Genomic DNA, 288358 nt, shown 5'->3' on the forward strand with positions numbered 1-288358 from the left:
TATCTATATTTTTTATGCTATCAATTTATCTGTTGGCTTATTGGCATATTTATCATTATAAAATATGTTCCAGGTATCTATCTATCTCTGTATCTATCACCTACCGATCTATCTAGATATCATAATTTTCTTTATCCATTCATTTGTTGATGGCTACTTAGGTTGCTTCCGTATCTTGGCTATTATAAATGATACTGCTATGAACATTGGGACATATACACAGTAGTGAAATTGTTGGATCAGATTGTATTTCTATTTTTAGATTTTGAAAATCCTTTATATTGTTTTTTGTAGTGGCTGTCCCAATTTACACTCCCAACAACAGGGTACTAAGGTTCTCTTTTCTCCACATCCTTGACCACATTTGTTATTTGTGGTTTTTCTTGATGATAGGCATTCTAATAAGTATGAGGTGATATCTCACTGTGGTTTTGATGTACATTTCTCTGATAATTAGCTATGTCGAGCATTTTATCATGTGCCTATAGGCCATTTGTATATCTTTGGAAAAGTGTTTACTCAGGTCTCTTGCCCATTTTTTAGTCAGATTTTTTAATTGAGTTGTATGGATTGTATATTTTGGTTAGTCACAACATTTGCCAGTATTTTTTCCCATCAGTAGGTTATTTTTTTGTTTTTATCGATGCTTTCCTTTGCCATGTAAAAGCTTTTAACATTAATTAGGTTTTATTTGTTTCTCTTTCTGTTTTATTCCTGTCTGTTTATTGGAAAAGAAAGAGTTTTATATCCTTGTCTTAGCCCATTTGGGCTGCTGTAAGAGACAAAGTCATAGATTGGGTAGATTATAAACAACACAATTTTGTTTCTCACAAGTCAAGGCACTGGCCAGTTAAGTGTCTGACAAGAGTCTGTGTCCTAGGAACTCTCTTTGTACTATATCCTTGGGTCTCAAAAGGGACAAAGAAGCTCTCTCAAGCCTTTTTTAAATAAGGGCACTAATTCCATTCATGAGTGCTCTACCCTTATGCATGACCTAGTTATCTCCATGAGCTCTCACCTCCATATACTGGCACACTGAGGATTAAGCTTTTTGACATATAAATTTGTGGAGGACACAGAAATTCAGACCATAGCAATCCTTACTTACTTACTGTAAGTTTTCATTGGAATAAAGTATATGAAATACTTCTATAAATTATAAAATATTTACACAGTATCTGGGTATATTCATCCTTTTGACATTCTTTTATCTTATTCACTCCTTTGGACAAATTATCTCAGTGATACACAGTTTATTATTATTAGCAAAACAAGATGCAGCCCTAGTCATCCTATAAAAATAGTTAGAATGGATTATTTCTGATTGAAAAAAATAGCAATGTTCTAGTATCATATTTACATATGGTCATGTCAAAAGTGAGCCTTTAATCTCTGCTTTAAGAATAATTCTGCATATTCAAATGACAGATGTCTGCTTATGAGATGAACTTTAGATAGAATACTCTAATCGATGATATAAATAATGATTTCTTAGATTTGCCATTAGTTGTTTATAGTAGGCAATCAATCACTAGTATACTTGATTAAAAGTATTGCCAAAATATCTGTTGTTAATAATAAAAATATATATTTTTTTAAATTTTAAAGTTATATAATTATTATTTCTACCAATGAAGGCATATATTTTTGGGAGAGTCAGTAAGAGTTATCAGAGAATATCACTAAGTCTCTTCTAACACATCAGTTTTCTATTATTACCAAAACAAATTACCACAACTTAGTAGGCTGAAATAATACATACTCATTGTCTTACATTCTGGAAGTCAGAAGTTTAAATTTTGTATCACTGGGCTATAATCAAGTGGTCAGTAGAGCTTTTCCCCTTCTGGGGAGTCCAGGGAAAAATCTGTTTTCCTGCCTTTTCTAGCTTCTAGACACTGTCCATCTTCCTTGGCTCATGGTCCATCCTCCATCTTTAAAGCCAGCAGCATAAAGTCTCTGGGTTTTTCTCTTTCTGGCTCTGACTGCCTTGCTTCCTTCTTACAAGAAACTTTCTGATTCTATCACTTGGGTTCATCCAAATAATCCAGGATAATGTCCCCATCTCAAGGTCATTAACTTAATTATATCCTAAAAGTCCCTTTTGTCATATAAGATAATATAATCACTGGTTCCAGGAATTAGGAAATCTTTGGGGACAATTATTCACTCTACACCATTTATTTAAGAGATTAAATTCAGGGTTGGGATGAATAAGTTTTTTCTTATAAGCCAAATTATAAATTACAAATAAATAAATATTTTGAACAAAAATTTGGCTTTGAAAGAACCTAATGTCCTTGCATTTTAAGAGCTTGAAATTATACATATGAAACAGAAATATTATAAATGCAAGGATAACAAACTGTTTATTAATGTTTTTCAAAATACTTCCATTAAATTTTACTTTAAAACATATATAGAACAATCTTATGGACTCTGTGGGAGAGGGAGAGGGTGGGAAGATTTGGGAGAATGGCATTGAAACATGTGAAATATCATGTATGAAATGAGTTGCCAGTCCAGGTTCGATGCACGATACTGGATGCTTGGGGCTGGTGCACTGGGACGACCCAGAGGGATGGAATGGGGAGGGACGAGGGAGGAGGGTTCAGGATGGGGAACACATGTATACCTGTGGCGGATTCATTTTGATATTTGGCAAATCTAATACAGTTACGTTAAGTTTAAAAATAAAATAAAATTTAAAAAAAATAAATAAAAGTTAAAGGAAAAAAAAAATATAAAGGACAAAAATCACCATGAGGATAAATCCAGAAAAATTTAGACTGAGGAAAACCTCATAGGATGAACCATGCATTTCTTCAACAAAAGCTTGAAGAGAGAGAAAAGAAAAAGACAGACAGACATATGGGGACAACCTAAAGATTTAAAGAAACTTGAGAGGTTTATCATATCTCTATGTATGGATGTCATTTGGATTCTATTTCAAAAACAAAGTGAAAATGATATAAAAAATGGGGACATGGAAGCATGATTGAATATTTGATAAACTCTGCTCAATGTTGTGTGCCAGCCTGGAAGGAAGAGGGGCTTGGGGAAGAATGGATACATACATGTGTATGACTGAGTGCCTTCACTGTTCACCCGAAACTATTACAACATTGCTCATCAGCTATACTCCAATACAAAATGTTTCCAGTGTTAAAAAAATAAGAAATTATAAAAAAGCTGTTTTAGAAAGTTCAAGGATTATCATGTTATTGAATGTATAAAAAAAAGTCTCCATCTTTTAGAAAAATATTTAAAGATGATGTGATAGCTTCAAAACTCAGGGATGGGTTAGAGAGAAACACGAAGGTATCAAGTATCAAGGAAGCAAGTTTGGTCATGAGTTGTGAACTGTTGAAGCTGAGTGGTAGGTACATAGAGAATTATTATACTGTTTTCTCTGCTTTTATTTATATTTAAAATGTACTAAAATAAAATAGTAAAACAGGGGGTAGCAGCGAGCAAATTCTTCTAAGACCTAGAACTATGGCTTATCAAAACCTAAATAAGTTGCAGTTGCCTGATGAACTAATACTTTAACAATATTTTGTCCTCTAGAGAGGAAAATTGGAGAAGGCAATGGCACCCCACTCCAGTGCTCTTGCCTGGAAAATCCCATGGACGGAGGAGCCTGGTAGACTGCAGTCCACGGGGTTGAGAAGAGTTGGACACGAGTGAGCGACTTCACTTTCACTTTTCACTTTCGTGCATTGGAGAAGGAAATGGCAACCCACTCCAGTGTTCTTGCCTGGAGAATCCCAGGGACGTGGGAGCCTGGTGGGCTGCCGTCTATGGGGTCGCATAGAGTCGGACACGACTGAAGAGATTTAGGAGCCGCAGCAGCAGAGAGGAAAATATATATAAGCTGAATTGTATTAGTGGGTAATTGTGATTATCATTTTTATAAATAAAACTTTTCATTTTGCATTTAAAAAAAAAAAACATATATCTTATCTTGCTATTGGAAATAAATGCATGGAATACATAAAAAAAGCATGTTGATAAAGTCTCCTATGTGTTTAAGCTTGAAAATAAAATATCATTTAGTTATAAAAATTAAACAGCCAAAAAGAAAAAGATACATGTTATACATTCAAGTGTGATAACAAAGACTAATTTTTAAAAAGCATTAATCTTCAAAGATTGTTATCATTATTTTATTTTTAATTGTAAAATAGAATGCAGAGGAGAGATTCCAAATATTTTGGAAATAGTAAGACTCATAAAGTTCACAGATCCAATGTTTCTGGCATGACAAAATAAATATAGTTCAATAATTTGTGCTTCTCTAAACTACTGTTCATTCTTGATGAGCCACGAAAATCAGCACTGGGTCTGGAAGTAAACCCTGGTTCAGTCTTATGATCTGATGGTCAAGATGAGAAAGAAATTACATTGTGCAAACTACAAACTGAGGAATTTTATATCCATTCTGAGCAAGATTATAGAAGCTAAAAATGAACTCATTATTTTTTGACACATAGAAGGTAAAAAAAAAAAAAAAAAACAAGCACTAAGTCCCAGGATAGAAACTGAAATTGGTGCCTTTGGAACAGAATGTTAGACAAGATCTATGTTAACGTGAAGTGAATTTCTAATTGCACTTAGTAGTATACTGCTCCTAAAATGTCCATCAATTAACAGGTATTGGTCTGTATAAAAATCTCTTGGTAAGCTACTTCAAGCTTGATTTTATTTGCATGAAATATGCAGAATTGACAAATCCATAAAGACAGCAGATTGTGGTTGCCAGAATGTACGGGGGTATGTGGATAAGGAGGTATGAGGTTTCCTTCTGGGGTGATGAAAACTACTCACACTAGATAGAGGTTGTACACTTGATCTTAGGCCAAAGGCTGAGAAGCAATAGATAGTGGTTGTACAACATTGTGAATATCCTTAAGGCCACTGTACACTTTAAAATGATTAAAATAGCAAATTTTGTGTTGTGTTTTTTACCAGAATAGGAGGGCTTCCTGGGTGGCTCAGAGGTAAAGAATTTGCCTGCCAATGCAAAAGACATGGGTTTGATCTCTGGTCTGGAAAGATTCTCTGGAGAAGGAAATTGCAACCCACTCTAGTATTCTTGCCTGGAAATCCTCATGGACAGAGGAACCTGCTGGTCTACAGTCCATGGGGTCACAAAGAGTCAGACATGACTGAACGACTAAACAACAGCAACCACAATACAAAATGTTAGATGCAGTGACTAAGGATAAATGCTAGGAAACCTGCATTTTGAACTTGCGCATCAGGAGGTTTCAAAATGCACCTACCTTTGTGAATTACTACTATAATATCTAATTCTGAGAGTTAATCTACAGTTTAGATAAAATTATAAAAGTTGTTCTGGTTATCTAATGCTATACATTAATACAAGCCACCCCCAAACTGATTAAAACAACAGCAAACTTATGTTTTCCTCATGGTTTCTGGGCATTGGACCCATTTGACAGTTCTTGTTTCCGAGTCTCTCATGTTTTTGCAGTCAGAAGGTTGTTGGGGTGGGCGTCTCAGAGCTACAGAGCATCATTTTCCTCACACTACTAGTTGAAGCAGCAAAGAACGTACTGAGGCATTCAAAGGAGGTGGGGTGGGGAATAGATTACAGCTGTCTACAAAATGCTGGTGCCATGGGAAATGATATTGCAACCATATTTGGAAAATACAATCCAGCCTAAAGGAGATCAGTCCTGAGTGTTCATTGGAAAGACTGATGTTGAAGCTGAAACTCCAGTACTTTGGCCACCTGATGCGAAGAGCTGACTCATTTGAGAAGACCCTGATGCTGGGAAAGGTTGAGGGCAGGAGGAGAAGTGGACGACATAGGATGAGATGGTTCGATGGCATCACTGACTCAATGGACATGAGTTTGGATAGGCTCCAGGAGTTGGTTGATGGACAGGAAGGCCTGGCCTGCTGCAGTTCACAGGGTCACAAAGAGTGGGACATGACTGAGTGACTGAACTGAACTGAAATGGACCTATATCAGGGCTTTCCTAGTGGCTCAGAGGTAAAGAATCCTCCTGCCATAGAGGAGACACGGGTTCGATCCCTGGTCAGAAAGATCTCCTAGAAGAGGGCTTGGCAACCCACTCCAGTACTCTTGCCTGGAGAATCACATGGCTAAAGGAGCCTGGCAGGCTACTGTCCATAGGGTTGCAAAGAGTTGGACATGACTTAGCATGTGCACAAACCTATATTGATAACTAGCATTATTCATTTGAATTTGAAAAATGTTTTAACAACAATGAATTTACATAAAATATATAATACATATGTCATCATTTTTCATAAAACCATCATTAGAGATATATTATATATTACAGCCATTACAGGAAATATATGAGGAAAATGGTAATTTAAAAAGTTCAGACATTTGCCTAAACTTACATAGATAACGAGTTATTCTAGATATTCTGACTCGGAAAACTAATACCCTTATGGTATATTGTGCTGCAGAATACGCAGGTGATCAAATTACAACCCAGAAGGGTTAAACTGAATAATAAAATTCACAGAGCACGTTAGTGCCAGGCATAGTGCCTTATGTATTCTTTAGTTCCATTTATATGTTCCTTAGCACTAAAATAGAAATTTATAAAAATCTTGTAGCAGAGGAAGAAAGAACTAGAGAAATCTGTAGCTTGTAACAGAAATTCAGTCACCTCTATTTTATGAAGTAGTCCTCTGATGAATTTTTTTAAACTAATATTCCATATTGATAAAACAAACATCAGAACACAACAAACAACATATAGCTCTTTCTTGAAGCCCTTCCATTTAGAGAGTCTGGATCATAATATTAACTGACATAAGCTACTTAGTAATCCTAAGAAATGTGCTTTTAATAAATATTGTTTGAAACAATTTTAAAATCACTATCAATTTTTCTTACATAATAAAGAGTTAACCATTTAAAAGCCAACATCATATACAATTTGTGAACCACCAGGTCTACTATCATCATTATTCAACTTACAGAAGGTTCTGGGTCGTTTGATTTTCCTTTCACTTTTTTGTTTGATAATTGCTCCCTTTCTAGTCCTCAAAACCAGAGTATTTATAAAACACACACACAAAAACCTGTATTCTCTATAGGATACATCATGTTTCTCTTGCAATCTCTGAGCACACTGGATAGAAAGTATTTTAAGAAACCAGTCTCCAGACATACTCTGTATGGATTTTTTTAAGTTCGACACTGATATAATATAAAATCTGACTCAATGTTTTAAAGTTTGCTAAAAATAGAGGCATATGACTTTTTGAAAGTGTGGTACAATTTAGGAATAGAACATAGTACAAACTGTACTAGCTGTAACTTTGCCTTACAAATGTCTTTTTTTTTTTTTTTTTGCTTTGCTTTGGTTATATACTTAAATGAAAGTTGGGATATTAGAGAGAACCTTAAAAATCAGAATAGTGTCATAAGACAAGAAGTTGGAAATCCTATTCCATACCAGAGTCGGATAAATTGTGATATATTCTTAAATCTTTAGTTATTTTCTTCATCATTCCTTTCTTTAAATGGTATAATATCCAGAAAAAATATCTGATCCCAGGCTCATTCGAGGTCAAACAAGATGGCTCAAAATCTTCTATTAGTCTTTATCATGGGTACGTGTGTGTGCTCAGTCGTGCCCAGACTTTGTGACTCCAGGAACTGTAGTCCACCAGGCTTCTCTATCCATATGATTTTCCAGGCAATACTGGACTAGGTTGCCATTTCCTCCTCTAGGGGATCTTCCTGAACCAGGAACTGAACCTGTGTCTCCAGCTTTAGAGGCCAATTCTTTACCACAGAGCCATCTGGAAAGTCCCTATATTTGGGTATCAATTCTCAAAATAAAACAGGTCACCTTCTCCAGGCAGAGTCATTTCTTCTATGATAAATGAGTTACTCAAGTCACCATTTCCATATTATTTATAGTCCCTATTGTGAACACCTAAATTCTAATCTTAGTCTCAAGAAACAAAGGAATCTATCACAACAAGAATGAATAGTTCAGATTTATGTCAAATTGGTATCAACTTAATATCATGTCTTCCCAACAATAGCACATCCAAAAGAACAATACAGTGTCCTAGAGCAAAATGAGGAAAGAGCCAAGACTTTAATCCAATTTCTGATTTGGGGCTATTTATTTCTAAATGCTCAGTACCCACCCCTTTATGGAATGGGTAGAGTACATGAGTTGTAGGACTAAAATAAACTATTGCCTCTATAATACTTTTTCATTGTTCTCCTGTGTATAAGTACTCAAGTGTTATTTTTACTTTCTTATTCTGTTATGAATCAAGTAACTAGAATTTAGTGGTAACCTCAAAATATAATGCTTCTTCAAACAAACTTAAATTCAGTTTAGGAGGAGGGAGAGGATGAGATGTACGGAGAGAGTAACATGGAAACTTATAATACCATATGTAAAATAGATAGTCAGGAGTATTTGCTTTATGACTTAGGAAACTCAAGCAGGGGCTCTGTGACAATCTAGAAGGGTGGGATGGGAAGGGAGTTTCAGGAGCAAGAGGACAGAGGTGTACCTATGGCTGATTCTTGTTGATGTTTGACAGAAAACCACAAAATTCTGTAAGGCAATTATCCTTCAATTAAAAATATAAATAAAGAGGCAAAAATAATTATGAAAGTTTCCATTATGAGGTTTTTCATGAACAATGCATTATTCTCTTTCTTCAAATGCATATTCTTCCTAATGCATATCCTCTTCCTTCAAATATGAATCTTATGAAAAATTGCCAGTTACTTTACATAAAAGAGCAGGAGCCCAAATATTCTTTTCTAAAATTTCATGTGAATCTGAGTTTATATATTTTAGAGATAAGGAGAAGCCATTTTCTAAACAAATAAATATATTTGCAAGGTAATAAAAAAATCAGATTTTTTTTAGTATTCCAAAGATTCAAAGAGAAAATAAGATAGGATTGTGTCCTTGAAATTTCTACAATCATTGCTCCTATTTGTCATAAATAGAGCCAGAATTTAGCATAGACAGTTAAGATGCTTTGGAACTTAATATCAAACCCACCCTTTCCATTGCTTACACTTTGATACAGGGGACAGTGAAGTCTTTGTTTTGTAGAGTAGCCATCGATTTGAATCTTATAAATTTCAAATTTAGAACCTCATTAATATCAATATTTTATAAATATATCCTATATCATTATTGCAACCACATTTCAATTGGAAACAATATCATATTTCTTTGAAATTCATTGTCATTTACTATTGTTTCAAAACATAAATGCATTTTTATAATGTTGCTCCAAACAGAGACCAAATTCTAGCTAATATCCATTAGGACCTTGTTTACTCTGCATGGTCATTATGATTTATTTTCATGAGTTTTTTTACCTTGATTGTAAGTATCAACAAACCAAATTAATTGCTGATTTTGAGTTTCTTATGTTTTCCTATTTTCAGCTAACAATTTTTAAGAAGACAAAATCACTTAATTAGTGCTTAGTGTAGTGAGCAAAAATCTATCATAAGTTAATTAATGAGCATGGGGAATTTTTTACTGTTTTCTTATTTTGAAGCCTTAAATATTGCTTAACATGTAAATATCTTAAATAACATATGTATATTTCAAAATACGATTATACAAAAGAATTATAAAAAATAATATTTTAGTAACATCTAATCGTCTTTCTCTAATATGAACAATAGTCACTTTAGAATCTTATCTTAAAAACAAATGAATAAAAATGTATTTTAATGCACACACATAATTACATGATCTCACAGCATCATTTTAGTACAGTTTATCACTCCTTTCTTCAAATATTGTTTGCATCTGCTTTCTTTTTGAGATACCATTCTCTCAGTTTTCTCTACTTCATTGTTTCTTTTGTTTTTCATGGTTGGCTTTTTTGTCTCTATTTAAAAAGTACATCTTCAAATGCTCTATTTCCTTAATTATTGCTAACTTCTCCAGGAAAAAAGAAAAGTCACTTACACCCTCTTAGCCTCCATCTAAATTGCCTAGAATAACATCTGAGTGCTGAGCATTCTATTAAGATCATCACTCCACTCACCTATTGACCAAACTGAAAAGTGGTCACCATGTTTCCAGCAAGAACTCCCACCTTTCCTTCTCTACCAACCCTCACAGCCTTACTAAAACTATTTACATTAGATTATTTGTTGTTGTCGTTCAGTCACTAAGTTGTGTTCGACTCTTTGTGAGCACATGAACTATAGCATGCCAGGTTTCCCTGTCCTTTGCTATCTCTCAGAGTTTGCTCAGATTCATAATCATTGAGTCAGTCATTGTTTAATTAGGTCACCCTGAAAATCCACAGGACTTCCAGGTCATCCACACTACAACTCATTCTAATCTCATTGATTCTGTATGTCTTCCTGTCTGGTTTCATTGGCCTTTTGCTGTGCCTTTAGTAACTTCTGGTCAGTCACTACTACCATCTTCTATGTTCTCCCTTTTATTTCTGAGTGATCTTTTCATTAGTTTCTTTAAGTGAAAGCTGACTGTTGGAAGTTCTACTCAAGGGTGGATGCTTCATTTTCTCTCTGATTCTTTGCATTGGCTTACAGCAGGAACAGATGTTCTCTTTGTACCTCATTGCACTTTCTGATCATTCATTCTTCACCCCAGTTTTGAAATTCATGCTGTTAGATGACACTACACATCAACTATACTTATAGAGTTTACTTTATGGGGTTGAAATCTCTATTTCTAATTCCTTGAGAACTTTAACCTAGAAAATAGGAGACTTTGGCACTAAAGTAGAAATGGTAATTATATACTTTAGAAAGGCATCTAACTTCTTGCTCATTAAATCAACAAAGACATATTTTGTTGAGAATTTTATGTTCTTTACTTAATTCCTGGCATGTGCTCTGAATATTCATGGACATTCTCTAAGAGGTTTTAAAGTTGTGAAATGAAAGTGTTATTTGCTCAGTCATGTCCAGCTGTTTGTGACGCCATGGACTGTAGCCCACCAGGTTCCTCTGTCCATGGGATTTCCCAGGCAAGAATACTGGAGTGAGTAACCACTGCTTTCTCCAGGGGATCTTCCCAACCCAGGGACTGAACCTGGATCTCCTGTATTACACATAGATTCTTTACCATCTGAACCACCAGGAAATTCCCTTAAAATTGTACTATCATTATTTTGATATGTTAAAAGACTGAATGATGGGACACAGACATTTACTACTAAGTAATTATCCTTGGTCTCTTTACATTTCTTTTTTGCAGTTAATCAGAAACATGTGATTTGTTCTAGTCTATGGATATTCAGTGGAAACGGCACATGCCACTTCCAGACCAAAGTATTTCATAGCTAGAATGTAGCTGCTATGTATCCCTTCCTCTGATACAATGACACAAGGATATATGTTTTATTGTCAAAGGATATGTCAGCTTATTCTGTAAAGGAATATGTGAAACAAAACCCTTTATGAAATGCTTTTGTTTAGGAATAATTATAAAATGCTGTTTTATTAAATAATTAAATTTTAGGGAATAATTTGTTAGAGCATAATATTCTTTTCTGATTAAGATGGTATGATGATCTCTAGCCCTAGGTGGTGATCTCTCCTTTCTCATGATGGCAAAGTTTATTCTATATTCTGAAACTCTTTTAGTATCTAGTGAGCACATTTTCAAGCAACTATTGTATTTCCTTATAGTCAACAAAAGAGCCCAAAATGCAGTACTTGGGTGCAATCTCAAAAATGACAGAATGACCTCGGTTCATTTCCAAGGCAAACCATTCAATTTCACAGTAATCCAAATCTGTGACCCAACCACTAATTCTGAAAAAGCTGAAGTTGAATGGTTCTATGAAGACCTACATGACCTTCTAGAACTAACACGAAAACAAGATGTCATTTTCATCCTAGGGGACTGGAATGCAAAAGTAGGAAGTCAAGAGATACCTGGAGTAACAGGCAAGTTTGGCGTTGGAGTACAAAATAAAGCAAGGCAAAGGCTAACAGAGTTTTTCCAAGAGAGCAAACTGGTCATAGCAAACACCCTCTTCCAATAATACAAGAGAAGACCCTACACATGGACATCATTAGATGGCCAACATCGAAATCAGATTGATTATATTCTTTGCAGCCAAAGATGGAGAAGCTCTAAACACTCAGCAAAAATAAGACTGGGAGCTGACAGTGGCCCAGATCACGAACTACTTATTACCAAATTCAGACTTAAATTGAAGAAAGTATGGAACACCACTAGTCCATTCAGGTATGATCTGAAACAAATCCCTTATGGTTATACAGTGAAAGTGACAAATAGATTCAAGGGATTAAATCTGAAAGACAGAGTGCCTTAAGAACTATGCACAGAAGTTTGTAACATTGCACAGGAGATGGTAATTAAAACCATCTCCAAGAAAAAGACACGCAAAAAGTTTGTCTGAGGACGCCCTACAAATAGCTGAGAAAAGAAGAAAAGCAAAAGGCAAAGGAGAAAAGGAAAGATATACCCATCTAAATGCAGACTTCCAAAGAATAGCAAGGAGAGACAAGAAAGCCTTACTCAGTGATCCATACAAAGAAATAGAGGAAAACAATAGAATGGGAAAGACTATAGATCTCTTCAAGAAAATTAGAGATACCAAGGGAATATTTCATGCAAATATGGGCACAATAAAGGATAGAAATAATATATGGACCTAACAGAAGCAGAAGATACTAAGAAGAGGTGGCAAGAATACACAGAACAACTATACAAAAGAGATCTTAATGACACAGATAACCATGATGATATGATCACTCAGCTAGTGGCAGACATCTTAAAAGCAAAGTTAAGTGGGCCTTAGGAAGGCAATTAAAAAAATGGAAGCATACTATGAAAAAGCTAGTGGAGGTGATGGAATTCCAGTTGAGCTATTTCAAATCTTAAAAGATGATGCTTTGAAAGTGCTGCACTCAATATGCTAGCAAATTTGGAAAACTCATCAGTGGTCACAGGACAGGAAAAGGTAGGCTTTCATTCCAATTCCAAAGAAAGGCAATGCCACAGAATGTTGAAACTACCATACAATTGCACTCATTTCATACACTAGCAAATTAATACTCAAAATTCTCCAAGCTATGCTTCAACAGTACGTGAACCATGAACTTCCAGATGTTCAAGCTGGATTTAGAAAAGGCAGAGAAACCAGAGATCAAATTGCCAACATCTGTTGGATCATCAAAAAAGCAAGAGAATTCCAGAAAAATATCTATATGCTTCTTTGACTACACTAAAGCCTTTGACTGTGTGGATCAAAAAAACTGTGGAAAATTCTTCAAGAGATAGGAATACCAGATCACCTTAACTGCCTCCTGAGAAACCTGTATGTAGATCAAGAGCAACAGTGGCTAAAGTATTTCAAATCCTGGAAGATGATGCTGTGAAAGAGCTGCACTCAATACGCCAGCAAACTTGGAAAACTCAGCAGTGGCCACAGGACTGGAAAAGGTCAGTTTTCATTCCAATCACAAAGAAAGGCAATACCAAAGAATGCTCAAAGTACCACACACTTGCACTCATCTCACATGCTAGTAAAGTAATTCTCAAAATTCTCCAAGCCAGGCTTCAGCAATACATGAAACGTGAACTTCCAGATGTTCAAGCTGGTTTTTAAAAAGGCAGAGGAACCAGAGATCAAATTGCCAACATCCATTGGATCACGGAAAAAGCAAGAGAGTTCCAGAAAAACATCTATTTGCTTTTGCTTTATTGACTATGCCAAAGCCTTTGACTGTGTGGATCACAATAAACTGTGGAAGATTCTTCAAGAGATGGGAATACCAGGCCACCTGACCTGCCTCTTGAGAAACCTATATGCAGGTCAGGAAGCAACAGTTAGAACTGGACATGGAGCAACAGACTGGTTCCAAATAGCAAAAGGAGTACGTCAAGGCTGTACATTGTCACCCTGCTTATTTAACTTCTATGCAGAGTACATCATGAGCAACACTGGGCTGGAAGAAGCACAAGCTGGAATCAAGATTGCCAGGAGAAATATTAATAACCTCAGATATACAGATGACACCACCCTTATGGTGGAAAAGTGAAGAGGAACTAAAAAGCCTCTGGATGAAAGTGAAAGTGGAGAGTGAAAAAGTTGGCTTAAAGCTCAACATTCAGAAAACGAAGATCATGGCATTTGGTCCCATCACTTCATGGGTAATAGATGGGGGAAACAGTGGAAATAGTGTCAGACTTTATTTTTGGGGGCTCCAAAATCACTGCAGGTTTTGACTGGAGCCATAAAATTAAAAGATACTTACTCCTTGGAAGGAAATTTATGACCAGCCTAGATAGCATATTCAAAAGCAGAGACATTACTTTGCCAACAAAGGTCCGTCTAGTCAAGGCTATGGTTTTTCCAGTGGTCATGTATGGATGTGAGAGTTAGACTGTGAAGAAAACTGAGCACCAAAGAATTGATGCTTTTGAACTGTGGTGTTGGAGAAGACTCTTGAGAGTCCTTTGGACTGCAAGGAGATCCAACCAGTCCATTCTAAAGGAGATCAGTCTTGGGTGTTCTTTGGAAGGAATGATACTAAAGCTGAAACTCCAATACTTGGGCCACCTCATGCAAAGGGTTGACTCATTGGAAAAGACTCTGATGCTGGGAGGGATTGGGGGCAGGAGGAGAAGGGGATGACAGAGGATGAGATGGCTGGATGGCATTACCCACTCGATGGACGTGGGTTTGAGTGAACTCTGTAGGCTGGTGACGGACAGGGAGTCCTGGTGTGCTACAATTCATGGGGTCAAAAAGAGTCAAACTCGACTGAGTGACCAAACTGAACTGAACTGAACTGAATCAGATTAAAAAGAAACAAACAAACAAAAAAACCAATCACTTTGCATTTTCCTAATCATCCATTTTTCCTTTTCCAGCAAATTATTTTCATAAGCATAAAAATATGCACTTATTTCTTCCACCTTAAAAGAATCCTACTAATCCTACTCTAAATCCTCCCTTTGTGATAACACTCACAATGTAACTGTTCTGTCTTCCAGGCGGAAAAAAAAATTCCTGAATTTGTTGTCATCAATCTTTAGACATAATTTCTCTCTTTCCAGTTTTTTTTTTTTTTTAATAACTATTGCTCTTCCAAACTTGTGTTTCAAAGTCACAAATGCCCCCTTAAATGCAACAGTCAATTCAGATGTAAATTTTACCTGCAAAATGAATAGTATGTGTTCATTTCTCCTATTCAAATATTTTCTATATGTATATTTTCTATTTGCTTTCAAAGTATGACATTTTGGAGATTTTCTCTCATCTAACTATTATTCTTTCTCAATCCCTTTACTAGTATCTCCCCTTTATATTGGGTTTTTCTTATTGTCTCTGGGCTCAGTTTTTATAGACTCTGCTTTCTCTTACCTTTAATCACTTCCTCATCTCATTCATTCTGGATAATATTGGACTAACATTATTTACTGATGTTTGTTTAAGATGGTGAAGCAAATTTTATTAGGTTAATTAAAATCAGATGGAAACCATTGGAATAGGTTTTTACAGTGGTTAAAAGATTTGGCTCAATTCAGAATACAGCATGGACAAGTGGGAATTTATGGCTTAGAAGCCGTATGGGAGGTCATTGGATAGAAATTATTAAGAAGAAACATCAGGAATTAGGGAGATTCTGGTTAAACAGACCCAATAGGATTTTTGCTGAAGGCAGGACAGAGTGACCAGATATCACTTGGGTTATGGAGGAAGTAAAGAAACCTTACCAGATATTGAAGGGAAGCAATCTCATTAAAATGACTTAGCAGGGGTTTTCCAAAAACTAGATTTATAAGGAAGTGCATGGGCCTAGGAGAAGATTCAGGAACCAGATTAAAGCTTTGTCAAGCTCAGAATCTTTGTCAGCACTTAGAAACAGCTAGATGCTGATAATTTCCAAATGTGCATCTTTAGATTGTATCTCTGCTTTAAACTGCAAACATAAATTGAGCTATCCACTTGATATCTTCATTTTAGTTATTTTTTAAAAATTAATTTATTTATGTTATTTGGAGGCTAATTACTTTACAATATTGTAGTGTTTTTTTGCCATACATTGACATGAATCAGCCATGGATGTACATGTGTCCCCCTCCTGAACCTCCCCCACCTTCCTTCCCCACCCCATCCTTCAGGGTCATCCCAGTGCCCTGACCCTGAGCACCCTGTCTCATGCATTGAACCTGAACTGGCAATCTAGTTCACATATAATAATGTACATGTTTAAATTCTGTTCTCTCAAATCAACCCACACTCACCTTCTCCCACTGAGTCCAAAAGTCTGTACTTTACATCTGTGTCTCTTTTGCTGTCTTGCATATAGGGTCATCATTACCATCTTTCTAAATTCCATATATATCTGCAGTAATATACTGTATTGATGTTTTTCTTTCTGACTTATTTCACTCTGTATAATAGATTCCAGTTTCATCCACCTCATTAGAACTGATTCAAGTGCATTATTTTTAATAGCTGAATAATATTCCATTGTGTATATGTACCACAGCTTTCTTATCCATTCATCTGAAGATGGACATCTAGGTTGCTTCCATGTCTTAGCTATTGTAAACAGTGCTGTGATGAACATTGGGGTATACGTGTCTCTTTCAATTCTGGTTTCCTTGGTGTTTATGCCCAGCAAAGGGATTGCTGGGTCATATGGCAGTTCTATTTACAGTTTTTTAAGGAATCTTCACACTGTTCTCCATAGTGGCTATACTAGTTTGCATTCCAACCAACAGTGTAAGAGGGTTTCTTTATCTCCACACCCTTTCCAGCATTTATTGTTTGTAGACTTTTTCATAGCAGCTATTCTGACTGGCATGAGATGGTACCTTATTGTGGTTTTGATTTGCATTTCTCTGATAATGAATGACGTTGAGCATCTTTTCATGTGTTTGTTAGCCATCTTTATGTTTTCTTTGGAGAAATGTCTGTTTAGTTCTTTGGCCCATTTTTTGGTTGGGTCATTTATTTTTCTGGAATTGAGCTGCATGAGCTGCCTGTATATTTTTGAGATTAATTCTTTGTCAGTTGCTTCATTTACTATTACTTTCCCCTATTCTGAAGGCTGTCTTTTGGCTTTGCTTATAGTTTTCTTTGTTGTACAAAGGCTTTTAAGTTTAATTAGGTGCCATTTGTTTACTTTTGCTTTTATTTACATTACTCTGGGAGGTGGATCATAGAGGATCCTACTATGATGTATGTCAGAGAGTGTTTTGCCTGTTTTCTTCTAGGAGTTTTATAGTTTCTGGTCTTGCATTTAGATCTTTAATCCATTTTGAGTTCATTTTTGTGTATAGTGTTAGAAAATGTTCTAGTTTTATTCTTTTACAAGTGGTTGACCAGTTTTCCCAGCACTACTTGTTAAAGTGATTGTCTTTTCTCCATTGTATATTCTTGCCTCCTTTGTCAAAGATAAGGTGTTCATAGGTGCATGGATTTATCTCTGGGCTTTCTATTTTGTTCCATTAATCTATATTTAGGTGTTTGTGCCAGTACCATACTGTTTTAATGACTGTAGCTTTATAGCATAGTCTGAAGTCAGACAGGTTGATTCCTTCAGTTCTTTTCTTTTTTCTCAAGATTGCTTTGGCTATTTAAGTTTTTTTGCGTTTCCATACAAATTGTGAAATTATTTGTTCTAGTTCTCTGAAAAATACTATTGGTAGCTTGATAGGGATTACAATGAATCTATAGATTGCTTTGGGTAGTATACTCATTTTCACTACATTGATTTTTCCAATCCATGAATATGGTATATTTCTCCATCTATTTGTATCATCTTTGATTTCTTTCATCAGTGTTTTATAGTTTGCTATATATATGTCTTTTGTTGCTTTAGGTAGATTTATTCCCAAGTATTTTATTCTTTTCATCGCAATGGTGAATGGAACTGTTTCCTTAATTTCTCTTTCTGTTTGCTCATTGTTAGTGTATAGGAATGCAAGGAATTTCTTTGTGTTAATTTTATCTCCTGCAACTTTACTATATTCATCGATTAGCTCTAGTAATTTTCTGGTGGTGTCTTTAGGGTTTTCTGTGTTGAGAATCATGTTATCTGCAAACAGTAACAGTTTTACTCCTTTTCCAATCTGGATTCCTTTTATTTCTTTTTCTTCTCTGATTGCTGTGGCCAAAACTTTGAAAACTGTGTTGAATAGTAGTGGTGAGAGTGGGTACCCTTGTCTTGTTTCTGACTTTAGGGGAAATGCTTTCAATTTTTCACCATTGAGGATAATGTTTGCTGTGGGCTTATCATAAATGGCTTTTACTATGTTGAGGTATGTTCCTTCTATGCCTGATTTCTGAGGGTTTTTTATCATAAACAATGTTGATTTTTTTCAAAGGCTTTCTCTGTATCTATTAAGATAATCTATGGTTTTTATCTTTCAATTTGTTAATGTGGTGTATCACATTGATTGATTTGCAAATAGTGAAGAATCTTTGCATCCATGGAATAAAGCCCACTTGGTCATGGTATATGATGTTTTTAATACGTTGTTGGATTCTGTTTGCTAGAATTTTGTTGAGGATTTTTGCATCTATATTCATCAGTGATAATGGCCTGTAGTTTTCTTTTTTTGTGGCGTCTTTGTCTGGTTTTGGTATTAGGGTGATGGTGGCCTCTTAGAATGAGTTTGGCAGTTTACCTTCCTCTGCAATTTTCTGGAAGAGTTTGAGTAGGATAGGTGTTAGCTCTTCTCTAAAATTTTGGTAGAATTCACCTGTGAAGTCATCTGGTCCTGGGCTTTTGTTTGTTGGAAGATTTTTTTTTTTTTTTTTTTTTTTTTTTTTACAGTTTCTATGCTTGTGATGGATGTGCCTGTTAAGATTTCCATTTCTTTCTGGTTCAGTTTTGGAAAGTTATACTTTTCTAAGAATTTGTCCATTTCTTCCAAGTTGTCCATTTTATTGGCATATAGATGCTGATAGTAGTCTTTATGATCCTTTGTATTTCTGTGTTATCTGTTGTGATTTCTCCACTTTAATTTCTAATTTCATTGATTTGATTCTTCTCCCTTTTTTCTTCATGAGTCTGGCTAATGGTTTGTCTATTTTATTTATCTTCTCAGAGAACCAGCTTTTAGTTTTGTTTATTTTTGCTATAGTCTCCTTTGTTTCTTTTTCATTTATTTCTGCCCTAATTTTTATGATTTCTTTCCTTCTACTAAACCTGGAGCTCTTCATTTCTTCTTTTTATAGTTGCTTTAGGTGTAAAGTTAGGTTATTTATTTGTTTTATCACTTGTTTCTTTAGGTAAGCTTGTATTGCTATGAACCTTTCCCTTATCTCTGCTTTTACTGAATCCCACAGGTTTTGGGTTGCCTTGTCTTCATTTGTTTATATGCATATTTTGATTTCATTTTTTATTTCTTCTGTGATCTGTTGGTTATTCAGGAGCATGTTGTTTAGCCTCCATATGTATATATTTTTAATAGCTTTTTTTCCCCCTGTAGTCGACGTATAATCTTACCACATTGTGATCAGAAAATATCCTTGAAATGATTTCATTTTTCTTAAAATTTACCAAGGCTAGATTTATGGCCCAGGATGTAGTCTATCCTGAAGAATGTTCTGTGTGCACTTGAGAAAAAGGTAAAATTCATTTTTGGGGAGGTGAAATGTCCTATAGGTCTAACTAGTCCATTGTATTATTTAAAGTTTGTGTTTCCTTGCTAATTTTCTGTTTAGTTGATCTATGCATAGGTGTGAGTGGGGTATTAAATTTTCCCACTATTATTGTGTTACTGTTAATTTCCCCTTTCATATTTGTTAGCATTTGCCTTACATATTGTGGTGCTCCTATGTTGGGTGCATATATATTTATAATTATTGCATCTTCTTCTTGGGTTGATCCTTGATCATTATGTAGTGTCCTTCTTTGTCTTTTTTCACGACCTTTATTTCAAAGTCTATTTATCTGATATGAGTATTGCTGCTCCTGCTTTGTTTTAGTCTCCATTTACTGTAAAATTTTCAGTCTGTATATGTCCCTTGTTTTGAGGTGGGTTTCTCCTGTAGACAGTATATATAGGGGTCTTTTTTTGAACCCATTCAGCCAGTTTTTGTCTTTTGATTGGGCCATTCAACCCATTTACATTTAAGGTAATTATTGATAAGTATGATCCCATTGCCATTTACTTTGTTGTTTTGGGTTCGAGTATATAAACCTTCTCTGTGTTTCCTGTCTAGAGAAGATTTTTTAACATTTATTGAAGAGTTGGTTTGTTGGTGTTGAATTCTCTCAGTTTTTGCCTGTCTGTAAATCTTTTGATTTCTCCTTCATATTTAAATGAGATCCTTGCTGGGTATAGTAATCTGGGTTGTAGGTTTTTCTCTTTCATCACTTTAAGTATGTCTTGTCATTCCCTTCTGACCTGAAGAGTTTCTATTGAAAGATCAGCTGTTATCCTATGGGAATTCCCTTGTATGTTATTTGTTGTTTTTTCCTGGTTGCTTTTAATATTTTCTTTTTTTGCTTGATCTTCATTAATTTGATTAATATGTGTCTTGGGATGTTTTGCCTTGGCTTTATCCTGTTTGGGACTCTGAGTTTTTTGGACTTGAGTGGCTATTTCCTTCCCCATTTTAGGGAAGTTTTCAACTATTATCTCCTCAAGATTTTCTCATGACCTTTCTTTTTGTCTTCTTCTGGAACTCCTATGATTTGAATGTTGAGGCATTTAACATTGTCCCAGAGGTCTCTGAAGTTGTCCTCATTTAATTATTATTATTTTTTTAATCTCTGCTTCATTTATTTCCACCATACTATCTTCCACCTCACTTATCCTATCTTCTGCCTCAGTTATTATACTGTTGGTTCCCTCCAGAGTGCTTTTGATCTTAGCTATTGCATTATTCATTATTGATTGACTCTTTTTTATTTTTCTAGGTCCTTGTTAAACACTTCTTGCATCTTCTCAATCCTTGTCTCTAGTCTATTTATCTATAACTCCATTTTGTTTTCAAGATTTTGGGTCATCTTTACTATCATTATTCTGAATTCTTTTTCAGGTGGACTCCCTACCTCCTCCTCTTTTGTTTGGTTTGGTGGACATTTATCATGTTCCTTTACCTGCTGAATATTTCTCTGCCTTTTCAATTTGTTTAGATTGCTATGTTTGTGGTGGTCTTTCTGTAGGCTGGAAGTTTGTGGTTCCTCTTTTTGTGGAGGTTGCTCCCTATGGGTGGGGTTGAACTCGTGGTTTGTCAAGGTTTCATGGTTATGGAAGCTTGTATCTGTGTTCTGGTGGGTACAGCTGGATCTCTTCTCTTTGGAGTGCAATGAAGTGTCTGGTAGTGAATTTTGAGGTGTCTGTGTTTGGTGTGACTTTGGGAAGCCTGTATTTTAATGCTCAGGGCTGTATTCCTGTGTTGCTGGAGAATTAGTGTGGTATGTCTTGATCTGGAACTTGTTGGCTCTTGGGTGGAGCTTAGTTTCAGTGTAGGTATGGAGGCTTTTGGATGAGTTCTTGTCGATTAATGTTCCCTGGAGTCAGGAGTTTTCTGGTGTTCTCAAGTTTTGGATTTAAGTCTCCTGCCTCTGGCTTTCAGTCTTATTCTTACAGTAGCCTCAAGACTTCTCCATCCATACAGCACAGATGATAAAGTATCTAGGTTAATGGTGGAAAGATTCTCCACAGTGAGGAACACCCAGAGAGGTTCACATAGTTACAGGGAGAAGAGAAGAGGGAGGAGGGAGACAGAGGTGACCAGGAAAAGAAGAGGGAGAATCAAAAAGGGAGAGAGCAAACTAGCTATTAATCAATTCCCTATGTGCTCCGCACAGTCTAGAACACCCAGAGAGGTTCACAGAGTTACATAGAGAAGAGAAGATGGAGGAGGGAAATAGAGGTTACCAGGAGAAGAAGAGGGGGAGTCAAAAGGGGAGAGAGCAATCAAGCCAGTAATCACACCCCTAAGTAAAAATGGGTACTGAAGATCAGATTCTTAAAGGTACAAAATTGATAACTAATACCAAAAAGCAAAGAGTCAAAATCTAGGGTAGAGGTTAGACTCTCAAAACTACAATATTAAAATTACAAAGCAAAATCAATCACAAAAATTATAAAAAATATATATATGAAATTTGCTTAAAAATAGGCTCTTTTTTGCAAGGTAATAGTAGGTTATAAAAATGAAAATTAAAGGAGTAATAAAGAACTTAAAATTTTAAAAAATTAAAAATGATAATAGTAAAAATATATCTAGGAATTTCTGTGGAGCTGTTGAGGGCAGTGTGGGGTCAGTTCAGTTTCAGATAGTTCCTTGTTCCAGTTTCTACTTCTTCTCAAGGTCTATAGGCCCCTTCCAAAGCTTAGTCAATGCCAACTGCAGAGTTTTAATCTGTTGCACCTGTCACTTCCAGAACGGTTCCTCTTCTTTGTTTATTTTGGCTTCCTCTGTTTGCAAGTCTCTTCAGTGTATAATTTCCGCCCTGACAGAAGGGGGCAAAGGTGGTCACTTATTTAGGCTCACCTGTTCAGTTTTGCTGTGGGGAGGGAGGAATACTGTAAGCAAATATTACTGGCATGTGTGGGGAGTGCTCACAGTGTATGGACCATACTGGATTTGCCCCCAGCTCATGCAGTGTGTGCTTTCCTGGTCTACACTGCTCAGGCTCCGGGTTGCTCTGCAGGGGGAATTGTCCAAAGTGGGCCCTGTGTTTTTTGCCCTTCCCAGATCTGAGCAGCTCAGGCAACCAAGTGGCAAGTATGCTGTCCCAGGTGGGCTATGCATCTTAATCACCCCCCTGGTCCCAGCCACATGGTTTCCCAGAAGCACTATGAGAGCACCGTCTCAGGTGTGCTGCGTGACTCCTCTGGGGAGCAGATTTCTGGCTGTGACTCTCCTGGCAGATGTCAACTGTGAAGGATCCCAGGAAGACTTGGTTAGTAACTGGGAGCCTGCTCACAGTTTGGTAGAAGATGCCATCTCTGGGGCCAAGATTGGCCCTTGCCTTCTGGCTCTGGCTATAGCCCGTCTGCCTCTCTGCCTCCAGCATGGGATGGGCTGGTCCACAGCTGGCTTGCTGTCCTTTGGTGTTTGCTCAATCCTTTGTTCTGTGAGTGAGCCAGGCTATGCCTTAGGTTAGAGCTTTTCGAGGGAAAGTTCTCTCTCTCTTTTTTTTCCCCCTCTCTCTGGCTATCCCAGTTTGGGTTGCTATCTCACATTAGCTCCCTCAGATTGTCCTTGGGGCATTCAGGCTTGGTCCTTACCCTGAGCAAGCAACCCACACCTCCCTGTCCAGCCCTCATTTGTTGGTGGCAGATGTGAGCATCTGTGCTACTTCTCTACTGGGATTTGCAGTTAGGCAAGTATTCGTTTTTGTTTTTGTTTTTTTCCTCCCAGTTATGTTGCCCTCTGTGATTCCAAAACTCCCCAGAGACCTGCCGGTGAGAGGGTTTCCTGCTGTTTGGAAACGACTCCCTCCCCGGGACGGGTCTCTGTCCCTAACTCTTTTGTCTCTCTTTTTGTCTTTTATATTTTGTCCTACTTCCTTTCAAAGAGAATGGGCTGCCTTTCTGGGTGCCTGGTGTCCTCCACCAGGATTCAGAAGTTGTTTTGTGGAAGTTGCTCAGCATTCAAATGATCTTTTGATTAACTTTTTTGGGGGAAAGTGGTCTCCCTGTCCTATTCCTCTGTCATCTTAGGACTGCCCCTGAACTCTAATAGACATACAAAACTTAATAGTTATTCAGGAAGCCAGGACGGTGAACATTCTACAGTATTTTAGTGTATCATAAGAAAACATGATCATCTAGGTCACCAGAGAAAAGAAGAGAGCTCATGTGTTATGCATTGAATCTTAAAAGATTTGATCTGATAATGGGAAGTATTATTTTCAATTACAGTGTTTCAACAGAACTGTGGTTAATCATATGGCCCCACCTAAAGAAGTCTGGTAAACTGGGGAAACAGGGATATTTGGGTGATCAGTGAATGTCATAGCTACCTTATCTACATCCTGGTAAGTCTACATGCTGGTCTTATGTCTCTATCCATGGGGTTCAGCTCTTTCTGAGCTCTCCTCTGGTACGTGTAGCTGCATTATGATGTCTTCACGTGGATGTATTTTAATGATCCCAAACTTAATATAGTTAAAAAGAAACCTTGATGCCCCATCCCACCTGAACACTCCTCTTCTAGTCTTCACCATCCCAATTAGTTGTACTTTTACTTGAGCCACCAATCTATGAGTTAGCTTTGTTTATTAATGTGTTTCCTTCACTTTTTAATCCAACAGTTAACTTGACTGCTTGACTTTACTTCTAAAATCTATACCTACTTCATTAATTTCTATTAATGATATTTTCACCCTACACTAAGCCACCATTAGCTTATCACCAGACATCTGCAGGAATTTTCTAACACTTCATCTCGTTTCTACTCTTAGTTTTCCAGAATTGATACTTTTCATAACAGACATTATCACTATCATAAAAATAAAAGTGTTGACTTCTGTTTAAATTTATATACGGTCATCTTCCATAATGCCAGTGACCAAGAATCTGACTTATTGCTAATTTTTGGTCACAGATATTAATTTTATAATATAAACCATTTATATAGCATTTATTTATATAAAATATTTATATAAAAACATAAAGCTTTATATAAAAACTTAAAGGGAAAACAGACATACTATAACTTTTTTTGCAAACTAGACCATCTTCTGCTGACATAAATTCTGAAGATTTTAAAATGTCAAATTGTTCACTTGTTCATTCAATGCAGAAGTATATTTTGAAGGTCAACTTATCTGGATATTTGATTAAATTCTGCCAGTTACAAAGAAGGGTAGAGCAAAAAATAGAAGCATGCCCAATTTACCATATATTTTCTAGATATTAAATTACTATATATCATATTCTTTGGCAGCAGAGAATGCCTACATGCTATTTGGGGACTGAGTGTAAGGTAGTGGGATGTTGAAGAAGCTTTCTCAGAGCTAATGACATTTGGAATATACAAAGTTGGTAAAGGGCTTTCTAAAATTGTACATGTTAAATATTGAGGTTCATTGTATATCAATTGAACCTCAAATAAAACTACTAAAAATATGATTAATAGTAATATAAGAATTCAAAGTCTAACTCCGTGGTTTTACTGAAAGATTTTTTATGTAAGAAGAAAACAGCATCATAGGAGAGTGACTAAGAGAAAAAACAAGAATGCTCTTTGTAAAAGTCCGATCAACTAAAATTCTACATGAAAATTATTTTTCTCCTAAGAACAATAAAGCATAGATAAATGCCATGAAAACCAGCATAACAGAAAGCATGAAATATTTATGTGTTAATACAAAAATGTTGAACCTCAAAGCTTCCTCTTTGACAAACATGAAGCTGAAACATACTTTACACAAACTGTATTATAATGATATTCCTTGATGAAGTAGTCTACTTTTGTGCACATATAATTTTTCCAGTCATATTGCTATGATTATATTTTATATAATACTGCTATTGACTAAATATATCTGCTATCAGTCAGTCTTTTCAGTTACTCAATCATGTCCGACTCTTTGTGACCCCATGGACTGCAGCACATCAGGCCTTTCTGTCCATCACCAACTCCCAGAGTTTACTCAAACTCATGTCCATTGAGTCGGTGATGCCTTCCAACCTTCTCATCCTCTTTCATCCCCTTCTTCTCCCACCTTCAATCTTTCCCAGCATCAGGGTCTTTTCAAAGGAGTCAGTTCTTCACACCAGGTGGCCAAAGTATTGAGGTCTCAGCTTCAGCATCAGTCCTTCCAATGAACATTCAGGACTGATTTCTTTATGATGGACTGGTTGGATCTCCTTGCAATTCAAGGGACTCTCAAGAGTCTTCTCCAACACCACAGTTCAAAAACATCAATTCTTCAGTGCTCAGCTTTCTTTATAGTCCAACTCTCACATTCATTCATAACTACTGAAAAAAATAATAGCTTTGATTAGGCAGACTTTTGTTGGCAAGGTAATGTCTCTGCTTTTTAATGTACTGTCTAGGTTGGTCATAACTTTCCTTCAAAGGAGCAAGTGTCTTTTAATTTCATGGCTGCAGTCACCATCTGCAATGATTTTGGAGCCCCAAAAATAGAGTCTCTCACTGTTTCCATTGTGTCTCCATCTACTTGCCATGAGGTGATGGGACCAGATGCCATGATCTTACTTTTCTGAATGTTGAGTTTTAAGCCAATTTTTTCACTCTCCTCTTTCACCTTTATCAAGAAGCTCTTTAGTTCCTCTTCGCTTTCTGCCATAAGGGTAGTGTCATCTCTTATTTGATGGTATTGATATTTCTCCTCGCAATCATGATTCCAGCTTGTGCTTCATCCAGCCCAGCATTTCTCATGATATACTCTGCATATAAGTTAAATAAGCAGGGTGACAATCTATGGCCTTCACATACTCCTTTTCCTTTTTGGAACCAGTCTGCTGTTCCATGTCTATTTCTAACTGTTGCTTCCTGAGTTGCATATAGATTTCTCAGGAGGCAGGTCAGGTGGACTGGTATTCCCATCTCTTTCAGATTTTTCCACAGTTTATTGGCTTAAAGCTCAACATTCAGAAAACTAACATCATCGCATCTGGTCCCATCACTTCATGTGAAATATATGGGAAAACAGTGGAAAGAGTGTCAGACTTTATTTTGGGGGGCTCCAAAATCACTGCAGATGGTGACTGCAGCCATGAAATTAAAAGGCACTTACTCCTTGGAAGGAAAGTTATGACCAACCTAGATAGCATATTCAAAAGCAGAGACATTACTTTGCCAACAAAGGTCCATCTAGTCAAGGCTATGGTTTTTCCAGTGGTCATGTATGGATGTGAGATTTGGACTATGAAGAAAGCTGAGCACAATAGAATTGATGTTTTTGAACTGTGGTGTTGGAGAAGACTCTTGAGAGTCCCTTGGACTGCAAGGAGATCCAACCAGTCCATTCTGAAGGAGATCAGCCCTGGGTGTTCTTCGGAAGGACTGATGCTAAAGCTGAAACTCCAGTACTTTGGCCACCTCATGCGAAGAGTTGACTCATTGGAAAAGACTGATGCTGGAAGGGATTGGGGGCAGGAGAAGAAGGGGATGACAGAGGATGAGATGGCTGGATGGCATCACTGACTTGATGAATGTGAGTTTGAGTGAACTCTGGGAGTTGGTGATGGACAGGGAGGCCTGGTGAGCTGCGATTCATGGGGTCGCAAAGAGTCGGACACGACTGAGCGACTGAACTGATATATGTAATGGTTTACATATAGCAATTTTGTATAGCACATCTTTAGAACTTAATCATATGCTTAAAGCTTAATCATACAGTATCTATCTTATTGTGACTGGCTTATTTCACGTAACATGATGTTCTCAAGGTTCATCCATGTTGTTGCATATTGCAGAATTTCATTCTTTTTTAAGATTGAAAAGTATTTCATTGTATGTCTATATCACATTTTCCTGATACATTTGTTAATGAACATTTATACTATTTTCACAACTATTAAATACTGCTGCAATAAATAAGCTCCTATATGCCCTTTGGGGCTTCCCAAGTGGCTCAACAGTAAAGAATCTGCCTGTTAAATTGAGGAGATGCAGGAGATGTGGGTTCCATCCCAGGGTGGGGCAGATCCCCTGAAGAAGGAAATGGCAATCCACTCCAGTATTCTTGCCAGAGAAATCCCATGGACAGAGAAGCCTAGCAGTCTATAGTCCATGGGGTTGCAAAGAGTTGGACATGACTGAGTGACTGAGCACTTATGCATGCATATACCCTTCACAAAATTTCCCTTAATGTTAAGATCGTGTGTAATTATGGAACAGTTATCAAAACTAATAAATTAATATTTTTATAATTTAAAAATCACAGAGTTATTCTGATTCTCCATTTGTCCAGTAATATACTTTTATGGACTGCTGGTCAGAGTGTTGGAAAAATGTTCCCCAGCTTGGGACTCTGATGCTTTCTAATGATTAGATGAGGGTTTTATAGTTTAGAGAAGAGTATCCAAAAAGTAAATGCCTTTTCTACTACACCGTAACAAAGAGCAAATTATATTACCCAGACTTTTTACTGACAAAATGCATTTGACCACTTGGTAGTGGTAGTGTCTGCTAGCTTTTTTCACTTTCCACATTACTTGTTAGAAGTACATTATTAGAAGAATTGTTAGAAGTCTGTCCTATACTCAGGTGGAGGGACATTAAGCTCCATTTATTGGAAGGAGGAGTATGAGTTTCTACATATATTGAAATCACTACTGTAATTAATTCATGTTTTGGAAGAAATAATTTGAGACAATGCAAATATCCTATTTCTCCTTAAATGTTCACCCTTGTATTTTAGGATTCACCTGTTTCTCTTGCCTATAATTATTGATGTGATATTCAAAGGGTGATTTTCTCTTTTTTCTCATCACTATTATATTTAAAATTTGGATTTATTTTGGAAGAAAGGTGTGTTCTTTACCATTTATATACTCAATCGCTTATTTGTATCAACATCATTGGTTTTTAATATTCTATGTCATAATATAATTTGTGTGTGTGTGTGTTCTGATGGTTCTAGGTTTGGCCATTGGGCATACTTTCTACCTAGTTTCTATGTCTTTTTGACATGATCCCAATTTTATTTGTAAGGACTTTCTTACTTTTTGGCCCTATGAGAAGTTCTGGGTTCATCTTGTATTTGCTTCACCTCAGTCTTAGGATAGACATTTATCTGTAGAGCTTTGCTTCCTAGTGTTGGATAATGGCATTTGGAAACAAAAATAATGGGCATCAGCTGTGCCTGTTGCTACTAGCGTGTCACTGCTTATAATTTGTCTCAAGAGACAGAGCTAAGAAGTAAAATGGGTGTGCTAAGTCTTGCATGTAAACATTCTATATTTAATTGTGTCTATCCATCTGCATATATATTAAGTATTAGTTGATACTGATACCTATAGTAATCCAATAACACAGGGCTCATTCTAACCTGCCCTCTTTCTTGTAAGCTTATTTTCAACTTCTTTCCAAAACAGTAAGGAAATTGGCTCATAATAGTTACACTTTGCTTTTTCACTTATGTCCTCAACCCCAGTCTATAGTATTTCTTTAAGAAAAAAAAAAAACAAAAACTAGAATACAGTATTTATGTATACTTTTTTTTTTTTTTGCCTTTCACCTCACAGTATCAAGTTAAGACATTGTTTTTCAGTTACTTGTGTCAGCTATTTTATTTCCACTTTTTGATGGGATTTATCATATTTATAATTACCTCATTTTTCACAGTATGTATTTACTCTTGTGATACTGTTAAATGATTTGGTTTAAACATTTGGGCAACAAAGTGCATTCTTTGTGGTGTACACTTCTGTGAGTTTTGGAACATATACTGAGTCAAATCTTGAGTTCTGATTATGAAATTATCACCACTATCCAGAAGAGTATCACCCTAAAAGTTTCCTTGTGTGACACCTTTATAACTTCCACCCCAACTCCTGTTCTAGCCTAATACGTTTAACTTTTAGAGGATATCATATAAATAGAATCACACAATATTTCTGTCCAATTCTAGACAATTATGAGTAAAGCTCATGAGCTGCCATATAAGTTTTTCTGTGAACATAAATGTTTGTTTCTCTTAGGTGCATACCTAGTAGTAGAATTACAGTGCCACATAGTGTTTGTATGAAATTGCAAACTTTTCTTCCCCCAAAGTAGTTGTACCATTTGTGTTCCCATCAGTAATACATGAGATTTCTAGCTTCTCTACTTCATCATTGTCAGCACTTGTCATTTTTTGAAGTTGTTATTTTTGTTCATTTATATTTTAATCATTCTAATGGGTGTGTGGTTGTGCATTATTAGCAATTGATTTTGCCTTTTGTTCATGACTAATATTTTTGAGCCTCTCTTTTTGGTTTATGAGCCATTCATAAATTTTCTTTGGTGATGTGCTACTCAAAACTTTTGTTCACTGACATTTTCTTTGTATTATTGAGTTTTAAGATTTCCTTCAGTTCTTTAATGGAAATGAGTTTTGAAAATATTTTTCCCAGTCTGTTGCCTCTCTTTTAAATGCAGTCTTTAAAAAACAGAAATTTAAATATACATGTCTTTTTTTTTCCTTTGTTATAGCTTGTATGTTTGCATACTATTGAAGAAATCTTTGCTTTACAAATGCTCACAGATATTTCCTCCCATGTATTCCTCTAGAAGTAATGTAGCTTTAACTCTTACATTTAGATTTAAGATAGGTTTTGATTTAATTATTTATTATAGTGGGGATAGATGATCCAGGTTGATTTTTTTTTTTTTTAACACATAAAGCTGTGTAATTTCCCCAGGACTGTTTGTTGGGTGAAAAACAAAACTGTCTTTTCTCTATTAGAATACTTTGACCCTATGTCAAGTAACAATTGACTAGATATGATTGGGATTAGTTCTAGATTCATCATATTCTATTGACCTATACTAATGATTTGCCAATAACACACCCTTTTGATGTAGTTTGATAAATCAGGTAATGTGATAATTCTAACTTTGCTAATCTCAAAATTGTTTGACTACCTTTACTATTTTACTTCCTGGATATTTGCATGACAATTTTATATTTGAAAATTTGTATTTTGAAAAGGGATGTTGGAATTTTGATTTTTGGATGCAATAAATCTGAAGATTAATTTAGAAAGACTTAGCCTCTTAAGAATATTGAAGTTTCCAAATCATGAATGTGGTATATCTTCATTTATTTAGCTCTTATTTAATCTCTCTCAGTAAATCATCATAGTTTACAAAGTATAGCACTTGAATGTATTTTTTGAAATGTGTCATTAAGGATTTCATGCTTTTGGTAATACTTTGATGCTTACTCCTTGGAAGGAAAGTTATGACCAACCTAGATAGCATATTCAAAAGCAGAGACATTACTTTGCCAACAAAGGTCCGTCTAGTCAAGGCTATGGTTTTTCCCGTAGTCATGTATGGATGTGAGAGTTGGACTGTGAAGAAGGCTGAGTGCTGAAGAATTGATGCTTTTGAACTGTGGTGTTGGAGAAGACTCTTGAGAGTCCCTTGGACTGCAAGGAGATCCAACCAGTCCATTCTGAAGGAGATCAGCCCTAGGATTTCTTTGGAAGGAATGATGCTAAAGCTGAAACTCCAGTTCTTTGGCCACCTCATGAGAAGAGTTGACTCATTGGAAAATACTCTGATGCTGGGAAGGATTGGGGGCAGGAGAAGAAGGGGACGACACAGGATGATATGGCTGGATGGCATCACTGACTCGATGGACGTGAGTCTGAGTGTATTCCAGGAGTTGGTGATGGACAGGGAGGCCTGGCATGCTGCAATTCATGGGGTGGCAAAGAATCGGACACAACTGAGCAACTGAACTGAACTGAATACTTTAAATTACATTCTGTTAAATTTCAAGTTCCAACGTTGTTGTTGCCTTATAGCAAATATGATTAATTTTTATATAGAGACCTTATGTGATCTTATAAGACTCAATTATTTTAGTAGTTAGTTGATAATCTTGTTATCTTTGCATCAGAAGAATTTTACTTTTTTCTTTTCCACCTGTACATATTTTTTCTTTTTCTATTGACACAAAACATTGAGAAGTCATGAAGGTTATAATCTTTGCTTAGTGTCAAATATTTCAGATTTAATGTTGTATTAATATTTTATTTTTAATTTCTGAATGAGTTGAACAACTATTAGAAGCAAGATTTCTTTCAAAGCCTTGGTAAGGGAGGCTAAGACCTATAATAAACTATGGCACATTCGCTCTATTGATTTAGTTGTAAAAGTGGAAACTGAACACAAGAGTTCTTTTGTTTATAATTGTGTGTGTGTGTGTGTGTGTGCGCATGCGTGCACGCATGTGCACGAGCTCAGTTGCTCAGTTGTGTCTGACACTTTGTGACCCCATGGACTGTAGCTCACCAGGCTCCTCTGTTCATGGGATTTCCCAGGCAAGAATACTAGAGTAGGTTGCTGTTTCCTCTTTCAGGTGATCTTCCTGACCCAGGAATCTGAACCCACATATCCTGCCTCCTGTGCATGGGCAGGTGGATTCTTTACCACTGAGCCACCTGGAAACCTCTTTTTAATATTTACTATAGAAATATTCAACATAATAAATATATACATTAATAAAATGTTCAGTTTGTATAGATTAATTCTTCCTGTTAATGCACCCATTCCTAAGGATTCTTCTGATAATGCATCTGTTGCCTTAAAAATATAGATGTGCTTTCTCACCTTGAAAGCTATTATGCCAGCACTGTGGACAATGTCCCACGATATTGCTCTACTCAGGCTAGAGAATAAGCCTTCAAGTTGAGAGAGCAGGGGACCTGTCATGCACCTCTACCATTACAGCAATTAAATTTGAACCATAAATGCTATAGGGGAGGGCTCCACTTTGGTGATTTGTCCTCCCAAGAATGTGACTTTTCAGACATTTGTCGTTACTGGCTATATGTAATCCTAAATATGATTAAGGCATAGACAACAATTTTTCTACAGCCACAAATTAGGCTGAAGATTTTATGAATATGCAAATTAAACTACTCCTGTGTTAATGCTATTAAAGTACTCTGGCCATTGCTGGGATGGTCTCACCCATTTTATAGCATCTGAAAACAATTTTATTTTGTTCAATTACTTAAGTAATGTTTATGAAATGTTCTTGATATTATTTAATTGGGTGACATTAATATTTATTGTTTTTAACTAGATATATTTACATATTTGGATAAGGCAATGGCACCCCACTCCAGTACTCTTGCCTGGAAATTCCCATGGATGGAGGAGCTTGGTAGGCTCCAGTCCATGGGGTTGCTAAGAGTAGGCCCGACTGAGCGACTTCACTTTCACTTTTCACTTTCATGCATTGGAGAAGGAAATGGCAACCCACTCCAGTATTCTTGCCTGGAGAATCCCAGGGACAGAGGAGCCTAGTCTAGTGGGCTGCCGTCTATGGGGTCGCACAGAGTCGGACACGACTGAAGCGACTTAGCAGCAGCAGCAGCAGCAGCATTTACATATTAATCTGAAAATATAATGCTCAAATACATATAAATCATATCTCATACAAGCATTATTATAAATTTCATGAAATTGTCATTCATCTGGATTTTTACTAAAACTTTAATTTTTTCTTGATTATCATTTTACAATAATTAAATAATAAGTATTACTCCATTATTTCAAAGTTGTTATTTTATCTTGATGTTATATCATCAAGGTTCATCCATGTTGTTGCATATTGCAGAATTTCATTCTTTTTTAAGATTGAAAAGTATTTCATTTTATGTCTATATCACATTTTCCTGATACATTTGTTAATGGACATTAACAGGCAGGAGGAGCAGGGGATGACAGAGGATGAGATGGTTGGATGGCATCACCAACTCAATGGACATGAGTTTGGGTAGACTCCAGGAGTTGGTGATGGACAGGGAGGCCTGGCCTGCTGCGGTCCATGGGGTCACAGAGAGTCAGACACAACTGAGTGACTGAACTGAACTGAACTGATCATATCTAAATTAATTGTAATTTGTGCCTACGTGTCTACAAACAAAGCTGCAATCCTTCTTATTGTTTTTAACTCATTCTGTCTTGCTTACTAAGGCAAACAATATGAGAAATCAGAACCTAAAACTCTGTGTGTGTGTGTGTGTGTGTGTGAGGAGAGGCAGCAAGAGGGCGGTTGTAAATATGTCTGCCTGGATGTAGAAACAAATGATCCACTTAAGATTCCTGATTACTGACAGATAGTCATGACAAGTAACAATTAATATTTCCATGGATTATTATCCAAGTCACATTTATGTAGCCTATTTAAAGAAGGTCGATTGTCTCAATGGAAGGATTGACATATATGAGCACTGACTAAACCTAATTCTCTGGTGTGTGCTCTAAAGCACAAAGTACCTGAGAAAAATCTTTTCTTTCAAAAGGTTGCTCATAAAACACTTTCATGAACTAAAGCAGAAAAATATACAACTTCTCAGAACCCCATAATTTCTTATCCTTCATTCAGTTTTATTACAATTAATTTTTGTCCTTCCTGTTTCACTACTACATTTGAAGTTCCTCCAGGTCAGGGTCATATTTTGCCATTTTCAAGTTCTAGATCCTAGCCTGATTATGACAATGCTAGGCTTTTCAGTAAATGCTTACTGAATTAATTACTAAGTTACATTAAATGTATAAAATTACATTAGAAAATAAAATTATAAAGATAAAATTAATAAACTGTTTTTCTTTTGATTTTCCATTAAAGAACTCTGGACTAATAATAGAAAAAATAATAATCAAATTATTTATTGCTTGCTTGCTTTAATGTCAGTGTTAAGGCTTAAGTCATCATTTACATTTATAATAAAATAAATTCAGAATTATCAAAGTGTCAAAATATACTGACCTGTGAGAGAAGTAATAGAAACTTGTTTCTTACTTGTAATGGTTGTTGTTTAGTTGTTAAGTGAGATCCAGCTCTTTGTGACACCATGAACTGCAGCATGCCAGGCTTCCCTGTCCTTCACTATCACTCAGAGTTTGCTCAAACTCATGTTCATTGAGTTGGTGATGCCATCCAAACATCTCATTCTCTGTTGCCCTCTTCTCCTCTTGCCCTCAATCTTTCTCAGCATAATGGTCTTTCCCAAAGAGTCAGCTCTTCACATCAAGTGGCCAAAGTATTGGAGCCTCAGCTTCAGCACCACTCCTTCCAATGAGTATTCAGGGTTGATTTCCTTTAGGATTGAATAGTTTAATCCCCTTGCAGTACAAGGGATTTTAAAGAGTCTTCTCTAGCACCACATTCAAAAGCATCAATTCTTTGACTCTCATCCTTTATGGTCCAACTCTCACATACATACAAAACTACTGGAAAAAAAACATAGCTTTGACTAGATGGCCCTTTGTCCACAAAGTGATGTCTCTGATTTGTAATACACTGTCTAGGTTTGTCATGGCTATCCTTTCAAGGAACAAGTGTCTTTTAATTTTGTGGCTGCAGTTACTGTCCACAATGATCTTGGAGCCCAAGAAAATAAAATCTGTCACTGTTTCCACTTTTCCCATATTTATTTGCCATGAAGTTATTGGACCAGATGATCTGATCTTAATTTTCTGAATGCTGAGTTTTAAGCCAGCTTTTTCACCCTCATCAAGAGGCTATTTAGTTCCTCTTCACTCTATGCCATTAGAGTGGTATCTGTATATCTGAGGTCGGTGGTATTTCTCCTGGTAATCTTGATTCCAGCTTGTGAGTCATCCAGTCCAGCATCTCTCATTATATACTCTGCATATAAGAAAAAATGCAGTGGGATAGAACTTTACAAAGTTCATTTTAATCATGGAATATTTTATTCTTTGAAATACTTTAGAGTTTTATTTTCTATACACAGAACTTTGGTACTCTGTACTATTCACAGAAAAAGTTGTAAAAATATTTTTTTGTTGTTGGGTGCATCTATGAATTTATAACTATATGGAGGGGTGAGTTTTCAGTAAAAGTTGTTTATCTGTTAATTTAACCATAACTGTTTCAAAGAAGTTTAAAACTGTAAAATACAAAAGAGGAGGAATATAAATAATTACGTATAGATATGAGTTAGACTATAAAGAAGGCTAAGCACCTAAGAATTGATGCTTTCCAATTGTGGTGCTGGAGAAGACTCTTGAGAGTCCCTTGGACTGTAAGGGGATCAAGCCAGTAAATCCTAAAGGAAATAAGTCTTGAATATTCATTGGAAGGACTGATGCTGAAGCTGAAGCTCCAATACTTTGGCCACCTATTGTGAAGAGCTGACTCATTGGAAAAGACCCTGGTGGTGGGAAAGATTGAGGGCATGAGGAATGGGGCAACGGAGGATGAGACAGTTGGATGGCATCACCAACTCAATGAACATGAGTTTGAGCAAACTCCAGGAGATATTAAAAGACAGGTCATAAAGATAGTCTGACTGTGTGTGACCCATGAACTGCAACTGCAGTTCATTGGGTTGCAAAGAGTCAGGAAATAAAACAACAGTTTTATTGTAAATTATAAGCAAGAATGAATTTAAAAAGCAAACTTGATTTATAAAATATATTCAAGAATGAGATAGAAGTTCTATGTTATAAAATATTTTTTAATAAATGGCCTGCAAAGTTTCTCTACATTTTCAGGCAGCCAATGATAAAGAAAGCTTCTTTTTAATTAAAAAAAAAAAAAAAGCACAAATCATTTCAAAGCCAATTATTCTTTCTTAATATCTTACACAACTGCATTTTTTAATCTATTCTTATTACTCACTGAAATTCACCATATGTATAAAGCTTACAACATATTTTAGTAGACATTTGTCTTCAGTCATAAAATACAATTCTCAAAGCTTTAGAGAAATCTATTAAACCAAAAATGTCCTAATTTTCCATTGGAATGGAAACAGAAAAATCCATAAAGGCAAACTAAACTATTGACAGTCAGTAGTTTAAATCATCAAGAGATCATGGGCAACTCTAATGTGCATTGGCAACCAATATTAAACTAATTAAAATAACCTCATTTTTTAAAAAGTTATTTTATCTATTGAATGTTGTTAATAGTCTCTCTTCTAAAATATTCAAATAAAGGTTATACCAGTTAAAGTCAAGGAAAGAAAAAAGAAAACATTAATTAGTTTAAATAAGAAGTCATCTAATACAAGGAGTTATGTGCTTAAAATATCGGGAGGTAGATTTTTAAACTGAGCATTCAGGAATGACACTGAGAGCAAAATGAACTGACTCACCAAAGTTATATTAGATTTGTTATGAGCTAATAAATAGCTGCTGAGGTTACTGCTAGAGAAAGCTATGCTGAAATCAGGAAAGCACTACAATCATTACGGTCATGATCTAGGCATTTAGATGTCAGTTCAAGAACCTGTCACCATTTTGTTGTTTTTGCAACACTCTAGAAGCTAAAGAATGGACAATGGAAATCCCTTGAAGAGTACTTCATATTTCTACTATTTTGTCTATCAACAACAACAAAAAATAGCAGATAAAAAATTAGACTCTACATAACTTCTTTAAAAATCTTAAAATGTGGCAGCCTATTGGTGAAACCAATTTGCACTCAGAATTGTACCTTTAATGAAGCTTGGGGAATGTTGGGTTTAACTACTTAAGACTGTCTACTTCTCACTTTGATGCTGGAAAGAGTGAAGATGGAGTGATGTATCCAAAGATGTACTCTTCTCCCCTATGGGTGAGGATTAGCAAGTTAAAATAAATGATCGGATAGCCCAGGTGCTTGAGTAAATGATTGCTCAGACTTGCTGTTCAAAAATCCAGTTCAAATACTAAATATGTTTATTCCCATAAAGTTCTTAGTCCAATTTTGTTGACCTTTATTGAATGCCTAGACTAACTTGGCTAGGAACTGAAAAATAAATGTGCCTCAGCTATAAATTTGCTAAAGGTCTAGCATAGAATGTTATCACTTGAATTAAAGTTTAGGCTGGACTGCTGACAGATCTACGTGGGGTTTGAGCTTTGTTGTTGAACTTTTGTGGGATGTCGGTATGTGTCAGTATGACTGTGTTCATGTTTTGCTCTTGTAGTATTTTTCCTGCCTCATTAGCCTCCCATTTATGATTCTAACTTTATCTTTTAAGATCTTCATCTTTTCTATCTCTGTCTAATACAAAATGTATTATGGTGGGAAGATAGTTGAATCTTTATCTAGAAAACTGAGTTTAAAATCTCAACTCCAGCAGTTATTAGCAGTATGAGAGTGCTCAAGAGTTTACTGTGGCTGAATTTCCTCATTTGTAAATCATAAAATAAACTTTTTAACTCAGTGTTAAAGAATCTGCCTGCCAATGCAGGAGATGCAAGAGATGCAGTTTGATCCCTGGGTCAGGAAGATCCACTGAAGGAAGAAATGCACCCCACTCCAGTATTCTTGCATAGAAAATTCCATGGACAGAGGAGCCTGGTCGGCTACAGTCCATAGGTGTTCACAAAGAATCAGGCATGACTGAGGGATTGAACACTGAGCACATACAACATGAACCTGTTCATATCTATAATATAATTTCAAAAGACAGCAGCCCTCAGTGATTCTAAAGCCATTTCCCACACTTTGTGGAGCTTCTATTTCTACATTAAGGCCACAAGTTTGTGGGTGAAATACAGCTCTTACACTATGCAAGTTTCTGATGAGAGGTCTCAGATGTGGTGGGATGGGAGTTAAGGAGAATCCCTTACACTATATCACAGCCAATCATCTGTGTGGACAGAATTGGCTTTATGAAGTAGCATCAGATTGAAAAATAATACCATAAAGATATGCCAAATTTATGCAAACATAAAGAAGGATGGAAAGCAGATGAAAGAAGCAGAAAAGAAAAACAAAGAGGAAGAACTGCATTTGGGGGAATAACCAAGATATGAGGGAAAATCTTCTGTACTATAGAATATTTTAATAAAAACACACTCACAGTGGTAGGTGACACTAGTGGTAAATAATCTCGCTGCCAATGCAGGAGGCTTAAGAGACACAGGCTCAATCCCTGGCTCAAGAAGTTTCCCTGAAGAAGGAAATGACAACCTACTCCATTATTCTTGCCTGGAGAATCCCATGGACAGAGAGGCAGGCTATGATTCATATGGTCTCACAGAGTTGAACATATTGAAATGACTTAGCATGGCACAGCACACATACAATAAACAAAAGCTTGAAGTCAGGTGGTAAAACAAAAACATAAGAAAAAAATGATTTGCTTAATAGGAATATCCATAAGTGGTACATGTGTAATTCAGCCAGTACCATTTCAGTTCAGTCGCTCAGTCCTGTCTGACTCTTTGCGACCCCATGAACTGCAGCACGCCAGGCCTCCCTGTCCATCACCAACTCCTGGAGTCCACCCAAACCCATATCCATCGAGTTGGTGATACCATCCAACCATCTCATCCTCTGTCGTCCCCTTCTCCTACCCTCAATCTTTCCCAGCATCAGGGTCTTTTCAAATGAGTCAGCTCTTCGCATCAGGTGGCCAAAGTATTGGAGTTTCAGCTTCAACATCAGTCTTTCCAATGAACACCCAGGACTGATTTTCTTTAGGATGGACTGGTTGGATCTCCTTGCAGTCCAAGGGACTCTCAAGAGTCTTCTCCAACACCACAGTTCAAAAGCATTAATTCTTCGGTACTCAACTTTCTTTATAGTCCAACTCTCACATCCATACATGACAACTGGAAAAATCATAGCCTTGCAAAGTAATGTCTCTGCTTTTCAATATCCTGTCTAGGTTGGTCATAACCTTCCTTCCAAGGAGTGAGCGTCTTTTAATTTCATGGCTGTAATCACCATCTGCAGTGATTTTGGAGCCCAGAAAAATAAAGTCAGCCACTGTTTCCACTGTTTTCCCATCTATTTTCCATGAAGTGATGGGACCAGATACCATGATCTTAGTTTTCTGAATATTGAGCTTTGAGCCAGCTTTTTCACTCTCTTCTTTCACTTTCATCAAGAGGCTCTTTAGTTCTTCTTCACTTTCTGCCATAAGGGTGGTGTCATCTGCATGAGGTTATTGATATTTCTCCTGGCAATCTTGATTTCAGCTTGTGCTTCTTCCAGCCTAGCATTTCTCATAATGTACTCTGCATATAAGTTACATAAGCAGGGTGACAATATACAGCCTTGACGTACTCCTTTTCCTATTTGGAACCAGTCCGTTGTTCCATGTCCAGTTCTAACTGTTGCTTCCTGACCTGCATACAGGTTTCTCAAGCCAGTCAGCCAGTATAGATAGTAGTAAATCAATTGATTAACTATAAACAACAAGAGCCATAAGGTTGTATTGATTTTATTTTTTTAAATATAAATTTATTTATTTTAATTGGAGGCTAATTACTTTATAATATTGCATTGGTTTTGCCATACATCAACATGAATCCACCACGGGTGTACACGTGTTCCCCATCCTGAACACCCCTCCCACCACCCTCCCCATACCATCCCTCTGGGTCATCCCAGTGCACCAGCCCCAAGCTTCCTGTATCCTGCATTGAACCTGGACTGGCGATTCATTTCATACATGATATTATACATGTTTCAATGCCATTCTCCCAAATCATCCCACCCTCGCCCTCTCCCACAGAGTCCAAAAGACTGTTCTATACGTCTGTGTCTCTTTTGCTGTCTCGCATACAGGGTTATCATTACCATGTTTCTAAATTCCATATATATGCGTTAGTACACTGTATTGGTGTTTTTCTTTCTGGCTTACTTCACTCTGTATAATAGGCTCCAGTTTCATCCACCTCATTAGAACTGATTCAAATGTATTCTTTTTAATGGCTGATTAATACTCCATTGTGTATGTGTACCACAGCTTTCTTATCCATTCATCTGCTGATGGACATCTAGGTTGCTTCCATGTCCTGGGTATTATAAACAGTGCTGCGATGAACATTGGGGTACATGTGTCTCTTTCAATTCTGGCTTCTTTGGTGTGTATGCCCAGCAGTGGGACTGCTGGGTCATATGGCAGTTCTATTTCCAGTTTTTTAAGGAATCTCCACACTGTTCTCCATAGTGGCTGTACTAGTTTGCATTCCCACCAACAGTGGAAGAAGGTTCCCTTTTCTCCACACCCTCTCCAGCATTTATTGCTTGTAGACTTTTGGATCGCAGCCATTCTGACTGGAGTGAAATGGGACCTCATAGTGGTTTTGATTTGCATTTCTCTGATAATGAGTGATGTGGAGCATCTTTTCATGTGTTTGTTAGCCATCTGTATGTCTTCTTTGGAGAAACATCTACTTAGTTCTTTGGCCCATTTTTTGATTGGGTAGTTTATTTTTCTGGAATTGAGGTGTAGGAGTTGCTTGTATATTTTTGAGATTAGTTATTTGTCAGTTGCTTCATTTGCTATTATTTTCTCCCATTCTGAAGGCTGTCTTTTCACCTTGCTTATAGTTTCCTTTGTTGTGCAGAAGCTTTTAAGTTTAATTAGGTCCCATTTGTTTATTTTTGCTTTTATTTCCAATATTCTGGGAGATGGGTCATAGAGGATCATGCGTGATTTATGTCAGAGAGTGTTTTGCCTATGTTCTCCCCTAGGAGTTTTTTAGTTTCCGGTCTTACATTTAGATCTTTAATCCATTTTGAGTTTATTTTTGTGTATGGTATTAGAAAGTGTTCTAGTTTCATTCTCTTACAAGTGATTTTTTAACTAAAGGACTGGATCATTTAAAAATACTATAAAACTATTAATCAAATAATTTAAGTAATTAAATACCTGAACTATTAATATAATTAATTTAAAAGATATTTTTATTCTTTTCAAGAGTTTCAATATTTTAATACACATGACACTTAGATGAACTTATAGCATAGAACAGGCTGTGTAGCCAGCCTACTTACTAATATATTTAATGCACAAGACTAGCATTTAGTGTATAACAAACCATTAATAAATATTAGCCATATTATTTTTATTATATCCACTTGCTTTAAAGTCTACTATACATCACTCATTGAAATGACTGATGGTGAAGCTGAAGCTCCAATGTTTTGGCCACATGATGTGAAGAGCTGACTCGCTGAAAAAGACCCTGATGCTGGGAAAAATTGAAGACAGGAGAAGTGGACAATAGAGGATGAGATGATTGGATGGTATCACCAACTCAATGGACACAAGTTTGAGCAAACTCCAGGAGATGGTGAAGATCAGTGAAGCCTGGAGTGCTGCAGTCAGACATGAGTCAGTCAGCAAAGAGTCAGACATGGCTGAGCAATTGAACAATAAACAACAGCAATGATATTAGCATTATTGATGCAGTTGAATGGTAATTATGTATAAATCCAGGCTATATTTATCTTTCATTCAAATATATGATTAATCAACTCAAATATTAACCAAAATACCTTTTGCAGTTTTAAATTACTTAAGTGAAGTGAAAGTGAAGTCGCTCAGTCATGTGCTACTCTTTGCGACCCTGTAGACTGTAGCCCATCAGGCTCCTCTGTCCATGGGATTCTCCGGGCAAGAATACTAGAGTGGGTTGCCATTTCCTTCTCCAGGGAATCTTCCCGACCAGGGATTGAATCCAGGTTTCCCACATTGCAGGCAGACGCTTTAACCTCTGAGCCAAACCTGTATTATACTCATTCATAATCCATTCTAAAAGTGCTAGTCCTCCAAAGAAGGCATACAGATCCCAACTAAAAGATGAAAAGATGCTCAACATCACTAATTATTAGAGAAATGTAAATAAAACTACAGTGAGTTGTCATTTCACACCAGTCAGAATGGCCATCATCACAAAATCTACAAATAACAAATGCTGGACAGGGTGTGGAGAAAAGTTGCCCTCTAGCACTGTTGGTGGGCATATAAATTGATACAGCCAATATGGACAACAGAACGGAGATGCCTCAAAAAACTAAAGCTAAAAATACCTTGTGACTCAGTAAACCCACTACTGGGCATATACCCTGAGAAAACTAATTCAAAAAGGGACATGCACCCTAATTTCATTGCAGCACTATATACAACAACCAGGATAGAGAAACAACTTAAAGGTCCATCAACAGAGGAATGGATAAAGAAGATGAGGTACAATGGAATATTGTTCAGCCATAAAACAGAATGAAATTTGGCCATTTGCAGACATGCATGGACCCAGTGACTATCATACAGAGTGAAATAAGTCAGAAGGAGAAAAACAAATATATATGAATGCATATATTTGAAAGTGAAAAAAATTGGCCTAGATGATCATATCTACAAAACAGAAATAGAAACACAGATGTAGAGGAAAAAAATGTATGGCTACCAAGGGGAAAAGTGGGAGTGGAATGAACTGGAAGATTGAGATTGATGTATATACACAACTGATACTATGCATAAAATAGATAACTAATGGAATCTACCATATAGCACAAGGAACTCTACTGAGGGATCTGTGGTGACCTAAATGGTAAGGAAATCCAAAAAAGGTGGACTATATGTTTATGTTTAGCTGATTCACTTTGCTGTAGAATAGAAACTAACACAACATTGTAAAGCAACTATATTGCAATGAAATATTTTTAAAAGTGAGTGACAAAACATTGAAATGAAAAGGAAGAAACATAATTCTGAAGGAAAAGAAAGAGAGGGAGGTAGAAAGAAAGGGTAATTTTAAAAATATTTTAGAAATATTAAATTTTACCCCATTCCAAAAGCCAAGAACAATAAGATTTCTTTTTCTGGATGATAAAAAGACTTGTAAAATAATCATATGTAGACACTATACACTTTCTGATATTTACACTTCATATCTGATTTCTGCTAGTTTGAAGTAGCTATCTTTATTATTGTTCTTTTACAATTGGTAACCAAGCAATTTACTGGAATTCTTTGAAAGGACAATATCCAATCTTAATGCAAGGAATGTGGAAGAATTAAGGAAGAGAGTTGAATAGGCAAAGACTCATTGTAGCAGAGATTTCTATTTTAAAATGCATTCTAAATTTTAAATCCATTTTAAGTTATATAATATTTACTTTCAAGGGTAATAGTATTAGTCAATAAGGTGTATGCTGCTACTGCTGCTAAATCGCTTCAGTCGTGTCCAACTCTGTGCGACCCCATAGATGGCAGCCCACCAGGCTTCACCGTCCCTGGGATTCTCCAGGCAAGAACACTGGAGTGGGTTGCCATTTCCTTCTCCAATGCATGAAAGTGAAAAGTGAAAGTGAAGTTGCTCAGTAAGTGACTCTTTGTGGCCCCATGGACTGCAGCCTACCAGTTTCCTCCGTCCATGGGATTTTCCAGGCAAGAGTACTGGAGTGGGTTGCCATCGCCTCCTCTGCAATAAGGTGTACAGTATTTACTTTATTTTGAGTCGAATATACCAGGCCTCAAAGATTATCTGTTGATAGAGCTCTGTAGTCTGTAGAAAAGGATTTTTTAATCATTGTGTTACACACACCCTTCTTAGTTGAGCTATTATGTTCTGACTAAGGTAGGTCATATATATGACTTTCTAAAACTACTTTTTTCTGATATCTGTCAAATACTAAATTGAACATATTCTTAAAGTCTGTAAAATGTATTACTACTTTCAAAGAGTTGCTTAATTCCAAGAATGTGGAAAAAAAAAAAGTGTTTGTATGTCATAGAACATGAGTGAATCCTGCTTCATACTTTTTGAGTACAGATTGAAGAGTCAAGTTTTAGTAACAAACGAATAACAAAGAAGCAATGCTTATTTTTGGCAAATTCACTTATTTATTTGCCATGTTATTTTTGAATACCTACTGGAGAAGATGATGTGTTATATTTGGAGATCATGTAAATGTCATATATAAATACATAATATGTAAAACTCTGGTGCCATCTCATGTGATATGCTTTCTTAGTGGATGGACCAATTAGGAGTTACAGATATAAATGTGGATCCAATTCAACAAATACATATTTTACTCAGTAATTTTTTATAGCTTCTTAATGATTAGTGCCAAAACATTAGCCATATTTTGATAAAGAAAAAAAAAAAGATCCAAAACTAGAAATCAGAGTGAAGGCAGCTATCCAACCGAGAATGATGATGTGGTGTGTCTTTCTCTCATTTTTACAGAACTTGTCTTCCCTGGAATCTGATTAATGATAATATCTGATTGCCATGGGGCCAATCTTGTGTCAAAAAAGTGAGGCTTTTTCACATGTCAGGCCAATTAGACATCTTTTCTGAAGTGTAAACCTAATGAGATGGGAAGGGGGAGTTCTCTCTTTCTTCTTTCTTTCCTCTTGCCATGTCAAGGTGAACCATCTGAATCAGGAGAGAGTGATCATAACAGATCAAGTAGAAGCAGAGAGGAGAGAAAGATGAAGCACAGAATTCTTGGAACAAGTTTTGCTTTCCCTCTATTATGGAACTGCTGCAGTTCTCTTTTTACTTTAGCTGATTTGAGTAGCATTCCTTTCAGTAGCAACAGAAAAAGAAAAGTTTAATAGTTTAAGAAGCAAACCTGGGTACAATCTCATGATTAATTTGAGATCAAATGTTGGAAGGGACTGGTGAAACAGCAAAGCACTGAGTTTAGAGGAGGCTCCTACTCAGTCCTGACAAATTCACATGGATAGCTGAGAGCTGTGATTGCCACCTTAAAAATGCCACAGTTCTCTTTCCCATGATTATACCTCTGTAGTCTGAAATCACAGTCCTCAAATTCTCTTCTAATTCTATTAGTCATACAACTAAAAAGATTAGATTTAGTCTTTAAATTCTTCTTTGCAGTTTTAATATGCTACACTGTAAGGTACAGGTAAATATAAAAATACTCAACCTTTGTATATATGTAGGTATATATGTATATATATATGTGTATCTATCCTTATTTTGCTATCAATTGATCTGTTCATTTATCTTCAGTTTTATCATTCTAAAATATGATCCAGCCATTTTCATCATCATCATTTTTATAAATATTTAAACTTACTGTTGTAATTTGTACATATTTGGTTTCAATATAATGTGCCTGATGTTTCCTAAAATAAATAAATAGACATAAAGATATTAACAGCAGCTGATCCAAGGTAGTGAAAATAGGGTTAAAGTTATTTACTTTTCATACTACTCTATAGCTGTGTATCTTTACTTTTAACTTAAACTTTTATTTTTGAAATAATTGTAGCTTCACAGACAATTATAAGAAAGAAATGATACAGAGAGATCCTCATATACTTTTTACCCAGTCTCCTCCTCATAACATCTTGTAAAACTATCATATATCATGGATAGGATATTGACAATCAAGATGTTGGATATTTTCATCTTCACAAAGATATTCCATGTTGTCCTTACAGATATAGATGCATCCACTCCTCCCTATCCCTGTGCCATCACTTAACTTCTGAAAATGATCCTCTATTTTCTGTTTCAGTTCCTTGATCATGTTGAGAAAGATATAGTAAGTAACCTTTTGGGATTGTGGACTTTTTTCACTCAGCATAATTCTCTGAAGATTCATCTAAGTTCTTGCGTGAGTCATTATTTCTTTTTGGTGCAGAGTAGGAGTCCATAGGATGGATGCACTGTTTTCTGTTACATGTTCACTCTAGTAATGAGTAGTCTTGTTTCATTATATTCACATCACAGTTGGTGTCATCACTATTTCACCTAGTCTTAAAATTTTAGCCTTCCTAAAAGATGTAGAGTGATATAGTGGTTTTAATTTGCATTGCCCTAGTAGTTAGCAATGTTTGCATCTTTTCACAAGCTTCACTCTTTGCTGTATTCTTTGGTGAAATGTTTCATCATGAATTTTGAATGCCCATTAAAAACGTAGATGCTCATTCTTTGTCAGATATGTGGTTTGAAAATGTCTTAAAATTGTTTTCCATCCTAACAGATCTTTTATAGACTGATAGTTTTTAATTTTAATAAAATCCAGTGTGTCAAATATTCCTTTTGTGGCATGTTTTTGGCGTCAAGTCTAAGAACCCTAGTTCCAGAGTTCTAGCTCCAGATCCTGAAGATGTTTTCCTATTTTTTTACTAAAGGTTTTACAATTTGTGGTGTTTAGATCCATTTTGAGTTAATTTTTAAATAAGATGTCAGGGATCATTTCTTTCTGTTATTTCCCTTTCTTTTTCAATTAGTAAAGCTTTCAGCAAAAGCTTGTCTTTATTTGAAAAAAAAAATCACGAACAAAAAAAAAAGAAGAGAAACAACTTGCTGGGTATTTGATAATAATTGTGCTATAGTTTTTGTGATATAATGTATCAAAAGCTGAAAAATTGGCAGCTCTACTAGGTTGAGTCCTTCAGTAATCCATGAAAGATTATTTCTGCCCATTTACTTGGATTTTCCTTGATTCTTTTCATCAGTGTTTTGCAGTTTTCATTAAATGCCCTGTACATGTTTTGTCAGATTTACTCCTATTTATGTGTTGTTTTTTTTTTTTGAGCAATTATAAACAATACCGAATTTTTAATTTTGATGACCATGTTGCCATTGCTAGAATATAGAAATACAATTGATTTTTGAATGGTTTATATCCTGTGACTTTATTGAACTTTACTCACTTACTTTAGTCCTCTTTTTCTTTTTTGTGTATTTCTTTGCAATCTAGTGTGATATATCTTTAGAACTGAAGTTGCAGTGTGGGTCTAAGTTGAGGCACATTTGCACATGTAGTGAACTTTACAATATAAGAATACTCATGCTAAGCAGTACTAAAAAAGTGAAAATAATCTTTACATCAACAAATTTCAAAAAAGTTTCAGTAATAATCATTACAGTTTATTCAAGTCTTAACCTAGATAAATAACATATCAAAATTATAAATGCAAGGGTTTCCTTGATAGCTCAGTTGGTAAAGAATCTTACTAAATGTTGCCTTTTACCATCTATATGAATAACAGTATAGAGGAAAATAAATATTTTGCTATTTCTTATGGACAACATTTCTAACTCATTAAGAAAACAACATAAACCTGTGGGATATTTCACAAACTTGTGACCATTGTGAAGATATTTATGGCATAAAGTTTGAATGCAGAAGGAAATATACTTTTATATATATTTAATTTATCTCTTAATATCAGTAACCCAAAGAGAATTGCCTTCGCTGAACATTCAAGTATCTGACCACAATTTTATTTATAAACTTCTGTTTATTTTGTTGGTAGCTTCCTCTTGCATAAATAATGTTTAAGCCAAGGACTTTAAATTTCCAAAGGGAATAGAACCATGAATGTCCTTGCTACAAATGAAATACCTTGCAAGGCATTTCTTCTCTACATTTTTTCCCATAATATTCTTCTCCATTCAGTTACAGATATCTCTGACTATTTAGTTTTCTATAAGAAGTTAGACATTTCTTAAGGGAGATATTTTTAGAGTATGCAGACTGTAACACCTTATACCAATTACTGTATAAATATGGCCAGTTATGTACATTTAGTAAATTATGGTATGGCTTTCCAAACTGCCAAAGGGTGATGTAAGATTAGGAGCCATATGCTTCAAAATGATCTCTTATATAGTTAGAAATCATCAACGGAATGACGGGATATTATGCAAGAAAATGTGCTATCCATAGCAACTAATAGTAGCATTTTAAGTGTAAACAGATTATGCAAAACATTTGAAGACAACATACTATATAAAACACACATCCCAAACATTTCAACACTGTAAACATTATGTCTCTTTGTCACTCATATAGACTTATGAAAAATTCAGCTTCTCATTTCCTAAGAGACCCAGAACATTCAGCACAAAGGATGGTGTATCACCACAGCAGTATATCTGGGCCATGGTAACTGAAAAAACCCTACCATCTGGAACCTATCACATGAGCTGTATTTATGTGCTCCAGAGTAGAGACACAGATGTCCACATTAAAAAAATACTTGCCATACTGTCATGCTTGTTTGCCAAGAGTAGGAAACATGATTTCTGTTCAAAGAGGTTCACAAAAGAGTTTGCCTCAGGGAAGATTTTCTTTACACTCAAGTTAGAAATAATTAAATGAATGTGAGGAAATTTTATGCCAGGTTGCTGCTGCTACTGCTGCTAAGTCACTTCAGTCATATCCGTCTCTGTGCAACCCCATAGATGGTCCATCCCTGGGATTCTCAAGGCAAGAACACTGGAGTGGGTTGCCATTTCCTTCTCCAATGCATGAAAGTGAAACGTGAAAGTGAAGTCACTCAGTCGTGTCCAACTCCTAGCGACCCCATGGATTGCAGCCTACCAGGCTCCTCCGTCCAAGGGATTTTCCAGGCAAGAGTACTGGAGTAGGGCACCATTGCCTTTTCCTTATGCCAGGTTAAGCTTAATTAAATAACCTTGATGGTACTGCTGCTATTATATATATATATATATATATATATATATATATATACACACACACACACACACACACACACATATATATACTTCTTAACAAATAGGTTAAAAACTGTATTGATTATCCATGCCTATGATCACTAAGTAAAACTTACCTCTCAGCACCATTAAAAAATCAGCTCATTGACTGATTTCTTATAATTTTTATTCCATGTTTTATTTATTGGAAAAGCCAAATTTCAATTTTACAGTATGGTTTCTAAGTTTCTATTGTATATTTAATATGAAGTAGAAGTTTCTCTGTGTACCTTATGAACTCCTTACTTCAGATACAAAACATGTACTGCTTGTTTTTATTCATTTAAGTAAAGATAAAGAAATAAGAAATTCTCTGAATAAGGGTATATGGATTTGAGTTGTATCCTGAAATCTGTATAACATTAGAGAAAGTGCTATATTCATTGATTCTCTTTTATCCATAAAATGATCATATCCGACTACATATTTTTCCAGCTCCAGATATGATTTATATATATATACTTAAGGTTTGTTTATGCTCAGATTGCATTATTATTATACCACTATTGTTTAAGAGAAAGAGTACTTCTTGTTTGTCTCATGTAATATATCTCAAAATCATATTTAGGGTGATGGTCAGTCAGAAAGTTTTAAAAATAGACATTTTTATTTTGTGTGTTTGTGTTTAAGTACATTTTAAAATTCTTCTCAGAAAACTGTTAAAATATAAGCACTGAAGAACATCGTTTCTAAGGTCCCTATATATTTTTACAAAATATATTTTTATATTTTAAGCTATAAATTATACCATATAAGGACATACAAATAAGAATAATGGTATTAAGAATGTAACATATGAACATGTGCAACATATCAGATCTATCTGATATCCTTTTATAACTGAATCATGGATTTTCCTGTTTGCTGTGTGCCCTCTTTAAGACTGTCATATTTATGAAATGAGTGGTAGTTGTGGACTAAATAAGAATATTCCATTAATCATGCAAAGGTCCTTACATGAAGTATTTAGAGACTATTTTTCAAAGACAATCATGTCTGTTCAGTTATGAAGTGTGTGAAGGGTAGCAGAATTTGCTATCCCAAAATACATCTCTTTGGTAAATTGATTATTTTGAGCTGAAGCTTCTTGAGAAACAGCAGACTCAGGGAGAGATTTCTCTGAACTCCCCTTCTCTGCCTGAAGACAGATCCTCCCAAAGGAACTCTATTGTCATAGATCCCTTTTCAGGGCCTTTCATCAATCAGGGAAGAATGACACATCCCAGGAGAAAAAACTAGAAATCCACACTATACACAGACAAACTGTCACAAACTATCATGCTTCCTACCTATTCTCCTAAGAACCCATTCATCTTCCCTAAAAATCATTTCCTCTCCCCTAAGAGTCCAATACTTTGGCCACCTGATGTCAAGAGTCAACTCTTTAGAAAAGACCCTGATGCAGGAAAAGATTGAAGGCAGAAGAGAAGGGGACGATAGAGGATGAGATGGATGGATGGCATCACTGACTCAATGGGCATGAGTTTGATCAAGGTCCAGGAGACAGGGAAGGACAGGGAAGCCTGGTGTGCTGCAGCCCATAGGGTCGCAAAGAGTTGGACAAGTCTGAGTGACTGAACAGCAACAAAGCAAAGAGTCCTACATCTCTTCACACTTCCCTGTGAAGATGGTATTTCAATCTGAATTCCTTTGTGTGTGTGTGTGTGTTTGTGTATATATTACTGTTGTAAAATCACATAATACAAAACGTACTAGTTTAACCATATTTAGCTGTAAGGTTCAGTCGCACTTACATTCACATTGTTGTGAAACTCTCACCATCATCCATCTCCTGAATTATTCATCTTCCTAAACCAAAACTCTGTGCCCATTAAACACTAACTTCCCATCCCTTCTACTCTACCCGCAGCCCCCAAACCCCAGCATCTACCAGTGCACTTTCTGATTCTGTGAATTTGACTGTTCTAGGTACCTTGTATAAGTAGGGTCAAACAGTATTTGTCTGTACCTACTGTATATTGGAATGCATTTTAAGATTAACTTATTATATGTCCTATAAACAGATTGTACCATCTTTTACCCACTTTGTGCTATACAGTAGGTTCTCATTAGTTATCTATTTTATACATAGTAGTGTATATATGCCTATCCCAATTTCCCAGTTTATCCCTCCTCCCCACTTTCCGTCCATACATTTGTTCTCTACATCTGCGTCTCTTTTTCTGCTTTGCAAATAGGTTTATCTGTGCTATTTTTCTATATCCCATTTATTTAAGTCTGAATTCTAAGTCGCCTTTTTGAGTCATTCATTTTTCCCCTGTGAATCTCACAAGTATACATGAGATATACATGTTAATAAAATTCTGTTTGTTTCCCTCTTGTTAATCTGTCTGTTTTTACAGCTAAAATCTCAGAAAGGTACAGGTAAAATTAATTTTCCTCCCCTACACATGCATTGTGTACTGTTAATATCCACACAGGTTTATGAGTTAGAGAGAGACCACACATACAGTAAGTTACAGCTTATGGTGTTTCAAAAATTGAAATCTGTTTGTGAAGACACAAATGAACAATGCAGAAACGAATGCTGTGAACAGAAGGTTCTGGATGTTTTAAATGCAGGTTGAAAGTTCTGATGTGAGAAAGCAATGTGCACAAAGAGGACTATTGTCACAGGACAAGTGTGTCATTGTAGGACTTTAGAGACAAGTTTGGACTGATAAAGGAATAAAGGAGTCAGAAAAACATATTTCTATATTAAATAAATTTAAGAAAACATTGAACAGCAGTAAGCAAAGAAGTAGGCACTTGGCAACCCATGAAACTAAATCAGGCTTGTCAGCAATTTTAAGACAAGTCTTATGTGTTAAGTTGATTGAAAATCAAATTCTACTGTATGTCAAAGTATGAAATGACATGTCACGTGTAAAGACTTTTGGGAGCAGAGCAGTCACCTGGAAGACACCACAGGATAGAAGTTAACTGCACTTTAAATGGTATTCAATACAGTTTAGAGTTAATGAAATGGAAGCAAGCAATGCTATTTGACCATCAATCACTGCCCAGTTTTCCCACTTCTTATCTTTGCCTCCCCTCCAAAGTAATTTTTTTCTATAATCTTGGGTGAGTTCAGATAAAACTTACTTAGCTTCTACTGGAAAATCCCCTGTGTGTGTGTGTGTGTGTGTGTGTGTGTGGTAAGGCACTTCAGTCATGTCTGACCCTTTGCGACCCCATGGACTGTAGCCTGCCGGATTCCTCTGTCCATGGGATTCTCCAGGCAAGAATATTGGAGTGAGCTGCCATGCCCTCTTCCAGGGGATCTTAATGACTCAAGGATCCAACCCACATTTCTTACATTTCTTGCATTGGCAGATGGGTTCTTTACCACTAGCATGACCTGGAAAATCCCACAGAGAGGGGGAAACATTTTACAAATTTGAAAACTCTCAGGGAACAAGTTTCTGCCCATGAAAATAAAAGAATTCCTATCATAGAACTTAATGCTTTTTGCATATTTTTTTTAAATATATAGATAACATTAGAAAAAATTAAGAATTATTCACTTTCTTTTACATATTGATTGATAAAATTACTATTATAGTTATGCAACATTATAAGGGTATTCACTAGCATCTGCATCAGTTTAGAGAGATAAACACACTACTTAGCTATCATTCTCAAAGATAAATTGTATGGGTTTCAAATTATAAAAGAAGTAAAATTATTTTAGATTAAGAAACTCAGCAACAGAATATCCATCATGAACAGGGTGAAATAATAAAGTATAAGCATGCATATATATGAGCTTCCCAGGTGGCTCAGTGGTAAAAAACCTGCCTGCCATTGCAGGAGACATTGGTTTTAATCTTCAGATCAGGAATACCCCCTAGAGAAGGAAATGGTAGCCCACTCCAGTTTTCTTGCCTGGAGAATCACATGGATGGAAGAACATGGCAGGCCACAGTCAATGGGGTTGCAAAAGATTCAGACACAACTTAAGAAATAAACAACTATTTATATATGACAAACCTAGACATCATATTAAAAATATATAAAACCAAATTTGTTTATATTAAAGTAGGTGTTTTAAACCCTAAAAATGCAAGAATTTTGATTAAATCCAATTTAATTCTCTTAAGCGTAAGGCAATAATTTAATCTACTTCTGCTTTATTGACTATGACAAAACTTTTGACAGTGTGGATCACAACAAACTATGGAACATTCTTAAAGAGGTGGGAATACCAGACCACCTTACAAGCCTCAAGAAAAATCTGTATGCAGGTCAAGAAGCAGTTAACTTAAAACCACCTCCAATTACAGCCAGCCATGGAAAAACAGACTGGTTCCAACTAGGGAAAGGAGTATGTCAAGACTGTATATTGTCACCCTGCTTATTTAACTTATATGCAGAGTACATAATGTGAAGTGCCAGGCTAGATGAAGCACAAGCTGGAATCAAGACTGTTGAGAATAATATCAATAACCTCAGATATGCAGAAGACACCACCCTTATGACAAAAAGCAAAGAAGAAATAAAGAGCCTCTTGATGAAAGTGAAAGAGGAGAGTGAAAAAGTTGGCTTAAAGCTCAACATTCAAAAAACTAGGACCATGGCATCCAGCCCAATCACTTCATGGGAAATAGATGGGGAAACAGTGAGACACTGTATTTTGGAGGGGCTCCAAAATTACTGCAGATGCTGACTGCAGCTATGAAATTAAAAGAAGCTTGCTCCTTGGAAGAAAAGCTATGACCAGCATAGACAGTATATTAAAAAGCAGAGACATTACTTTGCCAACAAAGGTCCATCTACTCAAAGCTATGATTTTTCCATAGTCATGTATGAATGTGAGAGTTGGACCATAAAGAAAACTGAATGCTGAAGAATTGATGCTTTTGAACCATGGTGTTGGAGAAGACATTTGAGAGTCCCTTGGACTGCAAGGAGATCCGACCAGTCCATCGTAAAGGAAATCAGTCCGAATATTCATTGGTGGGATTGATGCTGAAGCTGAAACTCCAATACTTTGGCCACCTGATGTGAAGAACTGACTGATTTGTAAAGACCCTGATGCTGGGAAAAGTTGAAGGTGGGAGAAAGGGACAACACAGGATGAGGTGGTTGGATGACATCACTGACTCAAAGAACATGATTTTGAATAAGCTCCAGAGTTGGTGATGGACAGGGAAGCCTGGCTTGCTGCACTCCATGGGGTCGCAAAGAGTTGGACACGACTGAGCGACTGAACTGAACTTACTGAGTTATTTGAAATATTGGATTCATATATCTGATTTTGGCAGCATGAAGTGACCAAATGGAACCCTTAAGGGTAGACACAGAAAAGAGGACAAATAAAAGAAAAAAAAAAAAAAAAGAGTTGCCTGAGAATTAAATGAAAGGGAAGAAGTTGGGTGTGTTTCTGAAGATTTTTATTTGCATAGATGGGGGATGCAGTCAGTAATTAGGATTTAAAAACTAATATTAATTCTTGACATTCAAGCTGTATGCACTTATAGATATTTGAGTTCTATCTAAAGGATACTTTATATTTGAGTTCTATCTAAAGGATACTTTATATTTGAGTTCTATCTAAAGGATACTTTATATTTGAGTTCTATCTAAAGGATACTTTATAGTTTACATATCTTTCCTGTATTTTTTATTCCTGTTAGTTAAGTGAAAATTCGGTTCAAAAAGGCTAAGTGACTTGTGTATGGCAAGAAATTTGTTATTTTTCAGGAAAAACAGCTTCCTGCCAGCATACTTTTAACTAGTCTTCTTTGAAATTTATTTTGAGATATGACAAATTGAAACTGATGTTGCTGAAATCTCTCAAGACAATTTCAAGGTTTTGCTTTTGATTTTTCCCCCCCTGTATCCTGAATAAAGGCTTGCAGCAAAATTCTTTAATGAAACTGGATGCAATCTAAGAAATATTAATACAATTGAGCAGTTCAGAAAGCAAAGATGTTTCTGCAGGCACCATACCCAGTACAATCAGATTATTGCCACTGTCTGATTCCATTTGATAAAGAAGCAAGCTAAGGCCATGACCGGTAGGAAGTACTTGAAAAAGTGACATCTAAAGACTCCTACTGCCTGATTATTTTACCTATTAAAAACAAGCATGGATATCTGTAAAATTTGAAGTGATCCCAGAGAGTATTTCCTGGAAAACAGAGTATTGGAAAGCAGCAGGGACATGGAAATATATATTGGAGATATAATGAATTAAGTATATCATAGATTTATGAAACTATGATAATCATAAATTAAAACAAAACATCCAGGAAATGAGGTTTACTGTCTTATAATAGCCAGTTTTAGATTTAACATTCTTTTAGCAGACAGTCTTCTCAAATTAATTCAGTTGTCTGCCCAAATATGCTTTATATAGCCCCATCAAAGAGAGTAAGAACACGTGTTGGTTAAACATTAATATATATTTCTCCCTTGAAATAGTATTACCGAGTCCAAAGCTTGCTCTGCTCACCACATGACAGGCCAATGAATTCAAGAGATGAGGTACTGAGGCAAGGAAGAGCCAGCTGACTGAGATGTCAGGCTAGTGCCTCAAAATAGCCATCTTGTTAGGGACTGTTTGCCTGTTCTTTTATGGATCATAAATGGAGCGGTGGGGAGAGGGGGGCGAGGGCTGTGAGGAAATAAGGGGAAATGACTATTCAATCCTTGCAAATGTCCCCTAGAATGGCAAGCCTTAGACAGGGGAATGTGTTAGTTTCACTTCCTTATAATCCTTCTCAGATGGGTGGCTCAGGTTGCAGGCCATTAAGTATGCTTACAATAACAAAAACAACAAAAAAGGTTAAAGTCACAGAATCAGATCCAGTGTAAATTTAAAATTAACTCTTCCTGGTTACAATCCGCCACCCACCCCTCCCCCCGCAATGTCCATCCCACAATCTTGTGGGAAAAGGGGGGCCATTTTGCTTGTCAGATGGATATTCCGTGTAGTGTCTGCTATTGGTGCCGGTGTTTTTAAATGTTGAGACTTCCTTTGTTCCTCGTGGAAAAATGCCTATTTTACACCTGTAGACTTAGAAATATTGAACTTCAAACATAAGAGGCAGCTTCTCAAGCTAAGAAATTTAGTGCTTTTCTATGCAAGGGAAAACACAAGGGTCAGGATTTGTTAAATCATATTTTATATACTTTAGCCAATTGGGGCCTGTAATCCAGCATTCTCAGAGTTTGCTCAAGGTTCACAATAGTGGGAGTGGTTGGAGTAGCTGCAGTTTAATGATTACCCTTTCTCAGGGCTTGCTGGCTCACACTGAAGGGCTTCAATCACTGATTCCATTTCTCAAGGCTTTCTTTTTTGGTCATGAATGACCATTATCTGGGAAACATTTCATGATCAACTTTTGTCCCATGGTGCTGGGAGGCTCATCCCAGATCAGTCAAAAAATTCTTGATTTGTCACTCCAGGTGTTGAATTTTGGACTAGGCCCCATCAACAATTAAAACCCTCTGGATTCTGTCTAACTATAACCCAGGAGACATTTTCCCTTGTTGCTTCTTCCCATACCTAGAATCACGCTATTACATTTAATTAGGACTCCACCCACTTGTGGATGTATCACTTAGCTTGCTGATGTGTTATTATATAAAGTGTGTATATTAAGGCTCAAGGTCTAGTGGAACACTATTCAGGACCTATTTGCTTATATTCAGCCTATGTAATGTCCTTGGGTTATATCATTCTTTCAAAGATTGTGCCCTGCCCTCTTTCCTTCTGTTTTATTTCCTCCCTCAAATTTTATTCCCATATTCTTATGGGAAGCAGAGGGGTGAAGGTCTACTTTCTGTAATTGCTTTAAAACTAAGTGGAACATGAACCCCATCTGTAAAGGAGCAAAAACCTCAGGATACCTGGGGTGGGGGCTTCAGGGTCAGGACAGCTCCTGTTTTAATCTGTATGGGCTGAGATCCTCACACAGTCTTCATTTGATGTGGAACTGCTGCAATTGCTTCCATAGCTATCCTGTGAATCTCCTTGATAATGAAGCCCTTTCTGTACAGCAACAGAGTACAAAAGTATCTATAACTGACAAAAGACTTAAAAATCGTGGTTAAATATCTGATCAGTTGACAAAGGGACCTGGATAATATTTAGTCCTTAACCAAAGTAATCAGAGATCTCAAAAGCAAATATAATTCACTTAAAGGCAAAAAAACTCATATAATCTTATCAAAAATGCATTTCAAGAAAACTTTTCTCTGAACAGAAGGAAAAAAGCCAAATTCAAGTCTTAGGAAATCCTGATCATGCATAACTCTTTTTAATATTTTTTTATTCTTTATATCTTCTTCTCCTGAAAACACATATTCGTTTTTTTAAAGATTTTTCCACATTGAGGTAAATTTTGGCTGACAAATTTGAAAGCAATATAATATGTTATTTACATTATACCTAGGCATAAAGAAAATATTATACTTAATAGTATATTTAATATTCGGATGATTCAGTTCAGTTCAGTTACTCAGTCGTGTCTAACTCTGGGACCCCTTGGACTGCAGCACACTAGTCTACCCTGTCCATCACCAATTCTCCAAGCTTGCTCAAACTCATGTCCATTAAGCCAGTGAAGCCATCCAACTACTGTCCCCTTCTCCTCCTGCATTCAATCTTTCCCAGCATCAGGGTCTTTTTCAATGAGTCAGTTATTTGCTTCAGATGGCCAAAGTATTGGAGTTTCAGCTTCAGCATCAATCTTTCTAATGAATATTTAGGACTGATTTCCTTTAGGATTGACTTGTTTCATCTGCTGCAGTCCAATGGACTCTCAAGGGTCTTCTCCAACAACATAGTTCAAAAGCATCAATTCTTCAGCATTCAGCCTTCTTTATGGTCCAACTGTCACATCCACACGTGACTACTGGAAAAACCATAATTCTAACTAGACAGACCTTTGTTGGCAAAGTAACGTCTCTTCTTTTTAATATGCCGTTTGCTCTGTCATAATTTTTCTTCTGAGGAGCAAGCGTCTTTTAACTGCATGCTGAAGCCACCAACTACAGTGATTTTGGAGGGCAAGAAAATAAAGCTTGTCACTGTATCCATTGTTTGTCCATCTATTTGCCATAAAGTGAAGGTATTGGATGCCATGATATTCATTTTTTGAATGCTGAGTTTTCTGCCAGCTTTTTCACTCTGCTCTTTCACTTTCATCAAGGGCTTTTTAGCTCCTCTTTGATTTCTGCCACAGTGGTGGTGTCATCTGCATATCTGAGGTTATTGTTTTTCCCACAATCTTAATTCCAGCTTGTGCTCCCTCCAGCCTGCATTTCGCATGATGGACTCTGCATAGAAGCTAAATAAGAAGGGAAACAAAATACAGCCTAGATGTATACCTTTTCTGATTTGGAACCAGTCCATTGTTCCATGTTCAATTCTAATGGTTGCTTATTGACCTGAATACAGATTCCTCAGGGGGCAGGTCAAGTTGTCTGGTATTCCTACCTCTTGCAGAGTTTTCTACAGTTTGCTGTGATCCACACAGTAAAAGCCTTTGGTGTAGTAAATGAAGCACAATTAGATGTTTTTTTCTGAAACTATCTTGTTTTTTTCTAATATCCAAAGACTGTTGGCACTTTGATCTCTGGCTCCTTGCCTTTTCTAAAACCAGCTTGAACATCTGGAAGTTCATGGTTCACATATTGCTGAAGCCTGGCTTGGAGAATTTTGAGTATTACTTTGCTAGCGTGTGAGATGAGTGCAATGTATGGTAGTTTGAATATTCTTTGGCATTGCCTCTCTTTGGAACTGGAATGAAAACTGACCTTTTCCAGTCCTGTGGCCATTGCTGAGTTTTCCAAATTTACTGGCATACTGAGTGCAGCACTTTCACAGCATCATCTTAAAGGATTTGAAATAGCTCAACTGGAATTCCATCACCTCCACTAGCTTTGTTCATAGTGATGCTTCCTAAGACCCACTTGACATTGCATTCCAGGATGTCTGGCTTTAGGTGAGTGATCACACCGTTGGTTATCTGGGTCATTAAGATCTTTTTTGTACAGTACTTCCGTGTATTCTTGCCTCTCCTTAATATCTTCTGTTTCTGTCAGATCCATACCATTTCTGTTCTTTATTGTGCCCATGTTTGCATGAAATGTTCCCTTGGTATCTCTCATTTTCTTGAAGAAATCTCTATTCTTTCCTTTATATTTTTTCCCTCTATTTCTTTTCATTGTTCATCATTCAGCTTTCCTTTATCTCCTTGTTATTCTTTGGAACTCTGCATTTAGATGGGTTTATCATTCCTTTTCTCCTTTGCCTTTTGCTTCTTACATATGTAATGTAAATTCCATTGTAAGTGTTTTACATCTTATGTAATGTAAATTCCAGGGTAATATAGAACAGTGGAAAATTGTGTATTGTGAACTGACTGAAGCTTAGAAACTGATAGTAAAAAGGAAGCTCTTGGTATTTTGAACTGTGTTCTTCAGAAAGAGCATAAGATTAAACTAAATATCTTCAAAGTAACCTTCCTGAGTCCACAATCACTCCAGTCTTAGAAATAATATTTAAATGTTTTCATGTTTTTCATTGGCTTTCTGATAACCCACAGAGCTTAAAAACCTATGGTTTTATCAAGACAACCTATGGACTGGAAGAAAATATGTGCACACAGTGTTATCAACAAGATCTTAATTTACAAATTATACAAACATTTCAAACAGCTGAATATTAAAAAAACAAACAACCCAATCAAAAGTTGAACAGAAGACCTAAATAGACATTTCTACAAAGAATAAATACGGATGGCTAACAGGCAGATGAAAAAATGCTCAGTATCGCTAATTCTTAGAGAAATGCAAATCAAAGCTACAATGAAGTTATCACCTCACACCAGTCAGAATGGTCATTATTTAAAATTCTATAAATAATAAATGCTGGAGAGGCTACAACAGTATGTGAACTGTGAACTTTCAGATATTCAAGCTGGTTTTAGAAAAGGCAGAGGAACCAGAGATCAAATTGCCCACATCTGCTGGATCACTGAAAAAGCAAGAGAGTTCCAGAAAAACATTTATTTCTGCTTTATTGACTATGCCAAAGCCTTTGACTGTGTGGATCACAATAAACTGTGGAAAATTCTGAAAGAGATGGGAATACCAGACTACCTGACCTGCCTCTTGAGAAACCTGTATGCAGGTCAGGAAGCAACAGTTAGAACTGGACATGGAACAACAGACTGGTTTCAAATAGGAAAAAGAAGGCTGCATATTGTCATCCTGTTGATTTAACTTATATGCAGGCTGTATATTGTCACCCTGCTTATTTAACTTATATGCAGAATACATCATGAGAAATGCTGGGCTAGTTGAAGCACAAACTGGAATCAAGATTTCCGGGAGAAATATCAATAACCTCAGATATGCAGATGACATGACCCTTAAGGCAGAAAGTGAAGAACTAAAGAGCCTCTTGATGAAAAGGGAAGAGAGAGTTAAAAAGTTGGCTTAAAGATCAACATTCATAAAATTAAGATCATGGCATCCAGTCCCATCACTTCATGGCAAATAGATGGGGAAACAGTGGAAACAGTGGCTGACTTTATTTTGGAGGGCTCCAAAAATCACTGCAGATGGTGATTGCAGCCATGAAATTAAAAGACACTTACTCCTTGGAAGAAAAGTTATGACCAACCTAGATAGCATATTCAAAAGCAGAGACATTACTTTGCCAACAAAGGTCCATCTAGTCAAGGCTACGGTTTTTCCAGTGGTCATGAAGGGATGTGAGAGTTGGACTCTAAAGAAAGCTGAGCACCGAAGAATTGATGCTTCTGAACTGTGGTGTTGCAGAAGACTCTTGAGAGTCCCTTGGACTGCAAGGAGATCCAACCAGTACATCCTAAAGATCAGTCCTGGTGTTCATTGGAAGGACTGATGTTGAATCTGTAGCTCTAATACTTTGGCCACCTGATGCAAAGAGCTGACACTTCTTAAAAGACCCTGATGCTGGGAAAGTTAGAGGGCAGGAGGAGAAGGGGATGACAGAGGATGAGGTGGTTGGATGGCATCACCGACTGAATGGACATAGGTTTGTGTAGACTCTGGCAGTTGGTGATGGACAGGGACGCCTGGCGTGCTGCGGTTCATGGGGTCGCAAAGAGTTGGACACGACTGAGCGACTGAACTGAACCACCCCCACCCCAAAGAACAAGCAAGGGAAACTATTTCTTGCTTCGTCCTGTTCCAGCAGGGGCCCCAACCAAGCCTTGCCTGAATTCCTTGTCTGGCCTTTAATCAATTTCTATTGATTGTGGAAGGTAAAGACCCTGGTCAGTATCAATGTTAAGGAATGGAATATTTTTACTGCCTTTCTTTAAGAATAAGAAAACAGACAAAAACAAAACAAGTCCTTTGAGTCTTGAGTATCTTGAGTATCTCAAATGGAGAGAAAAATGGAGAATTCTAATTTGATTTTTGTGTGTGTGTGTGTTTTTTTTAATCTCTTTCCAAAAAGAAAACAAAAATACCTGGAGATGTCTTACATTATATTGCCGGTAGCTCTGACCAGGCCATATCCATGGAGGTTACCATGACCCACTCTTTTCAGACAGCATTCTCAAGCTGGATATATAAAATACAAGTGGAATTCTCACTATTACAGTGACAACAATAATAATGACATATTAATGAGTGTAATTGGAGAAGGCAATGGCACTCCACTCCGGTACTCTTGGCTGGAAAATCCCATGGACAGAGGAAACTGGTAGGCTGCAGTCCATGGGGTTGCTGAGGGTCGGACATGACTGAGAGACTTCACTTTCACTTTTCACTTTCATGCATTGGAGAAAGAAATGGCAACCCACTCCAGTGTTCTTGCCTGGAGAATCCCAGGGACAGGGGAGCCTGGTGGGCTGCCATCTATGGGGTCGCACAGATATCTGCTTATTGCATGATAAAGTCCTGTGTGATATGAACACTCATGAGTTAGCAATTTTCTTAATAGATGCTATAATATATCAATCTTTTCAATAAAATTCTAAATCTAGAACGTTGTAATTTAAAAGAAAATAATTTTTACTTAACATTATAGATTTCATCAAGAAAATGGTCATGCAAAATAATTTTATTTCCCTTTTGTTATTAGAAAAGTTGTCAGTAGTGTCTTAAATAGTTTATGATGTCAATTGATATAAACATATGCAAGATGCATGACATCCAAATAATATTGATCAATGAAGTTTATCTCCATTTAATATAGTGTCATTAGTCAGTGTCATTTTTTACATCATCTTCAGCTCTATAGACAAACAATTAATTGACTATTTGAGTGAAAGCACACAGGAGTTTTGCTAAACAGATTATAGATACCAAATTAGAAAATGCAATTAAAATGAAGAGATCAAGTTTCTCTATTAATAATAAGTAAAATGAAATGGTAGCTAAAAGTAAACTATAAAAATAAAGAATTTGTGTGTGAATAATATTTACCTTTTTTCTCTTCTTTTTTTTATTTTTTTATTATTTTTTTAAATTTTATTTTATTTTTAAACTTTACATAATTCTATTAGTTTTGCCAAATATCAAAATGAATCCGCCACAGGTATACATGTGTTCCCCGTCCTGAACCCTCCTCCCTCCTCCCTCCCCATACCATCCCTCTGGGTTGTCCCAGTGCACCAGCCCCAAGCATCCAGTATCGTGCATCGAACCTGGACTGGCAACTCGTTTCATACATGATATTTTACATGTTTCAATGCCATTCTCCCAGATCTTCCCACCCTCTCCTTCTCCCACAGAGTCCATAAGACTGTTCTATACATCAGTGTCTCTTTTGCTGTCTCGTACACAGGGTTATTGTTACCATCTTTCTAAATTCCATATATATGTGTTAGTATACTGTATTGGTGTTTTTCTTTCTGGCTTACTTCACTCTGTATAATAGGCTCCAGTTTCATCCACCTCATTAGAACTGATTCAAATGTATTCTTTTTAATGGCTGAGTAATACTCCATTGTGTATATGTACCACAGCTTTCTTATCCATTCATCTGCTGATGGACATCTAGGTTGCTTCCATGTCCTGGCTATTATAAACAGTGCTGCGATGAACCTTGGGGTACACGTGTCTCTTTCCCTTCTGGTTTCCTCAGTGTGTATGCCCAGCAGTGGGATGGCTGGATCATAAGGCAGTTCTATTTCCAGTTTTTTAAGGAATCTCCACACTGTTCTCCATAGTGGCTGTACTAGTTTGCATTCCCACCAACAGTGGAAGAGGGTTCCCTTTTCTCCACACCCTCTCCAGCATTTATTACTTGTAGACTTTTGGATCGCAGCCATTCTGACTGGTGTGAAATGGTACCTCATAGTGGTTTTGATTTGCATTTCTCTGATAATGAGTGATATGGAGCATCTTTTCATGTGTTTGTTAGCCATCTGCATGTCTTCTTTGGAGAAATGTCTATTTAGTTCTTTGGCCCATTTTTTGATTGGGTCATTTATTTTTCTGGAGTTGAGCTGTAGGAGTTGCTTGTATATTCTTGAGATTAGTTGTTTGTCAGTTGCTTCATTTGCTATTATCTTCTCCCATTCTGAAGGCTGTCTTTTCACCTTGCTAATAGTTTCCTTTGATGTGCAGAAGCTTTTAAGGTTAATTAGGTCCCATTTGTTTATTTTTGCTTTTATTCTGGGAGGTGGGTCATAGAGGATCTTGCTGTGATGTATGTCAGAGAGTGTTTTGCCTATGTTCTCCTCTAGGAGTTTTATAGTTTCTGGTCTTCTTCTTTTTTTAAATTGGAGGATAATTTCTTTACAATATTGTGTTGGCCTCTGCCATACATTAATATGAATCAGCCACAGGTGTACATATGTGCCCTCCTTCCTGAACTCTCCTCACATTTCCCACCCCATCCCACCCCTCTAGGGTCTCACAAAGCACTGGGTTGAGCTCCCTGTGTCACACAAAATTTCCTGAAGGTAAATCAACCCATGATTTCTTAATTCCTTATACTCCCTTGATGGGAGTAAGCTTCAGCAATAAATGTCTACTTCTCATTAAAAAAAAAAAAAAAGATAAATGTATAGTTCTGAAATTAGGCATACACAATAAAAAGATTATTATCCCAATATAGGTGGAAAACTAAATTAACAGACATTCATGTAAAACAAAAAGCGAAAAAAAAAATATGCCATCTTAAAGCTTAAAAAAAGGCATGTGTCTGATGGGTACCAAAATAAGCACAGATTCAAGTTGCATTAACAAAAATGTAGGTAATGTTCTTATCAAGTAATGCCTGGTCTCCAGACCACATCTGGACTCTATTTTCCCTTTAAATGAGACTTTTATAGTTGATCATTCAGAGTATTTACAAAGGAGTTCATCCAGGAACATGAAAGACTAGAATCACATTTGATTTATCTCCAGTTTTCACCTGGTATTATTAAATTGGATATGAGAAGCTCAATCAAGGAATATAATTATATTACCTGAATATTAAAAGGCTTGACATATAGAAAAAGAATATGCATAAGGGGAAATAGTGTCTATAGAGCAAAAGTTTAGCACCAAATGGGAAAAGTTACAAAACACCAGAATTCAATAATGAACTTTTGTTTCCCCCCCTCAGAGACAAAAAAGGAAATACTTAGGAATAAAAATAATTTTGGGGGTGGAATATTTTTTTATTTTTCCCCATATGTTCTTTAATTTTAATGTAATAATATAAAGATGTTAAACTGTGTTTAGATGCTTCTGTTTTGAAAAATTAATAAGTGAAAATAGATAGAATAATATACTTGCTTTGCATTGATAAATACATTAATACTACTTGTATGGAGGTTAATAAATATTACCTAAAAGGATTGCTTTAATAAAAGGGAAATTATAATTAGTGTGACTCAAGTATGGAAAATATCAACATACAAATATTAAGATGCCAATACTAAAATGTGAAAAAGTTGGCTTAAAGCTCAACATTCAGAAAACTAAGATTATGGCATCCGGTCCCATCACTTCATGGCAAATAGATTGGGAAACAATGGAAATGGTGAGAGACTTCATTTGTTTGGGCTCCAAAATCACTGCAGATGTTGACTGCAGCCATGAAATTAAAAGACGCTTGCTCCTTGGAAGAAAAGTTATGACCAACCTAAACAGCATATTAAAAGCATAGACATTACTTTGCCAACAAAGGTCTGTCTAGTCAAAGCTGTGGTTTTTCTGGTAGTCATGTATGGATGTGAGAGTTAGACTATAAAGAAAGCTGAGAGCTGAAGAATTGATACTTTTGAACTGTGGTGTTGAAGAACACTCTTAAGAGTCCCTTGGACTGCAAGGAGATCCAACCAGTCAATCCTAAAGGAAATCAGTCCTGAATATTCTTTGGAAGGACTGATGCTGAAGCTGAAACTCCAATATTTTGGCCATCAGATGTGAAGTACTGGCTTATTTGAAAAGACCATGATGCTGAGAAAGATTGAAGGTGGGAGGGGAAGGGGATGACAGAGGATGAGATAGTTGGATGGCATCACTGACTGGATCGACATGAATTTGAGTAAAATCTGGGAGTTGGTGATGGACAAGGAAGCCTGACGTGCTACAGTCCATGGGGTGGCAAATAGTTGGACACTACTGAGCGACTGAACTGAACTGATTTGAAATGTTCAAGCAGAGGCCAAAAATCTTGTTAGTTAATAAGATTTAAAAAGATTTCTGTACAAAGGGAGTTCCTTTAAGAGACTTTTTAGTGTTATCTTTTTATGATTATTTAATTCTCACTGTCATTCCTTATTATCCATGCCCACTCTTTTCACTAAACCCTGTTTCTTAATGCTTGACCTCCCCAACTATACACAGAACCCTTTCCACAAATCATGTGACAAATCAAATGTTGCTTGTTACTGTTAACTACAAATTGGCACTTGCCATCTGCCTCTACAAGGATTAAATTGTGTGCTACTGCAGCTGATAATGTTCAACACCTGAAAGGAGTTCACAGTAGAGGAAAGAAGTGAGCCACTCTGTGCTCTGGGAAAAACTGCCAAAACAGGTCTTCAGATATTTTCAGGAACAGATTTTATGAGCTCAATTCTTATATTTCCTCATATCTAGAAAAGCACTAAAATCCTTCATGGTGATGAGTGTTTCTCAAGACTAGCAGAAACCTTCTGCCAAAAAATATGCTTGATTGTGTATACTCCCCCTTCCCAAAATGACATGTATACTGACCTTCTCCTTACCTCTTTGGAGCAATTTCTCGGAGCTCTCTGAGGTGCTGTTTCCCAGACTGCAGTCCTCATTTTGCCCCAATTAAAACTTAACTCACAACTCTCATGTTGTGTGTGTGTATTCTTTTTTCTTTTTATAATTCAGCTGCATGCATATTATTGTTTTTTTACAGGAGTTCATCCTAATAAAATTCAAAAGATAACTTTTTCCACATGGACATGCTATAAAAAATCTCATGTTGTTTACATTGTTCATGTACAAAAAGGTTAAATGTAGAAGGCACTGCACAAAAAAAAGTTTATAAAATAAACAAAACAACTCCCCAGCAAGAGTAACTATCATGTAGTAAAACAAAAATATTTGATGTTGAAAGAGAATTAGATTCAAAAAGTAAAGGCTATTTTTTTTTTACAATTGCTAACATCTATACCGCTACCTTTTTATTTTATAATACATTTCAAATGATATTTAGATAATGGACCTCCTTGAAGAAAATGTTCCTTTTATTGTTTGACACTGAAGGTTAAATGAAGCTTTTCCCCTTGTTATATACTTAGAAAAGCTCCAAATCATTTGTGGTGAAGTAAAAATGAAGTTGTAAATAAGTTGTCTTCATTTGACCTGCAAAGAATGTCTTCTTTTATCTTCAAATTTATTGATATTCCATAACTCCCCTGCTTATCAACTTAGAGCTTCTTGGGGCAGTGCTAGACTTTACAGTGAAAGATTTCTAGTCTCAAAAAACCCTTTGGAAAAATATTCTTCTTATATCAGACTTTGTAATTTTGCTTCAAACTATCCCCAGGAAATAATAAAGTAGAGAAGTAACACATTATTCAGAAAGTAAACATTGTAAAAATTATTGCATATTTTGGAGATAAAAATTATATAAGATGAAGAGTAGATGAATTCAGTAAATATCATACTTCAAGCTTTCAAAGCAGTTTCACGCTGTTGATTGACTAGAAAGGCCAATAATGAATGCTGTAATTTCAGAACTAATTATTTGTTAAATCCATCATAGGGCATGATACCAACTGTATTTCATTGTTTCTTTCATTATAACATATTGAAATATCTATGAGAATATACCTCCTGATTGTTGGCATAAATAGGATTTTTTTTTTCCTTTTAGGTATATAGTTTTTCCAAAAAAAGGAAAATATACCTTTCTGTGAATTTATATGAACAAAGTATTTTATTTATTACATAGATATTAATTTGTAATCCATACCTAAATTCATCTTCTATCTGTATAGTGTCAACTGAAAAAAATACACAGACTAAAAGTTGAGAGTTTTGTTTTATTAGGCAGATACTCTGAGGACTTCAAGTCTGAGAGACAGGACTCTCTTGTTGCTCTGAGGCCAAGAAGTAAATGAGGAGCCAGGTTTATACAGAAATTTTGGCAACAAAGACCAGGCAGTCAGAACTTCAAAACATTACTGTTAATTAAAGGAAACCAGGCATCTCAAGTTTGGAGAAGGCAATGGCACCCCACTCCAGTACTCTTGCCTGGAAAATTGCATGGATGGAGGAGCCTGGTAGGCTGCAGTCCATGGGGTCGCTAAGAGTCAGACACAACTGAGTGACTTCACTTTCACTTTTCACTTTTCACTTTCATGCATTGGAGAAGGAAATGGCAACCCACTCCAGTGTTCTTGCCTGGAGAATCCCAGGGATGGGGGAACCTGGTGGGCTGCCATCTATGGGGTTGCACAGAGTCGAACACAACTGAAGAGACTTAGCAGCAGCAGCAGGCATTTCAAGTTAAAGAATTTAGTGTTTTTCTTTGTATGGTAAGATGCAAGAATCTGCGCTCACAGAAAGGGAAATCATTCCTTTGATATGCACCTCAGCTATCTGGGGCCAGTCCATGCTTTCCTGCTTTCTCCTCCTGAGTCTTCAGTAGTTGACTACTAGATGGCAGGGATTCTGTTTCTATTCTAAGTTTCCTCAGGGCTCACCTTGGGGGCACCCCAATGTGATGGCTTGGTGACTGCAACATCCTTTGTTTATGGATGATAGGCAATACTTTGTCATAGACCATAGGAAGAGAAAGGTAGGGGAACTGTAGTTCAGAAAGACCTAGAAAAGTAGAATCTGAATTAGGAATTGAAAGAATTGATGAACATTGGAATCACACACAATAACCTGGTAGAAAACAGTACAATTCTATATACCTCAAGAACAGAGCTTCTCAAATTCCATTTCCATCCTCTTATAAGATAAAGCCTGTTCTTGATCCTACATATAAGGAAATTTTCAGAAAATGTGGTAAGGAAAATAATAAACTAGGTGTCATATCTTCCCTGAGCAAAACACAGTTGACATGGTGGTAGAAAGGAGGGATCCTAGGAAACAATATACATATTGGTGAAGTGGAGAGAAGTAACAGAAGGTCTCTATTTCACATCAGCGATAGTTCAGTGGCACATAACTACACCTCTAAATATTTGTCAAACTGCAGCTGGTTCCTGGCTTACAAAGAGGTGAGAAACTTCTCACCATGTGGATTTAGAATAATTCCTAAAGAAGATGTTAAATCCTGCATTTGGTGATTGGAAAAGAGTTTTCTGGAAAATTCTATCTGGTACTAATAATATGGTACATTTTAATGGTGAAGTGCTTGGTTCAGTATCACTAGAAGTTCAAAGCTTTAGCAAGCAAAGAACTTTCAAACATGGATAACAACATTTTTGGAAAAATCACCTCAGACTGAAAGTATGCCATACATCTCTGGTGTTTCTTTTAAAGTATAAATCAGAGATATAAGAATATTTTGACAACAGAATATACTTTGTTGCATTATAATACAAGTTCAGAACTACATTTTTTTCTATTAATACTGAAATATATGACATTTCCTTTCTGATATACTTGCTGTTTATTCTCATTTCATTCATAGTCATAAACAATATACATACATATGCAAAGTCTATTTGAAGCTTGACATACCTAATCCATACCCAACTTTTGAAAATCACTTAGTAATATCTTAATCATGAAATCCATTAACCTTTACTCAAACATAGCAGCATAATGACTGTATTTTGATCTAAGTGTCAGCACTTTTGTCAGTATCTGTAAAATGCTCCCAAATTATATTTCATTGTTGTTCTATAAATTATTTTATTTTTCCACTTGTATAACAATTCACTGAGAAAAATATTGACATTGCTATTAGCTCCCCCTAAAATGTATTGACATCAATATTAAGGCTGAATAAAACTAAATAATTCATCCGCAGATATAGAAATCAGCTTATTTGAAATTTTAATGATTTCCAATTACTTAAGTGGAATTATGTCTGACATTTAGTGGCTAGATCTACAAAAGTTTATTATAAATTCCTGTCTATACGGAAAACTCACTGTTTTTTCTTTACTCTCACACTGCTACTACATTCACAGTACTTTTGACAACAACTATGTGGATTCTCCCCCAAATCAAACAATTCTCTGTGACACTAGGTAGGTATCCTACAATTCAGTTCAATTCTGATACCAACCAGAATTAGCTGTCTCCTGACCCACCTTAGATACCAGTCACAAGTCTAGCTTCTCTTTATTAGGTTTGATCATTTGAAAGAACAGCTCACAGAACTCATGGAAATATATTTACAAGTTTGCTTCTAATGCTATTTAGTCCCTAAGTCGTGTCTGACTCTTGTGACCCCATGGACTATAGTCTGCCAGGCTCCTAAGTCCATGGGATATTCCCAGCAAAAATATTAGAGGGTGTTGCCACTCTTCCAGGGGATCGTCCTGACCCAGGGATCAAGCCCTCACCTCCTGTGTCTCCTGCATTGCAGGCAGATTCTTTACCACTGAGTCATGCGGAAGCAAAGCATCTATAGAGATACAATTACTCTGTATCTTAGTTTTGTATCTTTATGATACATAAGATAGGAAAGGGATTTTGACCAGGCTTTTCATCAACAAAAAATGGAGGCACACCCCTGCTTGGCAAAAGGAAAAGACCAGTCTGATTTACTAAAAGAGTGTAAAGAAATGATTTGCCTTTCACCTGTTCTCCATTCTTCGGTTTGAAGTCCCTCATTCTCTATCCCAGAAGAACTTGGCAGGATTAAAGAAGTATCACATTGCTGTTTGTGTAATACTTTTATTAAGATGGAATTTCAAAATGCATTTGCTTAACTTTTCTTTTCTCCCCCAGCACACCCATATTCCCTAAACAAACTTCAGAACATCAAGAAAAATATACACAAAGAAGGGAAAACTCGTAGTGAGACACTGCAACCTGAAAAGTCTAGTTTTCATGAATAACAGACTTTTACTTAAGGTTTCCCAGGTGGCTCATTGGGTAAAGAATCCACATGCAATGCAGGAATCCCTGGAGCCACAGGTTCAGTCCCTAGGTCAGGAAGATCTCCTGGAGGAGGGCATGGCAACCCAGTCCAGTATTCTTGTCTGGAGAATCCCATTGATAGAGAAGATAGGCAGGCTACAGTCCCTGAGGTTGCAAAGAATTGGACATGACTGAAGCGACTGAGCATGCATTTAAGGATTAGGCTATGTATCCATCTGCACAAATGAGCATTTGAACACACACTCACATGTAGGTACCAGTGGGAAAATATTCAGGAAGGACCATGATGATAAGAATATTTCATAGTAAAAGAGAAGAAGAAGAAAAAAATAGAAAATTGTATACATTTGTTTGGTCTGTCTCTTGCTAGGCAATAACCCAACCCAAAACTTAGTGGCTTTAAATAGAAAATGTTTACTAACTCTTATCAGAGTTTTTAGATTGACGCAGATTATATGTATATCTTTGTGTTCCACATGATGCTATGTAAGACTGTGTTCAACTGGATGTTTGGTGTTGAAACAGTCAAGACACCTGATGACATGGCTAACGGTTGTTACTGGCTATAGGCAGGGACTTGGCTGGGGCTGAACAGAATGCCTTTGTTTCTTTCAACATATATTCTAGTTCCTATGGATTTTTTGTAGCATGATAGTTCTAAAATGAAAAATTCTAAGTTGTGAAGTAAGAACCTGAAAATGTCTTAAGAGTGCCACAGAAGTTGCACAGCATCTCTTTTGCTCTATTTTATCAGTAAAAACATCACACAACCAACCAAATCCAGGGAAAGGTGAGGTCATTTTTATTTACCAATAAAAGAAATAGCAAAGAATTTATGGCCATTTTTTAAAAAATACCACAGGTTTCTTCAGCAGTATGAAATGAGAAATTCTGTATAAAATTGATATAGAAGGTGATGGAAAATTAGAAAAAAGAGTAGTAGGAAGAAAGCAAAAATAAGATTGAATTGTGAAAAATATATTTTATACTTCCATTTCATATTTTTAAGATGATCTGTGTGCAGTGTCTTTTTCAGAAATTTATACACTTCTAAATATTTTTAATGAAATCTAAAATCTTTAACATTGTCCTGGATTTCTTGATTTACTTGTGGTTATTTGTTTTTCAGATAATTTTTCAGCTGTGATCTCAGATAAATTGTAAGGTTAATGAATCTCAATTTAAGAGAGAAGAAAAATTTAACAACTGTACATGACCTTGATAAATTTCAAGTTTAAGGAATATTGACATGGCAACTATAAAAAAATTGAGAATGCTTTAAAAATCATAGTCTTTTCTTTTCAGATTCCAAGGTGTTTAGCCTCTGCTGCCCATGCTCCATATTTATTTGATTAAACACAAAAGCCTTCAGCTCTTCCCACAAACTAATACATGATTTCAAGTCTCTTCAAGAATGTTCAACACACATGGGAGAGTTCTTTGTGCATAATTTATAATAGATTTTATTATGTTGTATATTCATTATGTGCTGGACTCTATGTGTCTTCTCCTAGACTGTGACCTTTCATTATTTTATGAAATAACCCTGAGGATTAGAAAAATACTTAGCCTAGGGTTTACTGAAAGGTGAATGAATAAATTTAAGCATTCAGTAGGAGACATCATAAAGATATTTTTCTATCCCAGAGTTTGTGTATTCGCTTTAGAATAAATAGTGAATTTTTCTGGATTATTTTTTATACTTAGGACAACAGAATCAACACATACAGTCATTGTTTGGAAAGGAAAATCTTACAACTTTGTATGTCTTACTTCAATAATGACTCTCATGACAGCTTCAGTTCTATGACAGTAAACAACTGTTTTACTCAGCATAAGTATTTCCCCACAGAATATGTTGATCATATTAAAATTTTAAAAGACAAAGTACAACTTATACTTCATATGTGCTAGGTTAGTTTTGGTATTTAATTATATTTTTCATTGACTTTGAAAATCTGGTATCTATTTTAGCCTTGGTTATACAATAGAAATGAAGGATGTAGGGAAAACCACTAGACCATTCAGGTATGACCTAAAATCAAATCCCTTATGATTATACAGTGGAAGTGACAAATACATTCAAGATAATAGATCTGATGGACAGAATACCTGAAGAACTATGGATGAAGATTTGTGGCATTGTACAAGAGGCATTGATAAAGATCATCACCAAGAAAAAGAAATGTAAAAAGGCAAAATGCTTTTCTGAGGAGGCCTTACAAATAGCTGAGAAAAGAAGAGAAGCTAAGGCAAAGGAGAAAAGGAAAGATGCACCCATTGAATGCAGTGTCCCAAATAATAGCAAGGAGAGATAAGAAGGCCTTTCTCAGTAATCAATGCAAAGAAATAGAGGAAAACAATAAAATGGGAAAGACTAGAAGTATCTTCAAGAAATTAGAGATACCAAAGGAACATTTGATGCAAAGATGGGCACAATAAAGGACAGAACTGGTATGGACCTGACAGAAGCAAAAGGTGTTAAGAAGAGGTGACAAGAATACACAGAAGAACAATACAAAAAATATCTTAATGACTCAGATAACCATGATGATGTGCTCACTCACTTAGAGCCAGACATCCTGGAATGCAAAGTCAAGTTGGCCTTAGGAAGCATCACTATGAACAAAGCTAGTGGAGGTGATGGAATTCCAGTTGAGCTATTTCAAATCCTAAAAGATGATGTTGTGAAAGTGCTACACTCAGTATTCCAGCAAATTTGGAAAACTCAGCAGTGGGTGCAGGACTGGAATAGGTAAGTGTTCATTCCAATCCCAAAGAAAGGCAATGCCAAAGTATGTTCAAACAACTACTGCACAGTTGCACTCATTTCTCACTTTAGTAAAATAATGCTCAAAATTCTCCAAGATAGGCTTCAACACTACATGAACCAAGAAATTCCAGATATTCAAGTTGGATTTAGAAAAGGCAGGAGAACCAGAGATAAAATTGCCAACATCTGTTGGACCATTGAAAAAGCAAGAGAATTCTAGAAAAACATCTACTTCTGCTTCATTTCCTACACTAAAGCTTTTGACTGTGTGGATCACAACAAACAATTTTTCAAGATATGGGAATATGAGACCACCTTACCTGCTTCCTGAGAAATCTGTATGCAAGGCAAGAAGCAACAGTTAGGACTGGACATGGAACAACAGACTGGCTCCAAATTGGGAAAGAAGTATGTCAAGGCTGTATAGTGTCACCTTTCTTATTTAACTTATATGCAGAGTACTTATATCATGTGAAATGCAGGGAGGATGAAACACAAGCTAAATTCAAAATTGCAGGGAGAAATATAACTAATCTTAGATATGCAGATGACACCACCCTTATGGCAGAAAGTGAAGAGGAACTAAAGAACCTCTTTATGAAGGTGAAAGAGGAGAGTGAAAAAACTGGCTTAAAACCCAACATTCCAAAAAACTAAGATCACGGAAACCAGTCCCATCACTTCATGACAAATTTATAGAAAACATTCAAAGCAATGAAACTTTGTTTTCTTGGGCTTCAAAATCACTGCAGATGGTGACTGCAGTCATGAAATTTAAAAGACACTCGTTCCTTGGAAGAACAGCTATGACATACCTAGATGGTGGAAAATATAGAGACATTACTTTGATAACAAGGTCCATATAGTCAAAGCTATATTTTTCTGGTAGTCATGTATGAATGAGAGAGTTGAACCATAAATAAGGTTGAGCACTGAAGAAATGATGCTTTGTACCATGGTGTTGGAGAAGACTCTTAAGTATCTCTTGGACCGAAAGAAGATGTAACCAGTCAATCCTAAAGGAAATCAATCCTGAATATTCACTGGAAGGACTGATGCTGAAGCTGAAGCTCTAATACTTTGGCCACCTGATGCGAAGAGCTGACTCATTAGAAAAGACTCTGATGCTGGGAACAATTGAGGGCAGGAGGAGAAGGGGACGACAGAAGATGAGATAGTTGTATGGCATCAGAGACTCAATGGATAGGAGTTTGAACAAGCTCCAGGAGATGGTGAAGGACAGAGAAGTCTGGCGTGCTGCAGCCCATGGGGTCACTAAGAGTCAGACAGGACTGAGCGACTGGACAACAACAGCAATATACATTTGTTTGTTCCATTCACTTGTTTAGTGCTGGCCATAGTCTTTGTTGGATGTTGGATCTTTATGGAGAATATGATATAGTTTCTGACTAGGGTAATTATTGTCAAATGACCCACTAAGTAAAGAGCAATATTGCATAGGAACCTGGAATGTTAGGTCTATGAATCAAGGTAAATTGGAAGTGGTCAAACAGGAGATGGCAAGAGTGAACGTTGACATTCTAGGAATCAACGAACTAAAATGGACTGGGATTGGTGAATTTAACTCAGATGACCATTATATCTACTACTGCAGGCAATTAAAAAAAAGAAGAAGAGAAAAAAGGCAAATGTTAATAGTTTACCTTTTAGCTACCATTTCATTTTACTTATTATTATTAGAGAAACTTGATCTCTTCATTTTAATTGCATTTTCTAATTTGGTATCTATAATCTGTTTAGCATAACTCCTGTGTGCTTTCACTCAAATAGTCAATTAATTGTTTGTCTATAGAGCTGAAGATGATGTTAAAAAATGACACTTACTAATGACACTATATTAAATGGAGATAAACTTCATTGATCAATATTATTTGGATGTCATGAATCTTGCATATGTTTATATCGATTTACATCACAAACTGTTTAAGACACTACTGACAACTTTTCTAATAACAATAGGGAAATGAAATTATTTTGCATGACCATTTTCTTGATGATATCTATGATGTTTTAAGTGAACATTATTTTCTTTTCAATTACAATGTTCTAGATTTAGAATTTTATTGAGATGATTGATATAGCATCTATTAAGAAAATTGCTAACTCATGAGTGTTCACATCACACTGGACTTTATCATGCAATAAGCAGATATTACACTCATTAATATGTCATTATTATTGTGGTCACTGTAGTGATGAGAATTCCACTTGTATTCTATATATCCAGCTTGAGAATACTGTATGGAAAGAGTGGGTCATAGTAACCTCCATGGATATGGCCTGGTCAGAGCTACCAGCAATATAATGTAAGCCATCTCTAGTTATTTCTGTTTTCTTTTTGGAAAGAGATTAAAAAAAAAAAAAAACATTGTAAATATAAGTAGATTTTAAGTAGACTTAATTTTGGGGGGCTCCAAAAATCACTGCAGATTGTGATTGCAGCCATGAAATTAAAGGATGCTTACTCCTTGGAAGAAAAGTTATGACCAACCTAGATAGCATATTAAAAAGCAGAGATATTACTTTGCCAACAAAGGTCTGTCTAGTCAAGGTTATGGTTTTTCCAGTGGTTACTTATGGATGTGAGAGTTGGACTGTAAAAAAAGCTGAGCACTGAAGAATTGATGGTTTTGAACTGTGGTGTTGGAGAAAATTCTTGAGAGTCCCTTGGACGTCAAGGAGATCCAACCAGTCCATCCTAAAGGAGATCAGTCCTGGGTGTTCATTGGAAGGACTGATGTTGAATCTGTAGCTCTAATACTTTGGCCACCTGATGCAAAGAGCTGACTCATCTGAAAAGACCCTGATGCTGGGAAAGATTGAGGGCAGGAGGAAAAGGGGACAACAGAGGATGAGATGGTTGGATGGCATCACTGACTGGATGGACATGGATTTGTGTAGACTCCATCAGTTGGTGATGGACAGGGAGGCCTGGCATGCTGTGGTTCATGGGGTCGTAAAGAGTTGGACACTATTGAGTGACTGAACTGAACTGAACCACTACCACCCCAAAGAGCAAGCAAGGGAAACTATCTCTTGCTTCATCCTGTTCCAGTAGGGGCCCCAGCCAAGCCTTGCCTGAATTGCTTGTCTAGCCTTTAACCAATTTGTATTGATTGTGGAAGGTAAAGATCCTGGTCAGTATCAATGTTAAGGAATTGAATATTTTTAATACCCTGCTTTAAGAATAAGAAAACAGACAAAACAAGTCCTTTGAGTTTTGAGTATCCTGAGTGTCTCAAATTTGGAGAAAAAGGGAGAGTTCTAATTTGATTTATCTAACTTACAAATTAATTATAAAGTAAGTATAAGTTGAACAGTTCTATGAAGATCTAAAAGACCTTTTAGAACTAACACCCAAAAAAGATGTCTTTTTCATTATAGGGGACTATAATGCAAAAGTAGGAAGTCAAGAAAAACCTGGAGTAACAGGCAAATTTGGCCTTGGAATATGGAATGAAGCAGGGCAAAGGCTAATAGAGAGAACGCACTGATCACGGTGAGTCTGAATAAACTCCCGGAGTTGCTAATGGACAGGGAGGGTTGGCCTGCTGTGATTCATGGGGTCGCAAAGAGTCGGACACGACTGCGAGACTGAACTGAACTGAACTGATCCACTAAGTGACCAACTTGCCTACTGTAGGAAAGACATTGTTTTGATTTTTTTTTTAATATGGAAGGATTATTATTCAGCTGTAAAATATTAGTAGTGAACCTAGAGTTTCAGTTTCAAGATCAGTCCTTCCAATGACTATTCAGGACTGATTTCCTTTCAGTTCAGTTCAGTTCAGTCTCTCAGTCGTGTCCAACTCTTTGTGACCCCATGAATCGAAGCACGCCAGGCCTCCCTGTCCATCACCAACTCCTGGAGTTCACTCAAACTCACATCCATCGAGTTGGCGATGCCATCCAGCCATCTCATCCTCTGTCGTCCCCTTCTCCTCCTGCCCCCAATCTTTCCTAGCATTAGAGTCAACTCTTTTCCAATGAGTCAACTCTTTGCATGAGGTGGCGAAAGTACTGGAGTTTCAGCTTTAGCATCATTCCTTCCAAAGAAATCCCAGGGCTGATCTCCTTCAGAATGGACTGGTTGGATCTCCTTGCAGTCCAAGGGACTCTCAAGAGTCTTCTCAAACACCATAGTTCAAAAGCATCAATTCTTCAGCACTCAGCTTTCTTCACAGTCCAAGTCTCACATCCATACATGACTACTGGTAAAACCATAGCCTTGACTAGACGGACCTTTATTGGCCCCCTTAGAGGATCTTCTCAATCCAGGGATCGAACCCAGGTCTCCCTCATTGCAGGCTGATTCTTTATCAGCTGAGCCACAAGGGAAGTCCAATAGATAATATTCAGCCATTACGGCATTTCCAGACTTCAGAGAGGTAATGGGCATATACTGATGCGATGCTCAGGGAAACAAGGACAGTCTCCTTTAGCTAGGTGCTGCTGCTGCCGCTAAGTCTCTTCAGTCGTGTCTGACTCTGTGCGACCCCATACACAGCAGCCCACCAGGCTTCCCTGTCCCTGGGATTCTCCAGGCAAGAACACTGGAGTGGGTTGCCATTTCCTTCTCCAATGCATAAAAGTGAAAGTGAAGTCACTCAGTCATGTCCGACTCCTAGGGACACCATGGACTGCAACCTACCAGGCTCCTCCATCCATGGGATTTTCCAGGCAAGAGTACTGGAGCGGGTTGCCATTGCCTTCTCCGAGCTAGGTGCTACATGCTGTTAAAATAGTTTACATTGGTGGGTGAGAGAATGAGAGTGTCAAAAGCAAAGTTTTATATAGAGACACAAATAAATGGGTACCTAATGTATTAACAAAATACAAAATACATTCAATTAAATTGAAAATCTATTCTAAGGTTCATATATTTCCTTAACCTAGACATGCATATATCTTTTTAAAGTGATATGCTTAAATATTTTGTTTTGCTTCCTGCTTTATTTTAAACAAAACTTTAATTAAAATCTAGATAAGCCCGTTGCTCTCAAGTTCTATTCTAGAACTTTCCACAGTATGTAGTTTTTAACACAAATGAAGAATGCATTGAATATTAATTATCCCTCTTTATTCTTTCAAAGAGCGAATATCCAAGGGAAATATTCAGATCGCATCATTATATCCATTGTCAGCTACCATCTTCTCCCCACTAACAGTATATGGCACAATCATCACTGATATTTCTGGTAATGATATTGAAGTCAGCTAAAGATAAAATATGTTAAAACTATAATACTTTATTATACCACATATACAATGGAAAGAAAGTTTGCTTGTTTTATTCCACATCTTTAAAAACGTTTTATATTTTCATTTATGTTCTTTTCTCCCAAAGAATAGTATATGACACAACAGAAATTGATCATCTAACAACTTCTAGTTGTTAGATGTTAGTTGATTGTTTAGCAACTACTCTGTCTCATTGATGTCATTCACTGAGATGCTTATTAAATCCCAGATATAAGCAAAGACAAGCTTTGTCATCAAAGTACATCGAATGAAGGCTGTTAAAGCTAGCAGTTTTGACCCTCTGTGCTGATGGTTTCATCTTTATTTGCTGAGCTAGGGTGATAGAAGTAACTGTAATTTTTTATCAAGTACAAACAAATTGGGAAAAGATTGTATAAAGCTATCCTGAAGGAATGTCTTCCTTATGGTCTATATAGCAGTTAGTATACTATGCATACACTAGAAAGTTTATAGAGATTAGTGTCTTCCTTTTAATAAGTTTTTATTGTGTTATTTACTGTATTTGACATGTAAAATACAATGAGCAAAGCCAGACAGTTTTTGCCTTCACAAAGATTACAGGAGAGAGGGGGGATGAACAAAAAAAGATACCTCATTAATCAAATAATCATACAAATAAATATTAAACAACAAACAAAACAAGTGCTATTAAGTAAAGGCACATGACATTGTAACCTGTAATTGTAGGCTCAGTTTCATTTAGAAATGTTCTAAGAAATTACTGTCAAGCTAAGACCCTGTTTTTTAACTAGTATTTTTTTAAACAACAACCAAAATGTTACGTTAGTGAGCATTTCCATGAATTAATGTTCTCTTATTCATTCTAAAAACAGTATAAAATAACATGAATATATTTATACACCAATGTTCTTACCAACATTGTTCACAAGAACCTAAGGGTAGAAACAATCAAAATGTACATCTACAGATGGATAAACAAAATGCAATATATATATATATATATATATATATATATAATGGAATATTATTCAGTCTTGAGTATAAGTGAAATTCTAATACATTCTGCCTCATGGATGAACCTAGAAAAGAGGTTAAGTGAAGCAAGCCAGCCACACTAAAATATATTATATGCTTCTACTTATATGAGGTACCTAGAATACTCATATTCATTGAGACAGAAAGTAGAACAGTGGTGGCCAGGGGCTTATGAAAAGGTGAGTGGGGAGTTACTGCTAAGTGGATATAGTTTTAGTGTGTGATAATAAAACAGTTCTGGAGATAGATGGTGATGCTGGTTGCAAAACAATGAGAAGGCATTTAATGCCATTGAATTATACACATTTAAAAATGATTAAAATCTTATGTTTTATGTCATGTGTATTTTATCACATTAAAGAAAATAATGCAAATCACATATATAGAAGAAAAACTGAAGACTGTATGTTTCTAGCCATGTTAGATTTTTTCCGTAGTGTTTCTTTAGAATCAATCTTGGGAGTATTAATTTAAAAATAGCTGCTATAGTAAATATTAAAATCCTAAATAACATCTTAGACACATAATTGGCGATGTAATTAGATTTTTCAGCTTACTAATGTTTCCAATTATAAAAGTAATGTTTCAAATAAAGACAATGAACACGAATCCTCTTTCTAAATAACATGAACGTTTCTGATGGGTTCTAAAACAAAAGATAAGTCTGTATGGAGAGTGCAAATACAGAAATGATAGGTACTGCATGTCCATTGATATTATGGGCCAGAATTTAATGTACAGAACTTTATATGCTGAAGCAAAGAGGTTCTCTAACCCAATTATGTAATGAAACAGCAATTTATCTAATGTCACTGAAAATTAATATGCACCTTCTAAATCAAAGAAACTTGGAATTTTGAAGCACCATTAATTATTTCCTTATTTCATCATCTTTCCAGTCTCTGTTATTCAATATTTTTTCATGGATAATGAGGATAATTGCTTTTGCAAAGTACTTCTTCATTCCCTTTTTCATTGCTAATATTTATATATAACAAATTGTGCTCTAAACTCTCTTCTAACGTGTGTGTGTGTGTGTGTGTGTGCATGCGCACACACACACATGCACCTCTCTTGTTTGAACCTTTGTTTTAAATCCATGTCACTTTATGTTTTACCCAAGAAGCATTCAAACTTTTTTGGTTACTGTCATCCTTTGAGTCTTATTAATTATTTCATATTTTCATACGAACAGAATGCCTACAAATTTCATTTTTTTTTAATATTTGATCTAAACTAAGTACTTCCATCCAACAACTTAGTAGTTATATGCAACAAGAATGCTCATTAATTAAATAAAAATATTTATTTCCTTCTGAAAGAGCTATAGATTCTTACTAATGAAATGTGTATGCCTGTTGGGCAGTGTACATATTTTTTTAAATTAGTTTTTATTGGGTTATAGTTGCTTTATAGTGTTGTGTTAGTTTGGAAAGACTACTCATTTCCTAGTCTTCATTGATAGTTACACTTGTTTTATAGTTGAAACTAAAAGAAACCCAGTTATGCAAACATATGACATCATTGACATTTATATAGCCTAATCTAATGACAAACCTATAAACTACCTTGAGCTAGTAGTTCACAAGGTGTAGGATACATGTAAAGTAACACTAATCCCTTCAAAAACCTAAAATATCCAGTGCATTTCTGACAGTTCATTGCAGTACCCTGGAGCGTCACGGTGTCCAGGTTGACAGCTACGACTTTAGACTCTGCTTTTGAAAGTTTTATTTGGTAAGTTTGTTGAAATATTACAGACATCTTCAGTTGCCAAGTCTACCAGGGGATTAATATATAATTTTCAAAAATATCTGCTATTCTTTACTTAAATATCAAAACTATTTTTAGAAAGGATTTCTACCTTAGACTAGTGTTTTAACTGCTTTGCATCACAGCAAAGTCAAAGGAAGCAGAGTTGGTCTTTATCTTCACTGTCGCACTGCCTTGACCTTGCTGCTGCTAAGTCACTTCAGTCCTGCCCGACTCTGTGCGACCCCATAGACGGCAGCCCACCAGGCTCCCCCATCCCTGGGATTCTCCAGCCAAGAACACTGGACTGGGTTGCCATTTCCTTCTCCAATGCATGAAAGTGAAAAGTGAAAGTGAAGTCGCTCAGTCGTGTCTGACTCTTAGCGACCCCATGGACTGCAGCCTACCAGGCTCCTCCATCCATGGGATTTTCCAGGCAAGAGTTCTGGAGTGGGGTGCCATCGCCTTCTCCAGCCTTGACCTTAAACTGTAATTAAGTTTATTACCCATCTCTTCACAATTACCTAGATTGGGATAATAGAGATTTGTCACAAAATATTGGTTTTCATGAATAAAAATGTTCAACTAGGCATATATTTTCAAAAGCATTCATAAAGCTTCAAATAATCCATATTTCTCTAACTGTCCTAAATTTTAATATGAAATCCTCATACTATAATGCTGTTGTTCAGTTAGTAAGTCATGTCCAACTCTTTGTGACCCCATGGGCTGCTCCACTTCAGGCTCCCCTCTCCTTCACTATCTCCTGGAGTTTGCTCAAATTCACACCCATTGAATCCGTCCTGTTGCAATTTCTGGAGCCTCCCATTGTATCATATGAAGAATAAAATGAAAGAAGATAAAAATAGCATCTCTTTGTTCTTCTCACTTCACAATACAAAAATCATCTTTGTGATAATGGTTATTTTGGAAACACTTTCTTCCAATATTAACCTATACTAATGCCTGCATGCATGCTAAGTTCCTTTAGTCTTGTCTGACTCTTTGCAACCCTATGGAGGCCCACCAGCCTCCTCTGTCCATGGGATTCTCCAGACAATATGACTGGAGTGGGTTGCCAGGTCCTCCTCAGTCTGTACTAGTGTCCCCTTTCAATTCAGCATTACATGCTTTTATACACCATAATGATTAGTTTCTGGTTTTAAATTTTAAATATAAAGAATGTGGAATTTATGACTACTGTCCTTATAACAACAGCCAAAAACTAAATATGCTGAAAGTCAACAATTATCTTAAAACTATTATAGAACTTATATAGCAAGACATAACACAGTCTCCAAACTTCTAAAAGATAGGCACATCTAGAGAACCACTGCAAAATATTCTGTTCTGGAATAGACTACTGATGAGAACACATAAACAGCAATTTTGATAAATTTCTGGAAGCTGAATGCAGACCAGATGGAAAGTGATGCTTTTAGAGGGAACAGTTTTGGAGAGGCTACCACACAGTCATGTACAGTTGTGAGAGTTGATCCATAAAGAAGGTTGAGCACCAAATAATTGATACTTTTGAATTGTGGTGCTGGAGAAGACTCTTTAGAGTCCCTTGGACTGCAAGGAGATCAAACAGTCAATTCTAAAGAAAATAAGTCCTGAATATTCATTGGAATAACTGATGCTGAAGCTGAAGTTCAAATACTTTGACCATCTGATGCAAAGAATCGATTCATTGGAAAAAATCCTGATGTAGTGAAAAACTGAAGGCAAAAGAAGGAAGGAGCAGCAGAGAATGAGATAGACAGAGAGCATCACCTACTCAGTGGACATAAATTTGAACAAATTCTGGGAGATAGTGGAGGACAGATAAGCCTGGCGTTCTACAGTCCATGGGGTTGCAAAGAGCTGGACAAGACTTAGTGATTAAACAACAACACACTAATAAGGAGTTTTCCTCCAGAAACCTTGTTAGGTTCTCATGGTGAGATTTGAGAAAGCCCTGGTAGGGAAAGAGGAAGAATAATCATTGTGAAATAAGTCCAGAGACTTTTCATAGCAAAGTCTTCATTTTCATGGAAAAACACTTCACCAGAGCTTATGCCATTTGGAGAAGGACGATTCCTTATGCTCCAGCCCCCTCTAGGCTTCTTGTCTCACTGAGAGAGATGCATTTTTCAAAATGTCAAATTATTGGAATCATATATAGCCATTTCAGACTGGCTTCTTTCATTTGCAATTGTTATTACAGTTCATCTAACTCTTTTTGTAGCTGGAAATCTTCTTTTCTTTTACTGATAAATAATCTTTCATTGTATGGCTTTCCCAAGTGGCTCAGTCACTAAAGGATCTTCCTGCAATGCAGGTTACCACCTGAAATGCAGAAATCCCAAGTTCAATTCCTGAGTTGGGTCAGGAAGATACCTTGGAAAATGAAATGGCAACTCACTTCATTATTTTTGCCTGGAAAATTCTATCAACAGAGGAGCCTGGTGGGCTACAGTCCATGGGGTTGCAAAAGTCAGATATGACTTAGTGACTAAACCACCATATTTTGTTTTTTATTCACTTATTCGTGAATATTCTGGTTGCTTCCAGCTTTTGGTGATTATGAATAAAGCTACTGTAAATATTCACATTCAGGTTTTTTTGTGTGAATACATTTTCAAATAGGTTGGGGAATACCTACATCATTATTGCTGAAACCACATGGTATGACAATGGCTAGTCTTGGAAAAAGCTGCGAAACTGTCTTCCAAAGAGGCTACACCAGTTTGCAGTTCTATTGCTCTGCATCCTTGACAGCATTTGGTGCTGTTAGTGTTCTACATTTTATCTATTTTAACAAGTGTATGGTGGTATCCTGTTGTCTTACTTTGAAGTTCCTCAGTGACCAATTGTGTTGAGCACTTTTTTAAATGCTCACTGGCCATCTGTATATCTGTTTTAACAGCATGTGTGTTTAGATATTTTCCTCATTTTTAATTTGTTTGTTTGATTTCTGTTGAGTTTCACATGTTATTTGCATATTTTGGACAACAAATACTTCATTAAACATTGTCCTCAAATAATGTCTTCCACTCTGTGACTTCTCCTTTCATTCTCTTTATCATGTTTTTTGCAGAAGATTTTAGTTTTAATATACTCCAACTTATCCATTTTTTTCTTTCACAGCTTATGCGTTGAGTGTTGTATGTAAAAATTTATCACCAAATCCAAAGTCACAAATTTTTCTCCAATTTTTTTGAAAAATTCATAGTTTCATATTTTTCATTTATCCTTATAGCCCATTTTAAGCTATCTTTTTCCTAAGATGTCAGGGCTGAGTCTGAATTCGTCTTTTTGCATATGACTATCCAGTGGTTCTGATATCATTTGTTGAAAAATATTCTTTCTCCATTGAGTTGGCCTAACTTTTTTGTCAAGATCAGTTGGCTTTATTTATGTGGATTTATTTCTGAGTTCTCTATTCTCTTCCACTGGCCAATGTACATATCTGTTCTTTCACTGATATCACACAGCCTCCATTCAGTTCAGTTCAGTTCAGTCACTCAGTAGTGTCCAACTCTTTGCGAACCCATGAACCACAGCACACCAGACCTCCCTGTCCATCACCAACTCCCAGGGTTCACTCAAACTCATGTCCATTGAGTCGGTGATCCCATCCAGCCATCTCATCCTCTGTCATCCCCTTCTCCTCCTGCCCCCAATCCCTCCCAGCATCAGAGTCTTTTTCAATGAGTCAACTCTTCACATGAGGTGGCCAAAGTACTGGAGTTTCAGCTTTAGCATCATAACTTCCAAAGAAATCCCAGGGCTGATATCCTTCAAAATGGACTGGTTGGATCTCCTTGCAGTCCAAGGGACTCTCAAGAGTCTTCTCCAACACCACAGTTCAAAAGCATCAATTCTTTGGCACCCAGCTTTCTTCACAGTCCAACTCTCACATCCATACATGACCACTGGAAAAACCATAGCCTTGACTAGATGGACCTTTGTTGGCAAAGTAATGTCTCTGCTTTTTAATATGCTATCTAGTTTGGTCATAACTTTCCTTGCAAGGAGTAAGCATCTTTTAATTTCATGGCTGCAATCACCATCTGCAGTGATTTTGGAGCCTCCCAAAATAAAGTCTGACACTGTTTCCACTGTTTCCCCATCTATTTCCCATGAATTGATGGGAGCAGATGCCATGATCTTTAGCTTTAATATAAGGCTCAAAATTGAGTAGTGTAAGTTGAATTTTGAAACAGCTTTTTTTTTGGGCGGGGGCGGGGGTTCTTTATTTCTATTTTAGTTTGACTTCTTTCAAAGATTACAGTATGAGAAGAGAAGCTTTCCAATCTTTCTAGAAGTTATTCAACACTTTTCATGCAAAAACCTAACAATAACCCAGCCAAGAAATCTAGATCAATGTTAAGATCAATGTTGTTCAGTCCCTAATCGTGCCTTACTCTGCACCCTCATATACTGCAACACATCAGGTTTCCCTGTCCTTCAGTATCTCCTGAAGTTTACTCAAACTCATGTCCATTGAGTCAGTGATGCCATCCAACATTCTCATCCTCTGTCAACCCCTTCTCCTCCTCCCTTCAATTTTTGCCAGCATCAGGGTCTTTTTCCATGAGTTGGCTCTTTGCACCAGGTGGTCAAAACTATTGGGGCTTCAGCTTTAGCATCAGTCTTTTCAATAAATATTCAGACTTGCTTTCCTTTAGGATTGACTCGCTTAATCTTTCAGTTCAAGGGACTCTCAAGAGTCTTCTCCAACACCGTAATTCAATAGCATCAGTTCTTCTATGCTCGGCCTTCTTTATGGTCCAATTCTCACATACGTACATGACTACTGGAAAAACCATAGCTTTGACTAGATGGACCTTTGTGGGAAAAATGATGACTCTGCTTTTTAATACACTGTCTAGGTTTATTATAGCTTTATGAAAATTGACATTACATCTGTGATTTTCTTCCTAGGAACTCACAAGCCCAGCTTAATTCTAAGAAAAAAGTATAGGACATACCCCAAAGGAGGAGCATTCTACGAAACACTTGGCCAATAATTATCAAAACTGTCCAGGTCATCAAAATTATGGAAAATCCAAAAAATTGTCTCAGTCAGCAGGTACCTAAGGAGAGGTGACTATTAAAAGTAATATGATAAAAACTTTTAGGTAAAAATTAAGGAAGTATGCATAAAATATGGATTTTGTTAATAACAGTATATCAATATTGGCTAATTAATTATAATTAAGGTACTACACTAGTGTTATGAGGTGTTAAAAATAGGATAAACTGGATTAAGGTATATGGAAACCTTATACAGTTTTTGTAATTTTTTTTAATCTAAAAGTGTTCCAAAATAAAATGTTTATTTAAAAATGATACTATTTTTGCAATCTGAAGTAAATGCATGATTAGTATTTCCTTTGAGTGAGAGGGAAATAGACAACTATTTTCACAGAACAATGCAAGTAAATGGGATTATTCCTCTTCAGATGAAGGGAAGCCAACATAAGCAGGTAAAAACATAGCAAGCATGTTTTTAATACTATGTACAAACACTGAACATTGAATGGAAAGTGTTATTTTTAATGATAGACATTTAGAACCAAAATTCCAACTGAGCAAACCCTTCCTTGAGTTCATATTTTCTAGTATATTTTCTGCATAGAAATAATACCTTATAAATAAAATATTGCTCTCAGTGACCTGAGGAGTTAATTCTAAATAGACCAAGCCTACAATCAGAAAGCAGATTTAGCTTCACTCATAATAAGCTTCTCTATGGATTTTTATATTGTGGTTCAGAGGATGAACAGAGACTGCTCATAAAATTGTCTCCTAAATGTCAGCAGGAAAAATAACAAAAATAAGTTCCCATAGCAGCATTCATTTTTCACAACCCCAGAGAACCCAAGGATAAAAATAATAAGATGGTCTCAAAGGGCTTAACCAAAGGGTCATTAAAATAAAGCTGCTTCTAGAAATGTACCCTTGAATTTGAATTCTGTGAATTAGAGAGCAGCATGGGAAAATACACATTTTTGAAGCATTTTGATCCTTTAAAATTTAGCTAAATATATTCAATTTAGTGATTATGTCTAGGCTATAAAGATAAAATTTTACTTGACAAGAGAATGGAATAAATTGGTATCTTCACAGAGTTAAACATTAAATGATGGTGCATATGCTGTTAACCTCTCTAATCTGAGGAACTTACAGATGCTCCAGCATTGAGATACATAATTTCCTTTGCAGTGAATTATTGGATTATTTTGTCATCTAGTCTTGGAGTCCAGGGGCTATTTATTGATTTTAGTTTACAATGATTCAATCTTACTCTTGCTTTCCTTCATTCTCGATACTGTTTCTGCTACCCTCAGAGTCCTAGAGCCACTCAAGATATGATGAACTTCCAAACTTAGGTGTCCTGGTCTTCCCTTCGGTGATCTTCATAACTGCAATGATGGCAGTCAACCAGAGAGAGTCTGTTTCAAATTATTTTCTGGTTTTATTCCTTTTTAGATTTGATTTTAGCAGCAGCAGCAGTTAGCAGATTGGGACCAGAAGTAGCCTATAAAGGAAGAAGCAGGAAGTGAGAACGTCAAAAAACATCAGTTTCATGAATCATGGTCTCAGGTGAAGCTGTAATTCAGGTTATTTACATTTTATTGATTATAATTCTGTTTGTAAAACAAACTGCATTTTTTTTTCATTTTAAATGCTGTTAGGAAGAATAATTTCAAAAGAGAAGCTACAGAAGAGGATTAATTTTGCTGATTTTTTCTTATTACTGGATTGACCCTTAAGAAATTTACTCAATTTCTATAAACCACATTTAGTCCCATCTGTTAAAATGGACCATATCATCGTGATTATTTCTCAGTGCCAACTATGAATATTAAATAAAAAAGAAGTGGATAGCAACTCAGTATAAAATGTGGTTAGCAACTTACAGTGTAAAAAGATAGCTACTTATACTGTGTTAGCATAAAATAAATCCTTGTAATAAGTGTAGATATGATGAATTGTTATCAAAATTTGGCACTATTCATAAGTTTGGTAACCAACTTTGTGGATGTTATTTTCTGTTGACCTCCACAGATTCATTTACTGTAGGACAGGTTTTGTTTTTGTAGGATGATAGCATTATTGAATACCAGGTAAGCAACAGAGACCGTGCTGGGTGGTTTCTCACACATAGTTTTTATTTAATGTTCATACATGCATGCTAAGTCACCTTAGTCATGTCTAACTATTTGTGATTCTATGGACTGTAGCCTGCCAGGCTCTTCTGTCCATGGTATTCTCTTGGCAAGAATACTGGAGTGGTTTGCCATGCCTTCTTCCATTAAATCTTCATAAAATTTTACAAGTTATGTTTCTTGATTTTTTAATGGATGAGAATTCTTATGCTCAGTGAGGCTTAGTAACATCCCTAAGGTTATACACTGAGTAGGTTGAGAACGCAGGATATGGACTTTGGGAACATCTGGATACAAGGTCCATCCACTTTCTCACAGAGTCTATTGTCTGCCTTTTCCTCCAACATATTGAGCTTGCACAGTGAATTTGCAAATACAACTGCATGACCTGCATTTAGCAGGTTGTTTAGAAGTATAACATGTGTAAAATTATGGCTTAGGAGTCAGACCATGTAGAGACAAGGGCTGCAAAGTGCCCTTTTGTACTTCAGGATGAAGGAAGCATGGTATTGCTGGATGGTAACTCAGCAGTTGGTCTGATGGGCAGCAAGGAGGCTAGAGTTAGCAGTGTTTCTGAGCTATTCACCATATGTGCCAACACCAAAGGAAAAAATAATGATCCAGAAAAACAATAGGTAATGAGAAACATGATCTATAGGAAACATGATCAACTCCTTGGTGTTTTTATTCTTATTGGGATTTAGTGAAAGTTTAGTAGCATGTATATTTTAAAAGTTAAAGGATGCTGTAGCTTTAATATATTTCCTTTTATTCTAACTGGATTAGAGGAACAGGGTATTAATAATACACATAGGGAGATATACCTAAAGTTTTCTCACATCTAGAGTTGAATAAGATCAAGTCGTGATAATCAAATGTTTCCAAGCCTTCTTAATCTAGATAAAAATGTTGTCGTATTTATATCAAATTACAATTTACTAACAAATTAAAATGACTCTATTGAACACAGTACATAAGCCTCCTGACTACATTTAGCAAAAAAGACCTCTGAGAAATGGTGGCAGTGAAGTGTTAAAGGATGATGATTTCTTCTTATTCTATGTCAATGCTTGAACAAAGAAATCCTAGCCTCTAGACATTTAAGCCTCCTGTATCTCCTGCATTGGCAGACAGATTCTTTACCACTGAGCCATCTGGGAAGCTCGTTATTGCCGTTTTTAGGTAAGGCTGGTTCCTTTCTGACATATATGTCTATTTTCTCATTCTCTTCCACTGATAACTCGGGTAGGTCTGATATCCCTGTTCTCAGACCTCAGCTCAGGAGTATGTTTTATTTGTGAAGATAAATTCAGCTTATATAGTGAGGTACTTCTCAGAAACCTCCTTTTCCCTACCCCATGTACCACTGTATATATCAGTGGTGCAATAAGATGGTGGTCGTTGCCTCAACCCTTGTTAATTTTGGTTAAAAATAGAAACACCCATATATCTGTGTGTGCACTTGCGTATGTGTGATGTGAATCAAGGGTAAGGGTATTTGACCTCTTCTAACATTCAAACTTTAAGTGTAAAGGTTACAATGGCAAAGAGAAAATTTAGCTCATCCTATTACAAATCAAAATTATATGGTCTTCATGTATTAATACAAATATGTAAGGAGAAGGCATAAAGAAGTGAATTTATTATCAAAGAATTATAATATTTAGAGTAATTTATGAGCATTCATTATTAAAAATTATAATTTTAATAATCCTCTGTGGAATCTAAAGAAAATGTTATATAAATGTTTTTTGATGTTGCTTTGACAATGTAGAAGCCAACTTAATGGATCAGAAACTCCAAAATAGTTTTCAGCATCATTTGAAATCTTTGGTGAATTTGTGGGATGTTTTCAGGTTATAAAATCCTGGAGCCTTATAAGAAGGTTCATTTCAAAAAGGAATGCTATTAGTGTTATTGCTGCTGTGCCTTCATGTGTGTTCAGTCACTCAGCCGTGTCTGACTCTCTGTGACCCTATGAACTGTAGCCACCGGGTTCCTCTGTCTGGGATTTTCCAGGCAAGAATACTGGAGCGGGTTGCCATTTCCTCCTCCAGGGGCTCTTCCTGGTCCAGGGATCAAATCCACGTCTCCTGCATCTCCTGCATTGGCAGGCAGATTCTTTACTGCTGAGACATCTGGTAAGCTCATTATTGCTGTTTAGAAAATTGGCACAAGAGATATCATAATTTAGATTAAGTGAAAGTCGCTCAGTCATGTTCGATTATTTGTGACCCCATGGACTATAGCCTGCCAGGCTCCTCTGGCCATAGAATTCTCCAGGCAAGAATACTGGAGTGGGTAGCCATTCCCTTCTCCAGGCGATCTTCCCAACCCAGGGATTGAACCCAGGTCTCCCGCATTGCAGGCAGATTCTTTACTATCTGAGTCACCAGGGAAGCCCAAATTTAGATTAAATGCCTATGTAAAGAATAACTTTTTTATTACAACCCATAAACATGCTTCTTATTTACTATATATAATATGATATAAAGCCAACAACATCTACGTTATTTTTCTGGTCTCCTGGAGGTGAAATTTTACTAGAGATTAGATAGGAAGTTTTATCATTTAAGAGGGACATATTTCTTTACAGAATATTATGGGTCCAAGGACAGCTTAATGCACTAGAATATAAATATTATAGATATTTTACAAATAGGACATTAGTTCCTGACAGAGTCAGAAAACATGAAATTTCAGAACTTTAATATACCTGTATTAAAGATGAGGGCTAGAGATGCTGGAGTTCAAATTGCTTAACCTTAGTCACAGAGTGAATTTCAATTGGCTACATTCCAGGTTCCTTCTTTTACAGTTCTGTGAATTTTCTACTGGGCAACGTATACCACAGATATAGTTCCAACATTCTTTTCCAGAAGTCTCTAATGTCTCCAATTACCATCAGTCATTATTTCTCACTGGGGGAATTTTAGCTATAGGAGAAGTTTATCAATGCCTAGAGACATTGTAAATTGTTACAAATTAAACAGTTTTGGGAGAAGAGGGGAAGGGTTGTTACTGGCGACTATTTGATGCTTAACATTTTACAGTCCACAGGATAGCATTTACAACAAAGACTTCTGGCCCCACACAGAAATAGCACTGAGGTTGAAATACCCTGCGCTGTTTTTCTCCACTTGAATTCTCAGGTGTCATATAACAGATTCCATTTCCCATGCCCTCTTCCAATACTCAGTAGTAACTACCTGGAGGCCCAAGTTGGGAACAAAAAGAGCAGAAATGTGTCCAGTCTGCTGGCAGAGGAGACTGTCTCTATTATGAATTTGCTGCTTAATAAGTATAGTTAGTTAGTTCAGTCACTCAGTCGTGTCCGACTTTTTGCGACTCCATGAATCACAGCATGCCAGGCCTCCCTGTCCATCACCAACTCCTGGAGTTCACCCAGACTCACGTCCATCGAGTCGGTGATGCCATCCAGCATCTCATCCTCTGTCGTCCCCTTCTCCTCCTGCCCCCATCCCTCCCAACATCAGAGTCTTTTCCAATGAGTCAACCCTTCGCATGAGAAGGCCAAAGTACTGGAGTTTCAGCTTTAGCATCATTCCTTCCAAAGAAATCCCAGGGCTGAGCTCCTTCAGAATGGACTGGTTGGATCTCCTTGAAGTTCAAGGGTCTCTCAAGAGTCTTCTCCAACACCACAATTCAAAAGCATCAATTCTTCAGGGCTCAGCTTTCTTCACAGTCCAACTCTCACATCCATACATGACCACAGGAAAAACCATAGCCTTGACTAGACGGACCTTTGTTGCAAAGCAATGTCTCTGCTTTTCAATATGCTATCTAGGTTGGTCATAACTTTCCTTCCAAGGAGTAAGCGTCTTTTAATTTCATGGCTGCAGTCACCATCTGCAGTGATTTTGGAGTCCAGAAAAATAAAGTCTGACACTGTTTCCACTGTTTCTCCATCTATTTCCCATGAAGTGATGGGACCGGATGCCATGATCTTCGTTTTCTGAATGTTGAGCTTTAAGCCAACTTTTTCACTCTCCACTTTCACTTTCATCAAGAGGCTTTTTAGTTCATCTTCACTTTCTGCCATAATGGTGGTATCATCTGCATATCTGAGGTTATTGATATTTCTCCCAGCAGTCTTCATTCCAGTATATTTTTAACTTAATATGATGGTTGTTTCACAGTGCTGAAGTTACAGCTTGTTAATAGTTGTCATTTTTTTAAAGTCTTTCTCTTAATTTCAACCCCTAGAGATTTTTTTATTGTGATATTATATTTTAAATTAGCAGTACTGATATTTTAAAAGAGCAGTACTAGTATTTTAAAAGAGCAGTGCAACTCTTCTAGCATATACAGCTTTGTGTGGATTAGGCTAGCATTTTCCTCAAATATTCAGAGATGAAGGATGAGTTTTATATTTTTTTTCAAATGCATTTCTAATTTTCATGGATTGATACTTTAAAAAATAATAAAAGTAAATAATTAAAGAAATAATTCTTAAAAATATGTATTTGATAGCTGCTGCTGCTAAGTCGCTTCAGTCGTGTCAGACTCTGTGTGACCCGATAGATGGCAGCCCACCAGGCTCCGCCGTCCCTGGGATTCTCCAGGTAAGAACACTGGAGTGGGTTGCCATTTCTTTCTCCAATGCATGAAAGTGAAAAGTGAAAGTGAAGCCACTCGTAGGCAGATTTTTAAATTATTAGATTCAATAAACTTTAAAAATTTCCCTGTCACTTTATTATAAAAGTTCTAAAACACTTTCAATTATTGTATTTCTCTCAGTGAGATTGAGTAATATCTTTTATGGACTGAGAAGTGTGCCATTCCCTTCCCCACAGGATCTCCCAAGGAAGGAATCGAACCCAGGTCTCCTGCCTTGCAGGCAGGGTTTTTACTGTCTGAGCCACCAGGGGAGTCCATGAGGAATAAAGAGTACCATAAACAGTTAAAAACCGGCTTCTGTTCTTCATTCGACAAACATTTATTCTGGGCCTGATGAGATTATACACTCACTAGGCTCCAGGAATAGAGAGATAAAAGGCATTCTAACCTTCATGGACTTCTCAAAGAAAAAGAAAAAAGAAAGTCATAGATACAGAGAGCAGATACACGGTTGCCAGAGGCAGGCGATTGGGAGGGGAGGGGTGTTGGTGTGAGAAATGTGTAAAGAGCTATAAGACATAAAAAGGAAAAAATTGTTAAAAGTAAAAAAACAAACAAAAAAACACCAAACCAAACCTCCCATAACTGAATAGATATGTTGCTTGCCTTGTGACTTCAACTTCTGATGATTCTAGGAATATGTCACTCATTTCTGACTGGAAGTTTTTGTCCGTCTTACTCTTTTGGGATGTCAATCTTTCCCTTCTAGTCTCTGCCTGTCTAAATCTATACATAATCCAAAGACAGGTTCAATCCCATTTCCTTAGAAATTTTGCTCTGCCTTACTTGAGTACTTATTTAAAAATCCTTCCTCCAGATTCCTACAGCATTTCCAGAACAAGGCATATAATTAAAAAAATACAAAAACAAAAAAAAAACTGAATGAATGGATAAGTGAAGAGATTCTTGTTCTCATATTACAGCATGCTACCATAAAGACTGAAACTGTTGCTAAGTGTAATTTTTATATGGTGTGTGAAGTAGCCCATATTCAGGTTTCACAGGAACCCAAATCTTGATCTATCGGTCTTTTGATTAACATTGATACTGCTAGGGTTGAGTCTCAGATTTAACATTCAACAGGCAAGTTGGCTTCACAAAGGAAGCCTTTCTCATGCCCAAGGCCTAGAGCATCATTTTGGTTTGCTAAAAGATAACACATGAAGATCCTGTGAAGAATCTGAAGTATAGGATGAGATTAGAACCTAAGAGATATAAAGGTAGATAGATAAATAACTGTGAAGGGACACAGCAAGATCTGCTTAGAAATCTTTAAGTAAATGCTCTGAACTCTGAGTAAATATGGCATAACTCAAGGAAGTTAGAGGGAGGATTCTATAGTCCATTAAGCAAGGCTATGGTTTTTACAGTGGTCATGTATGGATGCGAGAATTGGACTGTGAAGAAAGCTGAGCCCTGAAGAATTGTTGCTTTTGAACTGTGGTGTTGGAGAAGACTCTTGTGAGTCTTTTGGACTGCGAGGAGATCCAACCAGTCCATCCTAAAGGAGGTCAGCCCTGGGTGTTCTTTGGAAGGAATGATGCTAAAGCTGAACTCCAGTACTTTGGCCACCTCATGCGAAGAGTTGACTCATTGGAAAAGACTCTGATGCTGGGAGGGATTGGGGGCAGGAGGAGAAGGGGATGACAGAGGATGAGGTGGCTGGTTGGCATCACCAACTCGATGGATGTGAGTTTGAGTGGACTCTGGGAATTGGTGATGGATAGGGAGGCCTGGTGTGCTGCGATTCATGGGGTCGCAAAGAGTCGGACACAACTGAGTGACTGAACTGAACTGAAGCTAGTTGGAGAAGACAATGGCACCCCACTCCAGTACTCTTGCCTGGAAAATCCCATAGATGGAGGAGCCTGGTGGGATGCAGTCCATAGGGTCGCTAAGAGTCGGACACGACTGAGCAACTTCACTTTCACTTTTCACTTTCATGCATTGGAGAGGGAAATGGCAACCCACTCCAGTATTGTTGCCTGGAGAATCCCAGGGAAGGTGGAGCCTGGTGAGCTGCCGTCTATGGGGTTGGACAGTCAGACACGACTGAAGTGACTTAGCAACAGTAGCAGCAGCAAGCTAGTTGGAGATGGGGAAGGAATTCTCAGTCTAGTAGAGGAGCCAGATACACAATGTCAAAGAAGTGGTATTCAGTAGAAGATAGTAGTCATCATAGGTAACAGGAGTGTAGAGCATGCTGAGAGATACCTAGTGATCAGAAGATTGTGTCATGAATATTTCTCTGGTATAGGATCCATTTGTTGACTTAGAGACAGTACTCTTTTGTCACCAAACACACTCTAGATATATGTGATGAATAGACATGTAACTAAAGTGATAAAGAGAAAACTATTCATGAATATTTACGACACAGCAAAATAATAAGTGATTGTGACTGTCATTTCAATTCAGTTCAGTTCAGTGGCTCAGTCGTGTCTGACTCTTTGAGACCCCATGAATCACAGCACGTCAGGCTTCCCTGTCCATCACCAATTCCCAGAGTTCACTCAGACTCACGTCCATCGAGTTGGTGATGCCATCCAGCATCTCATCCTCTGTTGTCCCCTTCTCCTCCTGCCCCCAATCCCTCCCAGCATCAGAGACTTTTCCAATGAGTCAACTCTTCGCATGAGATGGCCAAAGTACTGGAATTTCAGCTTTAGCATCATTCCTTCCAAAGAACACCCAGGGCTGATCTCCTTCAGAATGGACTGGTTGGATCTCCTTGCAGTCCAAGGGACTCTCAAGAGTCTTCTCCAACACCACAGTTCAAAAGCATCAATTCTTCAGGGCTCAGCTTTCTTCACAGTCCAACTCTCACATCCATACATGACCACTGGAAAAACCCTAGCCTTGACTAGAAGGACCTTTGTTGGCAAAGTGATGTCTCTGCTTTTGAATATGCTATCTAGGTTGGTCATAACTTTTCTTCCAAGGAGTAAGTGTCTTTTAATTTCATGGCTGCAGTCACCATCTGCAGTGATTTTTGGAGCCCAAAAATTTTGGATGTAATCTCAAAAATGACAGAATGATCTCTGTTCATTTCCAAAGCAAACCATTCAATATCACAGTAATCCAAGTCTGTGCCCCAACCAGTAATGCTGAAGAAGCTGAAGTTAAACGGTTCTATGAAGATCTACAAGACCTTTTAGAACTAACACCCCAAAAAGATGTCCTTTTCATTATAGGGGACTGGAAAGCAAAAGTAGGAAGTCAAGAAACACCTGGAGTAACAGGCAAATTTGGCCTTGGAATATAGAATGAAGCAGGGCAAAGAATAATAGAGTTTTGCCAAGAAAATGCACTGGTCATAGCAAACACCCTCTTCCAACAAAACAAGAGAAGGCTCTACACATGGACATCACCAGATGGTCAACACCAAAATCAGATTCAAAGATGGAGAAGCTCTATACAGTCAACAAAAACAAGACCAGGAGCTGACTGTGGCTCAGATCACGAACTCCTTATTATCAAATTCAGATTTCAATTGAAGAAAGTAAGGAAAACTACTAGGCCATTCTGTATGACCTAAATCAAATCCCTTATGATTATACAGTGGAAGTGAGAAATAGATTTAAGGGCCTAGATCTGATAGAGTGCCTGATGAACTATAGATGGAGGTTTGTAACATTGTACAGGAGACAGGAATCAAGACCATCCCCATGGAAAAGAAATGCAAAGAAGCCAAATGGTTATCTGAGGAGGCCTTACAAATAGCTGTGAAAAGAAGAGAAGCGAAAAGCAAAGGAGAAAGGAAAGACACAAGCATCTGAATGCAGAGTTCCAAAGAATAGCAACAAGAGATAAGAAAGCCTTCCTCACCAATCAATGCAAAGAAATAAGAGGAAAACAACAGAATGGGAAAGACTGTCATTTACTCCCCTTTAATTACATTTCAGACTATTTAAATGCATTAGAAGCACAGGGATTACATGAAGTACTAAAATGCCAGCTGCACTTCTAGGGAAGAATGTGCTTGCAATCCATCTTTGCTGTAGCCAATAGTTGTCCATCTGACATTGAAACTAGGTTTTGATAACCATGACAGGCAAGATGCTTAAAGTGATGTATTTGCTAGAAGTATTGCAAAATGATGATTCAGGTATTTTTTAAAGCTTATTATCTTCCTCAAAATGGAGACCATTTATCATTTCTCTACTGATTTATTCCTGATAGCTAGAAAGAAATGTATGTGCCTTTCTTGCCTCCAATTACCTTTCCTTATCTATGGTAGCTGTATTCTCAATTCATCTTTTTGATCACTTGTAATTTGAATGGCTAAAGAGTACCCCTCAGATTCATTTTCCTTGTAAAATATATTGTTTTTATTTTTTTAATTTTATTTTATTTTTAAACTTTATATAATTGTATTAGTTTTGCCAAATATCAAAATGAATCCGCCACAGGTATACATGTGTTCCCCATCCTGAACCCTCCTCCCTCTTCCCTCCCCATTCCATCCCTTTGGGTCGTCCCAGTGCACCAGCCCCAAGCATCCAGTATCGTGCATCGAACCTGGACTGGCAACTCGTTTCATACATGATATTTTACATGTTTCAATGCCATTCTCCCAAATCTTCCCACCCTCTCCCTCTCCCACAGAGTCCCTAAGACTGTTCCATACATCAGTGTCTCTTTTGCTGTCTCGTACACAGGGTTATTGTTACCATCTTTCTAAATTCCATATATATGCGTTAGTATACTGTATTGGTGTTTTTCTTTCTGGCTTACTTCACTCTGTATAATAGGCTCCAGTTTCATCCACCTCATTAGAACTGATTCAAATGTATTCTTTTTAATGGCTGAGTAATACTCCATTGTGTATATGTACCACTGCTTTCTTATCCATTCATCTGCTGATGGACATCTAGGTTGCTTCCATGTCCTGGCTATTATAAACAGTGCTGTGATGAACATTGGGGTACACGTGTCTCTTTCCCTTCTGGTTTCCTCAGTGTGTATGCCCAGCAGTGGGATTGCTGGATCATAAGGCAGGTCTATTTCCAGTTTTTTAAGGAATCTCCACACTGTTCTCCATAGTGGCTGTACTAGTTTGCATTCCCACCAACAGTGTAAGAGGGTTCCCTTTTCTCCACACCCTCTCCAGCATTTATTACTTGTAGACTTTTGGATCGCAGCCATTCTGACCGGTGTGAAATTACACATGTCTGTATGAGGTGAATAACCTTTAACAAATGTTTACAAGAGTTGGGACATCATAGTATTACTGAATTATTGAGCTATTGCTCCTCTGTAATTCTGAAGTAAATGCTGCTAATTGGCATTGTACAGTATGTTAATTGTACTTTATTTTTGATCTGACAGTTCATTCAATAGGTTTAGGAAACTGGGATAGTAAAATTATATTTAAAAAATTGATAAGCTGATTCTTGTGTTCCTCCTGTTACCTTTAAATACATTATACCAAAAGAGAAATATTACATGTAAGAAGAACATACAGATAAAATAGATTTATATTTGGAGAGATTACCCCATTATTATATTAGTGTTGGTATGTGATTGAATAAGGTATAGTCCATTTATTCTAATGCTTGATTAAATGTACAAAAATAGTGTGGACAATATAAAATGTAAAAGTTGTCATCTGATTACAAACATTCATAATGCATACTTTTATTGCTTGACATTTAAATTTTGCTATGATTCTGCAGTTATTTACATGCAAACTTAAATTACAGGACGTGTGTTTATTTATGGTGTACATGTGTTCAGTTCAGTTCAATTCAGTCACTCAGTCGTGTCCGACTCTTTGCGACCCCATGAATCGCAGCACGCCAGGCCTCCCTGTCCCTCACCAACTCCCAGAGTTCACCCAGACTCACGTCCATCGAGTCAGTGATGCCATCCAGCCATCTCATTCTCTGTCGTCCCCTTCTCCTCCTGCCCGCAATCCCTCCCAGCATCATGTGTCTTTTCCAATGAGTCAACTCTTCGCATGAGGTGACCAAAGTACTGGAGTTTCAGCTTCAGCATCATTCCTTCCAAAGAAATCCCAGGGCTGATCTCCTTCAGAATGGGCTGGTTGGATCTCCTTGCAGTCCAAGGGACTCTCAAGAGTCTTCTCCAACACCACAGTTCAAAAGCATCAATTCTTCGGCGCTCAGCTTTCTTCACAGTCCAGCTCTCACATCCATACATGACCACTGGAAAAACCATAGCCTTGACTAGATGGAATTAAAAGACAGATAATTAAAAACAAACAAACAAGCAAACAAAAACCTAGAATTAAAAAAATAGACAGAGGGTAGTAAATCTGACGGCTATGCATTGCCAGGTGTGATAGTTAAGTCCTTCGCTGTGGGATGCTGCTGTTATTCAATTTGAATGTTTGTCCTGATAACCCATCAAGATATATTTTGCCTTGCTGTTGTGGCTACCAGTGGAGAATGGAAACCAGATTTTGAATTTCAGGCTGCACAGTAGGACCCTACTTCCTGTTGCCTGAGGCCAGGTATTTCTAAGATTGCTGTTTCTCACTTACCACCATCACCCTGCTTAGCCCCTTCTTCTTTTGAACATGTGTAGGTCAACTATTTGCCCACATGTTTCTCCTTTTTTCAAGTACAAATAATGCCTGGATATTCTCACAATTGATAGAATTTCTTTTAGAGCTAAAATCGATATTTTTCTCTTGTGTTCTAACTTTTTATCTTAGTTTAAGTCACCTGAAGTTGGATAAATAGTACACAGTTCTTAGTGCCCTTTGCCTAGCTTCCTCTGAAGACATCTAAAGTAGCCATAGAACATTGTGGAAATCATAATATTGACTATTAACTACTATTAACTTACACATATATCTTGTTCACATTTTATCACTTTTTGCATGCACTCTTTTAACGTTTAGTTCTATAAAAAATTTATTACATTTTTCAGATTTGAGCAACCATGATCACATTTAGGGGCTTCCTTTGTGGCTTGGTTGTTAAAGAATCCACCTCCAATGCGGAAGCCCTAGGCTCAATCACTGGGTTGGGAGAACCCCCTGAAGGAGGGCATGGCAACACAATCCAGAAGTCTTACCTGGAGAATCCCCAAGGACAGAGGAGTCTGGCAGACTTCAGTCCATGGGGTTGCAAAGAGACAGACACTACTGAGGAAGTAGGCATGCAAGCACCCACAATCACATTTAGAATACGGTTGTTCCATCACCACCAACAAACTCCCTTAGACAACTCCTTAATAATCATTGCCCTTCCCAGCCCGAAGTCCTAGTGAGTAACACTTTATTCTTTTTCACTTTTTTCTTGTCCCTTTGAGAGTTCCACATAAATGGAGTCATGCCATATAAAACATTGTGTGTATGTGTGCTAAGTTGCTTAATATTTCATTCAGCATAATAATACCTTTGAGTTCTATTCAAATTATTGCTTATGTAAATAGTTTATTCCTATTAATGAAAGATAGTATTTCATGTTATGTATGTAACAAAGTTTGTTTATCCATTCATCCACTGAAGGACATTTAGATTGTTTCCAATGCAGCACTACTACAAATAAAACAGCTATTAAGATACATGTACATGTTTTTGAATGAATATTAGCTTATATTCATAAACATCAAGGAGGGAGACTACTAGGCCTATGGTAACTATATCTAATAATGTAAAAACCTGACACACTGCTTCCCACATGGTAGTACCATTCTATCTTCGGACCAGCAATATATGTGACAGCTAGCTGCTCCACATCTTCACCAACACTGAGTACTGTCAGTATCTTTTTTATAGCCATTCTAATAGGTATGTGGTAATTGGTGCTTTAATTTGCATTTACTTAGTGGTTCAGTATTCTTGCCTAATGAACCCCATAATGAGGATGAAAAGGCAAAAAGATAGGACACTGAAAGATGAACTCCCCAGGTCAGTAGGTACTCAATATGCTAATGAAGAACCATGGAGAAATAACTCCAAAAAGAGTAAAGAGACGAAGTCAAAGCAAAAACAACACCCAGTTGTGGATGTGACTGGTGATGGAAGTAAAGACTGATGCTGTAAAGTCTGATGCTGTAAAGAACAATATTGCATAGGAACTTGGAATGTTATGTCCATCAGTTCAGTTCAGTTCAGTCACTCAGTCGTGTTCGACTCTTTGTGACCCTGTGAACTGCAGCACGCCAGGCCTCCCTATCCATCACCAACTGCCAGAGTTTACCCAAACCCATCTCCATTGAATCAGTAATGCCATCCAACCATCTCATCCTCTGTCGTCCCCTTCTCCTCCTGCCCTCAATCTTTCCCAGCATCAGGGTCTTTTCAAATGAGTCAGCTCTTCACATCAGGTGGCCAAAGTACTGGAGTTCCAGCTTCAACATCAGTCCTTCCAATGAACACCCAGGACTGATCTCCTTTAGGATGAACTTGTTGGATCTCCTTGCAGCCCAAGGGACTCTCAAGAGTCTTTTCCAACACCACAGTTCAAATGCATCAAATCTTCAGTGCTCAGCTTTCTTTATAGTCCGTCTCTCATATCCCTACATGACCACTGGAAAAACCATAGCCTTGACTAGACAGACCTTTGTTGGCAAAGTATGTCTCTGCTTTTGAATATGCTATTTAGGTTGGTCATAACTTTTCTTCCAAGGAGTAGGCGTTTTTTTTAATTTCATGGCTGCAGTCACCATCTGCAGTGATTTTAGAGCCCCGCCTTTATAAAGTCAGCCACTGTTTCCCCATATATTTGCCATGAAGTGATGGGACTGGATGCCATGATCTTAGTTTTCTGAATGTTGAGCTTTAAGCCAACTATTTCATGAATCAAGGTAAATTGGAAGTGGTCAAACAGGAGATGGCAAGAGTGAACATCAACATTTTAGGAATCAGTGAACTAAAAAGGACTGGAATGAGTGAATTTAACTCAAATGATCATCATACCTACCACTGTGGGCATGAATACCTTAGAAGAAATGGAGAAGCTCTCATAGTCAAGAAGAGAGTCCAAAATGCAGTACTTGGATGCAATCTCAAAAATGACAGAACATTATTTGATGTATGGCAAAACCGATACAATATTGTAAAGTAATTAGCCTCTAATTAAAATAAATAAATTTAAATTAAAAAAAATGACAGAACATAAGGCAGGTCTATTTCCAGTTTTTTAAGGAATCTCCACACTGTTCTCCATAGTGGCTGTACTAGTTTGCATTCCCACCAACAGTGTAAGAGGGTTCCCTTTTCTCCACACCCTCTCCAGCATTTATTACTTGTAGACTTTGAAACTGGAGCTTATTATACAGAGTGAAGTAAGCCAGAAAGAAAAACACCAATACAGTATACTAATGCATATATATGGAATTTAGAAAGATGGTAACAATAACCCTGTGTATGAGACAGCAAAAGAAACACTGATGTATAGAACAGTCTTATGGACTGTGTGAGAGAGGGAGAGGGTGGGAAGATTTGGGAGAATGGCATTGAAACATGTAAAATATCATGTATGAAACGAGTTGCCAGTCCAGGTTCGATGCACGATACTGGATGCTTGGGGCTGGTGCACTGGGACGACCCAGAGGGATGGAATGGGGAGGGAGGAGGTAGGAGGGTTCAGGATGGGGAACACATGTATACCTGTGGCGGATTCATTTTGATATTTGGCAAAACTAATACAGTTATGTAAAGTTTAAAAATAAAATAAAATTAAAAAAAAAAAAGAAAAAAAAATGACAGAACAATCTCTGTTCATCTCCAAGGCTCATCATTCAGTATCACAGTAATCCAAATCTATGCCCCAAATCCAAACCTAGTAATCCAAATCTAGTAATGCTGAAGAAGCTGAACTTGAATGGTTCTATGAAGATGTAGAAGAACTTATAGAACTAATACCCACAAAAGATGTCCTTTTCAATATAGCAGACTGAAATGCAACAGTCAAGTGAAAATGAAGTCACTCAGTCGTGTCTGACTCTTTGCAAGCCTATGGACTGTAGCCTACCAGGCTCCTCAGTCCATGGGCTTCTCCAGGCAAGAGTACAGGAGTGGGTTGTCATTTCCTTCTCCAGGGGATCTTCCCGACCCAGGGATTGAACCCGGGTCTCCTGCATTGCAGGCAGACGCTTTACCATCTGAGTGACCAGGGAAGCCCTAAGAGATACCTGGAATTACAGGCAAATTTGTCCTTGGAGTACAAAATAAGTAGTGAAAAGGTTAATAGAGTTTTGGCAAGAGAATGCACTGGTCATAGCAAACACCCTCCTCCAACAACACAAGGAAAGACTCTACACATGGACATCACAAGAAGGTCAATACTGCAATTAGATTGACTATATTCTTGGCAGTCAAAGAGAAGCTGCATATAGTCAGCTTTATACAGTCAGCAAAAACAAGACTAGGAGCCTGACTAGGAGCTCAGATCATGAACACCATATTGCAAAACTCAGACTTAAATTCAAGAAAATAGGGAAAACCACAAGACCATTCAGGTATGGCCTAAATCTAATCCCTTATACATACCCCATATCATAACCCTTATGATTTTACAGTGGAAGTGACAAATAGATTAAAGGGATCAGACCTGATAGATAGACTGCCTGAAGAACTATGGAGAGAAGTTTGTGACATTGTACAGGAGGCAGGTATCAAGATCATCCCTCAAAAAAAGAAATGCAAAAAAGGCAAAATGGTTGTCTGTGGAGGCCTTACAAATAGCTAAGAAAAGAAGAGAAGCTAATGCAAAGGAGAAAAGAAAGACATACCTATTTGGATGCAGAGTTCCAAAGAATACCAAGGAGACATAAGAAAGCCTTCCTCAGTGATCAATGCAAAGAAATAGAAGAAAAACACAGAATGGGAAAGATCAGAGATCTCTTCAAGAAAATTAGAGATACCAAGGGAATATTTCATGCAAAGATGGGCACAGTAAAGGACAGATCTGGTATGGACCTAACAGAAGTAGAAAATATTAAGAAGAGATAACAAGAATACACAGAAGAACTATACAAAAAAAGGTCTTCATGAGGGATAACCACGATGGTGTGGTCCCTCAGCTAGAGTTAGACATCTTGGAATGTGAAGTTAAGTGGGGCCTTAGGAAGCATCACTATGAACAAAGCTAGTGGAGGTGATGGAATTCCAGTTGAGCTATTTCAAATTCTAAAAGATGATACAGTGAAAGTGCTGCACTAAATATGCCAGAAAATTTGGAAAACTCAGCAGTGACCTCAGGACTGGAAAAGGTAAGTTTTCATTCTGGTCCCAAAGAAGGGCAAAGCCAAAGAAACTACCACACAATTGCACTCATCTTACACGCTAGCAAAGTAATGTTCAAAATTCTCCAAGCCAGGCTTCAATAGTATGTGATGTTCAAACTGGATTTAGAAAAGGCAGAGGAACCAGAGATCAAATTGCCAACATCCATTGGATCATCGAAAAAGCAAGAGTTCCAGAAAAACATTTACATCTGCTTTATTGACTATGCCAAAGCCTTTGACTGTGTGGATCACAATAAACTGTTGAAAATTCTTAAAGAGATGGGAATACCAGACCACCTGACCAGCCTCCTGAGAAATCTGTATGCAGGTCAAGAAGCAACAGTTAGAACTGGACATGGAACAACAGACTGATTCCAAATCAGGAAAGGAGTACCTCAAGGCTGTATATTGTCACCCTGCTTATTTAACTTATATGCAGAGTACATCATGAGAAATGCCAGGCTGGATGAAGCACAAGCTGGAATCAAGATTTCTGGGAAAAATATCAATAAACTCAGATATGCAGATGACACCACCCTTATGGCAGAAAGTGAAGATGAATTCAAGAGCCTCTTGATGAAAGTGAAAGAGGAGAGTGAAAATGTTGGCTTAAAGCTCAACATTCAGAAAACGAAGATCATGGCATCTGGTCCCATCACTTCATGGGAAATAGATGGGGAAACAGTGTCAGACTTCATTTTTGGGGGCTCCAAAATCACTGTAGATGGTGACTGCAACCATGAAATTAAAAGACACTTGCTCTTTGGAAGAAAAACTATGACCAACCTAGACAGCATATTAAAAAGCAAAGTCATTATTGTGCCAACAAAGTTCATCTAGTCAAAGGTATGGGTTTTTCAGTACTCATGTATAGATGTGAGAGTTGGACCATAAAGAAAGCAGAGTACCAAAGAATTGATGTTTTTGAACTGTGTTGTTGGAGAAGACTCTTGAGAGTCCCTTGGACAGCAAGGAGATCCAAGCAGTCCACCCTTAAGGAAATCAGTCCTGAATATTCATTGAAAGAACTGATGCAGAAGCTGAAACTCCAATACTATGACCACCTGATTGGAAGAACTGACTCATTGGAAAAGACCCTCATTCTGGGAAAGAGTGAAGGAGGAAGAAAGGGACAACAGAGAATAAGATTGTTGGATGGCATCACTGATTCAATAGACATGAGTTTGAATAAGCTCCAGGAGTTGGTGATGGATACAGTAACCCAGAGTGCTGCAGTCCATGGGGTCCCAAAGAGTGGGACATGACTGAGTGACTGAACTGAACTGAATGGTTAATAAAGAATTATTATTAATAATTAATAATAATGTGGTTATTTTCCATTGATATATTTTCTTTTGTGAAGAGATATTTCATATATCTTTCTCTTTTTTCTCATTGAATGTATTTCTTTTTAAATATTGAATTAGAGTGCTTTAATAATATATACTAGATACAAATACTTTGTTGGATATGTTGTTTGCAAATATTTCCTCCTGTGTGTATTGTTTTGTCTCTGTGTAACAGGATCACTTGCAAAGAAATAAATATTAATTTTGATGGACCTTGACTTATTATTTTTTTCTTTTATGGTTTATGTCTTGGTGGCATGTCTAAGGATGCTTTTTCTAATATTGAATTATAAACATTGCCTCGTATGTTTTTCTAAGGTTTTATAATTTTATGTTTTTTATTCAAAAGAGGTATAATATTTTGAGTATTATAAATTGTGGAATTTTGGTTATTTCTAAATTTTTAAAAATATATATCACCAAAGGGTTAAAATTTAATTGGAATGTAAATAAATGTGAGTTTTTTCTGTCTTGTCAAAAAATGAAAATTTATATTCAAACCTGATAATCTTGTTATGTCTACAAACCATAAGTCTAGAATTTAATATTTTTGTTAAAATAACAATCTTTAGTATTATAATTTAGTATTGAAATATATTATATTATACAATTAAGAAAATGTAAAATGCGTGGGCAAACATATATAATTGCATTTCAATATAAAATGTATTTTGTGTTACTTTGTGTATATAATTTCTATGATAATGTAATTATAGATTTGCTTCCACAGATTTAATTTGGTTGTTTACTAAGTACAAAATTAGAAGTAGCATCAAGCTTTCAAAAGAGTTTTGTGTAATTCTTGAACCCTCTTCTAGTCACTTAAGATATTTAGCATTTTAGATATTTAAAAAAATCTAGTTAAGATAGTAGCTTGAAATGATATTATCTTAATGTACTAGGAAACGTAAGGACCATACAGATGAAAAATCATTTACTGCTGAGTTTCTTATTCTATTTTCTTTAGTTCATAAATTGCTGACAAATAATTAAGTAAATTGAGAATAAATATTCTATTAGATTAAAAAATAAAAACTCAGAAATATAAACAATACAAAAACAGGTTACAATTTCAATCAGATACTTAAAAACAAAGACAAACAGATGTGCAACAAACATAAGACATGTGCTAAACATTGTTAGTCACTAGAGAAATAAAAATCAAAGTCACAATGAGATGATGCTACACAACTTCTTATTGTTCAGTCACTCAGTCATGTCTGACTGTTTGCTACCCTATGGACTGCAGTATGCCAAGCTTCCCTGTGCTTCACCACCTCCTGGAGCTTGCTCAAACTCATGTCCTTTGAGTTGATGATGCCATCCAACCATCCCATCCTCTGTCACCCCTTCACGTGCTCTCAATCTTTCCCAGGACCAGGTCTTTTCCAATGAGTTGGTTCTTCACATCAGGTGGCCAAAGTATTGGCACTTCAACTTCAGCATCAGTCCTTCCAAAGAATATTCAGAATTGATTTCCTTTAGGATTAACTGGTTTTATCTTCTTGCAGACTGAGAGACTCTCAAGAGTTTTCTCCAGCACCACAATTAAAAAGCATCAATTCTTCAGCACGCAGCCTTCTTTACGGTCCAACTCTCACACCTGTACATGACTACTGGAAAAACCATAGCTTTGACAGACTTGCTGGCAAAATGATGCCTCTGCTTTTTAATATGCTGTCTAGGTTTGTCATAACTTTTCTTCCAAGGAGCAAGCATTTTTTAATTTCATGGCTGCAGTCACCATCTGCAGTGATTTTGGAGCCTAAAAAGTAAAGTCTGTCACTGTTTCCATTGTTTCCTCATCTATTTGCCATGAAGTGATGGGGCCAGATGCCATGATCTTAGTTTTTGGAATATTGAGTTTTAAGCCAATTTTTTCACTCTCCTCTTTAACCTTCATCAAGAGACCCTTTAGTTCTTCTTCACTTTCTGCCATTAGGTTGGTGTCATCTGCATATCTGAGGTTACTGATATTTCTCATGGGAATCTTAATTCCAGTTTGAACTTCATCCAGCCTGGCATTTTGCATGATGTACTCTTCATATAAAATAGACATGCAGGGTGACGATATACAGCCTTGACAAACTCCTTTTCCAATTTAGAATAAGTTAGTTGTTTCATGTCTTATTCAAACTGTCATTTCTTGGCTTGCATACAGGTGTCTCAGGAGGCAGGTAAGTGGTCTGGTATTCCCATCTTTTTAAGAGTTTTCCACAGTTTTTTGTGATCCACACAGTCAATTCTTTAGCATAGTCAATAAAGCAGAAGTAAATGTTTTTTTCTGGAATTCCCTTGCCTTTTCTATTATCAAATGGATGTTGGCAGTTTGTTTTCTGGTTTTCTGCCTTTTCTAAATACAGCTTCTACATCTGGAAGTTCTCGGTTCATGTACTGTTGAAGCCTAGTGAAGGATTTTGAGCATTACCTTGCTAGCATGTGAAATTAGTGCAGTTGCACAGTAGTTTGAATAGTCTTTGTCATTTCTCTTTTTATGGGACACACTTTCTAGAAAAGTTTAAATGAAAAGAAATGAGCAAATCCATTTGTTGGTGAGTTGGGGACCTGGAACTTTCATATATTACTTAAGAGAGCATTGATTTTGACAACCACTTTGGAACATGGTTTGGCATATATTTGTAGAACTAACTCTATGCATATCATATGAAATAGCAATTCTTGAAGTAATTATTGAAGAAAGAGGAAAACAGACATCCACATAAAGATATCCAGGAGAAATGTTCATAATAGCTTTATTCATTATAACAAACTGGCAACCACCCATTTGTCCATCAACTGGAGAATGGATAAGCAAAATTATATGACATTACAATGGCATATATATAATGGTCTACTATATGGTGTGTTCATATAATAGACTATATGAAAAATGAAAAAGGAGCAAACATTTAATGCATTTGGCGTGGTTGCACTGCTAAAAACACTGATGAGCACTGGAAGCTGTGGACAAAAAGTGTACCTGCTCTGTAGTTCAATCTATAAGAAACACTAGAAAAGACAAAAATCAACTCAGTGTCAAAAAGCAGGTCAATATTTGCCTAGAGCCAGAGTTGTGGAAAGATTGACTGTATGGAGTCATGTGGGAACTTGTAGAAATGGCCAAAATAATCAATACCTTGATTGGGATGATCATTATACCAGTGTGTAAATTTGTCAGTATGCATTCAACTATACACTAAAAATTAGTACACTTTGTTTTTTAAAAACGATTCCCAACAAATTTTTTTAAAAACATATCAACCAAATGAAATTAAATAAGAAGAGTTAAGAGTAGTGCAAGTTATAATAAGATGGAAGGACAACAGGTAATAATATAACCTTGTGGAGAAAAGATAACAATTATATCTACATTCAAGGCAGTAGGTGTAGGGACTAAACATAGAACAAAATGGATTTCTTTTTTGTAGAAGTTACATTTGAATTTTCTTCTAAGTATAATGGTAGAAATAGGAATGGCATGAAAGCAATAAGTGGGAAATTGACATCTACAAGGATCAGAAATTGTGACCTTCACTGTAAATAATAGAGCTTCACTGATAAGAAATTGCAAGTAATTGAACTGGAGCAACAATAAAAATGAATCATAAAAAGAAAATTTCTGGGTACCTAGATTTGAATTTTGACATTTACTCTATGTGGGTCTTTGAAGAAATATCTTAACCAAGCTCTCTGTGATTCAGTTTCACAAGCTAAATTAAAAAAGAAAAAGAAATATGAGACTCTAAGATCATGCTACAGTGTTATTCTAATGAATAAGTTAGGTCTATCTATGAATTTTCTGGCATAGTGCCTGGAGCTTTTTGACCCTGAGAGTAGTGCAGAATATAAGAATACTATCACTTCACTAATGGGTATTATAAATATAGTTTTAATGATTATTAAAATTTCTAGATGATACCAGTATGAAAATAAAATAATTTTAAAATGATTTATCCTAGCATAATATTTTCTAAATCACACATTAATATTATAAGTTTCTATGAAAATACATCCCATGAATCCTAAGATATTTTTGACAGTAAGTTTAATAATTATATTTGCTAGTTACCAGATTGGCCTAAAAGTTTGTTCAGGTTTTTCCATTAGAAACGTGATGAACATTTTGATCAACCCAATGCTTAAATGTAATGAGGACTGCTCTATTATTCATTATTACACTGTTATTTAGAACATGCAATGATGTGCTACTTATTGCAAGAATGGAAATTAAACAAACAATAATTTTTATGACAAGAAAGGGCAAATTTTTTTTCAAATATTAATGCATTTTGGTATGGTTCTAGGATTACACAGATAAGAGACACAAACCAGGAAAAATGATAAAGCAAACTTAAAATTCATTAAACTGGGAGAGAGAACAGGGGTGCTAAGAAAAAAAAGAATGAAAAGAACAGCTACCAAATAAATAGCAAAGAAAACCAACAACATAAAAAGATTGTTGAAGTAGTGAAACTGCAAAACAAAATGAGTATTCCTCACACAAATCCTAATTTATTACACCTTCATCCCTCTGTTGAGAGACAGGGGAGATGAGAGAGACAAAAAAAAAAGAGAATAGGGGGAGAGAATGAGATGTAGAAATACAAGACTGACCAGAGGGCTGACCAGAGAGTATTGAAGTGTCTGGCATCTTACAAAAAATGCTACAAAAATAGAGCTAGATTCACCAATAAGAAAAAAAGAACACTTTAATCAAGTACAATGGTTATCAGGCATGGGAAGACTAAGACTGAGATGAAAAGGTATCTCAGGAAGAGAGCAAGAGACAGGAAAGATAAAAGACTAGAAGATCAGTTTTCTGAAAACAAAATTTAAGAGAATCTGAACACTATTTCAAAAATATTCTGAATGCAGACTTTTGAATAACTTGAATGAAGACCTGCTAAGGAAATGTCTGAAGCAGGGGATGATGCACATAGTAAACCATCAACAGCTTACAACAGAACGTAAGGGCACATTGACACAAAGTCTCCTAATCATCATTGAACTCCACAAATGCTCTTTTAACATTTTTGCAAATCAAGTCACATACAGCTAAATATGGACCAACAGACTGAAATACTGCTCTAGCTCAACGCCCCTTTTTCATTTGAGTCACTCTGATTTCTCCTACAGTACAAAGGAACTGAGGCTGGTCTAAGGTCAACTGAACTACATTTAGTTTTAATGCTTGAAACTCATTTGATTCTCAATATTCTCCCATTACTTTGCTTACTCTTTAAAAGCAAAGATTAATAGAAGAATTTTTGAATATGTTCCTGATAAAAGTGGAGAGAAAAGATTAGGCTTTTAAAATGCATTTTGCCTTGCTGTATTCAATAAATAATCTCTTAAACATTTAATGATAAGTTATATTTCTTAAAATTGTACTGATAAATTTCATTTTTTATCGAATAATACCTTCTATATGTTATGGAATCAAAGACTTTAATATTCATTTATGACAAATACTACTTTTTTCAAATATACCTTCTTTATATATCTAAATTTTCATATATTTTACTTTATAGATTTATTTCATTTGTTCTATTTATTTCTGAATATATCTGTTATTTGTGAAATATTAGGCTAATTCAATGACTGTAAAGTTTTCATTGACTAAGAATCATAAAAATATTCATTGTTGATTTAATTAGTTTATGAGGTACAGGTTTCTCCAGGTTGAAGACTTAGGTCTTTGAACCACAAATTTCTTCTGGGTTCCTCTTCTTGAAAGCCAGTTTCTTGAATCATATTTGAAGATAAATAGCCATAAAATCTAAAGAACTAGAGGGACCATCCCCGGAAGCCCATTTAGGGGGTGGGGGGGCAGTTACTTTGTCGACACATTTAAAGGAGAACTCTAGGAGCTGTTTCTATGTTAACACATGGTGAGCTGTATCTCATTATTTTTAGAGTTGTATTGGTGTAACCAGCTTAATGTAACCATTTGCTTATTGCTCTGTAGTTACATAATTAAATTCTCCACCAAATATTGCTTATTTCAAATGATATTTCAAAGCATGCTTATATGTGTTTCTTTATGATCATTTGCATGTCTTTAAACATTTCTTTAAATGTAGAAGAATTTTCAATCTCCAGGAAATATATTGCTTCCAAGTGCTGTACATATTTGACTTCCATGAATTAATTACATTAAGTACTCTCCATACACTAGATTATACGATATTTTTGAATAAATCTTTTTGTTTTCATGTATATCTCTCTGAACTCTACTGAGATTGAGCATCATTATCTCTCACTGTTTGCAGAGATCTTTCATGTATTCATGAAGAAAAGATACTTTGTATATTTTATATGTCATAAGTATTTTTCCCACTTTGTAATTTGCATTTTGATTTTTTTGTGGGACATTTTATATTGCACAGAATGTTGTGGAGAAAGGAAGGCAGTCTTAACTTATTTGCTTTAATTTTATGTAATATACCTCTGCGTAAATTTCTCTTTATGAATTTTTAGAGTTTGCATTCTGGCTTAAAAGTACTCAAAAATGTAAAAAATCATGGAATATTATTAAAATTACTGCTTTATGCTCTGTGCATTTAGCAATAAATGAGAAGACAGTTTTTGTACTTGAAGATTTACATAGTATGTTATATATTATAATGGGCAGAAAAATGGAGCCTCAAACAAGTGTTGTCCCAATCCCAGAAAACGGAATTTGTTGATGCTGTTATGTAGTCACTCAGTTGTGTCTGACTCTTTGTGACCCCATGGACTAGCCTGCCAGGCACCTCTGTCCATGGGATTTCCCAAGAAAGAATGCTGAAGTGGGTTGCCATTTTCTTCTCCAGGGGATCTTCCAGACCCAGGGATTGAACCCACCTCTTCTGCAGGTAGATCCTTTACCGGCTGAGCCACCTGGGGAGCCCCAGAAAACTGAATTTATTACCTTACATGGTAAAAGAAACTTAAAGAATCCTGGGCTGGGGAGATCATTCTGGATTATCTGTATGAGTCCAGTATAATCACATAGGCCCTTAAAAGTAAAAGAGGTAGGTTGGAAAGTCAGAGGCAGAAAGAATATGTGGAGATGTGACTACTTAAGCAGAAGTTAAAGTGATCAGTTTACTGGTTTTGAAAATGGAAAGAGATCAGAAATCAAGGACTTAAGACACAAATTTGTGGTGATTTGTTACAGCAGGAATAGGAATAGAAAAATTACAGACACACACTAAGCTAGGTAAGTAAAGAAATATTTAACATCAGTAGGTTAATGGTTAAGGAAGAGAAGAATGAGTACGTTATAGAGTGTGACTATCCAATATGTTAGCCATTAACCATGGACTCCAGCAGAAAAGAAGAGGGAATTATAGACATCTGGCCACTTCCACCCCAGTAATACCACTAATAATAATTGTTCATAAGGACAATATAACCCAAAAATATAAGGCAAAAGGAATGAGATAAAATGGTATAGAATTTTAGAATGAGATAAAAATGACAGAAAATTTTGATAAAATGCGTGTTACACTCAAGAGATTAAAATGATTCAAACATTGGAGAACATAATAACTTGATTTCCTTTGGATATAAAACCACAAAACAAAACATAAAAGGCTGACAAGTTCAAAATACTTCTGTGATACAAGATGTCACAAATAAAAATAACAAGTGACAGACTAGGGAGAAAATATTTGCAACATATGCTACAGTTAAAAGATCTTATCCTCAATATGTCAATGTTACTATAAATGGAAATTGAAACAAAAATAAAGGAAACAAAAATAGATAAATAATAAATTATTTGCAAATAAATGGACATTTTATTAAAGAATAATAATTAACCAAGAAATGTATGCAAAGTTGGTTGAGTCCAACTTTATTCCTAACTCTACATCTAAAGCTAATCCTTAACCTAATTTTAATAGTCTAGGTTGACAGAGAGCTCAATTTTTACTATATCTAAGAGCAAACTCCTAGTGCCTTGACTGAGACAGAATATAGGAGATGAAGCAAGAGATGATGGCATTTCTTTCTGAGGATTTTTATTATTTGGAATCTGTAAATAGTTGGAAGGTAAAATTAAACTAGATTGCTAGCTCTTATATGTGGCTTCCCAGTGGTAAAGAACCTGCATGCCAATGTAGGAGATATAAGAAGTGAGTGTTCAGTCCCTGCGTTGGGAAGATCCCCTGGAGGAGGGCATGGCAATCCACCCCAGTATTCTTGCCTGGAGAATCCCATGGACAGAGGAGGCTGGCAGGCTATAGTCCATAGGTTTGCAAAGAGTCAGACATGACTAAAGGGACTTAACGCGCAGGAACAGCTCATTTTTAGGGTTGAACAGAAGAATGAAATTCAAATTTACCAAATCCCTAGGATATGTCTAAGATCAGTAATATTCTCTTTGTATTTTTTCCCTTTTTTTTATATATAGGAAGGAGATACTAGCTCTATACTTGGAAGCTGTATTGTAAGCCACATTTAAACTTTTTGAATTGATGTTTCATTATAGAATATTTCTGTTGACAATATAAACTATTCCACTTAGCTCTATGGAATTATTTTTACTATGAAATTTCATTTTCCTTGACATTATGCTACTGGAATCTGAGAACAAACAATATTGCTCAGTCATATCTTTTCCTAGCTGAGATTTTAAGGGTTATCAAATTAGTGTTCTTTCAAAAATAAGTGTGACTATTCTCCTTAAGTTCTGTATAGTAAACTAGGCTGATTCCTTTAGCTATATCAGAATTCTTCTGCTTCTATTAAGATTTTACTCATATATAGATGTTTTATATCACTGCACATTTTTATAACTATATGTCATACCCTTTGTTATTGGAAATAAAAAAAAATTAAAAATCAACCTTATATGGATTAAAAGCTTAATTCAGACTTAAAGTATCTGAATATATGGTGCCTAATTTCAAAGCATGTGATAATTTAACCTTTTAAGAATGTTGAATTCACTTTGCCTTAATTTAGTCTTTATTTTTTTATTTCTTAAGATCAGATGTCTGCCTCAAAGCTTAAGCTGATTGTGATATCATGACAAGATGGATTTTTATTCTTGTTTTTAACCATAATCATCTTTTATTCTCAATAACTCCTAATTCACTTTAATTTTCAACCTCTCACCTGGTCTTTGGGGAGCCTGTTATCTTGCCATCTGCTTAAACTGTTAATGTCATTGTGTTGCACCAAGTCCAATCTCATCTCAGAAAAATCCCCTCTCTCTTATCCTCTGTGGCTCCTTTACTTTAACTTGTTTTCTTTTCTAAAGCTGTGCCCTGGGTCCAATGTTAACAATTACTTTGCCACAATAACTTCTGTTATCATTTTTCTTCATCAGTGCTCCAAAACTGATCAATGTCCTAATCCCCATATCCCAAGACTAATTATTTTACAGTCATCAGATTGAAAACATTTGTTATCTCCTAGCACAACCAACTAAAGAAAATAATATTATGAAAACTTCACTATGACTAAGTAGATATAACATTAAAAGGGAGAGAGGAAAAAAACAAACTTCTTAAAACTGAATTAGGAAATAGTGTGTTTCCATAAGCAGAGGGGTTATGAGTGAGGGCCATCTTCCCTCACTTTCTGTCCAAAGTGTGAAGCAACTGAAAGTTTTAGTCAAAGAGTCATGTCTGACTCTTTGAAACAACATGGACTGTGTCCTCTGTCCATGGAATTCTCCAGGCAAGATTTCTGGAGTGGGTAGCCCATTCCCTTCTCCAGGGGATCTTCCCAACTCAGGGATCAGATCTGGGTCTCAGGAATTTCAGACAGATTATTTACCATCTGAGCCACCACACTGTAAAACACTTTCTATGTCTCCAATTAAGTTGGTTTACAGATTATGTTCTCTAATTTTAACCAATGTTTAGAAAATGGAGAATTAACTTAATCTTCCTTCAAAGAAACTAGTAATAAAGGAAAATAAATATTTCAGAGTATGTTACCTATTAAAAGAAATGCCTGGTGGCAGGGCCAGTGTTTCTTATTTTATTATCTTTTAACTTTCTATTTTATATTGGAATAAGGTTTTGTTTTTAAATTTTTATTTTATATTGGATTATAGAGTGCCAGTGCTTTTTACCGGATAACTACTTAAACAGAAAACCAATGATCAATGGCAATAGTTCAGAAAAACAATGAAGTTTTTTTTAATGTTTCTCACTCAATAACAAAAGCAAAGAGCCTCTATCATTGCTGAATCATTCACTTTACTGAAACAGTAAAATTAGCTAGAATAATACACAAAAAAACAAAACAGAAACAAAAATACATGATTTTTCCAGTATGTACTGTTGACAGGTACTACAGTATATTATTGATGATTTAAAAAATAAGTTTTAGGGAAATTATGTACTGTAGGAGTTCTACCTGACAGTCCAGATATTTTCAATGTGTCTCCTTTTATTTTCTAGACATTGTTTCCCAAACTAATATATCAAGAAGTGATTCTGTAAGCTGCTAAATGAAAATGCACTGGAAACTGAATGTCTTTAAAAGTAAATAAAACTTTTAAAATATTTTGGTGAAAAGCTAAATGTTCTTAGCTAAGGGTGGAAAGATGATTCCAAAGATTACTATCACAATATTTTTTAGTGAACAGCTACTGTTCTTTTACACAGGTAGAAATCAAAGATGCATATATTATCCCTGTCAATATGCATGCTATTAATTTTACAAAATGAGACATTCAAACAGTATAGTAGGCTTTTATATTATTAAAAGGACATGGAGAATAGCTGGGAAAATCGTTTTAACCACAGAGAAGTGTTCTGGGTATTATCTAGCACAGTAATTCCAATAATTGAGTAAAAATGAGTGATATTAAAAAAAAAATAAATGTCTGTGTGTGTTCAGCTGCTCAGTCATGTCTGACTCTTTTGGGACCCCCATGGAATGTAGCCCACCAGGCTCCTCTATCCATGGAATTTTCTAGGTAAGAATACTGGGGTGGATTGCTATTTCCTACTCAGGGGATCTTTCAGACCAAGGACTTAAATACACATCTCTTGTACTTCCTGCACTGGCAGGTGGTTTCTTTACCACTGCACATAAATGAATAAAATATGTTTATTTTTTATATTTCATAAAATATTCCACATTTATTGACCCTTTTTTGATAATGAATATCTATTGGTAGTATGTTACTCAGTAGAAAGTTTTGAAAACATAAATACAGTTTAAAGGTCATTATATTGAAAATGAATAAGAAAATGTTTTGTGAAATAAATTTCTATTATAGGAAATGCTTCTGACATGAATATCTCAGTATTCCCCAACATTTCATCATTTTCTTAGCTAAAATAATGTATATGGCTTAAAACAATTTAAATCTATACTCTTAAAAATGTTGAAAATATATTCCAATCTATTTAAAATATTTCCAAATTAACATTTTCAATAGACTTTGAAGCAATTTGTAATTTATATATAATAAGTATGTACATATTTTCAGATTAGTTCATTAAAGCAGCATTAAGAAGGTAAGATTTTAACCTCATAATTTAAATGAAAGTCTTTACATACTTTTACATAGATTTAAAAATAATGCTTTTAAGTTTACTTAGTATTCCTCTATATGTATGTATTTGTGTATATTAAATATATTTGTGGAGTCTCATTTCCAGGTATTACAACAAATATAATCAATTGTCAAAATAAACTTAACTTTAAAAATAAATAATTTTTCCGGTGTGGTAAGCCTGAATATTCAGAGATAATAGCAGAACTACAAGTCCATTTCTCTAAAAAATACTAAACTATCTACAATGAAGTAGAGAGCAAAACTTTTATAAAGTCAATATATAAAAATAAAGTCACAAATTTAAAATGTGATTTTATTTTGACACATTATTGTACACTTTGTTTTTTGTGTGTAGTAAATTGTTAACTGGGAGAAATACCAATAGCCTCAGATATGCAGATGACACCACCTTTATAGAAGAAAGTGAAGAAAACTAAAGAGCCTCATGAAAGTGAAAGAGGAGAGTGAAAAAATTAGCTTAAAGCTCAACATTTAGAAAACAAAGATCATTGCATCCGGTCCCATCATTTCATGGCAAATAGATGGAGAAACAGTGGGGAAAAAATGGCAGACTTTATTGTTTTGGGCTCCAAAATCACTGCAGATGGTGACTGCAGCCATGAAATAAAAAGACACTTGCTCCTTGAAAGAAAAGCTATGACCAACCTAGACAGCATATTAAAAAGCAGAGACATTACTTTATGAACAAAGGTCCATCTAGTCAAGATTATGTTTTTTCCAGTAGTCATGTATGGATGTGAGAATTGGGCTAAAAAGAAAGCTGAGTGCCGAAGAATTGATGCTTTTGAACTACGCTGTTAGAGAAGACTCTTGAGAGTCCCTTGGACTGCATGGAGATCCAACCAGTCTATCCTGAATGAAATCAGTCCCGACTATTCATTGGAAGGACTGATGTTGAAGCTGAAACTCCAATTCTTTGGCCACCCAATGTGAAGAACTAACTCATTTGAAAAGACCCTGATGCTGGGAAAGATTGAAGGTGAGAGGAGAAGGGGACGACAGAGGATGAGATGGTTGGATGGCATCACCGACTCAATGGACAGGAGTTTGAGTAAACTCTAGGAGTTGGTGATGGACAGGGAGGACTGGCATGCTGTAGTCCATGGGGTCGCTAAGAGTCAGACACAACTGAACGATTTCCCTTTCACTTTTCACTTTCATGCATTGGAGAAGGCAATGGCAACCCACTCCAGTACTCTTGCCTGGAGAATCCCAGGGATGGGGGAGCCTGGTGGGCTGCCGTCTATGGGGTCACACAGAGTTGGACCTGACTGAAGTGACTTAGCAGCATATACATATATTAGGGACTATGCAACTTTTTTTAATTGACAGAAGCATTATCAAGATGTTTGGAGGCCACTAACAGGTGACTGTGTTCATGAAAAACTCTCTTTGACAGCTACAACGTGCAATCTTAAACTCATTCATTCACCTCAGAAGAGCTTGGATAAGAGATGTCGATGAATTATTGTTATTAAAACGAGAGGAAAATCAGTGATGTGCTGGCAAAGGTTTTAAAACAGGATGAGGTTGGGAGGAAGCCCTGATTTGTAGTGTTTACTGATTTTCTTAATGAAAATACTCCCACCACAGCTGATTTCAGACGGCAGAAAGGACATCATGCAGAGATGGGAATTGATGTGCACAATCAAATCTTGGGGACTGGTACAAGTTGGTCTAAACACCACTGGAGAGAGACTACATCCTGTTTACAAGAGATTAATCCCCTCTCATTTGTCTAAATGTTATGTGAAATTTCAGCAAATAAACTGCTAACTCAAATTTTCTTGTCTTTTAATTTGTTTTCCCTACAGTGTTGAAAAAATACTGATTATGTTTGTTCAGTAAATGGTGCTTTCTAATGTGATCATTTTCACATTCTTAAATTTAGCAATGTCATCTATAGGTACACGTGTTTTCTAAGCATGTTTGCTAAGAAAATGAGTCGGATACATAGCATTAGAAGGAAATGGAGAGAAGACATATTTCTCCAATAGAGAACAGAGAGAATGACTCATTGGAAAAGACCCTGATGCTGGGAAAGATCGAAGGCAAAAGGAGAAGAGGACAGCAGACAATGAGATGGTTAGATAGCATCACCAATTCAGTGGAAATGAATTTGAGCAAACTCCAGGAGATAGTGGAGGACAAAGGAGCCTGGCATGCTGCAGTCTATGAAGCTGCAGAATCAGACATGACTTGGTGATTGAACAACAACAAATACTATGTAAAGATGTTTTTCAGCAGAATTAAATGATCGAATAAGAATCACTAAGAAATCCAAGTTTTGCATACATAAACTTCCCATCATGATAATTTTACAAGACAACATGTAAAAATAATACACAGATATACATGCACACACATTCCACATACTCAATTAGAGAAAAGTTATTCAGTGTCCTGAATAAGTTCCCTCAGAACAAATCAAATATTGAAAGCATTTTACTCTCCTGTGAGCTCATTTCTATTCTTGTGTTTCTACACGAAGCAAATTATGATTTTTTTCATTCTCATTAACATTAATTTAGAAAAGAACAGAGTATTTGGTTTCTGGCAAATTCCTCATCAATACACTGTTCACATACAAGAATCAATTACACTTGGCTCATCCAATTCTTAAAAACGATTTTAGATTGCTTTATGACTCCAATCTATTTGTCAAATTACCCTGCCATTATGTTGATATTCACTAAAACTAGGACAAAATTGTGTTTAAACAACAGTTTACTTTAATATCCTAAAGTTTAAAAAAAAGATAATTGAACAAACACTATGCAAATATACACTCAGAAATTAACATCCCTGCTTACTTCATGCTAGAATCTAATTCAACTTACATAAAATGATACCCTTTATATGATGAAAACAAAAGCCACAAATTGTATTAATTTTTCTCAAATATTTTAAAGGAAAAGAAATTGAATCTTCATCTTACAAACTGAACATTGCTGCTAGCAAAGATAATTAAATCATCATGCCAATCAACTTTGCTATGTGGCTGAAGAAAACACAATTAACTCACAGATTACTGTATGAATCTCCTAAATGGACTCTTGCCTCCAAGCTTGCCTTCCTCTACTCCATTGTCCATATTGCTGTCAAGTTAATTTTTCTTTTATGTCAATTGCTTTGCTTCCTTATTTGCTCCCACGTACAGGATTTCTATCAAATTAATTCCATGAATAGACTGTCAAGGTCTTTGACAATGTAGCTTGGAGTGAATCATTCTTTTGACCATTCACTCATATATTTATTCATTCATTCAGAAGTGTTTTTGAGGTTTATTTGCTAAAGATCTCCCAGATATTTGTGATTTTTAAACAAGGTTGTATTTTAGAGCACTTTTTGGTTCACAGTAAAATTGAGAGATGTTACAGAGATTTTCTTATATTCTGTGACCCTCTACATTTATAGTCTCTTCCCTTATCCATACCCTTCACTGGAGTGGGTGCATTTCTTACAATTATTAAACCTATGCTGGCAAATCACAGTCACCTCAAATCCCTAGTTTACCTTAGGTTAACTTTTGGAGTTGTACACTCCGTGGTTTTGGACAAATGTATAATGACATCTACCCATCATTATATTATACAGAGTATTCTCACTGTCATAAAAAACCTTGGTGTTCCATCTATTAACCCCTCTCCTCACTTCACCCAGTGGCAACCACTGATCTTTTTACTGCCTCCAGTTTTGCCTTTTCCAGACTGTTATATAGTTGGGACCCCACTGTATGTAGCTTTTTCAAGTTGGTTTCTCTCCCTTAGTATATACCTATCAGACCAGATCAGTCTCTCAGTCGTGTCCAACTCTTTGCGACCCCATGAATCGCAGCACACCAGGCCTCCCTGTCCATCACCAACTCCCGGAGTTCACTCAGACTCAAGTCCATCGAGTCAGTGATGCCATCCAGTCACCTCATCCTCTGTCGTCCCCTTCTCCTCCTGCCCCCAATCCCTCCCAGCATCAGAGTCTTTTCCAATGAGTCAACTCTTTGCATGAGGTGGCCAAAGTACTGGAGTTTCAGCTTTAGCATCATTCCTTCCAAAGAAATCCCAGGACTGATCTCCTTCAGAATGGACTGGTTGGATCTCCTTGCAGTCCAAGGGACTCTCAAGAGTCTTCTCCAACACCACAGTTCAAAAGCATCAATTCTTCAGTGCTCAGCCTTCTTCACAGTCCAACTCTCACATCCATACATGACCACAGGAAAAACCATAGCCTTGACTAGACGAAACTTTGTTGGCAAATTGATGTCTCTGCTTTTGAATATGCTATCTAGGTTGGTCATAACTTTCCTTTCAAGGAGTAAGTGTCTTTTAATTTCATGGCTGCAGTCACCATCTGTAGTGATTTTGGAGCCCAGAAAAAGTCTGCCACTGTTTCCACTGTTTCCCCATCTATTTCCCATGAAGTGGTGGGACCAGATGCCATGATCTTCGTTTTCTGAATGTTGAGCTTTAAGCCAACTTTTTCACTCTCCACTTTCACTTTCATCAAGAGGCTGTTTAGTTCTTCTTCACTTTCTGCCATAAGGGTGGTGTCATCTGCAGATAGTTCACTTTTTTAGCATTGAATAATTTTCTAATACCTGGAAAGGATGATTTCCATAATTCAACATATATTTTTGATCTCTTGTTGTATGTCTCAGATACATTTGCTAGTCATTGAGGAGGAAAGAGCCTGATGCTGGGAAAGATTGAGGGTGGGAAGAGAAGGGGATGACAGAGGATGAGATGGTTGGATGGCATCACTGAGTCAATGGACATAAGTTTGGGTAAACTCCAGGAGTTGGTGACGAACAGGGAGGCCTGATTTGCTGCAGTTCAAGGGGTTGCAAAGAATCGGACATGACTGAGCAACTGAACTGAACTGAACTGAACTGAGGAGGAAAAAAGGTTTGTACCAGTTATCAGTATAAAGATCATCTTTTTGTATCTTTAACTTAGTTTATAACTTAAAAAGCATTGAGGACAGGATATATTTCATGATTGTTTGCAACTCTGAGTGAAAGCAGGATAATGCAATTTAATAAATGCTTAAAAATGTGTATTTCTGATGTGATAAGAAATATAAATACAATGATGATAATAAAGAAAATTGGAAATACTCTGCATTTTAACCAGTAATAAGTCATACACTTAAAAAATTATGAATAGTATCCATGCTAACTCTGTATCTTTATAAATCTAAATGACAAAGCTTTTATGTCTGGATGAGCTAGGAAACAATAATACTGTGTTCCACATTATAATGCTTGACAGAATACCCACGAACACAGATTTTTAAGTGCTTTTTAATAATATACTACTATAAAAACTGGTCTATTCTTATCTGGAGTAGAATTCTGATTGTATATTAATTAATTCTTTGTTTTTATTGGCTGAGGAAAATGCAATTATTGCTAAATAATTCAAATAATTAGTTAAATGTTTTCTATGCAAATGTAGGAAATTGTTTAAAAACTCTTGAATTCTATAAATTGTCGGCTCATTCGTATAATCTTTTCTTTCCCTTGTAAAAGTGGGATTCAGATACCAAGATGTTTTGCATTTTTTTTGATGACACACAGATGCATATTTTAACTTGTATTATTGTTATGTGTACTAAACCTTTTTTGATCTATTTCCTTCCAAACTCCTATTCTAATAGATTATATATACTTTGAGGTCAGTCCCCGTATTCTATTTATAATTGCGTTCCTCTCAATGCCTTGGAGATTGAGTGTTATAAATGTTGATCAAGACTATATAAATCAAAAGGTTTGATTTTGATACTTCTTTCCCTAAAGTTGCATCCAATTAGATGATGTCTTACAAGGAAGGTAATTATTTCCTATGAATCAATGATTGTAAAGTTTGGGAGTTACACTGGAAATTTGCTTTCTTCTTTTTTGTTCCTCTTTGATCTCGTGTTTTATTTCCTCTTGTGGTTTCTTCCTCTTTCCTTTATCTACTAAATTTAACATTGAGGTATGAATTTAGAATTTTGACTTTAAGACCATGATTATCTGACTTCTCAATTTTTTACTGCTGGCCACAGAAAGACTCTAATTAATAAAGTTGTATATAATTTATTTTCTAATTTAGTTAGGCTGGCTTGGGCAAATAAAGAACAATATTATAACCGAAAAATGGTCTTACACCTGCTAACATTCTGACTTTCCAGTAAATGTCCTAAAGCCATGACCTTACTAAACCTAAAACTTTAATTTATAAGAAAACAAGGCAACTCAAAATAAAATAACAACAATTTTGAGCAGTTTCAATAATAAATATTAAATAAATATTAAAAGTTGTCAAATTATGAATTGAGAGTGGAGATCAAGTGAATCCTTATTACCATTTAATGTACATTGTGCCTGCCTTTTTTATGTTTCAACATCTATCTCTTGCAACAATTCATTTTAGGGTACATATTTTTATATTCATTACAGTTATTTGACATTAAGCAAAGAAACACTTTTATTCTAAATTAAAGACCAGAAATACATTGAGCAATAAATAAATAAATTTCAATAAATATAATGAGATAAGTCACAAAATTATGGAAAAACTTGAACAACCCAGCTATTAGAAGTAGGGATGTGCACACTTTTAAGATCTTGGTAAGGGGCATCACTGACTCAATGGACATGAGTTTGAGCAAGCTCCAGGTGATGGTGAAGGACAGGGTATCCTGGTGTGCTGTAGTTCATGGGGTCACAAAGAGTCAGACACAACAGAGTGACTGAACAACAACAATAGGATGTTATGAGCTATTCTTGTAAAATGTTGCCAGCAAATGGTTCGTCTCACAACTGTAGTTTTTTCATTGGTTTGACCAGTTGACAGGGTTCTATAACTGATGTGCATGTGTGTTCAGTCACTTCACTCATGTCTGACTCTTTGTGACCCCATGGACTCTAGCCTGATGTCAGGCTCCTTTGTCCATGGGTTACTCCAGGCAAGAATACTGGAGTGGGTTGCCAGCCCTACGCCAGGGTATCCTGATTCAAGGATAGAACCCATGTTTCCTGAGTCTCCTGCACTGCAGGAGGATTCTTTATCACTGAGCCACCTGAAAAGCAACCGGCAAATCATGTAAATTACGTTTGTGAGGGAAGGGATAGGTGTGAAGATATAAAGCAAGACAAAGACCATTACTAGGATTTAGTGAAATAATTATTTGCAAATTACCAAAAGAGACATTTAGAAAGCAACCTTAGCATAAAGAACTTTACTTTCTTAAAAAAAAAGATAAGAACAAAGAAGTCATACAATTCTACTTTTCTATTTTTTAAATTAAATTCATATCTTCTTCAAACCACTGCTATATCTCTCATCCCTTGCACGTTACAATCAACAATTTCTGAATGATTTCTCTATACCCACAGCTTCCACATCTTCAGTTTGTTTCCTTCTCTAGTGACTGCAAACAGGCTTCTCTTTGGGCACTTGAATGAAATTTTCTTTACTTATGCATTCTTATGCTACTCCCCTGCTATCCCCAAGAAAACAATAACCCCTTCCTTCTTCCCAAATTATGACATTTTCTGTATTCTCTGTGTAAGTGAATGACTTTTCATCCACACAATTAGTTATGAGATGTGCAACATTGAGGGCTTGGACATCATTTTAATCGTTCCATCCCTATGATTCTAATATCCAATCAATTACCAATATCCACATTATTCTTAAAAAGTATCTAAAATGCATGCACATGCTGAAAAATGTATGGAAAACTGAGAAATAGACAAAAGAATGGCATGAATTTTCAAAGTCAAATGAAGACATTTTCTATATGGTTTAACCAAAGTGTTTAACTATCTAGGAGACTGCGTTCGGAGCCCAGACACTATGAACCCGTGTAACTTGAAGAAATCTGTCTGGAAAACAATGATGGCAAGAGATTTGGTTTTGTCACTCTCTCAAACATTAACCCAGTTTTGCATCTCACCTGAAAATCTGGTTTTCACATCCTTTTTTAAAAAAGTATCTACAATAGCCAGTATCTAATATATATATATATATATTATATATATATATAATATATATATATATATATATAATTTCACTAGCTTTATCATCTTAATGTTTCCCCAGTAATTAAATGACTTAAAAACTCTGTCCTGTGTTTGTTCTTTAGTAGTATGAAAATTATGTTATAACATTTTGATAATTATTCTTTAATAGTATCTCTTTATTCCCAAAACCATTTCTTAAACTGAGGCCATCACTCTATTTCTCCTCACCTATTAAAAGTGCTGCTTAATTGGTCTTGCTACTCAAATTTATCTGAATCCAACCCTTCCTTTGCAGATTGGTTTTTCAAAAATGCACATCTGAATATATCAATTTCTGTTAAAATATTAAATATTTCTATACAATTGATAAAATGACTCCCAAATCTTTGTCACCTGGCTCCTGCCTCCCTCTGCAGCCATGTGTCTCTACACCAGCCTAACATGACTGATGCTACTCAGTCAGATTTACATGCATTCACTCTCTTTATTATGTCAGGTCTTTGCTTTCTGTGGGCTTCCCCAGTGGCCCAGTTGGTAAAGAATCTGCCTGCAGTGTAAAAGATCTGGTTTCAAACCCTAGGTCAGGAAGGTCCCCTGGCAAAGGGAATGGCAACTCTCTCCAGTGTTGTTGCTTGAAAAATTCCATGGACAGAGGAGCTGGTGGGCTACAGTCCATGGGTGGCTCAGTTGGTAAAGAATCTTCCTGCAATGCAGAGGATCTGGGTTCATTCCCTGGGTTGGGAATATCCCCTGGAGAAGGGAATGGAAACCCATTCCAGTTTTCTTGCCTGGAAAATTCCGTGGACAGAAGAGCTGGTGGGCTACAGTCCATGGTGTCACAAAGAGTTGAACACAACTGAGTGACTAACCTTTTCTTTTGTTTTCTGTACATGTTTTCTTCAAGATGCTCTTTATAACTAGAATGGTCTTCCCAGTCTCCAACCAGTGTCATTCAGGACCATGGCTATTGAATCTCAATGTCTCACCTTTCAGGTCACTTCTTGAAGAGAATATCGCAATTATAGGTTACGAGGCCCTTTCACATGTTTACTAGTCATGGTACTCAGGTTATATGTTATATTTACTTTTATTTGGAGGTGGGGAGGGGTAATGCACACGGCATGTGGAACTTCCTAGACAAGTGATTGAATCCATGACCCCTACATTCAGTTCAGTTCAGTCACTGAGTCATGTCCGACACTTTGCAACCCTATGAATTGTAGCACACCAGGCCTCCCTGTCCATCACCAACTCCTGGAGTTCACCCAAACTCATGTCCATGGAGTTGGTGATGCCATCCAGCCATCTCATCCTCTGTCATTCCCTTCTCCTCCTGCCCCCAATCCCTCAAAGCATCAGAGTCTTTTCCAATGAGTCAACTGTTTGCATGAAGTGTCCAAAGTACTGGAGTTTCAGCTTTAGCATCATTCCTTCCAAAAAACACCCAGGGCTGATCTCCCTTAGAATGGACTGGTTGGATCTCCTTGCAGTCCAAGGGACTCTCAAGAGTCTTCTCCAACACCACAGTGCAAAAGCATCAATTCTTCAGCGTTCAGCTTTCTTCACAGTCCAACTCTTACATCCATACATGACCACAGGAAAAACCATAGCCTTAACTAGATGGACCTTTGTTGGCAAAGTAATGTCTCTGCTTTTGAATATGCTATCTAGGTTGGTCATAACTTTCCTTTCAAGGAGTAAGCGTCTTTTAATTTCATGGCTGCAATCACCATCTGCAGTAATTTTGGAGCACAAAAAAATAAAGTCTGACATTGTTTCCACTGTTTCCCCATCTATTTCCCATGAAGTGATGGGACCAGATGCCATGATCTTCGTTTTCTGAGCTTTAAGCCAACTTATTCATCTCCTCTTTTACATTCATCAAAAGGCTTTTTAGTTCATCATCACTTTCTGACATAAGGGTGCTATCATCTGCATATCTGAGGTTATAGATATTTCTCCCAGCATTTGATTCCAGTTTGTGCTTCTTCCAGCCCAGCGTTTCTCATGATGTACTCTGCTGCTGCTGCTGCTAAGTCACTTCAGTTGTGTCCAACTCTGTGAGACCCCATAGACAGCAGCCCACTAGGCTCCTCTGTCCCTGGGATTCTCCAGGCAAGAATATGGGAGTGGGTTGCCATTTCCTTCTCCAATGCACGAAACTGAAAAGTGAAAGTAAAGTCGCTCAGTCCTGCCCTTAGCGACCCCATGGACTTCAGCCTACCAGGCTCTTCCATCCATGGGATTTTCCAGGCAAGAGTACTGGAGTGGGTTGCCATTGCCTTTTCCGATGTACTCTGCATATAAGTTAAATAAGCAGGGTGTCAATATACAGCCTTGACGTACTCCTTTTCCTATTTGGAACCAGTCTGTTGTTCCATGTCCAGTTCTAACTGTTGCTTCCTGACCTGCATAGAGGTTTCTCAAGAGGCAGGTCAGGTGGTCTGGTATTCCCATCTCTTTCAGAATTTTCCACAGTTTCTTGTGATCCACACAGTCAAAGGCTTTGGTATAGTCAATAAAGCAGAAATAGATGTCTTTCTGGAACTCTCTTGCTTTTTCGATGATCCCGCGGATGTTGGCAATTTGATCTCTGGTTCCTCGGCCTTTTCTAAAACCAGCTTGAACATCTGGAAGTTCACAGTTCACGTATTGCTGAAGCCTGGCTTGGAGAATTTTGAGCATTTCTTTACTAGAGTGTGAGATGAGTGCAATTGTGTGGTAGTTTGAGCATTCTTTAGCATTGCCTTTCTTTGGGATTGGAATGAAAACTGACCTTTTCCAGTCCTGTGGCCACTGCTGAGTTTTCCAAATTTGCTGGCATATTGAGTGCAGCACTTTCACAGCATCATCTTTCAGGATTTGTAATAGCTCAACTGGAATTCCATCACCTCCACTAGCTTTGTTCGTAGTGATGCTTTCTAAGGCCCACTTGACTTCACCTTCCAGGATGTCTGTCTCTAGGTGAGTGATCACACCATCGTGATTATCTAGGTTGTGAAGCTCTTTTTTGTAGAGTTCTCCTGTGTATTTTTGCCACCTCTTCTTAATATCTTCTGCTTCTCTTAGGTCCATACCATTTCTGTCCTTTATCGAGCCCATCTTTGTATGAAATGTTCCCTTGGTATCTCTCATTTTCTTGAAGAGATCTCTGGTCTTTCCCATTCTGTTGTTTTCCTCTATTTCTTTGCACTAATCACTGAGGAAGGTTTTCTTATCTTTTCTTGCTATTCTTTGGAACTCTGCATTCAGATGCTTATATCTTTCCTTTTCTCTTTTGCTTTTCACTTCTCTTCTTTTCACAGCTATTTGTAAGGCCTCCCCAGACAGCCATTTTGCTTTCTTGTATTTCTTTTCCATGGGGATGGTCTTGATCCCTGTCTCCTGTACAATGTCATGAACCTCCATCCACAGTTCATCAGGCAGTCTATCTATCAGATTTAGTCCCTTAAATCTACTTCTCACTTCCACTGTATAATCATAAGGAATTTTATTTAGGTCATACCTGAATGGTCTAGTGGTTTTCCCTACTTACTTCAATTTAAGTCTGAATTTGGCAATAAGGAGTTCATGATCTGAGCCACAGTCAACTCCTGGTCTTGTTTTTGCTGACTGTATAGAGCTTCTCCATCTTTGGCTGCAAAGAATATAATCAATCTGATTTCGGTGTTGACCATCTGGTGAAGTCCATGTGTAGAGTCATCTCTTGTGTTTTGGAAGAGGGTGTTTGCTATGACCAGCCGCCTACATTAGAAGCATGGAATCTTAACCAATGGGCAATCAGGGAAGACTCTATATTTACTATTTCTATGTTATATTTACTTATCTGTTCTCCCCATGAGGTTCAAAGGCCTTTAAATGGCAGGAACTTCTTTTATCATATGCACCACTTTACCCTCAAAACATAACAAATCTACTGATTCATAGTATCAATATGATGCATACTATGCTCAATACATATTTAATTATTAAAGATTATCAATAAAGTAAAATCAGTATCTCAAAAATTTAAGGATCATATTTGTTGTTATACTTCTAATTTTTTGCATTCCTGATAATAGAGTATGAGAACTATTATATTATAAATAGCCCTTCTATTACAGGGCTTTTATATATATAATATATATATATATATTTATATATATATATTATATATTACAGTTCATTTATTTGCCTATATTCAAACCACCTAATGTTTAGTTATTAAGTACACATTATCAGATTGCCAACATCCACTGGATCATTGAAAAAGCAAGAGAGTTGCAGAAAAACATGTACTTCTGCTTTATTGACTATGCCAAAGTCTTTGATTGTGTGGATCACAACAAACTGTGGAAAATTCTTAAAGAGATGGGAATACCAGACAACCTTATCTGCCTCCTGAGAAACCTGTATGCAGGTCATGAAGCAACAGTTAGAACTGGACATTGAACATAAGACTGGTTCTAAATTGGGAAAGGAGTATGTCAAGGCTGTATATTGTCACCCTGCTTATTTAATGTATATGCAGAGTACATCATGAGAAATGCCAGGCTCAATGAAGCACAAGCTAGAATCAAGATTGCTGGAGAAATATCAATAACCTCAGATATGCAGATGACACCACCCTTATGGCAGAAAGTGAAGAACTAAAGAGCTTCTTAATGAAAATGAAAGAGGAGAATGAAAAATTTGGCTTAAAGCTCAACATTCAGAAAATTAAGATCATGGTATCCAGTCCCATTACTTCATGGCAAATAGATGAGGAAACAGTGGCTATTTTGGGGGGCTCCAAAATCACTGCAGATGATGACTGCAACCATGAAATTAAAAGACGCTTGCTCCTTGGAAAAAAGCTATGACCAACCTAGACAGCATATTAAAAAGCAGAAACATTACTTTGCCAACAAAGGTCCATCTAGTCAGAGAGATGGTTTTTCCAGTAGTCATGTATGGATATGAAAGTTGGACAATAAAGAAAGCTGAGTGCCGAAGAATTGATGCTTTTGAACTGTGGTGTTGGGGAAGACTCTTGAGAGTCCCTTGGACTGCAAGGAGATCAAACCAGTCACTCCTAAAGAAGATCAATCCTGAATATTCATTGAAAGGACTGATGTTGAAGCTGAAACTCCAATCCTCTGGCACCTATTGTGAGGAACTGACTCCTTGGAAAAGACCCTGATGCTGAGAAAGATTACAGGTGGGAGGAGAAGGGGACAACACAGCATGAGATGGTTCGATGGCATCACCAAGTGGATGGACATGAGTTTCAGCAAGCTCCGGGATCTGGTGATGAAAAGGGAGGCCTGCCATGTTGCAGTCCATGGGGTCATAAAAAGTCAGACACGACTGAGTGACCAAACTGAACGGAACACATCAGTGCTACTATTTCTGTCCAATTAACCATTTATCATACATATTTATATATTTAATAGTCATTCTTGAAATAGGGAATAAGTTTGGTATTATCAGTTCTGCTTTTCTCAGCATCTGTTGATTAGAATATTTTAACATTCCTCAAATGTACTAACATCAATTGGAGCCCAACTTTGCTTAAAATTCTTCCCATAATATTACCACTCTGAGCATATTCTAGTGTACAACTCACTATACTTTGAGCTGCATTTATTTGTTCAATTAATTATACTTAGCATAATTTAGTACATTCTATCATAATTATTCTTTAAAGAAACACTACATATCAGTTTTATCCCACCAAGTATTATGTTGAATATTACAGACATAATGGAAAATGTAGTCCCTGAAGTTTATGGATTAATGGGAGATTAAAGCAAGGTTTGAGACTAACACAGTGTTAAGCACACATTCTACAGGATTCTCCCAGAGGTTATTTGGCCTAGATTTATGAAGAGTCTGAAAGCTCAAGGAAATACCTTGACTGCATCAAAAGGATGGCCTGGACATATGCAAGATAAAGAATGTGTAATACATTCTTCTTAGGAACTAGGTTTTAAGAAGGCAAAAATTAAGATTGGAAAAAATAATCAGGACCCGGATAGCAAAAGGATTTATATTACATGCTTAAACATATAACATTTATGTTTAAGGAAATAAAGAACTATTGATACATTTAAGTAAGGGAGTTATTTGTGTTTTTCTTTTCTGAGGATTGTTCCGACTTTAGGGTAAAGAGTGGATGGGTGGGAATACAGAAGCAGAGAGAAAAGGGCTTACAAGAGCTGATGTAGAAGTTGCTTGATAACCTAAAATTAATATGCATGAAAATGACTTGAACAAATATCATGCAGTAAAGATTTTGGATAAAAATAAAGATGTTATACCAAAAACAGAATTTATACCAAAACAGAATTTGGAGGAAAAAAAGGCACTGCTCATATTTTGATGAGAATATTTGAAATAAATGATGTTGTCAGTGATCAAAAAGGCATAATAAGGATGTAAGTAAGTAATACTAGTTGATACAACAAATAAAAGCTGAATTCTCAGCAGCTAAATAAATATATATTTATTTCTAATTCACACCACATCCAATTTAAGTGTTTCTGGTTGAGGAAGATTCTGTGTGGTCATTTAGAACTTAAAGTTCAACCATTTAGATGCTTTTAGGTCCTCTCCAATCAACAAGCTGAAACATAGAAAACAAAATATTACTGACAGAGATATTTTATGTGGATGAGCCTTGTATGGGCCATGTTTCCCTTCACTTCTTATGTTTATTTAGTTATAACACAGACATGGTGCATCCAATGGGAAAAACAGTCCAGCTTTGTATTTTGGAAAAAAAAGAAGAATTTTTATATAAGACATAGTAATCAAAGGCTCTGGGGAAAAGTAGATTTGTGCACAAATATATTTGATTACTACTAGATTATTAAACAATGTTAATTATTGTTCAGATGTAAAGAAGTGTATATTTAATACATCTTTAATAGAAATCTAGAATCAAGTTATTGAGTTGGATTGGAAATGTAATAAAAAAATCAATACCTTGATACTCTCTGTGTTTAAATGCCTTGCCTTTAATAACATTTATTTTCTCAGATGTTTGCTTTAGGCAAAATTGCAATAACAAAAATGCTAAGTTAGTTAGCATGGAAATTGAGGAGTTTTCTTTCCACAAACATGGCTCCAGATGTATTAGATTTGTTACTAAATACAGAGGAAAGGGAATGTTGCCTGCCTTTTCAGGCAACAATGAATGGTGCTCACCGTCATTGCCATCAAGCCATCAAAGCCCTAAGTTACCACAGCTGTCTCCACCCCTTCTCCTTGGTGACCCCTGAGGGGAATACAGAATGAAGAAAAACAGGAAACATTCCATGCTCTAGAGATATTGGCCTTAGGCAGTTAAGATACAAATCTAAAGAATAATTTAAATGAGCCCAGATTCTTGCATATTCTCATACACAGAAAAGCACTAAAGTCATTAACTTGAGATGTCTAATTTTTTGTGGATGGCAGTATTCTTTAGATGTCCAACTACATGTTTGTTTGTTTTCAGTTAAATTTCCTATGTACCTTGGCTACTCCTTTAAGTCTTTGGGGCAGTTCCTCAGAGCCATCTGAGAGGCTAACTCCCAGATTATAGTCCTTAGTAAACTCCCTGAATAAAACTTAACTTAAAACTTTTAGGTTGTGTAGTTTTTTCCATCAACAGTATGCATCCAGTTTAACATTGTGTAACTTGCGAACATTAAATATAGGTCATCAAAGGGCACATACAATGTGCATTTGGAAAGACAGTCATATTTTGTGTTTAGTCTCCCTTCCAAAGAAGTTTGGAAGAAACCCAGTAGTCAGAGTATTATAGGCACACAAAAAGTACTTATGAACTTCTTGTCTAATTTTGATTCACTACTAAATTTGAGGATTATTTTCTGAAAGAAAACAAACAGGCAGGTAACCAGGCTGGAAATATTTCAGTTTTTCAGTTAAATTAAGCAAGCTAGAATTATTATATTTTACTTGAATGATATTATACTAATCAGGACAACTCACGTTTTAAAAAAAAAAAAAAGCTAAAAACAAAAAATGCATCTTTAGTTTCAGGATTCAACTGTTTTCCTGACATTTGAAAAACCTTTTTTAATGGACATGTACATAGGTGCCTTCTTCAATAAAATTGTACCTGACAAGTCTACACAAAGGCCTTTATTCTTTTTTTTTTTTTTCCTTTCAGCTGCTTTGGGGAAAAAAAAAAATAAAAAAGAGCTGAGAAACTGAGTAAAATGTCATCCTTTTACTATGGAAAGAAGAAGATAAATCCCTATACCTTTTAAATGGCTTTCATTTTCTTTTGAAAGAATCAGTGAATTTACACAGTGTTCTTGGTAATCGTGCACACCACAGAAGATATAATTTTCTGACAATTTCCTTGGATCTCACAGCCCCATTTACCATATCTGTGATTTATTTCTAGCAAAGTTATTGGTCTTTGGTTTATTCTTTCCTTTTACATTTATTATCTAGTGCTTGAACATTTACAGCTATTTTCAAGCTGTAAGTTGAAAGAGTATACTTCAGTTTTTCATTCCACTTCCCCAGATTATTCTTAACATTTTTTCCCCTCCAAACTCCTTGTTGTCTAAAAATGATAGGGGAGAAGCAGGAAAATAAAAGCTGAGAGAAAAATAAGAAAAAGCACAAAAAGGAAATAATATTCAAATGACAGTGTTAAAAGGATAAAAAAAAGAATATTCCCTAACAAAAATCTATTTAATTTCATTTGAGAATACAGTCTTCGACCTCAAACTATCTTATCTTCCATTTATATTATCTTCTCTACAGTGCATTCAATAAGTACAATTATATATTATTGCTATTTTTTTGGAACAAAAACTAACATTGAGATGTTGAGAGACTCATTTCCTAGGCAGGTTGATAAGAAGTCTAGGGGTCCCCAAGGAGAGAGGGGTCTGGAATTCTCAAGGAGGAAGAAAGCACAAACTATTTTTTTCCTCTACATTCCTTAGGATTGTATAACAATAATGCATCCTCCCTAAGGACAGTCTCTGGATTAAACTTTCTGGCTAATCCTGTTATCTTAAAATGTAAATTATGGGAGTTGGTCTGGTGAGGTCTTTACAACCTACAGACATTCTTTTGATTCATTGTAATGACTAATTGAAGTGTATGTAACTCCGTTGCTAACACCAGCAATGGGGTACTCTTTCTTCCCCCTTCTGATGCCTATGTCAGAAGCTTTCTCTATCTCCTTTATACTTTAATAAAACTTTATTACACAAAAGCTCTGAGTGATCAAGGCTCATCTCTGGCCCTGGATTGAATTCTTCTCCTCTGGAGGCCCAGGAATCTCGGCGTCTTTTTGTGGTTCAGCAACAACTTTTCAGCGTTAGGATTTAACAACAATTTGGTAGTAGTAAGAAAAGGAGAGTGAAATGCTATTAAATTTTACTCTGTAAATTTACTTTAGGAGTCCTCAACAGAACTCTGCTAATACCTCATTTTTTCCAACATACAGTATTCCCAGTTGGCAAGAAAATTCAGAGACATGCAAGTGCTAGATACTAAAAAACAAGATGCAAATGAATGGTTAGTAGTCTTTCAAAGGGAAGTGAAAAGGTAATCAAGTTTTATAACATTTATTAAAAATCATTTTATGAAAAAAAACTATAAATAACCTATTAATTTATATTGTTCTATAGTACTTATATACATATATATGTATGTATATATGTCTTGAAATTGCATATATAAATATGTTATTCATTATTTTAGGAGTTTTAAAAATAAATGGTATCATAATGATACCATACTATAATATGTAATATTCTGCAACTTGTTTTGTTTTTCAATATCAAGACTCTCTTGCTGAGAATGATCCATATTTCCATATATAGACCTCATTAAATTTCTTGCATATCCATTATGTAACATAGACTTTCTCTTCAAAGCTATAAAACACAGAAGGAAATTATTACAATAAAATAACAGATAGTGGTTTCCTGAGATGACATTCATTATTTTCCACTTCTTAATAATTTTTTCTTTCTATTTTTATAATAATCATTATTTTTATAATAATAAAAAGGTTTTGGCAAATTTAATACTGCTAGAGGTTAATTCTATAAAATTATTTTAATTAATATAATATTTTTGTTGCTGTTTTTTTCAGTTGCTAAGTGTCTGACTCTGAGACTTTATGGACTACAGCACACTAGGCTCCTCTGTCTTCCACTGTCTCTTGGAATTTGCTCAAATTCATGTCCACTGAATTGGTGTTGCTATCTCACCATCTCATCCTTTGCTGCATCCTCCCTTTTGCTTTCAATCTTTCCCAGCATATGGGTCTTTTCCAATGAGTCAACTCTTTGAATCATGTGGTGAAAGTTTTTTAGATAACTTTAGTACTAAAAACTCAGATTTTCTCCAGTTAGGGATTCATATTAGGGATTATTTTCATATACATTCATTTCTTATCTGTCATTAAGTCTTTGAAATAGCTAGAACAAGATTTAATATAGAAAACAATACTGCAATATCACTTGCCTTATACAAAATCTATCCAGGATATCAGCAAGATGTGGATGACTTAAATAACTACAAATTAAAATTCTCAAAATTTCTTATTGTTAATATCTTTTCAAATGATATTAACCTTCCATATAGTGTCTGAATCAACATTTTCAGTCTCAGTGTTTCAACTAGATATACCCTTATTCTTTTATGGATAACTAGAAGGCTTTACAGCATTCCTAAAAGTTAGTTTCATCCTTTCTAAATTGCCTCTTGCAAACTTCTATCATATCTCTATTAAGTCAGACAGAGAAAACCAAATGCAAACTTTAATTTCTGAGTTGATAGGTATATCACTTGTAAACATCCTCAAAGTAAACTCAAACTCTAATTTTTGTAATACAATAATTTGCTTCCTCATCCCAACTTACATACTGAGCAGAGTTTGATTCTGTTCCCAAAATGCTACACTCATGACCCCCAGCATCAAAGAGTGAAAATGCTCACTCAGGCATTAGGGAAATGGACATGTAGGGGGAATTTGTAATTTCCTCAGTTCTCTATCGCAGCAAAAATTTGAAGCAATGGATGGACCAGTGTTACAGCTCTGTGTTATAGCTCAGTTTTATTTGGCAAGCAAAGGAAAATATATCCTTGAAAAAGATGTGAAAAGAAGATAAGCCAGAGGCTGAATTTTGGCTCTTGTTTTTGTTTTTTCCTCCTCCCCTTGTGCAAATTGGGCTTGTCAGGAAGGCTGTTTGTTTCACCTGAGATTCTCACTCTGGTTCTCAGACCTCCCTTTGCTCTATTTCTGTGGGGTTTTTCCTTTCTTTGTCTTTGAGCCACCACTATTTTGGACACTTTTTCCTATTCTAACTATCTAACATTCCCCTCTCAAAAGATGGGAAGCACAATTCTTTGGTAATAGGGGCATTGAGGTCTCTCTGGCTACTTCCTGCTGAACTGGATGATGAGGAGCATTGAGTCCCCCTGCCTCCCCCTCCTTAATCTCATTCCTCAGAATCCTTATGGTGGTGTCCATCTAAGGGTGAGTAATATCTTCCATGGTCAGCTGTTGTTCTATATGTCCTTGTTGAAGTGGAACTACATGTTGCAGCCTTTTGACCTGTGCATAGTGCGTAGTCACTTCAGTCATGTCTGACTCTCTGTCACTCCGTGGACCATGGCCAGCCAGGCTCCTTTGTCCATGGGGTTCTCCAGACCAGCATACTGGAGTGGGTTGCCTTTTCCTTCTCCAGTGATAAAGAATGAAGTGAGTGAAGTGAAGTCACTCAGTCATGTCCGACTCTCTGCGACCCCATGGATTACAGCTTACCAGGCTCCTCTGCCCATGGGATTCTCTAGGCAAGAGTACTGCAGTGGGTTGCCACTTCCTTCTCCAAGCCTTTTAACCTGGGCAGAGACAAAACAGGTTAGACAATTGATAATATATGGAGCAATCATAAGCAGCATGAATATGATGATAACAGGGATTCAGTTCAGTTCAGTCACTCAGTCGTGTCCGACTCTTTGTGACCCCATGAATCGCAGTACACCAGGCCTCCCTGTCCATTACCAACTCCTGGAGTTCACTCAAACTCACGTCCATTGAGTCGGTGATGCCATCCAGCCATCTCATTCTCTGTTGTCCCCTTCTCCTCCTGCCCCCAATCCCTCCCAGCATCAGAGTCTTTTCCAATGAGTCAACTCTTCGATATGAGCTTCATTAGGTCTTAAAACCAGGCACTGTGGGTTTGAGTCCCAATCTTAGGTAAACAATTTCAAGCACAACTTTCAGAAATGGAAAGATGATGACCTGCCCAATACTTTGTAAGCAGTGACATAGATGGAGAGAGGAGCTGAAGGATGGGAGGAAAAAGCAATGGGAAAAACATACCAAGGAATCCCCATCATAACCTGCTAGAAAATCTGCTAAATACTTGACCTGTGTTCACAGTTTTCATTGGCCAGATCCTTTGCACAAAGAAGATTAAGGACAGAAGAACCCCCACTGCTTGGGCAACAGTTACTAAGTATCCCTTGCCAGAGTTCCTCAATTGCACCCACTGCTGTTCGCCTGTTCACAGGCTCAAGGAAACAAGAAATGAGAGATTGTAAAGGAATTAAGATTTTGTAAGCCATATGTCCTTCCAGCCATAGGAGTGAGGACCTCCTACCTTACCTGGAGGTCTTCTGGAATCTGAGACTGAGCTGTGTGAGCTTTCTGCTAAGTTTATTTTTGCTGTCCCAGTTTCCACCACACTGGGCTTCTTGGCACTCCCACCGTGCTGGGTTTCCTTCACATTCAGCTTCCACCACAGGAGCTTTCACCGAGTTGGGCTTCTGCTATGCTTGGCCTCCACCTCAAGGGGACCAAGCCGAGGTTGCTTCAGCCAGGTTAAATCCGAAAAACGGCACCAGAGATGTCGGGGGAGTTTGTAACTTCCTCAGTTCCGTCTCGCTGCAGCAAAAATTTGAAGTGACAGATCAGTATTACAGCCTGGTATTACACCTCAGTTTACTTGTCAAAGAAAAATACATCCTCAAAAAAGATGTAAAGAGAAGAGAAGTCCCTGGTTCAGTTTTAGCTCCTCTTTTTATATGTTATTTTTCTTTTTCCCCTGACTCTGCCCTATGTAAACTGGGCTAGCCAGGAGGGCTGTTTGCTTCACCTGAGGTTCTCACTCCAGTCCTCAGACCTTCCTTTGTTCTATCTTCACAGGCTTTTCCCTTTCTTTGTCTTTTAGCCACCACTATTTTGGACTCATTTTTCCTATTCTAACTATCTAACAAACATGAACCAGTACCTTCTGCCTCTGGTGCTATCCACTTGACTTATTCAGTATGTTTCATATAAAAATGTCTTAATGTGATTAGTTAGGGCCTTATGTGAAAGAGGTTCATGGCCATGCTGGCAACTCCACTGTAGTATGTCAGAAACTTTGTGATTAATAATCCCAATCCTGCTAGCTCTCTGTCTGCCTCTATTACAATGAAGTACAGGTACAGAAATAGAGATAGTGCCTATCCTTCACATACACTAGGCAACAAAGTAAACCATAGATCCCATGGGAGAAGATTAATTAGAATTATGCTTTTCCTTGGGAAAGATATGGGACTTTTTTCTTTTTTTAGTTAACTTTATAAATGACCCATAAGCATGACAGTAGCCAAGAGAATTCCCTGATTCTGTAGGCAATTGATACTTTAAAGTAACTGTCCCCAACTTTTTTGGCACCAAAAGGAAACTGGCTTCATGGAAGATAATTTTTCACAGACTGGGGTATGGGATGGTTTGGGGCTGATTTAAGTGGATTATATTTATTGTGCACTTTATGTCTATTATTATTACATCAGCTCCACCTTAGATAATCAGGCATCAGATTCCAGAGGCTGGGGAACCCTACTTTAAAGGGAAGGGACTTCTATTGGATGGAAAAGGCTACCCCTTCTATCCCAGAAGATCTCAGAGGGTAAATTTTAGGTCTTCTGATAGAATTAAAATTGCACAAACTCCTTGACTCTAATCAGTAAATAAGATGCTTCTGGATAAGTAAAATGATGCCTGTTTCATGGGTTTATTGCCATTTCACTCATCAAAAATTATTGAAAACAGAGATAATTCTATCCACAAAATTAAATTTGTTTTCCTACACACCTGAAAAAAAAATGCTTAAGAAACAATAAAATATTCGGCAGCTAATTCTGCTACTTATTATAGTTGTCACTGTGGAAATTTATCTGGAATTAATTCATGTTCTCATATGGTTTGACTTGTAGAGGCTCAAGCCTTGAAGTAAAGTGATTTAGTTTCAAACATTCTTTTCTATTTATCTCTAGTAACCTCCACTCCTATTGTTCTCTCCATTTCCCAGTGGGGTGCTTTATGTCAGCAGAAGCTCCAAAATCTTCAGGACTTGAAAAAGATTGTTTTCTCAAAATTCTAAGGGTGTTACAGAGTCAGTCAGAAAGATAGTTTCTTTACATATGAGAAAAGGTAAAATGAATCCAATTAAATATCCTATATACAGAGAAAATAATTTGAAGGTAGGCATTCTTTTATAGGAAGATAAAGTTTACAATTGAAAGTTTGGTATCTTGAGTTGAAACCTCCCAATTATTTCAACAGTTTTCTCTATGGGAAGTTCTGCTGTTGATGTTGATTCTCACTAGTTTTAAATGATGGTTCTTCTTTCCTTTCTCCCTCCCTCTCTCTTTCTTTTTCTTTCTTTCTCTCTTTTTTCTTTAGGGACTTGGGGTTGGGGGGGAAAAGGCTTTTAGTATGCTTCGTTCACTATAGAATTACAGGCTTTGGAAAACATAAGAATTTTAATAGGTAGAAATTCCCATTTTCATTAGATTCATTACTGAATAGAAATAAATGATTACCTTGCATCAGGTTTTATCTTTCTCTAAGTTGGGCTCTGGTTTGTAGAATTGTCTAAGCAACATATCTTACAGTCTCAGGGGTAGTGACTCTCCAGAAGTAGATGCAACAGAGGAGTAAAGAGTTGTGTTGATCTGCATGTCTTTCATATATAATCATGGAACTCTTTTAGAATATACATGAAGATTCACACAGAGAGAAAACCAGTTTTAGAAGGTATTTAAGTAAAAGCAAGTCATTTTACTGTTTCACCTATTAGATTTTATATTTCATTCAGCATTCACTTTCTTATTAATATGAAAAATCTTTCTTAAATGAGTATTGTTGATAGCACCTTTTTTCCTATATTGGTGAGAGTCCTACTTCTATTAAATTTACTGGCCATAAAATGTCATTATCCCTCTCACTTTTAATGCCCTTCCCTCTCATCCCCATTCTCCACCAATAAGCTGAATTGAATTTAAAATTAAATATTTACAATATGCTATAAGGCATTAGGTGAAAAATTGGTAAAACAAGAACAGAATGAATTTTCAGCTACTGGTTTCAGTGAATTTTAAAATTTAAATACACTCAGCAATATATCTTATATTCATTCAAAGAGCAGTTCTGTTAGGTATATATAGTATGTATTATGTTTCCCTTTCTTCTTTCTGCAGAAAATTGTGTGGCCTTGGATCACAAAGAATGTGCAGATGTTAAATGTTAAATGACTCCTCTATGATTTTTCCAGAAGGCTTTTTCTTCAATATTCCATTTAGCATCTCAATTAAAAAGGCTTTTACAGCAAACATTATGACTTTATCTATTTTCACCATAATAAGAACTTTACAAGGAAATAATGAACATTTTTATTCTCATAAATTAATATCATCATTTATGATGAAAGATGACTCTCTAAGACAATTTTTCCTGTGAAATTTCCATTTACCTCATATTTTGTAATCTGAACAATACTGATAATATTTACCTTAATTTTCATGCATAAAATTTTCAGGTAGTACTGACACCTGTATATCCAAAGAGCTACATTTTACCCTACCTGGATGACTGAAAATTTCCACTGAAAAACGCTTTCTAGTCTTTACAAAAGAATCAAAGAATATTTGCTTCATTCATTCATTCATTAAACAATATACACTGGTGCCTCTTACCTGCAAAGTAACTTTTGTTAACTCTCTATTGCTGGTTTGGGATACTTTGCATACATTTTTTGCTACTGTATCTCCTTTCATTGAAGCAGGAAATGGCAACCCACTCCAGTACTCTTGCCTGGAAAATCTCATGGACAGGGGAGCCTGGTAGACTACAGTCCATGAGGTCATGAAGAGTCGGACACGACTGAGTGACTTCACTTTCACTTTTCACTTTCATGCATTGGAGAAGGAAATGGCAACCCACTCCAGTGTTCTTGCCTGGGGAATCCCAGGGATGGAAGAGCCTGGTGGGCTGCTGTCTATGGGGTTGCACAGAGTCAGACACGACTGAAGAGACTTCACAGCAGCAGCAGCAGCTCCTTTCATATATCCCACTTTTCTCAGACTTTTCACTGCTCAATTTTTTTGTCCACAAGCAAGAAATGCTTCTTAAGGTCTCTTATGTCTCAGACACTTGTCAGTACTGTTTCTGACCACCTTAAACAAGCTCCTGTGTAGGACACTTGTTTATTTTTAATCCTCAACCTACACAATACAATTTGCTATATCTATTTCTATTCCTTTGGAATCTTTTGTGACAAAATTTTTCTTGGTATTTAGGGAACCAAATGCCACAAAGTATGTTGAAGACAAGAATATTTATGTGGATCGCTAATAAAGTCCAGGAATAATGACCATAAATCAATTGGTGTCACCCTGGAAGACATTTGTCAAAGGTCCTGATCTGTTTTGTTGTATATTTTTTCTCCAAACGTTAAACTTTTTATTTTGTATTGGGGTATAGCCTATTAAAAATGTTGTGACAGTTTCAGGTGAACAGTGACGGGAATCAGCCGTACATAAAAAGGCACCCCACTCCAGTATTGTTGCCTGGAGAATCCCATGGATGGAAGAGCCTGGTGGGCTACAGTCCATGGAGTTACAAAGAGTCGGACACGACTGAGCGACTTCACTTTCACTTTCCCCCAAAGCCCCCTCCCATCCAGGCTGGCTCTACATTTTTATCAGGCATTAATGTAAGTTCAGAATGCATGCTTAATTAATAAATTTGAAACAGAGATAATGCTTGGAGTGATAGAATCTCTGATAGAATCATGATAGAATCTCTGCTGATAGATTCTCAGAATCTCTGATAGAATCAAGGCCTAAGAGTTAAATAAAAACATGGAATTGCAGATTAAATTTAAACATATAATATTTAATTTTGATATATACTTTACAATTAAATATAAATTTCCTAAGGATAAGGCATAAGGGAAGTACGGCTTAATTGGAGAAGTATTTTTTTTTAATAAAAGAATTAAGGATATTAGAATATAAGCACAATTAAAGCTAGCAATTTAAGATGCTTTATTTTTTTAAGTAGTTACCAAAATAATTTATGCAAATTAGGCTCTATTAGTGAAAAATCCTTTCAAGAATAAGTAGGATTTTGCTGTTGTATTCCACTTAGCATACATTTGAAAATGGGTAGAGGAAAATGGAATAAATTCAGCATAGAGTCACAAAAAAGATATTTAAAGTCATTTGGTTCTCTTTAGATACTTGACATTTGAAGAGTTTATATAACCAACTAGGGTGGTACTTATTCTGTAAAGTCAAAAGAAATATAACCTGAAAACTTCTAGAAAGATTTGAAGTTATTTAAAGAAGTTACATTTATATGAATGAAAGCTATCTACTTTGGAAAATGTGGCATCAGTGAAAATAAAATTCCTGATCTGTAAGTGAATTAAGATTAGTCTGGATATGTTTGGTTGTTTGGTTTAAAGGCTACTAAGGCATTAAATGCATATTTTAGCTAGAATAACTTTTGTAACTCCTAATGACTTTATAAAAGTTTGTAGTTTCATTCTTGCCAACAGTTCAAAACTAGTAAATTTAATTACTGTTTCCCAGTATGATTTTGAGTTAGTTTAGCTGAAAAATTCTTGAATCAATAATCCAAAATATAGCCCTAATATTTGTTTATTAGTTTCTGTAACCTAGGTTTGCTGAAATGGGAAGCAATCTCAAATTCTTATTGGTTCATAACCAAAAAAAAAAAAATAGAAGAAAAGAGAAAATGATTTATGTTTCACTTACTCCATCTTCATCGTTGGTTGGGTAAGTTCGCTGCTACACTTGTCTTCACTGTAAGACTGAAACTAAGAGCAGACATCACTTCTAATTGTGCTAGTTGCAAGAAAACAGAAAAGTACTTATGTACATTTCTCAAGGCCCAACTCAGTCATGAGAAAATCAAGAAGTGTAACGATGCACTGAGGGAGAACAAATATTTAGTGAAACACAGTAATGACTACCTCAAACAGTTGTGGTAAATATCATGGCAGGTTTTGGGAGAATTTTGATTTGGCCACAGGAAGAAATATGAACATTGACTTATTCATCATAAGTCCTGCTCTTGGAATTTTAGACCTGACAGAACAGAAATGGGTTTTCCAGCAAAAAGGTAACTTGAAGTTACAGGATATCAAGGGAGTATATATAAAATGTATAGAAGAGTTGATTACATTGAGATTGGAAGATGTGAATTAAATAGATGCAGCTTTTTTTAGTCTAAAATATCACTTTTTAAAAAATTTTTTAAAAAATTTTTAAATTTCATTTTATTGAAGTATAACTGATTTGCAAGGCTGTATTAGTGTTTCTGGTACACAGCAAAGTGATTCAGTTAAACATATATGTAATAGTTTGCATCTACTAATCCCTAACTCTCAACCATCCCTCTCCCAACTTCTTTCCCTCTTGGGTATAGTTTTAAATTAAGAAAAATAGAAAGCCTTTCCTATTTGCATTAATTGCTTATTTCAGTTCACTGGATATTGTGAACACAACTGAAGATGATACATTTCATATTCTGAAACAATCCCTTTCTTTTTTCTTATAATTTTTTTTTTTTTAAGAAATGAGATGAACATGCAAATAATATCATATATGTAAAGTGCTTAAGCTCAGTTCAGTTCAGTTGCTCAGTCAGGTCTGTCTCTTTGCTACCCCATGGACTGTAGTATGCAAGGCCTCTCTGTCCATTACCAATTCCCAGAGCTTGCTCATACTCATGTTCATCGAGTTGGTGATGCCATCCAACCATTACATCTTTTATCCCCTTCTCCTCCTGCCTTCAATCTTTTCTAGTATCAGGGTCTTTTCCAAGGAGTCAGTTCTTTACATCAGGTAGCCAAAGTATTGGAGCTTCAGCATCAGTCCTTCCAATGAATATTCAGGACTGATTTCCTTTAGGATGGACTGGTTTGATCTCCTTCTTGTCCAAGGGACTCTCAAAAGTCTTTTCCAACACCACAGTTCAAAAACATCAATTCTCCAGCACTCAGCTTTCTTTATAGTCCAACTCTCACATCCATACATGACTACTGGAAAAACCATAGCTTTGACTAACAGACCTTTTTCCGCAAAGTCAATGTCTCTGCTTCTGAATATGCTCTCTAGGTTTGTCATGTCATTTCTTCCAAGGAACAACCCTCTTTTAATTTCATGGCTGCAGTCACTATCTGCAGTGATTTTGGAGCCCAAGAAGATAAAGTCTGTCATTGTGTCCATTGTTTCCCCATCTATTTGCCATGAAGTGACGAGACCGGATGCCATGATCACTGTCTTTTGAAAGAAATGAGAAGAACATGCAAATAGTATCATATAGATAAGGTGCCTAAGACAGATAAATTATTGTTTCATTTTTAAAGATTAAAAATATCATCACATCATAAATAACATTGACATTTCATTATTTTTACTATTTTGAATTCCTATTTAGAACTCAAAGCCTTAAAAGTCCTTATTATATTAAATACTTCATAATTCTAAGAACACATAATACCATCTTGATATATTTGATAATATTAATAATTCTTGATAAATATTTATCTGAATTAGGCTATGCACTGAATTAAATATATTATCTAGAATTATCTTCAACATGATTTTCCCTCATAAAGTTGTTATAAACTTCTGTTCTTTTTCACTAGGATTACAATACCTAGGAGGTATTATGGATTCAGTTTCAGACCATGGCAAAAAAAGCAAATATCAAAATATAGTGAGTCACATGTATTTTTTGGTGTCCTGGTGCATATAAAAGTTATTTTTACACTATACTGTAGTCTACTAAGTATGCAACAGTATGTCTAAAAATGCACATATTTTAATTAAAAAACACTTTCTAAAGAATTTCTAAAAAATGCTATCATCTGAATGCAGCATGGACAGAAACATTTTGTTAGTAAAAACATGCAGTTATCTGTGAAGTGCAATAAAACCAAGTAGAAAAAAGCAAGGCATGCCTGTATAGCATCACCAAGCCAGCTCTACTTAACATTTTTTTATAATAGTCACTTGATAATGTTGATTTCAAAAACCGTGCTGATAAACCCCATTATGGAGACCTAAGAAATATACACATGAGAACAAATTGTGCCATTTAAAGTACACCAATCCTTCAGGAAAGATTTTTCCTTCTGGTTGACTTAATTCTGAACTAGGACTAAGTTAGCAAGATGCTGAACACTCTGTAAAGTACATATGGAAACAACAAGTTCATGTTTGACACAGGCGTGGAGTGAATAAAGGAAGAATAAATTATAACAATAATGAAAATGCAGCTGGTCTCTCTTTTCGTTTCTCTCACAACTGTCTGTTTTAAATGTAATGCTTCTGCTTTTTAATGGAAGTACTCTTTTCAGTAGTTTGCTGCTTTTTCTATAGAAGGGAAGTATAATAGATATAATCAAGACTATAGAGTGGTGATAATAGGAGGAACAAAAAAATGAGATAAGTGATTGTAAAGTGGATGAGATTTTTCGAATGCTGCAATTTTGTTTAAAAAAAATAAAGACCAATGCTTTAGAATTTATTTGAAGGCTTAAATATACCTGGAATAATGCTGACACTTGTATCAGCATCATTCTAAATGCACACACTATACCCGGCCCTGAGTTTCTCCTAAGAGAAACTATGCTTTAGAGTTTTAATGGAGAAACAGAGAAAGAATATGAACCACTTTAAAATTAACTGAAAATAATAACTAAAGACAAAGGAATTGACTCAGAAATTAAAAATTATACTATTTACATGTTTACTCTGCAATTTAAAAGATCTTATTAATATGTACATTATTATACAACTAAAAAAGGTGTAGGAAAAAAAGAGCAACAAAAATCATTACCATGTTCATTGTTTTTGTCTAGCAGTGACAAGTTAACTCTAGGTAAACTTGGTAAATGTGAATATATTTTGACATGTCAAGCTAATTTATTTTAGTTTACCTTAATTTATTCTTGCCTGAAGAATCCCATGGACAGAGGAGCCTGGCAAGCTACAGTCCAAAGGGTCACAAAGAATAGGATACAACTGGAGTGACGTAGCATGCATCCATGCAATTTATATTTTAAGCTGAAAAATAAATAGTTCAGGACTACAAAAGCATTGTCTGCAAGACTTCTGATCTTATCTGATAAACTGAATATTTTTGATCACAAAAATGTTTGTGAAAATTTAAAATGTCAGATTTTTTTAAATAAGAAGGCTAAAAATAGGGTGGTTATTAAAAATTTATATTTAAATTTTAATGCATCATTTCTCCTTGGAAATGTTTACCATGCATATCATATTTGCTTAAATAGCTGATTTTGCTTTTTAATTTTATGATATTGAGATGTTTCAACCACTTAAATTTGCAGGTTGTTGTAAAAATGAATTCAATTATGTCTTACCTGAAATTTGGGGGATGATTTTTTTACAGAAACTGTCTTTCTATAATCTCTGATTAAATATTGATATATTAAAATAGTAAGTAGTAATATTTACTTATGCAAATGGCATGCTGTAAATATAGGGTTATATGCAATGAGACAAAAATGTCAAATTATTCTGATTTACTTCTGCATTAATGTTGGACAGCTTTTCATTATAAAAATAAAAAAAATAGTTCTTGGGGGAGGAGGGCTTTCACACAAAAGAATAAACTTACTGATCATTAATACTTAGCAACTAGATCATAGCAACTAGGGAGAAAGAGTTCACAACTATTCATGTTTGGTAATTATTATGAAATTAACTTTCCTTCCAAAGAAATAAGTATTCACCAGATGAAATTTCAATTTTTATATGTGTGGTTAATGTTATAATTTCTTAAATTTGAAGACTAAAAAGTATACAAAATTAGTAATTTTTGCAATATATTGTTTTTTCCATCTACTTCCTCTTTTTTCAGTCCCATGTTTCACATTTTACTTATCTTTAAAATTGTTATTAAAATATAATTCACATATCATAAGATTCACCCATTCAAAGTGTACAAATCACTCCTGTTTCAGTATATTCACGGGATTGTGTAGCCATCCCCATGACCTAATTTTAAAATATTTACATACTCTCCCCAAAGGAGCATTCTACCCATCAATAAGCACTCTTAATTCCTGTGTCCCTAGAGCCCTAAGCCATCATTCATTTACTTTCTGTCACTATAAATATGTATATTTTGGATATTTCATATTCAGTGAAATCATATCCTAAAATGTGGCCTTTTGTGACCATTTTCAGTTAGCATACTGCTTTCAAATTTCATCTATCAGTATTTCATTTCTTTTTATTATTGAGTAATACATATTCCATTGGAGGCTAGACTGCATTTTATATATCCCTTCATTAATTGATGGATATTTAAGTTGTTTTTACTTATTGGCTATTAAGTAGAATACTTCTCTGAACACTTGTGTACAAGTTTTTATGTGGGTGCATCTTTTCATTTCTTTTGAGTGTATGCCTATGGGAAGGAATAACTTGATAACATAGAAACTACTGGGCTTCCCCAGTGACTCAGTGGTAAAGAATCAACCTTCTGTGCAGGAGCTGCAGGAGACTCTGGCTCCATCCCTGGGTCAGGAAGATGCCCTGGAGGAGGGTATGACAACCCACTCTAGTATTCTTGCCTTGAGAGTCCCATGGACAGAGGAGTCTGGTGGCTACAGTCCACAGGGTCTCAAAGAGCTGGATATGACTTAGCACTCACTCATAGTAGCTAGTAACATTTTGAGGAACTGCCAGTTTTCCAAAAGAGACTACTACAAACCCTGAGCTTCTCTGAGGGCTTCCATGGTTTGCTTAGAGGGTAAGGAATACGCTGGCAATGCGGAAGACCTGGATTTGATCTTTGGATTGAGAAGATCCCCTGGAAAAGGAACAGCTACCCATTCCAGTTTTAGTGCCTGGAGAACCCCCATGGACAGAGGAGCATGGCAGGCTACAGTCCATGGGGTTGAAAAGAGGGGGACACGACTAAGCACATCACCACAGTCCACTACCATTAGCAAGGTATGAGGGCTCCGACTTTGCAATATCTTTACAAATGCTTTGTTATTTTCTATTTTATTACAGACACAGTCATGGGCTTGAAGTCATATCTCATTGCGGTTTTGATTCAGCTCAGTTTAGTCACTCAGTCATGTCCGACTCTTTGCGACACCAAGGACTGCAGCATACCAGGCTTCCTATCCATCACCAACTCCTGGAGCTTACTCAAACTCATGTCCATCGAGTCAGTGATGCCATCCAACCATCTCATCCTCTGTGGTCCTCTTCTACTCTTGCCTTCAATCTTTCCCACCATCAGAGTTTTTTCCATGACTCAGTTCTTCGTATCAGGTCCCCAAACGATTAGAGTCAGCTTTAGCATCAGGCCTTCCAATGAATATTCAGAGTTGATCTCCTTTAGGATGGACTGATTGGATCTCCTTGCAGTCCAAGGGACTCTCAAGAGTCTTCTCCAACACCACAGTTCAAAAGCATGAATTCTTCAGTGCTCAGCTTTTTTTATAGTCCAACTTTCACATCCACACATGACTACTGGGAAAATCATAGCTTTGAATAGATGGACCTTTATTGGCAAAGTAATGTCTTCACTTTTTAAAATGCTATCTAGTTTGGTCATAGTTTTTCTTCCAAGTAGCAAGCATCTTTTAATTTCATGGCTGCAGTCACAATCTGCAGTGATTTTGGAGCACTGCAAAAATAAAGTATCTCACTATTTCTATTGTTTCTCTATCTATTTGCCATGAAGTGATGGGACCAGATGCCATGATCTTGGTTTTCTGAAAGTTGAGTTTAAAGTCAGCTTTTTCTCTCTCCTCTTTCACTTTCATCAAGAGGCTCTTTACTTCTTCTTCACTTTCTGCCATAAGGGTGGGATCATCTGCATATCTGAGCTTATTCATATTTCTCCCGGCAATCTTGATTCTAGGTTGTGCTTCATCCAGCCCAGCATGTCTCCTGATTTACTCTCCAGATAAGTTAAAAAGGCAAGGTTATAGTATACAGCCTTGACGTGCCACTTTCCTGATTTGGAACCAGGCTGTTGTTCCATGTCAGGTTCTAACTGTTGCTTCTTGACCTGCATATAGATTTTCCAGGAGACAAATCAGGTGGTCTGGTATTCCCATTTCTTAGAATTTTCAACAGGCTGTTGTGATCAACATAGTCAAAGGCTTCGGCATAGTCAATAAAGCAGAAGTTGATATATTTCTACTAGAAAGCTCTTCAGGAAAATTAGAGATACCAAGAGAACATTGCATGCAAAGAATGGCAAAATAAAGGATTGAAATGGTATGGACCTAACAGAAGCAGAAGATATAAGAAGAGGTGGCAAGAATACACAGAAGAACTATTCAAAAGAGATCTTCATGACCCAGAGAGCTAAATGCTGTGATTGTTCACTTAGAGCCAGACATCCTGGAATATGAAGTCAAGTGGGCCTTAGGAAGCATCACTATGAGCAAAGCTAGTGGAGGTGATGGAATTCCAGTGGAGCTATTTCAAATCCTAAAAGATGATGCAGTGAAAGTGCTGCACTTAATATGCCAGCAAATTTGGAAAACTCAGCAGTGGCCACAGGACTGGAAAAGGTCAGTTTTCATTCAAATCCCAAAGAAAGGCAATGCCAAAGGATGTTCAAACTACCACACAATTGCACTTATCTCACACATTAGCAAAGTAATGCTCAAAATTCTCCAGGCCAGGCTTCAACACTACATGAACTGTGAGCTTCCAGATGTTCAAGCTAGATTTTAAAAAGGCAGAGAACCAGAGATCAAATTGCCACCATCTGTTCTATCATTGAAAAAGCATGAAAGTTCCAGAAAAATATCTACTTTTTTTTTTTTTTTTTTTTTTACTGAATATGCCAAAGCCTTTGACTGTGTGGATCACAGCAAACTGTGGAAAAACTTAAAGAGATGGGAATCCAGATCACCTGACCTGTCTTCTGAGAAATCTGTATGCAGGTCAAGAAACAACAGTTAAAACTGGGCATGGAACAACAGACTTTCCAAATTGGGAAAGGAGTACATCAAGGCTGTATATTGTCACCCTGCTTATTTAACTTCTATGCAGAGTACATCATGCAAAGTCCTGGGCTGGATGAAGCACAAGCTGGAATTAAGATTGCCAGGAGAAATATCAATAATCTCAGATATACAGAAGATACAACAGTTACGGCAGAAAGCAAAGTAGAACTAAAGAGCCTTTTGATGAATGTGAAAAAGGAGAGAGAAAATGCTGGCTTAAAAGTCAATATTCAGAAATCTAAGATCATGGCATCTGGTCCCATCATTTCATGGGAAATAGGTGGGGAAACAATGGGAATAATAAGAGACTTTAGTTTCTTGGGCTCCAAAATTAGTGCAGATGGTGACTGCAGCCATGAAATTAAAAGAGGCTTGCTCCTTGGAAGAAAAGCTATGACCAACGTAGAAAGCATATTAAAAAGTGCAGACATTACTTTGCCAACAAAGGTCCATCTCGTCAAGGCTATGATTTTTCCAGTAGTCACGTATGGATGTAAGAGTTGGACTATAAAGACAGCTGAATGCCAAAGAATTGATCTTTTTGGACTGTGGTGTTGGAGAAGACTCTTGAGAGAACTTGGACTGCAAGGAGATCCAACCAATCAATCCTAAAGGAAATCAGTCCTGAATATTCATTGGAAGGACTCATGCTGAAGCTGAACCTCCAGTACTTTGGTCACCTTATGTGAAGAAGGGATTCATTGGACAAGACCCTGATGCTGGGAAAGATTGAAGGTGGGAGGAGAAGGAAATGACAAAAGATGAGATGCTTGGATGGCATCACCGACTCAAAGGACTTGAGTTTGAATAAGCTCTGGGAGTTGTTGATGGACAGGGAAGCCCGGCATGCTAAGTCCACGGGGTCACAAAGAGTCAGACATGATGAGCAACTGAATTGAACTGAGATGTATTTCTGGAACTCTTGCTTTTTCCATGATCCAACAGATGTTGGCAATTTGATCTCTGGCTCCTCTCCCTTTTCTAAAACCAGCTTGAATATCTGGAAGTTCACATCCATGTACCCTTGAAGCTTGGCTTGGAAAATTTTTAACATTACTTTGCTAGAGTGGGAGATGAGTATAATTGTGTGGTACTTTGAACATTCTTTGGCATTGCCTTTCTTTGGGATTGGAGTGAACATTGACCTTTACCAGTCCTATGGTCACAGCTGAATTTTTAAATTTGCTGGCATATTGACTACATTACTTTAACAGCATCATCTTTTAGGATTTGAAACAGCTCAACTGGAATTCCATTGCATCCACTAGCTTTGTTCATAGTGATTCTTCCAAAGTCCCACTTGACTTCACATTTCAGGATATCTGGCTCTAGATGAATGATCACAGCATCATGGTTACCTGGGTCATGAAGATCTTTTTTTGTATAGTTCTTCTGTGTATTCTTGCCACCTCTTCTTAATATCTTCTGCTTATTTTAGGTCCATACCATCTGTCCTTCATTTTGCCCATAATTGCATGAAATGTTCCCTTGGTATCTCTAATTTTCTTGAAGAGATCTCTAGTCTTTGCCATTCTGTTGTTTTCCTCTATTTCTTTGCATTGATCATTGAAGAAGTCTTGTATCTCTCCTTGCTATTTTTTGGGACTCTGCATTCAAATGGGTGCATCTTTCCTTTTCTCCTTTGCCTTTAGTGTCTCTTCTTTTCTCAGCAATTTGTAACTCCTCTTCAGACAGCTGTTTTTCCTTTTTGCATTTCTATTTCTTTGGGATGTTCTTGATCACTGCCTCCTGCACAATTTCATGAACCTCTGCCCAAAATTCTTCAGGCACTCTATCAGATCTAATCCCTTGAATCCATTTGTCACTTCCCACTGTATAATCATAAGGGATTTAATTTAGTTCACACCTGAATGGTCTAGTGGTTTTCCCTACTTTCTTCAATTTAAGTCTGAATTTGGCAATACGGAGTTCATATCAGAGCCATAGTCAGCTTCCAGTCTTGTTTTTGCTGACTGTATAAAGCTTCTCCATCTTTGGCTGAAAAGAATGTAATCAGTCTGATTTTAGTGTTGACCATCTGGTGATGTCCATGTGTAGAGTCTTCTCTTGTGTTGTTGGAAGAGGGTGTTTGCTATGACTAGTGCGTTCTCTTGGCAAAAGTCTATTAGCCTTTGCCCTGCTTCATTCTGTATTCCAAGGCCAAACTTGCCTGTTACTCCAGGTGTTTCTTGACGTCCTACTTTTGCATTCCAGTCCCCTATAATGAAAAGGACATCTTTTTTTGGGTGTTAGTTCTAAAAGGTCTTGTAGGTCTTCATAGAACCGTTCAAGTTCAGCTTCTTCAGCGTTACTGGTTAGGGCATAGACTTGGATTACTGTGATATTGAATGGTTTGCCTTGGAAATGAACAGAGATCATTCTGTCGTTTTTGAGATTGCATCCAAGTACTGCATTTCGGATTCTTTTGTTGACCATGATGGCTACTCCATTTCTTCTAAGGGATTCCTGCCCACAGTAGTAGATATAATGGTCATCTCAGTTAAATTCACCCATTCCAGTCCATTTCAGTTCGCTGATTCCTAGAATGTCTACATTCACTCTTGCCATCTCCTGTTTGACCACTTCCAATTTGCCTTGATTCATGGACCTAGCATTCCAGGTTCCTCTTATGCAATATTGTTCTTTACAGTATTGGACTTTACTTCTGTCATCAGTCACATCCAAAACTGGCATTGTTTTTGCTTTGGCTCTGTCTCTTCATTCTTTCTGGAGTTATTTCTCCACTGATCTCCAGTAGCATATTGGGTACCTATCAACCTGGGATGTTCATCTTTCAGTTTCCTATCTTTTTGCCTTTTCATATTAATATTTCCCTAATAACTGATGATGTTGGGAATCTTTTTTTGTGTGAATATGGTCCACTAATATAATAACTATTGAATTGAATACAGAGATGTTGAAGAAACTCCTCATAGTCACAAACTTAAGTATAGATTCTAACTCCATGATACACTCCATGATATAAAGATGACTTTAGACAAATCACTTAACTTCAGTACTTGAGCATCATGATTTTAAAATGAGTTAATTTTAACATCCATAGTATGGGATAATTGTGTAGATTAAGTGAGGTAATGTAAGCATTTTGGACATTGCCTGAAATATGTGTTTCCAATAAATGTCAGTTATGAATAGTCATCATCATTGTTATTATCAGTATCAAATCAACACCATTCTCTTAAAATTATTAAAATGAAATAAATAATCCGATGTAGACAAGATTTTTTTCAAAGAACATTTCAGAACATCAGCATATTTCTAAAACAAAATGATTGTATAATGCGAAATTATAATTTATTAAGTTGCCAATAAAAATATATAAGTACATTTTTGCTAATCTTCTTTACAAAGTAGTGCTACACACACACATACACACATATGCATTGCAGCTTAATGATTAATTACATTTTTAATGTGAATTCTGTAGGTTTGAATATAAATCAAAAATATTTTGGAATTTATTTTTAATTTTCTAAGGCTTATTTTATTTTATATTAAAGGAGTAAAGAAATATTAGATTTCCTCTTACAGTTTTCAGTCAACTGCTTTTTTTTATGCTAGGAGCCAAGATCTTCAAGACTCAAACACAGAATTTTGACAGGACTTCACTTGTACTATTATGTGTGCTGTGCTTAGTCGCTCAGTCATATCCAACTCTTTATGATCCCATGGACTGAAGCATGCCAAGCTCTTCTGTCCATTGAAATTTCCAGGCAAGAACACTGGAGTAGGTAGCCATTTGCTTCCCCAGAGGATCTTTCCAACCCAGAGATCGGGCCAGGTCTCCTGCATTGCAGATGAATTCTTTACCATCTGAGCTACCAGGGAAGCTCATTACTTGTACTACAATAAATCAATTATAATATGTGTGATTGCATGCTTGCTCAGTGACATCCACAGCTCTTTGCAACCTCACAGACTGTAGCCCACCAGGCTGCTCTGTCCATGGGATTTTTCCAGCAAGAATACTGGGGTGGGTTGCCATTTCCTTCTCCAGGATATCTTCCTGACCCAGGGATCAACCCATGTCTCCTGTCTCTCTTTCACTGCAGGTGGATTCTTAACCACTGAGCCACTGGGTATGCTACTGACATGCTAAATGAATTTATTGTTACTTGACCTTATGTTTAAAATAGAAGATTTATCTTATCTCATTAAATATTTTTTAAAAGAGTGGATAAAAATTAGGACACAATTTTTTTCTAATTTTAGAAATGAATAAACTACTGCCTGGAGATGGACAGGGTTGAATTAAGGCTGGAATGATGCATGCAGTGATTTAATTCCTCACATAGCACTTCAGAACTGGAGTAGGCTTTCTCATGAGTTGGAAAAGGCTTGCATATTTTATGATGAGCTGTCTGTACTCTGCATTTGGTTGGATTCAGACAATATCAGCAGTAATTACCTGTTTTCTATGTGAAGTACAGCTCTATATGTAAAGTATACATTTTTTTTGAATGGTTTTGTTCAAACATGTAGAAAGTTATGCACTATACAGTTCTTTATATAGGTTGTCTTCCCACTGTAACCCAATTTAAAGACTTAACAGATGAAGTGGGCAACAATTTGAAGCCTCTCTCAAATACAAATACAATCTGAAATATATAGTGAAATGATTTGCCAAAAATGAAACCCATTAGATCATCTTTCATATACATAAATGATCAAGATTATATGGGGAGATAATTTGCTAAAAATTAACTACTGATTAGAAGTAAAAGTGATTTAAGAGAATCTTAAATATCTTTGCACATATCTGTCAAACTCCTCTAAAAACCCAACAAGCATTGAGGTTAAGTATACTTATTAAAGTCCATGTTGTTAAGCCATGTAATGAAGGTGATTTCACAAATTTTCACACGTAAGGGAAAAACATTTAATATGAGTCTGAGTATGCAATACTTTATAGTCAAGTTCAAAACAACTTAAAGGAAATTAATTATATTTTTTACACTCTGCCAGAGGCATCATATGGCTGCAGAGGTTGATTTGCTTTGTGGAGTTTGCAACAAACAAACAAACTCCACAAGTGTACACTATTCGGGCCTTTGTAGGAAAGCCAATAAAAATTTAATAGTAAATTTTATTATTTTTTATTTTTATGACACTAATAACCATCTGTTACTCATCTGAAAAAAATGACAAGGAAAATTAGATAACTGCTATCAATAAAACTCATGACTCAAAAGGGAGTTATTTAATATTATAGACATAAATCATAACTGCTTCTTCTGGCTGGAATAAAATTTTCCAACACCCTTTACTGAAGGGAATTACAGAATATCACCTCAGTTTTCTTAGCAGAAGCAATAGAGAATGGGACGTTGAATTCAGAAAGTTAAATGTTAAAAAGATTAGAAAGAGGTTTGTGACTGCTTGCTGGAGAAATTTAAACACATATAAGACATGGTGTAAAGAATATTAGTTCAGAAATCAAATATAGTTCTCTCTCTTTTTCTCACTGAGCACTCATGTCAAAGTCTAAGCTCCTCCCTAGGTATGTAAGGAAGAATGATGCATTTTAACATGCTATGAGTTTTTCACTTTGCAGGAAAAACAAACACTTATTTCCTTCAAAAGTGTTATATTAAAACAAAGTATATGATACATGTATATAAGCACAGAAGATGATATCTTGTGAAGTCAGAAAAAAAAAAAAAAAGTATTTAAGGTGTTACCCTTTAATGCTGAAGTGTGAATAGGCACCAGTCAGGTGAGCAAGGAAAATGTGGCCATTATTTCAGAGTCCCAAATAACATCCTTGGAGATCAAATATTAGAGTGTGATTCAGAAATATGAGGACAGATGGTTTCGTATGGAATGATCTTGGATAATATGGGAAAATGATGGAGACTGTACAGGTAAACAAAACACACCACCCATTAGAGTTCTGAATTACTCATTTTGGTTTGGTGAGAGCTATTTTGGTTTGGTGAAAGTAGTTCATTAATATGATCCAGACAGCTTTCTGATAATTCTGGGGAATGTACAATTTATGGAATATTTTACTTGCTGAAAAAAGGTGCTTGAATTAGATGATCTAGAACTAGATTGTTCTTCACCTATTCTGCGCAATGGGAAAACAGAAATGCAACATGAATTTAAACAGCCCAAATAGTAATTTGACATTGTGCAAGGGGCAGTGAACAAGATCATCCCCAAGAAAAAGAAATGCAAAAAGGCAAAATGGTTGTCTGAGGAGAGCTCACAATTGCTAAGAAAAGAAGCAAAAGGCAAAGGAGAAAAGGAAAGAATACCCATCTGAAGGCAGAGTTCCAAAGAATAGCAGGAGAAATAAGAAAGCCTTCCTCAGTAAAGGAAATAGGGGAAAACAATACAATGGGAAAGACTAGATCTCTTCAAGAAAATTAGAGATAACAAAGTAAATTTTATGCAAAGATGAGCACAAAAAAAGGACAGAAATATAAGTATAAAAGAAGCGCCAAGAGCCAGAAATCCTGGAATGTTAAGTCAAGCGGGCCTTAGGAAGCATCACTCTGAACAAAGCTAGTGGAGGTGATGGAATTCCAGTGGAGCTATTTCAAATCCTAAAAGATGATGTAATGAAAGTGCTGCACTCAATATGCCAGCAAATTTGGAAAACTCAGCAGTGGCCACAGGACTGGAAAAGGTCAGTTTTCATTCTAATCCCAAAGAAAGGCAATGCCAATGAATGTTCAAACTACTGCACAATTGCACTCATCTCACATGCTAGCAAAGTGATGCTCAAAATTCTCCAAGCCAGGCTTGAACAGTACATGAACCAAAAATTTCCAGATGTTCAAGCTGGACTTAGAAAAGGCAGGGGAACCAGAGATCAAATTGCCAAAATATGTTGGATCATCAAAAAAGCAAGAGAGTTCCAGAAACATCTTTTTTATTGACTATGCCAAAGCCTTTGACTGTGTGGATCACAGCAAACTGTGGAAAAACTTAGAGATGGGAATACCAGACCACCTGACCTGTCTCCTGAGAAATCTGCATGCAGATTAAGAAGCACCAGTTAGAACCAGACATGGAACAACAGACTGGTTCCAAATCAGGAAAGGAGTACGTCAATGCTGTATATTATCACCCTGCTTTTTTAACTTATATGCAGAATACATCAGGAGAAATTCTGGGCTGGATGAAGCAGTAGCTGGGATCAAGATTGCTGGGAAAAATATCAATAACCTCAGATATGCAGATGACACCACCCTATGGCAGAAAGAACTGAAGAGCTTCTTGATAAGGTGAAAGAGGAGAGTGAAAAAGCTGACTTAAAATTAAACATTCAAAAAACCTAAGATCATACCTTCTGGTCCCATCAGTTCATGGCAATTAGATGGAGAAACAATGGAAGCCATGAAAGACTTTATTTTGGGAGGCTCCAAAACCACTGCAGATGGTGAATTGATGCTTTTGAACATCAAAAGAAGATGTTGGTGTTGGAGAAGACTCCCAAGAGTCTCTTGGACTGCAAAGAGATAAAACCAGTCAACCCTAAAGGAAACCAGTCCTGCATATTCATTGAAAGGACTAATGCTGAAGCTGAAACTCCAATATTTTGGCCAACTAATGTGAAGAACTGATCATCTGAAAAGACTCTGATGCTGGTAAAGATTGAAGGCAGGAGGAAAAGGGGATGATAGAGGATGAGATGGTTGGATGGCATCACTGACTTGATGGACATGAGTTTGAGCAAGCTCTGGGAGTTGGTGATGGACAGGGAAACCTGGTGTGCTGCAGTCCATTGGGTCACAAGAGTCTGACATGACTGAGCCTCTTAACTGAACTGATCTGAACTGAAATAGTATTTAGACAGAAAAAAAAAAAAGAAATATTATTTAACCATAAAAGAGTCTCTTGAGAGTCCTTTGGACAGGAAGGAGATCAAACCGGTCAACCCTAAAGGAAATCAGTCCTGAATATTCATTGGAAGGACTGATGCTGAAGCTGAAGTTCCAATCCTTCGGACCCCTGATGTGAAGAACCAAATCATTGGAAAAGATCCTAATGTTGGGAAAAATTGAGCACAGGAGGAGAAGGGGATAACAGAAGATGAGATGGTGGGAAGGCATCAACCACTCAATGGATATGAGTTTGAGAAGCTCTGGGAGATGATGAAGGATAGGGAAGCCTGGTATGCTTGCCGCCCATGGGGTCGCAAAGTCAGATATAAATTAGTGACTGAACAGCAGCAATGCAACAGTACTCTCATCAGTTGCCACATTTCATAATTAAGAACTAGCTTTGGGTTGGAGGTCAGATTTTCAGAAAATTCATATTAAAATACAAACACTGTTGTAGAAGTTTGCACATCAGCACATGTAACACATCAGCATTTTCTAGTAGTTCATTTACAAATCCTAGAGAACTTACCTAATTTTAAATCCTGTGAGGCAACATTAATGACTAATGATTATCACTAAGAAGAACTTGGAATAATCAGGATCTTTCCATTTTTAATTTTCTTTGATAAGCTTATTTTATGACATATTTGGAAGATGAAAAGACACGGAAGATTTTTCATATTCTTTCTTTGAAATGAGGGTCACTAAAAGAATACCAGTGGGCACATTCATTTTCATTTTAAGTTTTGAAATGATAACCTTCAGAATTATGCATATAGCCAAATGAGTATTTCGTCATAAAAAGTATTCCTACCGAGACTGTGCAGACAGAATTAGATACAGATTTCTCTTCATAAGAATAATATATTTTCTAGTATGAGGAGAGATTGTGATGAGAAGAAGAGATCTAACAAAGCAGTTAAAGCAATGTGAATGTTCAAGGGGAAAAGTCCATGAATATATTAAGGAAGAAAAATAAAGAAAAGGTGATTCATTGTACAATTAAAGAAATCAAGCTGCTACCATAGTACCCATGAAAATTAGATTTAAAGCTTTGCTAATAAAAGTTATATTTTTTTCTTTCTTAAAGAAAATCCCATGAAATTAGTCTGTTGATAACTACAGTAAAAGCAAATTGATATTCAATTAAAAGATTTATTTTAAAATTGCAACCTATCATTTAATGGAAACAATTAGTGCTTTTACTACTATATTAATTTTAAAAGAGCATAGCGACTGGGTCCCAACTCTGAAGAGTATAATAATAGTTTATGATCTTTACATATGATATTTCTAGCTGCTGAGAGGATAAGAACTGTTTTATAAACTAGATTTCACACATCTGGATAGAGAAGTAGGAAGGAAACACATATCCACATATGTGTTAGGATCTAGTGGGAAGGAAGACTTTACAGAACATTACAAAAATGAAATATTCTTGTGCAATAAGTAGCTCTTATGTGAATACAGTTAATTAGAGCCTTGAAATACAAAATTCATATTTAAAAAACTATGAAGGAAAACTGTGTGGAAAAAAAAATAAGGTCAGGTTTACAATTTATCAGAATGCCCAGAATAAATGTTTACCACTTCAAAGATGCATCATTTACTTTGGTTTATTACCCATGACTAATTAAAAATAATGTGGTGAGAAAATGTGGAATTCATGACAAATTTAAATCATAGTCTAAGTTAGGGTCATTCTGGAGGAAAATTATGGTTATCAAGCTTAGAGAATTTTTAAGTTCCTAAGTAAATGCTATAGGCTTACCTACATCCATAAAAATATTTCAAACCTTTCATTGTGTCAGAGTTGTCATTGAAGAATAATGAAATCTCTACTGCAACATCTGGAAAGCTGTTGAATCTCTGAAAGAGTTCACCATACTTGAATAAGAATTGAAGGATAAGTGCTCTGCCTGAAAAAGCATTGAACTAATCCAATCATTGTTTCAGAATGGGCACTGTTATCAGCAGCTTTAAGGACATCTGCTGCAAGACTTATTCTAGCAATAGAACAGCCACATGGTTGTGTGACCTTGGAAAACTTAGAAGCTACTAAAACTTCATCTGAGGAGGCAGTTAAGAAGATGGCACCAGCTACTGGAAATATAGCAGTGTCTATTCCCTTGCTTGGCAAGTGCTTTTCTGCACAGTACAGAGAGACCTAAGAAAAGATTTCTTGGGAAGAGGGATAGAGAAGAGGGTTGGAGTGTATGGAATATTTGTAATCTAGCTATAGGGCTTACAAGAGAATAGTCAACCTCTCTAAGCCTCAGTTTTCTATTCTATGAAGGAGGATTAGTCGTATCTTTCTGGATTCTTGCAGGAACTGGTGAGATGTAGAAAATTCAGTGCTACAACACATAAATATATGCTTTATTAGATATAGTCATTAGTTACTTGAGGCATTTTTTTTCCTCAAAAGTTACCTTTTTTGTCTGACTTACTCAGTATGACAATCTCTAGGTCTATCTGTGTCACTGCAAATGGCATTATAGATAAATATATGATAACACTTATGTGTGGAATCTTAAAAAACTGGTACAAATGAACTTCATTACAAAATAAAAATAAAGTCACAGATGTAGAAAAGAAATTTATGGTTACCAAGTGAGAAGGGGGAGAGGGATGAATTGGGAGACTGGATTAACATACACACTGCTTTTGTTGTTGTTCCATTGCTAAGTTGCGTCCCACTCTTTGAGACCCTATGGACAGTGGCCCAAAGGATCGTCTGTCCATGGGAATTTCCCAGGCATAAATAATGGAATGGATTGACATTTCTTTCTTCAGGGGATCTTTCCAACCCAAGGATAGAACTCATGTCTCCTGCTTTGGCAGGTGGGTTCTTCACCACTGAGCCACCAGGGAAGTCCATATACACAAGAGTATAATATATACATATCAGATCAGATCAGTCGCTCAGTCATGTCCAACTCTTTGCGACCCCATGAATCGCAGCACGCCAGGCCTCCCTGTCCATCACCAACTCCCGGAGTTCACTCAGACTCACGTTCATCGAGTCAGTGATGCCATCCAGCCATCTCATCCTCTGTCGTCCCCTTCTCCTCTTGCCCCCAATCCCTCCCAGCATCAGAGTCTTTTCCAATGAGTCAACTCTTCGAATGAGGTGGCCAAAGTACTGGAGTTTCAGCTTTAGCATCATTCCTTCCAAAGAAATCCCAGGGCTGATCTCCTTCAGAATGGACTGGTTGGATCTCCTTGCAGTTCAAGGGATTCTCAAGAGTCTTCTCCAACACCACAGTTCAAAAGCATCAATTCTTTGGCACTCAGCCTTCTTCACAGTCCAACTCTCACATCCATACATGACCACAGGAAAAACCATAGCCTTGACTAGACGGACCTTTGTTGGCCAAGTAATGTCTCTGCTTTTCATATGCTATCTAGGTTGGTCATAACTTTCCTTCCAAGGAGTAAGCGTCTTTTAATTTCATGGCTGCAGTCACCATCTGCAGTGATTTTGGAGCCCACAAAAATAAAGTCTGACACTGTTTCCACTGTTTCCCCATCTATTTCCCATGAAGTGGTGGGACTGGGTGCCATGATCTTCGTTTTCTGAATGTTGAGATTTAAGCCAACTTTTTCACTCTCCACTTTCACTTTCATCAAGAGGCTTTTGAATTCCTCTTCACTTTCTGCCATAAGGGTGGTGTCATCTGCATATTTGAGGTTATTGATATTTCTCCTGGCAATCTTGATTCCAGCTTGTGTTTCTTCCAGCCCAGCGTTTCTCATGATGTACTCTGCATAGAAGTTAAATAAACAGGGTGACAATATACAGCCTTGACGTACTCCTTTTCCTATTTGGAACCAGTCTGTTGTTCCATGTCCAGTTCTAACTGTTGCTTCCTGACCTGCATACAGATTTCTCAAGAGGCAGATCAGGTGGTCTGGTATTCCCATCTCTTTCAGAATTTTCCACAGTTTATTGTGATCCACACAGTCAAAGCCTTTGGGATAAATATGGGATAAATAAATATGGGATGAATACATGGATTTCCTCTTAAGTCATTTCTAAGAAATTGGAAAACGTACAAGTCTCTGACTTAAAAACATTTATCACAAAAAGATAAACATAAATTGACAAATAAAAGGACAGTGGATGAATTAATTCATGCCAAGTCACTTCAGTCATTTCTAACTCTTTGCAACCTTATGGACTGTAGACAGCCAGGCTCCTCTGTCCATGGGGATTCTCCAGGCAAGAATACTGGGGTGGGTTGCCCTGTCCTCCTCCAGGATGAATTAAATGAACTATTAAATGACTTGTCTGTGGCGTAATTTCCAATTTTGACTAAGAATAAGTGTATTTTCTGGCCCTCACACTTTTCATGCTTGTCACTCCCTTCTCTAACAGAACTTGATTCCCATCCACCTTAGTGTGTTTGTTTATTTTCTCAGTGATGAACTAACCGAAGTAACGTTTGAACACAGTGTTGAGTAAACAACTTCTGTCTCAAGAAATATTGAATGGTAAACAAATAGTAGTGGATTTTAATTGTTAAATTTATTCTTACAAATATATGGATTAGCAGTTCTCTACTTTCTGTACACTGTAGGACTGATAGAATGAGCATGTTCAAATTTAAATACTGAGCTTTGGATTTAGCATGCTTTATAAAACTAAGTGATTCAGAGATTATTTTCCAAATGATCACAACCATAAAAGATGAATTTACTCACAAATATCAGAAAACCTGGTCTCCCAAATAAGATGGGGCAAGAATGTCAAACTTACCCTTTCCTTTGAATGAGATTTTGATCAAATTAAGCCTTTGTTGGTGACACAATAACCTTGAAGGAGAAGAATATGAGAAAAGCCCATTTCTTTTCTTTTACATTAATTTATATTTATTTACTTTATAATGTTATGTTAGTTTCTACTGTATAGCAAAATAAATTAGCCATACCTTTACACATCATCTTTCCCTTCTGGATTTCTTTCTCATTCAGGTCACCACAGTACATCAAGTAAAATTCCCTGTGCTATGCAGTAAACCCATCTCCGATGGATAATAGGTGACCTCGGAAAAGGGGAGGCTTCAGGTCCTCTAAAAAATTTGAACTCATGTTATGGATAAAAAGATTCCAACTAGTATATACTTTCTCCTTGAATGAAGCCTGACCTGTGGTAAGCATTAGGTTTTTTTTTTTTTTAATGAATAAATAATTATAACCCACAACACACAACTCTATGTCTTCCACTGGTTCCAGAAAGTAATCTTATCATTGTGGTCAGTGAAACATCTAAATTTGCAATTCTAGTTAATGTACATAGGTGCACACCACCATCACCACAGGTTTTCCTGCCCTGTGTTTAAGGGTAGGAGCGTAGGCAGGACAGGCAGTGGGGCACCTTCCTTCTTTGCTCCCAATCCAATGCACAGGCCTCACTTATTTGTTTAAATTTTTGGTGTAAAATGTCCATTTCAGTCCATTTATGTGGATATGTTAGGGAGATTAAAACAGGCTCTATTGAGGTAATCAATCTACTTCAGAAACCATTTTGCAACTATCTCTGCACTGCATTTCTGGAAATGTTCTATATAAATAATACAGTAAACTAATGAAGCTTGTAGATCGAATTTAATAAAAATTGTCACCAAAAACCATGAGTCTGTTTCTATTATTAGATCTAAGTTACATATTTCTTTTAGAAATTTTATAATAAGGAAGAAAAGAATAGCCTGAGTTTGAGTTGGCTTGCCAGTATTTAAGAATCAATTTTATTTTACTGGATAAGAAAAGTTTGTAGTGACATCTTTCTTTATCTATTGTTATTCATTTTATTAATTTCTACTATGTTCCAGACATTGTTAATTGAGTATTGTTAGTTTCTCTTGGAGAAGGCAATGGCACCCCACTCCAGTCCTCTTGCCTGGAAAATCTCATGGATGGAGGAGCCTGGTGGGCTGCAGTCCATGGGGTCTCTAAGACTCAGACACTACTGAGTGACTTCACTTTCACTTTTCACTTTCATGCATTGGAGAAGGAAACGGCAACCCACTCCAGTGTTCTTGCCTGGAGAATCCCAGGGATGGGGGAGCCTGGTGGACTGCCGTCTATGGGGTCGCACAGAGTCAGACACGACTGAAGTGACTTAGCAGTAGTTTCTCTTACCAGTGTTTTCCTGTATGGTCTCTACAGAAATGTGTGCTATTCCTCACTCTGAAACTCAGAATGGCAAGGAAGCCAACAGTCAGTTCAGTTCAGTTGCTCTGTTGTGTCTGACTCTTTGTGACCCCAAGAACCACAGCACGCCAGGCCTCCCTGTCCATTACCAACCCCCAGAGTCCACCCAAACCCATGTCGATTGAGTCAGTGATGCCATCCAACCATCTCATCCTTTGTCGTCCCCTTCTCCTCCTGCCCTCAATCTTTCCCAGCATCAGGATCTTTTCAAATGAGTCAGCTCACAATATCAAGCAGATAATTTCATTACCTGCAGACTCTTTGAAAGAGGATACTTTAATCTGGATCCCAGTGAAGATATTTCATTTGGAACCCAAAGTAAAAAATCCTACTATTTGAAATGGCTGAGGATGGCTCCCTTCTTTATTTTTCCTGTTTCTTTCTTTCTATCTTTTCTCTTTTATTTTTGTCTTTAATTGCTTATGCTCCTGCTTTACTGCTCTGCTGAAATATATAACATCTGGTGGCCTTTGAAAGTTTTAGTTGTCAGGCATACGTAGCACTGACTGGACCATTCTGAACCTTTCTTGAAACTAATTAATATGCAAGCTTTGATTACAAAGTCTTCTGAAAAAAATTTTAAAAATAATCATACATAAATTAGTTTTTTTTTTTCTCAAACCACTAATTGTAGGCCTAGACAAATGTATTCTGAGCTGAACCTACTTTTACAGATGGTCCTTATAGCAAATGGACTTCTGCTTCCATAAATGTGAGGTGTTAAGTGTTTTATGACTATTTATTACATTTTTCACTCAATCTTTTGTCATTGTGGAAATCAACACTAGTTTGGGGCTTTAAATATTGTTTCAACTCCATTGAGAATCATGATGATATCTTAATATATTTTCTAGAAAAGGAGAGGGCAAGTAATTTTGATAAACTACAGGCTACATTTATAGAGCTGTTTGTCTTTACAAATCCTGTTATTCAGGAAGACTTAAATTAATTTAGCAACTGTTTAAGCAGCCTGATTTAATAATGTGAATGTATTAATCTATTAAAATTCCAATTGAAATTACATCACTGGAAAAGAAAGTGTATATCTGCTGCTGCTGCTGCTAAGTCACATCAGTCGTGTCCGACTCTGATCTAGATTCATTTAATAAAACAAAAGTAATGCTAGCAAAAGATATCTCTTGGGGTTTATAATCAGCTATAAATGGAAAATACTATTCAATATTGTGCTATTTTTATTTAAATCATGCTCTGTTACAGCATATATGACTACAAATTGCCCATGTCTGATGAAAATGGAAGTAGGAGAAATATAATTTAATGGCCAACTAAACATTATTGGTTGGGGAGATGCCCTGGAGAAGGGAATGGCTACCCACTTCATACTTCTCTTGCCTGGAGAAGTCCATGAACAGAGGAGCCTGGCAGGCTACAGACCGTGGGGTTACAAAGAGTCAGACACAACTGAGCAACTAACTATGACAAATATTATTGGAATATTTTAGACTTATATTCAGATATAATAGAGAAAAATCTTATGTGCACCATCTAAAAATGCATCAAACATACAAAGTATAACTTTAATTTTCAAGCACAGTATTTGAGTATATGTACTTTGGGGAAAGTTATTTAAAGTAAAAATTTTAAGTTAAATTAGTATTTTTTTTCCTATTTCCCATGTAAAATAGACATTGTGTTGATTGTGGGTTTGACCTCATCTCCTTCCTTTTTCCTATACTTTTCTCATTGTATTATTTTATTGTTTCTTTAAGTAAAAATAAGAGATATAGAAATCCTTCAATCATTTTAATAGAAAATTTAATGAATTATAGAAAATGCATTTAAAGTTTGAAGATTACACATTTATCTATAGTTCTAACACTAGAAAATAACAATTGCTAAAGTTTAATTCAGAACTACATTGAACCCTTTTATGTGTAAATATCTGACAATACCTAGGGAGATTCTAAAGACTGAATTTTGGAGTGAGACTACTGAACCAAAGAAAATTTCCCTTTAAAGGCTCTATACATCTTTGCAACTAACTTTCCAAAGAAGTTGTTCCAATTTACTTAATCTACTAGCAGTGTGAGAATACTCACTTCTCTTATCTTTGCCAACCTAAATTATAGTCCCAACAATTGATGTAGTAGATAAAATATGTTATATCATTGATTCAAATGTTCTTTTCACTGCTTAAATTTATTTTTCTTGTGGGCACTCTGTTTTCCTTTTACACTTGACCTCTTAATTTTTCTTTTAGGTTTGCTAAAGCTTTTTTATTTTATGTTTGTAATTACTGTTTATAAATTCAGGACACTAATCTTTTATTACATTAACTCAGGTCTTCATAATTAAATAATTGGTTCAGTTTTATTTATCATCAATCATATAACACTCAGCAAATATTCATTTAAGATCAGCTATATTGGCAGCTACAAAGAACTATGGACAGAGGTTCATAATATTCTACAGGAGGCAGTGAATAAAACCATACTCAAGGAAAAGAAAAGCAAGACAGCAAAGAGGTTATCTGAGGAAGCCTTACAAAAAGCTGAGGAAAGAAGAAAAATGGAAAGCAAGGGAAAAAGTGAAAGGTAAACCCAACTAAACGTAGAGTTCCAGATAATAGCAAGAAGAGACAAGAAGGCCTTCTTCAATGAACAATGCAAATAAATAGAGGAAAAACAACAGAAGGGAAAAGACTAGACTTTTCTTCAGAAAACTGGAAATATCAAAGAAACATTTCATCCAAAGATGAGCACAATAAAGAACAGAACTGGTAAAGACTTCATAGAAGCAGAAGTGATCGAGAACAAATGGAAAGAATACACAGAAAAACTTGTACAAAAAAAGAGCATAATGACTCACATAACCACCATGGTGTGGTCACTCACCCCAGGCCAAACATTCCGGAGTGTGAAGGCAAGTGGGCCTTAGGAAGCACTGCTGTCAATAAAGCTAATAGAGGCAATGGGATTCCAGCAGAGCTATTTAATATCCTAAAAGATGATACTATCCAAGTGCTGCACTCAATATGTCAGAAAATATGGAAAATCCAACAGTGGCCACAGGACTGGAAAAGGTCGATTCCCATCCCAATTCCCAAGAAGGGCACAACTAAAGAATGTTCAAACCACCAGACAATTGTACTCATTTCCCATGGTAATAAAGTTATGCTCAAAATCCTCCAAACTAGGTTTCAGCATTACATGAACTGAGAACTTCCAGATGTCCAAGCTGGGTTTAGAAAATGCAGAGGAACCAGAGATCAAATTGCCAACATTCCCTGGATCATAAAGAAATCAAGGGGATTCCAGAAAAGCATCTACCTCTGTTTCATTGAGTACACTAAAGCCTTTGACTGTGTGAATCATAGCAAACTCTGGAAAACTCTTAAAGAGATGGGGATACCAGACCATCTTACATGTCTTCTGAGAAAACTGTATGCTGGTCAAAAAGGAACAGTTAGAATCTTGTATGGAACAATTGATTGGTTCAGGATTGAGAAAGGAGTATGGCAAGGCTGCTTATTGTCACTCTGTTTATTTAACTTAGATGCAGACCACATCCTGAGATATGCCAGCTGGAGGAGTTACAAGCTGGAATCAAGATTGCCAGGAGAAATATCAACAACCTCAGATATACCACTCTAATGGCAGAAGGTGAAGAGGAACTAAAGAATCTCTTGATGACGGTGAAGGATGAGAGTGAAAAAGCCAGCTTAAAATTCAATATTAAAAAAAAAAAAAAGATCATGGCATCTGATCCCATCACTTCATGACAAATAGAAGGGTTTTCCTTTCTATGGAAAGTGGAAGCAGTGACAGATTTCCTCATCTTGGGTTCTAAGTTCACTGCGGATGGTGACTTAGATGAAATTAGAAGACAATTGCTTCTTGGCAGGGAAACTATGACAAACCTAGACAGCATGTTAAAAAGCAAAGACATCACTTTTATGACAAATGTCCATATAGTCAAGGCTATTATTTTCCCAGTAATCATGTTATGGTTGTGAGAGCTGGACCTTAACAAAGGCAGAGCACTAAAGAATTGATGTTTTTGAACTGTGGTACTAGAGAAGACTCTTAAGAATCTCTTGGACAGCAAGGAGATCAAACCAGTCAATGTAAAAGAAATCAGTCCTGAATACTCATTGGAAGGGCTGATGCTGAAGTTGAAACTCCAATATTTTCGCCACCTGATGCAAAGAGCCAACTCATTGGAAAAGGCCCTGATCCTGGGAAAATTGAAGGCAGAAGAAGAAGAGCACAACAGAGAGTGAGATGGTTGGATAGTATCACTGATGTGGACATGCTAAGTGGCTTCAGTCGTGTCTGACGCTGTGCAACTCCATAGACGGCAGCCCACCAGGCTACCCTGTCCCTGGGATTCTCCATGCAAGAACACTGGAGTGGGTTGCCATTTCCTTCTCCAATGGGGACATGAACTTGGGCAAACTCCAGGAGATGGTGAGGGCCAGGAGAGCCTGGTGTGCGGCAGTCCATAGGGTCACACAGAGTTGGACATGACTTGGCAACTGAACAAGAGCAACATATTTGTAGCTAATAAGAAAATCTAATGGTTAAAACTAAAAAGTATCTCAAAATGTATTTCTCTTTCCACTTTACCAAATTTCCCAACATAATATGAGAGCAATAAAAACAAAGATTATTAACTGTCTGTGTATGTGTTAAGGGTGTCCCTGGAAATGTGACACTTGAAATAATTCAGTGGTGAATAAGTATGATTTTAAAAGGTAGACATAAGATGGAAGGAAATTTTAAGTTGAAAGAATAGAATAAACAAAATCAAGTGGATTTAAAGTAGAGGATCTATTTAGGAAATATATAGTCCAAATGTGCATTTAACATTGGACCCATAGAAGAATGAACAACAACAACAACAAAATACCCTAGGTACAGGATTAGATTGAGAAAATATTTAGAATAATTTGAAAAAAAATTATGTGGTGTTTCTATCTTTATATAGTGGAGAACATTTTGTAGTGCCAATGTTTTTAAGTAAATATAAACAAAAGAGGAATAACCTGTGCTTTAAAAATAAAGCTGAATGAGAAGATGGAAGCCACTGTAGACATCAGTGGTTTAGGATTCTATTGTAATACTTTATATTTAAAAACTATAGAAAGATTTTACAGGGATAGAAATAACAGAATGCTGTTCCTGATTGGGTGTGGAGATGAAGGACTGAGGAACATCATTACTGAAACATTCAAGTTTCTGAACCCACTTAATGAGATTGGTGATTTTACTGTTTGGAAGAGAATACAAGATGATGGAGAGATGTTCTGTGTGGCTATTAATTTTGTGGAAATTTTCACTGGTCAATTTCTCTGATGCATATTCAAGTCACTAGAGTGGAAATGGATATTCCCAAAAAATACTTCTTAAGAATTTCGGAAAAAATGAAACTAAATAAATTGCAAATTTCTTAAGCAATTGATTTCTATTCTTAAGGTCATATAAATGACATATTTACAAGCAATATAATCAGTTTAAAAAAAAATCAAGATGTCCAAATGAACACCTTAAAATGGTTCTCAGGTGAAATTTTAATCTGACTTAGTCAGATACTGCTATTCACCACTGGAGCAGAAAACTATAGTCACTTTTCCATGTATATTTAAATAAATACAAAGTTTTTTGTTTTGTTTTGTTTTCTATCTAAATTTCATTTATTTTATCTGTCATTCAACCTAAACCATAGTTGATATTATGATAATTAAAAATACTGTAGGACAAGTATATAGGATTTTTTCAATGTTGAAACAGAATTATTGTTTTATTTTAGAAGAAAATTTCACATTCTGTTCTAGGTCTGCTTCTCCAAACCTGACATATAGTGCACACATGTGCACTCTACTTACAAAGAGAATGCACAGCCATGAATTTTGTGCATAAATAATTTAAAAAACTTTCTAAACTTAATTACCTCATAACTCCATTTATTCACTTTTACAGAGTGCATACATTTTGGAAAATCAGAAATGTAGCATGTTAGAGACACCAGATGTTTATATCTATATAAGGAAAAATCTGCAAACTGTTTTGAAGGACAGAAAACCTATTTATGTTAAAACTGATTCTTAAAAAGCATGCCAGAAAAACTGGAAATTTTGGCAAAAGATGTTATATAGCATAATCAAGTAGTTTTCTTCTATTTTATTCTATTTGATTCCTCTGAGTATAATATAAAATACTATGTCTCTAAGTGCCTATAACAGGGTCTGAAAGACTGTACATGAAAAATGCTCAATTTCTTTTCCCTTCCTCTTTTTTATTTTAATGTCTTAGTTATTTTTCAATAAATTTCGTTTTCCTTTAGGTTTATTTAAATCACCATTTTTAGGCAAGCTTGGAAGACATTTTTAAATAATAATTTATTTTTTAACATGAATGCTTACTAGGCTTTTCTATTCTCCTAGCCCTAACTATGAAGAGCAGACATAAATTTGGACTTGTCTAGCTGTTTTTCCTTCTTGGCTCCAAGTCAATTAAAAGTGCTCAAAGCTTCCTAAGGCCCCATGTAGCAATAATCCAGTTCTTATTTTAATGTGATTTCAATGACTTTCCCTGCAGTTGACAGTAATATAGCCCTCATGATGACCAATTAGGTATTCCACATAAAAATCACAGCTGCTTCACTGGAGAAAATTATTACTGTAACATCTGGTAGTGTACTGATAAGGTTATCAAATAGGAAACTAAATCTTGAAAATCAGCTGCTCCTTATTCCAGCTTCTTTCAAGTCCCATGGAATTATTAATTCTAGGACATATAGCGAATGAGTCAGCTCAAAGCAAAGGAGAAAAAGAATCAAGCTTCACAATAGAAGTTCATTTCAAATGGATCTACAAGTCAGGAAAGACATAATTCAAACATAAATTAAACTTTTCACACTTCCCAAAGAACATTGCAGTAGTCATAAATTTAAAGGATAATGATATTACATACTTTCTTTGGAATGTATTGTTCAATATTTTATATGAATTGATGTTTAATATGTGCTTGAAGAGTGGCAATAAAGATGTCATAAAAATCAGTGTTATATTTACCTTAATATACTAAGATATTTTAATATATTTATAAAATTAGCATATAAATATATATTTAATTGGTGTTTTATCTCCACAGAGAGAAAATTGTATTTAGATACTAGGAAAGGCCAAATGAATGAATAAAGTCAGATTCCCTATGTTATATTATGCACAGAAAACCAGATATGTCAATGTACTAAGTGTGAAAATGTGAAAAATTCTACAATAAAAGAATTACCATTTTCAGCAATTATTTATGTTTATAGAGAACAGAAAAACTAGGTAAATAAGGCACACAACAAAAGAAATGGAAATATTGATCATGTTAAATTAAAAAAAGTTTAAACTTCTGTGCATGTTTGCATGTTCAGTCACTTCAGTCATGTCCAAATCTTTGCAACCCTATGGATTGTACCCCACCAGGCTCCTCTGGCTATGGGATTCTCCAGGCAAGAATACCTGAGTGGATCTCCATGTCCTTCTCCATCAAATTTCTGTCAGACCAGATCAGATCAGATCAAATCAGTCGCTCTTTGATTGATGTCGTGTCCGACTCTTTGCGACCCCATGAATCTCAGCACGCCAGGCCTCCCTGTCCATCACCAACTCCTGGAGTTCACTGAGACTCACGTCCATCGAGTTAATGGTGCCATGATGCCATCCAGCCATCTCATCCTCTGTCGTCCCCTTTTCCTCCTGCCCCCAATCCCTCCAAGCATCAGAGTCTTTTCCAATGAGTCAACTCTTCGAATGAGGTGGCCAAAGAACTGGAATTTCAGCTTTAGCATCATTCCTTCCAAGGAAATCCCAGGGCTGATCTCCTTCAGAATGGACTGGTTGGATCTCCTTGCAGTCCAAGGGATTCTCAAGAGTCTTCTCCAACACCACAGTTCAAAAGCATCAATTCTTCGGCACTCAGCCTTCTTCACAGCCCAACTCTCACATCCATACATGACCACAGGAAAAACCATAGCCTTGACTAGATGGACCTTTGTTGGCAAAGTAATGTCTCTGCTTTTGAATATGCTATCTAGGTTGGTCATAACTTTCCTTCCAAGGAGTAAGCGTCTTTTAATTTCATGGTTGCAGTCACAACCTGTAGTGATTTTGGAGCCCAGAAAAATAAAGTCTGCCACTGTTTCCACTGTTTCCCCATCTATTTCCCATGAAGTGATGGGACCGGATGCCATGATCTTGGTTTTCTGAATGTTGAGCTTTAAGCCAACTTTTTCACTCTCCACTTTCACTTTCATCAAGAGGCTTTTTATTTCCTCTTCACTTTCTGCCATAAGGGTGGTGTCATCTGCATATCTGAGGTTATTGATATTTCTCCCAGCAATCTTGATTCCAGCTTGTGTTTCTTCCAGTCCAGCATTTCTCATGATGTACTCTGCATATAAGTTAAATAAACAGGGTGACAATATACAGCCTTGACGAACTCCTTTTCCTATTTGGAACCAGTCTGTTGTTCCATGTCCAGTTCTAACTGTTGCTTCAAGATGACACAAAGTCAATGGAAATTTAGAAAATCAGTAAAATGTGTAACATATTACAGCTAAGGATTAGTATTTTGATTTAAAATTAAATTGCTAGAAATCCTACAAAATAACAATCTTAAGCAAAGGATATGTATAGACAACTTGACACAAGGTAAAATAAAAATTGTCAATGATCATTTGAAAAGAAGTTCATCCTGAGAGATAGTTAAGTAGATTCTAATTATTAGGTTTACAGAGATCAAGATAGATGTTAGATGGATAGATACACTTCTCATTAAGCTGGCAATTATTTTAAAAACCTAAACAGACATTTCTCTAAACAGATACAGATGGTCAACACTCACATGAAAAGGCACTCAGCATCATTAAATTATTAGACAAATTCAAATAAAAACCAGAAAGAGGTATCACCTCACACTGGTCAGAATGGCCACTATAAAAAATTCTACAAATAATAAATGACAGAGAGGATGCAGAGAAAAAGGAACACTTATACACTGTTTGTGGAAATGTGAATTGGTACAGTCACTATGGAAAACAAAATGGAGAGTCCTTAAAAAACTAAAAATAGGATTATCATATGATCCAGCAATCACATTCCTGTGCATATATCCAGAAAAAAAAATGAAAATTTAATTCCCAAAGATACATGTACCCCAATTTTAATAGCAGCACCATTACAACAGCCATCACATAGAAATAGCCAAGTGCCCATCAACACATGATTGGCTTAAGAAAAAAAAATAATAAATAAATAAAGGGTTTTTGTGATTGTGGTAAGCTAGGTACTTTCAGGCAAAGCTGTGTTGTTTTAAATTTTAGACCATTTTCGTAACAGACTGGACCATGGTTTATGAAATATAAATGTCAGTATTCAATAATCTAGCAATTTTATTTCTTAGTATTGTCCATAATGAATATGCACACTTGTGTTAAAGGGGGAATATACAACATTATTCATAATTAAAAACAACTTAAATGTCTCTAAAATAAAAGTGAAGTCTCTCAGTTGTGTCCGACCCTTTGCGACCACATGGATTGCAGATCACCAGGCTCCTCCATCCACAGGACTTTCCAGGCAAGTCCACAGGACTTTCCAGCCCACTTTACTGGAGTGGGCTGCCGTTGCCTTCTCCGAAAATACTGGGTAGATAGAGGTTATACAGATTTTATGGTAGTGTCCTCCAGATACACTGTCAAACTTCTTAAAAGTTCAGTCAGTTCAGTTCAGTTGCTCAGTTGTGTCTGACTTTTTGCGACCCCATGCGCTGCAGTATGCCAGGCCTCCCTGTCCTTCACCAACTCCTAGAGTTTACTCCTTAAAAAGTCACAGAATTATATTTATGATATGCTGTTTATGTTTACAAAGACACAGAAATACTAAATATTTTCTATTGGAGCATATATATGTGTATAAGGGCAAAAAGAAAAAAAAAAAAAAAAAAACCTGTAATATGATGACTAATCTGAAAACTACCAGGCAGTGAGAGAAGTGGGATAGAACATAGGGAAAGCCAAAGATGGGAGACCAGGGTATTGGTGAACAGGGTCATTAGTGCTAGCTATACAGAATTAGTTTACATAAGAACAATGCACCAGTTTATGCAATATCACATATTTTTAAACAGCATTTTAAAAATACAATACTAAGAATGTTAAACAAAATCTGAGATCACTAAAGGCAATGCCAAAGAATGCTCAAACTACCACACAATTGCACTCATTTCACACACTAGTAAAGTAATGCTCAAAATTCTCCAAGCTGGGCTTCAGCAATATGTGAACCGTGAACTTCCAGATGTTCAAGCTGGTTTTAGAAAAGGCAGAGGAACCAGAGATCAAATTGTCAACGTCCTCTCGATCATCGAAAAAGCAAGAAAGTTCCAGAAAAACATCTATTTCTGCTTTATTGACTATGCCAAAGCCTTTGACTGTGTGGATCCCAAGAAACTGTGGAAAATTCTTCAAGAGATAGGAATACCAAACCACCTGACCTGCCTCTTGAGAAATCTGTATGCAGGTCAGGAAACAACCGTTAGAACTGGACATGGAACAACAGACTAGTTCCAAATAGGAAAAGGAGTACCTCAAGGCTGTACATTGTCACCCTGCTTATTTAACTTATATGCAGAGTACATCATGAGAAATGCTGGGCTGGAGGAAGCACAAGCTGGAATCAAGATTGCCAGGAGAAGTATCAATAACCTCAGATATGCAGATGACACCACCCTTATGGCAGAAAGTGAAGAGGAACTCAAAAGCCTCTTGATGAAAGTGAAAGTGGAGAGTGAAAAAGTTGGTTTAAAGCTCAACGTTCTGAAAACCAAGATCATGGCATCCGGTCCCTTCAGTTCATGGGAAATAGATGGGGAAACAGTGGCTGACTTTATTTTTCTGGGCTCCAAAATCACTGCAGATGGTGACTGCAACCATGAATTAAAAGACGTTTACTCCTTGGAAGGAAAATTATGACCAAACTAGACAGTATATTAAAAAGTAGAGACATTACTTTGCCAAAAAAGGTCTATCTAGTCAAGGCTATGGTTTTTCCTGTGGTCATGTCTGGATGTGAGAGTTGGACTGTGAAGAAAGCTGAGAGCTGAAGAATTGTTGCTTTTGAACTGTGGTGTTGGAGAAGATTCTTGAGAGTCCCTTGGACTGCAAGAAGATCCAACCTGTCCATCCTGAAGAAGATCAGTCCTGGGTGTTCATTGAAAGGACTGATGTTGAAGCAGAAACTCCAGTAGTTTGGCCACCTGATGCGAAGAGCTGACTTACTTGAGAAGATCCTGATGCTGGGAAAGATTGCGGGCAGGAGGAGAAGGGGACAACAGAGGATGAGATGGTTGGATGGCATCACTGACTCAATGGACATGGTTTTGGGTGAACTCCGGGAGTTGGTGATGGACAGGGAGGCCTGGCGTGCTGCAGTTCATGGGGTCACAAAGATTTGGACATGACTGAGCAACTGAACTAAGCTGAACTGAGATCACTAAAGACTGTGAAATTAAAGGGGAAAATATTAACAAAGCAAGAAAGAAAGAAAGCGAGAGTGGAAGGGGTGAGGGAGGGAATAAAGAAGTAAAGAGAAAGTAGGAAAGAAAGATTAAAGAGAGAGAGGAAGAAAGGAAGGAAGGGAGAGACCAAAGGAGGAAGGGTGGAATAGCAATAAAGCAACAGAGACTGGGGGAGGGAGAGACGGTGGTAGGGAAATGGAGTAGATATTGCCATGCAGTAGATATTTTCTAATTTTAGTGTATTTAGCATTATTTTGAGCTTCCTGGTATCTATGACAAAAAATAAAAAAAGACTACATCGAGTCATTTGACTCTAATAGAAAAGAACACAAATTAATCAAGTTATTTTTGGAACTGTTTTCACTCTCAAACAAAATGTTATGGTATTGATTATTGTGTTATTTCTTATCAAAGAGACCTTAGTAAACATTGTCTCTTTTGTAAAAGGGAGAGAAATGAATGTTTCTTATACCTATCCTCTGCAAATTCAGATTACTTTTATGCCACAGCTTTTCTAAAATGCAACTGCCATTGTTTAATTGTCCAGAGAAAATTATAGGCAGACTCCAGACGGTAAAAGCATCTGCCTACAATGCAGGAGACCCAGGTTCAATCCCTGGGAAGATCTTCTGAAGAAGGAAATGGTAGCCAATTCCAGTATTCTTGCTGGGAAAATCCTATGGATGGAGGAGCCTGGTAGGCTACAGTCCATGGGGTGACAAAGAGTTGGACATGACTAAGCGACTTCACTTACTTACTACTGCTGCTAAGTCGCTTCAGTCGTGTCCGACTCTGTGGGACCCCATAGACAGCAGCCCACCAGGCTCTTCCGTCCCTGGGATTCTCCAGGCAAGAACACTGGAGTGGGTTGCCATTTCCTCCTCCAATGCGTCAAAGTGAAAAGTGGAAGTGAAGTCTTTCAGTTGTGTCCGACTTGTAGTGACCCCATGGACTGCAACCCACCAGGCTCCTCCATCCATGGGATTTTCCAGGCAAGAATACTTACTTAGTAAGCATGGCTAAAGGACATAGATGAGTTATCAGTAGACTGCTCTGGGTGATACCAGACTTTCTGGTTGAACCTGGCCAAGTTCTGCCTTGGAGGCAATATATATTTGAGTTGTTAATTATTAAAAGCCTACATTATAGATTTTGTGGGCTGAAATGAAAGCCTTTTGTTTCAGACATGATACGGTATTTATACTACCACTAGAACTGTCTAAGCTATTTTCTGCTCAAAATACAGCATCACTATGCTCAGCAAAAATTAGACAAAGAAGCAACTTTAGGTAAAATCCTCAAATCCAGTGCTCTGTGACAACCTAGAGGGGTGGGATGTGTAGGAGGTAGGAGGGAGGTTCAAGACAGAGGGGACATATGTATACCTATGGCTGATTCATTTTAATATATGGCAGAAATCATTGTAATATTGTAAAGCAATTATCCTCCAATTAAAACCAAATAAATTTTAAAAATCCTCAGTCATACATTTAATTTCCTGAAAGATTTGTCCAGTTAGTTGATACTATGTTTAACAACACGAAGCAAGAACTATTTGAAATAGTTGTTAACAGTTGTACATCTTACACTAAAAATTGTTCACTGGAAACTATATTATTCATAAAGACTGTAAGTATATTTTATGTTTTGATGCATATTGTCTAAAAATGGACTTACATGTCAGAATCAATGACAAACAATATCCCCCAGAGCTGAGTTACTATAATGTTTCTCAACCTTTGATGATCATTTTTAAAGCTTATTGATATACGGCAGAAATGAAATAAGATTATCAAGCTTTAGAAATGAAATAATAGTATCAAGATTCCATCCATAAAGAGTTACATCAGATGTTTGTAGACAAGTCATGGAACCATTGTTTTTTTATGCTTTCTAGTGTTCAGCCAGGTTGAGAACCACTGTAAGTTTGAATCCCAGATGATGACCCTTTAAATGATGAAAGAACTGTTCCAAATAAAATATTGAGATTTAAGAGAAAATGAGGCTATCTAGTTCTTCTGCAGTAACTAAATAATAGTTATAGGTTGTAGCCACCTTGTCAGAGATGTATTCTTACTCCAATGAAATTGAGATTTGATGAGGTTAAGTTATATGCTCAAGAACATATCCTCAAAAACTAGAAACCTAAATAATTGTCAGTACAGGAGGTCTACTCCACTACTTCCACAATATGATCTCTCTTTTATTATAAATTTCCAAAAACAAATCATCACTTTTCAAAATCAAAATTGGTTTTTAGACCTCCAAGTCTTTCTACATTTCTAGCCTTAGAGGAAAGTGTTTCATTCTTTTCCTATTTTAGAATGCTTATTTTTCAGTCTTAGTTATTGATCCTCGTTTCGCTTCTATGCCAGGAAAAAATTCTGTCTTCCAATGTGCCCTCATAATTTTTATACAAAATTCTTGTAACAATAATCATTTCTTTTCACCATGTTCCAAGCATGCACATATACTGGGTTGGCTAGAAGATTTATTCCATATTTTCATTAAGATGGCCCTAGCAGTGCTTAGTTTTCTTTAACTTTATTCAAAACAATTTTGTTAGATAGCATTGTGACAGCTGTCATATCAGCATGCATTAAAAAAGAGAAAAAAATCTTATCACCGTAATTGGTGAATTTTTATATAGCTGTTTTAATATTGAAAATGAAAGAAAAAAAGCAATATTTCAGCATATTGGGTTGGCCACTGAATTTCTTGGGCTTTCCAGGTGGTGCTAGTGGTCAAGAACACACCTACCAATCCAGGAGATTGTAAGAGACTCAGGTTCAATCCCTGGGTTGGGACAATCCCCTTGAGGAGGGCATGGTAACACACCCCAGTATTTTTGCCTAGAGAATCCAATGGAAAGAGGAGCCTGGCTGGCTACAGTCCATGGGGTTGCAAAGAGTCAGACATGACTGAAGTGACTTAGCACATGCTGAGTTCCTTTGGTTTTTTAAGTAACAATAAAAGACACATTTTTTTTCATTTTCACTGCTGCTGCTGCTGCTGCTAAGTCGCTTCAGTCATGTCCGACTCTGTGCCCCATAGACGGCAGCCCACCAGGCTTCCCCGTCCCTGGGATTCTCTAGGCAAGAACACTGGAGTGGGTTGCCATTTCTTTCTCCAATGCATGCAAGTGAAAAGTGAAAGTGAAGTCGCTCAGTCATGTCCGACTCTAGTGACCCCATGGACTGCAGCCTACCAGGCTCCTCCGTCCATGGGATTTTCTAGGCAAAAGTACTGGAGTGGGGTGCCATTGCCTTCTCCTTTTCACTAATAACGGTAATGAAAAAATATTCACCATTTTGTTCCACTACCTTCTGTCATTTTTCAGGCAACTTCATTATTCCGTCTTCCCAAAATTTTGTACCTTTTTGAGTAAAGAACTATTCCAAGTGCTTCATGGTCTTTCAAGGAATTGAAAATCTTTCCATTAAGAGAATTTTGTAAAGACCAAGATAAATGAAAATCTGAAGGTGAAATGTCTGGTTATACTACAGATGCATCAGAATTTCCCAGCCAAGCTGTAACAATTTTTGCCCAGTCATCAAAGAAACATGTGTTCTTACATTATCCTGATGGAAGATTATTTTCTGTTGACTAATTCCAGATGCTTTTTATCAAGTGCTGCTTTCAGTTTTTCTGATTTAGAGCAGTACTTGGAATTATTTCTCTAGTTTTTCTGGAAGGAGCTTATAATAGAAGATTCCCTTCCAGTCCCCACCATGTACACAATATCACCTTCTTTGGATGAAGGCTGGACTTTGGTTTGGTTGGTGGTAGTTCTTTTCACTTGCCCTCAAATCTCTTCCAATCCACATTATTGTACAGTATACATTTTTAATCACCCATCATAATTTGTTTTAAAATCAGAATGTTTTTGTTACATTTTTTAACCAAGCTGGTACAAATGCTTCTCAAGGCTTGATTGGGAAATTTTGAGTATGTCGGCTATCGCCTGCAGGTATAACATTGATTGTTTTCAGCTAACATCTCATTTTGATCACTCTCAGCTTCAGCTGGTTTATTCAACTATGAAACATTATCCAGTGATAAATCTCCAACATGAAACTTTGCAAACCACTGTTGACATGTTTAATCAGTCACAGCACCTTCTCTATATACTGCACAAATCTTTTTATTTTTTTTTTTGGGGGGGGGGCTTCAGTTGCTTTTTACCTTTGTTAAAATAATAAAGCTTAATATGCTGAAATGTTGCTTTTTTCTTCTATCTTTAATATTAAAATGGCTACATAAAGATTTCCAATTTTGATGTTTCTTTTCAAAATATATGCTGATTCAACAGCTGTTATAATACAATGTAACAATTATTTTGAATGAAGCTGGAAGTGAAAGAGGAGAGTTAAAAAGTTGGCTTAAACTTTAACATTCATAAAACCAAGATCATGGCATCTGGTCCCAAAACTTCATGAGAAATAGATGGGGAAACAGTGGAAACAGTGTCAGATTTTTGGGGGGCTCCAAAATCACTGCAGATGGTGACTGCAGCCATGAAATTAAAAGACGCGTACTCCTTGGAAGGAAAGTTATGACAACCTAGATAGCATATTCAAAAGCAAAGACATTATTTTGCCAACAAAAGTCCGTCTAGTCAAGGCTATGGTTTTTACTGTGGTCACGTATGGATGTGAGAGTTGGACTGTGAAGAAAGCTGAGCGCCAAAGAATTGATGCTTTTGAACTGGGATGTTGGAGAAGACTCTTGAAAGTCCCTTGGACTCCAAGGAGATCCAACCAGTCCATCCTAAAAGAGATCAGTCCTGGGTGTTGTTTGGAAGGAATGATGCTAAAGCTGAAACTCCAATACTTTGGCCACCTCATGCGAAGAGTTGACTGATTGGAAAAGACTGATTCTGGGAGGGATTGGGGGCAGGAGAAGAAGGGGACGACAGAGGATGAGATTGTTGGATGGCATCACCAACTCGATGGACATGGGTTTGGGTGGACTCCGGGAGTTGGTGATGGACAGGGAAGCCTGGCACGCTGCGATTCATGGGGTCACAGAGTCGGACAGACTGAGCAACTGAACTGAACTGAACTGAAAGACAACTAAATGCAACTAGAGTCATCTTACAGAAAAAAAAAACAAATGAAACTTTTGGCCAATCCAATAAATATATACATATATATTTATATATATATATATATGTTAAATGTATACATGTATATATATAAACAGATATGCTATGCTAAGTCACTTCAGTCGTGTCTGACTCTGTGCGACCCCATAGACGGCAGCCCACCAGGCTCCCCCGTCCCTGGGATTCTCCAGGCAAGAACACTGGAGTGGGTTGCCATTTCCTTCTCCAATGCATGAAAGTGAAAAGAAAAAGTGAAGTCGCTCAGTCATGTCTGAATCTTAGCGACCCCATGGACTGCAGCCTACCAGGCTCCTCAGTCCATCGGATTTTCCAGGCAAGAGTACTGGAGTGGGATGCCATTGCCTTCTCCGATAAACAGATAAGTAGATATATATTTACATTTATTATTTTTAAAGCTATCAACAAAATATCCTCATCCTAGGATAATGATAAAAACACATTCAGCTTTAATTTTTCAAAAATGAAACACCATTTTCTGAGCAGTTTTCCATTATATAGTTATACATTTAGGCTTAATATTCAATATATCAATTAAAATAATTAGAAAATATTATTTATTTAGATGGTATTAAAGCACCTAAAACTACTATGTTAATCTGTGGTAAGGAAAACCGAGTGAGGAGAAAATAAAAAAAAGCCATAAAAGTCTGATATAAAAAATAAATGTATAAGATATAAAGTTATTTAAAATATATACAAAATATAAGTCATTTTGTTCTGGAAAATTTGGAAAATAAATAGAATACATATTTCACTTAATTTGAGAATTATAACCCTCAAAATTTCTCCCTAAGTACAAAGGAAGTAAATGGCCAATGTTGAAAGTTAAAGAAGCTTAGAATAAAATAAAAAATCATTATGAATAACCATGAAAAGATTAATGTTTATAAATATGATTATTCTGTTTTTGATATTTCTTTTCTTCCCTTTAAAACATTATAATATACTATGTTCTTTTGAAGCCTACATTTTTGAACATTTCATACATTTTGAATATCTTCATTTTTTTGTATCTTGGACTTTAGTATCTACTATTAGGGAGATTATTTTTTCAAGACATTTACTCACTTTAGGTGAAGCAATTCATTTTATTATTTATTTTTGTTATCTCTCTATATTAAAGATATGGATTACTTAACTGCCATGTAAAATGCAGATGTAGATTTAAATTTCCATGTAGTTTATTTTTTGATTGTCATATAAGAGAGAATTAAGCTACTACTTAGGGACAAGGCACATTTTTAAAGTTCTAATTTAGAGAAATTTCACTTATTGCTTCTAACTTCTATATGGCCTCAATGTTGATACTCATGGGTTTGAGTTGAAAAAGAAGGAAATGGAAAGAAGAGGGCTGTTAAGAAAAAGTCTTTCTTTTTTCCCCAGCAGACATCCATGAAGATGGAAGAAAATCATTGAGCAAAACCCAGACAGGGAGCAGTTGCTGAGGCTTTTCTTCCATATATAAGACATTCTCTGTCCAAGATTCAACTATTCTTTGACTACAAATGACATGAATTTTCACATGATTCCTCATGGCTTCCAAGAAAGCTAAAAATTGGGGAAACATTCGGATTTGATGTGTAGTATGAAATTTTTTACTTCTGTGTCTATATCTGCCAATGCATTTCCCAGCTATTCAACTTCACAAAACAATATTAGTCATTTCCAGCAGCTACACTATCAATTGTAAGCCCAAACATTAACCTGGCAGTTACATGTGTCTCATTAAATGTACCTAATCTTCATTACTACCATATGTGGGATTTGTTATTTATTTATTTTTTTGTCTGATAAGGGAGGAAACCAAGAGGAGAAAGCCTCATTCAAAGTCAGAATTTGAACCAGTTCTAGCTTCAGAACAAGCATTTTTTTCTAAGTTTTGCCACAGCTTCTCAAAAATAAATAGTGTTAGTGACCATTTACTTAATTCCCACATAGTTAAGATATGTCACTCAATGACTTCAGTTATACATCCAATATACTAAAAGTGGAAGAAGGGCATACATTTTCCAAGAGAAAAAATAGCATAATATCGCATTTATTTTCCCTTGAGGAAATTGTCTTAATCCTCTCCTTTCCAATAAAAGTACCTATTAAATTTTCCAGCCTTTAGTTTGAGAATCAAATGGCTAGACAGATATGTTCAAACATTTTACAACCACATAATTGATAACTTTTTTTGTGATCCTTCTTGATGCTTGGATCATAAGTTCCTTATTGTAAAATTCAGGCTTAAATTGAAGAAAGTAGGGAAAATCACTAGGCCATTCAGGTATGACCTAAATAAAATCCCTTATGATTATACAGTAGAGATAAATATACCAAGAGATTAGATCTGGTAGACAGAGTGCCTCAAGAACTATGGATGGAGATTCATAACATTGTATAGGAGGCAGTGTTCAAAATCATCCTGAAGAAAAAGAAATGCAAGAAGGCAAAGTGGTTATCTTAATGACCTCAGATAATCATGATGGTGTGGTCACTCACTGAGAGCTGGACATCCTAGAGTGTGAAGTCAAATGAGTCTTAGGAAGTATTAAAACAAACAAAACTAGTGGAGGTGATGAAATTCTAGCTGAGGTATTTAAAATCCTAAAAGAGGATGCTATTAAAGTACTGCAATCAATACGTCAGCAAATTTGGAAAACTCAACAGAAACCACAGGACTGGAAAAAGTCAGTTTTAATTCCAGTTCCAAAGAAGGGCAATACCAAAGAATGTTAAAACTACTGTGCAATCGTGCTTATTCCACATGCTAGCAAGGTTATGTTTAAAATCCTTCATGTAACGTTTATTCCACTATAATAAAAAGTTCACTAAAATGAGGTAGGATTTCCAATAAAAATGACAAGCTCCAAGAATGTAAACATATGCTATTAAATTACAACTATAAATTTCATGTTATAATACCTTTTAATGACTATAATATGAGTTATTCAAATAGCATATTTGTTTGAGAATGAGTCAAGGTCTCTGAGTGTTTAGAAGTAATTACTAAAAAAATCTGTAATGGATATGGATTGGGACTGAGATTTAAAAATATTAGTCATTTCCATGAAAGATTTAAATGTGAGGGATGGAATAATCTAATTTTCACTGGTTGTATCACACCTTTCATTTTATAAAGCACTTTCATAAACTCAGAGTAATGTAATGAAAAGTAATGGCTTTGTGTTAGGCAGATCTAAATTTGAGTTTCAGGTATATTATTAATTCGCTCTTTCATTTTGGGTACATTATCTACACTTGAGAAGTTTAATTTTCCTCAATTTGGGAATAAAAAGAAACTACATCATCTACTTATAGTCTTATTATGATCATTCCAGAGAAAATTTACAGGAAAGCACCAAGGACAAAATGGAATTTTCAAACTCTGCATTTTATAGGTATACACAAACTGGGCACACACATACACACATTTTAAAGTGTGTATGTGTGTGCCCAGTCACTTCAGTCATGTTTGACTGTTTCCAACACTATGGGCCACAATCCACCAGGTTCCTCTGTTCATGAGATTCTCCAGGCAAGAATACTGGAATGGGTTGCCATGCCTCCTCCAAGAGTTCTTCCAAACTGTGGGATTGAAAACACAACTGTTTCATCTAATTCATTGAAGGGAGATTCTTTACCGATGAAGCCCCATTTTACAGGTATGTGTACTTAGTCGCTGAGTTGTGCCTCACTGTTTGTGACCTCATGGACTGTAGCCTGCCAGGGTCCTCTGTCCATGGGGATTCTCCAGGCAAGAATACTGAAGTGGGTTTGCATACCCTCCTCCAGGGAATCTTCCCAACGCAGAGATTGAGCCCGAGTCTTCCACATTGCAGGCAGATTCTTGACCAGCTGAGCCACCAGGGAAGCCCAAGAATTCTGGAGTGGGTAGCCTATCTCTTCTCCATAGGATCTTCCTGAGCCAGGAATCAAAACTAGGGTGAAAGAAATAAATGGGTCTCCAGCATTGCAGGAAGATTTTTTACCAGTTGAGCTACCAGGGTATAAATAATGTCAATGAATCAAAATACCACTTATACTCAATTCTGTTTCTATATAAAAAAGATCTTCACAACCCAGATAATCACAATGGTGTGATCACTCATCTAGAGCCAGACATCCTGGAATGTGAAGTCAAGTGGGCCTTAGAAAGCATCACTATGAACAAACCTAGTGGAGGCGATAGAATTCCAGTTGAGCTATTTCAAATCCTGAAAGATGATGCTGTGAAAGTGCTGCACTCAATATGCCAGCAAACTTGGAAAACACAGCAGTGGCCACAGGACTGGAAAAGGTCAGTTTTCATTGCAGTTCCAAAGAAAGGAAATGCCAAAGACTGCTCAGACTACCACACAATTGCACTCATCTCACACACTAGCAAAGTAATGCTCAAAATTCTCCAAGCCAGGCTTCAGCAATACGTGAACCGAGAACTTCCAGATGTTCAAGCTGGTTTTAGAAAAGGCAGAGGAACCAGCGATCAAATTGCCAACATCCACTGGATCATTGAAAATCCAAGAGAGTTCCAGAAAAACATATATTTCTGCTTTATTGACTATTCCAAAGCATTTGACTCTGTGGATCACAACAAACTGTGGAAAATTATGAAAGAGATGGGAATACCAGACCACCTGACCTGCCTTTTGAGAAATCTGTGTGCAGGTCAGGAAGCAACAGTTAGAACTGGACATGGAACAACAAACAGACTGGCTCCAAATAGGAAAAGGAGTTCGTCAAGGCTGTCAAGGCTCTATGTTGTCACCCTTCTTATTTAACTTCTATGCAGAGTACATCATGAGAAACGCTGGACTGGGGGAAGCACAAGCTGGAATCAAGATTTCCAGGAGAAATATCAATAACTTCAGATATGAGATGACAGCACCCTTATGGCAGAAAGTGAAGAGGAACTAAAAAGCCTCTTGATGAAAGTGAAAGAGGAGAGTTTAAAAATTGGCTTAAAGCTCAACATTCAGAAAACTAAAATCATGGCATCCTCTCCCATCTCTTCATGGCAAATAGATGGGAAACAGCAGAAACAGTGAGAGACTTTATTTTTGGGGGCTCCTAAATCACTGAAGATGGTGAATGCAGCCATGAAATAAAAAGACGCTTACTCCTTGTAAGAAAAGTTATGACCAACCTAGACTGCATATTCAAAAGAAGAGACATTACTTTGGCAACAAAGATCCATCCAGTCAAGGCTATGGTATTTCCAGTAGTCATATGTGGATGTGAGAGTTGGACTCTAAAGAGAGCTAAGTGCAGAAGAACTGATGCTTTTGAGCTGTGGTGATCGAGAAGACTCTTGAGACTGGTTCCTTGGACTGCAAAGAGATCCAACCAGTACATCCTAAAGGAAATCAGTCCTGAATATTCATTGGAAGGACTGATGTTGAAGCTGAAATTCCAACACTTGGCCATCTGATGTGAAGAACTGACTCATTGGAGAAAACCCTGATGCTAGGAAAGATTGAAGCGAGAGGAGAAGGGGATGACAGAGAATGAGGTGGTTGGATGGCATTACAACTCAATGGACATGAGTTTGAGTAAACTGTGAGTTGGTGATGGACAGGGAGGCCTGGCATTCTGTAGTCGATGGGGTCACAAAGAGTTGGACATGACTGAGAAACTGAACTGAATTGAATTGCTTCTATGGCTCTAACCTCTACATAGAAACCCTGTTGGCTTCCTGCAATGCTGCAAATTTATTTGTGAGCCATTTGTGGACATTTTACCCATGCTTTGGGGGAACTTGAAAGTGTGTATAGAAATCCAAATATTTTGGATTTCTAATAAGGCTTTTTCATGCTTGGTAAGCCCTGTCATCTGCCATAGAACAACATGGTGCTCATGATGCAAATTCACTACTATCTAATGAGGGAGCCCTGGGATGTCCAGGCTATGGGGACTCTTACATGCTACCCTTTTAGGTTGACAATATGGCAATGCATTTCCTCCAGGTCTCAGTTCATTGGTGCAGCTAAGTTATGAGAAAAATGTGGAAAATCTACTCTCTGGGTTCAGTCTGGAGACCAAAACTACCAAATATTCTCTCCAGTGTCCTTGTTTTCCTACCTGACCACAATCCCATGGTCCACTTTTAAACTTTCTTCTCCATTATCCCCTCTCCCTTAAGCAAATTACTGGTGTTCCCAAGCATGACAGCCCAGGGACATAGGAAATACATCTCTCCATTTAGGAAGAAAAAAAATGAGATTCCATGATTACTTATTTGATGTCACACATTAAAAAAAAAAAAACTGCTCTATTCAGAATTTAGGTTCTTATTACCACACCTTAGCTATGCTGCTGCTGCTAAATCACTTCAGTCGTGTCTGACTCTGCGACTCCATAGATGGCAGCCCACTAGGCTCCTCTGTCCCTGGGATTCTCCAGGCAAGAATACTGGAGTGGCTTGCCACTTCCTTCTCCAATGCATGAAAGTGAAAAGTGAAATTGAAGTCACTCAGTCGTGCCCAACTCTTAGAGACCCCATGGACTGCAGCCTAGCAGGTTTCTCCGTCAATTTTGTCTTTTCCCAGGAAAAATAGAGTTCTTTTTATCATTCATATTATACCACCTTACCACAGAGATGTCACTAAGAGACTGGCTGAATAGGACTCTACTGAGTATTGTAAGTATTGTATGCACATTTATTAATTAATCCTACAACTAACCCACATGTAGGTGTGATAGTTATAATTGCTATATAGACAAAGAAATGAAGTTTTAGGTGATCAAGTGAGATGTAGGAGTATGAAGTTATAGATCAATTTTGCATTCAGCAACTCTTCTCCATCCCAGGACTCTACTCAGCAAAGCTCAGTCATTGCACTGAACCAGATTCCTATCTTCACACTAGACTCTAGACGACTTTCATTAGCTGTGATAGATTGTGATAAAGCAGCCAACCCAGGGATATTGCAAAAAAAGCTTCAACTACTTTTTTTTTTAATATTCATATGTATTTATTTTAAATAATTGGCTACATATACATAGATCTGTATATGTAGTACACTCCCATATTTGTTGAGAAATAAAAATATGCACAGGAAAAAGTGGGAAGGAATATATTCCAAAATGATTATCTTTTCATGAAGACCTTAGCTTCTTTGTCATCTTTTTTTTTTAATTTAAACTTATTTATTTTAATTGGAGGCTAATTACTTTACAATATTGTATTGATTTTGCCATACATCAACATGAATCCACCACGGGTGTACACGTGTTCCCCATCCTGAACCCCCCTCCCACCTCCCTCCCCATACCATCCCTCTGGGTCGTCCCAGTGCACCAGCCCCAAGCATCTTGTATCCTGCATCGACACACAGAAATCCCTTGCATTCCTATACACTAATAGTGAGAAAATAGAAAGAGAAATTAAGGAAACAATTCCATTCATCATTGCAATGAAAAGAATAGAATACTTAGGAATATATCTACCTAAAGAAACTAAAGACCTATATATAGAAAACTACAAAACACTGGTGAAAGAAATCAAAGAGGACACTAATAGATGGAGAAATATACCATGTTCATGGATTGGAAGAATCAATATAGTGAAAATGTGTATACTACCCAAAGCAATTTATAGATTCAATGCTATCCCTATCGAGCTGCCAACAGTATTTTTCACAGAGCTAGAACAAATAATTTCACAATTTGTACTGAAATACAAAAAACCTCGAATAACCAAAGCAATCTTGAGAAAGAAGAATGGAACTGGAGCTTCAACTACTTTTTAATTTTCTTTTTTTTCCTTTTAATCTCATAGGCCATCACAAAAGAATCTAAAAATCCAAACATACGCAGAAGTAATTTCAGTGTGTACATGTGCTTTCATCATACTGAAAATAATATTTTGCTTATTAAAAATACCCTCTAATTATTATAAACCATAAAATACAAAATAAGAAACAGATGGTGAAAATCAGTTTTCATGAAATATAAAATATCTTTTGTACAGCAAAAAATTTTATCAGGATATAAATAAATAAATCTTCACAAATAGCTTGCATTTCTTCCATGTTTCTTATGTATAATAAAATACTTACACTGGTGAAGTTGTATCTAAGAATTTATATACAAAATGACAAATTGTGCTGTGCTTAGTCAGTCATATTTGACTCTTTGCAACCCCATGGAGTGTAGCCTGCCAGGCTTTTCTGTCCATAGGGATGTCCAAGCAAGACTACTGGAGCAGGTTACCATGACCTTGTCAAGGGGATCTTTCCAACCAAGGGATCTTACCCAAGTGACCCACATTGCAGACAGATATTTATGATCTGAGTCACCAGATTATATCAGGAAATACATAATATAATAATATTAAGATGAACAAATCTTCCCAAATAACTTACATTTCTTCCATGTTTCTTATGATTAATAAAATACTTACATTGGTGAATTTGTACCAAAGAGCTTACATCCGAAATGACAAGTTACCAAACATTTATTAAATAATTAACACCAGTTTTCTCAGATTAACATGGTTACAACTATATGCTAAAAGTTTTGATTTTATTCCCAGAAAGAAAAATAATCATAAGGGTGTATATTAATTGCTCAAAAAGAAAGACTTTGAAGTTTTGTTTATTTTAAAATATGATTCTATCTTTGTTTCATGAATTTTGTACTTGGAAATGGTACAATGACAGACATCAGAGAGATTCTATTTTTTTTTAAAGCATAGTCCCACAAATGCATTTGCAGAAATTCTGCATTGCCTGTGATAAATAATGAATGAGCTTTTAGGATGTGAGATTAACCATAAAAGATAAAGAAATAAGCAAATTAAAATATCAGTAATGCAAAGAACTTCTAATACTGATGATAGGAAATAATATATTGCATTTTAATTTAACATGTACACCATTGAATTTTCTTTTAAAATCAAGTCAAGCCTTTTACCAAATTTTCATTAGGTAGGTTGAATTTCATAACAATTGATTGCTTTTCAGCATTTCAAATGATACACTATCTGTATAATTTGTCCATAAAATTCTTCCTACTTGAAAATTATTTTCACTTTTATTTTATATTCATTACACTTTATTTTTCTGTTTCCTCTCTTAATTTGGAGAATATATACATTATAAGCTTATATATATACAAGCTTCTCAAAGTTTAAAGTATAATCTTCTTAACTGTTCAGTATTCTAATACCCTTCATCCTTCTTGGTAAAATTTTATCCATCCCCATCATATTAACAGTGATGTTGGAGAAGACTCTTGAGAGTCCCTTGGACTTCAAGGAGATCAAACCAGTCAATCCTGAAGGAAATCAGCCCTGAATATTTATTGGAAGGACATTGGAGCTGCACCTCCAATATATATCTGATTTGAAGGACTGACTAATTGGAAAAGACTGATGCTGGGAAAGATTGAAGGCGAGAGGAGAAGGGGACGACAGAGGATGTGATGGTTGGATGGCATCACCTACTCAATGGACATGAGGTTGAGAAAGCTCCAGGAGTTGGTGAAGGACAGGGAAGCCTGGTGTGCTGCAGTCCATGGAGTCGCAAAGAGTCAGACAGGACTGAGTGACTGAATTGAATCTGTCATAAATTGGGGACGACAACAAAAATCTCACACCCTTTCAGAGTAAAATTTCATACCGAAAAGATTTATATTTTTCCTGAAACTTGCTTTAATATTTCTCCCAGTTAATAAAATCAAATGAAGCAGAAATTAACCCTGATAGCAATTTTCCTTCATCTGTAAAGCTTATGGCACATCATCAATAAGCCCCTAAATGCTACCTCTGAAAGGTTTTGTTGAATATTTTACTTTTTTGTACACTGGCATACATTAATGTCTGCTTATTTATATTATTAAAAATGTTATTTACTGCCCTTTATTTACGGGCTCCCCAGGTGACTCAGCGGTTAAGAATTCACTTACCAATGCAGGAGACACAGGAGATGCAGGTTTAATCCCTGGGTTAGGAAAATCCCCTGGAGGAGGAAATGGCAACTCACTCCAGTATTCTTGCTTGAGAAATCCCAAGAACAGAGGAGCCTAGCAGACTACAGTTTATGGGGTCACACAGAGTCAGACACAACTGAGTGACTGAGTACACATGCATGCCCTCAATTTATCTCAAAATCTTTCTTCACATGGGGACTGATAACTCACTGAAGCACAGCTATGATAATATTGATGTTTATATAAAAACTACTTGATTACTTGTCCTGAAAGTCTGACTCTTGATTTCTGAAAGTTCCCACCCTGTAATACTTGGTCCATCACAGCAGCGACATGGACCCTTAATTTTCATGACTTTCTCCCAATTTTCCCTTTCCTGAAAATGATTCCATTTCTGAAATGACATCACTGCTGCCCCTCTGAAACTGTACACATCCTATAAATTCCAGGACAATGTCTTCTCCCCTATGAAAAGATATTTTACCCTAGGTAGAATTATATTTTTCCTTATCCATGCTCTTAAAAAACTCTTTAAACACTGTTCATACAGTCCAGAACTAGAGTCAGTCTGCAGCTTAAATTAAACCATTATTTATATTAAAAATATAATAAATCATCAATATATGTATGCTAGTTTTTCTCTATACATATTAGAAACAGAATAGTTTTCCCTATTCATTTTTACATAATGAATACTGAATAATGAAGAATGAATGAATAATGAATACTACTTTGGATACAATGTCTACAAATATTTTGTCCTGAATTTTAGTTTAGGAAAACTTTTAACTGCAGTCTCTATAACAGGCAATCAACTTTACATAGACTCATAAAAATTAAAATGTGCTTAGTTGCTGAGTAGTGTCCGACTCTTTGTGAACCCGTGGACTGTAGCCCCCCAGGATCCTCTCTCCGTGGGGGTTCTCCAGACCAGAATGCTGAAGTGGGTCACCATGCCCTCCTCCAGGGGATCTTCCCAACCCAGAGACTGAACCCAGGTCTCCAACATTGCAGGCGGATTCTTTACTGACAGAACCACCAAGAAAGCCCTAATAAAATAAGACAGTCAAATTGCACACCCTCTAACATCAGTTTGAACAGCAGACATGAAGATCTTAGCTCCAAAAACTTCTTTTAGGGTCAAGAAAGAGCAGTTCAAAGCTCAATACCTCTGAGACTTGAGACATGGCCTCAAACTGTTTGCAGCTGCCAGGTGATGCTTCGACTAATAGCTGAAGTGCAAGCGCTTCACTTGAGCTCCTTAAGAGGCATTTTAACAGTCCAACACTGTTGAGGGGGAGGCTAGATGCTCAAGCTGCTGTGTGGCGACCAGCCTTGCCGAGTTCCACCCCCACTGGGAGCAGTGGGAGAGTCTGTATCCAGATTATTTTATAAAAAAGGGGAAGAAGGGAAATTACATGTAATATATTTATATATTTCTCTTTTTTACCCCTTTATTTGTGCCAACCATTCTAGATATAACCATAAATATGAGCCTGAAATAAATCATTTTTCTCTTAATTTAAGGTAATACAGATCACCTATTTTCAACTGCAGGAAAATATACCAATACAGAAAATCAAAAGCATGTACTGTATTAATGTACTACCACAAATATCCATTGTTATCTCAAATGGAAATAAGTAATAGAGCTGTTTTATGTAACTATAATGTAATACATTAGTTAAACTCACAGGCTTTGAAGCAAATCATCAATTTAAATGAAGACCTCCCCAGTTTCACAGGTCACCATGTTAATTACTGAAGTCTGGGAGACTTTCCCAATGTAAGAACTATTTCATACTTTCTGAGAAAGTTCAAATATTTATATACTATATACCTGTTATAGAATATATATAACCTTATTTTTTAAGACTTTATTTTTTAAAGCAGTGTTAGGTTTTCAATAAAGTTGAGAGGAAGGTAGAGATTTCCAATATATTTTCTGCTCTCATAAATTCATAGCCTCCCCCATTATCAACATAACTCAACTGTATAGTATATTTTTTACCTAGAATAAATCTATCTTGACAGATCATAGTCATTCAAAGTCCACAGTGCAACATCCATGGTGTTGTACATTCAATGGGCATAGACTAATGTAAATGACATATATCCATCATTGTGATATCATACAGAATATTTTCATGGCCCTAAAAAATCCTGCGTTGTGACTGTTCTTTTCTCTCCCTCTCCCCACACCACAATATTCCTTGCAACCACTGATCTTCTTATTGTCTCCATAGTTCTGCCTTTTTCAGAATGTCATACAGATAGATCATAGAGTATGCAGCCTTCTAGACTGGTTCTTTCACTTAGTAATATGCACCTAAGTTTCCCGTATGCCTTTTCCATGGCATAGTAGCTCATTTATTTTTAGTACTATTTAATCTTTATGTATTTTGAGATTTTCCAGTTATCTTTCTGATATTGTTCCTGAATTAACTCCATTGTGGTTTGAAAGGAAATCTTGCATAATTTATATTCTTTTTTCAATTTGTTAATTGTGTTTCATGGCCTAGAATGTATCTTGGTCTATCAATGTTCCCATGTGATCCTGACAAAAATGTGAATTCTGCTGCTGATGGATGAGAGAGTCATTTATACTAACTGATTGATGGTGTGATTTTCAGGTATGTCCTGACCGATTTCTGTCTGCCAGATCTGTCCATTTCTGACAGAGAGGTGTTGAAGTTTCCAACTATGATACTGAAAATATGTTTCTCCTTGTAGTTCTATCAGTTTTTGCCTCATGTAGTTCAATGCTCTGTTCTTACATGTATACATCTTAAGAGTTGCTATGTCTTTTCGGAGAGTTGACCCCTCTTATGATCAAGTAACACCTTTTTAATCTATAGAAGCTTTCCTTAGTTTTAAGCTTGCTCTGTCTGAAATTAATATAGCTACTCTTGCTTTCTTGAGTTATTGTTAGCATGGTGTATTTCTCTCTATCCACTTACATTTTTTTTTAATTTTTAAAAATGTTAGATTTTTTTTTTAATTGGGGTATAGTGCTTTACAATGGTGTGTTAGTTCCTGCCATACAACATAGTCAGTCAGCTATTTATATACATATATCCCCTCCCTCGTGGACTCCCTCCCACCCCATCCCGTATCCCACCACTCTAGGTCACCACAGAGCACCCGGCTGAGATCCCTGTGCTATACAACAGCTTCCTACTAGCTATTTGTTTTACACATGGCAGTGCTCATATGTCAATATATACTGGTGTGTTTGGAGACCACACTTAGTTGGCTCATGTTCCTTGATCCTATCCTGGCACTGTTTTCTGCAGTGGCTTCTGTTCCTGTGTGTCTGCTCCAGGAAGCCATGACTCCCTGGATTCACTTTCTCTTCAGTCTTAGAGGTAGCAGTTTGCACTGGGTCCTCTCTTTCTCTTATGGATCCAATAAAAAGTGCTGGTATTTCAGTCTATCTTGGTTTTTATGTATTGTTAGGGATGTAATGGTATCTTCCAACATCTTTAAATGTAAAAACAGAAATCCTTATTTTTAATCAAGAATATCAATTTTACAAATGTTGCTCTTTTGTTTGGAGATATTTCCTTCTGACCAAAAAGTTGTGATTTTTACCCAAATAGGATTTATTTTGAAAAAAATTTACTTGTTGATCATCTACTAGAAATGTCTTTATTTGGACCCATTAACTCATCCAGTTTTTTTCACTATGAATTGAGTACTCTAGTAGTCACTGTTAAGACAGAGGTAATAAGAAAGATGAGCTTTCCAGGTAGTGCTAGTGGTAAAGAACCTGCTCACCAATGCAGGGGACATAAGAGGCGTGGGTTCAACCCTTGGGTCAGGAAGATACCCCGGAGGAGGTCATGACAGCACATTCCAGTATTCTTGCTTGGAGAACCCCATGGAGAGAGAAACCTGGTAGGCTACAGTCCATAGGGTTGCAAAGAGTCAGGTGTGAGTGAAGCAACTTAACACACACAATAAAAAAGATATTGGACTTGCTTAATAGAGATTGTGTTGTAGTTTGAACAATTATTATTGACACTAAACAACTAAGTACTAAGAGGGACCTGGGCTTCTGTGGGAAGCTGAACACTCAATCCCTGAGAAGTTTCTTCAGTAGGGAAGAGATGTATTCTAGGAAGAGGGAACAACATGGTGTGAAAGCCAACAAGCCAGAGAGGTGAGCAAGAGTCAGGTGTTTTAGAGGAACTGAATAAAAATCCAGGTGGATAAAGCAGGGGAAAGGCAGGCAGAGTTGGGGATAACAGAAGGAAAAAGGGTGAAGTGAGCAAATGCCAAGCCTTGGAGGAAGTCAGGAGATACAGTATTTTAGGCTTATATTAACTTCAAAGGAAAGGTGGAAGGGTCGTAAACAGCTTAGCCACGTGTTGAGGTGTGTGTTAAAGTCACATAGCCTGCAGTGTGGGGAAGAGATTAGAGAAGTGCAGTATGGAGTGAGCTGGAAAGTTATTAAGAATAAGCTAGGTGAGAGGCTCAGGTGGCTTTCAAGTAGAATGGTGACAATGGAGATTAAGAGATATGACAAAATTTAAGAGACAGAAATAGTTTTGACAAGTTTGTATATGTATTGCATACACACACAAAGTATATATATGTGTGTGTGTGTGTGTGTTTTATATATATATATATAATATATATATATAAGATACATAATGCTGTGTGGAGGGAAGGGCAAGAGGAAACAGTAGTGAAAGATGACTCAGAACTCTAGCTTAAGTAACTTGCTGAATTGAAATAATAGTTTGTATGTATTGACCACGTATTATTTGCCATGCAGTAACGGAAGTGACTTACATTTAATGACTAACAATGTTCACAACAATCATTTGAAAGAAGTGTTATTATTACCCTTATTCTGCAGTTAAGAAATGTGAGGCATAGAGATTGCTCAAGATTACAGTTAGTATACATAGCAGGTCTTGACAGCCCTGTCATTTAATCATTTTGCTCTTGTGGTATTTACTGAGAGAAACTTTGGAGAAGTAGTCAATCTAAATTTCAGAAAGAAAAATGAGCTCCATTTTGGATTTGTTGATTTTGAAGAGTCTGTGATACAGCCAAGTAGACATTTCCAGTGTATACTTCAGTTATGTAAGTCTACAATTCAGGAGAGAACTATGGCTGGGAGATTTAGATGGGCGAGTTTTAGGTAAATGGATGCTGAAGTCACAAAAGTAAATGAAATTTTCAAAGCGAGAGGAGGAGATGGAAGTCATGTATCATACAACTACGTATGGGCTTGAAAGGGATATAAAGATGTAAAATATAATCCCCTCACAGATTTGCATCTTATTGGAGAAATAGATGACTAAACAGACAATTACAATATGAAATGATAAGTATTTAGTCAGAGGCAGAAGCATTAAGGATAATTTACCTCCTGTAAGAGAAGGTCATGGTTCACAAAAATACTTCCTGTAGGATGCAGTACCTGAGCTGGATCTGCAAGGATGACTTGGAGTAAACCAGTGAAGAAGAAAGGTTAGATATCAGTTTACCTAGGGAATAGATAATTTGTTAGTGCAACTTGCCCCCAGAAAGGCAGTGACAATAACCCCTATATGGATGCCACTTAAGTACTGTAATTTCTTTCTTCTTTTTAACTTTTGTTTATTTATTTATTTTTTGGCTGTGCTGGGTCTTTGTTGCTTCATGGGCTTTATTCCAGTTGAGACAAGCATGGGGTACTCTTTAGTTACAGTGCTTGGGCTTCTCATTGCAGTGGTTTCTCTTGTTGCTGAGGATGGGCTCTAGGGTGGGCGAGTTTCAGTAGTTGCAGTGTGTGGGCTCAGTAGTTGTGGCTCCCAGGCTGTAGAGCACAGGTTCAATATCTGTGGTGCGTAGGCTTAGATGCCCCGTGGCATGTGGGGTCTTCCCAGATCAGGGATCAAACCTGTGTCTCCTGCATTGGCAGACAGAGTCTTCACCACTGAGCCACCAGGGAAGCCTGTGTGTAGAGTAGTTTATTTAGCACAGCTGAAATGTGGGTGTGTGGAAAGAAAGTGCTGGGGGGTAAGGCCAGGGTAGGAGGTTGAAAAACAGAAAGCATTGCAAGTTATAACTTCCATTTATATTTTACCCAGCATGTGCCTTGACAACGTAGAGGGCTGTCTGATGTAAATGTCTAGTTCATGTACCAATGTACTCAGATGAACTAGGGAGTAAGTCACAATTTCATGCTTAAATAACCAAAGAATGAGAAAGAATCTATTTTTCTTCCATATCATAAAGAATATTTTAGTTGCAATTCCTGGATTTTACCACTTAAAAACATTGCCATGGGAAAAGTTTAAAAATGTATCAAGAAAAAAAAGATGCTAATTTTTTCCATCAAATGAATATTGCCATACTGCTTGCTCTCCCAGATTTTAAATTACATTGTCGTAACAAGCCACCCCTTCCTGATAACTGGAAATCTCTGAAAGTAGAAATGTTAGCACAAATGATTGTGTAAATAGTCTGACCACAGTTTGCTTGCTACAAAGTACCTTGCAAGTTAAATTACACATTGTTAAAATAGTGATCTACATATGCCATTCCTTTAAAAATAGATTTCTCAAAACTATATTCTAACATTAGATTGTTGAAACAAGTTTACTAAAATGGTAAAGCTCACTTCCCAAATAAATACTTGAAAAGGTAAATATATAGTTTTTAAATTATTGCTTTTCATCATATTATCTAATATTCTAAAATTATGATGAGACAACATGCTTCCTAGGCTTTCGTGGTGTCTCAGATGGTAAAGAATCTTCCTGCAATGCAGAAGACCTAGGTTCATTCCTTGGGTTGGGAAGATCTCCTGGAGAAGGCAATGGCTATCCACTCTGGTATTCTTGCTTGGAAAATTTCATGGACCAAGGAACCTGGTGGGCTACAGTCCATGGAGTCCCAAAGAGACATGACTGAGTGACTAACATACACACACAACAGGCCTCCAGTCATATAGGCAATGACATTTGAACAAATATATTTTAACAGAAAAAAATTCTGGGTAAACCAAAAGCAAAAGAATCATCTGTTTATTATATGAATTTGAAATTATAAATCTCCTAACAAGTATAATTTATTAAATTCATTTTATTTATGTGACTTTATTACTCAAAGTGTTTTCTAACTTCTCATTTGAAATGTAATAGAGGATTTCAATATGATTGACACAGACTTTATTCTGCTTCTCACATCTAGTTGTTTTTCTTCTGCATGCGTTTTGCAGTGTTCCCACAGAGTTGTTAATGAGCCATCAATTATTTGTGCAAATTGGAAGCAGAAACTAAGACTTTCCCTGCCCAAGGTATTAGTATGTGTGTTAGTCGCTCAGTCATGTCTGACTCTTTGTGACTCCATGGACTGTAGCAGACCAGGCTCCTCTGTCCATAGAAGTCTCTAAGCAATAATACTGGAGTGGGTTGCCATTTCCTTCTCCAGGAAATTTTCCTGACCCATGGATCACATCCAGGTTTCCTGCATTGCAGGCAGATTCTTTACCATCTAAGCAAAGGGAAGACAATGGAGGTATTAGTACACAATTTAAAACTAAATATGAACATTTGAACTTCAACACAAGTATATTAACCCTAGTGTCCAGATATATGTGAATTTAAAAATATTATTCTGTGATTTAATGAAGATATATAAGTCGGGAGTTGGGGATTCCTTTATAGCGGGTGATTAAGCTGCATTTGATGAGGGAGTTCAGCTCACTTCAGTTCAGTCACTCAGTCGTATCCGACTCTTTGCGACCCCGTGAATCGCAACACACCAGGCCTCCCTGTCCATCACCAACTCCTGGAGTTCACTCAGAATCACGTCCATTGAGTCAGTGATGCCATCCAGCCATCTCATCCTCTGTCGTCCCCTTCTCCTCCTGCCCCCAATCCCTCCCAGCATCAGAGTCTTTTCCAATGAGTCAACTCTTTGCAGGAGATGGCCAAAGTACTGGAGTCTCAGCTTTAGTATCATTCCTTCCAATGAAATCCCAGGGCTGATCTCCTTCAGAACGGACTGGTTGGATCTCCTTGCAGTCCAAGGAACTCTCAAGAGTCTTCTCCAACACCACAGTTCAAAAGCATCAGTTCTTCAGTGCTGAGCTTCATTCACAGCCCACCTCTCACATCTATACATGACCACTGGAAAAACCATAGCCTTGATTAGACAGATCTTTGTCGGCAAAGTAATATCTCTGCTTTTCAATATGCTATCTAGGTTGGTCATAACTTTTCTTCCAAGGAGTAAGCGTCTTTTAATTTCATGGCTACAGTCACCATCTGCAGTGATTTTGGAGCCCAAAAATAGTCTGACACTGTTTCCACTGTTTCCCCATCTATTTCTCATGAAATTTTGGGACCAGATGCCATGATCTTCGTTTTCTGAATGTTGAGCTTTAAGACAACTTTTTCACACTTCTCTTTCACCTTCATCAAAAGGCTTTTTATTTCCTCCTCACTTTCTGCCATAAGGGTGGTGTCATCTGCATATCTGAGTTTATTGATATTTCTCCCGGCAATCTTGATTCCAGCTTTTGTTTCTTCCAGCCCAGCGTTTCTCATGATGTACTCTGCATAGAAGTTAAATAGGTAGGGTGACAATATACAACCTTGATGTACTCCTTTTCCTATTTGGAACCAGTCTGTTGTTCCATGTCCAGTTCTAACTGTTGCTTCCTGACCTGCATACAAATTTCTCAAGAGGCAGGTCAGGTGGTCTGATATTCCCATCTCTTTCAGAATTTTCCACAGTTTATTGTGATCCACACAGTCAAAGGCTTTGGCATAGTCAATAAAGCAGAAATCGAGGTTTTTCTGGAACTCTCTTGCTTTTTCAATGATCCAGCGGATGTTGACAATTTGATCTCTGGTTCCTCTACCTTTTCTAAAACCAGCTTGAGCATCTGAAAGTTCACAGTTCACATATTGCTGAAACCTGGCTTGGAGAATATTGAGCATTACTTTACTAGCGTGTCAGATGAGTGCAATTGTGCGGTAGTCTGAGCATTCTTTGTCATTGCCTTTCTTTGGGATTGGAATGAAAACTGACCTTTTTCAGTCCTGTGGCCACTGCTGAGTTTTCCAAATTTGCTGGCATATTGAGTGCAGCACTTTCACAGCATCATCTTTCAGGATTTGAAATAGCTCAACTGGAATTCCATCACCTCCACTAGCTTTGTTGGTAGTGATGCTTTCTAAGGCTCACTTGACTTCACATTCCAGGATGTCTGGCTCTAGATGAGTCATCACACCATCGTGATTATCTGGGTTGTGAAGATCTTCTTTGTACAGTTCTTTTGTGTGTTCTTGCCACCTCTTCTTAATATCTTCTGCTTCTGTTAGGTCCATACCATTTCTGTCCTTTATCGAGCCCATATTTGCATGAAATGTTCCCTGTATCTAATTTTCTTGAAGAGATCTCTAGTCTTTCCCATTCTGTTGTTTTCCTCCATTTCTTTGCATTGATTGCTGAAGAAGGCTTTCTTATCTCTTCTTGCTATTTTTTGGAACTCTGCATTAAGATGCTTATATCTTTCCTTTTCTGCTTTGCTTTTCACTTTTCTTCTTTTCACAGCTATTTGTAAGGCCACTTAATGCAGGCGTTTGCGACCGGAGCACTTGGTGTGGGCAGCTGTGACTGGCGCACTTGGCGGCCAAGAGGGGCTACCCCACGTCCGAGGTCAGGGGCAGAAGCCCGGAGGACCCCCTGCCTAAGGGGAGGGAGCCAAGTGGAGTTACCCCACATCCAAGGTCAGGGGCAGCAGCCGAGAGTGCCAGGCTGAGACGGCACAGGAACGGCGGAGAGGAGCTACCCCACCAAGGTCAGGGGCGGCGGCCGGGAGGAGCTACCCTGCGTCTGAGGTCAGGGGCAGCGACCCGGAGGACCTATCCCACTCCGGAGGCCAGGGGCCGCGGCTGGGAGGAGCAACCCCACCTCCAAGGAGCGGTGGCTGTGCGGGCACAGGAGGGCCTAGAGGAGCTATTCCACATTCCAGGTCAGAAGGGGCGGCAGTGAGGAGATACCCCTCGTCCAAGTTAAGGAGCAGCGGCTGCACTTCACTGGAGCAGCCGTGAAGAGATACCCCACGTCCAAGGTAAGAGAAACCCAAGTAAGATGGTAGGTGTTGCAAGAGGGCATCAGAGGGTAGACATTCTGAAACCATACTCACGGAAAATTAGTCAATCTAATCACACTAGGACCACAGCCTTGTCTAACTCAATGAAACTAAGCCCTGCCCGTGGGGCCATGCAAGACGGACGGGTCATGGTGGAGAGGTCTGACAGAATGTGGTCCAATGGAGAAGGGAATGACAAACCACTTCAGTATTCTTGCCTTGAGAACCCCATGAACAGTATGAAAAGGCAAAATGATAGGATACTGAAAGAGAAACTCCCCAGGTCAGTAGGTGCCCAATATGCTACTGGAGATCAGTGGAGAAATAACTCCAGAAAGAATGAAGGGATGGAGCCAAAGCAAAAACAATACCCAGCTGTGGATGTGATTGGTGATAGAAGCAAGGTCTGATGCTGTGAAGAGCAATATTGCATAGGAACCTGGAATGTCAGGTCCATGAATCAAGGCAAATTGGAAGTGGTCAAACAAGAGCTGGCAAGAGTGAATGTCTACATTCTAGGAATCTGCAAACTAAAATGGACTGGAATGGGTGGATTTAACTCAGATGACCATTGTATCTACTACTGCGGGCAGGAATACCTTAGAAGAAATGGAGTGGCCATCATGGTCAACAAAAGAGACGGAAATGCAGTACTTGGATGCAATCTCAAAAACGGCAGAACAGTCTCTGTTCATTTCCAAGGCAAACCATTCAATATCACAGTAATCCAAGTCTATACCCTAACCAGTAACGCTGAAGAAGCTGAAGTTGAACGGTTCTATGAAGACCTACAAGACCTTTTAGAACTAACTCCCCAAAAAGATGTCCTTTTCATTATAGAGGACTGGAATGCAAAAGTAGGAAGTCAAGAAACACCTGGAGTAACAGGCAAATTTGGCCTTGGAATACGGAATGAAGCAGGGAAAGACTAATAAGAGTTTTGCCAAGAAAATGCACTGGTCATAGCAAACACCCCCTTCCAACAAGACAAGAGAAGACTCTACACATGGACATCACCAGATGGTCAACACCAAAATCAGATTGATTACTGACTGTGGCTCAGATCATGAACTCCTTATTGCCAAATTCAGACTTAAATTGAAGAAAGTAGGGAAAACCACTAGACCATTCAGGTATGTCCTAAATCAAATCCCTTATGATTATAGTGTGGAAGTGAGAAATAGATTTAAGGGACTAAATCTGATAGATAGAGTGCCTGATGAACTATGGACTGAGGTTCATGACATTGTACAGGAGACAGGGATCAAGACCATCCCCATGGAAAAGAAATTCAAAAAGCAAAATGGCTATCTAGGGAGGCCTTACAAATAGCTTTACAAATTGATGAGGGAAGAAAGCTGTATATTACATATATACCACTTGAGGCAAAAGACTGAAGGATTCTACATTACTTATTTAAAAGCCAATACAGTATTTTGGAAAGTGATGTAAACTTTAACAAAAAGTGAAATATTTGAAAAGCACATAGTACTGAAGAATTTTATAATAATTTGTCTCTCCAGTTGCTCAACAGTGTGTAAAACCATAGCATAAATAGCACTGAAGAGGGATTTTCTTTCTTTCAAAAACTTCTAATTTTGAAATTCACCCCCCGTTTTTTTTTTTCTGCATGGGCTTCTAAAACATATTTAGTGCAAATTTTAATAATAATATTTTATACAGCTTCCCAATGTTGCTCCATTTAAATCTTGCACCCCTTCCATCTCCTTGCCAGAAATTGTTCACCAGTCAGTCAGAAGGAAAGAAGTCAATCAGTTCAGTTGTTCAGTTGTGTCCGAATCTTTGCGATCCCATGAATCGCAGCACGCCAGCCTCCCTGTCCATCACCAACACCCAGAGTCCACCCAAACCCATGTCTATAGAGTTGGTGACGCCATCCAACCATCTCATTCTCTGTCGTCCCCTTCTCCTCCTGCCCTCGATCTTTCCCAGCATCAGGGTCTTCTCAAGTGAGTCAGCTCTTTGCATCAGTGGCCAAAGTATTGGAGTTTCAGCATCAACATCAGTCCTTCCAATGAATACCCAAGACTGATCTCCTTTAGGATGGACTGATTGGATTTTCTTGCAGTCCAAGGGACTCTCAAGAGTCTTCTCCAACACCACAGTTCAAAAGCATCAATTCTTCGGTGCTCAGCTTTATTTAGAATCCAACTCTCACATCCATACGTGACCACTGGAAAGACCATAGCCTTGACTAGATGGACCTTTTTTGGCAAAGTAATTTCTCTGCTTTTTAATATCCAAGGAGTAAGTGTCTTTTAATTTCATGGCTGCAATCACCATCTGCAGTGATTTTGGAGCCCATAAAAATGAAGTCTGACACTGTTTCCACTGTTTCCCCATGTACTTGCCATGAAGTGATGGGACTGGATGCCATGATCTTAGTTTTCTGAATTTTGAGCTTTAAGCCAACTTTTTTTACTCTTCTCTTTCACTTTTATCAAGAGGCTCTTTAGTTCTTCTTCACTTTCTGCCATAAGGGTGGTGTCATCCGCATATCTGAGGTTATTGATATTTCTTCCAGCAATCTTGATATTTTATTGTCAACATAATAGCTGATGCTTCTTAAGTATTCATTCTATTCCAAACTATTTTTTAGGCCTTTTTAGTGATCATTACAACAGACCCTTGGGCTGATGTTATTATTGCATGCCTGCTAAGTCGCTTGAGTCGTGTCTGACTCTTTGAGACACTATGGACTGTGGCCTGCCAGGCTCCTGCTTTTTAATATCCACAGGATTCTCCAAGCAAGAATACTTGAGAGGGTTGGCATGCCCTCCTCCAAGGGATCTTCCCAACCCAGGGATCAACCAGTATTACTTATGTCTCCTGTATTGACAGTCAGGTTCTTTACCATTAGCACCACCTAGAAAGCCAAATATTATTATTAGCCTAGTTTAAACATAAGAAACGACTAGGAGGTTTATAAAACTACTAAGTGGTAGAATCAGGATATCTACATGGGCTCTCTGGTTCTAGGACATATTTTTCATTTAACCTGTCTCTGCATTCCCTTTCTTTAGGCAGGAATCCTAGAGAGCAGTAACTGGTGAAGAAGAGATGGTTTTAATAAAGAAAGAACTTTTGTCTGTAAAGTTTTGAGTAGAGAGGGTCAGTGTTTAAAACTATTGAGTGGACAAGTAAAAAAGAAAAGTGAGTTTTGAAAGATATTTTGATATTTTGTGGCTTATGATATTCTAGGCATGAAAATAAAAGAGTAGTTTGATGTGACTTTCAGTTCAGTTCAGTTCAGTCACTCAGTCATGTCCGACTCTTTGTGACCCCATGAACTGCAGCACGCCAGGCCTCCCTGTCCATCACCAACTCCCAGAGTCCACTTAAACTCATGTCCATCGAGTCGGTGATGCCATCCAGCCATCTCATCCTCTGTCGTCCCCTTCTTCTCCTGCCCCCAATCCCTCCCAGCATCAGAGTCTTTCCCAATGAGTCAACTCTTTGCATGAGGTGGCCAAAGTACTGGAGTTTCAGCTGTAGCATCAGCCCTTCCAGCGAACACCCAGGACTGATCTCCTTTAGGATAGACAGGCTGGATCTCGTTACAGTCCAAGGGACTCTCAAGAGTCTTATCCAATACCACAGTTCAGAAGCATCAATTCTTCATTGCTCAGCTTTCTTCACAGTCCAACTCTCACGTCCATACATGACTACTGGAAAAACCATAGCCTTGACTAGACGGACCTTTGTTGACAAAGTAATGTCTCTGCTTTTGAGTATGCTATCTAGTTTGGTCATAAATTTCCTTCCAAGGAGTAAGCCTCTCTTAATTTCATGGCTGCAGTCACCATCTGCAGTGATTTTGGAGCCCCCCAAAATAAAGTCTGACACTGTTTCCACTGTTTCCCCATCTATTTCCCATGAAGTGATGGGACCAGATGCCATGATCTTCATTTTCTGAATGTTGAGCTTTAAGCCAACTTTTTCACTCTCCTCTTTCACTTTCATCAAGAGGCTTTTTAGATGTGACTTTAGTTCTATGATTTTTTGTTCATCACAAAAATGTTCCCAGAATGAATCATAAAAACCATGGGTTAATAAATGTTACATTCTCAAGAATCATTGCCATGTTTTCAGCAGTGAAGGCTCCAAAATTTTGCCTGAGAACACTCTCCCTCTCAAATGGGAGATTTTTCAAGCCAATAAAATTCTGCATCCCCAAAAAGAAAGAAAAAAAAGATTTTTTTTCCCAGAGCTCTTTTAGTCCTTTTCTACTCCCCACCTCCACTTGGTTCATAATAAAATGTTTTAATTACTGTGAGATCCAAGTAAAACTGCAGATTTCTGCCATATATTCAAGCCTGGAGACAGTTGCAATAACTATCCAGCTTGCTGGTAGGGAATGCTGCAGAGTTCAGGCTTCAAATGCATCAGTTTCACACAATTAAAGAGAGTTGTCCCCATGAACCTGGCAGAAAAACAAATTAAAAATTAGTTTCTTCATGCTGGAAGAGAATTCCTCTCCGGGTAGAGAATCTGCTGATTAATGCCATCATTTGCCCCAATTATTTCACTTCTGTAGCAAACAGCATTTGAAGTATCAGCACTCTGATGAGAACTTATCATGTACAAACTAGGCGGTGTGTGGGTATGTGTGTTCATACACACAATGTAAAAGGGCTGCTAGTAATGTTACTCATAAAAAGGTGGTGTAGTACCCTGTATATAAATAATAAAAAAATACCACAATCTTTATTATAAATTCTATATCACTACTGATTCTTGCAGAAAGTTTTTGTTAATTTTTGCTGAATTCTTGTATTTCTAGCCAATTACGTTTGCAAATGATGAGAAAAGTCCCCCAAAGTATACCGGATGTTGGTTGATATTTTATTTACATAAATAAGTAGGACAACAGAGACCACAGAGAAATATATCTCAGAACTGCACTCTTTTGCAATGGCGTGTGTGACTTCTTTGCTAAATTAGATAGTGGCTTTCAAAAAATAGAAAAATATTCTCAAAATAGCTGTAATAGTGACATTTTATTGGCCATAGATGCAAAAACTTTAATCTACATGAACAGGGTTTTTTGTCACTTTTTAATAAGCCTAGAAATCAACCAAGCAGTAAGGAAAGCTTAGATTGTAATATTTGACAATTTATATGGGTAAAGACTCGCAATATGGTCAATTTTTAAGCTGTTAGTGTAATGTTACTCAATGTAGAGTTGGGGAGAGATGAGCAGAAGCAAGCTGCTATACAACTTTTAAGTCTTATAGGTATATGGACATAAATAATCTCAAGGTCAGAAGAAATCACAAAATGTAGTAAAGTAATTAAGAACTTAATAATGATGAATTTGAGTATTTATTAGTTTTGTTTTAATATAACTAAGTAGTAGTATATATAATTTAAATTTTAAAAATGACTTATTTTTACTAACCCCTGTAAATTTAACTAAGGGTTCTCATGAGGCATCATAAGTTTGCTATCAATACTCAGGAAGTGAATTGTCATGGAAACTCTGGCAGGTGAGCCTGTCTGTCCACCAGTTTCAAGTAATTGGTATAAAATAAAGCCAACATATTCCTTGCTAGTTTTGACAAGGCTAAGTGAAGCAAAAGTCAGTGTCCTAGAAATTTATTTCAACTAACTTAAGTTTGAATGAGCTTAAGCCTCATTCTGACTTCCAGCAGCATCTCTGTTCACTAGAATACTAGGACACCCTCTTCTCTTTCTTTTTACATCTATTCATCTTCTGATTACTTCTTATTAATTGAATATGCTCAGTTCTAAATCAATGTCTTCCTCTTTACCCCACAATTACCATCTTATTTTGGTGATAATTGTATTCAAGTGTATATCTTTCTATCCCCCTAGCTTCTGAGTATAGTGACTTCTTCAATTTCAGTGAACATTTCTTTCAATTGCCAGGACATGCTTCAAACTTTATCATCATCACTAACTACCTCATATTCAAAATATAAATAGCGAACACCCCATACTTCAACCAGTAACTATTACCCTTCCATCCACTCATTCTAATTCCTTCATTGCTACAATGCTTCTATCTCATTTATATAGTTAATCCACAGCCTACACAACATTCACTGTCTCTACTTTCAATTCATTTATTTTCTAGTTCATTAGTGCAAAGATGGTTCAGCATTTTAAAATCAATCAAAAAAATTCAATCGAGATAAAATCAATATAATAGAATGTTGACAATATTTTTAAAAACATAATTTACATTATAGATTTGACAAATTCAATATACATTTATAATTTTATAAACAAAGTTCTCAAAAATCTGGTATTAAAGAGAATTTCTTCAGCCCAATAAAGGACATCTGCAATAAACTTATAGTTAACATAATACTTAATAGTTAAAGACTGAAATTTTTTCTCTGAGAATAGAAACAATAAAAGGGTGTACACTGTAACAATGTTTTTAAAAATTTTATTTTATGCTATAGTCAGTGCAATGCAAAAACAAATAGAAACATAAAGATAGATAATTAAAGAGGGAGACTCTATTAACAAATTATATGATAGAGAAAATTATTTTAAAAATCTAGAAACAAATTTCTTGAACAAGTTAGTTTAGTAACATGCAAAGTTGCAATAAATAGGTCAATATATAAACATATTTTACTTCTATATAATAGCAAGGGAAACTGGAAATTAAAATTTAAATAAAATAGTGTAATTACATTAGTACAAAAAAAAAAAAACAAATACTTAGGAATTAGTTTAAGAAAATGTGTGTAGGGTCTATACACTTTAAACTACAATGCGTTACTGAGAGAAATGAAAGATGATCTAAATAGATGATCATAGATCGATATTCAAGAAAAAAATACTTAGTGGTATTAAGATATTTATTCTCCTCAAATTTTTCTATATATCCAACACAATTCCAGACAAATTTCTTTGACATACTTTTGGGGATACTGACAAGCCAATTCTAAAATGCACATGGAAATATAAAAGATAGCAAATAATTTGGAAAAAAAAAACAAATTTAAAAGACAAGTACTACTTGATTTCAAGACTTAGTATAAAGTGACATCATTAAGTCAGTATATACTGGCATAAAGTAGACCAAGACTTTATTTTCTTGGGCTCTAAAATCACTGCAGATGGTAACTGCAGCCATAAAATTAAAAGATGCTTGCTCCTTGGAAGAAAAGCTATGAAAAACCTACAGTGTATTAAAAACGAGAAACATTATTTTGCCAACAAAGTCCATTTAGTCAAAGCTGTAGTTTTTCCAGTAGTCATGTATGGATGAGAGAGTTGGACCATATAGAAGACTGAGAGCCAAAGAATTGATGCTTTTAAACTGTGGTGCTGGAGAAGACCCTTGAGAGTCCCTTGGATTGCAAGGAGACCCAACCAGTCAATTCTAAAGGAAATCAACCCTGAATATTCATTGGAAGAACTGATGCTGAAGCTGAAGCTCCAATACTTTGGCCACTTGATGTGAACAGCTGACTCATTAGAAAAGGCCTTGATGCTGGGAAAGATTGAAGGCAGGAGGAGAAGGGAACAACAGAGGATGAGATAGTTGGATGGCATCACTGACTCAGTGGACATGAGTTTGAGCAAACTCTGGAAGATGGTGAAGGAGAGAGAAGCCTGGAATCCTGCAGTTTATGGGGTCACAAAGAATTGGACACAGTTGAGTGACTGAACAACCACAACATTATTAAGTCTGTGTATATTGGCATACAGTAGCCTATGTAGTTCAGTGAGTTAAAATAATGATTTCTAAAACAGAAACATTCTAATATGATCAACTAACTTTCATTAGAGGTGCAAATGACATATCTTAAATTATAGGATATAAGAGTATCTATCTGAGTGAACAATAAGCCAGTGAAAATAATTCAATATCATTAATTATTAGGAAATTACAAATTAAAAGTCTAATGAAATGCTGTTTCACGCTCACTAAAGTAGTGAAAAGTAAAAAAAAAAAGACTGAAAATGTGAATTATTGATGAAGATATGGAAGAACCAGAACTTATACAGTCTAAGAAGGAATGCAAAAATGTACAACTATTAAAAAAAATTGGCCATTTTATATAAATTTAAATACATGTTGACCATAAGACCTAGTTATTCTGCTCCTAGGTATTCATCCAGGGAAAAAATGTTTAGAGATAATTATAGTAGGCTATATATAACAGTTTTATTCCTAATGGACAAAAAAATTGGAGCTGGGTTAAAAAAAAAACAAAAAAACACATGCCCTTCAACAGGTAAATGAGCAAAGAAATTGTGGACTACCCAAGGAATGAAATATTGCCCAGAAACAAATGAATATTGAACTAAATATACACAGAACAGCACGGATGATTAATAAAATGTATGCTAGGTGAATTGAAGCAAAGGACTACACAGTATCTGATTCCATTGAAATCAGAATTGGGATGAGGAGAAGGAAATGGCAACTGACTCCAGTATCTTTGCCTAGAAAATCCCAGGCTGGTGTGCTACAGTCCATGGGGTCACAAAGAGTTGGAGAGGAGTGAGCAGCTAACTCTTTCACTTTCAAATATTCCATAGCTTGAGGGTGATGGTGTTTATACAACTATATATGTTTCTTAAAACTTACCAAATAATATATATACTTGTGAATTTCATAGATATCAATTCTACATCAGTAAAACTGATTAAAGTATATTTCTAAAACAAATTCTGAGAATATACAAAAATAATAGCAATTATCACATTATCTATATATTTTATATATAAGATCTATCATTTTATAGATTTTTAAAATGTTTTATGCCTGATGGCTCAGATGGTAAAGAATCTGCCTGCAATGCAGGAGACTTGGGTTCAATCCCTGGGTTGGGAAGATACCCTGGAGAAGGAAGTGGCAATTCACTCCAGTATTCTTGCCTGGAGAATCCCATGACCACAGTCCATGGGGTCACTAAGAGTCAGACAAAACTGAGTGAGCAACACACACATGTCTTACAAATTTTTCTCTCATGTTTCTTTTACCTAAATAAAAATGATTAATAATGATCAAATATTATTATTTAAATAAAAGTGAATACTGTACCCTAGAATACTTTATTAAAAAGCTTTACATGCTTAACTGCCTATGTTTAGAAAACACTCAGGAAAATTTGAATTATAAAAGCTACTACAAGTATGTACTTAATAAATGCCTACAGGAAATTATTAATCACCCACATGCATACACTCCTTTCTAGGTATATCATCTTAGAAACAAATGTACAAAATTGAGAGAAATGCATACATCTTAGTATTTATTGAGCACTCTTTATCTTTTGAAGATTTGTTTTAAAATAGGCTACGCTTGTATCACTTAATGAGTCACCAGAATGTGAATAATTTTATTCTTACTCAGTCTTTGAAAAATATTTAACGTTTAGCTTTAAACAGACATTTTCATTGTCCAGTTGGAGAAGAAAGTTAAATATAGAAATACAGAAAGAAAATAAAATAAAAAAGCAATCAATAGCTTTAGTTGATATTTTGGAAAATCATATACATTCACATGTATGCACATGTATACAAGCATGTTCATACACTCTCATAAACACAAAATATATTTTAGATGAAATGCTATCCAGTGCCTTAAAAGTATTCATGGTTTAGGATATAAGTTTGAATATCGTATGAAAATATTTTAATAACTGCATTATATTCCATCATAGGGAGTCAACTTAATGCAATTGTCTTATTGTAGCACATTTTTTTCTATTATAATTAATTTTATTGTAAGTCTGTTTTTGCACAAACATTTGCTTAAATTTTTTATGTAGCATTTATAAAAATATGACTCCTGTCCCACCTTTCAAATATATTTCTGCTCCACTATATAAGGAAGTATGACTGCAAAATACATTTATTCTTTCTAACTTCTTTTTCAAATTTTAAGGGGAAGTAGGGCAAAATTCACTCTTGCCCATAATTCTCATTATTCTCATATTAATTTCATTTTTCTATTATCTCAAAACTACAAGCAGTTTCTCTTTTTCTATTTCATCAACTCTTGTTCAATTACACAATTCTCCTAGATCAAAATGATCTGAAACAGTGATTCTCAAACTATGCTGCACTTTAGAATCCCCTGGGAAATTATCAAATATTCAAATCCTAGGCCCCAACCACAAAGATTCTAACTTAATTGGTCTTGGGTGAGCCCCAGGCATTGGTAGTTTTTAAAGTCCACCAGGGAATTTTAATTCTAATATGCAATCTGGATAGGAAACCACTGCTGCAGATGGTTCCCTAGACTGAGAATGGAGCTCTATTTATTTCTTCCAGCTGGGTCCACTATAATCAGGTTATATTTAATCTTATCTCTAACTTTTATAGTTTCCCCAAAGTACCTCAGCCTCTTAGCTTTGAGCTTTATCATCAGTTTCATTCCTTGTTGACTTACAAATTTTCCTTCTTTATCTTTTGCAGTCACAGATTTGATAACTACACAATTTTCTTTGGGTCCAAAGAGGGCAATTTTCTGCTTTCAATATGTAGTATCACTACGGAAACTCAGTGTTACAAATGTTTGAACCCCCATGGCAAGTGTATTTAAACTAGGCTACATTCCAAGAGACTCTGCGGGTACTATCTGTTTCAGGAAAATACATTTTCAAATCTTCTGACTTTCTCCCAAGACTTTTTTTCTCGCTTCCCGTCTTCCCTTTAACAACAGCCCTTCTCTACTTTACAAATGAGAAAAGCCCAATCTCTCCAAAATCCTACAATCTTTCATATCCCTGGGGGTAAAATTCCAGCACTCGCAACTATTGGAATGGATGCAGCCTTCTTTAATGAATAATCAGTTCAGTTCATTCCAGTCACTCAGGCATGTCCAACTCTTTGTGACCCCATGGACTGCAGCATGCCAGGCTTCCCTGTCCATCACCAATTCCTGGAGCTTACTCAAACTCATGGCCATCGAATAGTTGATGCCTTCCAACCATCACATCCTCTGTCGCCCCCTTCTCCTCCTGTCTTCAATCTTTCCCAGCATCATGGTCTTTTCCAAAGAGTCAATTCTTTGCATCAGGTGGCCGAAGTATTGGAGTTTCAGCTTCAGCATTAGTCCTTCCAATGAATATTTAGGACTGATTTCCTTTAGGATGGACTGGTTGGTCCTTACAGTCCAAGGGACTCTCAAGAGTCTTCCCAACACCACAGTTCAAAAGCATCAATTCTTCAATGCTCAGCTTTCTTTATGGTCCAATTCTCACATCTAAACATGACTACTGGAAAAACCAGAGCTTTAACTAGACAGACCTTTGTCAGCAAAGTAATGTCTCTGCTTCTTTGTATTCTGTCTAGGTTGGTCATAGCTTTTCTTCCAAAGAGCAAGCGTCTTTTAATTTCATGGCTGCAATCACCATCTGCAGTGATTTTGGAGCCCCCCAAAATAAAGTCTCTCATGGTTTCCATTGTTCCCCCAACTATTTGCCATGAAATGATGGGACCAGATACCATGAGCTTAGTTTTCTGAATGTTGAGTTTTAAACCAATTTTTCACTCTCCTCTTTCACTTTCATCAAGAAGCTCTTTAGTTCTTCTTCACTCCCTTCCAGAAGGTTGGTGTCATCTGCATATATGAGGTTATTGATATTTCTCCGGCAATCTTAATTCCAGTTTGTGCTTCATCCAGCCTGGCATTTCACATGATGTACTCTGTGTAGAAGTTAAATAAGCAAGGTGACAATAAACAACCTTGATGTACTCCTTTTCTGATTTGGAACCAGTCTTTTGTTCCATGTCCAATTCTAACTATTAATTCTTGACCTGCATACAGATTTCTCAGGATGCAGGTAAGTTGGTCTGGTATTCCCATTTTTTAAAGAATTTTCCACAGTTTGTTGTGATCCACTCAGTCAAAGGCTTTGGCATAGCCAGTAAAGCAGAAGTAGATGTTTTTCTGGAACTGTCTTGCTTTTTGATGATCCAACATATTTTGGCAATTCCATCACTAGTTCCTCTTCCTTTTCTAAATCCAGCTTGAACATCTGGAAGTTCACGGTTCATATACGGTTGAAGTCTGGCTTGGAGAATTTTGATTATTACTTTTCTAGTGTGTGAGCTGAGTGCAATTGTGCAGGAGTCTGAACATTCTTTGGCATTGCCTTTCTTTGGGGTTGGAATGAAAACTGACTTTTTCCAGTCCTTTGGCCACTGCTGTTTGCAATTTGTAATGAATAAGAGAGGCACCTTATTTCTAAATATTCTTAAGAGGGCACAGAATCCGCCCACCCCCCGCCCCAAAGAAAGAAAACACACAAACAGCAAAACATTAAAAGGCCACGCCTCTTAGCCACATTTTATAGTGCATTAGCAGAGGGTACATAATCATAATTTTGACTAGAAAGCAGAAAACAAGGATGGAGTACTTTTCCCCTGGTTGATTATGAGTAATTGTGAACTCAGCATAAACCCCCAATTATATGTACACTGGGGGCTTCCCTGGTAACTCAGCTGGTAAAGAATATGCCTTCAGTGCTGGAGACATCGGTTTGATCCCTGGGTTGGGAAGATTCCCTGGAGAATGGATGGCTACTCACCCCAGTATTCTGGCTTGTATAATTCCATGGACTGTATAGTCCATGGGTCTGCAAAGAGTGGGACATGACTGAGTGACTTTCACTTTCGTATATACACTGAGAGCCCGTGTGCTAAATCTCAAGATACGACTTGTCTAATAGTGGGATTTTACAGCAATGTTTCTGACTCCTCTGATGGGTTTCTTCAAAATATATCTGAAGAATGTTGTAATTATGACTTCAATGTCTCTTGTCCCACTCACAGCATGATACTATACTTCCTGTGTTGTTGAGAGTTATAGGCATGTGACAGTGTTCTAGTGGTTCCAGACCCTGTCTATTGGCAGCTCTGTGTGTGTGTATGCTAAGTGGCTTCATCCGTGTCTGATTCTTGGCAACCCTATGGACTGTATTCCACTAGGATCCTCTGTCCATGGGATTTTCCCAGCAAGAAAACTGTGGTGGGTTGGTATGCCCTCCTCCATGGGATCTTTCTGACCCAGGGATCAAACCCATATGTCTCATGTCTCCTGCATTGGCAGGCAGTGCCACCTGGCAAGTCCATTGCAAGCCCTAAGAGCATCCTGGCTGCTCTTGTGAACCAGATCAGAGTCTGGAAGGAGCCTGAATTCACCAACCTCTCTCTCCAAAGGAAATATTTTCAAGTTTTAAGAAATTGCCTTTTCAATGAGGCTTTCGCTAGGCAGCATTGCAGACTTATTCAATGCAATGAACACATGCATAGTTGCTCCTGTCTGGAATAGCAGATGGCACATCCTGTCTTTTAATAGTCAGTCTCCCCAAATTCTATAATCTCCATTCTTCGCATGGCCCTATTAAGTTTCTTCTGAATTTCCAGAGTTTCTCCAGCAGCCATTTTATCTTGTGATGTGTCAACATTTATCCTTGCACACTGAAGTAATTGCTGTGGCTGTCCTGTTGAAATTCACTCTTAGTTATAGGCTAATGACTGTCATCTGTTCTGCTAGATAGCTATCCATAAAAAAAGACTACAGGACTAAAAGAGAGGGACACATCTAAGATTCTTGAGTTGATGGACCAATACAGTTTAATCCAGAGAACTAAAGCTATAAAGAAAGCCACAGGCAGGCCCAGCCTTACGGTCTTTGTAGAGTTCATGCTTGGCCAAATGCCAACACCATCCTCATCGGACTGCACTTTGTATTTCTAAAATATCATGTCTTCACTTCCCTGTCTCTGGGGAAAGAAGCAGCTTTGTTATTTGGCAAACACTTCTGGTACTGAACTATTTACAGAATTGCTGAATTAACCTCCTGTTCTCTCTCATCCTTCAGGTGTCTAAATCTCAGAAACCACCTAGGGCTGGGTAAAAGCAGGGGTAGGGATTCTCTCTGTTCTGAACAAAAAGGAATGCAGCCAGTTTCTTCAAATGAAATGGCCTGATCCTTAGTGGAGCTTTGTCAGCCAGTGACCCCCTGACCAGCAGTGTCCCCTGGGGAGGCAAACTTGCCAACCTCACTGTCTCTCTGTCTTCCCTCTGCAGACAAGGTTGCTGATCTTGCTCTAGATAAGCTCAGGAGTGTTGCATCAAAGATGCAGTATATTATGTAAGACTATAATAATACTGCTTTGTTTCCAGTTGCAGTGAAAAGTGGTGCTATTGACAGTACATATCTGCCTGCTCAAGAAATTACTAAAAACCGAAATGCAATCTCCATGCAACACTCCCACCACACTGTGATTTATTATGTGATCACAGTTTGAAATATCTTTTTTGTTATTGTTTGCAAATTGGAGCAGAAAGGGGTAATTTGTGAATTTTAGTATGTATCTGATTAATGATGAAATTTATCAGGCCTTCAAAGTCATTGATATATATGCCTATTATTTGTATTTTTATTACTAATATTTAGGGAATTTTCAACCTTATTTCTTTGCCTTTTAAAATGATTTAGAAAGCCCAGAAATATATTCACACACTTATGGTTAATTAATCTATGATAAAGGAGGAAAGAATATACAAAGGAAAATTGACAGTCTCTTCAATAAGTGGTGCTGAGAAAACTGGGCTGGTAACTACGTGTAAAAGAATGAAATTAGAACCCTAACTCCATATACAAAAATAAACTCAAATTGATTATAAGACTGCATAGTATAAAATTTCAAGAGGTAAACATAGGAAGAATACTCTTTGACATAAATCATAACAGTATTTTTTGATCCAACTTCTAAAGTAAAATAAAGAAAAATAAAAATAAGTGAATGGGAACTAATTAACTTAGCATCTTCTGTACAGTAAAGGAAGGCATAGAAAAAAACAAAATCTATTTAATGGGAGAAAGTATTTTCAAATGACACGACTGATAAATGATTAATATCTAATATATATTAACAGTTCATACAACTCAACATCAAAAAATAATCTAGTTAAAAATGGGTGTGCATGCACGCTCAGTCACTTCAGTCATGTCCAACTCTCAAGATCCAACGGACTATAGCCCACCAGGCTCCTCGGTCCATGGGATTCTCCAGGCAGGAATACTAGAGTGGGTTGCCATGCCCTCCTGCAGGGAATCTTTCCCACCCAGGGACTGAACCCATGTGTGGATTCTTTACCTCTGAGCCACCAGGGAAGCCCTACATATGGGCAGAAGACCTAATAGACATTTTTCCCAAAAAGATGGCAAACAGGCACATGAAAATAATCTCATCATTGTTATTCATCAGAAAAACACAAATCAAAACTATAATAATGCATCACCAATCAGAATGCCTATCATCAAAAAGAACACAAATAACAAATATTGTTGAGGATATGGAGAAAAGGGGAACTTTTTTATACTATTGCTGTGTAAGTAAATTGGTGCAGCCACTATGGAAAACAGTATGGAAGTTTCTCAATAAATTGAAAATGGAACTACCATATGATCCAGCAATTCTACTCCTGGGTATATATCCAAAAGAAACAAAAACACTAATTTGAAAAGGTACATGCACCACAATATTCATAGCAGCATTATTTATAATTACCAAGATATGGAAGTGGCCTAAGTGGCTATCAACAGATGAGTGGATAAAGATGTGACATATATACACAATGGGGTTCTACTTAGTTATAAAAAAAAGAATGAAACTATGCCATTTGCAGCAACATGGATGGACTTGGAGGGTATTATGCTAATGAAATATGTAAATCAGTGCAAGACAAATACTGTATGATATTTGTGCAGTATGTGGAACCTAAAAAATACAACAAATGAATGAGTATAATAAAAAAGAAATAGATTCACATATATATTGAACAAACTAGTGGTTACCAGTGGAGATAGAAAGGGACAAGAGCAACACAGGTGTAAGATAGTGAGAGGTACAAGCTCTCAAGTATAAAATAAGCTATAAATATTCAGTATAGGGGAGCATCGGTTCAGTTCAGTTCAGTCACTCAGTCGTGTCCGACTCTTTGTGACCCCATGAATCACAGCAAGCCAGGCCTCGCTGTCAATCACCAACTCCTGAAGTTCACTCAAACTCATGTCCATCGAGTTGGTGATGCCATCCAGCCATCTCATCCTCTGTCATCTGCTTCTCCTCCTGCCCCCAATCCCTCCCAGAATCAGAGTCTTTTCCAATGAGTAAACTCTTCGCATGAGGTGGCCAAAGTATTGGAGTTTCAGCTTTAGCATCAGTCCTTCCAATGAACACCCAGGACTGATCTCCTTTAGAATAGACTGGTTGGATCTCCTTGCAGTCCAAGAGACTCAGAAGAGTCTTCTCCAACACCATAATTCAAAAGCATCAATTCTTCGGCGCTCAGCCTTCTTCATAGTCCAACTCTCACATCCATACATGACCACTGGAAAAACCATAGCCTTGACTAGATAGACCTTAGTTGGCAAAGTAATGTCTCTACTTTTTTAATATGCTATCAAGGTTGGTCATAACTTTGCTTTCAAGGAGTAAGCATCTCTTAATTTCATGGCCACAATCACCCTCTGCACTGATTTTGGAGCCCCCCAAAATAAAGTCTAACACTGTTTCCCCATCTATTTCCCATGAAGTGATGGGACCAGATGCCATGATCTTAGTTTTCTTCATGTTGAGCTTTAAGCCAACTCTTTCACTCTCCTCTTTCACTTTCATCAAGAGGCTTTTTAATTCCTCTTCACTTTCTGCCATAAGGGTGGTGTCATCTGCATATCTAAGGTTATTGATATTTCTCCCGGCAATCTTGATTCCAGCTTGTGCTTCTTCCAGCCCAGCGTTCCTCATGATGTACTCTGCATAGAAGTTAAATAAGCAAGGTGACAATATACAACCTTGACGTACTCCTTTTCCTATTTGGAACCAGTCTGTTGTTCCATGTCCAGTTCTAACTGTTGCCTCCTGACCTTCATATAGGTTTCTCAAGAGGCAGGTCAGGTGGCCTGGTATTCCCATCTCTTTCAGAATTTTCCACAGTTTATTGTGATCCACACAGTCAAAGGCTTTGGCATAGTCAATAAAGCAGAAATAGATGCTTTTCTGGAACTCTCTTGCTTTTTTGATGATCCAGCGGATGTTGGCAATTTGATCTCTGTTTCCTCTGAAAGATGATGCTGTGAAAGTGCTGCACTCAATATGCCAGCAAATTTGGAAAACTCAGCAGTGGCCACAGGACTGGAAAATGTCAGTTTTCTTTCCAATCCCAAATAAATAGAGGAGTATAGTCAATATTTTATAATAACTACAAATGAAGTGAAATATTTAAAAACTGTGAATCATTATATTGAAAAACAAATAAAATACAATGATTCCTTTGGCTAATTCCTTCTTTGAAAGTGAAAGTGTTAGTCACTCAGTCATGTCCAACTCTTTGTGACCACATGGGCTGTAGTCTTCCAGGGTCCTCTGTCCATGGAATTCTCCAGGCAAGAATCCTACAGTGGTTTGCCATTCTTTTCTCCAAGGGACCTTCCCAACTCAGGGATCAAACCCAGATTTCAGGCATTTCAAGTGGATTCTTTACTGTGTGATCCACCAGAAATTTCTTCTTTTATCACTAATATTTGGATCTAGCTCTTGAATTATATAGCAGTTCTAATTTTAAAATTGTCTTGTTTACTAATTAAGTTACTAATTAAAAAGTTTTTCTATAATTCCTAGCCTTATAGCCTTATTTTATTTCTCAAAGCACTTACTGTTGAAACTTAATAAAATTATTTTTAATCATTTTGAATAAGTGAAATATAGACAATGAAGTCTGAATATTTCCCTAGACATGGTTTCCAGGAGACATTCAATATGTCTTAATGCATAGGCTTTTATGAGAGTTTTTGAGCTCCTTTCTGATTTGGTTTGGATGTTAACTTTTCCTGAGTTAACCATGGCTTTATATTTGTTTATTTAATATCCAGGTAGTACAATTTTTATTCTATGATACACTTCTAGTTTATTAAACAACAATTTAAAAATCTTACAGTAAAAACAAAGAAATAAAATTTAAAATTTTAATTTATTTAATTAAAAAACAAAAAGGAACTAATAAAAAAGAAACAAATGGAACCAAAATTTATATGTATCTGGCAAGCTAATTTGTTCAAAAATAAAGGAAAATACATAAATACATAAAATCCTAAAAATTAAGGGGCAAGTAATCACAGATACCTGAGAAACGACATGAATTAAAATTTGCTCAACTCCATGCAGGTAAGATTAAAAAAAAAAAAAGTTCATTGGATAATGTTTTATAAAAAAAAATAGAATCCACTTAAAATTGAGCCAAATTATAAATAAAATACAAACTTATAGATGTATAGAATATTATCAAAATAATATTCTTCTTAGAAACACTGAATCTAGATAATCTAACAAAGGAATTGTACCAAATCCAAAGTTTTTAAATACAGATGAGTATAACATCACTTTAATATGTCCAGGTTCAATGCATGAGGCAGGGTGCTCAGGGCTGGTGCATTAGGATGACCCTGAGGGATGTGATGGGGAGGGAAGTGGGAGGGAGGGTCAGGATGGGGAACACATGTACACCCATGGCTGATTCATGTGAATGTATGGCAAAAACCACCACAATATTGTAAAGGAATTAGCCTCCAATTAAAATTTAAAAAATTAATTAAAATGTCCAGAATATATTCTAAAAAATGAAGACAAAGTCTCAATTACTTTTTTATAAAAAGTTCACAAAACCAGAAAAATATACAGGACTCAATCTCAAACAATATTAAAAAAACCCTTTAAATTGTTGGCAAAACAAAATACTAAGAAATTACTGGATACTTTCTCACCAAATTAAGAATAAAATTAAATGATGTCTACCAGTGTTTAAGATAGCTTCTAAAAGTGCTATTCACAGTTATTAAAAAATACTTTAAAGATATAAAGAGTAAATGGCTTAATAAAATGGATTTTGGAGTATATACTTATGCAGTTAGAAAATCCAAAATAATTTATTGGGGAAGGTGTTAATGTTGTTAGTCAAACAATGTGTGATAGATAAAGAAGATTCACTGGACCCAAAATGACAATACTTATAATTTTATGGTTTAGTGAAGGAAAAAGATACAATACAACAAGAACAATGAAGTAAGGATAGTCATAGTAGCCCAGGGAGATCTCAAAGCCAGGCACAGGCTCCCATTATCCTCCCTCTGGCTGGCCACAGATCAGCAACTACTATTTCTTAGATCAGCAGCTACTGGTTTGTGCACAAAACATCTCAAGATTAATTCCACACAGCAAACAGACATTTCAAATCAACTAATTTTTAAATCTAACTGGTAAAACAAGCAAAGGCTCATAAATTAAGCTAGATTTATAAAGAATCATACATTTAATAATTATGATTGTTGGGATAATAATTTTCAGTTAAAATAATCATATATAAAACACTTCAATGTCTATGACGATCTCAAATCACATCAAATTTATTTCTACATTCACTTCACATTCTAAGCAAAAATCTCAATAATTCGAACAATTTGTCTTAATTGCTGTCTCCCTTTCTTTCCAGTCTTCTTTTTATATCTGTCATTGCTCCTTCAGGATGAAATTTGGCAAAACCAATACAGTTATGTAAAGTCTAAAAATAAAATAAAATTTAAAAAAATAAATAAATAAAAATATTTATTAGCTCTAGGTTTGAAGACCTTGCTTTAGATAATGACAATATTGCATTGATAAAAAATATTAATTCCTTATCTTATCAGGAGTGTTGGTAACAATTTCTTACTTGCATATGAGTCAAATTCAATAGATAAAGGTTCTGCATCCCTGTCTGGGAAGTGGAAAAAGACCTTCCCAATTTCATTTTTATATACAAGTAGGTATAAGATCAATAATCATAGCCATACACATTTTTGTTGTTATTCATTGGGCATACTCATTCTTTCAGGGATCAGAGCTCTATATTGAGTAAAAGATGCTTATATATCAAGTGAAGGATGTTAATGTATAATCCTCTACTGGAAGGAGATGTTCTGTTTTGATCTAAGAAACAGAAAAGGCAGGAGCTGTGGTTTTCACTTTTACTAAAAAGATAATCTATTCATTCATTCTGATTCTCCTTCTGAGAAACAGAACAGCTGCCTTCATCATATTCATTATATTTCCACCTTCCCGGCCTCAGAGGTGAATGACAGTTTTTTCAGACATTTAGATCCATCTGTTTACTTTTCAGTTAGCATAAAGAGAAAGAAAATGCCTATAGTTTTTAGCACTCTGTTCACTCCAAGCTGGTAGTTTTTGTGTGTTGCTTGCTTATTTTGGACTAGTATTTGTATTGTGTGTGACTACAACCAGTTCCGTGCCATCCAGCCAGATGAGTTTCTTCCTCATAATTGTTTGTCACCTTATTACACTTTCCCTTAGTTAAGGGCTTAATTTCTTTTTCTTTTTTAAATTTATTTATTTTTATTGGAATATATTGCTTTACAATGTTGTGTTAGTTTCAGCTATACAATGAAGTTTATCAGCTATATGCATACATATATCCTCTCCCTCTTGGACCTCTTTCCCATCCCATCCCCCATACCAACCATCTAGGTCATTGCAGAGCTAAGCTCACTGTGCTATACTGCAGGTTCCCTCTAGCTATCTATTTTACCCATGATAGTCATTTGCAATGATACGGATGGACCTAGAGTCTGTCATATAGAGCGAAGTCAGAAACAGAAAAACAAATATTGTTTATTGACACATGTATGTAGAATCTAGACAAGAGAACAGAGGATATTAGGTCTGGGAAGAAAGAGATGTGCAGACATAGAGAACAGATGTGAGGACACAGGGAGAAAGGGGAAGGTGGGATGAATTGGGAGACTGAGTTTGACGTAAATACACTACCAAGGGCTTACATTCTGAATCAGTTGACCAGTCAGTCAGCAATAGTCATTCATTTAATAATATTTATTATAGAGTAGGTACTCAGCTAGGTCCTACTGATAAAGAGTAAATTTAAAAATGATTCAATCTTTGCTCTGTGAACCTCTGAAGAAGTTCAAATTATGGACTGAGGTTGAAAATAGGTGCTCTTTCCTTTGGAAGGTAGGGCAGGCAGCAAAGCCTCTCTAAATAGTTAGTACTTAGGCTAAATTTTTTAAAAAAGAAAAATGATTTACCAATTAAAATGGAGAGGACAAAGAAGAAGATTGTTCCAGAAATAGAGAAGAGTATGTTCAAAGGACCTGAGATAAAGAAGAAAAAAATAGAATAGTCAAGAAACTCAAAGGAGATAGCAATAGCTCAGTTCAGTTCAGGTCAGTCAGTCGCTCAGTCGTGTCTGACTCTTTGCGACCCCATGAATCGCAGCCAGGCCTCCCTGTCCGTCACCAACTCCCGGAATTCACTCAGAATCACGTCCATCAAGTCGGTGATGCTATCCAGCCATCTCATCCTCTGTCGTCCCCTTCTCCTCCTGCCCCCAATCCCTCCCAGCATCAGAGTCTTTCCCAATGAGTCAACTCTTCGCGTGAGGTGGCCAAAGTGCTGGAGTTTCAGCTTTAGCGTCATTCCTTCCAATGAACACCCAGGGCTGATCTCCTTCAGAATGGACTGGTTGGATCTCCTTGCAGTCCAAGGGACTCTCAAGAGTCTTCTCCAACACCACACTTCAAAAGCATCAATTCTTCAGGGCTCAGCTTTCTTCACAGTCCAACTCTCACATCTATACATGACTACTGGAAAAATCATAGCCTTGACTAGATGGACCTTAGTTGGCAAAGTAACGTCTCTGCTTTTGAATATGCTATCTAGGTTGGCCATAACTTTCCTTCCAAGGAGTAAGCATCTTTTAATTTCATGGCTGCAGTCACCATCTGCAGTGATTTTGGAGCCCCAAAAAATAAAGTCTGACACTGTTTCCCCATCTATTTCCCATGAAGTCATGGGACCGGATGCCATGATCTTAGTTTTCTGAATGTTGAGCTTTAAGCCAACTTTTTCTCTCTCCACTTTCACGTTTATCAAGAGGCTTTTTAGTTCCTCTTCACTTTCTGCCATAAGGGTGGTGTCATCTGCATATCTGAGGTTATTGATATTTCTCCTGGCAATCTTAATTCCAGCTTGTGCTTCTTCCAGCCCAGTGTTTCTCATGATGTACTCTGCATAGAAGTTAAATAAGCAGGGTGACAATATACAGCCTTGACATACTCCTTTTCCTATTTGGAACCAGTCTGTTGTTCCATGTCCAGTTCTAACTGTTGCCTCCTGACCTGCATATAGGTTTCTCAAGAGGCAGGTCAGGTGGTCTAGTATTCCCATCTCTTTCTGTATTTTCCACAGTTTATTGTGATCCACACAATCAAAGGCTTTGGCATAGTCAATAAAGCAGAAACTGATGTTTTCTAGAACTCTCTTGCTTTTTCGATGATCCAGCGGATGTTGGCAATTTGATCTCTGATTCCTCTGCCTTTTCTAAAGCTAGCTTGAACATCTGGCAGTCCACGGTTCATGTATTGCTGAAGCCTGACTTGGAGAATTTTGAGCATTACTTTACTAGCATGTAAGATGAGTGCAATTGTGCGGTAGCTAGAGCTAGTTAACTGTGTGAGAATGATCACTTAAATTAATTTTAAATTTTTAAGATGATTAACTCTTTAGGAACAGTATTTTTGCTTTAAATGGAGAATGGAAAATGATTTGGAAGAGGCAAGAGTGGAAGAGGAGTGTCCAGGTACCAGGATGATTGTGGCAGGATGGACTCCCATCTAGAGTTTATTTATACTTTAACACTGATGACACCACATACCAGGAGGGTATGAAAATCAGGCAGGGTAAGTAGCTGGTTTCTCCCATATGGACTGACACTCCAAAATAGCAGGAGAAAGAACTGACCCCTGCCCAGATTAAAGATAGAGACCATGTATTTCCCATTCTCAAAGTAAAGGAGATCTTCCCAACTACACATATGCAGAAAGGCTTTTGAAGATCAAAAAGAGGGGGCATCACTTTATAGTAAGTAATGCCAACCTTCTCCTACGTCTCTTTGCTAGAATCCAACTTTACTAAGAGATATGCATGCACACAGGGAGGGACCCTGAGATACACCAAATATACACTCATAACTAGGCAAAGCAAGATGACTGGCCAAGGGAAAGTCAAAAGAAATACCCCTAAAAGTGATACAAACTACCATAAGGGTATAACTCTCTGAGTCCATCTGTTTGTCGATCCCAATGTACCCTTTCTCTAATAAAACTTCAGTTGTTTCACTACTATCCATCTCCATGTGGAAATTCTTATCTGCACAGCTCATGGGCCAGGGCTTTGCCACTGGACACTGGCCCCTGATAATCTAGTGGCTAAGATTCAGCACTCTCACTGCCACAGCGCAACCTCAGTCTCTGTCTGGGAACTCCTGCTTCAAGTTGCTGCAGGTTGAGGCCACCTGGGATCAAAAAGATGTATTATGCACAAAATGAAGTTTTCCCAGAGGACAGTGTGGATCCCAAGCAGGTCTGAAAATGACTTGAGAAAAAAATGAAAAGCAACTGACCTGTCAGTTTTATGGTAGGTAAGTGATAGAGCCAGGGCAAGGGTTCCTGTGTGTTTTCTTCCCAGTGCTAAAGGAGCAGGGGGAGGAAGACAAGAAAGAACTCAGTATGCCTTCTTTATCTATAGTAACAAATCTGAAATTTATTGACTTATGGGGAATAGCTAGCTAGCAAAGTCACTTCAGTCATATCCAACACTTTGCGACCCTATGGACTGTAGCCTGCCAGGCTCCTCTGTCCATGGGATTCTCCAGGCAAGAATACTAGAGTGGGTTGCCATGCCCTCCTCCATCGGATCTTGCCAACTCAAGGATGGAACCCACATCTCTTACTCGCCTGCATTGGCAGGCAGGTTCTTTACCACTAGCATCATCTGGGGAGCCCTTATCAAGGCACATCAAGTATCAATATTGACCCTTTATGGGCTTTCTTAAAAATAGCTTAAGCCCATTTGAACTGGTTTATGAAACATTTTAAAGATCAAATGCAATGGCCTACTAATAGTCCCCAAAGATTTCCAATCCCTAATCCCCAAACCTGTAATTATGTTAAATTAAATGGCAAAGGGGAACTTTGCAGAGGTAATTAAGTTTAAATCTGAGTTAAAGAGATTAGCTAGAGTTAGCCAGGTGGCTCAAAACTAATAATGTGAATCCTTAAACATGGAAAATATTTCCTGTCTGGCATTAGAAAGAGACATGATGTTAGAAAGTGGCTAATTGTGACACAACAGCGCTAGTTTAGCAACTGGAGGAAGGATGTCACAAGCCAAGGAATGTGAGTAACTTTTAAAAGATGAAGGCAATTGACTTTTTCCTCTGAGCCTCCCCCAAAGGAACACAGGCCTGCCGACAGCATGACTTCAGCCCAGTGACCCCATGTCAGACTACTCAACCATACAGCTATAACACAACAAATGTGCGTTGTTTTAAACCACTAAATTTGCAATAATTTGTTGCAGCATCAATAGAAAACTAATATACTAAAAAAGAGGAAGATTAAAATTAATTCTACTTTACTCTTGTTTCTTTACTAGTGAGTTTTAAAAGGAAACAGTGCATGTCTAAATATTTTTGTATATTTAGTAGACATGGAAAAATTGTTCGTAAACAACCACAGGCTTTCTGAATTGTGTTTAATGGTTTCTTCTCTAAAGTTTTCAAAAATGTTGGAATATGCAAATAGACTTTTAAGAATGCTTATGCTTGCTTTTGCAAATTGAGCCTCACTAAAGCTTTTAACAATAAAATGCACATGAATATTTATTTTCTCAGCAGTGCTTATAAGGAGAGTGTCTCTTGACTTCTACAAACAAAATTTCAAGTCTAAGAATCATTAACACAAAGTTAAAATCCCTTAAATTGCTACTGAAACCTACTTTGAAGCATATATTTGTCCTTGTGTCTAAACTCCAGGTAAGTGTTCCTCATATGGGGAGGATATTTTTCATCTCATAAACTTTTTTTATAAGTCTAAAACAACAAATTAAATAAAATTTTATATTCTGACTTGATGAAGAGCACAGAAAATAAAAAAAATTTGAAGTCTTCCCAAAGAAAGTCTTTTCTTTCTTCTTTACTCACAGGTTACTGATTCTTCTTCTTTTACCATTTTTTTGGTTTGCTCTCCACTCTCTCCTTCTCTCCTTGGTCAAATAATATTTAGTTATGTTTTGATTATGGTTACTTTGTTACACATATAATTGAATACATATACAACACATTCATTGAGTGTCTATTATACACAATTTATTTTTTAGGCAGTAGGACAAGGAGATCCAACCAGCCCATTCTGAAGGAGATCAGCCCTGGGATTTCTTTGGAAGGAATGATGCTAAAGCTGAAACTCCAGTACTTTGGCCACCTCATGCGAAGAGTTGACTCATTGGAAAAGACTCTGATGCTGGGAGGGATTGGAAGCAGGAGGAGAAGGGGACAACAGAGGATGAGATGGCTGGATGGCATCACTGACTCGATGGATGTGAGTCTGAGTGAACTCCGGGAGTTGGTGATGGACAGGGAGGCCTGGAGTGCTGCAATTCATAAGGTCACAAAGAGTCGGACACGACTGAGTGACTGAAGTGAACTGAGGACAAATAGATGCTTTAAGAAAAAAGCACAAAATTCCTTCCATCATGAAACCTGCATCTTAATGACTAGAGAACAAGCCAATACTTAAATGAAACATCTACTTAAAATGAGATGAAAGCTGTGGAGAAAAATAAAGTAGGAGGAGGGGAATGCTGGTGAGAAGAGTGCTTTTGGAATTCTGAATATGGTGTTCAGGGAAGTCCTCAATGAGATGACATATGAGCCAAGAGGTAAAAGAGATGAGAGAAAAAGCTGTGCAAGAGGCTGAGATGTGACTGTTCCTGGAGATCTGCAGGAATATCAAAGAGCCAGGTTGTCTCAAGCAGAAAAAGAGGGGAAAAGAGCTTGGGAGCCAGTGCTGCCTGATCATCAAAGTCACATGACTGAAGCTTCAGAACTCTCACTTGAGGCATGTTTCCAGGATTCTAAAGAATCCTATAAAAGTCTTCTCAGTATCATTAATATATACACTATGAAATTATGCAATTCTCCAGCTTAGTTATTTATTTTTGGTGAACTGTACCTTCATTGCTGCATGCAGGCTTTCTCTAGTTGGGGTAAAGGAGAGCTACATTTTAGTTGTGTGCAGGCTTCTCATTGCAGGGTCTTCTCTTGCTGCAGAACATGGGCTCTAGGCATGAGGGCTCAGTAGTTGTCCTGCATGGGCTTAGTTGCCACAAGGCATATGAAATATTCCAGGACAAGGGATTGAACCTGTGTCCCCTGCATTGGCAGGTAGATTCTTAATCTTTGGACCACTTTGGAAGTCCCAGCTTTTTAAAATCAGCGAGTTGTGATTTTGATCTCATTCTGCAGATATATATTTCCTTTCATATCTAAATTTGTATTTGCAATTGATTATACAGATACTTAGAGAAAATATTCAGTTCATTCATAATCTGGGGACCCCTGCCTAGGAGGTGAGAGCCAAGAAAGGGTGAAGATTAGGATAGATAAAGGGCAGAGATGAAGAGGAAGGTATGTATTTACTTTTAAATAATCTGCTTAATGCATCACATGTTGATTAGTGAATTCTGTGCTCATCCAGTCAGGAGAAAATGATAAAATAACGGTGATGGTAAACATGGTGCCACACAAAAGGGAGCAGATGTGGCTTTCAACTGCAATTTGGAATTAGAAAGTATTATCTCTTATTCACAGAATCTTATAAATCCTTTAAAGAATTGATAGGAATACCAGGAGAACCAATTTAACCAACCTGTCAGTCACTGAGGAGAATACAGTGAAAACAATAAATGGTGCTGATTGTAACTCAGAGAATCAGCAAACCTAAATCTTAACCCGAAAGTAGAAGAATTGAAAAATGTGTTTGATGGTCTATGTACGTGTTTCTTTTCTTAAAGACAGCAAGAAAGCTGTTTTATTATACAGAAAGAAGCCAGATCCCAAATTTGACAAGACAGTCAGCAAAAAAAAAATTTAAGAGTTGATTTTCATGATTATGTGTACACAAATCAAATGTTTTGCATTCAACAACTAACAGCGGCTGGAATGCAAAAACAATATGTAACTTTGGGGACTTGGCCAGCTTATCTTCTGAGATTTTCAGATGTGTGCTTTGTATTTATTATTATTATTTTTTTTTATTTTTGGCTTTAAATCCTATTTACTTCCATTGATTAGACAGAGGGTCTGTAAAAGGAACAGAAAATATAAATACTACCAAATGATACTGAGTGGGACCATTCTGAGATTTTCAGTGTTATCAAATACAGGAAAGAATACTGTCAGCAACTCAATACAAGCTCTGCCAAGATTAAAATCTTTTCTTATATCAGAGAAAATAGTATAACATAAATCATTTTCTGGATTTAAATTAAGTAAGGAAATCACATACACACACATGAGTTTCCCACGTGGCCCTAGAGGTAAAGAACTTGCCTGTCGATACAGGAAATGTAGGAGATGCGGGTTCAATCCCTAGGTCAGAAGATCCCCTGGAGAAGGTTATGGCTACCCACTCCAGTATTCTTGCATGGAGAATACAATGCACAGAGAAGCCCGGTGGGCTACAGTCCATGGGGTCACAAAGAGTCAGACACAATTGAAGTGACTTAGCATGTGCGCATGCATACACACATATATGCAATATGTATCTATTGAGTGAATTATCTTTACCAATTATCAAATATAATGTAAAAATAGGCTGTTAAATTCATTAAACTTTATAAAACAGGAGTATAAACCTAGAATCTGACTTCCTGTAATTATATATTTTAAAATGAAAAAATTAAAATGTATGTTTAATTGAGACAAACATCAAGGAGGTCTCTTCTTCTATATATTATGAGACAATTTAAATAGAAAAGTGATTTCTTTTATTAATTTTGGCCTACAGATATTCTACACTTTCTTGTGTTTATTTTGACAACTCATATTTCTACAAAGAAATTATGCTTTTCATTTTTTTTTTTAATATGTATTTGACTGTGTTGGGTCACAGTTGTGGCACATAGGAACTTTGCTGTGTCATATGGGATCTTTCCTTGTGGAACACAGTTTCTCTAATTGTGGCACTTAGGCTCAATAGTTGCAGCATGCTGGCTTAGTTTCTCTTTGACATGTGGAATCCTGGTTCCACATACAGGAATCAAGCCAATGTGCTTTGTATTGCAAGGTGGATACTTAACCACTAGACTACCAGGAAAGTCCTGCCTTTCATTTAAAGATGTAAATATAGCCCCATATATATGTGTGCGTATACACACACACACACACACAAACATATATATATGTATAGTGGAATAAAAGTTATTTTTCTTTGAGGAAAATGGGATTAAATTATCCTCAAAGAGTTCAATTCCTCCTTCAGATCTTTAACTATACGTTCTGTAGTATAAACACGGTAGGAATTCGGCTTCTCTGGTGGCTCAGTGGTAAAGAAAATGCCTGCCAATGCAGGAGATGTAGCTTCGATGCCTGGGTTGGGAAGATCTCCTGGAGAAGTAAATGGCAACCCACTCCAGTATTCTTGCCTGGGAAATCCCATGGACAGAGAAGCCTGGTGGGCCACAGTCCACTTGGTCACAAAAGAGTCGGACGTGACTTAATGACTAAAGAATGACAACACATGACAAACAATGCCAAAGAAAGATATGATAAAATATTACACCTACACTCTTAACAACAGAATCTAAATGTGCATTAACTTTAATTTGACAGTTACTGAAACATATTCATGTATGCATGCTCTTTTAAGTGAAAGTTGCTCGGTCATGTCCAACTCTTTGTGACCCCATGGCCTATACAGTCCATGGAATTCTACAGGCCAGAGTACTCCAAGCCAGAAGATTTCCTTTCTCCAGGGGATCTTCCCAACCTAGGAATCAAACCCAGGTCTCCCGCATTGTGGGCAGATTCTTTACCAGCTGAGCCACAAGGGAAGCCCAAGAATACTGAAGTGGGTAGCCTATCCCTTCTCCAGCAGATCTTCCTGACCCAGGAACCAAACCGGGGTCTCCTTCATTGCAGGCAGATTCTTTAGCAACTGAGCTATCAGGGAAGCCCGCATGCTCTTTTCTACTTCTTCTGACTCCAAAAATCCTGAGTCTGCCGTTGGATCCTCAAGACAATGTCTTTCTGTCCTGGGCTCACTCCTATGCTGCATTCCACAATCGGTCTAACTGCTGGGTCTGCGGAGCGCTCCCCTCTTCATCAGTGGAAGGCTTCCAGTGGTGGACATCCCCACTTCAAGGAAAAGACTTTCTCCAAGTCTGTGAATACCTTCAACAACAATCACATGCGATGCCTCTTCTTCATCTGATGACATTTACCAACCCTAAAATGGACTGGTGCAACACTTTGCACTTTAACTATGGACATAATGTGACTTTTAATTTTGATTCTGATTGTTTTGTTTTTGCTGTTTGCTCCCTGCATCTGTAACTATATAACTGGATTTGTTTCTAGTCGCATGAAAGCTTTTAAATTACAAATGGTTGCTCAAACTCCTGCTACTGCTGTAGCTTCCTCCAACTACTATTTGATGCCCCTAGATCAGATATCCTCAATATGAGGATTAGGAGAATATGTTGCCTCACCAATTTAGGGACAAAGCCCTTTGTCAGCTCGGAAGCAGTTATGGAATGAGAACAACGCCCCTTTTCCCTAGGCAACATAATTCTCCTAAAAGAAAAGGGGGGAATGAGAGAGTCATTTCCTAGGCAGGTTGATAAGGAGTCTAGGGGTCCCCAAGGAGAGAGGGGTCTGGAATTCTCAAGGAGGAAGAAAGGACAAACTTTTTTTCCTTCTCTACATTCCTTAGGATTATATAACAATAATGTATCCTGCCTGAGGACAGTCTTTGGATGAAAACTTCTGGCTAATTCTGTTATCTTAAAATGTAAATTATGGGAGGTCTTTACAACCTCCAGACATTCTTTGGAGTATATAACTTCATTGTTAACACTAGCAAGCGGGTACTCTTTCTGCCCCCTTCTGATGCCTATGTCAGAAGCTTTCTCTATCTCCTTTATACTTTAATAAAACTTTATTACACACACACACACAAAATAAATAAAAAATAAAGTGGTAACAAAAGAACTTTTCTATTTAACAAGTGGAAATTGCATTACAGTTTTGGTATTTTGTTTATTTTAAGGAGAATAAAGAATTTCAAGTAATATATTGATTTTAAAATAGCGACTTTGCAATAGGACAATGCAGCTTGTCAATAGGAAGGAAAAATCTCTGAAAAATTCATCCATATTTAGAGTTTCAGTGGAAAATAACTGTAACACTCTTTGAGTCTATATTCTCAGCACAAATTTAAAATGTCCCTCTCTCTATTGCAGGAGTGTTCTTTGGTGGCTGCTCTCTGCTGATTAAAATAAAAGAAGAAGAAGAAATTAATTTGCTCAGTCGTGTCTGACTCTTTGGGATCCCATGAACTGTAGCCCACCAGGCTCCTCTGTCTATGGGAGTTCCTGGGGCAAGAATATTGGTGGGTCACCATTTCCTTCTCCCGGGGATTTTCACCCAGTGATTGAAACTGGGTGTCCTACCATTTCAGCCAGTTTCTTTACCATCTGAGCCCCCAAGAAAGCCTAGGAGTCAATTCTGGTGGGGAGTTTGGGGAGGGATCCAAGTTTGCTCAAATATAAAACTATCTGATCAACTTTTGAAAGAAACCAGGAAAACAACAGCTTCTGATATGGATTTTGTTCTCAATTAAATTTGTGCTGATTTGATGACTAAAACAAATAGTATAGATATGAATGTAATGCTTATGTTATAAATTATGATGTTAATTTCAGAATGTATCTTTGGAACAAGTATACTAAAAGGGAAATTTGGTACTGAACACTTGAACTGACAAAATGAAAACAAAACTTAGTGAAGAGTTGAATATATTTTGAGCATTGAAATATAAAGTCACATATACAATTTATTATATATAATTATAATATTTCACACAATAGATCTACCAATAATAAACATCTTTATTCTGCCCTGGTATGGGGGGCCATGCATACTAGATTTTGCTGAACAACTGTGTGAAAAGTAAAGTCATCAACCACTTTGTCCATGGGTACATGAATTATTAATTTGAAATTTAGAATTTGCTTCAAATTAGATGAGAGAGAGATAATAATAAATATTGTAAATTTTTAACATCTGGCATGCTATTTAATGTGCTCTAGTATTCCAGCTTGTGACCTCTCAGAATTGGAGGGACTGGATATGAGTCAGAAAAAATGACTGAAGAAACAAGGACCTTCTGCCTCTATTATTATAGTCCTTTGCAATTGATACCCATTTCAAGCAATGTTTACCAGAAATTTAAACTGGATTACATATTATGTCCATAACTAAGAAAAAATTGTAATTACAATTATACTTTTGATTTGAGAATTTCACTGTTTTGTTGGTTTAGTCATCTATATAAACTGCTTTGTTTCTTGTAGTTTGTTTAAAAAAAAAGTGTGATTGGTCAATTTCTAGGTGCAAATAAGAAATGAGATTCTACTTTTCAAATTACATTTCAGTTTGAATTTAAGCCTTAATGTTTATTGGAATAAACATGGAATAAAATAAGTCTGAGCCTTTTGGCCACAGGCCAGTTTTCTTTGTTGTGTTTTAAACCATCAGTATGGGAAATAAGCTATGCAAATAGCTTAAACTCAGGATATAGGGAGTGTTTCACTGAAGTTCAGCTGGACTTGATTCCTATTCTACAGAATAACTTTGAAAATTATTTGGACAGCATTTATTAATATATTTTGTCCTAAGCAAAAAGTCAATGATATGAGACACTATGTATGGCAAATCGCAAAATCAAAGAAAAAAGAATATGAATAAAAGTGTCTTGGTTTCTTCTTCTGGTAGAAGTAGTATTTTCTAGTGGTTAAAGTGCAGGCTGTTAATTCAGGCTATTTTATTTGTTTAATTAATTTATTTATTTTAATTGGAGGCTAATTACTTTACAATACTGTGATGGTTTTTGCCATACATTGACATGAATCATCCATGGGTGTACATGTGTTCCCCCCACTTCCCGAACCCCTCTTCCACCTCCCTCCCCATCCCATCCCTCAGTGCACTGGCTTTGAAACCTTATCCTAACACCTACCCCCACCCCTAGCTGTAGGATTTGCTGGTTACTTCACTTCATTTCACCTTAGTTTTCTCAATTGTGAAGCAGGAACAATTGTAGACCTACTTCATTGATATGATGTGAGAACTCAAAAGAATTTACAAAAAATTTTAAAAAGATCTGTAATACTCATAAAATGCACTGCTGATCAGTGTTGATCTGCAAACTCTGTGTGTGTGTGTGTGTGTGTGTGTGTGTGTATTCTTGCATGTGTATGCTCAGTCGTATCCAACTCTTTGCAACTCCATGGATTATAGGCCACCAGGCTCCTCTATCCATGGAATTTTCCAGGCAAAGAATAGGTTGTCATTTCCTTCTCCAGGAGGGTTACCATTTCCTTCTTCAGGAGATCTTCCAGACCCAGGAATTGAACCTGCATCTCTTGTTTCCTGCTTTGGCAGACAGGTTTCTTACCAGCTGAGCCTTGAGGAAGTACAAAATTTTAGAGTAAGGATTAGAATTTTTACAGAATAATTCTGACTATTGACTGTAGTAATAGCAAAATTAGATTGTATTCTTTTTAAAATTTTCATTTTCTTGTAATTTATATTTTATATTTTACAAAAGGATTAGTCTATGATTATTCCACTTTAACAACACTAACAAAAACAAAAAAGCCCTTCTCCTAAAATATTTTGAGAGGCACTGACCTAAAATTCTTAGAAAATTTCTTCACATATAGTAAGTGCTCAATGACAGTATTAACAAAATAAAGAAAAAAAAATCATGCATGCTACTGATACTAAAACAGGTAAACTAGTAAACAGATCACAAGCCATAGTAAAAACTATCATCATACCATCACCCCCCACATGCATACTTTGATTATCCATGACATTCTACACAGATCAATCACTTTTTATTCAACTATTCTTCTCAGCTGTAAAATAATTACTAATCTTTCATCACATTCTTATGAATCCTGATATTGGATGTAACAGTTTTTCCCCATGAGTTTTTAGCAAATTAATATTTTGGAGATTACAAATTATAGACTTTAATTATGGAAACTTTAACTTCCATTATGGCATGTATTATATTTTTCTTAATATGACTTTTCTATTATAAAAATAACATATGCTCATGAAATCAAAGTGATACAGAAGTTTGTAAAGATGTAAATAACAGCACCCTTACAACCCAGTCCCATACTTGTTACCACAGTACCCTATTGTTCAGTTCAGTTCAGTCGTTCAGTCATTTCCGACTTTTTGTGACCATTGTTAGCAGTTTGGAATGAATTCTTCTAGTCATTTAGCTAGTATTTAGAAGCCGCCAGTAGCTGTGTTTGGTTTTCATTTAATAAGGAAATCCTATTGTATCAATTTAGTGTAGTTTTTATCAAGTAGAACAACATATGTATCAGTGACTTAAGTAATTAAATAAAAGGAATGTTCCTGAAAGAGTTTCTGGTAAAGAGTTAGTAATCAATGTTGTCATGATAGGGTCATCCTAGTAGGTTGTTAAAAAGTCCAGGGGTCCCCAAGGAGATAGGGGTTTGGAATACTCAAGGAGGAAGAAAGGAAAAAACATTTTTTTCCTCTACATTCCTTCAGTTCAGTCAGTTCAGTTCAGCCGCTCAGTCATGTCTGACTCTTTGAGACCCCATGAATCGCAGCACTCCAGGCCTCCCTGTCCAGCACCAACTCCCGTAGTTAACTCAGACTCACATCCATTGAGTCAGTGATGCCATCCAGCCATCTCATCCTCTGTCGTCCCCTTCTCCTCCTGCCCCCAATCCCTCCCAGCATCAGAGTCTTTTCCAATGAGTCTACTCTTCACGTGAGGTGGCCAAAGTACTGGAGTTTCAGCTTTAGCATCATTCCTTCCAAAGATCCCAGGGCTGATCTCCTTCAGAATGGACTGGTTGGATCTCCTTGAAGTCCAAGGGACTCTCAAGAGTCTTCTCCAACACCACAGTTCAAAAGCATCAATTCTTTGGCACTCCGCTTTCTTCACAGTCCACATGACCACTGGAAAAACCATAGCCTGACTAGATGGACCTTTGTTGGCCAAGTAATGTCTCTGCTTTTCAATATGCTATCTAGGTTGGTCATAACTTTCCTTCCAAGGAGTAAGCGTCTTTTAATTTCATGGCTTCAATCACCATCTGCAGTGATTTTGGAGCTCCCCGAAAAATAAAGTCTGACACTATTTCCACTGTTTCCCCATCTATTTCCCATAAAGTGATGGGACCAGATGCCATGCTCTTAGTTTTCTGAATGTTGAGTTTTAGGATTATATAATAACAATGTATCCTGCTTGAGGACAGTTTCTCCTTCCTGAAAATCTTCTGGCTAATGCGGCTATTTCAAATCCTGAAAGATGATGCTGTGAAAGTGCTGGGCTCAATATGCCAGCAATTTTGGAAAACTCAGCAGTGGCTACAGGACTGGAAAAGGTCAGTTATCATTCCAATCCCAAAAAAAGGCAATACCAGAGAATGCTCAAATTGCACTCATCTCACATGCTAGTAAAGTTATGCTCAAAATTCTCCAAGCCAGGCTTCAGCAATATGTAAACTGTGAACTTCCAGATGTTCAAGCTGGTTTTAGAAAAGGCAGAGGAACCAGAGATCAAATTGCCAACATCCACTGATCATGGAAAAAGCAAGAGAGTTCCAGAAAAACATCTATTTCTGCTTTATTGACTATGCCAAAGCCTTTGACTGTGTGGCTCACAATAAACTGTGGAAAATTCTGAAAGAGATGGGAATACCAGACCACCTGACCTGCCTCTTGAGAAATCTGTATGCAGGTCATGAGGCAACAGTTAGAACTGGACACGGAACAACAGACTGGTTCCAAATAGGAAAAGGAGTACGTCAAGGCTGTATATTGTCACCCTGCTTATTTAACTTCTATGCAGAGTACATCATGAGAAATGCTGGGCTGGAAGAAGCACAAGCTGGAATCAAGATTGCTGGGAAAAATATCAGTAACTTCAGATATGCAGATGACAGCATTCTTATGGCAGAAAGTGAAGAGGAACTAAAAAGCCTCTTGATGAAAGTGAAAGTGGAGAGTGAAAAAGTTGGCTTAAAGCTCAACATTCAGAAAACGAAGATCATGGCATCTGGTCCCATCACTTCATGGGAGATAGATGGGGAAGCAGTGGAAACAGTGTCAGACTTTATTTTTCGGGGAGCTCCAAAATCACTGCAGATGGTGATTGAAGCCATGAAATTAAAAGACGCTTACTCCTTGGAAGGAAAGTTATGACCAACCTAGATAGCATATTGAAAAGCAGAGACATTACTTGGCCAACAAAGGTCCATCTAGTCAGGCTATGGTTTTTCCAGTGGTCATGTGTGGATGTGAGAGTTGGACTGTGAAGAAAGCGGAGTGCCGAAGAATTGATGCTTTTGAACTGTGGTGTTGGAGAAGACTCTTGAGAGTCCCTTGGACTTCAAGGAGATCCAACCAGTCCATTCTGAAGGAGATCAGCCCTGGGATTTCTTTGGAAGGAATGATGCTAAAGCTGAAACTCCAGTACTTTGGCCGCCTCCTGCGAAGAGTTGACTCATTGGAAAAGACTCTGATGCTGGGAGGGATTGGGGGCAGGAGGAGAAGAGAACAACAGAGGATGAGATGGCTGGATGGCATCACTGACTCGATGGGCGTGAGTCTGAGTGAACTTCAGAAGTTGGTGATGGACAGGGAGGCCTGGCGTGCTGCCATTCATGGGGTGGCAAAGAGTTGGACACTACTGAGCGATTGAACTGAACTGAACTGAATCCTATTATTAAAAATGTAAATTATGGGAGCGAGTCTGGTAAGATCTATACAAGCTCCAGACATTCTTTTGATTCATTGTAATAACTAATTAAAAGGTATATAACTCCGTTGCTAACAGTAGCAAGGGGGTACTCTTTCTGCCCCCTTCTGATGTCTATGTCAGAAGCTTTCTCTATCTCTTTTATACTTTAATAAAAACTTTATTACACAAAAGCTCTGAGTGATCAAGCCTCATCTCTGGCCCCAGGTTGAATTCTTCTCCTCCAGAGGCCAAGAATCCCAGAGTCTTTCGTGGTTCAGCAACAACCTTTCAGTCATTTCTTATGTTATTCGTATGATGGTTATTACTATCATTATGTCTGTTTTTATTGTAGGTCTTTCACTATCAAAACACATGAATATGCTAGCATTTTTCCTATTCTACCAACAGTGTCTGATTCATGTATCAAACATCGACTCTGGAAATTATCCATCTTATTTAAATGTACATCAATATAATTGTTAATCCAGTTAGCTTTGCAGTCTTCTTAATTTTATTCATTTGTTTAAAAAATATTTTTATTGGAGTATGGTTGACTTGCGATGCTGTGTTAGTTCCAAGTGTACAGCAAAGTGATTCATTTATGCATATAAATATATCTATTCTTTTTCAAATTCTTTTTTTTTTTTTTGCATTCTTAATGGTCATTTTTTTACCTTATTTTTCTTCTGTGTCTAACCCTTTCTGTGGATCATGTTATTAGTCTATCTTTAAAATTTTGTCTCCTTTGTTGGTTTGACCTCTCTTTACTCCCTTCTCTTTCTTTCTAATCTTTCTGTTTTTCCTTTCTTTCTAATCTTCCAAGGAGATCCAACCAGTCAATCCTAAAGGAAATCAGTTCTGAATATTCATTGGAAGGACTGATGCTGAAGCTGAAACTCCAATACTTCAGCCACCTGATGTGAAGAACTGACTCATTAGAAAAGATTCTGATGCTGGGCAAGATTGAAGGTGGGAGAAGAAGGGGACGCCAGAGGATGAGGTTGAATGACATCATTGATTCAATGGACATGAGTTTGAGCAAGCTCTGGGAGTTGGTGATGGACAGAGAGGCCTGTTGTGCTGCAGTCCATGGGGTTGCAAAGAGTCAGGCATGACTCAGCGACTGAACTGAATCTTCCTGTATCCTGAGTAATGTGTGAGGGAGCCATGCTTTGAGTATATTTTTACTGATCCATTTAAGGACATTTTCAAGATAAGGGTTTCTGTAATGCATGGACCAGTTTCACCACAGTGATTGATCTTAACATGATTTTTAAAAAGAGACATATCATGCCTGCTGGTGATATGCAATAGAAGTATACACCACAGCTTAGCCGATAATGTTGCCAAAACAGCCTATGCATCATGAAGCACCTAAATTTAACTACCAGTTTATGGGAAGTACAAGGAACAGATGAATATATATTAAGTGATGCTTCATGAAACAAAATCCATAATCAGGAATGTCTATAGAGTCAGTCACCTGATTACTTCAGAAACTGTTATAGATATTAATTTATAAGCAATATAGCAATCAAATATAAGCTGTAGGGATTTTTTTTTTCATTTCATCTTGATTTAAATAAACTAAAATACCAAAAGTGTGTGAGACATTTGATGAAATATGACTCCATGACTCAATATGAAGTTACATTAGGTATGATAATGGTTTCATGACCAGATTTAAAATATTATCTCTTAAAGATACATATTAATAAAAACTGACTTATTATGGATACAATGACATAAGGTCTGGGGTTTGCCCTGGATTTGGAGGAGCCAAGGGCAGTGATGACGACTGAGTACTTGAAGGTGGAATATACTGAATATAAATGATCACATTTTGATGATTGTTGAAGAGAAGTAATGAGTACCAAGAAATCAACTGCATTATTCATCATTTTTGGTAGATATTTTAGAATAAAAAATTAACAAATCATTACAGAAAAGCTGGATTATTTGGAGGATAAGACAGGTTCACCATATAAAACTAAAAATGAATATCACTTTATGCTTATATATAAAAAACTCACACACTAAGGACTTAAATGCCAAAAGTAAAATTATCAATACAAATAAGAAGATGAAGAAGAATGTTTTTGTTACATAGATAGGGAGCATTCTAAAGCAACCACACAGTACAAACTAAAAGAAGAAGGAAAAAAAAAAAGATAGGCTTAGATTGTATATCTAATTGAAAGATTTCAGTTTACCTAAGAACACTTTGAACAAAATTAAAAGATAAATGACTGTGTGGTAATATTTGTAATGTATTAAACTGACAGGAATGTAAAAGAATGTAAAAATAATTCTTTCAAGTCAATAAAGAAAATGTAAGAAAATCCATGATAAAATTTGTTATACTAGACAGAATTTTAATAATTTTGAGGAGAATGTAAAAAACACTAATGCAGGATTGAAGAGAGTGTGTGTTTAGAAATCTGCTGATAAAAAGCATGTTTCTCAATATATTTGCTTGTGTTGGGCTTTTTAAAGGATGGGCAGGATTTGAACCAAAACAGTTTGTAATTTTAGGCACTAAGAAAAACTGACAAGCTCACTGAAGTGAAATTAATATATGTTTGTGTGAGAAAGGAGTTAGTGATATGACTGGGCTTGATTTATAAAATCATTTATAGCCCTGAGCAGAATATAAGAATGTGGTGGAGAATAGATCTGGGGGATGAGGGAAAGAGCCAAGGGCATAATCTTTACTTGGTAATATATCTAGTGAACAAGAGCAGATAAATCAATTAAAAATGGCAAGCAAGCTGATAAAGCATGTCAGTCTGGTTCTGGTCCATGTTCCAAGTACAGGTAAAGTTTCAGCAAGCAAAGATGATTACCTTGACAGTGACCTGACCCTAGATAAGCTCTGGCACCACTTATTCTGTAGGACCATAGAGGTATGCAGGCTTTTATGGCCAAATATTTGAGGAACTGTCAGCATATTATGTGAGTTAAGTATTACATTTTACTTTTTGGAAGAAAAACATAACTAAAAAAATTATTAGGCCAGTATGTTGAATTTTCTTTCTTTCTTTTTTTTTTTCCTTTTAGACTTTAGAAGCATTCTTCTATATCTGTTATAATCTTTTAACGCTTATATACTCTATGTGCATTTGTGGGCAATTCAGTTGAAAAACTTCATTTTTATACAAGAGGAATCTGATTTCCAGATAGACAGAAAAGCTTCTACAGGGTCATAAATCTAGCCAGTAGGAGATCATGATGTAAGTGCTTGGCTAAGTCCAAATGAACAGGCCATAACACAAAGGCCTCCCATGATCATGACATACTTTATATTCTCTTCTTGCTATAGCTTCACTGGCTCCTTAGAGAAGCTGAAATTATAAAAGACTTCTTAAAATTGAACATACTGCAAAGTTGTAGCCTACTCTGAAATAGAGTAGCTGGCAGTGTGCATTTTAGATCAGCTATAACTCAATTTTCTTCATAACTAGATTTCAGAAGCACAATTGTACAGGCCATCAAGTACACACAATGCTCAAATCCAGACAGCATCTAAAACAGTAGGCAAGTTCAAAATATAAGTGAAAAACACCTCCTAAAATTTGCATGTTATGTGTCCTAAATATTAAAGGTATATTGACAATGTAAATCTTATTGTTGAATTCCACAGGGTAAGTTCCACAGTTATACGGAAATGACGGCTTTGAAAACCTTGTGCGTGCATGCTAGGTTGCTTCAGTCATGTCTGATTCTGTGTGACCCTATGCACTGCAGCCCTCCAGGCTCTTCTGTTCATGGGATTCTCCAGGCAAGAATACTGGAATGGGCTGCCATGCCCTCTCCCGGGGGATTTTCCTGATCCAAAGATCGAACCTGCATCTCCTGCATCTACCTGCCTTTTTAGGTGGTCTCTTAACCACTAACACCACCTGCGAAGCCCTCTTGAAAATCTCAGCCAGACATAAATGAGATACCGGAGCTCCCAGTATTTCTGCTCTGAAAAAGACCTAAACCTATAGGCCAGGCTTAGTGGTTGCTAATAAAGTTATTGGGGGGATTAGTGAGTTTTTCTAAAGTAAAAAAGAACAGTGAAAGGTTAACTTTCAAAAGAAACATTGCAGAAAATAAAAAATACTGAATTCTAAATTCTGATGGTGAAACAAATCTCAGATCCCACTTGGAATGTTGCGTGATGGGAGAGTCCAAAGTTGTCACCGTTAGTGTAGAAATAGACATATTACATGTGTACTGTTGATGTGATTTTAAAGTGTCTTTCTGTATGTTTTTTCTTAGTTGATAACAATCTTATTCATTTATTCTTCTATCATTATTAACATATAATTGGCATACATTATTTAGGTTTACGGTATGCAGCATAACAGTGACTTAAATGCATCATGAAATGATTATCACAATAAGTTTAGTGAATATCCATATAGATAAAAAATGTAAGATTAAAAAAAAAAGTGTCCTGGTGATGAAAAATCAAGATTTACTCTCTTACCAATTTTCATACATAACATATAGCATTCACATTGGGAGTTATGACTTCACTGTGTGATTTCGGGGGGCATATGAACAGTAAGTTCACAGCAGAAAGCTGGACCTTGAACACAGATTTGATTGTTGTTGGTGGTGCTTTGTGTCTATTTGTTTGTTTGTCTGAACTCCTCTAATAGACAAATAATAAATCATTTTATCTATTATTATAATAAACATATAATAAGTTATTTGTCTGAACTGCATCTAGACACCATGTTAATAAACCAGGGCTATATGTATCAGAAGTTTTTGTTGTAAGGGAGAACACCAGCTTCAGTCTTAGCAGTGACTCAGAAGGGGAAATTAGAAGAGGCATATACATGAAGACTTGTGATTTACCCTCAAATCTGATCTAATCATTTAGGATTGGTGGAAATGGAGAAGTGGGTCTTGACTTGAGTCTCAAAAAAGTAAATTGTTGTGTAATAAGGACACTGTCATTTCTAGTGATTAAATTGTCTCTCATAAATTGATCTGTATGAATTTTTTAAATCAGTGAAACCATTGATTAATTTACACTTTCTCTGGCAAAGATTTATTGGGGAGAAAAAAAAAAAACAACTAAGTGAGGTTGACAAAGGTGGTGTGAAATCTTATCGAAGCCACTTTGACATGTGTCCTTGTTTTCATTTTAGTTTTAAATGTATATCTTTCTTCCTTAAAAGGTGTAGAAATTTATAGTAGGCAACTCATAGGTATCAGGAAGACAGGGAAAGCTATGAATTTCTTAATAGAGGGATATCTGCCCATATAATGTCTCTTAAATATAAAACCTTTTACTTAACAGTCCTTTTCTTGGAATATGGATAATGTGTGAAAAAACCTCAACAGGGAGGAATCAATTTTAACATTTCTCATGTTTTAATAGCTGTGTTCATAACCTCAAAACAATACATTCACTGTTATGCTGTACACTGTAAACCTAAATAATGTTGTATGTCAATTTTATGTTAATAAAGATAGAAAAATAAATGAATAATATTCTTATCAACTAAGAAAAAAACATAAAGAAAAAAACTTTGAAATCACATAAACCGTAAACATGAAGTATGTCTCTTTCTACACGGACAGTGACAACTTAGGACTCTCCCATCACGTAACATTCCAAATGGGATCTGAGATTTGTTTCACCATCAGAATTTAGAATTCAGAACCTCAAAAGCAATACAAAACATTCAATACATGTTTAAAAATTTAAAGCAATATCTTTAATAGGAATGCTTGTCTATTGTTAGAATCCTGACAGCACTAAAATAGAAAATAAATGCTAGAAATTTTAAAAAGCCCAAGAACTCTAATAGGCTTAGAGTGAAGTAATATAAATTTACCATCACACATATGAAAAAGTGAGGTTTTGCTGAAAGAAATTAGAATATCAAAGTCTAGAGAAATTATGTTCAAATGGGTTTGTAACTAGCAGATTGTGAATGTCAATGACTGATCTCCACTGGTAAAAAGAATTAAACAACAGTTTTTAATAGGTGAATTCAAATCAAATGACCATCTTAATAGAGATGATTTAAATGTCGGCTCTTCCATGTGGACAGTATGTCCATGTTTTGTCAGAACCTAAAGATTTTTAACATCTTCACTACAGAAATGGGAAGAAATCACACAAGCTTCCCTTCCAAGATGGTACATAAAAAAAATCCCTTCCTTTAGATTCACCTTGGAATATTCATTGTGTTTTTTGTTTCCATGGTTCAGACATAAAAATAATGTGGTAAGGGAACTATTTAATGGGACATTTGTTTAATTAGAAAGGAATAGTTGAAAACTCACTTAAGCTATTTTGGTTTTTAGTTTCCTTATGATATGGAGTTTGTGGTGAGAGTAGCTATTACCCTACAAACCCTCTAGTCAGACAAGGGCTAAGAGAGAAAATCATAAAGTGTACTGCCCAAACCAGTTTATCCCAACTAGTGACATAGCTCTTTTTAGTTGTTCTTACATTTACATCTTACATCTTACATCTTACATCTTACATCTTACACTTACATCTTACAAGGAAAGTTCTTACATTTTTTAAGTTTACCCATTTTTTGGTTCCCAACCTACCAACCAAGACATTCATTTTAAAATCCACTTAATGGAAATGTTAAGGAGAATTAAAGCAGAGACACCTGTATGTAGATCAGAAAGCAACAGTTAGAACTGGACATGGAACAACAGACTGGTCCCAAATAGGAAAAGGAGTTCATTAAGTCTGTATATTGTCACCCTGCTTATTTAACTTATATACAGAGTACATCATGAGAAACACTGGGCTGGAAGAAGCACAAGCTGGACTCAAGATTGCCGGGAGAAATATCAATAACCTCAGATATGCAGATAACACCACCCTTATGGCAGAAACTGAAGAAGAACTAATGAGCCTCTTGATGAAAGTGAAAGTGGAGAGTGAAAAGTTTGCTTAAAGCTCAACATTCAGAAAACTAAGATCATGGCATCTGATCCCATCACTTCATTGCAAATAGATGGGGAAATAGTGGAAACAGTGGCTGACTTTATTTTTCTGGGCTCCAAAATCACTGCAGATGGTGATTGCAGCCATGAAATTAAAAGATGCTTACTCCTTGGAAGGAAAGTTATGACCAACCTAGACAGAATATTAAAAAGCAGAGACATTACTTTGCCAACAAAGGTCCATCTAGCCAAGGCTATGGTTTTTCCAGTGGTCATGTATGAATGTGAGAATTGGACTATAAAGAAGGCTGAGCACCAAAGAATTGATGCTTTTGAACTGTGGTGTTGGAGAAGACTCTTGAGAGTCCCTTGGACTGCAAGGAGATCCAACCAGTCCATCCAAAAGGAGATCAGTCCTGGGTGTTCGTTAGAAGGACTGATGTTGAAGCTGAAACTCCAATACTTTGGCCACCTGATGCAAAGAGCTGACTCATTTGAAAAGACCCTGATGCTGGGAAAGATTGAGGGCAGGAGGAGAAGGGGGTGACAGAGGATGAGATGGTTGGATGGCATCACCGACTCGATGGCCATGGGTTTGGGTGGACTCCGGGAGTTGGTGATGGACAGGGAGGCCTGGTGTGCTGCGCTTCATGGAGTCACAAAGAGTCAGACAAGTGAGCGACTGAACTGAACTGAATTGAAGCTGATATAAAAATGGTTAATCTTTTATAATGCCAGTATAAATTTTGAAAATAAACATATAGGCAAACCAATCATGTTATTATTGTTGGTTTTCTAAAAGTCACCAATATCTAAGAAAAAGCAGTTGGAAACATCTGCTTACCAGAAGATTGCATGAAAGAGAATTTCAAAGGATAAAATTCTTTGGTGGAACAGATCTACTCCCTAAGCCTTCTGCCCTCTGTTTCTCTTTATCAGTTTCTTGCATTGAGAGAGTTCTCATATTTTTCACGAAATAAGCCCACTTTTGAACCTCAGGGTCTGTTACTTAAGAGTTTGTTTTTCTGCCTTATGGGAGGAAACACTCTCACACACGGGTGGAATAACAACTCTAAAATCTCATAGAAAGAGAGTATCCTCACCAGTGAGAGTGGTTTCTGAATGGCGCATGGCCTTAGGCATGAATGAAAATGTAAAGAATGGAGCCATCTGGATTTCCTCTTCATAGAGGATCTCATTAAGTCACCCTCCTTAGAAGTTTCTGGTTCTATCAGTTGTCTGGTAGACCTGACAGATTGCAATGCTTGATTTTTTCCCGGCTTTTTTCAGCAGGCATATAACTGCTTTCTATGAATGACCCACTTAAATTTGACTGTAAAATAAATATATATGAAGTCATTTCAATAACATTGTAATATCTAAAAAAATAATTTTTGGTATTATAAACCCCTACAATTTTCGTTAATAAAACTCTGGAATACTATCACCTTGAAAATCTTTTTCCTCTTTACTACACCTGAATGATTTTTGAATTAAAGTCCTAGGGTTTAATACTATTTTTCCTCTTATACTTTATCATCAATCACAATCATTTCTCCATTTCTCTACTTCGTGAATTTAAATGCCATGTTAGCAATTGCTGTTTATCTTTCTTCCAAGATTTAGTTTCCTTTTTATTAGCAACTGTGCATTTTATGAATAACAATACATATGTAATTGCTCAGAAATCTAGACCTTAAATCACAGTAAATTATCAAATTTAAATGAAGCTTGCATTTAATGAGAGACTATCGCATATGCATATATGGTTATAAGATGCTCTCTGCAATGTATTTTGTGCATGTTTGCTTGTATTTACCCTCTAAAAGCACAGTGAGAAAAGATAGCTGGATTCTAAGAATATTCAGCAACAAATATATGCATGTTCCTCAACAGATTGGCAGGCATATATTTTAAAATTCGCAACTGGAGAAATGAATTATTAGGCTAAACTTTATTCTGTATATATTTATCCCTTCCTGTTTCTTTCCTTTTCCTTCTACTGAAACTGAGATCTAAGACTTTTGCCTAAAAAGTCATACATATTTTAAAACGTAGATTCTAATCTGTTGTATAACTTTGAGTTAGCGGACATATTCTGACTATTGAAATTTTATCTTGGAAGTAAAGAAAAAAAAATCTTAGCAGTATAAAGGGGAAGAATAGACTTTTTTTTTTTTTTGCATAGAGAAAATATTTGAGTAGTGACAATCTGATACTTGAAATTTCAGAAAGCTGAGTAATGAAAAATGCAAATGTCTTTGTAGACATAACCTGCTGCTAAATTATTCCCTTTACATTTGACTTTTGCAGACTTACGTACTAAAAGCTCACAACATCCACATAATGGATTTATCATTTCCACATATATGTAAACACTCTCCTATTTAAATAATAAAAATTGCACTTCCCATAAAGGTGACAATTTATTATAAACAGATTTAATAATGGCAAGCATTACTTTATGTATTAGAATGTGATATAATTCATTAAAAATAAAAGTGATATAGGTAAACAGATAAGGGTGTGTGTGTGTGTATGTGTTGTAAACCTTATAAGAAAAAGATTAATGATAGATGGCAATTAACAAGAATATACAAATCACACACTTTTCATGAAAGGAAGAAAAGGTGTTTCCATAGTATATGACAATATTTGAAATACAAACTCAGTAAAGTTTTGAGTAACCTTTCTACTAACTTGTTCTTAATTCTTCAGAGGGATGCTGTTGATTAAACTTCAAAGACTTAATAATCTGTTCATCCCTTAAGTCTCAGATAGCACGATGGCTTCTTGATCCTCCTCCCCCCAAAAATATCTAACTGCCCTTCAATTCTCTCCAATTTTTCCATTGGGTTGTCCCTACTTAAGCATCGCAAGAAAGGTAGAAGTTATTACCATAAAAACAAGGTCAGGTAAAAGTTATTACCATAAAAACAAGGTCAGGATGAAGTCCAGGGTGACCTGATCATTAGGTAATCTATGAAGATGGCTAATGTCCCAAGGGGACATGATAGATGAGTACAGAGGTAAAAACAGAGGTCTTCTTTAGTATTTATAATCAAATGTAATGAAGAATGGATGAGCAGAAAGTGAAGTCAAATTCTCTTACTGGACGCTCATCTTTTGTTCAGTTTTCAAACAGAAGCCAATTTTCAAACCCAATTCTCAGACACTGAGAGAAAGTGGAGCCCTGCATTCCCATAAGGAAGGTCTCTGTAACACTACAACAAGTACACACAGTAGAAATCACTTTTTTCACTCTACAAAAGGACTTAAAGTCGTTATTTATTTATCTATTTAATTTGATAAGAATGTGCCGAAGAATGATGAATACACAAATATTGGGAAGGTATTGGATAAAGATTTGTATACATCCCAGGAACAGTTTACTTTTCCTGCCTCCAGCATCTCAGCCAGTCTCAGTATCCATGGTTACTCTTAAAGGATCTCTTCTATTGGTATTTTTTTTTAACTTAATATTGCTTCCAACTAATGGAAGTCTAGCATCAGACACATGGACCTGAGATTCAATGACTCACCATACACTGCAGTTTTCCAGAATTTGCCAGGCTCACATAGTAATGAGCAGCCTCTTTAGATGTAGTTGAGATGCCAGCTTGAAAATGATACTTGGTGAGAACAAGGTGCCTTTAGAATGTGGTAACATCTAAAGCCAATAGTCACTGCATGGTGTTGTGTTGTCAACAGGTAGAATCCACGGGGACAGGAGCCAAGGGGTGGTAGGTATAGCCCCAGTGGTTCACTAGAATATGTGCTTCCCACCTCTGCAAATTCAGAGGTGTTGGTCCAGTAGTCCAGTTCACAGAGACAGAAAGCTTATATGAGAAGACAGAAAACAAAACAAAATACCCCACAAAAGAAACCTAAAGCTACTGCCTAATCACATGTAACTTCTCTTTCCAGGCCAGAAAGCAAAGCAATGACTTACCAGACCAGAAAACATAAATTACCCCAATCATTATAAAGAGTTCAGATTGCTTCTACATAATGAAGGCAGGAGGGATTATGTTTGCATTCAGGAGATTCAGCAAAGTAATATTTGTTCTTTCATGCACATAGTTGCTAATAAAAGGATGAGAAGAGCTCTAATAACTTGAGAGTAGCATTTCAATCTGGACTTCAGACTCTTCAAGAATAAGGATCTGGTCCACATCAACAGAAAAGTCACCCCCTTGGCAAAGGTGCTAGCCAAGGGGGAGTGGAGTCCAAAATGAGCAGTGAAAAAAGATGATGACCATTTCTTAAAGGCTTGGAACCAACTAGAACAGGTTCTAGAGAAAGTTTAGTTCTCTTCACTAACCTTTTTCTCATAACTATATCTTGCTGGTGTTATTTAGTTGCTAAGTTGTGCCTGACCCTTTGGGACCCCATGGATTGCAACATGCCAGGCTCTGCTAAGCGCCACTAATATCTGGAATTTTCTCAAAATTCATATCCATTGAGTTGGTGATACTATCTACTTATCTTATACTCTGCTCACCCTTTCTCCTTTAGCCTTTGATCTTTCCTAGCATCAGGGTCTTTTCCAATGAGTCAGCTTTTTGTACCAAGTGGCCAAATTACTAGAGGTCAGCTTAACATAAGTCTTTCCAACAATTATTAAGGGTTGATTTCCTTTAGGATTGACTGGTTGATCTGGCAGTCCCAGGCATTCTCAAGTCTTTTCTAGCACCAAAATTTAATAATAGTGTCAATTCTTTGGTGCTCAGCTTTTTTTATGGTCCATCTCTCACATCTGTACATGACTACTGGAAAATCTATACCTTGGATTATACAAATCTTTGTTGGCAAAGTGATATCACTGCTTTTTAATATGCTAAGTTTGTCATAGCTTTTCTTCCAATGAGCATGTGTTTTTAATTGGATGTCTGTAGTCACCATCCGCAGTGATTTTTGAGCCCAGGAAAATAAAATTTGTCACTGTTTCCACTTTTTCCCCTTTTGTTTGCCATGATGTATGTAACTAGATGCCATGATGTTAATTTTTTAATGTTGCATTTCAAGCCAACTTTTTCACTCTCCTCTTTCACCCTCCCTGGTGGCTCAGATGATAAATAATCTTCCTGCAATGTGGGAGACCTGGGTTCGATCCCTAGATTGGGAATATCGCCTGGAGCAGAGCATGGCAACCCACTCCATTGTTATTGCCTGGAGAAACTCCATGGACAGAGGAGCCTGGAGGGCTACAGTCCGTAGGGTGGCTAAGAGTCAGACAAGACTGAGCGACTCAGCACATCGTAGCTTTCACTCTCATCTAGAGGCTCTTTTTTCTTCACTGTCTATACCTAGATGGCAGCCCACTCCGGTACTCTCGCCTGGGAAATCCCATGGACGGAGAAGCCTGGTGGACTACAGTCCATGGGGTAGTGAAGAGTCGGACACGACTGAGCGACTTCACTTTCACTTTTCACTTTCATGCATTGGAGAAGGAAATGGCAACCCACTCCAGTATTCTTGCCTGGAGAATCCCAAGGACGGAGGAGCCTGGTGTGCTGCCATCTATGGGGTTGCACAGAGTCGGACACGACTGATGTGACTGAGCTGATACCTAGAAATTGAAAATAACTAGGATCTTGAAGGAGTTGCGATTCAATGGAATAAACCTAATATGAAAAATGGTGTGGTTCTGAAAGATGTAAGAGTGCAGTAATTATGATATAAGCCCCATCCAAATCCCCCTTATAAACTCTTCTTCTGTTCTTACTTGCTGTGAGCCTAAATTGCTAAGAGCTCACAATTATCTTTTCCAAGACAACTACCTGCATATGTGAAGAGCCTCCATTAACCAGATATTTCTAGAATGTTAAGCCCTTTTCATTAGGCAGCCCACAGTCAGTGAATGTTTTAGACCTACAGACGCTCCCTCATCTCAAGAAGGTACAACTCTATGACATCATTCTTCCTCCAGAGCTCTCTCTGAAATCAGCAGAATTTAGATCAGCTAAACTTATGAGTGTAGCTTCTTCCTCTGCCCAATCTTGTTTTTCTCATTTCAGTACAGGTCTCCCTTTTTTGCCTTCATCAATAAATCCTTTACACATAATCCCTACTAAACTTCTGTGAAACTCAACCTGATACAATATACATTTTTACATAAATTCAACTCTAAGTGCTTTAAAAAAAAAAAAAAAAAAAAAGAAACACAGAAAAGTAAAATCAAAACAGAAAACGCCTAAAAAAGAAGAGCAAAATTTAAATATTTTGTCAAATTCTGCTATCTTTTTATAAATTATCTCAGTACTCTGGATGTTCTGTCAGGATGTGTCAGGTATCCTAAGATATATTTTTCTTATAGTAATAATTTCTATGCCCAAGTCATAAAGTTTAGTGAAAGTGAAAGTCACTCAGTCGTGTCCAACTCTTTGTGACCCCATGGATCATTGCTTGTGTCCATAGAATTCTCCATGCCAGAATACTGAAGTGGATAGCCCTTCCATTCTCCAGGGGATCTTCCCAACCTAGGGACTGAACTCAGATCTCCCACATTGCAGGCTGCTTCTGTACCATCTGAACCACCAGGGAAGCCCAGATATGCAGATGACACCACTCTAATGGCGGAAAGTGAAGAGGAACTAATAAGCCTCTTGAGGAGAGTGAAGGAGGAGAGTTAAAGAGCCAGCTTAACACTAAATATCAAAAATGCAGGTCATGGCATCAGCCCCCATTACTTCATGGCAAATAGAAGGAGAAAAGGTGGAAGCAGTGACAGATTTCCTCTTCTTGAGTTCCAAAATCACTGTGGTGACTGCAGTCATGAAATCAGAAGACAATCTCTTCTTGGCAGGAAAGTGATGATAAACCTAGACAGTGTGCTGAAAAGCAGAGACATTACTCTGCCAATAAAGATCTGTATAGTCAAGGCCGTGGTCTTCCCAGTAGTGATGTATGGTTGTGAGAGCTGGACAAGAAAGAAGGCAGAACACCAAAGAGTTGATGCCTTTGGACTGTGGTGCTGGAGAAGGCTCGTGAAAGTTGCTTGGACAGCAAGAAAATAAAACCAGTCAGTTTTAATGGAGATCAACCCTGAATATTCACTGGAAGGACTGGTGCTGAAGCTGAAGCTCCAGTATTTTGGTTACCTGATGTGAACAGACAACTCATTGGAAAAGTCCCTGATGATGGGAAAGATTGAGGGCAGAAGGAGAAGAGGGTGTTGTCAGAGGATGAGATAGCTAGAAAGCATCACTGATGCAATGGACATGAACTTGAGCAAACTCTGAGATATAGTGAGGGACAGGGAGGCCTGGCATACCGTAGTCCATGGGGTTGCAAAGAGTCAGATGTGACTGGGTGACTGAACAACAAGAACAAATCTATTATTTATAGATTCAGTTAATAGCCTTCATTGCTTATATATAGTAGTTTTCAGATTTAAATCCAAAAAAATGAAATTTGTTTATTAGTAACTAAAAATTTCATACTCACAAATGGAGAATTTCCTCAGAGTTTCCATTTATTCTTGTGATTGTCCATTGTATCTCTGTCCTGTGCATCATTTATATTTGCTAAAATAGAATTTTGTCTTTACAAATGCCACCCTCTCTTAAGCCAGCTAGTAAAGGGAAAATTGTTAATTTTATGAACATTTCAATCTCTTCTAATGTTTGTATATAACCTTTCTGAAAGACTGTCATCAGATTTTGCATTGCTTATATTGAAACACACATGTTTGGAAAGAAAGAAAGAAAAAAAAAACTTCCCCAAGATAACTTGGTTTTATAATTGGCTTTAAAATTTTAAATTATTAATCCCATTATAGAAATTTTAAATAACTAAAAGCAATCTCTCCCAGCAAGAGCTTCATTCTATGTACTGTGAAATTGCCTCAACTAAAGACCTGTATCAAATGCACTTTCCTTACTAATTAATTTGATAGTTACTTATTACATTGAAATTTAAATGCACTAATCAAAAGTTTAGTTTGTAATTGCATTACATTAAACCTGATTAAGGATGTATTTATCACTTCAAGGATTACATTAAAATGTAAATGCTACAACTGTTGATTGATGTTAAATTTTATCTAATAAAGCAATTACTAGTGAACAAAGGCAATGGATATAGTCTTTTTTATGTTATGAATTTATGACTTCTTGTATAGTAAGTTAATATACTTTCTTAAAAGAAAAGCTTTACACTTGGAATATTAAGTAATATCTATAACTTATAAACTCAAATTTCTTCTATTTGAATATCAATAATTATATTTAATACAAATGCAGTACATTAAAAAAATATTTAATGGAAATTGACACAGAAATCTGGAACAAAAATCTGATTCCCAACGCAGGTATTTAGATCCTTGTTGCTTCTTAGGTAACAAGAAGAGGGAACAAAAATTAGAAAGTGTTTGAAAATGCATCATCTTAGTTAATGATGTATAAGATACTTGATGAAAGAATTTAAAAAATACCTTCTAAAATCCAATCAAGTGAAACTTAAAATAACACGCTATAAAAATCTGTACTATCTTTGTAGTTTAACTGTTTTGATGATAATATGAGAGTTTTGCTGCTAGTCCCATGCTTCTGTTCACCCTAAAATTTGAGTGAGCAAGTTGCCATAAATCCTCATTTGTTCATTATTAAAAAAAAAAACAAAACAGAAAAAAGTCAAAATGAAACATTTTTTTTTTCTTTCTAAAGCCAGAGGTCCATCTAGTCAAGACTATGGTTTTTCCTGTGGTCATGTATGGATGTGAGAGTTGGACTGTGAAGAAGGCTGAGCGCCGAAGAATTGATGCTTTTGAACTGTGGTGTTGAAGACTCTTGAGAGTCCCTTGGACTGCAAGGAGATCCAACCAGTCCATTCTAAAGGAGATCAGTCCTGGGTGTTCTTTGGAAGGAATGATGCTAAAGCTGAAACTCCAGTACTTTGGCCACCTCATGCAAAGAGTTAACTCATTGGAAAAGACTCTGATGCTGGGAGGGATTGGGGGCAGGAGGAAAAGGGGACGACAGAGGATGAGATGGCTGGATAGCATCACCGACTTGATGGACGTGAGTTTGAGTGAACTCCGGGAGTTGGTGATGGACAGGGAGGCCTGGTGTGCTGTGATTCATGGGGTCGCAAAGAGTCGGACACGACTGAGCAACTGAACTGAACTGAACTGAAAGCCAGAGCTAAAAATTAAAAGTCTCTTATCTTTGGTAGTCAAAGTAATGTCCTCAGGTCAGTTCAGTTCAGTTCAGTTCAGTCTCTCAATTGTGTCTGACTCTTTGTGACCCCATGAATTGCAGCATGCCAAAAAGTATTTGTAACTCATGGCCAATCATTTTTTGAAGTCAATGTTAGTAGTTATACAAACAAATATTCCTCCTACCAGGCATATTGTGTTCATTCTAGCCTCCTCTCTTTATTTCTTTGTAAATTCCTTACTGACAATGAGAAATATGACTCATTAACAACAGTATATTTACTTATTTAAAATCCATACTACATACATAAACAGTTTCAAAATTGATTACCCTCTGAAAATGAATTTACTAACTACAGTTCTTTTGTGTTTAATAAAATACTAATTTCCAAAATAACTTTAATTAGTTATTTTTTCCAACGTAGATTATCCATTTGTACTACCATTAGATTAATTTATTCTAATTTTTAAAGGTTTTTTTTTTTATTTCTCCACATCATTTTTTTTAATATACATACAGTGAAAATCACTCATTGTGATATAGAGTTCTATGAATTTTTAAAAATACATAGTCATGTATCTCCCTAAATAGTCATGAACTAAATCAGTTTGAACAACCTCCCAATTTTCTTCTCTCTTTACTAACAAGCTTTATCCTTGCTCTTACCCCTAATGTTGACTGTTTTGATTTTCATCTTTACAGTCTTGCTTTCTCTGGAATATCATTTAAGGAATCATATAGCATGTAGCCTTTACTAAGATAACAATGTCAAAAACTCTAAATAGAACTGTCCATTTGTTTATTCATCCTTTTAAGTTTTATCAGTTATTATTTCAATTTGAATTTGGAGCTCTGCTTGTAGTTACACATTTGTTTAGAATTTTTTCTTGAAAAATTGAGTCTCTTTATCATTTTGTAATGTTTTTCTCATGTAATATTCCACTAATATTTCTTGTTCTAAAGTCTGTTTTGTTTATCAATATAGCTACTCCACTTTTTTCAATTGGCATTTACATGATATACTTTTTCCAGTATTTTGCTTTTAACCAACCTATTCCTTTATAATTAAATTGACTTCCTTGTAGAAAGTGCATGCAATTGACCCATGAACAGTATGGGGGTCAGGGGAATAGAGCCTTCATGCAGTAGAAAAATCCATGTATAACTTTACAGTCAGCCCTTTGAATATACCATTCTACATCTGGGGATTCAACCAACTGTGGATTATGTTGCACTGTAGTTTATATTTACTGAAATAAACCTGCTATAACTATATCCACACTACTCAAACTCATTTTGTTGAAAGGTCAACTGTCACTGGCCTTGCTTTTTTTTAGTCCATTCTGAAAATCTCTGTTTATAAGTTATTCCCTTAAATCTTTCATATATAACATTATAACTCATATAATTGGATTAAAATCTGCCACATTGCTGGCTATTCTCTATTTACTTCATATGTGCTTTTTTCCCCTCTATTTAATTGTTCTGTATTTTTTACCTATATGTCTATAATGATTTTGAAGTTAGTGTTCAAAAATATAAATTTTATTAATAAAAGTCTAATTTTAAATAATATTATACCTCTTTTTTGTTGTTCAAAGATCTTATAATAGTATTTTCCTATTTCCTCCTTCTCATTATTTGACTATTTCTGTCATTCATTTTATTTACATGTTCTATGAATATGCATTGTTACAATTTGAAGAGCTCATTGAAGGCATTCCTCATCAAGTTTACTGTATCTTCATTTTTTAGCCTTTCATTTGATTTTCCTTACAGTTTTTATCTCTCTTCTGAAATTACCCATCTGTTCTTACATGTTATGCATCTTTTCCATTAGAGCCTTTAACATATCAATCAGTGATTTTATATCCTTTGTCAGGCTGTTCCAGAATGGGCCTGATTCTGTTGCTAGAACTGTATCTTGGGGATATGTTGATTTTTCTTTCCTTCTACATACTTGTAATCTTTATCTGAAAATAGAATATTTTGATTAAGACAGTAGATACTGAGGTGACTAGTTTTATGCTTGAAAATGACCACATCTTTTCTTCTGTTTTACATCTAGTGGAGAGTCACATTATTTTCCTAAGAGGATGGACTGTTGCTATAAATATAAATCACAGGGTTCAAATTCTTAGAATAGTACTTTCAATTTTGGGTGGTGACTGCTTTGCCAGAGGGTCTCTCTCAATGTCTATTGTACTCTCAGCAGTAACTCTTTTGTTCATCTATGCCTAGGAGTCCTTCTACATCTATCGCTGCAGTGATTTGGCTTGATACTTCTTGCCTGGTGAGGGAGGGGGTGCTGCAGAGAAATATTCTCTAATTATCTGAATAAGTCTGAATTTAAGCAGGCATTGTGTCCCTCTTGAGAGTGTGGTTTTCTCAAGTGTCCTGTTCCTCCTCCAGTTCTATTTCTGAACCACCTCTTCCCCAGGGATTAGTGGCTGTTTTTGTCTTCCCACCTCTCAACTTCCCTAAAAGCATCACTTGTGTTGTCATTTTTTTTTTTCCCCTCCCAGCAGATCAGTGCTTTTTCAGCTTTGGAGAGATAAGGGAGAAGGGACAGGGAGTAATTTTGTGTTTCTTCCTCAGGATCTCCTATTCGCCTCTCCCATGCCTTCAATTTATGGAAACATTTTCAGAGTCTAGTCTTTCCTAATGGATCTAGTAATGGGAATAAAAGTTTCTTCACATTGTCTGCATATACCACCCTCAAACTCAACCAATACTTCTATTATTCTAACTCAACTCTTCTAAGTGTCCAGCTGCATTACCTCAAGTTAAGCAAATTCTTGTATCCCTCTCTCACTTCTGATGCCTATCTCTCCAAGACTTAAAGTTAGCCCATCCCTCTAGGTTTAAAAAACTATGATACCTTATAGCTTATCTAATTTATTTCTTTTTTATTGGGGTATACTTGCTATTAAAAAGCAGAAACATTACTTTGCCTACAAAGGTCCATCTAGTCAAAGCTATAGTTTTTCCAGTAGTCACGTATGGATGTGAGAGTTGGACTATAAAGAAAATTGAGTGCTGAAGAACTGATACTTTTGAACTGTGATGTTGGAGAAGAGTCTTAGGGTACCTTGGACTGCAAGGAAATCCAACCAGTCCATCCTAAAGGAAATCAGTCTTGAATATTCACTGGAAGGACTGATTCTGAAGCTGAAACTCCAATACTTTGGCACCTGATGTGAAGAACTGATACACTGGAAAAGACCCTGATGGTGGGAAAGATTGAAGGCAGGAGGAGAAGGGGACAACAGAGGATGAGATGGTTAGATGATATCACCAACTCAATGGATATGAGTTTGAGCAACCTCCAGGGGTTGGTGATGGACAGGAAGTCTGGCATGCTGCAGTCCAAGAGGTTGCAAAGAGTAGGACATGACTCATCGACTGATCTGAACTGAACTGATAGTTGCTTCCTGATGTTTTGATGGTTTCTGCCATACAATGAAGTGAATCAACTATATGTATACATGTATCCCCTCCCTTTTGGACACCCCTCACCCCCATTCCACCTTTCTAGGTCATCACAGATCACCAAGCTGAGCTCCCTGTGCTATACAGCAGTTTCCCACTAGTTAGCTTGTGGGATATGAATCCCAGTCTCAATTCATCCCATCCTTCCACTGTGTTCATACATCCATTAGATATATCTGCGTCTCTATTCCTGACTTGCAAATATGTTCATCTATACCATTTTTCTATATATGTGTTAATATATAATATTTGTTTTTCTCTTTCTGAATTACTTCACTCTGTATAACAGACTCCTATGGTTAGCCACTGATCTTTCCAACTCTTTACACTCCCCAGCAGAACAACTGATTTTGAAAACCATATAATTCATTATTTTAAAAAACTTAAAGTAGTGAAGCAGAAGAACACTAACATTATTGGCTTCTACTATGTGTCAGACACAGTGCAAGCTAAGTCATTTGCATATGATATGTTTAATTTTTATAACATTTCCACTTTACAAATAGGACACTGAACTCTGTGAAGGTGAGAATACTGTTAAGATTGTTAAGAGATAATTGTGCTTGGATCCCTTATTGATCTAACTGGGAGGCCCCTTATTGTTATTTTAATGTACTAAAAATTGGAGGGATCAAGAAAAAGTTTATTCAAAAATAATGTGCTATTAAGACACTTAAATATAGCAAATAATAGACTGCTGCTAATTGTATGAGAGCATTTTCCACTAAAACACTGTACATTGAAGGTAGAAATGATGTGAGATTCAGTGTAGGGTTCAGCCAAAATGACTCACATAGTAATGTTCTCTCTTCACCTTTCTCGTGTAACACATGTAGTTATCAATTCTGTACATATAACATTAAAATACAAGGTGTATGACTTAAATCTTATTAGAGACAGTTAGATATTTCCATGTTATGAATGCAAAACATTTTGTGAGCCTAGGAATCATACACTGACTTTTTAGTTACTTCTATTAAAAAGTCAATGGTGTTTATTTAAAAAAATGAACATTATGCTCAGTACTTTATCATTTGGCTTTAAGCTCTAGTACAGCTGTTTATGTAACATGCATTTGAGAATACATTACTATTCTTTCAGCATACTTGAAGTTAGATAATTCTCAGAGATTTTTCTCTAAATCTGATGCAATTTTTATAACCTAACAGTTACAGTATTTCTGTTCTGAAGATGGGCAAATTTAGAAATGTTCCAGCTGCTTATGAAGCTCAAATTGCTTATTGGAAAGAACTATGTGACTGGATTTTCTTCAAATTCATATTTAGGACATCAGGAATTGACATATCTTAACAAATAATTTTTTTAGCATACAGAAATATCCTGACATTATATTGAGTGTTAACATTAAGAATAAAAAATCTTCAATATTTTTCAGAATCATAAAGTTAACACATGTATTTAGTAGCATCAAAGTTTAAAAAGTCAAAAATTCTAAGAATTTTCTTCATCACTACTTATGATTGGTTGAAAACCAGTCCCCTAAAAAATATTCATATTCTAATCCCTGGAACAGATGTTTGTTATTGTATAAGGCAAAGTCTTGCAAATGTGGTAAATTTAAGGTTCCTAAAATGGAGACGCTCTGGTCTCAGTGTTTCTGAGACTCATATGTTGAAATCCTGATGTCCAATGTGAAGCTATAAGGAATTGGAGCCTTTAGAAGCTTAGATCATGAAAATAAAGCTTTAATGAATAGGATTAATGTTTCTATAAAAGAGGTCCCACAGAACTCCCTACCCCTTCCACCATGTAGGACACATGAGAAGTTGCTATCTATGTATCAAGAAATCAATCCTTACCAGTGACAACACCACATCCGCTGATGTCATGAAGTTAGACTAGCCAGCCTCTCGAATTGTGCAAAATAAATTTATATTGTTTATAAGTCAGCCAATCTATGGTATTTTGTTATAGCAGCCATCACAAACTAAGGAAGTCAGAGGCAGACTATCTTGGGCTATCCAAGTGCATCATAAACATAATCATATATATCTTTGCATACAGAGGTAGAAGATGTAACATACTGGCACACATCTGCAGGCATGCACACACACACATACTCAGTACCTGACCCCATATACTCATGAGAAGACCACCTCAATACAAGGCAAAGGGATTTGAAGATGCTGGCCTTGAAATATAGACTGATGTGGCCAGAAACCAAGGAATGCTGGCAGCAACCAAAGGGTAGAGGAGCCAAAGAATGAATTCTCCTAATTCTTCTCTAGAATCTCTGGAGGGAGAATGTTGATTTTGGCCTAGAAGTATTGATTTCATACTTCTGGTCTTCAGAAGTGTGAAAGAATAAATTTTTAATCACAAAGTTTGTGGTAGTTTGTTACAGAAGACATAGGGAACTAAAATACTGTTTTAAAACTAACAAGTATTTGAAGTACACTCGACTACAAATATTGTGAAAAGTACCACTGGCCTAAATTCTCTTGAAATACTGGCCTGCTTTTGTTCTGGTAAGGGGGATTTATACACTTAGAATATTGCTATAAGCATCCATATGTTTGGTAGGTAGTTGATTGAACAAAGTAAAAAAGTTTACTTCGCACAAGAATTGCCTTGGATTTTATCTCAGGTGGAAAAATGGAATCCTACTGCCTTTAACTATAGTTAAATAATTACATAGTCTCATGTACATGTGTGCTAAGTCACTTCAACTGTATTCGACTTGCACCCCCATGGGCTGTAGTCCACCATGGAATCCTCTGTCCATGGGATTCTCCAGGCAAGAATACTGGAGTGGGTTGCCATTTCCTACTCCAGGCTCCCCCACCCCCACCCCAGCCCCGCCAACCCAGGGATCCAACCCAAGAATCCATCCTGTGTCTCTTAGTTCTGCATTGGCCAGGGGGCTTTTTACCTCTATTGCCACCTGGGAAGCCCGCATAGTCTCATATTGGTTCTCAAACACTTTCTTCCATAAAAAGTTAATCCTTTACAACTATAATGCCAACATTTTCCACTCCCCTTCACAATTCATGAACTAAAATTATGTATAAAATTATAATAAAGATGAAGCTTATACAGATGTTATTAAATATCACATTATACATGAAAAGAGAATAGTGTAATAGGAATATGCACTAAATGGTGAGTAATAAAGAATTAAAATCTCTGACAATATGACAAAAGTGACACAACTTTTAATGATGTCTATCTGCAAAAATAATTGGTAGCGAGATATAAATTGTAATCTTCAAAATTGTGTGCAGAAAATATTAAACAAATCTAGTTAGTTTTTCATTATCCTTTCAAAGAAATAGAGGTAACTATAAATTAGTTTTTTTGTGTGTGTGTGTGATCAAGAATCATTTTGCTTAGCTGTTTAACAGAAGAAATGTACCCAAAATCAGCGCTTTCATTTATTAAAATGTTATTTATTAAAACGAACTATCATAGTACATAATGAATAGCTCAACCAAATGGCTAAGCCATTTCTGCTCCTGTAGTAAATTAGATTTTCTTATATTTAAAGAATGATCAAAAATATATATATAACGATGAAATATAAGGATAAATATTTATTTTAAGAGCCTTCAGAAATAATGAAAATTGCTCAGTTTCCTCTGACTCTTTGTCACCCCATGGATTCTACAGTCCATGGAATTCTGCAGGCCAGAATACTGGAGTAGGTAGCCTTCCCCTTGTCCACAGAATCTTCCATACCCAGGGATCAAACTCAAGTCTCCCACACTGCAAGAGGATTCTTTACCAGCTGAGCCATCAGGAAAGTCCAGGAATACTGGAGTGGGTAGCCTATCCCTTTTTCAGTGGATCTTCCTGACCCAGTAATTGCACTGGGATCTTCTGCATTGCAGGTGGATTCTTTACCACTGAGCCACTGGGAAATCCTCTCAGAAATAATATCTGCTACTTATTTTAAACTGTTTTGGAACCCAAATTAAACAGGGCCTCAGCAAAAACCCATACTTTAAAGATAACATAAAATATTTTGATGAGAACATCTTACAAAATTATGAAACCATTTTGATAGATCTCAATTTTAAAGAACAATGCTAAAAGTAGAAAATTAAAATGATGGCAAATAATTATGAAAATTACATAGAATAAAATGACAATATGATGGTGTTAGGAAATTGTAAGGCAATGAAATTCTTCTGAGTATTTTTTGGAGCATTGCTCTTCAGACCTGAATTTGAACTCAGATCAATGATGAATTCCAGTAAGATGCAGTTTCTAGGTCAGTGGGGCCTGAGATTTCTGTATTTCTAACTAACTCCAGAATGATGTTAATGCTGCTGGCCCATGTCCCAGGATTTGACTTAGAGAAATGCTCAAGAGATGAGAAAGAAGGGCCCTATTTATCTTATGTTACCTCATGACCTAAACTCCGTATGGAAATATCCTTGTGTTTCAGATTAAATGGAGCCTCAAGTGGAATAGCACATAATCAATACCCAGGAAACTGTGTATGAGTGTTAATTGACTCAGTTCTCCTTATGTGAATTAAGATGCAAGGGTATTTGATTTCAAGAGAACAGAACTCTATAAAGCTTTGAGTCCCCACAGCCTGAAGTGAACTTTTAGAAACTTTCCCACTGATGTGTAATTGAACTGCCCTTGGGTGTGAAGCGAAGGAGAACTCCAACCAGGCCTCTGTATGTTGCAGACTACGTAAATTCACAATGATTATCCCAACTTGTTATTAGTGTTATCACCGACTTTATTTTGAGAGTCTTAAATAGAAAAAGGGGAAGAAAGAAGACTTTACACTATATAATAGCAACTTGGGTTACAGATTTTTGTTTTAATTTTCACTCTGAATTTGGCACAAATTACTGTAGTCTGAATTTAAGGAACAAAACATATTATTTCACTTTCATGAAAATAAAATAACAATACATAAGGCACCAATGTTTTGTCATACTTTCAATATATCTTGTTAGACAAGTATCACAGGCATGTTAAATATTAATGCCAAAGAAACTTAAAGACAGCCCAGATAAGGCAATATTGGCCAAAAAGATAACTGATTCTCCCAGAGAAGACCATGCATAGACCTGCAGAACCAGGAATAGACCCCAGGTATCTGTTAATTGTTCTTGAGTACCCCATTTCTGAATCACACAAAAACTAAAAATTTGATTATTAGTTTGCTTCATCTCTAAACGGACACATGTCACAGACACATGTATATCCACAGGAGATACAGATTCATAAGTATCAACTGATTCTCCTCAGATCAGTTCAGTTCAGTTCAGTCGCTCAGTTGTGTCCTACTTTTTGCGACCCCATGAATCGCAGCACGCCAGGCCTCTCTGTTCTTCACCAACTCCCGGAGTTCACTCAGACTCACGTCCATCGAGTCAGTGATGCCATCCAGCCATCTCATCCTCTGTCGTGCCCTTCTCCTCCTGCCCCCAATCCCTTCCAGCATCAGAGTCTTTTCCAATGAGTCAACTCTTCGCAGGAGGTGGCCAAAGTACTGGAGTTTCAGCTTTAGCATCATTCCTTCCAAAGAAATCCCAGGGCTGACCTTCAGAATGGACTGGTTGGATCTCCTTGCAGTCCAAGGGACTCTCAAGAGTTTTCTCCAACACCTCAGTTCAAAAGCATTAATTCTTCAGCGCTCAGCTTTCTTCACAGTTCATACATGACCACTGGAAAAACCATAGCCTTGACTAGACGGACCTTTGTTGGCAAAGTAATGTCTCTGCTTTTGAATATGTTATCTAGGTTGGTCATAACTTTTCTTCCAAGGAGTAAGCATCTTTTAATTTCATGGCTGCAGTCACCATCTGCAGTGATTTTGGAGCCCCCAAAAATAAAGTCTGACACTGTTTCCCCATCTATTTCCCATGAAGTGGTGGGACCAGATGCCATGATCTTTGTCTTCTGAATGTTGAGCTTTAAGGCAACTTTTTGACTCTCCACTTTCACTTTCATCAAGAGGCTTTTTAGTTCCTCTTCACTTTCTGCCATAAGGGTGGTGTCATCTGCATATCTGAGGTGATTGATATTTCTCCTGGCAATCTTGATTCCTGCTTGTGCTTCTTCCAGTCCAGCATTTCTCATGATGTACTCTGCATATAAGTTTAATAAGCAGGGTGATGATATATACAGCCTTGACATACTCCTTTTCCTATTTGGAACCAGTCTGTTGTTCCATGTCCAGTTCTAATTGTCACTTCCTGACCTGCATATAGGTTTCTCAAGAGGCAGGTCAGGTGGTCTGATATTCCCATCGCTTTCAGAATTTTCCACAGTTTATTGTGATGCACACAGTCCAAGGCTTTGGCATAGTCAATAAAGCAGAAATAGAAATTTTTCTGGAACTCTCTTGATTTTCGATGATCCAGCAGATGTTGGCAATTTATCTCCGGTTCCTCTGCATTTTCTAAAACCAGCTTGAACATCTGGAAGTTCACGTATTGCTGAAGCCTGTCTTGGAGAATTTTGAGCATTACTTTACTAGCACGTGAGATGAGTGCAATTGTGCGGTAGTTTGAGCATTCTTTGGCATTGCCTTTCTTTGGGATTGGAATGAAAACTGACCTTTTCCAGTCCTATGGCCACTGCTGAATTTTCCAAATTCACTGGCATATTGAGTGCAGCACTTTCACAGCATCATCTTTCAGGATTTGAAATAGCTCAACTGGAATTCCATCACCTCCACTAGCTTTGTTCATAGTGATGCTTTCTAAGGCCCACTTGACTTCACATTCCAGGATGTCTGGCTCTAGGTCAGTGATCACACCATCGTGATTATCTTGGTCATGAAGATCTTTTTTGTACTATTCTTCTGTGTATTCTTGCCACCTCTTCTTAATATCTTCCGCTTCTGTTAGGTCCATACCATTTTTGTCCTTCATAAAGCCCATCTTTGCAAGAAATATTCCCTTGGTATCTCTAATTCTCTTGAAGAGATCTCTAGTCTTTCCCATTCTGTTGTTTTCCTCTATTTCTTTGCATTGATCGCTAAGGAAGGCTTTCTTATCGCTTGTTGCTCTTCTTTGGAACTCTGCATTCAGATGCTTATATCTTTCCTTTTCTCCTTTGCTTTTCGCTTCTCTTCTTTTCACAGCTATTTGTAAGGCCTCCCCAGACAGTCATTTTTCTTTTTTGCATTTCTTTTCCATGGGGATGGACTTGATCCCTGTCTCCTGTACAATGTCACGAACCTCTGTCCATAATTCATCAGGCACTCTATCAGATCTAGTCCCTTAAATCTATTTCTCACTTCCACTGTTTAATCATAAGGGATTTGTATTAGGTCATACCTGAATGGTCTAGTGGTTTACCCTACTTTCTTCAATTTAAGTCTGAATTTGACTTAAGGAGTTCATGATCTGAGCCCCAGTCAGCTCCTGGTCTTGTTTTTGCTGATTGTATAGAGCTTCTCCATCTTTGGCTGCAAAGAATATAATCAATCTGATTTCAGTGTTGACCATCTGGTGATGTCCATGTGTAGAGTCTTCTCTTGTGTTGTTGGAAGAGGTTGTTTGCTATGACCAGTGAATTTTCTTGGCAAAACTCTATTAGTCTTTGCCCTGCTTTATTCCGTATTCCAAGGCCAAATTTGCCTGTTACTCCAGGTGTTTCTTGACTTCCTACTTTTGCATTTCAGTCCCCTATAATGAAAAGGATATCTTTTTGGGTGTTAGTTCTAAAAGGTCTTGTAGGTCTTTATAGAACCATTCAACTTCAGCTTCTTCAGCGTTACTGATTGGGGCATAGGCTTGGATTACTGTGATATTGAATGGTTTGCCTTGGAAATGAACAGAGATCATCTGTTGTTTTTGAGATTGCATCCACATACTGCATTTCAGACTCTTTTGTTGACCATAATGGCTACTTTATTTCTTCTAAGGTATTCCTGCCCGCAGTAGTAGATATAATAGTCATGAGTTAAATTCACCCATTCCAGTCCATTTTAGTTCGCTGATTCCTAGAATGTCAACATTCACACTTGCCATCTCTTGTTTGACCACTTCCAATTTGCCTTGATTCATGGACCTGACATTCCAGGTTCCTATGCAATATTGCTCTTTACAGCATCAGACCTTGCTTCTATCACCAGTCACATCCACAACTGGGTATTGTTTTTGCTTTGGCTCCATCCCTTCATTCTTTCTGGAGTTATTTCTCCACTGATCTCCAGTAGCATATTGGGCACCTACTGACCTGGGGAGTTTCTCTTTCAGTATCCTATCATTTTGCCTTTTCATACTGTTTATGGGGTTCTCAAGGCAAGAATACTGAAGTGGTTTGCCATTCTCTTCTCCAGTGGACCACATTCTGTCAGCCCTCTCCACCATGACCCGCCCGTCTTGGATGGCCCCACGGGTATGGCTTAGTTTCATTGAGTTAGACAAGGCTGTGGTCCTAGTGTGATTAGATTGACTAGTTTTCTATGATTATGGTTTCAGTGTGTCTGCCCTCTGATGACCTCTTGCCACACCTACTGTCTTACTTGATCGTGCTGACAGGGTCCAAACTCGAGCTCCCCATTCTATATCTATATATGGAAGTAGTATATTTGGAAGTAAATTATGGAAGATGAGTATATTTTAAAAATAAAATCAGATAATATTAGAATGCAAAATGTAATAATGTTTGTAACAACATTAGATTACAAAAGAAACACTTTGTTTACTGTGGTAGTGTACAAGTGTATCAGAAATTTTGAAAAATCTTCACAAACTATGGAAGGGAGATAGGATCAAACTGATCAAGAGTCAAAATCACATCATAAAACAGAGTAAAGAAGTTGCTATCACAAAATCTGAGCTCATTCCTATAATAGCTGATCAACCCGTGAACATTATATACTTTTTCTAGTAGCCAAATTTTCATAAGGCCCTTAATACATTTTGGACATTTTCAGACATAACTTTAATAATAAGATAGGTGAGAGATTCTTCTGTTAACACATTAGTGCTGATATGTGAGCAGCTTCATGAAGCAAGTTTATTTCTCACTTCTACAAATTCTCTTATGTGTCACATAAAAGAGAAAAAGGCTATACTAGTTGCCTTTCAGATTTAATTATGTATTATATTTAGATCTGTATTCACTGTAGTTGTGTTTAACATTTGACTAGTTGAAAAGACAGTAAACAACTGAAGTATAAAGGGCGGATCTGCTAAACCTATTCTGGTTCATTGTATTACAGCTGGTAATAATATTATTTCGCTAGGAAAACAAAACAAAACAGAACAAAAACATGACAAATGCTAAGCTGAATGGTATGCCAGAATAAAAACTGCAAACTGGGACTGCTCTAGACAAACTAGAATGCTCATCCTTTAAATCATTAAAGACATTTTTAGTTTTCAGTAACTATAACAATAGTCAAGTATCCATTTTTTATTCTTTGTAACCAGTATCGCTTATCTTCAATAATAATTATTGTTACTTCTTTCCTCCATGTAATTAATATATTTTTTGTGATCACTTCTTGCTGCATGTTTCCTTTCTTTCCTAGTATCTCCTTTTCCTGATTCAAAGGCTTCTCTTGTAGCTCATCTGGGAAAGAATCTGCCTGCAATGCAGGAGACCTGGGTTTGATTCCTGGGCCAGGGATATCCCTTGATGAAGGGAATGGCTACCCATTCCAGTATTCCAGCCTGGAGAATTCTATGGACTGTATACCCATGGGGTCATAAAGAGTCAGATATGATTGAGTGACTTCAAAAAAAGCCTTTCCCTGAGGGGAGGAGTACAACTTTCATATTCTTCCTTTGGAACCAAAATATTTAGCCAGGGTATAGAACTTGAGAAGACAGAAAACATTCTCACTTCCCCCCAAAGATAATTATGCTCTTCTTTTTACCCACAACCTCAACTGAACACTCAAAGCAATAATTAAAAAAATAAAAGTAGCAATAAAACTTTTGTGCTTCTAGTCATTAGACCACAAAACCTCTATTAAAAAATTGTAAACTATAGAGTGAAAGGTTCATGAAATAGTTATAACTTAAAGTATTTCTTATTGTAGAAGGGTACATGAATATAGTTATCCATTCCCCAAATTGATAAAAGCTTATTTAAAACTTTGTCAATTTTTTTAGTCTAAAGGTGGTGCTACTCAGTGTTTATTAAAAATATCTTTAGTTAGATAAAGGAAAAGAAAGATATACAAGTGACTATGAAATGTCTAATTCCATTCCTGTGAGACATATATTTTAAAAACTCACTATGGAAAACATCTGTTCATATTATTCTACTATCCGGAAAGTTACAGACTAGAACATTCTATTGAGAAATAAACCATGCATAATGCTAATTGCTTTTAAGAAATGACTTGTTTCAGGAAGCTTCTACCCTGATTGTCATAGAAGTACTATCTCATAAAGACTTTACTAACACAAGGCAATGGCACCCCACTCCAGTACTCTTGCCTGGAAAATCCCGTGGACGGAGGAGCCTGGTAGGCTGCAGTCCATGGGGTCGCGAAGAGTTGGACACGACTGAGCGACTTCACTTTCACTTTTCACTTTCATGTATCGGAGAAGGAAATGGCAACCCACTCCAGTGTTCTTGCCTGGAGAATCTCAGGGACGGGGGAGCCTGGTGGGCTGCATAGTCCAGTTTATGGGGTCGCATAGAGTTGGACACGACTGAAGCAACTTAGCAGCAGAAGCAGCAACACAAGTCTTGGTCAGCCCTCTTCTAGACTTAAACTTAGGTGAAATTGATGAAATTGGGGAAAAGAGTTCATGGTGACTTGGGTTTCAGAGCCTAGAGGTGATTAAAAGATATTATCTGCACCAGTGTCTGTCAAATTATTAGTTAGGCAACTTGAGTAACACAAATTTGTACAACTGCTCCTAAAGAAAATTTATACCAAATTACCAATAGGGTGAGTTTTAAAGCATATATATTAGAGAATTAATTTATACTTAACAATTTTTGAATATTGCCTGCTTTGGTAAATATTATTATTTATAAAAGAATTTTCTTGTAAGCCCTCAATGTTACATTTCACTCTCATTCATCGTTAAAGCTTTTCTGCCTTTTCTGAAATGAATTCTAACATGTGTATACGTATGTGTAATGTGAGTATGCAGCTTGATCCTCTTTCCAGTGGTCGATGCTTTGTGTATTTGTATCAAAAATGAATTTAATACCACAAAATCAGATTGCAAGAAGTCATTCATCACTTATACTCTTCTAAAGACATTGATAAGAGAGTGAAAAAACAAATCACAGATTGGTAGACAGTATTTTAATCTCATATATCTGATATATAAATTATATCTAGAATATATGGAAAGCTCTAAAAATTCAGCAACTAATAAATTGTTGTTTATTGTTCAGTCACTAAGTCATAACCTACATTTTGCCACCCCATGGACTGCAGCACACCAGGCTTCTATGCCCTTCACTATCTCCTGGAATTTGTTCAAACTCATCTCCATTGAGTTGGTGATGCCATCCAACCATCTTATCCTCTGTCACCCCCTTCTCCTCTTGCCCTCAATCTTTCCCAGCACAGGTGTCCCCTTCAATAAGTTGGCTTTTTGCATAAGGTGGTCAAAGTATTTGAGTTTCAGCTTCAGCATCAGTGCTTCCAGTGAATATTCAGGGTTGATTTCCCTTAAGATTGACTGGTTTGATCTTCTTGCAGTCCTGGAGACTCTCAAAAATCTTTTCCAGCACCACAATTTGAAAGCATCAATTCTTTGGTGATCAGCCTTATTTATGGTCCAACTCTCACATCCATACATGACTACTGGAAAAACCATAGCTTTGACTATGTGGACCTTTGTCAGTAAAGTGATGTCTCTGCTTTTTAATATACTGTCTAGGTTTGTTATAGCTTTTCTTCCAATGAGCAAGCATCTTTTAATTTCATTGCTCCATTCACTATTTACATTGATTTCGGAGCCCAAGAAAATAAAATCTGTCACTGTTTCCACTTTCCCCCCTATCTATTTGCTATGAAATTATGAGACCAGATACCATGATCTTAGTTTTTTGAATGTTGAATTTTAAGCCAGCTTTTATCACTGTCTTCTTTCACCGTCATCAAGAAGCTCTTTAGTTCCTCTTTGCTTTCTACAATGAGTAGTTTCCTTTTGCATATCTGAGGTTGTTGATATTTCTTCTGACAATATTGATTCCAGATTGTGATTCATCTAGTCCAATATTTTGTATGATGTACTCTGCATAGAAGTGAAATAAGTAGGATGATAATATACAGCCTTGACAAGTGAATAAGCCAATTTAAGATAAACAAAAAATGTAATATGGACAGAAATTTCAGCAAAGAAGAGGGAGAAATATGCATAAAAGATACTGAACAGTTTTCCACAATAGGGAAATGCCAATTTAACCCACATTGAATTACAAATGCAATCTTAATAGAAAGACTAAGCTTAATAAAACCTGATCACATTGAATTTTGAGGACGAGGTGATGGTGCTAAAATTCTCTTATGTTGATGTAAGAACATAAAATGACTCAAAAACTTTGGAAATTAATTTGATAGTTTTCTTGAATGTACACCTACCATATGATCCAGTCACTCTACAACTAATTTACTAAAGAGAACTAAAGCATATAGCCACACAAAATTGTTGCTGTTGTTTAGTTTCCAAGTCATGTCCAACTTTTGTGATGTCATGGGCTATAGACTGCCAGACTCCAATGTCCATGGGATTTCCCAGGCAAGAATAATGGAGTGGGTTGCCATTTCCTTCTCCAGGGGATCTTTTTGACCCAGGGATCGAACCTGTATCTCCTACATTAGCAGGCAGGTTCTTTACTATCTGAGCCACTAGTGAAGTTATTCACACGAAAACCTGTACTTAAACATCCAAAGTAGCTTTATCTTCATACCCCAAAACTAAAAACAAATGGAAAGTTTATAAATAGATGAATAAAAATGAAATATTGTTCAACAATAAATTAACTATTAACATGAATAGATCTCATAAATAGATCTCAAAATAATTATAAAACTGAATGGAGGAGGCCAGCCACCTCTCGCCCCACTTTCCATGAAAAGAACATACTGTATTATTCTATTTATGTAAAATTCTAGAAAAAGACAAAAAAATCTGTAATTGTGGCTCAGCTGGTAAAGAACAGCCTGCAATGTGGGAGACCTGGGTTCAATCCCTGGATTGGGAAGATCCCCTGGAGAAGGGAAAGACTAACCACAACAGTATTCTGGCCTTGAGAATTCCACGGACTGTATAGTCCATGAAGTAACAAAGAGGCGGACACGACTGAGCAACTTTCACTTTCACTTTCTGGAGGAGGAAATGGCAAGGCACTCCATTATTCTTGCCTGGGAAATCCCAGAGACAGAGGAGCCTTGTAGACTACATTTTATGGAGTCGCAAAGAGTAAAAGACGACTGAGCACAGCAGACAACATGAGAAATCATGTCAAGTGTTGGCTATGGATGGTGAAGGCAGAGAGATACAAAAGTGAGGGATGAGAAAGGAGTGTGAGGAAACTTGGGGCGATAGATGTGAGAGGGTAACAGGCAGGAAGGCCAGGGGTTTCCAAATGGAGGAAAGTGTCAGATGTTTTTTATTTCTCTCTTAAGCAGCAGGAGAAAACAAACTACAAGTGTCAGATTTTTTTCCCCTTCTCTATACAAAATTAAGAGGTTTCCTTTAAAATTTTGTGTTGCCATGATGACACCTGGTTCCACCTGAACATAACTTTTCTCAAACCTTGAGAGGAACCAGAGATCAAATTGTCAACATCCACTGGATCATCAAAAAAGCAAGAGAGTGCCAGTAAAACATCTACTTCTGCTTTACTGACTGTGCCAAAGGCTTTGGCTGCATGGATCAAAACAAACTGTGGAAAATTCTTAAAGAGATGGGAATACCAACCACCTGCCCTGCTTCCTGAGAAATCTATATGCAAGTCAAGAAGCAACAGTTATAACTGAACATGGAACAAAAAACTGGCTCCAAATTGGGAAAGGAGTACATCAAGGCCATATATTGTAAACCTGCTCATTTAACTTATATTCTTTGTATGTCATTGCTGAATGCTGGGCTGGATGAAGCACAAGCTGGAATCAAGATTGTCTGGAGAAATATCAATAACCTCAGATATGCAGATGACACCACCCTATGGCAGAAAGTGAAGAAGAACTAAAGATCCTCTTGATGAAAGTGAAAGAGGAGAGTGAAAACTTTGGCTTAAAACTCAACATTCAGAAAACCAAGATAGTGGCATCTGGACCCATCACATCATGGCAAATAGATAGGGAAACAATGGAAACAGTGAGAGACTTTATTATTTATTTATTTTTTTGCGGGGGGGGGGTCCAAAATCACTGCAGATGGTGACTGCAGCCATGAAATTAAAAGATGCTTGCTCCTTGGAAGAAATGCTATGACCAACACAGACAGCATATTAAAAAGCAGAGATATTACTTTGCCAACAAAGGTCCGCGAGTCAAAGATGTGATTTTTCCGGTAGTCATGTATGGATGTGAGAGTTGGAACATGAAGAAAGCTGAGCACTGAAGAACTGATGCTTTTGAACTATGATGTTGGAGAAGACTCTTGAGAGTCCCTTGGATTGCAAGGAGATCCAACCAGTCCATCCTAAAGGAAATCAGTCCTGAATATCCATTGGAAGGACTGATACTGAAGCTGAAACTCCAATACTTTGGCACCTGATGTGAAGAACTGACTCACTGGAAAAGACCCTGTTGCCAGGAAAGATTGAAGGCGGGAAGACCAGGGGACAACAGAGGATAAGATGGTTGGATGGCATCATCGACTCAATGGATATGAGTTTGAGTAAGCTCTGGAATGTTCAGGGTGATGTCCTGATGGATAGGGAAGCCTGACATGCTGCAGTCTGTGGGGTCACAAAGAGTTGGACAGGACTGTTTGCCTGAACTGAACTGAGCTAATCAATGCATTTTTTTTTTTTTTTTTTTGGTATGGAAATGTTTTTCTTAAGCTATGTTAATGGACTATGCATTTTCCCTACACTCTGTCTTTCCTCAAGTGGGGTTCCACATAGATGCAGAACACACTTGACAAACCAGTATGCTTTACTCATGCAAATATTCTCTTAAGCTATATTAATGAGACTATGTATTTGCTTGGAAACCTGCCCTTCTTCAAGATTCATGTAAATTGTTTTATGGCCTAGGGCATCTCATCTTGTGCAAATATTTTCTCAAAATGCATGTTGTCATGAGGGGCATGGTGCCAGTCTCTGAACTTTGAGACATTCCCTTTCTCTGATTATCAGCCTGCTAGTAGCTATATAACATCCAGCTAAAGACTACACGGGAGAACTCTTTCTGCCCATTCTGATGTTTATGTCAGAAGCTTTGTCTATTTCTTTATACTTTAATAAAACTTTATCACACAAAAGCTGTAAGAGATCAAGCCTCGTCATTGGCCCCAGATTGAATTCCTCTCCTCCAGAGGCCAAGAATCCCAGTGTTTTCATAGCTCAGCAACAACATTTCAGATGTATGCTTATTGTTTTGATTGTAGTGTTTGTTCTGCAGATCAATATCAGATTGTACAGTTTAGATTCAGTGTATTTCATGTCAATTATATCTCAATAAAACATGTCATTAAATATTTTTTTCCACCCATTAGCCCATGGGAAAATTCAATACCACTTATTACAGCCACCTGACCCTTTTTGACATTTTTAGGGGTATCATCACTGGTGGCTCAGATGGTAAAGCGTCTGCCTGCAATGCTGGAGACTGGGATTCGATCCCTGGGTCAGAAAGATTCCCTGAAGAAGAAAATGTCAACTCAGTCCCGTATTCTTGCCTGGGAAATCCCATTGACAGAGGAGCCTGGTGGACTATAGTCCATGGGGTTGCAAGTGAATCAGATACAACTGAGAGACTAACATTGTCACTTTCTTGAAAAAAGTGTAACAATTTTATCCGCCAGTCTGTTAATTGGGCTTCCCTGGTGGTTCAGCAGTAAGAATCCACCTGCCAATACAGGAGACATGGGTTATATCTCTGTGTCAGAAAGATCCCTTGGAGAAGGAAATGGCAACCCACCCCAGTATTCTTTTGCCTGGGAAATCCCAGGGACAGAGGAGACTGGTGAGTTGCAGTCCATGGGGTTGCAAAGAGATGGACACAACTGAACAACTAAACAACAAAAAGCATGTTAATTATACATGACCTGACCATGATCTGACTCACTATTATCTAGAGGCCGTATTTTTATACTAAATCATATATTATTTGTTATGAATATTTATATTTCTCAAGATAATAACTCATCCAGTCAGTATGAAATTAACACAATGTAAATAGTATAAATAATTATACACAGAGAATGTGTTATTTTCAACATTAATGACATTTGTTAATTCTATAATTTTCTATAGACATTTTGTGAACAAATAACACTTAGTGGAGGTTATAAACTGATTTGTTGAAACAATGTAAACAGTAGTAATAACATACAGCCAACAAAAACAAAAAAAATAGATATAAATATTGGTATTTTCATGTTTTGAGAAATATTTTGCAATAAAAATAAGTGTATAACTGACTAAAGACTTTCTTAAAACTCATTTTCTCTATAAGTTCAGTTCAGTTCAGTTCAGTCACACAGTTGTGTCTGATTCTTTGCTACCCCATGGACTGCAGCACACCAGGCTTCCCTGTCCATCACCAGCATCCAGACCTTGCTCAAACTCATGTCCATTAAGTTGGTGATGCCATTCAACCATCTTATCCTCTGATGTCCTCTTCTCCTCCTGCCTTCAATCTTTCCCAGCATCAGAGTCTCTTCTAATAAATCAGTTCCTCATATTAGGTGACCAAAGTATTGGAGTTCTAGCTTCAGCATCAGTATGAAAAGGCAAAGAGATATGACACTGAAACTTGAACTCACCAGGTCAGTAGGTGCCCAATATGCTACTGGAGAAAAGTAGAGAACTAACTCCAGAAAGAATGAAGAGAAGAAGCCAAAGACAAAAAAACTCCCAATTGTGGATGTGACTAGTGATGGAAGTAAAGACTGACGCTGTAAAAAACAATAGGAACCAGAATGTTAGGTCCATGAATCAAGGTAAGTTGGAAGTGGACAAACAGGAGATGGCAAGTGTGAGCATCAACATTTTAGAAATCAGTGAACTAAAATGAACCAGAATGAGTGAATTTAACTCAAATGACCATTATATCTACTATTGTGGGCAAGAATCTGTTAGACAAAATGGAGTAGCCCTCACTATCAACAAAAGAGTCCTAGATGTAGTACTTGGGTGCAATCTCAAAAATGACAGAATGAGCTCTGTTTGTTTCCAAGGCAAATCATTCAATAGCACAGTATGCCTACAATAGCACAAATCTAGATGGTGATTGCAGTTATAAAATTAAAAGAAGCTTAGTCAAGGCTATGGTTTTTCCAGTAGTCATGTATGGATGTGAGAGTTGGACTATAAAGATAGCTGAGTGCCGAAGAATTGATGCTTTTGAACTGTGGTGTTGGAGAAGACTTTTGCGAGTCCCTTGGACTGCAAGGAAATCCAACCAGTCCATCCTAAAGGGTATCAGTCCTGGGTGTTCATTGGAAGGACTGATGTTGAAGCTGAAACTCCCATACTTTGGGCACCTGATGAGAAGAGCTGACTCATTGGAAAATCTCTGATGCTGGGAAAGATTGAGGGCAGGAGGAGAAGGGGACGACAGAGGATGAGATGGTTGGATGGCATCACCAACTCAGTGGATATGGATTTGGATGCACTCAGGGAGTTGGTGATGGGCAGGGAGGCCTGGCATGCTGCAATTCATGGGGTCGCAAAGAGTTGGACATGACTGAGCGACTGAACTGAACTGAACCGATGTCCCAACAGTAATGCTGAAGAAGTTGAAGTTGAATGGTTCTATGAAGACCTACAAGACCTTCTAGAACTAACACTAAAAAAAGATGTCCTTTTCATCATAAAAGTAGGAAGTCAAGAGATACCTGGAGTAACAGGCAAATTTGGCCTTGGAGTACAGAATGAAGCAGGGCAAAGGCAAACAGAGTTTTGCCAAGAGAATGCACTGGTCATTGCAAACACCCTCTTCCAACAATGTAAGAGATGACACTACACATGGACATCACCAGATGGTCAATACCAAAATCAAATTGATTATATTCTTTGCAGCCCTTTCACTAAACATATCTTCTGTTGCAAGCATGGTACCAAAACGCTGTGTTCAATAAACACTATATTTCTTCATCTCATGTAATATGAGGTTAGCTTTTCCATGAAAGTGACTTGAAATTCTATTTGTGTAAGTACCTCAATTTTCTTCATTTTTGATTTATTTTGGAAATATAACATCTAAAATGCATTGCTTAACTTTCATCCATCCAGAGTGTATGTAACTTAATCTAGCCATTTATTGAGGATACAAAACTATGTGACAGAAATTATGCTAGTATTGATCATATGTTATACCCAATCTTGACAATTTTAGTAATAAATAATCTGAAATATTCATAAAGCTTTGGTAGCTTCCTGGAAAATTTGTAAAGCTAAAATATGAAAGAGAATGATCTAAACTTAGGTGTGTCAGACACAAAACTTTCAAATCCACCCTTCTCCTGCAAACTGAAAAAGGTAGGTACAATGATACCTACATTTTCTTTCAGTCAAATATTATTTGGAAAAGTTGATTGATGGAAACAATGAATGTTGAATACTGAAATTGACAGAATAATTCCATACTTATTTAACTACACAGGTAGAATCATTCCACAAATACACTCCAGTTATCAACTAGAAGTATGTATAAATGTTAGAAATGTTCCATCCCATAAAATGTCTAAACAATTAATGATTTGATAATATACAACCAATATCTATATAGAAAATCAAGTACTAGTTAAGCATTATCCTTAATTCTTTTAAAAGATTTCAGTTTGTTGATTTATTTCCTTTTGATGGTCTTTTGGTTAATAAATGACCCTTTTAAAAGAAATAAACCAAATTTGTATTCCACTTTTCTTTAACTTTCTTTCTGTGCATTTTTCACTAAATATGGAGCACCTATTACGAATTAGGTGATGGGCTTTTAATGTACTACAAAATGCACACTTTTAATATCTCTTCCCATCTCAAGATGAAATCCCTTAGAACTGAAGCTTAAAATCATGACAGTTTATATGAAATGACCTTTGGTCCACATTAGTTTGCTAGGTTAAAAATAAAATTTCTTGTGAGGAAATTCCCTGCTTTTGGTAAAGTATTTGAAGCTTTATTTGGAATCCTAGTGAGTGACTTTGATTCTGGCTTTATTGATTCCTCATGATTAAGGTACAAACTAAGTTAGTGGAGGTGATGGAATTCCAGTTGAGCTACATCAAATCCTGAAAGATGATGCTGTGAAAGTGCTGAACTTAATATGCCAGCAAATTTGGAAAACTCAGCAGTGGCCACAGGACTGGAAAAGGTCAGTTTTCATTCCAATCCCAAAGAAAGGCAATGCCAAAGAATGCTCAAACTATAGCACAATTGCACTCATCTCACACGCTAGTAAAGTAATGCTCAAAATTCTCCAAGACAGGCTTCAGCAATACGTTAACCGTGAACTTTCAAATGTTCAAGCTGGTTTTAGAAAAGGCAGAAGAACCAGAGATCAAATTGCCAGCATCTGCTGGATCATGGAAAAAGCAAGAGAGTTCCAGAAAAAACATATATTTCTGCTTTATTGACTATGCCAAAGCCTTTGACTGTGTGGCTCACATAAACTGTGGAAAATTCTGAAAGAGATGGGAATACCAGACGAACTGACCTGCCTCTTGAGAAACTTATATGCAGGTCAGGGAGCAACAGTTAGAATTGGACATGGATCAACAGACTGGTTCCAAATAGGGAAAGGAGTACGTCAAGGCTGTATATTGTCACCCTGCTTATTTAACTTCTATGCAGAGTACATCATGAGAAACGCTGGGCTGGAAGAAGCACAAGCTGGAATCAAGATTGCCGGGAGAAATACCAATAACCTCAGATATGCATATGACACCACTCTTATGGCAGAAAGTGAAGAGGAACTAAAAAGCCTCTTGATGAAAGTGAAAGAGGAGAGTGAAAATGTAGCTTAAAGCTCAACATTCAGAAAACGAAGATCATGGCATCTGGTCCCATTACTTCATGGGAAATAGATGGGAAAACAGTGGAAACAGTATCAGACTTTATTTTTGGGGGTTCCAAAATCACTGCAGATGGTGACTGCAGCCATGAAATTAAAAGATGCTTACTCCTTGGAAGGAAAGTTATGACCAACCTAGATAGCATATTCAAAAGCAGGGACATTACTTTGCCAACAAAGTTCTGTCTAGTCAAGGCTATGGTTTTTCCAGTGGTCATGTATGGATGTGAGAGTTGGACTGTGAAGAAAGCTAAGTGCTGAAGAATTGATGCTTTTGAACTGTGGTGTTGGAGAAGACTCTTGAGAGTCCCTTGGACTGCAAGGAGATCCAACAAGTCCATTCTAAAGGAGATCTGTCCTGGGTGCTCTTTGGAAGTGATGATGCTGAAGCCGAAACTCCAATACTTCAACCACCTTATGTGAAGAGTTGACTAATTGGAAAAGACTCTGATGCTGGGAGGGATTGGGGGCAAGAGGAGAAGGGGATGACAGAGGATGAGATGGCTGGATGGCATCACTGACTCGATAGACTTGAGTCTCAGTGAACTCCGGGAGTTGGTGATGGACAGGGAGGCCTGGCATGCTGTGGTTCATGGGGCCGCAAAGAGTCGGACATGACTGAGCAAATGAACTGAGCTAACTGATTGACATGATTAAGGTCTAGTGTTGTCAAAATGTACTTGATTGCTGCTCCTTGGAAAATGCCCATGTTGCTTTATACTTTGATGTTTTTTCAGGTGAACTTTAGCTTGGATTTCAAACAATTTTTTAAGCTTCCTCCCTCTGCCCTCATTTGTTTTGATCTTTCATTTCATTTTCATTTTCATGAATGTGCACATGTATGTGTGTGTGTACTTGCTTTCCCTAGTGAAGTTTTATGTGATTCTTTACATAGAGAGTATTTTATGTTTACCTATTAAGCTAAATATATTTTATTTCAAATGTTGATTATTTATATTTGAGTCCACATATACATTTATGAATTCTAATAGTACCATACTTTTCTAATTTAATTTTGAAATAATTTTTGCTATTCAGATCAGATCAGATCAGTTCAGTCGCTCAGTCGTGTCTGACTCTGTGCGACCCCATGAATCGCAGCACGCCAGGCCTCCCTGTCCATCACCAAATCCCGGAGTTCACTCAGACTCACGTCCATCGAGCCAGTGATGCCATCCAGCCATCTCATCCTCTGTTGTCCCCTTCTCATCTTGCCCCCAATCCCTCCCAGCATCAGAGTCTTTTCCAATGAGTCAACTCTTCGCATGAAGTGGCCCAAGTACTGGAGTTTCAGCTTTAGCATCATTCCTTCCAAAGAAATCCCAGGGCTGATGTCCTTCAGAATGGACTGGTTGGATCTACTTGCACTCCAAGGGACTCTCAAGAGTCTTCTCTAACACCACAGTTCAAAAGCATCAATTCTTTGGTGTTCAGCCTTCTTCACAGTCCAACTCTACATCCATACATGACCACAGGAAAAACCATAGCCTTGACTAGACGGACCTTTGTTGGCAAAGTAATGTCCCTGCTTTTGAATATGCTATCTAGGTTGGTCATAACTTTCCTTCCAAGGAGTAAACATCTTTTAATTTCATGGCTGCAGTCACCATCTGCAGTGATTTTGGAGCCCCCCAAAATAAAATCTGACACTGTTTCCACTGTTTCCCCATCTATTCTCCCTGAAGTGATGGGACCGGATGCCATGATCTTTGTTTTCTGAATGTTGAGCTTTAAGCCAACTTTTTCACTCTCCACTTTCACTTTCATCAAGAGGCTCTTTAGTTCCTCTTCACTTTCTGCCATAAGCATGGTCTCATCTGCATATCTGAGGTTATTGATATTTCTCCCGGCAATCTTGCTTCCAGCTTGTGTTTCTTCCAGTCCAGCATTTCTCATGATGTACTCTGCATAAGTTAAATAAATAGGGTGACAATATACAGCCTTGACGTACTCCTTTTCCTATTTGGAATCAGTCTGTTGTTCCATGTCCAGTTCTAACTGTTGCTTCCTGACCTGCATACAAATTTCTCAAGAGGCAGATCAGGTGGTCTGGTATTCCCATCTCTTTCAGAATTTTCCACAGTTTCTTGTGATCCACACAGTCAAAGGCCTTGGCATAGTCAACAAAGCAGAAATAGATGTTTTTCTGGAACTCTCTTGCTTTTTCCATGATCCAGCAGATGTTGACAATTTGATCTCTTGTTCCTCTGTCTTTTCCAAAACCAGCTTGAACATCAGGAAGTTCATGGTTCACATATTGCTAAAGCCTTGCTTGTAGAATTTTAAGCATTACTTTGCTAGCGTGTGAGATGAGTGCAATTGTTGGGTAGTTTGAGCATTCTTCGGCATTGCCTTTCTTTGGGATTGGAATGAAAACTGACCTTTTCCAGTCCTGTGGCCACTGCTGAGTTTTCCAAATTTGCTGGCATATTGAGTTCAGCACTTTCACAGCATCATCTTTCAGGATTTAGAATAGCTGAACTGGAATTCTATCACCTCCACTAGCTTTGTTTGTAGTGATGCTTTCTAAGGCCCACTTGACTTCACATTCCAGGATGTCTGGCTCTAGGTGAGTGATCACACCATCGTTCTTATCTGGGCTGTGAAGATCTTTTTTGTACAGTTCTTCTGTGTATTCTTGCCACTTCTTCTTAATATCTTCTGCTTCTGTTAGGTCCATACCATTTCTGTCCTTTATCGAGCCCATCTTTGCATGAAATGTTCCTTTGGTATCTCTGATTTTCTTGAAGAGATCTCTAGTCTTTCCCATTCTGTTGTTTTCCTCTATTTCTTTGCCTTGATCACTGAGGAAGGCTTTCTTATCTCTTCTTGCTATTCTTTAGAACTCTGCATTCAGATACTTATTCAGATCTTTCCCTTTCTTCTTTGCTTTTTGCTTCTCTTCTTTTCATAGGTATTTGTAAGGCCTCCCCAATCCACCATTTTGCTTGTTTGCATTTCTTATCCATGGGGATGGTCTTGATCCTTGTCTCCTGTACAATGTCACGAACCTCATCCCATAGCTCATCAGGCACTCTATCTATCAAATCTAGGCCCTTAAATCTATTTCTCACTTCCACTGTATAATCATAAGAGATTTGATTTAGGTCATACCTGAATGGTCTAGTGGTTCTCCCTACTTTCTTCAATTTAAGTCTGAAATTGGCAATAATGAGTTCATGGTCTGAGCCACAGTCAGCTTCTGGTCTTGTTTTTGCTGACTGTATAGAGCTTCTCCATCTTGGCTGCAAAGAATATAATCAATCTGATTTCGATGTTGACCATCTGGTGATGTCCATGTATAGAGTCTTCTCTTGTCTTGTTGGAAGAGGGTGTTTGTTATGACCAGTGCATTTTCTTGGCAAAACTCTATTAGTCTTTGCCCTGCTTCATTCCGTATTCCATGGCCAAATTTGCCTGTTACTCCAGGTGTTTCTTGACTTCCTACTTTTGCATTCCATCTGCTTTAATGAAAAGGACATCTCTTTTGGGTGTTAGTTCTGAAAGGTCTTGTAGGTCTTCATAGAACCGTTCAACTTCAGCTTCTTCAGCATTACTGGTTGGGGCATAGACTTGGATTACTGTGATATTGAATGGTTTGCCTTGGAAATGAACAAAGATCATTCTGTTGTTTTTAAGATCGCATCCAAGTACTGCATTTCGGACTCTTTTTTGACCGTGATGGCTACTCCATTTCTTCTGAGGGATTCTAATGAATAATAGCAGAGGAATCTGAGAATAAATATAATTTTCACTCTCAGCTATATAAAATTAGGTAAATTAGTTGTTGTTTATTTCCCCATGACTTACAGGGCTTAATTCCCTGACCACAGATCAAACTCATGCTACCTGAAATGACAACCTGGAGTCATGAACTGCCAGGAAATCTCTTACAAGTTTTCACTGGTGCAAGAAAAATGTGAAAAGTCATATAAGCAGGACTAGATTCATTGTGACAATAACAAAATAGCTCAGCTACCACCAGACAATTAAAAAAAAATACATAGTAGAAATGTAATACTTACCATGTCACAGCAAATAACAAAATGAAAGAAAGCAACCAAAAAGGAATGGGGTCATGCAGATTTCTGGAGTCTGTAAAACGACTGAACTGTATACAGTGTTGGCCCTACCTCTGAAAGCCTTAGGAAATACTGGTGACAAAGATCAAGTTTCAATTTTACCGTACCAAGTTGTACTCTTCTCTGCTGAGCTATAGGTTTCATCACTGAGATCTGAGTGCATAGAATGTCGCTTGGTTTTTATTTTTGCTTCATCCATGTTATAGCTGAAGAGGTGGAGGGAGAGGCCTTAAGTGGGGAAAAAATGAGACAGAATAATGCAATATGTTTAGAGAGAATAATTTTTCAGGAATAGAGGTAATAAGGAGAAAGCTTCTAATATCTGAATTGTGTGTCTCACAGATGTGTAATCAGCATCTAAAGAATATGTCCTGCTTTAATGAATTAACATAACCAACTATGTAAAGGAAACATCATTACACAGTTGAAAAAAGTAGGTACATAGTGCAAAATAAATCACATAAAATTTCCTATGATATGAGCAGCCATGAAATTAAAAGGCGCTTACTCCTTGCAAGAAAAGTTATGACCAACCTAGATAGCATATTCAAAAGCAGAGACATTACTTTGCCAACAAAGGTCCATCTAGTCAAGGCTATGGTTTTTCCTGTGATCATGTATGGATGTGAGAGCTGGACTGTGAAGAAGGCTGAGTGCCGAAGAATTGATGCTTTTGAGCTGTGGTGTTGGAGAAGACTCTTGAGAGTCCCTTGGAGTGCAAGGAGATCCAATCAGTCCATTCTGAAGGAGATCAGCCCTGGGATTTCTTTGGAAGGAATGATGCTAAAGCTGAAGCTCCAGTACTTTGGCTACCTCCTGCGAAGAGTTGACTCATTGGAAAAGACTCTGATGCTGGGAGGGATTGGGGGCAGGAGGAGAAGGGGACAACAGAGGATGAGATGGCTGGATGGCATCACTGACTCAATGGACATGAGTCTGAGTGAACTCCGGGAGTTGGTGATGGACAGGGAGGCCTGGCATGCTGCGATTCATGGGGTCGCAAAGAGTCAGACACAACTGAGTGACTGAACTGAACTGAACTGATGACCTCAAATCTTCTCAAAACCACTGTTAGTTTTATATACTGCTTATTTTCTTAAAAAATTATAAAACCTTTAGTAGCATCAGAGATTTAAAATATACTGACTTGTCTGATACAATATATTTTTTCTTGAGCTAACTGATTTGGTTTCTACTTCACTCATATTCATTCAAAAACCATGCACTGAATGGCTATTTCCTTATATCTTGTTCCATAAAGACATAAGGGGTCTTAGAAAGATGCAAATCACATATCAAGATAAAATAGTACTTGATGGATAGCTGATGTTTAAAAAAAAAAAATCTTGGGTTTCTAAATGCAAAATAAGAGAAATGAGGCAAAGATGTATTGAATAATGTGTGGACTGCTGAGTGAATAACACACAAAATGTATCAAAATGCAGACATTTTAATACAATTGATAGAGATGGAGTCTAAATTTGTTTTCAGGTTTCTAAGAAGGAAAAGAAGAAGGCAATGGCAACCTACTCCAGTCCTCTTGCCTGGAAAATCCCATGGACAGAGGAGCCTGGTAGGCTCCAGTCCATGGGGTCGCTAAGAGTCGGACACGACTTAGCGACTTCACTTTCACTTTTCACTTTCATGCATTGGAGAAGGAAATGGCAACCCACTCCAGTGTTCTTGCCTGGAGAATCCCAGGGACGGCGGAGCTTGGTGGACTGCCGTCTATGGGGTTGCACAGAGTTGGACACGACTGCAGCGACTTAGCAGCAGCAGCAAGAAGGAAAAGATGACAATAACAACAACAACAACAACAAAAAACTACTCAAGAGTCACTGGCTCTATGCTAAAAATAACTTGCCTGTGTCTTCAAAACACAGAAACTATATAATATGATCTGTATGAATACCATTACTTCAGTAAGTATGGCTACAGTCTCATTACTTTCTTTTTTTCTTTAATACAATTTAAGTAGTGGGTTCTCACCAATATGGATTGCAAACAAAGTGAATCTAGGAACTCCCATAAGAAGCAGTCAGATATCTGGATCCATTGCCTGAATCAATCCACAAATAGATTTCAGGTTAATTATATAAAAGGATGGAGTATTTTCCTTTTTAAAAATTTTTATTAAGGTATAATTGATGTTCAAAAAATTTCACAGAATGTATACAATCTGATGTTGGACAAATGAATGAACCAGTGAAACTAGCACCAAAATCAATGTAATATGTAATCATATTCATCAGTTTCAAATCTTCCTTGTGTCCCTTTGATTTTTGTTTGCTTTGGTTATTAATTCTGTGAAAGAACACAACATACCCTCTTAATAAAATTTCCAGTATGTAATATGGTATGGTAATGGCATAAATAAAGCCATTTGACTTTGTAATATAAATATTCCTATGACTTTTTTTTTTTCTGTTTGACATAGTGGCTTATATTTAACAGCAACTTTGCATGTCAAATTGATTTCATTTCACACAACTAGTCTCTCAAATTTTCACACCAAATCTTAAGAATGAAACCTATTTAAGCTTATTTTTATTACTTATGCCTCCTGCCACTACACCAATGTCTTGTTATCTCTGTCTGTGAACTTCCATGATGATTCTCTATTTACTGTCTCTTGGTATAGGGTTAAGTATTGCTTTCTTTACTCTACTCTAGTAATTTGGAAAATATAGCTTTAATCAAGTAGTAAAAGTATGTTTTTCACACCTAGAAAATACCAAAACAGCATGCAGATTTTATATTTAGCCACCATTTACTTTTCTTCTTTCCCAATTTATAAAGGTATATTTGTTATAAGGGTATCTTTGTAATATACACATTATTTTATTATTCTTTGTGACAATTATTTTCCACTTTGAATTCAATTGTAAACCACCTATTTTTTTCCCTTAACCCTCAAATGCATTATATTGAATTAACAAATTACAACATTCACTTGCAATGTATCTCTTTTATGTCATTATTTTCCTTTCAGTCACTATTACCATGTGTCTCCATAATTACTCCTGTGTATTTGAAATATATTTGGGATGTACAAAATCAGATTAAGAAGGAAGTGTACTTAAATTGAAAAAAATTTCTTTTTATTTTTAAACTTTTTTACTCAACAGTGTGTTTCAGTTTGACCCCTTTACTTTTCAAGCTCTGTTTTCATCTTCTTTTGCATTAATTGACTGTATTATAGAATTTCATTGTCTTAGCTCTAGCTCATTGAATGATTATTTAGTGATCAATCAATATTCATCTTTAATTTTATACAATCCACTTAGCTTCACTTTACATTCATTATAAATAATGTAATAATATAATTTTTGCTTAAAATAAATATTGAAAAGAACAAAATATTTTTATATTTTCCTTCATGTTTACATTGTCCAGAACCTTCATTTCTTAATGAAAATGTGATGTGTCACCTGGTTTTTCCTTTCAGTCTTATAGGCCATCTTCAGCGTATTCAGGACTATTTTTTTTATCTGATGAAATCTCAGTATTTTTTTTTTTTTTTCAGTAAAAGTTTTGTTTCTATTTTATTCAGCACTTCCATGGTATAGTCCTAGTCCTTTACCCTCCATTGTTTCTGGTGAGATAACAGTGGTCTTTTGAAAAATGTTCCTTTGTATGTAGCATATTCTCTATTTTCAGTTATAGCCTTAGTTTTCATCAGTTTGAATATGATCAGATCAGATCAGATCAGTCGCTCAGTCGTGTCCGACACTTTGTGACCCCATGAATCGCAGCATGCCAGGCCTCGCTGTCCATCACCAACTACCGGAGTTCACTCAGACTCACGTCCATCGAGTCAGTGATGCCATCCAGCCATCTCATCCTCTGTCGTCCCCTTCTCCTCTTGCCCCCAATCCCTCCCAGCATCAGAGCCTTTTCCAATGAGCCAACTCTTCGCAAGAGGTGGCCAGAGTACTGGAGTTTCAGCTTTAGCATCATTCCTTCCAAAGAAATCCCAGGGTTGATCTCCTTCAGAATGGACTGGTTGGATCTCCTTGCAGTCCAAGGGACTCTCAAGTGTCTTCTCTAACACCACAGTTCAAAAGCATCAATTCTTCGGCACTCAGCCTTCTTCACAGTCCAGCTCTCACATCCATACATGACCACAGGAAAAACCATAGCCTTGACTAGATGAAACTTTGTTGGCAAAGTAATGTCTGTGCTTTTGAATATGCTATCTAGGTTGGTCATAAGTTTCCTTCCAAGGAGTAAACATCTTTTAATTTCATGGCTGCAGTCACCATCTGCAGTGATTTTGCAGCCCAGAAAAATAAAGTCTGACACTGTTTCCACTGTTTCCCCATCTATTTCCCACGAAGTGATGGGACTGGATGCCATGATCTTCGTTTTCTGAATGTTGAGCTTTAAGCCAACTTTTTCACTCTCCACTTTCACTTTCATCAAGAGGCTCTTTAGTTCCTCTTCACTTTCTGCCATAAGCGTGGTATCATCTGCATATCTGAGGTTATTGATATTTCTCCCGGCAATCTTGATTCCAGTTTGTGTTTCTTCCAGTCCAGTGTTTCTCATGATGTACTCTGCATAAGTTAAATAAATAGGGTGACAATATACAGCCTTGACGTACTCCTTTTCCTATTTGGAATCAGTCTGTTGTTCCATGTCCAGTTCTAACTGTTGCTTCCTGACCTGCATACAAATTTCTCAAGAGGCAGATCAGGTGGTCTGGTATTCCCATCTCTTTCAGAATTTTCCACAGTTTCTTGTGATCCACACAGTCAAAGGCTTTGGCATAGTCAATAAAGCAAAAATAGATGTTTTTCTGGAACTCTTTTGCTTTTTCCATGATCTAGCGGTTGTTGGCAATTTGATCTCTCGTTCCTCTGCCTTTTCTAAAACCAGCTTGAACATCAGGAAGTTCATGGTTCACATATTGCTGAAGCCTGGCTTGGAGAATTTAAAGCATTACTTTGCTAGTGTGTGAGATGAGTGCAATTGTGCGGTAGTTTGAGCATTCTTTGGCATTGCCTTTCTTTGGGATTGGAATGAAAACTGACCTTTTCCAGTCCTGTGGCCACTGCTGAGTTTTCCAAATTTTCTGGCATATGAGTGCATATTGAATATGATACATGTGGATATAGTTTTCTTTGTATTGTTCTTGTATGCAGGCATAGTGATCTACAGAGGTCTTTAAGCCTTTTTCTTTCACAAAATATTGAGTGTTTTAAACCTGACTCATTATCTTTTACTTCCTTCCCCATCTCCAATCTCATGCATGATTTTAGACTTATCTCACAGGTATCTGAGGCTTTGTACATTGTTTTTAATTTTTTTTTTTAATCTCTCATCTCACAGTTGACAGTTTCTATTGGTTTCTCTTCACAGTTTCTGACTCTTTATTTTGGAATGTCTAATCCTCTATTAAGCTCTTTCAGTGATTAATATTTTTCCTTTTTACATTTCAGATATTGTACTCTTCAACTCTAAAATTTACACTTGGCATTTCTTGCAGTTTTATTTCTCTGGTAAATTTCCTCTTTCTTAAATCAATTATGAACACAATTTCATTTATATCCTTGAATGTATTTCTAATAACTGCTTTAAAAACACTGTCTTCATATCCAACATCAGAATGATCTTAGGGCTGGTTTCAGCAGACTGCCATTTGTCTTTACTGTCAATCACATTCTCCTGTTTGTTTGTATTCCTAGATAGTTTGAATTAGATCTTTAACATTATATATGATTCATTGTAGAGATCTTGGATTCATATTTAACTATATTCATCCCAAGAAAATGAGTCTTTTTTATTTTAGTAGTCAGTTAACATGGATTAATTTAAATTGCAAACTCTGAGTCTCAGTTCATTACTTTCAGCCTTAGCTGAGCTACTGCAACTTTTCCATATTCACTCTTGGTGAAGTGTCAGACATGATTTCAAGCATTTTGTAAGCAGAATATAGGACTTTTTCTCTATGATTTTCTCATAGGTGGGATTTCCTACTTCCCTTTACAGTTGATATAGACCAGTCAATCCCAAAGGATATCAATCCTGAATATTCATTGGAAGAATTGATGTGAAGCTGAAGCTCCAATACTTTGGCCACCTGATATGAATAGGTAAAGGCCCTGATGCTGAGAAAGATTGAGGGCAAGAGGAGGAAGGGATGACAGAGGATGTGATGGTTGGAGAGAATCACCAACCCAATGGACATGACTTTGAGCAAACTCTGGGAGATAGTGAAGGACAGGGAAGCCTAGCATGTTGCAGTTCATGGGGTCACAAAGAGTTGGGAACTATTTAGTGACTGAATAACAACTGGTTCTTTAAGCTAGTAAAACTGCAGGTGTTCACCACATGATTTTGCCACTTTCATCTGCCCTCAAACCAAAGAATGGGAAACTTACACAGTGCTCCAGTCTCCTTCCAGTGTCAATCCCCTCTGCTAGCTATCTTTCACTTTCTAGTTACTTCAGATAGATTTTTTCCCCCCTAGAGTTTGCAGTTGTTGATGCTGGGATGGTTGGTTGATAAGAATTACCCACTCATTGCTGGAGATGGAACTTGTTGATTTACCTTCCTGTATTTTGGGAATCTGTCCAAATTGTTGTATGTGCATTTAATATTTTCCTTTTAAGCTCTGAATAGTGTTTCATAGCACATATTTGCTATTATTTATTTTTTCTTCTAGGATTGAACACTTGTAATTTTTGCAATTTTTTGGTCTATAGTTTTTCTAAAAATATATTTATATTTCTCTATAATCATTAGGAAATATATTTTATATTATTTATATATATACATAAATAATATATGAATTTGAACAACTGGAAAATAGTTACTAGATTATATATATTTCACTAAATATGTCCAGATTGTTTTCAGGAACATACAGTAATTTTATACTATCAACATCAGTACTAAAAATCCTCAATTATCAAAATCATTATTATGTTTCTGATTTTTGCTCATCTTCTGGTTGTACAGTGTTAACACTGTTGTAATTTGCATTTTCCATTTGTGTTTAATTTTGAAAATCTCTTGAATATATGTTATTCATTAAATTTGGCTTTTTTATGAATTGTCTCTTTGTACATTTGCACACTTGTAATTAGGTTTCCTGTTTTTTTGTTTCTGTTGTTATTGTTGACTTTCAAGAGTTCTCTCTTGGTAACTACATGATATTTTCTTTTGACCTGTCATCTCTCTGAGAGCTATGTCAATGGTGTCCTTTACTGAAAATACTTTTTTTTTTTTAATTTTGAAGGTTTAATGTACTCTTTTTAAATTTTTTTTTACTTTAGAAGTTTTATTTAAGAAAGGTGTCTCCTGTTCCATCACACACATATGCACACATTCAGCACTATTTAAAATTCAACATTTCGGTCTTTAAAACTTTTGAAAT

The sequence above is a fragment of the Bubalus kerabau genome, chromosome 2, assembly GCF_029407905.1.
Source record: "Bubalus kerabau isolate K-KA32 ecotype Philippines breed swamp buffalo chromosome 2, PCC_UOA_SB_1v2, whole genome shotgun sequence".
In the NCBI taxonomy this organism is placed as follows: Eukaryota; Metazoa; Chordata; class Mammalia; order Artiodactyla; family Bovidae; genus Bubalus; species Bubalus kerabau.